Source organism: Ursus americanus, chromosome 36, assembly GCF_024610735.1.
Source record: "Ursus americanus isolate L20-20 chromosome 36, mUrsAme1.1.p, whole genome shotgun sequence".
Lineage (NCBI taxonomy): Eukaryota > Metazoa > Chordata > Mammalia > Carnivora > Ursidae > Ursus > Ursus americanus.
In genome coordinates, this window is record NC_142162.1 from 23636475 (window position 1) to 23901447 (window position 264973).

The 264973-nt window shown below is 43.8% G+C and overlaps 3 protein-coding genes, 1 long non-coding RNA gene and 2 other non-coding genes across 10 annotated transcripts; 3 read left to right on the forward strand and 3 right to left on the reverse strand.

Moving 5' to 3' along the window:
• Nucleotides 1–375: 375 nt before the first annotated feature.
• On the reverse strand, nt 376–123016 carry GPR176 (G protein-coupled receptor 176). Of its 2 annotated transcripts, XM_045816192.2 has the most exons (4): nt 121910–123016; nt 8840–9092; nt 5031–5216; nt 376–3681 (listed from the first exon to the last, which is right to left on the reverse strand). In XM_045816192.2, exons 1-4 carry the CDS (start codon nt 122079–122081, stop codon nt 2559–2561), a joined length of 1734 nt encoding a protein of 577 aa, XP_045672148.2. In that variant the 5' UTR covers nt 122082–123016; the 3' UTR covers nt 376–2558. The 2 variants fall into 2 exon arrangements, with proteins under 2 accessions (XP_045672148.2, XP_045672131.2); XM_045816175.2 differs by lacking the exon at nt 5031–5216.
• Nucleotides 90637–90742, forward strand: LOC123776500 (U6 spliceosomal RNA). The gene has a single exon (XR_006775374.1). It is a non-coding gene; the product is annotated as a U6 spliceosomal RNA (small nuclear RNA).
• A 9178-nt stretch (nt 123017–132194) lies between the features above and the next one.
• LOC123776528 (U6 spliceosomal RNA) lies at nt 132195–132301 on the forward strand. The gene has a single exon (XR_006775384.2). It is a non-coding gene; the product is annotated as a U6 spliceosomal RNA (small nuclear RNA).
• A 6336-nt stretch (nt 132302–138637) lies between these two features.
• Nucleotides 138638–240484, forward strand: EIF2AK4 (eukaryotic translation initiation factor 2 alpha kinase 4). Of its 4 annotated transcripts, XM_045816216.2 has the most exons (39): nt 138638–138869; nt 154209–154321; nt 157830–157932; nt 162474–162626; nt 164924–165004; nt 166314–166462; nt 176020–176135; nt 179095–179252; nt 180818–181353; nt 186453–186559; nt 187165–187322; nt 190899–191356; nt 191861–191924; nt 194257–194340; nt 196053–196175; nt 198339–198443; nt 200269–200323; nt 201135–201214; nt 203813–203914; nt 205534–205587; nt 208406–208642; nt 210159–210231; nt 210846–210967; nt 212957–213006; nt 213948–214116; nt 215174–215290; nt 216807–216872; nt 219029–219199; nt 219548–219682; nt 222475–222582; nt 223059–223187; nt 224645–224731; nt 231576–231688; nt 234526–234584; nt 235484–235581; nt 236914–236982; nt 237544–237588; nt 239587–239705; nt 240252–240484. In XM_045816216.2, exons 1-39 carry the CDS (start codon nt 138726–138728, stop codon nt 240307–240309), a joined length of 4968 nt encoding a protein of 1655 aa, XP_045672172.2. In that variant the 5' UTR covers nt 138638–138725; the 3' UTR covers nt 240310–240484. The 4 variants fall into 4 exon arrangements, 3 of the variants coding, with proteins under 3 accessions (XP_045672172.2, XP_045672186.2, XP_045672193.2); XR_006783108.2 differs by lacking the exon at nt 240252–240484 and having other exon boundaries at nt 235484–235585; nt 239587–239681; XM_045816230.2 differs by lacking the exons at nt 231576–231688; nt 236914–236982; nt 237544–237588; nt 239587–239705; nt 240252–240484.
• LOC123804202 (uncharacterized) lies at nt 191282–194261 on the reverse strand. The gene is made up of 3 exons (XR_006783115.2): nt 194072–194261; nt 193725–193885; nt 191282–191526 (listed from the first exon to the last, which is right to left on the reverse strand). It is a non-coding gene; the product is annotated as an uncharacterized LOC123804202 (long non-coding RNA).
• A 7029-nt stretch (nt 240485–247513) lies between the features above and the next one.
• SRP14 (signal recognition particle 14) lies at nt 247514–250571 on the reverse strand. The gene is made up of 5 exons (XM_045816256.2): nt 250417–250571; nt 250205–250277; nt 249590–249702; nt 248367–248399; nt 247514–247901 (listed from the first exon to the last, which is right to left on the reverse strand). The coding sequence occupies exons 1-5, from the start codon at nt 250438–250440 to the stop codon at nt 247812–247814; spliced, it is 333 nt and encodes a 110-aa protein (XP_045672212.1). The 5' UTR covers nt 250441–250571; the 3' UTR covers nt 247514–247811.
• Nucleotides 250572–264973: the final 14402 nt, after the last annotated feature.

Below are 264973 nucleotides of genomic sequence, written 5' to 3' on the forward strand. Positions count from 1 at the left end.
ACAAAATTCCAAAGGTTTTTAAGCTGATCTGTTTTTTATCTATACATGAGGATTGTTTTAAAATATAACAAAAAGGCTTAAAACAAACACCCCAAACAGTCCCAGAGACAAGGACCTGCAACCATTTCAGCCACAGTCACAAATCTCCCTATTTCTACGTAGGTGTATTCTACTCGGTTTTGCATCATCCACTTGGGACATGACTGGCACCCCGTAGGGGTAGATGAGGACATCGCTCTCCTGCACAATCATCTCCTCTACTTCTCCTCCACCTTCCCAACGTCACTGTAACTTTGACTGAATCAACATTCAGCGTTTACGTTAATATGCCCACTGGAGAGGGAAAGAAAGAAACAAGAAAACAAAGCTCATTCAACTTTTGAGTTCAGAAACAGCTTTTCGGTTTTTTATTAAAATGGAATTCTTCAAAGACTAGAGAAATACACCTGGCAATGACGTGTTAGAAGTCATCCATCCGCTTCAAACATACGTAAGAAATAACTCCCAAATTCTGCCTCCCCAGAATGTATTAAGATGTACACATATATTTTCAGAACAACACCAAAGTGGCTACGTTTGACAGGTTCTTCTGAAGTAGACACAATTTTCTGACAGATGATGTTTCCCCTGGAGGAACGTTGTAACAATTATGAAGGTTCTGGAAGATAAGCCTGAAGGGCCACAGTGAACTATCAGGGCACGGAGCCACAGATGGCATGCACGAAGGGCCCAGGAGGCGGGGGACGCCAAGAGAGGGTATGGCAGTCCCCCATTTGTGCTGAGAGCACACAACACTGCAAGGAGACACAACGCAAAGAGAAAGGCTTTCCCTCTCTTGGGGAAGGGACTTTGAGTTCATATTCTGGAATCACAAGACACCACACCCAGGAAGAGAACAGGAAAAGGAAACTCCCTGAACATAGTCTGAGCTTCCTCGGAGGGACAACAGGCCAGTGCGGTTAAAGGAAGTGATCCACGAGGACCACTGCCTTTGGGATGCGGAAGGAAGTTTGCCCGTGAGAATGACCACTTTCATTCAAGCTTGTTCAAGGCACTGGATTGCCCCCCCCGCAACACACTAATAACAAGAACAAAATGTCCTAGAGAGAAGAGTGGAGTGGGCCCCTGTTTTGCCATCATTAAAAGTGAAATGTCATCAATGGTTTGAGTTTAGCCTGGTGAGATCCACCCCAAAGTGGACTGGAATTGCTTGAGAGCCCCCACCCCAGCCCCAGGAGGCTAATCTGTTGAGGACACTGTCTTCCTCCTCTAGCCACTCTGACTCCTGCTAAAACTTTACCAGAAAAGAGGAAGTGAAGGGCTCCCCTGGGCTAGGTGCTGCCTCGGCATTTTTAAATGATTAAATCTTTCTTCCTGTCCTCTTCCTCCTTTGTGTCCAAAATGAAAGGAGAACCATAGTTGCAAAAAGAGACTGAAAATGAGGCTGGCCACACCTGGCATCTGAAGCCCTCATCAGAAGGAAGCCATCTTTGACTTCTCTCACTCTTTTGGGCAGCATCACCTTTCCTAATCAAGTATTTTTTGCTCGATGTTTCCAGAGGACCCAATTTACACTAACTCTGCATTTCAAAATTACCTTTTAATTTCAAAAGTTCGCATTTTTTTTTTCAACATACTTCACTCCTACTGATGGTGACATAGCCCCTTTCACATGAAATCAACGTTGGAAGAGAAGAGACTATAGGGTATGGACATTTCTTTCTTCTCTACCTCTTAGCTTCTCTCTCACTCGTTGAAAAAATGCAATTTAAGGGGGAAAGACACAGTAAAGCATTTGTAGTCTTTTCCAACCAACACTGCAGACAAAGCTTTCTGAGGCTTTCAGTGGTGCCAGGAGTGTGTGTCAGGATAATCAAGACAGAGTATCTCCTCCCTCCCCCCCGGGGCACATCCATTGCCTTGTCTGTCAAACGGGGGGGGGGGGGGACGGGGGGGGGGGGTGGAAGTGCCTTTCTTCATCTACATCCCAGTGAAAGAGATGAAGAGCTTCAGGAGAAACTGAGTCATACTATCAGGCCTTCCAGAGAAAAGGTGTCAAATGCCAACTCCGTATCTCCCCTGAAGATACAGATCAATATGAAACATTTTTAAATATCTGTCCTACTTGAGTCAATCGAATAGGCCTTTTCTTTGTGGCCACACCACTCCATAATTATCTTGGGCTTCCTTTAGAGTGCCTCTGTTCCCTCCGAGCTCCTAGATGTTCTTCTGTCCCTGTACTCTCTGCTGGGCCCAGGAACCAAGGAGTCCTCAGAAAATGCACATGGAGTACGCATCCCAAGACCCATTGCACACTGCCCAGCTTTTGTCTGCACAGAGAGGAACGCACACTTCGCTAAGGACACAGACCATGGAGATAAATATATATACTCCCTCAATAAAGAGGACAATTGGTCTTCTATAGATTTCCCTCTCATTCAAAAAGCACTGGGCCCGCACTGGAGGAGGCAACCCGGACTTGGTGGCAGTGAGGTCCCACAAATCCTGGGGCTGCAAAGGGAAGGGAAGGCAGGCGTGTGGGAGCCCGACGATCCTGACTAGGAATCCACCTTCGGAAAAATGCTCACTTTATTGTTCCTGCTCACCTTCCGCTCCACCCTGCCCACCTTGGGCATCTTTGTCTGAATAAGCTCCTCTGGGGTGTTCCCCAAGGGGGGAAGCAGCCGCTTCTTGCTGTGTCGGGTCTCTGAGAGCCACTGAGGCGGCAACTCAAAAGGCCCAAAACCAAACTGCAGGGAGTACTTGTCAGGCAGCGTCTCAGGCTCCACGGGCGCTGCTGGCGCCACCTGGGAGAGCGAGTCCACAGCGCCCAGGAGAGTGGCCACAGGTGCGCGCTGCGGTCCCTGCTCTCCCTCCAGGCAGGGACTGCCTATCTCCTTGGCCTGGAGGTCAGCCGAGCCGGTGTACTTGGCCTCGCTCTCTTCCTCATCCTCTGTGGGCTTAAAGATCTGCTGCTGCCCGATGTGGAACATCTCCAGGAGCTGGCTGCCCGAGCGCAGGCTGGGCTCCAGGCTGGCGTCGGCCACCCCGCCCCCCGCGCTCACCACGTTCCGGCGGCTGTAGCGGTGATGCAGCTGCACCAACGTCCCTACCAAGCACTTGCGGACGGACTTGTTCACAGTAAGAAAGAGCACAGGGTTGGCCAACAGAGACACCTTGGGCAGCCAAATGGCAGTGAGCAGCAAGAAGACAGACGTGTCGGGGACATTGAGCACGGTCTGGTAGACGACCAGGGTGGCGTAGGGCACGCTACATAAGATGAAGACCATCACCATGGAGAGCAGCGTGGCATGCAGCTCCGCCTCGCGCTGGGACGCATAGGGGATAGAGATGGTGTTCTGCGGGGTCCGCAGGGCCGCGATGATCACCTTCTTCTTCTGGCTGGCGCTCAGCGCCCGGCGGATGAGTATCAAGAAGAGGAAGACCACGGCCACAGGCACGATGACCGTAGTGACGTTATAGGTCAGCACGTACACCAGGTGGCCCAGCGAGTTGCTCCAGACTTCGGTGCAGGTGGACGTGGCATAGATGTCGGCCACATTGGTCACTGCAAACACGGGCACGCTGGCCACCACTGCGTGGGCCCAGATATACATCACCAGTTCACGGGACTTGGCATCAGATATTTTTCTCTCCAGTGGATAAAGGACTGAGTAGTACCTGAAAATGCACAAGCAAACTTCATGTCACAGGAGAAAATACAGTTTAAATGCGCAGGCTCTGTAACACCAAAAGGCGGGGGGGGGGGGGGGGGGGAGGGGAGAATGGGTCAGGTTCTTTTATTCTGCCTCAGATGGAGGGAATCACCAGGGAATTAGGAAGCTAGACCTTAAGTTTTGAGGACTTTGCTGTACAATAGAAGCATTACTAGGCCACAAAATTATTTTTAAAAGACCTTTTCAAATGAGCAGAGAAGAGCCCTGTCGTACGGGACTCTCAAGACTATCAGGAAAATAAGTGAATAACTGCATTTCATAGCTAACTTTATAAATATTGCCACCAGCGTCAGATCCCAAGGAGTGCCCTTGATACAAAGGATGTCTCCACCTGCTGTAAAGACATCGATTTTTCAATTTAAGGGTAAAGGGTAACTCGTAAAAAAATTTTACATGGGCTAGAGCAAAGGCGCTAATGGAAAGAAATTTGTCTACACACATGTCTAAAGCAGACTCGTGCCATAATGCACGCATGGATAGCATTAGCATTCACAGCTGCTCGGGGCAGAGGCACCCCGTGTGAAGGACGGACTCTGACAAGGTCCTTGCACAAAAGCAATTCAAAATACAAAAATGGGGGCGCCTGGGTGGTGCAGTCGTTAAGCGTCTGCCTTTGGCTCAGGGCGTGATCCCGGAGTTCTGGGATCGAGCCCCACATCAGGCTCCTCCGCTAGGAGCCTGCTTCTTCCTCTCCCACTCCCCCTGCTTGTGTTCCCTCTCTCGCTGGCTGTCTCTCTGTGTCAAATTAATAAATAAAATCTTTTAAAAAAATGCAAAAATGATGTGTGCTCAATAGCCGTTGTTCCCATGATGGCCACTCAGTAACCCTAGCAATCAATTAGTAAGTCTACAATGTCTCATGATTAGATGTTGGCTAAAATCAGATCAGGCCTTTCTTCCTTCAAGCTTTCACTTGATTATTCTGTAATCAGAATTCCAAAAGCACCTTGTTTCAATATGACCAATGACTTAGGGAAACTGAGTAATTCTTCAGACCACAGGAACCACATCTGTCATGAAAGGGCTGTCACTAGCCATCAGAACTATGGTGAGCGCACATCTCCGCGGTCAGCTAAAGCTGGAATCGACCTCACAATTCTATTAACGTTCATCACTCACAGGGCCAGGGAAGCAAGCGTGCCCTCCTGTCATGATATCTGTGCCAGGTACTGCACCAGGCACTGGGTTACAAAGATGAAAAGACACAGGAACATCTCTGAACTCCATGGGGGAGAAGGCATGCCAGCAAGCAGTTATAACCAAGGAGATGATGGCTCTTCTAGAGGAACGCACAAAGGAGGGACCGGAAAAGGAGCACCTCGAAAAACGTCAACCGAAGGTGGCACTCCGTGGTGGAGTCTGGCAGGGGACAAGCTGGGGGAGAATGTTCCAGGCTGAGGGAGATACGATGGAAGCACAACATGACCATGGATGATCAGGAATGGATGGAACATGGAGAAATGTGTCCTAGATCTCTTTCTGGGAGGGAAAAAAAGAGAAAGAAGTTCATAGGTTATGCATGCTCTCAATTTTTTTTTCCCTCTGAATATAGATACACTTTTCTAATCACAACTCCTTAATCCAATGTCAAAAAAAAAAAAAAATCCAATGCCAAGGTGCTACACCCACACATGAATACATTCCCATTCGTCACTGACAGGTAACAAAACGGCGCTTCCACTATGTCCTGGAAAAGCACACGGGCTCATCAGAAATCATTCTGTCAATGTTTACATCTCTTGAAGATGATGCAGGAAGTGGCCTCCCAACGAACTCACTGACTCGGGAGCCAGCAAACGAGTATCCGAGAAAGAAGTGAGAGAAAGGATGGTCTTCCCTTCACCTTCATGTCCACCACCCTACGTCTGCCAGTAATTGGTTTCCCTGCAGAATAAAATAAGACTTTTTTTTTTTTACCAGCCTTTGTTTTCTACTAAAAAGATGTATTTACTTTTTTTTTAATGATAGCAAAAATACAATCAATTTTCCGCTGGAAAGAAAATAAGGATTTCTTATCATTTACGTATTTCCTTGTCTAAGACTGAGGGCCCAGAAACCACCCACGGGGATTACTGCATTGCATCACGGTATGGTAGCGAATGGGTCAGAATAATGTGTCCCCACAGTTGTTGCATCCTGTTGTAAGAATCCTTCAGGATTCACGGAAGCATTATTCACCAGAGCCCGAAAGTGGAAACAACCCAAATGTCAACCAGTAAATGGGCGAACAAAATATGGTATAACCATACAATGGAATTATTATTCAGTAATAAAAAAGGAATGGAGCAAACTTTTAAGAGTAAATCCTAAGAGTTCTCATCGTAAGAAAAAAAAAATTTTTTTCCTATCTGTATCAGATGATGGATGTTAACTAAACTTACTCCCGTAGTCCTTCCACACTGTATGTAAGTCCAGTCATTTTGCTGTATACCTGAAACTTACACACTGCTGTATGTCAATTGTATCTCAACAGAACTGGGGAAAAAAGGGATGAAGCACCGATGCTCGGGCACGGATGAACCTTGAAAACGTGAAGCTGAGTCAAAGAAGGCGGCCACAAAAGAACAGTGCGTGATTCCACAATATGCAATGTCCCCCGCCCCCCAGCAAACATACAAAGACAGAGAGTAGATTAGCGGTTGCCTAGATCTCGGGGGGGGGGGGGGGGAGAATGACTGTAAATGAGCAGGAGGTCTCTTCTCAGGGTGCAAGTGCACTTTCCAGGTATTCAAGGACCTCTTGCCAAGCACGAAAAAGACACATGCCGCAAAATGGCATCGCATGGAGCACATTCAGCTTGTTAAAGGGATTGAGTGACCCACGTAATCTTTTTTGAATGAAAATTAGCCACCAACATTTAAAAACAATAAAATTCAGGGCGCCTGGCTGGCTCGTAGGTAGTGTGTGTGACTCTTGTTCTCGGGGTTGTGAGTTTGAGCCCCATGTTGGGTGTAGAGATCATTTAAACAACAAAATCTTTAAAAATAAATAAAAAATAAATAAAAATGGCAAAACTCCAGATTTCTGATGTCTCTTCTAAGAAAACAGAAAGTCCTGCCTACTAAATCTAGATTCCCACAAAGTAACTATCAGCTGCGTCTGCTGAGTTATCGACCCCCAAGAACAGGAATGCAGACACAAAACCCCAACCTAGCCAGTGACACCTGGCTTTGTCTCCTGTTTTACCTGCCCCTGTAGATGATGAATTTTTTTTTAATGATTTTTTATTATATTATGTTAGTCACCATACAGTACATCCCCGGTTTCCGATGTAAGGCTCGATGATTCATTAGTTGTGTATAACACCCAGTGCGCCACGCAATACGTGCCCTCCTTACTACCCATCACCTGCCTATCCCATTCCCCCACCCCCTCCCCTCTGAGGCCCTCAGTTTGTTTCTCATAGTCCATAGTCTCTCATGTTTCATTCCCCCTTCTGATTACCCCCCTTTCTTTATCCCTTTCTTCCCCTACCGATCATCCTAGTTCTTATGTTCCATAGATGAGAGAAATCATATGATAGTTGTCTTTCTCTGATTGACTTATTTCACTTAGCATTATCTCCTCCAGTGCCGTCCATGTTGTAGCAAATGTTGAGAAGTCGTTCTTTCTGATAGCTGAGTAATATTCCATTGTATATATGGACCACAACTTCTTAATCCAGTCATCTGTTGAAGGGCATCTCGGCTCCTTCCACGACTTAGCTATTGTGGACATTAGATGATGAATTTTTAGTGAGAAACTCCCCAAGAGCCAGAGTGGCTCCTAGCCAGATTTGATGGTAGAGTGTTTGCAGACAATGTATCTAAGGAAAATGGGCCAATCAAAAGAGAAACCTAGAGAAAGACAGACAAATACTGATGCGGCCTATCCAAGCACAGGCCATAAATAATTCATTTAATTTTTCTTATCGCAGAGGAACCTTGGGCTCAGAAAGGTTAAGCCACTTTGCCCAAAGCAACCCAGCACAAAAGCAGTGTGTGGGTAGGGCTTACAGCCAACTTGAGGCTCCAGGCTCCCCTCTCTTAACCACGAAGTCAATGACTCCTCCTAGTAGGCTGGGGACTTTGTGGGCCTCTGTGTCCTTCCATGCAGGTGACCCTGGGCAGCTGATAAAATCAGAGTTCCAGGCCTGTGGCTGAAGTGACGCCACACATTGGCTCTGCAATCCACGCCCTCATATGTCATTAAGGTATCAAGTATGTTTTGAACGGATAAAGAGATTAAAAATTCCAAATTCATCTAAAATCCAGTTAAATGCATCAATGAGGATAAAGTCAGAAGAGCCAGCACTTTCTTCTCAGCAACTTTTCCTCTCTATCAATCTTGAAATCAAAAGTACTCATGGATGCAAAACACCTGTCAGCTCTTGTTTGCTTATTTAGTTCTATTCTCTAAAATGTATTATTATCTCAAACTGTATTCATGACGTGCTCACAACAAAAGGAGAAGGCAGGAAGCTGTTGATTACTGAGATCTTTACACTTGACCCTGATAAATTTGATCCAATTATGTACAATGGCAGTAGCTGAGATATGATTCATTTCCAAGTAAATACCCTTTTAAAGAGGATGGGAAGAGAAAACCACCACCACCACAACATAAAGTCTTGGAAATCAATCCTCCAAAGGAATTCTGGTATTACCTTGCCAGGTCCAACCGGGCTGTCTAATCATTTCTTAAATAACCACTGAATTGTCCCCTTGTTCTTCTGGAAATGTTTTCGGCCTACATCAAAAAGCACTAATTGCAGCGTTATCAATCAGATGAGCAATCTGCTACAAATCGCAACACAAATACCACCAATTCCAACCAAGCTGAAGCTACACCACAATCCACCTGCCCCAGCAACCTCATGGCGTAAACACCCCCCCACGCCACATCTTTTCCCAAAGTCCTATTTCCCGTAGCTGCCGTGAAATCAACAGGTCTTTGTGAGGCATCTGTTTCAGACATTCATTCTCCTTCTGTTGACCAGGAGTGGACTACAAAGCAGCGTGTGGAACACTGCCGAGTCACTCTTAGCTTTGTGATGCTAATTTTTCAATGCACTTGAGAAAGAAAAAAAAAAAAAAGTTGAACCCCTTGCTAACTGATCTTACCTGTCCAAGGCAATGGCAGGGAAGCTGAGAATAGTCACAGAGCAGAAGACTTTGTGCAAAAATTTGACGACCTTGCAGAAGAGCATGGTGTAGATCCACCAGCAGCAGTGAGGACTGGTGCTGAGGATGATGTCAAAGGGCACGCAGACCAGGCTGGCACAAATCCCGGAGCAGGCCAGGTTTTTAATGAACCTGTTGGTGACAGATTTGAACACGGTTGTGCGGCAAGTTGACCATAACACCATGAAGTTTCCTGGCCAGATATGCAAAAAAAAATTTAAAATAAAAAAGTTTTTTAAATTAAAAATAAAAAATTAAATGAAAAGAAAGGAAGAGGACAAAAAAAGGAAAGAAAGGAACAGGTTAAAAAAAGATCGAAAAACCACATTTGAGAGTTCATTTCAAAGGATTTCATGTAAATACTTACATATTCTATTGTCAATTTATGTGAAAGTATTAAATCACTTATGTACACATCAAAAAGTCTAGAAGGCTTTTTGGTGGTGAGTTTCGTTATTTAGATTTAGACATAACAGTATTAGATGATGACTCAGTCTCATTTGAGTTTAAAGAATTTTCTAGGTGTTACTTAATCTCAGGCAGTCTACTCTTACCAAGTTGGCAAATGACCCCCACACGCCACCAAACTCTGCAAGAGAAATATGACGCAAGCCACACATGTAATTAAAATTTTCTAGCAGTCATATTTTGCAGAATTAAGAAGCAGGTGAAATTTTTAAAAGTATACTTTATTTAGTCCAATATATCACAAACATTGTTTCAACATGTAATCATTACTTTTTTTTTTTTTTAGATTTTATTTATTTATTTGACAGAGAGAGACAGCCAGCGAGAGAGGGAACACAAGCAGGGAGAGTGGGAGAGGAAGAAGCAGGCTCCTAGCGGAGGAGCCTGATGTGGGGCTCGATCCCAGAACGCTGGGATCACGCCCTGAGCCGAAGGTGGATGTTTAACCGCTGTGCTACCCAGGCGCCCCAAACATGTAATCATTACTTTTTAAAGTACTGATGAGGGACGCCTGGGTGGCTCAGCAGGGAGCCCGATGCAGGACTCGATCCCAGGACCCTGAGATCATGACCTGAGCTGAAGGCAGACGCTTACCCGACTGAGCCACCCAGGGGCCCTCATTTTGTTTTATACCCCCAACACATTTCAATCTGCACTAGTCACATCTGAAAGTCCTCAACAGCGCTGGCAGCTAGCAGCAACCATGCAGGATCGTACTGTGCTAGACCTTCAGCAGCAATGATGCAATGACACATCTTTGAGCATTCTCCTATTGCGGCTTCCACAGGCCTATAATCTCCTGGTTTTCCTCCTACCCCCCCACTCTCTCATGTGCTGGCTGCTCTTCATCTTCCTGACGAGGCCGTTCTCTATCCTCTCTCTAGGCAAGATGACCCATTCAGGTGGCTCTTCATCAAAATGCTAATGACTCCCACATGTGTGTCTGATGTTAGACCTCTCTTCCATCTCACACTCCTATTTCCAACAATATATCTGATTCCCCTTCCCTCTCAATCTGTTACCACTGTCTTGGTCCTCAAAAGCCTACATGATCTGGTGCCTACCTGCCTAATCTCACTCCTCTCTTGCCTGGGCTAACTAGGCACCAGCCACTCTGGCCTTTCTTTCCATTCTTGAAACAGGATCAAAGTCGAGCCTGTCCCAGTGCCTTTGCACAAGTTTTTTATCCTGCATACCTGCTCCTCATATGCCTGATTCCCTTTAAGTTAGGTCTTAATGTAACTGCTGCCTCCCCAGGGAGGCCTTCCTTAACCAGCTTTTTATTTTAAATTCTCACTGCTCCTCCCTCCACGACATTCTATGATGCCCAGTTGGGGTCTTCATAGCTCTTATCATAATTACTGATTTGTTTACTTGTTTCCCTTCATCTCATGAGGACAAAAACCATGTCAGTGTTGTTCACTGTTACAGCTCCACTGCCTTGCTCAGTATTTGGCACAGAACAGACAGTCAGTAAATATTTACTGAATAAATGGATTTGTAATCAGGAGACAAATAGTAATCAAAAGTCCCTTTGGTAAGATAACACCTTTGGTAGTATGTCCATCATGTGAGAATATTCTAAGTCCGTAGTTCCCAAACTCACTGTGCATCAGAATTACCAAACCAGACATAACCACGGTTAAGGGGTATGAAACCGAGAATCTGCACTTAATAACAACTTTCCTGGAGGAAATTTCAGAAACACCAGTTCTAAACAGAGGCTGTAGTCCCCACCCAAGAGTCACACAGGGTCCAAGTCTTTGCATAAGCAGGGCAGCCTACGTTACCGGTAAAGCTTGTACCTGGTGAGAGAGCCAGGTCCATTGGGTCAATCAGTCATGACCCAAGGACATGACTGCCTCCTGAGCACGTGCTCAGAGAATGCGCTCTCATGCACTGAGCCCTCAGCTCAGCCTCACCTGGAAGGAGAGTGAGAGAGCCAGGGAAGGAACTGCAGGGCTCGGGGCTGCAGCCAGTCACTGCAAGGACCTGCCTCAGTGCCTCCGATGTTCACGTAACTTATTGTCAAGAGTCCTCTCCCAATATGATATTCTAGAGCTACCTCTTAACTGCCAGACAAAGAAAAAAACAGTCACTGTGTTTAAGTAAGTAGGCCAGCTCCTTCCAGGAAATTCTCTCCCAAACTTTCCTTACATTGGTATGTTGCCTTGGTGAGAAGAAACCAGCAATGTGAATATATACACATTTATTCAGTGTAAGAGCTGTTTATACGAATACCACCACCTCAGGCCCCCTCCACCTTTCCTGTCACCAAGGTGAGAGACTGAGCAATAATGAGGTGCTTGAAGCTCCACTGATTTGGGGGATTCTTCCCCTGGCCTTTTCCCACTGGAGCACAGATTAGAATCCTGCTGAAGCATCTTTCCTCACTTAAGTTTTACAGAGAGGACTTAAACTCTGGTAACCATCCAACCATGAAACAGCCCACTGTGGCCAAGCTGCGGGCACAGCAACACAGCACACACTCACAGCACACACAACCAAGAGGGGAAGAAGAGGTGGAGGGTAATGGCACTGGGACACACCTACCTTCCCTGGGACTACCGTTACTCTATCATTCCTCCCAATCTAAAATACAAATAAAGATTTCTCTCTACACATATACTTGCTACTTAAAAATAACTGACGTTGGAGCGCCTGGGTGGCACAGCGGTTAAGCATCTGCCTTCGGCTCAGGGCGTGATCCCGGCGTTATGGGATTGAGCCCCACATCAGGCTCCTCCGCTATGAGCCTGCTTCTTCCTCTCCCACTCCCCCTGCTTGTGTTCTCTCTCTCGCTGGCTTTCTCTCTCTCTGTCGAATAAATAAAAATAAAATCTTTAAAAAATAAATAAATAAAAATAAAAATAAAAATAACTGACGTTGAAGACACAGACCTGTCGGTTAACTACTACCATAGACAGTGCTTGACAAACCTTGAGGAAATAACCAGGCAATTTTTTTCCAACTAAATTTTGCCTCTAAAAAATTTTGACGGTGGCTGTCCTTTTTAAGTGGTTCACAGGCTTTACATGTTTGAGAGCAACAATCCTGTGTTAAAGGGACTAGTAACCAAAATGAAATATTCCAAAAATATCTTGGAAAAGAGTATGCTTTGGGGAATCCTCCTGGGAAAACAGATAAACTACTCTTTAAAAACAATCAGATTCCCCAGAGACTTACAGCAGCAAAAAGATTCATGGTCATGCTTTTACAGAAGGCTAACATACCACTCAGAACCTTCTAAAAATTGAATCTTGAAAAAAAGCAAATGAACACTGGAGGTAAATGTTAAATTATAAGAAAAATCCTAAGACAACAGACTGCCAAGAGAGAGGCCAACGTGAATGAGCAAGGGTTAGAAAGATTACAGTGGAATGTTTACACTCAGCAAACACCATGCAATGTAAGAGCAAAGTCAAGCAAATTAGGTCAGACTATTCCATAATAGAAGAAACAGAACAGACAACTACTTTGTGTAGAATGCAATTTTAAATTTCTTCTTTGCTTCAGTTTGCAGCCAAAAAAATAACCAAGAACAGAGTCTCTTAGGTTAAAAGAATTATGTAAAAAGAATATTAGTAAATGCTTCTAATTAACATGCCAGATGATAATAGGAATGATTTTTAGCCTTTTTACTTAAAGTGGCTTTCCTATAGACAGCAAAGAGTTGGCCCTTACTTCCTTAACTGATTGGACAATCTCTTTTAATTTGTGTTTAGATTATTTACATTTAATGTAAATACTGGTATGGTTGGAGTAAAATCTGCCATCTTGTCAGTTGTCTCCTATTTGTCCCATCCATTTTTCACTCCTTTTTTCTTCTTTATCTTACTAATTTTGGATTGGATATTTTTTTATTTTATTTTTTTTTAAAGATTTTATTTATTTGTCAGAGAGCGAGCGAGAACAAGCAGGGAAAGTGGCAGGCAGAGGGAGAAGCAGGCTCCCTGCTGAGCAAGGAGCCCAATGAAGCACTCAATCCCAGGACCCTGGGATCATGACTTGAGCCGAAGGCAGCCACTTGACTGAGCCAACCATGTGTCCCTGCATTGAATATTTTTTAGAATTCCATTCTATCTCATTATTGTCTTATTATTTACACATCTTTCAAAAATGTTTGTAGTGGTTTCCCTCTGTTTACTGTAATTTATATCTTTAATTAGAGTGTACCTTCAAATTCTATTATAGTGCTTCACATGGAGTATAAGAATGTTCTAACACTATATTCCTAATTCCTTCCTCCTAACATTTGCACTTCCATTGTCATACATTACTTTTATATAAACTATAAACCCAAAATACATTGCTAAACATTTCAGCAATCTATTTTGATTAATTTTAGAGTAATTTAAAATAAAAGAAAAAATCTTTTTATATTTATCTTCACTTTAATCACTTTGGGAGATCTTCATTTCTTTGTGTATACCCAAGTTTCTGCCTGGTATCATGTTCCTCATGCCTGAAAAATTTCTCTTAACATTTCTTGTAGTGCAGGTCAGCTAGTAATTAATTCTCTCAGAGTTTGTCTGAAAATGTCTCTTTTTTCCTTCACTTTTGAAAGACGTGTTTGCTAGGCATAATAGTTTCTGAGTTGAGTGAGGTTTTTCTCCAGTACTTGACAGAAGTTGCTTTACTGTCTTCTGGATTTTGTAGTTTCTGATAATACGCAAGCCTTAAATCTTACCTTTGTTTTTCTGCATGTATTCTATTTTCTCTAACTTCCTTCAAGATTTTCTCTTTCTCTTTGGTTCTTAGCAGTTTGAATATGATGTGTCCAGAAGTGTGTGTGTGTGTGTGTGTGTGTGTGTGTGTGTGTGTGTGTTTGTGTGTGTGTGCATGTGTGTACACCTGTTTACAGCACTCTGATCTTCTTGGATCTATGCTTTGATATCTTTTATTATTTTTGGAAAATTCCTGGCCAGTCAATATCTCTTCAAGTATTTCTTTGGCCCCATTCTCTCTCACTTCTACTTCTGGGATTCTAATCACATGTAGTTTGTGTGGTAAACAGAGTAATGCCCCACAACCAAAGATGTCTATATCCTAATGCCTGCAACCTATGAATATATTAGGTTACATGACAAAGAAGAATTAAGGTTCCTCTTCAGCTGACCTTAAGACAGGGAGATTCAAAAATTCTCTGATAATTTCAATACCTGGATCATACCTGAGTTAAGATCTTTGATTTTGTCTCTTGACAGTAGGTTATTTTTCTTGCTTTTTATGACTCATGATTTTAGGTTGAAAGCTATATATCATCTTTAGGATAGTAAATACTAGTAAATGCTATATACAGGACATTTGGACAAACACGCATACACAAACACTCACACACAATGATACCAAAACACAATTTAGGTCAGATTCCAGACCCCAGGCCATGGGTCAGCAACCTCATTTAGTAGTCCCATAAATATACACAGGATTTACAGACAAAAAACAAGAAGTAACATTTGTTAAACAAATATTATTTTATATATTTTATTTTTTTTTTTTAAGAGGAAGAGAGAGAGCGGAGGGGCAGAGAGAATCTTAAGCAGGCTCCATGCCCACTGTGGAGTTTGAAGTGGGGCTCAAACTCATGACCCTGAGATCATGACCTGAGCCAAAATGAAGAGTCAGCTGCTTAACTGACTGAGCCACCCAGACGCCCCAAGAAATAACATGTTTGATAGCTTTTTAAAGTGAAGGAACAGGAAACAAAGATAAGGGAAAAAGGAAGACTGGGTAGTGAGAAATAGAAATATTTTATGTGGAGTAGCCACCTCCCATTACCACACCATGCCACGGACCTGCAGTTCCTAAATCTTCGTAATCATTGGGATCACCTGGAAAGCTTTTAACATACAGATCCTAGTCTCAGCCCAACCGGGTAAGAACCCTGGAAGACCTGGGCGTCTTAATTTTATGTGCTCAGTAGGAAGTTCTGGTGACAGCCAGGGAGCACTGCTACAGCCACTCACTGTCAGCCTTCGCCATACTGAGCATCTCCGGGTACTCACTGTGGTTTTTTTCTTTCCAAATATAAAGAGAGCCCTTCCCCAGTACTGAAAGCAAAAACATGCCAGATCACAATGAGCTCTAATGATCATCTCTATGGAGCCCCAAGAAAGCCCTTCTGTGGTCAGTGATCGGTGCTAGACTGCTGCTCAGCTTCTCCACACGGCCTGCAGACACAAGACGAGCTACAGCTGCAGAAAACAGCTTTTCCTACCAGAGGAGAAATACAAGAAAGGATGACATCTTTGACCAATTTTTATTATTCATGCTCATTGACTCATGGCATCTTTCCCAGCTGCTCACCACCATTGGCAAAACAGAAAGGAGAGACAGATTTTAATTAACTTTAATCCCTTTATTTCCAGTTTTAAAAATGAGCTCATTCATGCAGTAGCCATAAAGTACGTTGGGAGCATGTATTTTGTTTTACAAAGAGGAAAAAACTCAAAATACGGTCACTTACTGAAAGCTACGCAGGGAAGGAGAAGGCAGGATGAAACAAAAGAGAATGATTATTATGTAACATAATTTGTACCTTGGCCATTACGACTGCTCTAATTACTTGAGAGGTCTAGAACTTCAGGGCACCATTTTTGTTTGGGGGTTTTTTTTGTGTGTTTCCCAAGTGAAAACACTTGATTGTTTCTTATAATTATTAAGGCGACACATAGTTAATTTTTAAAATTCAGAGAAAGAAAGAAAGAAAGAAAGAAAGAAAGAAAGAAAGAAAGAAAGAAAGAAAGAAAGAAAGAAAGAAAGAAAGAAAGAAAGAAAGAAAGATGGTAAAAATAAATAATAAAGGATTAAGTGAAAATTGCCCACCCAGTGGTAACCATCTGTAAGCTTAAACTATTTATCCTTCCAAACTTCTTGTTATATATACAGACTTTTGTTTATGCCGGTGGGACCAAACTATGCGCAGCTTTTTGGGTTTTTTTTATATTTTACTTATTTATTTGAGAGAGCGAGCAAGCGCAGGGGGAGGGGGAGGGGCAGGAGAAGGAGACACGCAGACTCCCCGCTGAGCTCTGAGGCTTGATTCCAGGACCCCAAGATCATAACCTTAGCCAAAGTCAGACTCTTAACCCACTGAGCCACCCAGGAGCTCTGCAGACTGGTTTTTAACTAGATCTTGTCACCATATCAACCATCTTTCTATGACAATAAATAAAAATAGATCTATATCATTTTAACAGCTACCTAAACGCCAACAGTGCTTTTACAATTATATCCAAATTTATTTCATCTTTGCATACTGGTGAGTTTTTTTAAAGCTGTTTCCAATACATCTATCTCTATAATATAATGCTGAGATCAACATCCTTATATATATAAATCTTCAGCAACTAAACTGATTATTTACTGAGGACAAATTCCTAGAAGCAGAATTTCCGAGTCAAACTACTTACACATTTTTATATATATAGCTAAGTGACCCCCTACAAAAGGCATATGAGAGTTGGTTCCCCAATATGCTTGCTAAAAATTCTGTAGTCTCACCAAAATGTTTGGAATTTGGCATGTTTCCTCAATCCTAGGACTTATGTTTTCCTTATTTCTAGAAAATTTTCAACCATTGCCTTTTTTTATATAATAATTTTTTATTATGTTATGTTAGTCACCATACAGTACATCCCAAGTTTTTGATGTAAAGTTCCATGATTCATTACTTGCGTGTAACACCCAGTGCACCATGCAACACGTGCCCTCCTTACTACCCATCACTGGCCTATCCTGATCCCCCACCCCCCTCCCCTCTAAAGCCCTCAGTTTGTTTCCCAGAGTCCACAGTCTCTCATGGCTCATTCCCCCTTCTGTTTACACCCCCTTCCAAGTTTTTTAATTTTTTTTTAATTATATTGTGTTAGTCACGGGTAGTAAGGAGGGCACGTATTGCATGGCGCACTGGGTGTTATACGCAACTAAGGAATCATCGAACTTTACATCGGAAACCAGGGATGTACCGTATGGTGACCAACCATTGCCTTTTTTAATTTTGCCCTACCCTCTTTCTCTTATTCTCTGCTTCTGGGTGGTATTTCTCAGGTCTGCCTTCCATTTTATCAATTCTCAATTCATCTGAAAATAATCAAATCATACTTTTTTTATAGCTTCTTGAGTATTAAGCTTTTTGAAATCTGAATTTGGATCTATAACCAGTAGAACTGCCTACTCTTGATTCCCAGTGTCCAGTTATTTTACAATGGGCTTCCGTTCCTTCCTTAATATGTAATCATAATTTTAAAGCTTATAGTTTCTTTCAGATTATTGTGTTGTGTCTAGTTCTTTGGTGGCACAATCCTCGGACTCCGGGATCACGACCTGAGCCGAAGGCAGACATTCAACTGACTGAGGCACCCAGGTGTCCCTCATATGATTTTTAATGTTCACTTATGAGCACATCATTTGTGGGGGTTGTTTTTCCCTGGGAAGCTATATTCCCTGGTTAAAGAAGTATTCCAGGGATGCCTGGATTCAAGTCCTGCATTGGGCTCCTTGCTCAGTGGGGAGCCTGTTTCTCCCTCTGCCTGCCACTCCCCCTGCTTGTGCGTGTGCTCTCTCTCTCTGAGGAAGAAAAAAAGGAAGAAAGAAAGAAAGAAAGAAAGAAAGAAAGAAAGAAAGAAAGAAAGGAAGGAAGGAAGGAAGGAAGGAAGGAAGGAAGGAAGGAAGGAAGGAAGAAAGAAAGAAAGAAAGAAAGAAAGAAAGAAAGAAAGAAGGAAAGAAAGAAAGAAAGAAAATATTTAACAACAAAAAAAAGTATTCCAAATGCAAGCACATATTAGTACTTTGCTGTACTTTGGTATGCAAATAGAAGACTATATGGTTGAAGGTCCATTCTGAGAAAGGTTAAGTGTGGAGGGAAATTTTTCTCCTAGGGAGAGGAAGGATCTTTTAATGACTAAGAGCACAAGAGCACAGACTCTGAAACCTTATTTCTGGATTCAAGTCCCAACTCTACCACTTAGTAACTGTGTGATCATGGATGCATTAAATTCACTGTGCCTCGGTTTCATCCTGTGCAAAGTGGGCATAATAACAATGCCTACATCTTTGGGGCAATGTGAGGATTAAATGAAACAATACAAGTAATATATGTACAGCACTGAGAACAGCTTCTTGCGCATAATATGTGGTAGATCAGTGTTATATGTTATGGTTACCATTGGTTGCACAAAAGAGAGGTCTGACAAACAGAGAAAGAGTGAGAGCCTGGCCCAGAGGAAAAGAAACCTGGAGTCATGTACAAAGATGGAAGAGGGCAGTTCACTGGAGGGACTTGGAAGTAATCAGGACTGAGAAACAAAGGACAGACCAGCCTCGGAGTTCCAAGAGGAAGAGTGGAGTATGCCAAGAAGAATCACCCAGGTTTAATCCATAGAGGTCTCCTGAGTGGTGCTGCTCTGGCCGAAACACAGCAGATGGTCTCATGGGGGTCAGGACGGGTGCCTGGTACCACTGCACCGAAGCAGCTGTAGCAAACTCAGAGCTGTCTCCTCAGGCCTGCAGGACACACAGCTTGTCTCCATTCTCCTCGCTGTCATCTGGAGTCAGTGACTTCACTAAAGCCTTGTCTCCCTGGTGGGGGTGCGGGGGGTGGGCAGGAGCCACCACAAGATCTGCTACTCTGTAGAACGTTCAGCCTCCACGTGCATTGCACAGGAGAGGTCTCGGATCAAGGATGTCTCTTCTCCAGATGGAGTCCTGCTCCTAGAATCCATCAAGCCCATAATAGAACATTCCAAACACCCCCACAGAAATCTTGCAGCAGCACACAAACATATCTTTTTTTAAAGAAGATTTATTTATTTATTTATTTATTTGAGAGCGAGAGAGCATGAGTGGGGTGGGGGGAGGAGGAGCAGAGGGAGAGGGACAAACAGACTCTGCACGGAGCATAGAGCCTGACACAGGGCTTGAGCCCAGGACCCTAAGATCATGACCTGGGATGTAATGAAGAGTTGGGAAGCTCAACCAACTGAGCCACCCAGGTGCCCTTACGATGTATCTTTTTTTTTCTATGATGTATCTTTTTTTAAAGATTTTATTTATTTATTTGAGAGAGAGAGCACAAAGGGAGAGGGAGAGGGAGAAGCAGACTCCCTGTTGAGTAGAGAGCCCGATGCAGGACTGGATCCCAGGACTCTGGGATCATGACCTGAGCCAAAGACAGATGCTTAACTGACTGAGCCACCCAGGCGCTCCTGTGACATATCCTAATAGAGCACCAGAGTGAATTAAAAACCACAAAGGGTCAAGAAAATAAAAAAAGGCATCAATGATCTTGGCACGGTTTCATTAAGAAAAATAAAAAATCTCAAACGTAATGGTGACTGCCTGCTAATGCTTTAAATCCAATTATCTAAACAGCTTGAATCAGCAAGACATTATTCAGGGCACAGGCTCTGGAGTCAGAAGACCTTTACCAACTATGTAATCTTTGCCAAGTTATTTAACTTTGTTAAGCCCCAGTTTCCTCACTTTTATAAACAGGGGTAGAAATAGTAATAACACTTAAATGGTTGTTATGAAGGCAAAATCCATAAAATGACTTTAAGACAATTCTGGTAAGCACTCAAATATTGGTCAACATTTTATTATGAACTGGGAGCTATATGAAAATGCAAGGTACTAAAGATCAAAAATAGAATCTAAGAAATTTGAGAATGAATTTTGTTTCAAAATCCACGAAAGAAAAAAACATGAATTTGTGCAAATAGTAATTTATAGCAAGAATAAAAACACAGAAAATCCTAAAGACTCCACCAAAAAACTATTAGAACTGATAAATGGATTCAAAGTCACAGGATACAAAATTAATACCCAGAATCGGTAGCATTTCTATACACTGAGAGCAAAAGAGCAAGAAGATAAATTTTTAAGACACCCATTTACAACTGCACCAGAAAGAATAAGAAACACAGGAATAAATTTAACCAAAGAGGTGAAAGACCTGTACTCCAAAAACTACAAAACACTGATGAAAGAAAATGAAGATAACACAAACAGAAAGACGTTCCACGCTCACGAACCGCAAGAACGATTACTATTAAAATGTCCATACTACCCAAAGTGATTTACAAATTCAAAGCAATCCCTATCAACGTACCAATAGCGTTTTTCACAAAATTAGAGAATATAATCCTAAAATCTGTATGGAACCACAAAAGACCCCAAATAGCCAAAGCAATCCTAAGAAAGAAAGACAAAGCTGAAGGCATCACAATCCCGGATTTCAAGATACACTACAAAGCTGCAATAACCAAAACAGCATAGTATGGACACAAAAACAGACACACATATCAACAGAACAGAAGAGACAGCCCGGACATAAACCCATTGCTTATACGGTCAATCAATCTATGACAAAGGAGGCAAGAATATACAATCGGAAAGCACAGTCTCCTCAATAAATGGTGCTGGGTGTTATACACAACGAATCATGGAAAACTACACCAAAAACTAATGATGTACTTACTGTATGGTGACTAACGTAACAATAAAAATTAAAAAAAATAATGGTGCTGGGAAAACTGGACAGCTACATGCAAAGAATGGGAGTGGACCACTTACTAACACCATACCCAAAAATAAACTCAAATCCAATTAAAGACCTAAATGTGAGACTTGAAAACATAAAGTCCTAGAAGAAAATATAGGCAGGAATTTCTCTGACATTGGCTATAGAACACTTTTTCTAGATATGTCTCCTCTGGTGAGAAAAACAAGCAAAAATAAACTACTAGGACTACATCAAATAAAAAGCTTTTGCACAGCAAAGGAAATCATCAACAAAAATGAAAGACAACCTACTATATGCAGATAATATATCCGATAAGGGGGGGCGCCTGGGTGGCACAGCGGTTAAGCGTCTGCCTTCGGCTCAGGGCGTGATCCCGGCGTTGTGGGATCGAGCCCCACATCAGGCTCCTCCACTAGGAGCCTGCTTCTTCCTCTCCCACTCCCCCTGCTTGTGTTCCCTGTCTCGCTGGCTGTCTCTATCTCTGTCGAATAAATAAATAAAATCTTAAAAATATATATATATATATCCGATGAGGGATTAACATTCAAAATATATAAAGAACTTATACAACTCAACACCAAAAAAACCCACAAATAATCCAAATAAAAAATCCAACATCCAAATGGCCAACAGACACATGAAAAGATGCTCAACATCATAACATCAGGGAAATGCCAGTCAAAACCACCATGAGATACCACCTTGCATGAATTAGAATGGCTAAGATCAAAAAGACAAGAGATAACATGTGCTGACAAGGATGTGGAGAAAAAGAAACACTCATACACTGTTGGTGGGAATGTAACTTGGTACAGCCACTGGAGACAGCAGTGTGGAGGTTCCTCAAAAAATTAAAAACAGAAATACCATATGATCCAGTAATTCCACTATTGCATATTTACCCAAAGAAAATGAAAACATTAATTTGAAAAGATAAATGCACCCCTATGTTTATTGCAGCATAATTTACAATAGCCAAGATATGGAAGCAACCTAAGTGTCCATCAATAGATGAATGGATAAGGAAAATGTGGTACACGCACACATGGACTATTACGCAGCCATAAAAAGATAAGATCGTGCCATTTGAGATAACATGGGTGGTCCGAGAGGATATTACGCTAAGTGAAATAATTCAGCCTGAGAAAGACAAATACTGTATGGTTCTACTCCTAAGTGGAATCTAAAAAAAATGAATAAACAAAAAGGGGAATGTGGGGGCGCCGGGGAGGCTCAGTCATTAAGCGTCTGCCTTCAGCTCAGGGCGTGATCCCGGCGTTCTGGGATCAAGCCCCGCATCGGGCTCCTCCACTGGGAGCCTGCTTCTTCCTCTCCCACTCCCCCTGCTTGTGTTCCCTCTCTCGCTGGCTGTCTCTCTCTCTGTGTCAAATAAATAGATAAAATCTTTAAAAAAGGGGGGGAGGTCGGACCTATAAATAGAACAAACTGATGGTTGTCAGAGGGGAGGAGGGTGGAGGGTTGGGCAAAACATGTAAAGGGGAGAGGGTACTGGAACAGGTTTCCAGTTAAGGAATGAGTAAGTCACGGGAATAAAAGGCACAGCATAAAGGAATACAGTCAATGATATTGTACTAGCATTGTATGACGACAGATGGTAGCGACACTTGTGGTGAGCATAGCATAATGCATAAACTTGTCAAATCACTAAGTTGTACACCTGAAGCTAATTAACATTCAAAGAAAACTATACTCAAAGAAAAAATAAAATTAAATATACACATACTCTTTGATACAGTTATCTCACTTGTGCAAATTCATCCTAAGAAATTCATTGAATAGAAGAAAAGTTATATTCAAAAAGATGCTAATTACAATGTTTTTATAATGGCAAAGAGCTGGAAACCTAGAGTGTTCACTAAGATAATAGCTATGTAAATTTATGATAAAACTTGATAAAATATTGTAGGCATTAATATAATGATTACTAAAAAGCTTTGCAGGGGAACCTGAGTGGCTCAGTTGCTTAAGAGTCTGCCTTCAGCTCAGGTCATGACTTCAGGGTCCTGGGACTGAATCCCGCATTGGGCTCCCTCCTCAGTGGAGAGTCTGCTTGAGATTTTCTCCCCTCTCCCTCCGCCCCTCCCCCTGCTCATGCTCTCTCTTTCTCTCTCTCAAATAAATAGAATCTTAAAGAAAAAAAATAAAAATAAAGAAGAGCAGAGGTACAAAGGTAACGATTCATTTTACCAAAAGCATTCAAGAGATCCCATTAAGAAAAAAACAAATCCAAACTTCTCAATATCATATATTAGCCTTTAAGACCTTTAAGATATGAGCTCTGGTGGCCCAACTCATACTACCCAAAGTTGCAGCATCATGACAGAATGGAATGAGCCTGGAAATCTAAGGTCTCTGAACCCTTAAATCTGCTGCCCAAGCAAAACTCTTAAAGGGAATTCCCTTTCCTAAGAAAGACTGAGAGAAGCAAGGCAGAGGGAGAGGGAGGGCAAGTCCAGAGGGGAATAAGGAACTCCTCAGTGGAGAGAAGGCAAATCATACCCAGGGTATTCAAAACAAGACCTGTTAAGCACTGTGGACCTGGGGGTAGGGGACACCAACATGAAAAGCTGAGTTTCAAGGTTTATACTTCCACAGGAAAGTTCAAATAGTTCCAAAAAGGATTCTACTTTATTCTGATTTAAAAGGAAAAAAAAAAAGCTTTCTTTAATCTACATGGGTGAATTTCCCAGCTACCCAGAGTATCAGAAGTGGCTGATAGTAAGTAATTTTTTTGCCATTGGTATCAGAATTATGGCCAACAAGAATGTGAGGGAGAAACCAGCTAGTACCAGAGAGCTGTGTCTGGTGATTTTCAATACAATTTGCTCTTCCTCCCCATCTAAAAATTTGAGCCTCTCCCTCACTAATGAAGAGTCAATTTGCTATGACTTGTGATTAAACCATCTAATAGCTGCCCAACTCTGTTTAAGCTGATTTCTATTAGCATGAAAAAATTATGTTACTTTAGTTACAATTAATCTGATTCCAGAGGTTTTTCTGAAATGATACGGGAGGTTCAAATTAAGCAGGAATTGAATTAGCAGGAAGAAGCTATGCAGTAAGTTTATTAAAATTCATGGTGAATTTTAAATAATTACTTTGAATGAAAAGCGTCTTATGAAATATATATCCCCAATCTAACCTTGCATGATTTCTCCTTGGAATACTTGTCCACAATGAATAATTCAGATAAAATATTAACAAGATTCACTTTAGTAATACATAGGAACAGATAAAAAGACTTCAACGATGGCCTCTTCCAGTCAGCTCCCGTGAAGTCGCACAAAGGATTTTAGGTGAGTCTAGAGCAAATGCACATAGGTCTTAGCAACAGTGGTACCACAAAAGGTAAGGCAAACTGTGGAGCACAATCAAGACAAAATGATCCTAAGGGCTCTCTTGTCATTGGGGAGCCCTGACAAAGCCCCTGAAATAAGCTCATCCCTCACATCTCTTAACACACAGCAAGATACACACAGATGTACAAAATAAGAAACACATAGAATCTGAACTTGGTAACTCTTTCTTCGACTACTCACGTTCTTTCCATATAAATCAGCTAAAAAGTGTTCACGGCTTCACGAGATACCTTGCTCTCTGATCTTTCACATTACGTGTATCAACCTCCCTGAAAGGTATATTATTCCCTAAAAAGCCATGCCAAGAGTCTCTCTACCATTGGTCCCATCTAACTGTGACAATGTCACCACCCTTTAATGAACCCAGGCTCCTTTTCCTCCTCCACAGGTATATGGAGAAAGCTTCCAGAGAAAAGGATGAAACATTATCTAGTATCATTAAGCATCTGTACCTAAACAAGCCATTCTTGGTTGGGTGGAGATGTGGTAGTTCACTGCCCTAAATATCTACTACACGGGCTACCTCACCAAGAAATCCTGGCCTCTAACAGGTTGCTCGTGTAATCTATGAAGGCAGGGTCCACGTCTTCTGTACCACTCGTACTGCATTTAGCCTACAGCAGTTATTTCACCCCTAAAATACTGTAAGATTATGAAGCCTGAAAAGAACCTTATCTGAAAATTCTGTTGACCTCATGAGTACCCATCACATTTTCATATCTAAGAGTTGCTTCATAAATATTTAATATAAATGAATAAATAAAAGCTTGAAGTTTGTTATTACTTTATCAGAATCACCAGAATCTTGTTTCCTGTGTACTGAATTTTGTAGGTACACCTATTGATGGCAACTGCCTCTGATCAACAAGCTGAATGTTTACTACCTCCCCATCGCCAATACACAGTATCAGAGAGGCTTGGGAGAGATGCATTTGACAATGATACATCACGCTATACTATAATTAGTCTAGTGAACACACACAGAATACTCATGTACTCTATTCTCCTATTCCCTCTGTTCCAGTAACTATAATTATGCAGTCTGAAAGAGAAAATTATGTTGGAAATATTTCCAAAGAACACAAGGGCAAGATAATTAGAGGACTAAGAAAGGAAAGTGAGCCTGATTCTGCTTCAGTCCTCAGGGACCCAGCATGTCTGATGTGAGATGGAGAAGTAAGATTTCGGAAATGGGAGTCTCTTACTCCTTATGATCTGGCACAATCTGACAATGACACTGATTAAAAGTTGAAAATTCCATTCCTTTTTCTGTAGCTGAATTAGGGGGGAAGAGACTGGAGGATGAAGAGCAAGGAATGGTATTTTAATTCTAACAGATTTTGGGCCACTTTCCCACTACTGGAGAGGTTAAATTTGCTCTACAGTAGATTTGCCATGTTCCCTTCACCACCTTCTCCCATCTCTACGAAGGAGAAGGTCAACAACAGAGGGGTGTTTGTAGAGTGAGGAGCTGGGTCTAGGAGAGCCAGGGCAGCAGATGGGACAAAAAAGCTGGAGGCGGCCAGATCCAGGACAAGGTCAAAAACAGACAGCCAAGGCAAGGAAGGATCAAAAGGAAGTGATGGATCTTAAAGTTACAGCAACACTGAGAACAGATCATAAGAGGCATTGAAAAGATGACTTACTACACACAGCCCATCAGGCCAACTGACAATGTAAGAAAATGGAATACAAGTTCACATAAAATACTAGGAGCCAAGAGGTCCACAGGAAGGAGGGAGAGAGTAAAGTAAGAAAAAATTAGATTGGCACGTGGGTAACAAGAAAGGAGCTTGATAACGGAGATAGCCTCAATCTAGACCCTGAACTTTGATATGGTTCCTTGCGAGGCAACAAAGATACCAGCAGGCTGTATTTAAAAGCCTTGCAGGTGTAACATGATTTTGGAAAGTACTCGTAATGAAGTGCACACGGTGGAGGCAAAAACAACACCTTTCAGAAAGCAAATCCTAACACTTCTCTTTTTCTCCTTTCCTCTTCCAGTTCCCTCAAGCAGTAAGCAAGGATGGAGAAAGAGGAGAAGAGAGCAAAAATCGAGACTAATATAATAGGAAAAATGATTTCAATTCCATTTATCTCTCATGCCAAGCCCTACTGCATATGTCCATTCCCAGTGACTATTTACGGCAACCCAGGCCTTCTGTGCCTGAATCTTCATTAGTCACATTGCTAAAAAGTGGACAAAAGGTTTCTTTGCTTTGTATCATGTTCTAAGATTCCAAGAGTCATAATTATGGTGACCACACTGACACAGATAAACAGAGGAGAATTCTAACATCCGAGCATACATAATCAGCTTCCAATTCCTGCATTTTCCCTTTAATACTAAATGATTTGCATAACACTGAGTTATTTATTATGTAATTTTCCTGCTGGTTCAAAATAAAATCAGCATGAAATACTATTAGCTTGTTTAAAGCACTAAGATCAATGAGGAGATATGACCTCTTATTTTCCCATTATAAAACAAAAGGCAGGGGGGGGATTTTTCCATTCTGTGAAATATTGATTTTTCCATTCTGCGAGCTTGTAAATTACTGGCTTTCACAGTGCAATCAATGTCACTGATTCAAACAGAGAGTTAGACAAAATGAGGAGACGAAAAATATGCCTCAAATGAAAGAACAAGACAAAATCACAGAAGAGCTAAAAAAAAAAAAATGGACATAAGCCATATGCTTGATAGAGAATTCAAAGTAATGGTCATACTCACTGGACTTGAGGAAAAGAGTGGAGGATCTTTCAGCAAAGAGATAGAAAATATAAAAGAGAAATGGTCAGAGATGAAGAACTCAGTAACTAAAAAAAAAAAAAAAAAAAAAAAACAACCCTAGAGGGAATCAATAGCAGGTAAGACAATGCAGAAGAATGAATCAGCTGTCTGGAAGACAGGATAATGGAAAGCAACCAAGCTGAGCATCAAAAAGAAAAAAGAACAATAAAAAATGAAAATAGGTTAAAGAAACTCACTGACACCATCAAGTGTAATAACATTTTCACTTAAAGGATCCCAGAGGAGAAGAAAGAAAGAAGAGGACAGAAAATTTATTTGAGGTAATAATAACTGAAAAATTACCTAATATGAGGAAGGAAACAGACACCCAGATCCAGAAGGCACAGAGAATCCCCAACAAAATTAACCCGAGTAAGTCCACATCAAGACACATGATTAAAATGGCAAAAAGCAATGATAAAGAGATAATTTTAAAAGCAGCAAGAGAAAAGAAAACTGTTGTATACAAGAGAAAGCCCATAAAACTATCAGCTGATTTTTCAGCAGAAACTTTGTGGGCCAGAAAACAGTGGCATGATATATTCAAAGTACTGAAAGGAAAGAACCTGCAACCAAGAATACTCTACCCAGCAAGGCTATTATTCAGAATAGAAGGAGAGACAAGAGTTCCCCAGACCAAAGTTAAAGGAGTTCATCACCGCGAAAACAGCTCTACAAGAAATGTTAAAAGTAATTCTTTGAGTGGGAAGAAAAGACAGTAACTAAATGTAAGAAAATTATGAAAGGAAAAAATTTCACAGGTAAATGTAAACATGTACTAAAGGTAGTAGTTTGAGCACTTATGAAACCAGTATGGAAGCTTAAGCATAAACACAGTGAAATAATCATATCTATAAATGTCAGTCAAGGGATCCACAAAAATAAAAAGATGTAAAATATGACATCATATATGTAAAACATGTAAAATATGACATCATATATGTAAAACATGGCAGGAAGAATAAAAATTTAGTGCCATTAGAATGTGTCCAGACTTAAGTAACAGTCAACTAAATACAGACTGCTATACATATAAGATGTTACGTATGAACCTAATGACAATCACAAGTCAAAAACCTGTAACACATACACACTCAAAAAAAGAGGAAGGAATCCAAGTATAACAATAAGAAAGCCATCCAACCACAAGGGAAGAGAGCAAGAGAAGAAAAAAACTACAAAAGAAAAGAACTGAAAAGAACTACAAAAACAACCATAAAGCAAGTAACAAAATAGCAATAAGTACAGACCTATCAATAATTACTTTAAACGTAAATAAACTAAATGTTTCAATCAGAAGACACAGGGTGACTAAATAGGTAAAAAAGACAGACCTATCTATATGCTGCCTAAAAGGGACTCACTTCAGAATGAAAGACACATGCAGACTGAAAGTGGATGGCTGGAAAAACATTTACCGTGCCAATTAAAGCAAAAAGAAAGTTGGGTTAACAATACTTCTATCAAACAAAAAAACACATTAAAACAAAGACTGTGCAATTTACACATTCAATGCAATCCTTATCAACATACCAATAGCATTTTTCACAGAACCAGAAAAAATAATCCTAAAATCTGTATGGAACCACAAAAGACCCCAAATAGCCAAAGCAATCCTAAGAAAGAAGGACAAAGCTGAAGGTATCACAATCCCAGATTTCAGGATACACTACAAAACTGCAATAATCAAAACAGCATAGTATGGACACAAAAATAGACACATACATCAATAGAACAGAATAGACAGCCCAGAAATGAACCCACTGCTTATATGGTCAATCAATCTATGACAAAGGAGGCAAAAATATACAATGGGAAAACACAGTCTCTTCAATAAATGGTGCTGGGAAAACTGGACAGCTACATGCAAAAGAATGGGAGTGGACCACTTACTAACACCATGCCCAAAAATAAACTCAAAACCGACTAAAGACCTAAATGTGAGACCTGAAAACATAAAGTCGTAGAAGAAAATATAGGTAGTAATTTCTCTGACACTGACCACAGAATATTTTTCTAGCTATGTCTCCTCTGGTGAGAAAAAACAAAAATAAACTATTAGGACTACATCAAAATAAACAGCTTCTGCACAGCAAAGGAAACCATCAATAAAATGAAAAACAACCTACTGAATGGGAGAAGATATTTACAGATAATACATCTGATAAGGGGTTCACATCCAAAATATATAAAGAACTTAAACAACTCAACACCAAAAAACCCACGAATCATCCCAATGGCCAACAGACACATGGAAAGATGCTCAACATCACTCATTATCAGGGAAATGCAAACCAAAACCACAATGAGATATCACCTCACATCTGTCAGAACGACTAAAATAAAAAAGACAAGAAATAACAAGTGTTGATGAGGATGTGGAGAAAAGTACACAGTTGGTGGGAATGCAAATTGTTGCAGTCACTGCAGAAAACAGTATAGAGGTTCCTCAAAAAATTAAAAATAGAACTACCATATGATTCAGTAAGTCCACTACTGCGTATTTACCCAGAGAAAAGAAAAACACTAATTCAAAAAGATACATGCACCCCTATGTTTACTGCAGCATTTACAATAGACAAGATATGGAAGCAATGCCGGTATTCACCCACAGATGAACAGATAAAGAAGATGTGGCATACATACAATGGAATGTTAGCCATAAAAAAGAATGAGATCTTTCCTTCTGCAGCATGGATGGACCCAGAGGATAAAATGCTAAGTGAAATAAGTCAGACACATAAAAACAAATATCATATGATCTCACTCATATGTAAAACTTAAGAAACAGGGGCGCCTGGGTGGCTCAGTCGTTAAGCGTCTGCCTTCGGCTCAGGGTGTGATTCCAGGGTCCTTGGATCAAGCCCCGCATCGGGCTCCTCCACTGGGAGCCTGCTGCTTCCTCTCCCACTCCCCCTGCTTGTGTTCCCTCTCTCGCTGGCTGTCTCTCTGTCAAGTAAATAAATAAATAAATAAATCTTAATTAAAAAAAAAAAAAAGAACTTAAAACAAAGGAACGAGGGGAAAAAAGAGACAAAAAAAGACTTTTAAATACAGAGAACAAACGGGTGGTTGCCAGAGGGGATATGGGTAGAGGGATGGGTGAAATAGATAAAAGTGATTAAGACGTACAAACTTCCAGTGACAAAATAAATGAGTCACAGAGACGAAAAGTACAGCATATGGAATATGGTCTGTAACATGGTAATAATGTTGCTTGGTGACAGACAGTGACTATACTTGTGATGATGAGCACTGAGTAATGTACTGAATTGTTGAATCATTATATTGTACACCTGAAACTAAGATAGCACCGTATGTTAATTATACTTCAATTAAGTAAGTAAGATAAATAAAATAAAATTATCATTTTTCTAACGAAGAACTCTGAAACTCTTTAACAGGAGTAAGAAGGTAATTTACAACACCAAATAGACCTTATATAGTCATACAGATGGAAGGAACCTGGGAGAGTCATCAACACTTTCCTTGTTTCCAGGTAAGACTATGTAAGTTTTGTAGAGAGAAAAGATATTTTTGCTAATTGCTAAGTCTTCTGGGAAAAGCAGTATCCTAAGGCCCCCTATGGCAAGCAGCTCCCAAGATGGCCAATGATCCCTACCTCCTAATATTCACATCCTTGTGTAGACTTCTTCCACAATGAACAGGGCCAACTTGTGTAAAAACAATCAGACAATAGCAGAAATGACAGTAAGACTTCCAAGGCTTGTTCATAAAAGACTCTGCCACTTCCGTCCTTATCTCTTCTGAATCACTTGTTCTGGGGAAAGCCAGCTGACACATCTTAAGGAATCTCAAGCAGTCTTACAGAAAAATCCACATGGTGAGAAACTGAGGCCTCCTGCCAATAGCCCTGTGAGTGAGCCAACCTGGAAGGAGGTCCTCTAGCAGCACTCAAGCCTTCAGGGGACTGCAGGTCTGACCAATGTCCTTAGCTGTTACCTTATGAGAGACCCACAGCCAGAGACACCCAGCTAAGTTACTCCCACATTCCTGGTCTACAGAAACTGAGAGATAACACATTTTTGTTTTAAGCTCCTATGTGTTTGGGTTCACCATTTAGACACATTGCATAGACTCTGTCTTGTTTCCTTCATCTACAGAACGGGAAAGATAAATTTCACCTGGCTGGGCTATCGTATTAAATGAAATTAAATGTATAAAAAGTGCCAACAGTGCCTCATCCATAAAGTTAAACAACTTTAATGTTATGTTAATATCATTTTTTAAAAAGATTTTATTTATTTCTTTGAGAGGGAGTGTGACGTGAGAGAGCACGAGCAGGGGGGAGGGACAGAGGGAGAGGGAGAAGCAGACTCCCCACTGAGCAGGGAGCCCGATGTGGCGCTCCATCCCAGACCCTGAGAGCATCACCTGAGCCAAAGGCAGACTCTTAACCATCTGAGCCACCCAGGCGCCCCATTAATATCATTACTTTTAAACTTTCCTTTCCTGATCATCATCTAACTATAAATTTATGAGCCATTTCTGGAAGTCACAAAAGGCATCCCAGTACTCACTGAGCAACCACAGAGTAATGTTTCTTCAGAGTGTTATATTCTTTCGCTTTTCTTTAAGACATTAAAAGAAAAAAATCAAAATCCTTTAAATTCTCCCCCTAGACGCAGCTCTGCTAACTCCTGAGAGTCAATCTACTGTTTCCTCTTTCTTTGACTTTCTCGGAAGAAGAACGAACACTAAACCCCCAAAATTAGTAGTGCTTAAAATAAGTTTATCAGCTTGACTTCTTTCCAACAGTCGTTATATTAAGGAAATCAGGAAAGGTAGCCACGCAACTGGCAAAACGCGATTTGCCCCGATAAGGGGCTATCCGAGAGAACATAAAAGCTGTGTCAAGGTATATTGGCCACTAGCCCTGGAGACGAGAGCTGTGGGATGGCAGCCTAGCATCCACCTTTACCTTACGGACGACTGGCCCCGTCATTCAAAGGCTGTGGACACTAGGAGCTGCGGTAACATGGGTCGGGAACACTTCCCCCGGATTTCCTTCTACTACGCTGGCCACTTCTCAGTATCGTTTGCTGGCTTCCTGGCTACTCCTCCCGCATCAGGGCTCAGCCTCAACCCTCTGCCTGCCAGCTGCCCTCCTAGACTATCTCAGACTACTGACCATCTTCCCTAAGCTTTAATGGCTCTCCTACTTCTGCCCCACCTCACTTCTTACCTGAGCCCTAGTCCCAGATAGCCACATGTCCACCCAACATTAGGACTCTCACGAGTATCGCAAAATAACATGTCCAAATCCAAACTTTTGGGCTTCTTTCCCAAAGTTTGCCCTCCTCCAGTTTTACCCATCTGGGAAAAATAGTCGTTTTTAAAAAAATCATGAACATCACTCCCCTTCGTGGAAACCTCTACTGCTTTCCCATTGTGCCTAAAGACGAACTCAAAATTTAGCCTGCCCACCACTATTCTTGTGGGAATCAGAAAAGCCACCCCTTTGCTGTCCCTTGTTATTTAACCGCAAGGTGATACAAGACGACGACTTTGAGTCAAAACTGCCCCCTAGAGGAGGAGTACGGACTTTCTCTTGAATCCCTGAAACTTCAAAACTCCCCTCTGCCTGGGGGACTTCATGGGATTGTCCTTCTGCCTTCCACCTCATCTTCTGCAAGCTGACCTCATTTTTCAAGTCTGCTTTAATAAAACCTTCCCTCACCACTACCACCTCTGATCTAAAGCAGACCCTCTGGGTATTTCTCACTATGTATATCACTTCTTGTTTGCAGCACCTATTGCACGGGGAACTAGTCAACCATATGCGCCAAACTCCACTAAATCACAAACTTGATGAGGGCAGGGACTGCAACTCTATTATATATTATTATTATATATTCCTACCACTATAGCCCCAGTGCTCAGAGCAGTACCTAGAAATCATATGCTAAACATAGGGGCACCTGGTGGCTCAGTCGGTGAAGCATCTGCCTTTGGCTCAGGTCATGATCCTAGGGTCCTGGGATCGAGTCCCACGTCAAGCCCTGATCACTGAGCAGGGAGCCATCTTCTCCCTCTTCTCCCCTCTTGTGCTGTCTCTCTCACCATCTCTATCGCTGACTTTCTTTCTCTTAAATAAATAAAATCTTTTTTTTAAATGCTAAATATGTATTTGTTGACTGAAAAAATATATGGAAAAATGAATGAACACAGGAGATCGTATCTCACTAGTTCTATGCTTACTAGTCATTTGGACTCCAAATTTGAGAGGAGCCTAGAAGTACAATTGTAAGTTACACATCACAAGCTCTGCATCTCCTTCTTCTAACCTCTCTGCCTTTTCAAAATAGTCTTAGCTTATTTCTGAGTTGTTTTTTTTTTTAACTAACACATATTCAGTTACAAATTCAAATGGTTCAGAAAAGTATAGGCAGAAAGAAGTATTACCTGAAATCCCACACTTCAAGATAAACATGATTAATATTCTGGTCATCACCTTTAATACATCTCTTCATGCATAAATACATAATTTTATGTGAATGGTTTATCATTTGCAATTCTGTTCTTTTTTGTGGACACCATCTTCTTAAGTAACCAGTGTGAATATACCTTTCTCCAATTTCATTAATCATAAATAAACATATACACTCTATTTACAGACATACATGGTGCATTGTCATTATTTCTTTTGTAAACATATAATTTATTTTATATATATACAATGCACGGTGGGAAAATCCTCCTGTTCTATGGTATGAATATATTGTAAGATTTTATGTATTTATTTGTCAGAGAGAGAGCACACAAGCAGGGGGGAGCGGCAGGCAGAGGGAGAAGCAGGCTCCCCACTGAGCAGGGAGCCCAGTGTGGGACTCGATCCCAGGACCCTGGGATCATGACCTGAGCTGAAGGCAGACGCTTAACCAACTGAGCCATCCAGGTGTCCCATGTATGAATATATCATAGTTTATTCAGCCTTTGTCTTCAAAATGGGCATTCACTTGGCTTACGGGTTTTTACCATTTTAAACAATATTGCAATTAAATATTGTTCCTCTATGCTTATTTCCTGGTATTTTTCTTTGGGATACTGATTTCTCCTTTCCACCAGCAATGCATATAGGACCTCTTCTTCCAAAATTCCCTCCTGCGGCAGGTGCTATCACTTCTCACTGATTTTTGCCAATCACTGGGAGACACATTCTATGAAGACCCAGAACAAGCAGTCCTTGTGCCCAGTACCTGTGCTTCATGGATGAGGCACCACAGGTGGGGCGTATACTTTTCAGAGTAGATTACTGTAACATTTCTGGAAGGTGATCCAGCCAGTTTGGGGTTGAACACTGATCTAGTCCGCCAGCTCAGTAACCGATCCACTTGGGTCAGCCAGACCCTCCTACTTCAGTGCTCTGTCTCCCAGGTGACGTTCACTGCGTCTGTGGGGGAAAACATCCCCAAGAGAGTTCAGTATGCCTTGCACTGGGGTGCCTGCTTCACTGCATGCTGGATGAGAGGGAGGACAGAGTGGCAGGAGAGGGAAAAGAAGGAAACCTTATGCCTCAGAGGAAAGCTACAATCCATAACAAGCAACTCCCCAGGACGGTGGTACAACCCTGGTCCAAGACACATCCCATCTGAGCAAGTGAAAGCAGAGCAGGAGACGAGGCAGTGAAGGATACTGGCTACAGACATGGAGAGTCACTTTTCGAAAAATCCACTCACTATTCAGTAAAGGACACTGAGGGGGGCACACTTCTGGAAAAGTACTAAGAGGTTTCCATAGCTTGAGTAATCACAGGACCCATGCGTGCTTAAGAGCTAGGAAAACCTCAGGAAACGGGGACCACCCAGGAAGATAGGTGAGAAAGGCTTGGCAGCTGCTGGCTCTGGGGAGTCCTTCACACTCCAAATGCTCCTCTCTCTAAACCCCACGAGCTAGCCACTGGAAGGTCCTGCTCTCCTGCAAAGCGTTCTGGATGTTCAGCAGAGAGCACGGCAGAGCAGGGCAGCACACCCACAGGGTGACCACGGCACAGAGCTGGGGGGAAGCCAAAACACTCACAGCATATGCGCACACACTTCACCTACTCTTTCTTCCTCGTTGCTGTAACCTTTCCAACAGCATTTACATGAAATCCATCTCTGTGACAGTTTTAAATTCCTGCAACATTAACATCAGCTGCTGCAATAAAAATGCATTGTGATCACTGATGTTGCTTCTTTAGCCCTTGCCTGGAGAAAACGGAAGCCAGTGGGCACCTGAAAACAGGCCCAAGGGGCGCCTGGATGGCTCAGTCAGTTTAGCATCTGCCTTTGGCTCAGGTCATGATCCCAGGGTCCTGGGATGGCGTCCTACATGGGGCTCCTTGCTCAGGGGGGAGCCTGCTTCTCCCTCTGCCTGCCACTCCCCCTGCCTGTGATATCTCTCTCTGTCAGATAAGTGAATAAAATCTTAAAAAAAAAAAAAACAAGCAGGCAGGCCCAAAGGTGTCATGAGGGCAAGTTTTCAAGGAAGAATCCTGACCACTGACCGGGTACATCCTAAGGGTATGGCAGAAATACATATTAGGATAAAAAGGAGAAAACCTTTTCCACCATTGTTTGGCAAAAATAAAACAAAACTTGTAAGATTCAGTATTAAAGGGTATGGAGATATAAACCTCTTTTCGTGTGTTTGGTGGGCAAGTAGACTGCTATAGATACCTAGAAAGCAACCTCCACTATTGTTAAATGCATGGACCTTGAGCAGCCCTGTTTTTGTGAAGCTATCCTACAAGTAAGAATCAATATTCAAGGCTGCATTTCGCAAGTGTTCACTGAAGGACTGTTGACGGTGAACCCAACACTGAAGTCCATCAAGAGGAAAAATTGTGGCACGTCTCTACAGGAACACAGAGAAATATGTGGAAAGGTACATCCCAGGCTATCAATGTTGATTACCTCAAGTAAAATGGAATTAAGGGATGGCGTAATATATGTGTGCAACTTAATTTGTTTTTAAACTAAGGAAATGAAAGGGAAAATGTTTGTGGATGCACTCTCCCCCCCACACACACACACACAACCTCTATTTGTAGCCAGGCTGGCATGACGCTGAAAATGTCACCTTTAAGGATTAGTTTGTCTATTTCCAAATTTCTGTTGTTAAAAACAAATGTTCCTGAAGTTGTCTTTCGGCCCTTAACACCTGGGGCAGGACAGGGGAGAGAATGTTTGATTGCTTTCCACCAGTGACAGCAGGCGAGAGGAACAGCCTGAACTTGCACAGGTGAGGTGTTTATGCAGAGAAGATAGAGAGAAGGCCCCAGGCTCCTGGCCTTCCTGACAGGTACCTTGCTGACACGGACCCCTTGTCTGGGGAAAAAGAACCAAACGAGAGGAAAGAACACTGAACAGAGGGAGGACGGGGCACAAGCACTTGCTGGCTTTGCCAGAGGCCAGCACTATTTCGGGTGCCACTCAGGTCTCCTTGCTGGTTCTCTGGGGGTCAGCACAAGCCTGGCGTTGGCCCTCTAACAGCCAACAGGGATTTTGAGGGGTCACAGATTTAGCACCAGCTGAAAGAACAGCAGAGATCGAAGGTGCCAGACATGGTTTCTTGCAATTAATTCAGGGAACAGAACAAGTCATCAGAAAAGTGTGATTCTCCTCTGCTCCAATGAAATGAAAAGACCTGCCCTTGTTATAAAGAACCAGGAGAATCAATAAGGAGTTTAAAGACACATTGGCATGCCCCATGGGCAAAAAGTCTGCTGCCACCACGATGTGAACCTGAGGGCAGAGGCTCTTCAGCCTGGATGAGCATACAGCAAAACTGGCTTCCCGCACATTGTGTGTGGACCTGTTTGTCCAGGCTGGAGTAGCTGGAATGTGAGGAGAGTGTGCGAACACTGGACAGAATGATCTACCCGCCAGCATTTAGGGAGTACTTACTAACCGCCTGAGTCTTTGTATACATCCATCATGTGAGCTTTACAAGAACTCTATGAGTTGGGCCCTCTTTAACCCCATTTTACAGATGAGGGCACTGAGAGATTAAGTGATTTGCCCAAGTCTAAAGAAGAAAGTAGTGGTGGAGCTGGAATTTAGCCCCAGGCTAAATAGGAGATTGTAAAGCCTAGGATGCCGTCACTGTACCACTCCACTTCTGCAGGAAGAGCCAACACATGGCAATGCACCCCCAGATGCAGAGAACAAAGACGTGTCCCCGGAATTATTTCAACTCCAGAGGCTTGGACCTTTGAAAAAGCAAGGCACGAGTAAGGAAGCTATGAGATCAGAAAGAAAGCAAAGGGTCCAGGTGGGATGTGCATGCAGGAAGTAAGGAGTTTACAAGCATAAGCAATGCTCTGCGGTGGAATCTAGGAAAGCCTTGTGGAGTGAGGTTACAGGTGTCTGCAGGGAAAGGTGACTCACCCTGGGTGAAAGGGTGGGCTTAGGACACACCCAGAAAGGACATAACAGCATATGTTGCTGGATAAGACTCTGATCAAAAATTAAAATAAGGGGGGCGCCTGGGTGGCACAGCAGTTGGGCGTCTGCCTTCAGCTCAGGGCGTGATCCCGGCGTTACGGGATCGAGCCCCACATCGGGCTCCTCCGCTGGGAGCCTGCTTCTTCCTCTCCTACTCCCCCTGCTTGTGTTCCCTCTCTCGCTGGCTGTCTCTATCTCTATCAAATAAAATAAAATAAAATCTTTAAAAAAAAAATTAAAATAAGGGGGCACATGGGTGGCTCAGTCGGTTAAGTGTCTGACTCAGGCTCAGGTCACGATGCCAGGGTCCTGGGATCGAGCCCCATGTCAAGTACCACATTAGGGTCCTTGCTTAACGGGGAGTCTGCTTGTCCCTCTGCTCCTACCTCCACTCATGCTCTCTCTCTCAAAAAAATAAAATCTTTTTAAAAAAATTAAAATGAGAATAACTCCTTAAGACAAATCTATATGATGGAATTCACTTTGACTACATTCCCTGTTATAAAACGTTATTTGTGGGGCAGCTGGGTGGCTCAGTCAGTTAAGCATCTGCCTTCAGCTCAGGTCATGATTCTGGGATGGGGTCCCACGTTCTGTTCTCTGCTCAGTGGGGAGCCTGCCTCTCCCTCCCCCTCTGCCTGCCGCTCCATCTGCTTGTGCTCTCTTTCTCTGTCAAATAAATAAAATCTTAAAAAATAAAATAAAATAAAACACATTTGCTTTTACTTTATTAGCACTGTCCCCAACCTCACCTAAAAACTTGGCAACCTGGCTCCACAGCTCCAATGTAAAGACTTCTTTTTCTCATTTTTTCAAAGACTTTATTTGTTTGAGAGAAAGAAAGAGCACGAGCAGGGGGAGGGCAGAGGGACAAGCAGACCCCCACTGAGAATGGAGCTCAATGTGAGGCTCCATCCCAGGACCCCAAGATCACGACCTAAGCCACCCAGGCGCCCGCTGAAGACAGGACAAAACTGTCCTCAAGGACAAAGCTGACCTCAAGGACAAAGCTGACCCATTCCTCTGTCCCCATCTCTTCTCTGAGCAGAGGAACATTCTGCTGCCTACCACATCCAGCAATTCCACTCCAGGGGAATACCCCAGAGAAATGAAAACATAGGTCTATACAAGAACTTTACATAGCAGCACTACTCAGAACAGCCAAAAAGTGGAAACCACCCAAATGTTCATCAGCTGATGAACAGATGAAGAAAATGTGCTCTGTCCACACAATGCAATATTATTCAGCCATAAAAGAAATCAATTTCCGGTACACACTACTACACACACAAACCTCAAAAACATGCTGCGAGAAGCAGCCAGTCACAGAAGAGCACGTATTGCGTGATTCCATTTGTCTGATATATTCAGAACAGGTAATTTCTCAGAGATAGAAAGTAGCTTGGTGGTTGCCCAGGGCTGAAGGGAAGGGGGGCTGGGAGAAACAGGGATGCCAGTAAGTACAGGGTTTCTTTTTGGAGTGATGAAAGAGTTCTCAAATTGATTGTGGTAACAGGCGTACAACTCCGAATATGCTAAAATTGTATCTCCACAAAGCTGTTATTTAGGGGAAAAAAAAAAAGGTGAGTCAGTGTGTGTCTGAAGGTGCGGGGCACATAAATGAGGGAAGTCTTAATATGTATATAATTACATTTCCTTTAAAGGATGCTTTTAGGGGGCGCCTGGGTGGCACAGTCGTTAAGCATCTGCCTTCAGCTCAGGGTGTGATCCCAGCGTTCTGGGATCGAGCCCCGCATCAGGCTCCTCCGCTGGGAGCCTGCTTCTTCCTCTCCCACTCCCCCTGCTTGTGTTCCCTCTCTCACTGGCTGTCTCTCTCTGTCAAATAAATAAATAAAATCTTTTAAAAAAATAAAAAAAATAAAGGATGCTTTTAGTGACTTTTGCAGGAAATGTCGTCTCCGGAATGAGTCAGAGTATAAAGACCGCTAGCTGGCACAGAAATGCATCTGGCATCTCCAACACAGGCCCCAATTTCACGCACCAGAGGAATGTGACATGGCTGCCTGGCTGGCGGGAGCCTCTTGCTCCCCAGGAAGCCGTAAGACAGGGCAGCAATTAAATACAGGAAGTGTTTTTGCTTTGAAGATACTCTTTTTTCTTTCTCTCACTCACATGCACACACAGAGAAAGTCCTCTTCTACTAACTCTCCTCCAGATATTGCAGGGTCAGTACATTCTCTCTGTGCCTCCTCCCCCTCACAGTTCAGAAAACAGCTTATTCATTTCACTAAGAGCGAGCTCGTTGTAATCCCTTTTAACAAATCACAGGCATAATTAGAATCCCAAGCCTTGCACAGCTGATTCTCTCATTAAAAAAAATTGATTATGAATATTTTTCAAGAAGTAAAATGCTAATTATTTCAAATTCTAAATTCACTGGTTGACAAAAAGCTACCAAATCAAGGCAAAACAAAAATCTTATAATACGAACATGTATTATAAGGAGTCAACCAACTGTTCTCCATTTTCAGAGACCTGAACAAGAAAAAAACAGGAACAGACTGATTCAAAGATACTCTTTAAAAAGCAAAAAGGAATATTTTGTCCTTCAGGATGATTAAGCCCTGTAATAAGTTTCCAGGAACTAGGTTATGAAATCTCCCTTCCTAAAACTTAAGATCAGATTTGGCCAAATAGGAAACACGAGACGAAGATGTCTTTCAGTCTCATGAGAAAACAGAGGACAGGTTACAGGGGCTCTGCCTCATAAAATCCTCAAGATCCTTCTAGCTCACTCTCCCACCATCCCAAACACAGAGCCCCCATCCTCACAGCCCAAGGTGGCAACTAAGGCTCCCCCCAACATATCTGTATTTTGGGCAGAAGAAGGGACGGCGAAGCTGACGGAACGCACAACTTCTTTTCTACGTGATTTTCTCTGTGCTTTGGACTCATTTCCCTCATTTAATTCTCCCATCAGCATGTGTCAACTGTCTTCAAGGAAAATTCCAGGAAGCTACCATGTGACACTTTGCATTGGTCGCATGACCACACAGGTTGTCATGGAGCCGAGCGTATCTTTACTCTGGGCAGCCCATCTAAAAATCAGGGTTTCTATTGTTCTGAAAGAGTGGGAAAGGCTGCTGGAGAACATCCCACAGTCTCTGCCACAGTTAACAACACTGATCTCTTTTACTCTGGGCTGAGCCTTCACGAGGCACTTTTTTTTTTTTTTAAGTAACCTTCATGCCCAACGTGGGGCTTGAACTCATGACCCCAAGATCAAGGGTTGCATGTTCTACCTACTGAGCCGGCCAGCTGCCCCAAGGCACTTCTTTTGATAGAATGTATAGAGAGACAGAGAAAGTGGGATTTTTCACACTGTGCACATGCAGGCACGTTAAAGTTCCTCCCCGTCATCTAGACCGTGGGGTACATTGTTACCTTTGTTCTTTTGCTTTAGGTTTGGGAAAGGATGCAACTGTCCTGGCCCATCAACAGCCAGAATATTATCAAGTAAGTACAGGATAAACAGCTAATAAATAAAACTATAAAAAGAAATAATTAAGCAAAAACCTAAATGAATAAAGAAAGCAATTCTTACTGCCAGCAAGTCCCTATGCTTAGGGCACGCATGAAGAAGTCCACTGGAGACATCAAACGACGCTTAAATGAGCTTCTACGCCGAACCTGGTGGATTCCACGCCAAGTCCTTGTGCAGAACCAGCTCTCGCAGAGGGTTTGTTGCCATGTGCAGTAACCTCAGCAGGTCCAGACAATCAGTCTCCAGGCACCGTGGAGAAAAGGGACTGTTCATAACCTCCACAGGTTTTAAGATTTTACTTATCTACCTGACAGAGAGCGAGCCAGCCAGCGAGAGAGGGAACACAAGCAGGGGGAGTGGGAGAGGAAGAAGCAGGCTCCCAGCGGAGGAGCCTGATGTGGGGCTCGATCCCAGGACTCTGGGATCACGCCCTGAGCCGAAGGCAGACACTTAATGACTGAGCCACCCAGGCGCCCCAATGGGACACTACTTTCAACAACAATATATCATGATACCTAGACAGTCATTGTGGAATTATTTTATGTGAGAAGATTATCATTTAGTTGCTTACCGAAGTTAACTGAAGCAGTATCTGTGAAATCATCCTAACTGCACAGGTGAACCATGACAATGCGTACGTACCTGCCATGCTCTGCTGGAAGGGTGATCATCGGAGCCATCAGCTCCCCAGCAGATCGATACCCTCAGAACACATTTTCACCTACATTGTCTCTTCCATGGCTATGCGTAAATACACACTTCTATCACCTGACTCACCATATAATATAGGGCCTCAGACCACCCTATATTAAGAGTATTCCAGTCCCATAGCCCTACCCAAGCCCTTTGTTCAAAAAAAGAAAAATTCAGACACCTTATGAGAACCTTTAACCAATGCCTTGAACACAGGGAGATGAAAAGAGGCAAATTTCTAGGACTCTGGGGAAGAAGGAGGTCATTTCAGCCTAGAAGAAAGAATAGAGGAGATTCAATTTACATGAAGAACGCACCTGCAGATGTGGAATCAGAGCCTGAGGGCCGAAACGGAAGAGGAAAGAAATGTGGCTGTCACAGAGGTATCTAGACTTTTGAGAGCATGTGTGAAATGCCCCCATTTGAATCCTAGAAAAACAAGGGCTGGGGAGAAGAATTTGAAGAGGACTAGTGCCGTGCAAGCAGGGGACAAAAGCTAGCACAAAATAGTCTCACCCTACAGATTTACAAGGTAACTCATAATCAAGAAAGAACATTCATACTTCTAAGTCATTACTGTTATTATCCTTGGTTTGGACCATTGTCAGACCAACCTAGGGATTCAGTTTAATCCTAATATTAAGAGGCCCGTGTCCAGTCACTCCCACACCAGACACCACGGCCACCATGAAAGCGGTCATCAACTAATCCAGAGCCTTCCAAAGTCCCAGGTCAGCCCCAGTTACAGGGAATCCAAACTTGACTCCCAGAATCACACTCTCCAAGTGAGTCCGCAACTGGAGTGTGAGCATACCAGTGGACTGGCAGATCAATGGCGCTTTCTGCTAGTGCCGGAGATCATTATTACATAAATGTGGTGCTGCGTGAGGTGGGGGGAAAATGTCAAATCCCAGCTAAGATGTCATCTGGATTTATACTGCAATAGATCTCTCCCTAGTGTAGATATTATGTTTAAAGCACTAGACATCTGATGGCAGCAGGTGCAGTTAACAGGGGGAAAAAATGCTGACTTCAACCAAAAAAACAGCTTAAAGATCTCCTGGGAATTGAGCCCAGTTTCAGAACACAGGGCAGCAACCGCTATCTTCTTTTCTACGTGATTTGGACTCATTTCCCTCATTTAATTTTCCTGTCAATCCTAGGGGAGGCCTATAAAGCTGAGAGCAAAAGCTGTTAAACTGCTATAAAGATATTATTCTATCACTTTCCACTGAAGTTCTCTCTCTGCTGCGAAAGGTAGAAAGAATAGCATTAGTAAAGCGTTGGGAGGATTGCTACTATTGCACTTTTAAGTTCTATCCGAGCCTTAATGCCACACAACTAGCAGAATAAAACTATATAACAAAGCCCCACAAAGTCCCGCTTTTTTTTAATGACCCTTTCAACAAGAATTAAAATCAGGAGCAGATTCCCCCTGCTATTCTCTGGATATCACCTAAATACCATGGAGCAACAGAAGAGTGGTCCTCAAATGTCAGGATCCATGAATATTATATGAGGTGCTTCTAAAAATGTAGTTTCCGGGACACCTTGATGGCTCAGTCGGTTAAGTGTCTGCCTCCCGCTCAGCTCATGATCCCAGGGTCCTGGGATCAAGTCCCCCATCGGGCTCCTTGCTCAGCGGGGAGCCTGCTTCTCCCTCTCCCTCTGCTGCTCCCCCGGCTATGCGCTCTCTCTCTCTCCCTGTCAAATAATTAAATGAAATCTTTTAAAAAAATTAAAAATAAAATAAAAATAAAAATGTAGTTTTCTGGTCCCCTCCCTAAACCTGCTGATTCACAATCTGCAGAGTTGGGCCCAAGAATCTGTACTTAATAAGCCCCCAGGTAATCTTTAAAAAGGTAGTTTCAGACCACACTCTGGGAAACACCGCTATAAAACCTGTATTTAACCTCAGCCTACATTATACAGCTGGCAGTTTAGCTCTTCATCTACCCCGGCATCCAAACCACAACTAGACAGTGCTCCATGGTTCTCACCATAGACACAGGATCAGACAGGGGGCCAACAAATAGAGATCAAAGAATCTTCTTTCAAACTGTTCCTGGTAACGCAACGGGAGCCCCTCCACCCCACCTCCCCCTGCTAAAAAATTATACATAGAGTGAGAATTTGGGGTAAGAGCCTATAGGATACATAGATTCTGGCCCAGGAGGGGCCCGTATTTTTCCTTGTTTGTTGCATTAAGGAGAATATACTCTAGCAAGCCTTCAGCAGTACAAAGCTTTGAAAAATTGAACTTGGACAGCCCAGTGATGGTCTCAAACCACATCAATGCCCTCTCAAGCTCTTCCCTCCCCAGATCCAACCAGGGAAGGTGCTGAGATGACTCCCAGATTCCTCCAAGGTAACCAACCATTCCGGCTGTCCCAGGACTGAGGGAGTTTATGGAATATAGGACTTCCATAGCTCAGAGTAGGAAAATCCTAGGCAAGGATGAGATGAGTTGGTCCCCTTGCTCTCCCTCAATTCTAACTGCACCCCAAGGCCAGCTTCCCAGAGCATATACTGTGACAGCACAAGGAAGGCAACTCCTAGGGAACCTCAGACAGAGAAAGCCAGGCATGGCCAGACAAAAGGCCTTCAGAGAAGGAATTCTGGTCAGGACACCACTTTCTGAAAGGCCACTTCTAGACCAGGCTTAGGCCCACAAGTTCTGATTCAGAAGCAGAAAATTCCTGACTCTGAAGTATAGCCAGAGAGTTCAGACGGATCACATTCCAAGTCCTTGCTCTCATGTGAGTTTCAGTCCCCAGAATCAGAAGCAGAAACCCAATAACTTAAGTAAGAAACAGAGTTTGGGGGCGCCTGGGTAGTGCAGTCGTTAAAGCGTCTGCCTTCAGCTCAGGGCGTGATCCCGGCGTTCCGGGATCGAGTCCCACATCGGGCTCCTCCACTGGGAGCCTGCTTCTTCCTCTCCCACTCCCCCTGCTGTGTTCCCTCTCTCACTAGCTGTCTCTCTGTCACATAAATAAATAAAATCTTAAAAAAAAAAAAAAAAAAGAAAGAAACAGAGTTTGCCATTCATGGACTTGAAACTTACTTTACTTACTATATGAGATCTAGAAGTTTGAGAAAAACTCACAAGTTAATATACTTCAAAGAAGATCACTTCCTACAGTGATAAGGAGTGACAGAGCGAAGGAGGGAGGTACCACTCTATGTTAGCCTTGGCTACGCACAGGCATCCCCTTGAAAGATGTAGGAACACTGATGCCTGGGCCACGCTCGGAGGCCTGGATTTGATTAGTCTTGGATGAAACCTGGGCTTTGAGATTTTTTTTAACATTCCTCTGGTGATCCCAACATGCAGCCAAGGTAGAAATCCCCTGCTTCAGACAGAAAGTGAAGGTCTCTCTGAGGAGACATCTGAGCTGAGACCTTAGTGAACAGGAGGGAGCTGGGGGAAAAGCATCCAAAAAGTGTAGGTCTCTGAAGCAGGAAGGAGCTCAATGTTCCTGGGGCAGAAACAACATAACCTCCAAGCGGCAGGGACTCTGCCTGGAACACTATACCTAGATCAATGCCTGGAATATAAGAGAGGCTTAATATAGATTTGTTGAGAAAATTAATTTTAAAAGATCAGTATGCCTGAAGCAGTGTAGGCAAGAGGGAAATAGGTCTGTGGCAAAGGATGGAAAAGTAGGCACAGCCAGATCATGTCCTACAGGTCACGGATGAGCCTCCATTTCCGGCACAATACAAGCACCCGGAGAGTTATAAACAGGAAAGTGACGATTTAATTTATTTTTTAAAAAGATCACTCTGGCCTTCTATTTCTGAGAAAATGGAGTAGATGCACTGTTCCCTATTCCTCCTTCTAAGTATAATTAAAAGCCCTGTACATTATATATAAAACAAACATAAGAAGACTGAAAGTAGAGAGAAGGCAGACTGGCTAGGGACCTTGGGACCCAGGAACAATACAGCAGTGAAGTCTCCGAGTTTACCTTCTGCCTCATGTATCCCAGACTTACAGCTGAAAAAGCCAGCAATCTGGAAATGTCAAGGGCACAGATTTAAAAAACAAACAAAAAAGTCTTTGCCTGCACCTCTGAGCAAAAGATGAGTAAAGGGGCAGCCTAACAAGACAGAAAACTTTTAGACAACTACCCCAGCCAAAGAGCAGAGCAAACACTGTGATTCCACCCACACACATGCTGAGAGAGGCCAAGTGGAGAACCAGGGTTCTCTAGCCAGGCTGTAATGGGGCACCTCACATCCCCATCAGAATGGTGTCAGAGAAGGCATAGTACAGTCACGACTCTCACCACGGCCCAGCAGTAATAAGGCTCACACCTCCCATGGGGTCTGGGGACTCAAACCTCCCATGGGGCCTGGGGACTCACACCTCCCATGGGGTCTGGGGACTCACATAGGGAGTGTTCAAACAGCACTTCTACTCATACCTAGGGAAGTATCAGGGGAGGCCTAGTGGAGAACCAGAGCTTCCGCCCTACCCAACTCTCTTGAGTGGGGAACCTGGATGTCTACCATCACCTGATAGTAATGAAGTGGTGCCCCCCACTTTCCCTGTCACAGTAATGTCAGAAAGCACTAACAAAAACAGAAGGGATAAAAAGATCCAGAGTCTCATAATATATTTCCCAAAATGTCCAAATGTCCAGGGCTCAACCGAAAATCATTCATCATACCAAGAACCATGAAAATCTCGGGGCGCCTGGGTGGCACAGCGGTTAAAGCGTCTGCCTTCGGCTCAGGGCGTGATCCCGGTGTTACGGGATCGAGCCCCACATCAGGCTCCTCCGCTATGAGCCTGCTTCTTCCTCTCCCACTCCCCTGCTTGTGTTCCCTCTCTCGCTGGCTGTCTCTATCTCTGTCGAATAAATAAATAAAAATCTTTAAAAAAAAAAAAAAAAAGAACCATGAAAATCTCAAACTGAAGGAAAAAAGACAATCGATGTTAACACCAAGATGACAGATGTTAGAATTATTTGACAAGCACTGTAAAGCAGCCATTATAAAAAATGCTCCAATAAGGGGCGCCTGGGTGGCTCAGTCGTTAAGCATCTACCTTCGGCTCAGGTCATGATCCCAAGGTCCTGGGATAGAGCCCCATATCAGGCTCCCTCTCAGCGGGGAGCCTGCTTCTCCCTCTGCTTGCTGCTCCCACTGCTTGTGTGTGCGTGCGCTCTTTAGCAAATAAATAAATAATAAAATCCTTGAAAAGAAAAAAGCTCCCATAAGGAATTATGAATATTCTTAACACAAATTAATACAGGAAGTCTCAGAAAAGAAACACGGATATAAAAAAGAACCAAGTGGAAACTAAAAAAAATCAATAAACAAAATTAAAAATTCAACGAATGGGCTCAATACCATAATGGAGAGGGGCAGAAGAAAGAAACAGTGAACTGGGACATAGAACAACAGAAATGACCCAATCTGAACATAAGAGAGAAAACAGATTGCAAACAGCGAACCAAAGCTCAGAGATCTATAAAACTACAACGAAAGATCTAACATTCATGACACTGAACTTCTGGAAGCAGAGGAAAAAGACGGCAATGCCAAAAAGTACTTGAATAAATAATAACTGAAAATTTCCCAGATTTTGCAAAAGACATAAACATACTGATTCAAGAAGCTGGGTAAACCCCAAAGAGAATAATCTCAAAGAAGTCCACACAAAGACACATCATAATCAACCTTCTGAAAACTAAAGACAAAAAGACAAGGACAAAAATCTTGAAAACAGTAAGCAAAAGAGAAATGACATAACTTAGAAAAACAATTAGAATGACAGTGAATTTTTCACCAGAAATCACAGAAGCCAGAAAGAAGGGGCACAATATTTTTCAAGTGCTGAAAGTAAAGTACCATGAAGCCAGAATTGTACACCTAGTGAAAATATCCTTTAGAAATGAAGGGCAAGGAGGCCTACCCTAGAAGAATGTCTAAATAAATTTCTCTTAAACAAAAAGAAAATGATAGAAGGAGGAATCTTGGAATATCAGGAAGAAAGGAAAAAAACAAAGGAAAAAATAAAAGTATAGGAAAATACATTTTTCTCCTCTTGAGATTTCTAAATTAAGTTTGATGATTGAAGTAAAAATTATGACACTGTCTGATATGGTTCTAAATGTATATAGAGGAAACATTTATAAGCATTACATTATAAATGGGGAAGGGTAAAGGGAGATAAAGTTTCTATACCATGAGCTGCTAAAATGATGGCACCAGTAGACTATAATAAGTTATATGTATATTATGTAATGCCTAGAGCAACTGTTAGAAAAGCAATATAAAGAGATACATTCAAAAATATTATAGATAAATAAAAATGGAATTCTAAAAAAAGATCAAGTAATCCACAGGAAAGCAGGAAAAAGAAAAACAAAAAACAGGGGCGCCTGGGTGGCACAGCAGTTAAGCGTCTGCCTTCGGCTCAGGGCGTGATCCTGGAGTTATGGGATCGAGCCCCACATCAGGCTCCTCTGCTGTGGGCCTGCTTCTTCCTCTCCCACTCCCCCTGCTTGTGCTTACTGTCTCGCTGGCTATCTCTCTCTGTCAAATAAATAAATAAAATCTTAAAAAAAAAAAAAAGAAAAAACAAAAAACAAAAAGAACAGAAAACAAAACATAAAACGGCAGACTTAAGCCCTAATGTATCAATAATTGCATGAAGTACAAATGGTCCAAATATACCAAATTAAAAGACATTGACAGAGAAAATTAAAAAAAAAAAAAATAACCCAACTATACACTGTGATATACACAGTTACAAGCACAATTATAGTTAGAAACTTCAACACCTCCCTTTTAGTAACTGATGAGTAAGTAGACAGAAAATCCACAAGGATATAAAAGTATTCAACAAATACCATCAACCAATAGGATCTAATCGACATTTACAGAACACTCCACCCAACAATAGCAGAATACACAGTCTTTTCAAGTGCTCATGAAAATGACATCAAGATAGACCATATCAGGGCCCCCGGGTGGTTCGGTTGGTTAGGCATCTGACTCTAATATCAGCTCAGGTCATGAATCTGGGGTATGGGGATAGAAGTCCATGCCAGCTCTGCACTGGGCTTGGAGGCTGCTTAAGATTTGCTCTTCTCTCTCAGCCCCTCTCCCGCCTGCTCACATGCATGCTCACTCACTTGCTCTCAAAATAAAATAAAAAATAAAAAAAAAATAAGAGAGACCACATCCGTGGTCATAAAAAAAACCTTTAATAAAATTTTAAAAACTGAAATTACACAGAGTATATTCTATGACCACAATGAAATCAAAGTAGAAATCAATAAAAGAAAGACAAAAAAAAATCTCCAAAGGCTTGAAAACTAAACAATGTATTTCTAAATAATCCATGGGTCAAAAAATAATTCAAGGTAAATCAAAGGATGTGCTGAACTAAATGAAAATGAAAACACAATATATCAAGAGTTGGGCAGGACACAGCCAAAGCAGCGCTGCGAGCATACAGCACAGAAGTGCCCACGTTAGAAAGAGGAAAAGTCTCAGATTAATAATCTAAGCTCCCAACTCAAGAACTAAAACAGAAGGGCAAAATAAAACCAAAGAAAGAAGAAAGGAAAGAGTAAAGATAAGAGCAGAAATCAATGAAATTAAAACAGAAAAAACAACAGAAAAATCAATGAAATTAAGAGCTTGTTCTTTGGGGTTTTTTGTTATTTTTTTTCCTTTCCCCTTTGTTCATCTGTTAGGAAAATAAGGAAAGGAAAGGGAAGGGAAGGGAAGGAAAGAGAGGGAGGCAAACCATAAGAAACTCATTTTCTTTTTTTAAGACTTTATTTATTAGAGAGAGAGAGAGAGAGAGCATTGAGTGGGGGAGAGGAGAAGGGACTGAGGAAGAGGCAGAAGCATGCTCCCCGCAGATGAGGGAGCCCAATGCTGGGCAAACCCATGACCCCAGGATCACCACCTGAGCCAAAGGCAGACACTTAACCGAATGAGCCACCCAGGCACCCGGAGACTCTTAACTACAGAGAACAAACTGAAGGTTGTTGGAGGAGAGGTCGGTGGGGGATGGGTTAAATGGGTGATGGGGATTAACGAGCGCACTTCAATGAGCACTGAGTGTTACATGTAAGTGATGGATCACTAAATTCTACTCCTGAAACTAATATTACACTATATGTCAACTAACTAGAATGTAAATAAAAACTTGAAAACTTAAAAAAAAAAAAGAGCTGTTTCTTTGAAAAGATCAATAAAACTGACAAACCTCTAGCCAAGACTGACAAGATAAAAAGAGAGAAGGCGCAAGTTACTAACACCAGGAATGAAATAGGGGCTATGAATACAGACCCTGTAGACACCAAAAGGATAATAAGGAAATAAGTCTGCACACATCAACTTAACAACTTAGATGAAATGAACCAACTCTCCCCAAAACAAACTATATCAGCTCATACAATATGAAACAGAGCATTTGAACAGTCCTATAACTATTAAAGAAATTTAGCTGTACTTTAAACCTTCCCCAAAAGAAATCTCCAGGACCAGACAGTGTGTCTGGAGAATTCTACTGTATGTTTAAAGAATTAACATCAACTCTATAAAATCTCTTCCAGAATACAGAAGAGAAAGGAACACTTCACAATTAATTTTATGAAGCTACATTTTCCTGATATCAAAACCAAAGAAAGTACAGGGGCGCCTGGGTGGCTCAGGAGGTTGGGTGCCTGCTCAGGTCATGACCTCGGGGTCCTGAGATCAAGCCCTAAGTTCAGCACTGTGCTCAGCGGGAAGTCTGCTTCTCCTTCTCCCTCTACCCCTCCCCCCCACTGGTGCACACACTCTCTCTCTCATTCTAATAAATAAGTAAAATCTTAAAAAAAAAAAAAAGTACAAAAAAACTACAGAGCAATTTCCCTCATGAATATATACATATATACACAAAAATCTGTAACAAATATTAGCAAATAGAGTTCACCAATATATATAAATAATTATACACCATTCCCAAAGCTGGTTCAACATTTGAAAATCAATGTAATCTATGTATTAAAACATGCTAAAGAAGAAAGACCATAATTCTATCAATCAATGCAGAAAAAACGTGACAAATTTCAACACCCATTCATTATAAAAACTCTCAGAATAATGAAAATAGAGGGGAACTTCCTCACTTTGATAACGAACACTTGCCAAAAATCTATTGCTAGGGGCGCCTGGGTGGCACAGCGGTTGGGCGTCTGCCTTCGGCTCAGGGCGTGATCCCGGCGGTATGGGATCGAGCCCCACATCAGGCTCCTCCGCTATGAGCCTGCTTCTTCCTCTCCCACTCCCCCTGCTTGTGTTCCCTCTCTCGCTGGCTGTCTCCCTCTCTCTGTCGAATAAATAAATAAAATCTTTAAAAAAAAATTTTTTTCGCTAACAGTATACTTTATGACAAAAGGCTCAATGCTTCCTCTGAGATCGGGAACAATTCAAGCATGTCCTCACTATCATCACTCTTTCAAAAAAATGCTAGAAGTACCAGACAAACGTATTGTATGATTCTACCTACATACCATCCTTGAAAAGACAAAATTATGGAAATGGATAACAGATTAATGATTGCTAGGGGTTATGGCAAGGATGGCGGTGGAAGGGAAGCAGGTGCGATTATAAAAGATCTTTATGGTGATGGAAATGTTCCATTTCTTTTTTTTTTTTTCCCGAAGATTTATTTTAGAGAGAGAGAGCGTGCGCAAGCAGGGGGATGGACAGAGGGAGAAAATCTTTAAGCAGACTCCCTGCTGAGCACAGAGCCCCACACAGGGCTCTAGATTTCATGACTCATGAGATCACGACCTGAGCAGAAACAAAGAGTTGAACCCTCTACCAACCAAACCACCCAGACAACCTGGAAATGTTCCGTTTCTTGGTGTATTGATGTAACATCTTATTGTGATATTGTACTGTAATCATGCAAGGTATTACCATTGGGAGAAACTGGATACATTGTTTCTCTATTATTTCTCACAACTGCATGCCAATCTACAGTTATCTCAAAATAAATAAATACATATATACATATCTCAATCTGTTGGCTATGGAGAGGATGAGTAGTAAAAAAATAGAAGAGCAAGAGACAGACCAGTTAGGTAAGCATAAAGTCAGACAAGAGATAACAGGCTAAAACTAACACAGTGGGAATTGAAACAGGGAGAAGTGGAGAATTTGGGACACACTATGGAGTTATAATCAACACTATTTGCTGATGGATCATTGGTGAAAAGTGAAAGAAAAGAGTCAAAAACTCCTAGGTTTGTTACCTGAACAACTGAAAATGACTCAGGGTGTCATTTCCTGAGATGAGGAAGACTCTGTTCGAGGAAACGTATGATATTTGAGGCTACTGTTCAGTTAGTTTGTTCTCTTCTTGAAAAACATTCAGAGTCTGGATATAAATAATGGTCCCTACAGATGAAGAGCTTTCGAGGTTCAACCCAGCCGAATCAATGCAAAATCAATGAAGAAAACGTAAGTCTGAAAAGACCAGAAACAAGGAAGCACCACTGATCAGAGAGCCCAATGCGGGGCAAACCCATGAGTCAGAAATCCTTGTTTCCATTATTTCCTCAAAAATATGAATACCAGAAAAGACAGGGTCCCCTACCCTGAAGTTGTAAACAATCTATTTCAAGCTAACTGTCGCCTTAAAACATTGTTTTCCACTCAGTGTTCTTGTTTAGGTGTTTTCTTCCAATGTCAGACACAGATGCTTCACCTGGTGAAAGATGACTGAAGACCTAAACCAAAAGGCAGAGGATCATGGGTTATTAGAGAATTCACTTCCTCTGAGGCACAAGATGAGGGGCTGGCACTTAAATGAACACATCCCGGGCTCAGCCTTCTTCTCTAAGGCGGCACTTGGTTCTCATCCATAAACATCAACTCTTATTTTCCTTAGGAGCGAGAGTCAGTGGGCTGCAGCCCCTGGTTGCCATAGCAACTGCAATCTCACACACCAAAATGGTTTTCTCAGAACACAGACTTAGCATAGTAGCACTTTTCTCTTTTTTGAGCATATGTTTTAGCACATGAAGGATTTGGTGCCATTTCCAGTCATGTCTTTTGTCTCAGGTATGTTTTGTTTCTAAAATGTTAACAGTGACTGAAGACCAAGACCAAAAAAGGATTACTAGCTTTGTCGCTTCATTAGACTTTGTATTTTAATTGTTTCCTTGGCTGCTATCTGCCCTTGCATAGGTCTCCTTTTGGTATTGTGGCCCAAGAGTATCACAAGGCTACGTAATCAGATTCAGCTCACCAGGACGCAATATCTACTGATACACCCTGAAGGAAGGGACCTACATATTCCTGTATTTCATGCTGTTCTTATTCTTCTGGTCTCGTGTCTCCTGATGGCCCAGAAAATGAAAAGAATGATGAAGTTGCTCAACTGTAATATTATGAGAAGCAGGGCAATGAATCATGAAGGCAATGATTTCTTGCCTGAGAACAGTTTCCAAATAGCCCTACAGTGCATATAAAGCACACATACTACCACTCCCCCTCTCTCTCACCCATGGCACACACTGAACATCTCCCAGACCCAGCTTTCCTCCTGAGCCCAGTGCAAGACCTCGGAATCCTTCTGAACATCCACCCAGCTCCAGGCAGCTGCTACCCCTCACCTGGAGTTGGTAAGGACACTGACATATATTCACCATCTGGGACTAGAGTCTCAGCCAGTGTTACAAAGAGTCAAGTCCAGCGCTCTGTGGGATTACAGCAGTCAAAAAGTAATCTTAAGATTTTATAAAACAAGCTGGAAAATAGTCCATTATTTCCTGGGAACTCACGTGCAAAGTCAACTCGTCAGTTATGAATTCAAGCAGTTAGAAATCTAACATATTCTTTGATTTACCTTGAGATGCCTCTTTGACCCATGGATTATTTAGAAGTGTATTTGCTAATGCAATCAAAATCATGAGGGAATCTAGACGGGCCTGTAAGTTCCTTCTCTTGCCCAAACAGAAATCATATTCTTTTTTTTTTTTTTTTTTAGGATTTCATTTATTTAAGAGAGAGAGAGAGAGAGCCCACCATGAGCACAAGCAGGGGTAGGGGCAGACAGAGGGAGAGGAAGAAACAGGCTCTTGGCTGAGCAGGGAGCCTGATGCAGGGTTCAATCCTGAGCCCAAGGCAGACGCTTAACTGAGCCACCCAGGTGCCCCTAGAAACCATATTTTTAACTCTAATCAGCTATCCCACAAGTACGTACTGTATCAGATTTTTTTAAGTATCAGATAAAAAAGTATGCATATGTAATTAGCTCAGTCATTACTAATGGAAAAGCAACCTGGTATACATAGTTAAAGGAGTCCATTAGGGGTTATCATCAAAAAGACAAGAAATAACAAGTGTTGGCTAGGGTGTGAAGAAAAAGGAACCCTTGTGCACTGTTGGTGGGAAGGCAAATTGGTTTAGCCACTATGGGAAATATGCAGGTTCATGAAAAAATTAAAAACAGAACTACTATTTGATCCAGTAATTCCACTTCCGGGCGTACGTGCAGAGGAACTGAAATCAAGATCATGTAGCGATACCTGGACTCCCATGTTTATAGCAACACTACTCACAATAACCAACATACAGAAACAACTTAAGTATCTGTCAACGGATGAACGGAAAAAGAAGATGTGGTATATGGAAATATAATGAAATATTATTCAGCCATGAGAAAGAAAAGGAAATCCTGCCATTTGTGACAACGTGGATGGAACTTGAGGCCATTATGCTAAGGGAAATAAGTCAAACAGAGAAAGACAAATACTATATGATCTCACTTATATGTAGAATCAAAAAAAGTCAAACTAAGAAACAGATAGTAGAATGGTGGTCACCAGGGACTGGGGTAGGAGAAATGATGAGATGCTGGTCAAAGCGTACAAACTTCCAATTTTAAGATTAACGAGTTCTGGAGATCTAATGTATAGCATGGTGATTTTAACTAATAATATTACATCATATACTTTGATGTTGCTAAGGGAGTAGACCTTAAATGTTCTCAAAAGTAATGGTACCTATGTAATGAGACGGAGGACTTAGCTAATACTATGGTGGTAATCATTTTACAAAATACAAATGTATCAAATCAACACACTGTATACCTTAAACTTACACAATGTTATGTGTCAGTTGTATCTCATAAAGCTGAGGTAAATAAATAAAATAAGCCAGCCAGGGGGCACCTTGGTGGCTCAGTCAGTTAAGGGTCTGCCTTCAACTCAGGTCATCATCTTAGGATCCTGGGATGGAGCCCGGTGTCAGGCTCCCTGCTCAGCGGAGAATCTGCTTCTCGCTCCCCTCTGCCCCTCCCCGCCCCCGGCTTGTGCTTGCTCTTTTTCTCTCAAATACATAAATAAATAAAATCTTTAAAAAAGTAAAAAATAAATAAATAAATCAGCCAGCCAGCCAGCCAACCCATCAGGGACAGGTCTTATCTGTCTTATTTACCACGGATCTGCAAGGCCCGCAGCATTACTTGGCATACCATAGGCACTCAAAAAATATGTCACCGTCACATCTATTAGAAAAACTATCAAAACAACCAACCAGGGGCACCTGGGTGGCTCAGTGGTTAAGCATCTGCCTTCAGCTCAGGGCGTGATCCCGGTGTTCTGGGATCAAGCCCCACATCAGGCTCCTCCGCTGGAAGCCTGCTTCTTCCTCTCCCACTCCCCCTGCTTGTGTTCCCTCTCTCGCTGGCTGTCTCTATCTCTGTCAAATGAATAAATAAAATCTTAAAAAAAAAAAAAAAAACACAAGTGTCAGCAAGGATATAAAGAAATTAGAACACTTTTGAGGCGCCTGGGTGACTCAGTCAGTTGAGGGTCTGACTCTTGCTTTCAGCTCAGGTTGTGATCTCAGGTCATGAGATCAAGCCCTGCCCGAGTCAGGCTCTGTGCCCAGCTGGAGGAGTCTGCTTGAGTTTCTCTCCCTCTACTCCACTTCCCCTCCTCATGCTCTTGCTCTCTAAATACAAATAAATAAATAAATAGGAACACTTTTGCACTACTGGTGGAAATGTAAAAGGCTACTGCCACTATGGAAAACAGTATGGAGTTTCCTCAAAAAAAAATAAATAAAATTGGAATTACCATATGATCCACCAATACGACTTCTGGGTATAGACCCAAAAGATTCAAAGCAGGGACTGGGTGTGTGTCCAAAACATGTCTGCCTGCTCAGAGCATTATTCACAACAGTCAAGAAGTGGAAGCAACCCAGGGATCCATCAATGGATGAATGGATAAACTAAATACAATATATACATATAACTGAGTATTCTTCGGCCTTAAAAAGGGAGGAAAACCTGTCATGTACTACAGAATGGATGGACCGTGAGGACATGAGGCTAAGTGAAATAAGCTAGTCTCAACACAACAAATACTGCAAGATTCCACTTACATGAAATATCTAAAGTAGTCAAATTCTTAGAAACAGAAAGCACAATAGTGGTTGCTAAGAGTTGACGGGAGTGAGAAAAGGGTCATTGTTCAATGGATGTAGAGTTTGTTTTCAAGATGAAAAAGTCGTAAAGATCAGTTGCACAACAATGTACATAGAGTTAACATACTGCACTGTGCGCTTAAAATTGATGAAGGTGGTGAATTTTACGCTTTGTGGATTTCACCACACACGCAAATAAAAGGCTTATATAGATGGACCTACAGGGTGTAATGCTAAGTGAAATAAGTCGGTGGGTGGGAGGATAGATGAAATAGAAAAAGGGGATTAAGAGTACACGTATCCTGATGAGTGCTGAAAAATGTATAGAATTGTTAAATCACTATATTGTACACCTGAAAAATAATATAATACTGTATGTTAACCATACTGGAATTTTTAAATAATAAATTAAAAATTTTAATTTAAAGTAAATAATGCAGCCCCCCCACGCCTTAAATTCAAACAGAATGCTATTGCTATTTCTCCTAATTTCATAAATTATTAAAACTGGCCACACAGGCCACTTATATTAATTCCTTAGACTTCAAGGTGACTGATACTCCACTAAAAACACTAGAGTTAGGGGCGCCTGGGTGGCTCAGTCAGTTAGGTACCTGCCTTTGGCTCTGGTTGTGATCTCAGGGTCATGATCTTGGGGACCGAGCCCCACTTCAGGCTCCTGTTCAGCAGGGAGTCTGCTTCTCCCTCTCCCTGCCAGTCCCCCTGCTTGTGCTCTCTCAAATAAATAAATAAAATCTTAAAAACAAAAAAAACCCTAGAATTTAAGAAATACATTAACTGATAAATATGAATGAACAAACAATGGCATGAACACATGCTTTTCATAGTGGCTGAGAGGATGGGCAATGCAAAGGATGTGGACAGAAGATTTTAAAATAAAAGCTTTGAGGGGCACCTGGGTGGCGCAGTCAGCTAAGCATCTGCCTTCGGTTCAGGTCATGATCCTGGGGTCCTGGGATCGAGCCCCCTGTCGGGCTCCCTGCTCACAGGACCCTGCTTCTCCCTCTCCTCCCTCACTCGTGCTCTCTCTCTCTCTCTCAAATAAATAAAATCTTTTAAAATAAATAAAAATAAAATAAATAAAATAAAGTAAAATAAAATAAAATAAAATAAAATAAAATAAAATAAAATAAAATAAAATAAAAGCTTCGAGTCCTGGGAAAGGCAGGGATTCAGGCTGGTGAGCTTCAGGTTGTCCTGAGCCAAGAAACAGCTTCTTCAGCACTGCCAAGACTGGGGGAACCAGGCACCTTCTCCTCCCTGCCCAGGGCACTCCCCTTTATGCATTCTCCACATCTCCTGCAAAGGACAACAGAAGCAAGAGTGACTGCTTTCGTCTCTAAGGCAGAAAATGAGACCCAGGAGAGTTAAATGGCCTGTGTGAATCATGCACAGGATCAATGGCAAATATTCCCAATCTGGTGTTTTTCTGCCTCCAGAGTTCACCCTTCTGTAATCTACAATTTTGGAACGTCTGCTGGGAAATGACTTAATTCGGCATAATTTTCCAGTCACTGACTGCAATGTAGTTGGCTAAAAAAAAAAAAGGGAATATAAGCAATAAACAAAAAGACCAGACAGCTCAGAACACAGGCTGGCCCTAGCATGAACAAGAGACGCCAACCTAGACCTGCTTGCCAAGGGGATTTTAGGACCATGCTCCTCTAGGTCCTGAGGAGCCTTGCTGGCTCTGCTCTTCTGTTAAGTATTTACGTTGTTCTTTACAATCTTCCCAATGCTGAAGCCACGCCTGCAAATAAAGTGTAAGTTCTTTTTTTTTTAAGATTTTGTTTATGAGAGAAGAGAGCGTGCTCTCTCAAGCACATGCGAGAGAGAGAGAGAGAGAGAGAGAGAGAGAGTTGGGGGAGGGGCAAAGGAAGGGGAAGAGGGAGAAGCAGACTTCCCACTGAGCAGAGAGCCCCACACAGGCCAATACCAGGACCTTGAGAACACGACCTGAGTCGAAGTCAGACACTTAACCGACTGAGCCACGCAAGAGCCCCATAAATTCTATTCTTAATTATTACGATGCTGGGTACTTTCGAATAGCCAGAAACAGTCTCCATGTAGAAAATAGGAACTAGGTGGACCCACTAAAGGACTTGGCACGAATCACCCTGATGAAGAGAAACTCTCCTAAGGGAGCTGCTGAGTGTGTCCTCACTGGGAGCATTGCGGTTCATCATGGCCCCAGTAAATCCCTGAAATGTCCTAGGAATTCCAACATTTTGGCAAACTATAATTGAAAGAAGTCAATAAACTCTAGAGGGAAATCCTCCAAACATTCTCCTTATCTAAGAAAAAAATTCCAGGGGCGCCTGGGTGGCACAGCGGTTAAGCATCTGCCTTCGGCTCAGGGCGTGATCCCAGCGTTATGGGATCGAGCCCCACATCAGGCTCCCTGGCTAGGAGCCTGCTTCTTCCTCTCCCACTCCCCCTGCTTGTGTTCCCTCTCTCACTGGCTGTCTCTCTCTGTCAAATAAATAAATAAAATCTTAAAAAAAAAAGAAAGAAAAAAAATCCACACAATTGTGACAGCGAGGAAAGTCTGTGAACCATGATTTAATGTAGCCATAGCAAAAAATATTTTCAGCAACTACACAGTGTAGAGTTACATTACCTACAGTATGAAGTGTTTGAATAATTTCATTATAAAACTATATTTTGATGTCAACATGGTAAGAAGCTGTACCTTTAACAAAGATCTGCAGAAGAAACCTAATTTTTAACGATTGTGACAATCCCCATTTAACAACATACTGTACCCTTTCTGAATGAGATAAATGGTGCCCAGCAGGGAATCTAATATCAGTTCACATCAGTTACCTGTCAGCTGGAGAGCTTCTAGTATTTCAACTCAGGAATTTCTCATAAAAATGTTAAAGACAGGGGCAGCTGGGTGGCTCAGTCCATTAAGCGTTGGACTCTTGGTTTTGGCTCAGGTCATGATCTCAAGGTCTTGAGATGGAGCCCGGTGTCAGACTCCATGCTCAGCACAGAGTCTACCTGAGACTCTCTCCCCCTCATGTCCCCCACCCCATCTCTCTCTCTCTTAAATTAATTAATTAATTTAAAATAAAAAGTGTTAAAGACGTGTTTCATAGAGGATGTGGTAACCACACATCAAATCTTAGGATGACTGTTAAAGATTTTTATATTCAGGGGCACCTGGGTGGCTCAGCCATTAAACGTCTGCTTTCGGCTCAGGTCATGATCCCAGGCTCCTGGGATGGAGCCCCACATTGGGCTCCCTGCTCAGTGGGAAGCCTGCTTCTCCCTCTCACACTCCCCTTGCTTGTGTTCCCTCTCTCGCTGTCTCTGTCACATAAATAAATAAAATCTTAAAAAAAAAAAAAAGATTTTTATATTCAGTGTTAAACTATCAGCCCAAACCCTGTGCCTTTTAACAAGACTACTCAAGTATCATAGATGAGGCCCTAGGATATTCTCCCTCAGTTCTAGGTAATTCTTTTTTTTTTTTAAAGATTTTATTTATTTGACAGAGATAGAGACAGCCAGTGAGAGAGGGAACACAAGCAGGGGAAGTGGGAGAGGAAGAAGCAGGCTCATAGCGGAGGAGCCTGATGTGGGGCTCGATCCCACAACGCCGGGATCACGCCCTGAGCCGAAGGCAGACGCTTAACCGCTGTGCCTCCCAGGCGCCCCGTTCTAGGTAATTCTTTAGGACCATTTTCTCCCTTGGGGACCCCTCAGGAACTTGCCATTCTAGTGGCTTGGCTGTAGATGGAATGTTTTGTGTCCTCCAAAATTGGTATGTTGAAACCTAATCCCTAATGTGATGGTATTTGGAGGTGGGCCTTTGGGGGGTGATTCGGTTGTGAGGGTGGAGCCTTCATGAATGGGATCAATGCCCTTATAAAAGAGACTCACACAAAGGCACAGTAAAAAGACGGTTGTCTAAAAAAAAAAAAAAAAGACAAGACAAGACAAGCGTCTATAAACCAGGAAGCAAGCCCTCATCAGACACCAAATCTGCTGTTGCCTTATCTTGGACTTTTCCACCTCCAGAACCATGAGAAATACATTTCTGTTGTTTTTAAGCCACCCAGTGCATGGTATTCTGATACAGCAGCTTAAATGAACTAAGACAGACCGACTGACTGCTGACCCTCTTGGTTTACTCCCCATTTCTGGCCCTGCCTCTCCCTTTGCAGTGAGAATTCACTTCTCCTGGGCTGACTCTCAGTGTTCGGCACTTCTGATCAGCACTTATTGTTCCTAGCTCTTTAGATAACCCCATCCCTGTTCTTAGAAACAGACCTGCTTAAAAAAAAAAAAAAACAAAAGAAAGAGAGCTGCTAACCTCCTTCAAGCACACACACACACACACACAATCTGAAACTAATCTATTTCCATATGTCCACAGTTTTTGGTTTGGTTGGAAGTTTTCTGTTCCATACCGTCTGAAAATAAATTTTTGCTAGCACAAATTAAAACCGAAGCTCAAAAACAAAATAAAAAACAGACCGAGACTTTGTCAAATTTCCATGTTTTATCAGTCATTTTGATAAAATATAAAAAGCTTTTCTACGGGCATGAAAGATAAGAACTTTTAAACATTTATCCTACCTGATGAAATAAGAGATGACTTCTCCCTGTTAGGAAAAGCAGCTCGTTGACGAGTTTGCTGGCACGTTGGCTGATTCATATAAATAAAAACCACAGAGGTAAAAATCGTACAGATTCTAAGAATCCTTCCAAAAGTCAACGGACCACTACAATTAGCCGCAAGTTGCACATTTGCAACAAGACTACAAAACCCATTCATAAAAAAACCCATCTGCTCCCCAAGTAGATACAGCAGCTGTTGGGGTAAAATCATTCATATTTGCTTATGTTTACTCAGTAAAACTGAAGGCACTGAAATCACTTTGTGATCAACAAATGAGAACTGGTAAGTTTTTCTGTATTTGAATAAGATTCCTGATATCCATGTCTACTCTTCATAGGATATGAATAGTCCCAACTCCCCAAATTTATTTTTGACCTTTGAAAATGCTGTCATTATCTAAATTTTCCAAGATCCCTAAAAATTTTGAACCAAAACTTGAGCCAGAGAGACCATGCCTGCTCCTACCTACGACTCTTGGACATCAGAAAGACAGCAGCTCTCTCAAGGTAATGCATAAATTTAATATGAATCCAATAATAAAACCAGCAAACTTATTTTACTCCGTAATTTGATAAGCTGGCTTTAAATTTCGTAGGCAAAAATGATCAATGCAGAAAAATTAGGAAAACTCTACAAAAGAGAAGAAATGTGAGGAAAAGTGTCCTACTGTTAGAAAAACAACCCATAAAGCTTCTCTGATTAAAGCAGCAGTACTGGGGCACCTGGGTGGCTCAGTTGGTTAAGCGTCTGACCCTTGGTTTCAGCTCAGGTCATAATCTCAGGGTCCTGGGATCGAGTTCCACGTCAGGCTCTGTGCTCAGCATGGAGTCTGCTTGAGTTTCTTTCTTCCCCTCCCTCTACTCCTCTCCCCTACACTTGCTCACACTCTCTCTCTCTAAAATAAATAAATAAATAAATAAATAAATCTTAAAAAAAAAAAAAGCAGTGGTACTGAGCATGAATAGATTTTAAAAACCAACGGAACAGAAGAGAAAGTGAAACAATAGACCAAGTACATTTGGAAATTTTATATGATAATGATGGCAAAAAAGGGGAGTTTTTAATAACAGGGCTGGGTCAACTAGATAACACGTGGAAAAGATCATTTTAGTTCCACACTTCACACCATACTAATTCTAAAAAGATCAGACTTAAATATAAAAAATGAAAGTATAAAAGTACTAGGAGGAAAAAAAAGTGAGTTCTTTTGGAGTGAGAAACATTCAAAATCTAGAAACAATTAAAGATAAGAATGATACATCTGACTACTTAAAATTTTTAAATTTTTAATTTTAATTTAATTAATTTAAATTAATTTAATTTTAAAAAGAAACATCTTTATGACAAACCATAAATGAAAAGAGAAATCACAAATTGGGAGAAAATATCTGCAATTTATACAAAAGACTAATGTCCCTATGTATAAAGAGTTCTTAAAAACTGAGAAGGAAAAAGATCAAAACCCAACAGAAAAAATGTGCCATCTCCGCCCCCCAAAAATAAAGGCAGGCAGTTCAAAGGAAAAGAGAGGCAAATAGCCCTTAAAAATATGGGGAGGATGCTTAATATACGGTAAGAAATGCAAACAACATTCAGATATCATTGCTCATCTACCACACGGACAACACATTGTGCTGGCAAGGCTGTAGAAAAATAGGCAAAATTTTTAAAAAGATTTATTTATTGCAAAGAGAGTGTGTGTGTGTTGCACATAAGCAAAGGGGAGGTACGGCGGTGGGGGGAGGGCGGAGGTAGAGAGAGAATCTCAAGCAGACTGCCTAATGAGCACAGAGCCCAATGAGGGGCTCTATTTCACAACTCTGAGATGATGACCTGAGCCCAAACCAAGAGTTGGACACTGAGCCACCGGCACCCTGAGAAATAGGCAAATTCTGTACACTGCTGGCAGGGATGCAAAATTTTTTTAAACCTATGGAAGGAATATCTAACAAATTTACATATGCTTTACCCTTTGACCCAGCAACCCCACTTCTATAAATCCATCCATTTATTCATTGCAGCATTATTTGTAAAAGTAAAAGATTGGAAACAAATGTCCACCAATAAGGGACCAATTGAATAAGCCATGTCCACACAATGAAGTACTGTGAATCATAAAAAAGGATGAGAAAAATCCCTATGATATAGAAGGATTGTTTCCAAGATATTTTATTAAGTGAAGAAGCAAAATGTAGAGTATATAGAGTGTGCTACCTTTTATATAGGGGGGGGGCGCCTGGGAGGCTCAGTCGGTTAAGCGTCTGCCTTTGGCTCAGGTCATGATCCCGGGGTCCTGGGATTGGCCTCCTTGCTCAGTGGGAGCCTGCTTCTCCCTCTGCTTGTGCTTGTTCTGTCAAATAAGTAAAATCTTAAGGAAAGAAAGAAAGAAAAGGAGAAGGAGGGAGGGAAGGGGGAGGAAAGGAAGGAAGGAAGGAAGGAAGGAAGGAAGGAAGGAAGGAAGGAAGAGAAAGAGAGAGGGAGGGAGGGAGGGAGGAAGGAAGGAAGGGGAAAGGAAGGAAGAGAGAGAGAGAAAGGAAGGAAGGGAGGGAGGGAAGAAGGAAGGAAGGGAGGGAGAAAGAAAAAGAAAGAAAGAAAGAAAGAGAGAAAGGGAGGGAGGGAGGGAGGGAGGGAGGAAGGAGAAAGAAAGAAAGAAAGAAAGAAAGAAAGAAAGAAAGAAAGAAAGAAAGAAAGAAAGAAAGAAAGAAAGGTTGGTTCTCACTCTGAGAATGGGGAGAAAGGGGGCAGGTGAAGGCAGGAAGTACAGAACTAATTTGCAGGTGCTCATCCAACTGACCCAATCATTCTCATAAGGGGCTAGATGTCCAGAAGGAGCCAAAGACAGGTGAACCCCCCACCACCAGTATGCTGTGTGTGGTTTAAGGGCTCTGCTAGGAGGTACGATGGATGGGACCACAGAAAAGCGGCATCAGACTCAAGCCAGAGGTTTGAGGGTGAGGAGGCAGAGGATGGGGAGATATGACAGCATGTGCCCAGACATGGAGGTCTGGAAATGCACGACCTATGAGGACACAGTAGGTCAGAGGGGGAGATAGGGGTGGGCCAGATATGAAAGGCCTGAGGAGTTCAAACTCACCCTGGGGGCTGTGGAAGGCTGCTGGGGATTTTAAGCAGCTGAGTGAAATAATCACATGTGGACTTTAGGAAGGCTGAAGAAGAGCAAGATGGGAGGCACAGAAACATAGCTGGCATCCCTTCAGCGGGATGACTAAGGCAGCCGAGAGAACAGATTCTACAGGAGTGTTCATGGAGTTGAACTGACAGTGGGAGAAGACTGAGAGAGAGGCGCGGAAGTAGGGCTACGGCAGAGGGAGGCACACTGACGGTCCTGACCACCATTTACAGCCAGTGATGAGAACTGCCACCTGTGCTCCAGTAATTCCGGAATAGGAGACAATCTGGGTGCCTGGGGGCAAGATTTGTATGAGCTCTGAAGTCTCTTCCAATCTTAATATTAACTGGATCCCAACTATTTGCTCAGGCGGAGCCAGCCCACACTTAGGTGGTCATGATGCCATCCTCTGAGTGGATAAATGACAGTCTCTGGAGAAGCGGGTCAGGCTTGAGGGCGAGATACTGCTAAGCCAAAAGGGGGTTGGAAATGAATGAGTTGGGGTTTACACTGGCCCAGGAGAAAGCTGGTGAGGGACAATACCAGGAAAAAGAGTCTAGGATAATAAACAGCTGCCCATCAATTGGCTTCTCCAGGCTCTCAGAGTCTTTATCACTTTTTTGACAAATCCGGCCATTGGTTAGGAGGAAGTGCTCAGTGAGCGATAGAACACAGGCCATAGAGGTTTCTTCTCGGCCAAAACAATCTGGAAGCTAGCCTAAGAACAAACAGGACCCAAAGCTGACTGTGAGAGCAGGGGAGCTTCCTAACGGAGGAAAAGCCGTGGGGAGAGGGGTCAGAGGATTGTAACAGAACATACAAATACCCGCTGGGAATGAACTACTCGAGCACTTCACCAGAACTGGCACATTGCTGAGTGCTTCGGACTGAAAGTGCCCAACCCCAAATCCAGCAGTTGAAGCCCTAGCCCCCAAAGGTGAGAGTATTAGGAGGCGGGGCCTTTGGGAAATAATTAGGTTTAGATCAGGGCAATAGGGTGGGACCTTCATGATGGGATTAGTGCCCTTTTAGGAGAGGAGAGAGAGAGAACTCTCTCTCGGTGGGTTTGCACTGAAGGCCACAGGAGCACACAGCAAGAAGGGGGTTGTCTACACGTTGAAAGAGGGCCTTCACCAGAAATCGAGTCTGCCAGCACTCTGATCCTGACCTTCTCAGCCTCCAGAACTGTGAGAAATAAATATTTGTTGTTGTTGAAGACACCCAGTCTGTGGTATTTTTGCTACAGCAAAATAAGAGCTAAGTAAGCATCTTATTATGTAGGGCAGTCAAGGAGGTCACTCCGAGCAGAGTAACACTTGATGTACACCGTGAATTTTAAAAACTACTTTTCTAACCAAGAGGCTTGCTGTGATTTTTTTTTTAATTGGACTTTTGTGGGTTCTCAAGACAGAGGCTTTATTCAGGACATATATCCTTAATTAGTGCTAATATAAGCCCGTTAACCCAGTGGTTACAATTAAACATGGGACTAGATCAAAATTTCACTCACCAGTCAGCCCGATGGTCCTCTGTATAGCCCATTAAATGCTGGACAGCGTGCATACCAGAAGGAGAAAGAGGGCCCAGGCCTGAGTCGCTCCCTGTTCAGACACTTGCCCTGGACCTGAGTGACCTGTCTTCCGCCAGGTCTGACTACACCAGAAACGGGGAATGAGTTTGCTACTGAAGTTAAGTGTTCCTCGAATCAGCACCTTAGCCCTACAAAACATTTTCTGAGACATCCAAGGTTCCAAAAATACTGTATATACACTCCCCTCTTTATTTCATGAAGCAGCAGCACTGTTTATTTTTACAAGTTAAAAAAAAAAAAAAAGAGGTCAAGAACCCTTTGGCGAGCTTTTTATTTTGCAGTTTTAGGGCCCATAATTTTACTTTCAATAGGACTCTGTCAGGGGTATTTTGAAAAATACTTAGGTTTGGTAAACTAAACATACTCAATACCTTTCCTCCATAAAATTGTTTAAAGGGAAAATGGAGATCCTTTGCTCTGGAGCCTCAGACACTCAGCAGTTCATCTTACATGTGACATCTGTGCCGAGCTTTAGAGAAGGAACAGTGCTGTCATGATGTCAACTTCTGGCAGGTTTCCTGGCTCCCAGAGGTCCAGCCTTGAGCCATCAATCCTCCCAAACAGAAGCCACTCGTCACAAGCTATTTTCCAGAGCAAGCGTGCACGGCCAAACTGTGCTTCTGAGTCCTTGTTCCTCTCTTCCCTCGTCTTGACCACCCCCATCTTTTTTTCTTTTTTTAATCCCTTCTTTCTTGTATTATTTATTTTGATTATCAAAATCAATTCTTGTTCCAAATGCCACTGCCCCCCTGTTAAGGCCCAATATTAACCCTTCACCCCAATTACATTTAAGTCTCAGACATGTTCCCCATCACCGCTTCCAACCTGTCTCCAGTCTCAATGCATTGAGGGAGGGGGGAGAAAAAGGAGACATTGCAGATGACTGATAAACCAACAGGTGGGGTGATGATGTTCCACTAGTGTATCTAGAAGCTTCTGGGGCTATTAGGGGGCACAGGAGTTACTTAGGACTACTGTTAACAAAGTAACAAATTACATATGTAGTGGCTTAAAACGACACAAACTTATTCTCTCACAGTTCTAGAGACCAGAAGTCCAAAATCAGTTTCACTGGGCTACAGTCAAGGTGTGAGCACGGCTGGTTCCTACAAAAGCTCCCGGGGAAAATCTGTTTCCCCGCCCTTCCAGAGGCTGGAGGTTGTCTGCATTCTTTGGTTGACAGCCCTTCCTCCTGTCACTCCAACCTCTGCTTCCATTGTCTCATCTCCTTCTGTAGGCATATTCCTTCTGTGATTCCATTCAGGTCCCACCCAGATAATCCCAGAAACATCTCCTCATTTGAGATCCTAACTTAATCTCATCTCTAGAACCCCTTCTATTACAGAAGGTAATATTCAGAGATTCCCAGGATTAGGATGGGGCTACCTTAGGGAGCCTTTTCTCTGCCCACCCTAGGGGACTAAAGTAACTCCATCCATTTCTATTCCTTTCAAGAGAGCCAGTGAAGGTGAGTGACATCATTTCAGGAATAATCATGAATCTGCTCCCACTTGGAAACACAGTAAATTCCAGTACTTTATTAATAATGTAATATTTGTGACAGCTCACAACTTATTTTGATTTATCAGTGTGTCATAACACCAGAACTAGAAAGCTAACAAAATGGAGAGCTGGGGTGACAGGCAGAATTCTAAAATGACTGCAAAATTCCCCCACTCCCACTGTACGTGCCCTATATAATCCTCTGCCTTTGGGTGTGGATGGGGCCTGTGGCTACGGTGGGATGTCACCCCCTTGGTTGCTTACATAACATATGAGACCCAAGTCAGAGCCCACGAGCCTGAGATCCTTCTGCTCACTTTGAGCAAGCAAACTGCCGTGTTGTGAGAGGGCCGTGTCACTACAATCTGACAGTAACCTCGAGCAGCTGACAGTGACTCCCAGGGGACAGCCAGTAGGAAAAGGGGACCCCTATCCTACAACTGCAAGAACGAATTCTGCCAACAACCCGAGTGAGTTTGGAAGAGGACACCAAGACCAGGATGAGATCACGGCTGCAGCTCACATCTTGATTTTAGCCTGGTGACACCCGGAGCAGAGGCCCCAGCTGCCCCCTGCTCAGACTCCTGACCCCCGAAAACTCTAAGACAGAAAAATGTGTGTTGTTTTAAGCTACTAAGTTTGTGGCAATTTGTTCGGCAGTACTAGAAAACTAACACAGTTGGCAAATACGGAATTTCAACAGGCAACTAGTTACATGGAGAGACTTTGGGAGGGTCAACAAATTATCTGAAATTATATGAAAATTTTAGAGTGCTCATACATACATGCATCGAACTAAGGAATGGGCCCAAAACTGGCAGCAGACTCTCAACAAGCTGGTGACCCATACACAGAAGAACACTAAATCAGGGATCTAACGACGCAGTCAAAAGATAATTAAAAAAAAAAAAAAGACTGATTTATTTATTTTAGAGAGAATGACCAAGGAGGGAGGAGACAAAGACGGAGAGAGAATCTCAAGCAGACTTCCTGCTGAGTGTGGATCCCAACATGGAACTGGATCTCATGATCCTGAGATCATGACCTGAGCCCAAATCAAGAGTCAGATGCTTACCAATTGAGCCACCCAGATGCCCCAAAAAATAATTTTTTGAGATGTTTCTTTTGAGGTCCACATCTGGCACGATAGCAAAGAATAGGGAGATTCTAGAAACAACAAGTAGGGACTAATAAATCATTCTTTGTTAATATTCTTCCAACTCTTACCACATGGAGTAAGGTAGAGCGTGGAGAAGTAGCAATGTATTTCACTGCAAAGGATTTCTGTAGGGAAAAATATTGTGGAATGTCTCTCCTTTGATGTAGGTCTCACTGCCTTGAACAGTACCAGTACACAACAGGCAGTGCCCACCACACGCTCAGGTTACCTTCCTCGACTGTCCTCTTGACCTCACGCCCTGCCCCCTTCCCTAACACTCGACTGTGGTTCTTTGTTGCTCTATAGATAAATGCTTCAAAACCCTTCTGCAAGCTTCATCTCTGGAGTAACTGCACAAACCCATTCAGATGCCCAATGCCTGGTGGAGTGACACCTTTTTATTACATGATTTCCTAGCAACAGAAAAAGTCAGCCTGCCTGGGAATCTAACCTATACTGCTCTAAATTCAAAGCACCTACATTCATCTAATGTCAACACCATGCTTCCGACCGATCCTTATCGAGTGAAATGGAAAGACACTCAGAAATAAACCCTGGATTAGCACTGCAAGTAAGACTGCTGTTAAATGGACAAGGGCTAATGAAGCTATAATTATTTTATCCAATTCAATAATTATTTCCTGAGCACTTGCAAATATGCAATCCACTGAGTTAGGCCCTACAGAGAATTTAAAGATTCTTAAAACAAGTTTGTCCATTCCCAAGGTGAGAATGTGGCGGTGGCAGAGGCAAGAAAACCATCCAGTAGACTCTTTTAAGGCAGGAAGAAATTCGTTATATAATAGAGATACCAACAACCTTAGTGGGGGAAGGGAAAGGTATGAAGTCTGCCTTAGTGGGCATTGGAGAATGAGTAGATGAGGACAGATGGAATTTTCCTTGAAACTGAAGGAGGATGGAAAGGCAGAGGCAAAGCCAAAAGTGCACAGTAGTTGCAGAGAGGGTGAAGCATGTGAGAAGGGGGAGCGCCAGCTGACAACTGGGCAGGACAGGATGTGAAGTCTAGCCAGCAAGGCAGGAGGACACCCACCTGTACGAGGTCGTAACAGACAAACTTCACGTGGTAATGAAAGGCCAGGTAGGAACTTCTACTGTGTTACTGTTGTTGCTGCTGCGTGTGTGTGTGTGTGTGTGTGTAATCGTAAGAGTTCTAGAATCCAAAGAGTGCTTTAAGAGAGTAACTCTAACAACAGTAGGGAAATGGTTTGTAGAAGCAAGAGAGCCCTGAAACCAGTCAGGAATCCATTACAGGGGTGCAGGCTCTGATAGCTGACACTGAGCCAGTACCTGTAATACCTACTTAATCTCAAGACAATCTCACAAGGTAGACACTAGTACTAACCTCACTGTCTGGTTAAGAAAGGTGAGGCTTGGGGCGCCTGGGTGGCACAGCAGTTAAGCGTCTGCCTTTGGCTCAGGGCGTGATCCCGGCGTTATGGGATGGAGCCCCACATCAGGCTCCTCTGCTGTGAGCCTGCTTCTTCCTCTCCCACTCCCCCTGCTTGTGTTCCCTCTCTCGCTGGCTGTCTCTATCTCTGTCGAATGAATAAATAAAAAATCTTTAAAAAAAAAAAAAAAAGAAAGGTGAGGCTTTGAAAAGTTCAGTCACTTGCCTGAGGCCATAAATCTAGTGGGTGGCAATACCAGGTTCCCCAAGCATTTCGGGCTCCTGAGGCCAAGTTTTCCTCCATCCTATCTCAGATGACAAGGTCAGGACTAGGGCAATGGCAGGTGGTATAGGAAATATTTTGAGCGTAAAATCAATTGGACTTGGTGCCGGATTAGATTTTAGAATGGGCAAGAGAGAGAAATCAAATGCTGAAAGATTTCCAGTCCAGGTGTCTACACGTGACAGTGTCACTACCAAGAAGATGACAGAATAGGACAGAAAACTCCACCACTGGCTAGAGCAAATGCAGAACTACTGAGTCAGTGGCCTTTGTTTGTACCTCAGCACTTCACTCTGTAAGAAACTGACCAGCCATGCACTAAAGTTCTCCTTGGTAATGGATATTCAGGGGCAGGTCTACCTCCAAGGAGACCAACCAGGTGGGATACACTGATAATTCTACCGGCACTCTGTGCCTGCACCACCACCACCAGCCAGTCAACCCCCACGACTGCTATTCAGTTCACTTACTTTTCATCTTATTATCTTCCTGGTCCTCCTTTTGACCAATCAGATCATTAACTATACCTTTATCACCAAGCATAAATGTGCAAGGCCACATGGTAAAATTTAAACTGATATAATCACCCCCTGTTTATGGTTCTGATTAAAGATTTTCCAGGCCAGATGTTAAAGCTACTGGGTAGGTTCTCCAAACCTCACAACATGAAGGACTCAAAACTTACTATATAAACTTACTATATATACTTACTATATAAAAGCTAGGTACTGGGGCACCCAGGTGGCTCAGTAAGCTAAGCTTCCAACTCTTGATTTCAGCTCAGGTCATGATCTCAGGGTCGTGAGATTGAGTCCCACCGGGAGCTCGACGCTGGGTGTGGAGCCTGCTTAGGATTCTCTCTCCCTCCCTCTGCCCCTCCCCTCTGCTCTCATGCATGCATGCACGCACACACTTTCTCTCTTAAAAAAAAAAAAAAAAGTTAGGTATCGCGAGGCTTTGGTAAGTCCCAAGTGGCTTAAGTTGGCAGTCTCTACGTGTGTGTCCAACAGGTGGTTAATACTTCAATGAATACCAGTCACCTTCCTCTTCTTTTCGTCAGTCTTTCTTAGAACTGCTATCTTTTCCCAAAACACTTACCTATAGTAGAAATTATCAACCTCCCTCTTTAGTGGCTCCCCAAGAGTTGACAACCCCTCAGGCACGCATAAGTGCCTCCTCATGTAAATGATTTGTTGACACCAGTTCTCAAGTTTGTGAAACCATCCATTTTCACCAGACCAATCCTTCTCTTCACCTGTCTCAATTAATATTAGGCTAACTGTCATCCCTTTTTAATATAGACTGACCCCAGACCCCGCCTTGAGTAACAAACTCCAAAGTTTTTCCATTTCTTCAATCACTTTTCTTTCATTCTTGCTGTGTATTGTAGCTGCATACGGACGGTTCGCATTGTTACATAATGTGCACTCATCCTCTGGGAACATCCTAGCACCAAGTAAGTCCTCTCTCACATGTATGCAGAATTCATCATTGTCTCTTCAAGTTTTTTTAAATACTTATTTGAGAGAGAGCGAGAGTACGCCAGGGGGTGAGGGAGGCACAGGGAGAGACAGAATCCCAAGCAGACTCCGTACTGAGCGTAGAGCCCAACTAGGGGCTCGATCTCACGACCCTGAGATCACGACCTGAGCCGAAATCAAGGTCGCTTAACCAACTGAGCCACAGCCCCATCTCCTCATGTTCTATCATCTTAACTTTCCCAAGAGCTAGTAAGATTTGAAGTAATAGAATGCTCCTTCTTATCACTTTCATAGACATGAAGTTAACAGCATTCATAAAACCCCTCAAAATTAGGTACAAGCCCCGCAAACATGAATCTACCACAGACTTTAATTGAAAATGGAAGCCAGTACAACCAATACCGCCATCTATTGGTAGCAGTCAGAACTGGCTCATTTCTGTTAGGAATCTGTCCCGAGTCAGAGGTTTTGAAATTCTTAAATATAGGAGATGCTAAATTCTTAAATAAAGGAGATGCTAAATTCTTAAATATAGGAGATGCTATCTTACTTTCTGAACCTCACAAAAGTAAAAACAACCACTTCTGAAAACAGATTACCAAGACAATACAAATTTCAATGTCTATTGTTTCTGTAACTCCAAAGGTATCATAACTTGGTAAAATTTGTCTTCAGAGAAATACTTGTCTTTGCGTGATTCACATTAAACAAATATTCTCATATCACTCTTAGAGCTGACATGTTAAAGACACTCCTGGGGAAATGCACATGTTCTTACACACCAGCAAACTTGGCTCATCATCAATACTGGGTGTTTCAACACTATGTATCTGTAGATGGTACAGAGTATCAGGAAGACTAGATCAAGAGTCAGCACCAGATTCTCCTCCAGTCAGCCGCTCTAGGAGCTTGGCCAAATCCAGGACTTTGGTCCTATGAGCTTGGCCAAATCCTGACGCTCAACTTCTTCACATATAAAATGGGATTATAATGTCAATCCTCTTTACCTAATTAATGGGCCTTTTGAAAAAAGTGAAATAAAATATATGAAAATGTTTTAAAAACTAGGAAGTATGATAAAAACGTCAAGTAGTCTCACCCTCTTGCTGAACAAACAGAAGTTTCTCACACATGCACACATGCATCAACTGTCATCCAATGGTTTACCTGGTGTGTATTTTTTTGCAGGTATCTGAATCCATTCTATATTCCCCTGAAGGTTTAACTTTTACAAACAGTGTGCATTTGGGGCGCCTGGGTGGCTCGGTCAGTTAAGTGTCTGTCTTCAGCTCTGGTCATGATCTTGGGGTCCTAGGATAGAGCCCTGCATCAGGCTCCCTGCTCAGTGGGGAGCCAGCTTCTCCTTCTCCCTCTGCCCCTCAGGGCTCATACTCTCTCCCTCTCTCTCACAAATAATAATATCTTTTAAAAAAAAAAGAACATGTATTTTTTTTAAAAAAAGAAAAGTACTAAGCAGTAGAATTAAAAAAAAAAACATTCCGCAGCTTTCACATACCTATGACCTCTTTCATCGTCCCAATAACATGCATTTAAAATTGATTATTAAACATATAAAATAAGTAACGGATGTCACACTGCATTAGGGGGAATTACAGGAATCTCTTTTCCCTTTGAACTTAGCAAATCTCTTTGCTAGCATCCTCTTGTACACAGGGAATTTAGGCCCAATGAAACTGGACTTCACACACCTTCTCTCTTATCTTCTAGAACACTATATCAGTGTGGGCTGCAGTTCTCAATCGTGTCCTACCAACTGTTCCAGTGGTAGAGGTATAATGCTAACGGTGTTACGTTTATGTTAGTGATGTTTGTACTTTAATTTCTATTGCCATTATTATGGAATAGGCTATCCAGTATCTCATGAAAGCTAGCGTTTTTCTTAGCTTAGAAATTTCTGCAGTGGCCAGGCAGATGCCTAAGTGGTCTACAGTATCTTTTGTCCCCTGAAGGTGGTCTTAGAATCGGGGTGGAAGGGGTGGAGGGGTAGATAGTTACCTCTCCAACTCACAAATCCAGTTACCTTTTCCAGTTCCAGAGTTTGGCTGCCATATCTGCTTGATTTCATTTTATCCTACTTTTCTTAATAAAGCAATTAAAAGCCTCACAAGAAAACCCAATTACTGAGTCTAGCAGCTCTGAGCACCCCTAACGGAAATCCATGTCAGTCCCTGGGGCTATTTATATTCTCTCCTTTTTTATTCTTTAGCTTGTTGTCTCATTAGGCTTAGAGATGTCTCTTTTATCAAAGTTACCGTTGCCAGGAAACATAAGAACAAGATGGAGAACAAAAGCTTAAGAACCAAATAGGTTGATCTCCCTTCTCCCCATCAACACAGATATGTTCAAGTAAACATCCCTGAACACACACTCATTTACTCTCATGCTCACCCAGACCCACCCCCAAATCCAAATGTAGGCTGTAAACACAACAGATGCCCCATCAAATGTGAGCAAATACTTCCTAAATATCATTGCCCTTTATCAAACTGGCACCCACCTATGAACTAGGTCACAGATGCACTAAGCCTCCCGGTTCCCAACTCCTGGTTCCCAACTTCCATGACACATGGAGTATTTCCTGAAAGGAGTGTTCAAAAACAGAAGACAGGTGCATTTTCCTTCATCACATATACTTCCTGCCTTTAGTTATGAAACCACTTCAAAGCTCTTTGGATAATAGAGCTCATCATTATACCAATGAACAGAATGGGACAAAAAATAATAATAATAACCAGAATGACAGTGAGAGAGGGTCAGCTGGCTGAAGGGCCTTTTTTTTTTTTTTTGAAGTCAGGTGAGCAGCATATTGAAGAAACCTCTATGTGTTTAGGCTCTGAGGATGTGGTCTTTCCTGAACACCATGGGTGGGATAATGCGCGCAGGCAGGCTTGCTGTACACGTATGTGTCTATCCCTGAGAGGTGGTCATGTTGGAGACTACAGTGAGAGGTTACTGAGTGCTATCATGGTACCACAATGGTACCAAAAGCATCACATTCAATAGAAGAAAACTAGAGAATAAATGGGATCAACCTACCATTTGAAAATGGTGAAGAAAATGAGGTCTTAAAAGGTTAAGTGATTTGTCCCAGATGACAAAGCAGGTTAGCGGCAGAGGCAGGACTAAAACCCAGTCTTCAACTCTCTGTCCAGTGCTGAAACCTTGAGCAATTATGGTGTTCCTGCAGAGCAGAGCCCGCCTCACCTCATTCTGGGACAGCGGGAGAATACGATCAGAGTCACACATCCCTGACTGAAACAGGTCATCAGTTGATTTTTAGATGCCTGTTGACACCTAAAGCAACTTTATCCCAAAGTATCTATTGAGGCCAGTTCATTCTACCATACTTCACATTCTGTCATACGTCCAAAATTGTACTCTTTTACGTCCATCCCTACATTGCTCAGGGCTGCTTCTCCCTGACCTTGCTTTCCTCCTCTCTCTCCCTTCTCCTACCTCACACTGTACTCTTAAGACAAACACCTGACAATGTCCTGGCTACCTCACAGACTGCTCCCTGTAGCCTTGGGCCTTAACTAAAACCCAATGCCCTGCTTCCCTGTTGGATACGGTTCTTTCTCTTATGCGTTCCACCGCAGGGTTGGGAACCGGGTCATCAGATTCCTCACTTCTCACTGCTGCATCTAGAACATTGTCCTTCTAAATTCATGTGAACCTTGGCTCCTTACAGCTCATGGTCTCTGGCTGTATCTCCTTCTACTCCCTCTTCATTTTTGTAATCTGCAAAACTCTGCATAACTCCTTATCTACTGAAGATCTTAGCACCTGACTCATAGCCTCAGTCCACCCCAGGCCTTACCATTGTTTAGTATGATTTTCAAGTCTCCTGTGGGTGACCAGACCCACATTCCTGCACCTGTCAATGCCAATGAACTTGATTTTCTCTTCCCTTCACTCACTCACACAATGAATACCCTCAAACTTGTCATCACTCAGAACTTCTCTGGCTAGGAGATCTTTTTTTTTTTAAAAGATTTTATTTATTTATTTGACACAGAGAAAGACGGCCAGCGAGAGAGGGAACACAAGCAGGGGGAGTGGGAGAGGAAGAAGCAGGCTCCTAGCGGAGAAGCCTGATGTGGGGCTCGATCCCAGAACGCTGGGATCATGCCCTGAGCCGAAAGCAGACGCTTAACGACTGCGCCACCCAGGCGCCCCTCTGGCTAGGAGATCTTAAACTAACCACAATAGCTTAAGGGAGAAACACTCTCTACTTTTCACCTCGCACTCACTTCTAGTACCACAGCAACTGACCTGACCACTTTTTTGAAACTCTTCTCTCCCAAGGATATCATGCATTCCTCTTTGCCAATCCAATGGACATTGTCTAGTCTTTGCCGGGTTTGATGCCACTGATCATTCCCTCCTGGAAATTCCCTGCTCCCTTGGCTTCTGGGGTACTTCACTACCACAGTGCTCCTCCCACTCCCATGATGTTCCTTCACTGTCTCCTTCATGTGACCCATTTCACTTGCTTTTTAAAATGCCTTCTCAATACTCTCATTGGGTGAACTTATCCATACTTTCATGGACTGTTCATCTATTCTCATGATTCTACACTTATACCCGCAAGCTTTAGATTCTTAGACCTAACTGGGTATTCAACAGGCACCTCAAATTCAACTTTAACAAACTTAAAACCTTACCTCCTATATGTCCTACTTTATCCCACCTGCTTCTCCCCTGAACTCAATCTCTTTTTATTGATAGCACCACCACAGATACCCAGTCTAAAGAATTAATTATCCTCCTCCAGTTCACCTTAACCCAGCCTTCACCCCCATATCTGGTCAATCACCAAATCCTGACAATCCTGTCCCCTGTACTTCTTGAATTTGTCACCCCTATGAATTTCTTCACCCCTACTGACACAACTTGTTCTGAGCCCTCATCGTAACTTACTGAATTCTACAACAGCCCCCCAATTGGTCTGTCTGCCTATAAGATTATCTCCATCAAGTCCACCCTTCAGTCAACAGCATGATTTTGGGAACACATAAACCTGCCCTTGTCCTGCCCTGTTTGAAACTACTCTGTGGGGGCACCTGGGTGGCTCAGTCAGTTGAGTGTCCGCCTTCGGCTCGAGTCATGATCACAGGGTCCTGGGATCGAGCCCTGCATCAGGCTCCCTGCTCAGCGGCAAGCCTGCTTTTCCCTTTCCCTGCTCTCCCTGCTTGTGCTGTCAAATAAATAAATAAATAAAATCTTTAAAAAAAAAAAAAAAAGGAAGCAAACAAATAAACTACTCTGTGGTTCCGAGGCTCAGAGGACAAATTCTAAGCTTCCTAACCAGCCATGTTCAGTTTTGTGGGATCTGATCTGTCCATTACTCCAGCCTCACCTTTCAACACTCTCTGACCTTTAATTTATGCTCTAGCCACTCTAAATACCTATGAGTTCCATGTACCATAGTGAGCTCTCACTGGAGTATCTCCAGCATCACACTTATCACAAGGAATTATAACTATTTGTTTATGTTTCTGTCTTCCCCAACAGACTGTCAGCTGATGATTCCCTAAGGGGCAGGGGAGTATATCTTGTTCATCATTATATCTCCAGCATCTAACAAAGTGGTTAGCATATACTTAGTATCCAATTAATGCTGAAGAATGAGTGTACATATTTGGAAACTTCCTATTAAAAGCCATGACAGGGGTGCCTGGGTGGCTCAGCTGGATAAGTGTCTGCCTTTGGCTCAGGTTGTGATCCCAGAGTTCTGGGATCGAGCCCCATGTCAGCTGCATCAGGCTCCCTGCTCAGAGGGGAATCTGCTTCTCCCTCTCCCTCTGCCCCTCCACCCTGCTTGTGCTCTCTCTCGCTCGCTCACTCTCTCAAATAATAAAATCTTTAAAAAAAAATTTTTTTTAAAGTTATGACATACAGATGATAGCTACCTGCACTGTGAGCATAGCAGAGCATAACGTATGAACTTGTCAAATCACTATGCTGTACATCGGAAACTAATGTAACACTGTGTGTCAACTATAATTCAAATAAATAAATAAATGAATACATAAATAAAATAAAAGGCATGAGATAACATATGTCTTTTTTGTTTGTTTGTTTTTACCAGTAGAAAGTCAGTTGATTTGGAAATAGCAGAAAACTGCCATCTGGGACAGGCAAGCAATGACAGCACCACAGGTGAGTCTGCAGAAGCAGGGGGAGGAGGCTCTGTCTTTTATAGAGGAAAGGCGGGCGTTGGGAAGGCTGTTGTAAACCAAAAATCCATTGGGGTAAACTAGCAGTTTGAGGTATAGTAGCTTCTCATTGGCTGGCCTGTGACAGTCTCTCATGTATGTAACAGTACAGGTCAGTACAGAGAATCAGTTAAGTGGTCCAGTGGCAATATGGCAATTTGGAAGAATTAGTTTTATTCCCCAATACCTTATAAATTTGAAATGCAAAACTGATTAGGATTTTTCACAGCCATCCTGTTATGTTCTTAATAGTGTTACGTTTCACACCCACCAGACTCTTAACAGGTAGTCCTTGGTGCAGGTAATCTCTACTAACATATTTTAAGATCTTTGTGTGTTGCTGTTTGTTAACACAATTTGCATTTTCCACTGTTACTAATGTATTGTGTTTTTATCCCCTGTTCACACAAATGAACGGATGTTGCACAAGTGCTCATTAAGGCCTAAGTTTATAATTAAAGTAGCAACAAAAATATTTAGAACTCACAATAATATTTTAAATATAAATCGTAAATTTCATTCCAGTACAAGCGAAGAATGTGAATATATAACAGGGATGATTTCACATCAGCGAAGGAATCAACTACAAGGAGTATCTAAGAGTCAGATCGCAGTGGACAAAAATTATTCCATTTCTGAGCAGGTTTTTATCATAAACATTTACCCAAGACTGACTTGAGGCAGTCAAAACTTTCACAACACTTTCAAACTAAAGTTCAAAAATCACACACCAATATCCCTATTAAACTTCCTAAGTTTTTTCAAAACAATTACATAATGATGCTTTTCAGTATTCAATGGTTCGTTTTGTCACGAAGGGCAGAAAATACACCAAAACTACAGAAGCGGTAGTCCAAGTGCATTCCTCATACGAAACAAATAAAGATTACTCTATTTCCAAGAAACTCAGAGCGCCAGCCACCAGGTTCATGACAAAATGCTCAAAGGCAAATCAGACTACACATGTATTGACAAAATTATCAATGGCTCTGTCGGGCAACGCACATCAACGGCAAGCAACACGGGAGAATAGTTCCGGTCACACATGCACTCACTGGTTTGCAGAGTGTTGCACAGTTAGGAGAAACCAGCCATGCAGAGAACAGGTGTATCAGTTACAATATGAGTGGGATGTATTTGAGGCAGACGTGCTTAAAAACACTTGGTTCTGAATATCACCGAAACCCCAAACTACAGAGGTGGTGTATCATCTAACTTTTTTTTCCCTAACTATTATGAAAATTGGAAAAGGTACATTAGGACCAGTACTGATGGAATATCCAGCTATGTTTATAACGAGAAAGAAAGGTGCTGAACAATTGAAAGAAATTTTACCTTTATGCCAGACGCCCACTGCTTTATTCACTAAACCAGGTGACACACAACAGGCCTCCTAATGTCAATCCTGTATTGTTGAAAACATTTTTAACTGTGAATAGATCAAATCACAGCCCCTGAGCATTTATTTTCTCAGCATGCTCTGCAAAGAAATGGGCAGAGGGCCCCAGACTGATTGTTCCCCCAGAAGCACTCTGGCTGTCAGGGGTGCTCGTGCAAATTTTTGAAACGAGGAATGAAACTCAAGTGTTCTGTTCCACACAGCTAACAACCGGGGAGGAGAGACTGCAGGATTTCGAGTGGCAAATGTCAGCAATATAACTAGTTATCCTGATTTTCCTCATCCTTTCATTCGGAACCAAAACATGTTTTTTTTTTATTTTATTTATTTATTTATTTATTTATTTGACAGAGAGACAGCCAGCGAGAGAGGGAACACAAGCAGGGGGAGTGGGAGAGGAAGAAGCAGGCTCCTAGCGGAGGAACCTGATGTGGGGCTCGATCCCAGAACGCAAGGATCACGCCCCGGGCCGAAGGCAGACGCTTAACGACTGAGCCACCCAGGCGCCCCAAAACATGTTTATTTTAAATATTGAAAATAAGTTACAGAGATTCTTTGAGAAGACCCAATGGCCAATTTGAGGGAGATGTCCTCGTAGACTTGTAGACTGAGCCTCTAAAGACACACTGACTCCGTTCTTCAGGTGAAAAAGCTTGCCATCATTTCTGGACACATGTTCCTCTGAATTAGCCAACTTACCCAAATGACAGTCGTCATGAACATTTGCTGCCACTCCTAATAGACTCTAATTATGAAGTATTTGCTGTCTTAGTAAAAGAAGGAGAAAGAAAAAACACACACTGGATATGGAACTCATCATCTAGCTAAGTGATTACGTAGTTTATTTAGAAAATGCAAATAATATTTTTCACTGGTAAGAAAAACATTTACTATGAATTTTTCAAGCATGGTTTTCTTTTCAGCTTAACAGACATTTATTACTTGTCTGTTGGGAAGCATGGTTTTTACTACTAACATTTTTGATCTTTTAGGAGTGCCTGGGTGGCTCAGTCCATTAAGTGTCTGCCTTTGGCTTGGGTCATGATCCCGGGGTCCTGGGATTGAGTCCCACATCGGGTTCCCTGCTTCTCCCTCTCTCTGCTTCTCCCTCTCTCTCCGCCTCTCCTCTGGCTTGTGCACCCCTCAAATAAATAAAATCTTTAAAAAAATAATAAAATAAAATTTTTTATCTTTTAAAAAAAATTACCTCCAATTATGGTCCATCCATGCACAAAGCATAGTCTGCAGTTGCTGTAAGTTTGAGAAACATCATGATGGCATATAAATAAATACTATATACAATATTCTAAGTGATCCATGGGCAATTTTCCTCCCCATAGGCCTAAATGTCTGGAAATATTCAGCATATAATTATTTTCCTTTCTTGTCATAAACAAATGGAATTAGCAATCTGTAATTCTTACCTATTTTTCTTATGTAAGTAACATTAAGATCCAAAAGATGTACATGTAGAGACAAGAAAAGAGAACATGTAATGGTTGCCAATTTCCTATGATAAATCTTTTCTCGGAAATATGGTTATTTGCTATTTAATGGATCTATTAGAGAGAACTTGCTCATTGGAACTGCCTCAAATAAGGTCAAAGAATCTCTGCCCCGGAGGAGGAAATAAAAGGAGGTCCAAAGACCTCCCTCCCTTGGAAGCAGTCACTAGATCAGGTCCACAGAGCTGTCATGGGTCTTAGGCAAATCCCTCAGGGCCCACCCCCTTAAGACAAGGAAGTCACGTTAATGTGCCAGCTCCTGACTGCTCTGGGTTTTGACATAATCCTCCTTCAGCAAAGGACTGCAAACAGTGTGGATAATACGTGATTGCTGCAAGGTACCACTTAGGCGGAACATTTGGCAAGTTTCTGTACCTTTGTGTCCTGTAACCTCCAAAAAAGTAAGCCTAGCAGAGATGGCAATCTCTCCATATCTAAAATTACCAACTCTATATAAAACGTTGAGATGTCCCTTGTATTAGACCATAATCACACATGCCATGTATAAGGACCACCTAACCAGCAATTTCTCAAAGTTGTATCTGACTTCTTAACAGATGTCCAACTACAGCTTGAACTAAAAAAGATTATTTCTATCAAGTAACCTGACGTCCAGAAAAGGACTGGGCAGCTACTCAAAAAAGTCATCAAGGCAAGGACCCAAATTTCTATTTTCTTACTCTGCCATTCTTAACACATAGCTTGTGTCCTCCGAGTTGCAAAACAGTTATTTCATCTCTAGGATGGCACTCATATACTAGGCAGAAAGGGGAAAGGGCCAAGGCCAAGGGCAAAGGCATGCCCCAGTCTAGTGTGTCCCTTTCCAGGAAAAAATGGCATTCCTGGGCTCCACTCAGTAAACTTTCACTTAGTACTCACTGGTAAAACCCAGGTGACACTGGCACTTCTAGCTGCAAGCGAGTCTAGAAGGTATTCTTATCTGGGCACGGTGTTGCCCTAAACAAAATCAGGGTCCTTAAAGTAAAAAATAAGAAAATAAATTCTGAACAGGGAACAGGCAGGGATGCCACATGGTCAAGAGCATTTTAGGTGTTTGCTCAAATTGCACGAGTCAAAAGCCATTGACCCGAATGTCAAACTATCTCCTGACTTTGAAGTTCTTTTTTTTTTTTTTAAGATTTTATTTATTTATTTGACAGAGAGACAGACAGACAGCAAGAGAGGGAACACAAGCAGGGGAAGTGGGAGGAAGAAGCAGGCTTCCAGCAGAGGAGCCTGATGTGGGGCTCGATCCCAGAACGCTGGGATCACGCCCTGAGCCGAAGGCAGAGGCTTAACGACTGAGCCACCCAGGCGCCCCATGACTTTGAAGTTCTTTCCTCCAGGAAACAGCTCTAAGTTACTGACATTTTACTGTCAAACTTACTCTTCATGACTGACTTATGTTACCCTGCTCCCCCAAAAGAACTGAGCACACCTTAGAAAATATCACTTTCGTAATAATCACAAAGAGCCTTTGAAAAGAAGACATGAAGAGTCACTGGCTCATCAGCATCCTCCGAAGAAATCAGACAAATACTCTAGCATTACTGTTTGTTGATGTTTTACCTGCTGATTCCACAAGAAACGTATCTGTGCTCTTGAAAAGCCAGGAAGGTCCCCAAAACAAATCAGGTAAAAAGGAGATAGAAGAATGGGGATGCAATATAAAAACAAAGCCATCCCCACTTCATTGCTCATGGACAGCTGTTCCAGCCCAACAGCTGAATCACCTGTAGGTCTCTAAAGTAAATTAGAGACACGTCTTCCAATTAATTAACTGTGGCATAATTATCACACAACTTCGTAATTACAATGCACCTGGTCTCATAAGCACTGAGGGCAGTCCTCTGACCTAGGTTATTTAAGCCAAGCACTACCCCTCTTCTCTAGAATGTGAATACCCAGTGACACAGAACAAGACACGGAGAGGAAGACACAATTTCTCCTAATCTCAAACTAAAGAGACAATTCAATGCAATTTCCCTGCTTTCACAGGGGAACACTAAACAATATGGGTCTTTAGAAATGGGAATAGTGGATTTTGTCTGCCAAGAACTGTGAGACTCAGCAGAGTACTGTAAAAAAAAAAACCTTCCCTCCCGCTGGGAGGCAGCCTCCGAAAAGGAAAGAACACTCACCTAGAAGTGGCAAGACCTGGGGGCTCACTGCAGCCCAACATGCCCAAAGAAATCACTTCATTCCCCCCCTCCCATCTCGATGTTTAGATCTATAAAAAGACAGCATCGGACCAAGTTAAAGATATCCATGTTGTTTTTCCCTCAACAGTGGGCCAAATGGTCAAAAGCATCTAAGCGTAGGGGCTGAGAGATTTTTTAAATGTGACCGAGTTGACTGGAGACGAAGACAGCTGCAGAGTAGGAGGGTCCTACCCCTGCTCATCCCATGAACACAACTACATGAACTATCAAATCATCCTCAATACCCCAGAAACTGACCTGAAGACTGACAGAACAAACTCCACAACTAAAGGGAGAGAAACAGATGGCGGGTGCTGTGGAGGTGAGGGAACCCTGGTCATAGAGAAAGGTAAGAATGAGAGGAACACACAGGGGGATGCAGAAGACTAATGTTTCCCAAAGTCACTGGCTTGGAAAACAAGAAGTGCTGAATTTCATGGGTTCTTACACCCAGCAGGGCTTAAAGCCTGGAGTTTTTTGTTTTGTTTTGTTTTTTGTTTTTAAGATTTTATTTATTTATTTGACGGAGAAAGAGAGAGAGAGAGCCAGCACAAGCAGGGGGAATGGGAGAAGCAGGCTCTCCACTGAGCAGAGAAGATCCCAGGACTCTGGGATCGTGACCTGAGCCAAAGGCAGATGCTTAACCGACTGAGCCACCCAGGTGCCCCAAAGGCTGGAGTTTTATAAAGGTCAGCAGGCTTGGATGGGATACAGCTCAGAGGGTACTGCGCTATTCCTGGAGAGAAGGCAGAGAAACAATCCAGCAGCAGACAGCAGGGAAACAGCTATCTGAAAAATGCCTGGGGCACACAGTGGAGAGATTATCAGCTCCTCCGTTGGAGGATGTCCCTGAGAGGCAGCTTTCACAATCTCCAGGAACAAAGAAGGCCAGCACCATTTCTCTCCCCTGCCCCTTTACGTAAACAGCCAGCGAGCCACCAGCAGGAATCAGCACAACACCAACTAGTTAATCACTGGCTGATTAACTAGCCTATACCAAGCCCCACCCCCTTGCACTTTGCTGGGACCGCCCTTCTCGGTCGCATTTGCCTCAGTCCCAATGCAACAAGCCCATCCCCAAAAGACCAGCACAAACCCCTGTCTCTCAACCAGAAAGTTCTGCACAGCCTCAGTTCTGGCGGAGATGGTGTCATGTCTCATTTCATAAGCAGACCAGAGCACACTAGTTAAAATTTGCCACTTTCAGGCCAGGGACCAAACACTATCCACAGCAAGCAAGGAGAGCCTCTGCAAATGACTGGCCTGAGGGACAGAGCAGCCAAAACACAACAGCAGAGCACATGCAGCACATGCCAGAGACACTCCCTGAAGCACCAGGTCCCAGGCACTACGTGACATCTTCATAAGACCATTACCTTCAGGAGCAGGAGATGTAACTGGCTTTTCTAACCCCCATAAGAAGACAGAGACTTAGATAAAAATGTGAACACACAGGAATTTATCCCAAATGAAAGAACAAGATAACGCTATGGGCAGAGAGCTAAATGAAACAGACAAAAGTAACATGCTTAATGGAGAATTTAAAGCAACAATCGTAAGGAAACTCAATGGGCTGGAGAAAAGAATAGAAGACATCAGTAAGACCCTTACCACAGTGATAAAAGAGTTAAAAAAGAACAATCAGAGATGAAGAGTGCAATAAACAAGATTAAAACAGGCCTGATGCAATGAACAGCAGGCTAGAAGAAGCAGAGGAATGAATTAGTGACCTAGAAGACAAAGTAATGGAAAGTAATGAAACTTAACAAAAGACAGAAAGAATTAGGCAACAGAATTAGACTTAGGGACCTCAGTGACTTCATAAAATGCAGTAACATTTGTATTATACGAGTCCCAGAAGAAGAAGAGAGAGAAAAGGAGGCAAAGAATTTATTTCAAGAATAGCAGAAAACTTCCCTAATCTGGGGAACAAAACAGACATCCAGATCCAGGAGGCACAGAGAACTCCCATCAAAATCAACAAATGCAGGTCAACACCAGGACATACTGTAATTAAATTTCCAGGAAAAAAATAAATCTTAAAAGCAGCAAGACAAAGGAAGTCTTTAACTTACAAGGGAAAACCCACAGCGCTAGTGGGAGATTTCTCAACAGAAACTTGGCAAGCCAGAAGAAAGTGGCAGGATATATTCAAAGTGCTGAATGGGAAACATCTGCAGCCAAGAATACTCTATTCAGCAAGGTTATCATTCAGAATAGAAGGAGATTCCCAGACAAAAACTAAAGGAGTTTATGACCACTACACCAGCCCTGCAAGAAATATTAAAGGGCATTCTTTGAATGGAAAGGAGAGACCAAGAGTGACAAAGACAAGAAAGGATCAGAGAAAATCCCCAGACACAATAACAAAACAAGTAATAAAATGGCAATAAATATGTATCTATCAATAATTACTTTGAATGTAAAGTGAACTAAATGCTCCAAAGGACATAGGGTAACAGAATGGATAAAAAACAAGACCCATCTATATGCTGCCTACAAGAGACTCATTTTAGAACAAAAGACACCTGCAGACTGAAAAGTGAGGGGATGGAGAAACATTTATCATGCAAATGGATGTCAAAAGAAAAACCAGAGTAGCAATACTTGTATCAGACAAACTAGACTTTAAAACAAAGATTGTAGGGGCGCCTGGGCGTCTTAATCAGTTAAGCATCTCCCTTCGGCTCAGGTCATGATCCCAGGATCCTGGGATGAGCCCCACATCAGGCTCCATGCTCAGCAGGGAGTCTGTTTCTCCCTCTGCCCCTCCCTCATCTCATGCTCGCTCTCTCTCTCTCAAATAAAATCTTCAAAAAATTAAAATAATTTTAAAATACATAAATAAAACAGATTGTAACAAGAAACAAAAGAACACTATATAATCATAAGGGGGACAATCCAACAAGAAGATATAACAATTGTATACATTTATGCACTCAACATGGGAGCATTCAAATACATGAAACATTAAACAAACATAAAGGAACTAATAGATAATAATACAATAATAGTAGGGGACTTTAATACCCCATTTACATCAAAAGAGAGATCATCTAAACAGAAAATCAACAAGGAAACAGTGGCTTTGAATGACACATTTGACCAGATGGACTTAACAGATATATCCAGAACATTCCATCCTAAAACAGCAGAATACACTTTCTGTTCAAGTGCACATTAACATTTTCCAGAATAGATCACATATTAGGTCACAAAACAGGCCTCAACAAATACAAAAAGACTGAAATCATACCATGCACATTTGTGACCATGACACTATGAAACTAGAAGTCAACCACAAGAAAAAATCTGCAAAGACCCACAAATCCATAGAAGTTAAACAACATGCAACTAAACAATGAATGGGTCAACCAGGAAATCAAAAAAAGAAGTAAAAGAAATACATAGGAACGATGAAAATGAAAACACAACAGTCCAAAACCTTTGGGATGCACCAAAAGCAATCCTAAGAGAGAAGTTGATAGCAATACAAGAAGCAAGAAAAATCTCATATAAACAACCTAACCTTACACCTAAGGAGCTAGAAAAAGAACAACAAAGCCTAAAGCCAGCAGAAGGAAGGAAATAATACAGATTAGAGCAGAAATAAATGATATAGAAACTAAAATAATAATAACAATAGAACAGATCAAGAAAATCAGGAGCTAGTTCTTTGAAATTACTTAAAAAATTTATAAACCCCTAGCCAGACTTATCAAAAAGAAAAGAGAAAGGACTCAAAATCACAAATGAGAGAAGAGAAATAACAACCAACACCACAGAAATACAAACAATTTTAAGAGAATATTATGAAAAACTATATACCAACAAACTGAACAACCTAGAAAAAAAGGATAAATTCCTAGAAATATATAAACTACCAAAACTGAAACAGGAAGAAACAGGAAACTTGAACAAATCAATAACCTGGAAAAAATTGAATTAATAACCAAAAAGCTCCCAAGAAACAAAAGTCCAGGGGGCGCCTGGGTAGCGCAGTCGTTAAAGCGTCTGCCTTTGGCTCGGGGCGTGATCCTGGCGTACCGGGATTGAGTCCCACATCAGGCTCCTCTGCTATGGGCCTGCTTCTTCCTCTCCCAGTTCCCCTGCTGTGTTCCCTCTCTCGCTGGCTGTCTCTCTCTGTCAAATAAATAAATAAAATCTTTAAAAAAAAAAAAAAAGAAAAAAGAAACAAAAGTCCAGGACCAGATGGCTTCACAAGCAAATTCTACCAAACATTTAAAGAAGAGTTAATACCTATTCTTCTCAAACTATTCTAAAAAAAAATAGAAAAGGAAGGAAACTTCCAAATTCATTCTATGAAGCCAGCATTATCCAGATACCAAAACCAGATAAAGAAAACACTACAAAAGAGAACTACAGGCCAATATCCCTGATGACCACAGATGCAAAAATTCTCAATAAAATACTAGCAAACCGAATCCAACAATACATTTTAAAAAAGCATTCACCACAATCAAGTGGGATTTATTCTTGGGTTGCAAGGGTAGTTCAATATTTGCAAATCTTCAACACGATATACCACATTAACAAAAGAAAGGATAAGAACCATATGAGCATTTCAATAGACGCAGAAAAAGCATCTGACAACATACATGATAAAAATCCTCAGCAAAGTAGGTTTAGAGGGAACATACCTCGACATAATAAAAGCCATATATGAAAAACCCACAGCTAACATCATCCTAAATGGGGAAAAACAGAGCTTTTCTTCTATGGTCAGGAAAAAGAAAAGGATATCTACTCTCACCACTCTTATTTAACATGGTACTGGAAGTCCTACCACAGAAATCAGACAACAAAAAGAAATAAAAGGCATCCAAATTGGCAAAGAAGTAAAATTTTCACTATCTGCAGATGACAGGATGTTATATATAGAACACCCAAAAGACTCCACCAGAAAACTGCTAGAACTGATCAACGAATTCAGTAAAGTTGCAAGATACAAAATCAATGTAAGAAATCTATTGCATTTCTATATACCAATCATTAAGCAGCAGAAAGAGAAATTAAGGAACTAATCCATTTACAACTGCATCAAAAGCCATAAAATACCTAGGGATAAACCTAACCAAAGAGGTAAAAGACCAGTTCTCTGAAAACTATTAAAAAAATAATTAAACAAAGAAAGAAATTGAAGATGACAAAAAGAAATGGAAAGACACTCCCTGCTCATTGATTGGAAGAACAAATACTGCTAAAATGTCTACACCATGCAAAGCAGTCTACACATTTAATTGCAATCCTTATCAAAACACCAACACCATTTTCACAGAGGTAAAACAAACTACCCTAAAATTAGTATGGAATCACAAAAGACCCTGAATACTTAAAGAAACCTCGAAAAGCGAAGCAAAGCTGGAGGCATCACAATTCTGGACTTCAGGTCATATTATAAAGCTATAGTGATCAACACAGTATGGTATTGGCACAAAAACAGACACATAGATCAATGAATAGAATAGAAAACCCAGAAATGAATCCACAACTATATGGTCAATTAATTTTCAAAAAAGCAGGAAAGAATACCCGAAGAGAAAAAGACAGTCTCTTCAATAAACGGAGCTGGGAAAACTGGACAGCTACATGCAAAAGAACGAAACTGGACCACTTTCTTACACCATACACAAAAATAATTTCAAATGGATTAAAGACCTAAATGTGAGACCTGAAACTGTAAAAATCCTAGAAGAGAGCACAGGCAGTAATTCCCTTGACACTGGCTGTAGCAACTTCTTTCTGATATGGCTCCTGAGGCAAGGGAAACAAAAGCAAAAATGAACTACTGGGACTACCAAAAAAAAGGGGGGGGGGACTTCTGAACAGCAAAGAAAACAATCAATAAACCTAAAAGACAACCTACTGAATGGGAGACGATATTTGTAAATGACATATCCAATAAAGGGTTAGTATCCAAAATAAATAAAGAACGTATAAAACTCAACAGAGAAAAAACAAATAATCCAATTTAAAAATGGGCAGAAATAGACATTTTTCCAAAGACATGCAGATGGCCAAAAGACAGGTGAAAAGATGCCCAACATCACTCATCATCAGGGAAATGCAAATCAAAACCGCAATGGGCTATTACTTCACACCTGTCAGAATGGCTGACATCAACAACACAAGAAACAGGTGTTGCTGAGGATGTGGCGATAGGGAACCGTCTTGCACTGTTGGTGGGAATGGAAACTGGAGCAGCCACTCTGGAAAAGAGTACAGAGGTTCCTCGAAGAGTTAGGAATAGAACCACCCTACAATTCAGCAATTGCACTAAGTATCTACCCAAAGAATGCAAAAATACTAAAACAAATGGATACATGCACCCCTATGTTTATAGCAACATTATCTACTATAACCAAGATACAGAAACAGCCCAACTATCCATCGACTGATGAATGGATAAAGAGGTGGTATACATACATATACATATACACAGAATGGAATATTATTCAGTGATAAAAAAAATGAAATCCTGCGATTTGTAATGACATAGAGCTAGAGAGTACTGTGCTAAGTGAAGTCAAAGTCAAATACTGTATTATCCTACTTATATGTGGAATTTAAGAAACAAAATCAATAAGCAAAGGAAAAATGAGAGACAAACCAAGAAATAGATTTTTTAATGAATCTCTTTAATCTTTATTGTATATATATTTTTTAATTCAAATTCAATTAATTAACATATCGTGTATCACCAGTTTCAGAGGTAGAGTTCAATGATTCATCAGTCTTGTAACACCCAGTGCTCATGACATCCCGTGCCTTCCTTAATTTCCATCACCCACTTACTCCATCCTCCCCACCCCAGCCCCCTCGTAACTCTCAGTTTGAAGAAACAGATTCTTTTTTTTTTATTTTTTATTTTTTATTTTCATTTACCTTTTTTTAAGATTTTATTTATTTATTTGACAGAGAGAGAGTGTGTGTGTGTGTGTATACAAGCAAGGGGAGCGGCAGGGAGAGGGAAAAGCAGGCTCCCACTGAGCAGAGAGCCCAATGTGGGGCTCGATCCCTGGACCTGGGATCATGACCTGAGCCAAAGGCAGACGCTTAACCAACTGAGCCACCCAGGCGCCCTGAAGAAACAGATTCTTAATTATCGAGAACAAACTGGTGCTTACCAGAGGGGAGGTCGGTGGGGGGATGAGTGAAATAGCTGATGGGGATTAAGGAGCGCACTTGGCGTGATGAGCACTGGGTGATATACGGAAGTGTTGAATCACTACATTGTACACCTGAACTAATATTACAACATATGTTAACTAACTGGAATTTAAATGAAAACTTTAAAAATGTGACCAAGTTGAGAAAAGCCACCCATGGCACATAAACACTAGGATGACAGCAGGAGTCAAGGGAATAAAAAGTATTTACTCATACTGACCTCCTTTTCATCAACCATCATGCAAATGTCTGGGTTTCATAACAGAATCATAATCAGAGAATTAAACTTTAGCTGCTGTAAACAAAATAATTAATTATATTCACCCTCAGCTAATTGACCTGGGTCCGAGAGCAGCAGCATATCACATAATGGTGACCCTTGGGAAGGGGCTTTGTCCTTACTGGCTTACCAGATTGTATGGGTATCCTAATTTAAATGGAAAAATAAGGCTCCAGACCTTTCCCAGGCTTACCTGCAGGGTCAGGCAGGCTGCATCTGTTCCAATGGGGAGGAGGCTGGATCCCAGGGGAACTCAGAAGTTCTTTCCTAATAGTCTATGAGTCTAAACCGGTGGTTCTCAAACTTCAGTGTGCCTATACATCACCTGAGAAACTTGCCAAAAATGCAGATTCCTAGATCCCACTCCAGAGACTCTGGTTCAGTAGGTTTGGAGCACATCACAGGAACGAGTATTTTAAAGAACCCCCAGTGCTCGCTCCGGCAGCACACATACTAAAATTGGAACAATACAGAAAGATTAGCATGGCTCCTGAGCAAGGATGACACCCAAATTCGTGAAGCATTCCACATTTTTGAGAGACTATGGACTCTGGGAAACAAACTGAGGGTTTCAGAGGGGAGGGGGGGTGGAGGACTGGGATAGGCCGGTGATGGGTATTAAGGAGGGCACGTATTGCATGGAGCACTGGGTGTTATACGCAAGGAATGAATCATGGAACACGACATCAAAAACTAAGGATGTACTGTATGGTGACTGACATAATAAAAAATTATTATTAAAAAAAAAAAAGAACCCCCAGAAGGTGACTGTGATATAGGTAATTCAAAACCCATACTCAGAAACACCCTAGTCATTGCAAAGCAGCTAGGAGGGGTCCCCGTACTAGAAAAGAAAAGAGCCAGGGTTCTCTTCATTTGGCTCAAGATAGCACAGTCAAGTATTAAATTCCAAACCAGTATGAGAAATGTGTAGGTGTTTGCTTCTAAGGAAGATCCAGATGGCCTGGGCCCCAGTGAAGCAATGCATATTCCAGACAGAGAGAAGTGAATGGTCCACAATCGACCTCTGCTGGGTGATGATGCTGAGCCAGGCAGCAGCAGTGCTGGACACTGCAATATATCAATCATTCACTCAATGGGCAAGAAACAGTGAGGGCAGAGGTTCTGGAGAGCCCTGCAACCCTGAGCAGGACTTAGGCAGCATCAGACATTTAATTTCAAAGTAAAAAATTTCTCTTTTCTTTCTGCTTTTGCTTATATAAAGCTTCTGAGTTTCCTGAGGACCTACCTTCCTAAAGGAAAACCTCACCCCCTCAAATCACACCACCTGTTAGTAAGCCTGGGTCAGTGATTTTCCATAGCAAAGATCTGAGGTTCTTCACCAAGAATCCTAAACCCTCTTCCAAACAACCTGTATTATCATCCTTCTCTCTGAGCTCTGCCATCAGCAGCTTCTCCAACCCCTTTCTTACCCTTCTTGAGGATCTAGACCTTTGCAATTCTTTGACATGCTTTCTATTGCCAGAAGCTTGTCCACTGTGTTAAGCTTCCACTAAGTATCTATTAATGAGGCAATTAATAGTAATCAACAGTCACCTCCTCTGGATTAGTTAGGGAACTAGCAGAACTCCAAACAAGACCCTTATCTTCTCTGCTCTTTAATTTCCAACCCTCATGGCACACTGCCAATGTTCTGGGCATTGCAAGGTTTAGGGTCTCTGCACCTCCAAGATGGAGACAACCCAGAGAGCACAACCTGCTTCACACCCAGGAAAGCTACAATGAGCCCAGGCTATTTTCCTCATTTAAAAATGTAAGTGGTGGGATGCCTGGCTCGCTCAGATGGGTAAATGTCTGCCTTCGGTTCAGCCCGTATCAGGCTCCCTGCTCAGCGGGGAGTCTGGTTCTCCTTCTCCCTCTGCCTCTCCCCCTGCTGTGCACTTCCTCCCTCCCTTTCTCTCTCTCTCAAATGAATAAAGTCTTATAAATAAATAAATAAATAAATAAATAAATAAATAAATAAATAAATAAATTTAAGTGGTATGGGACCTTGACTCAAATTGTCCCCAAACATGAGAATGCTAAGGTCCCAAAACGCTAAAACTGGAAACTTCTGAATAGCCTTTTTTTTTTTTTAAGATTTTATTTATTTATTTGACAGAGAGTGAGACAGCGAGAGAGGGAACACAAGCAAGGGGAGTGGGAGATGGAGAAGCAGGCTCTCCGCCGAGCAGGGAGCCCGATGCGGGGCTCGATCCCAGCCAGGACCCTCGGATCATGACCTGAGCCGAAGGCAGACACTTAACGGCCGAGCCACTCGGGCGCCCCCTGAATAGCTTTTAATAGGATGTAGGCTCCATGAGGGCAGACTTCATATGATTTATTCCTACAGTGAATCATACAGCACATACAGCACATACATACAGCAGTGCTTGTCCATGGCCGGTGAACAAATGACAGTAAAGAGAGCTCCTCAGCATCCACACACACTTTCCATAGGGGTCCCTAAGGCACATCCCCTCAGTCCTTCATTTACAATGGCAGCAAGAGCTTGCTCCCAGCTCCCAGCTCCCAGCTCAGGAGAGCTGAATGCACACACCCCTTCCCAACTCCACTTCACTGGAAGCTTGGCCATGGTGGGAGGATCTACGCCCCAAAAACTGCAAAAAACAAACCAGGGTTTTTTTCCAGAAAAAGCCAGTTGTTAAGACATTTACCAGCACACCACTGCCCTTAAGACTTACAAGGTCTTGGCACCTGGGTGGTTCAGTGGGTTTAGCATCTGCCTTCAGCTCAGGTCATGATCCTGGGGTTCTTGGATCAAGCCCCGTGTCAGGCTCCCCACTCAGTGGGGTGTCTGCTTCTACCTCTCCCTCTGAACATCCCCCTTTCTCATGCTCTCGCTTTCTCTCTCAAGTGAATAAATATTTAAAATCTTAAAAAAAAAAAAAAAGGCTTCCGAGGTCTCTTTTCTGTAAATACAGAGGCAATAAAGAATTAAGCTCAGTTTTGGGGGGCTCCAAGCTAGAAAATAAAGCAGTATTTGTCAACTTATTTCGTAAGAGTATCGATTCACACCAGTCTCTGATATGGGGGTTTGCAGGTCTCTACGGTGAAACCGCACTGAAACCTAGGGGCTCCTCTGTGACAATAGTCCCCATTTGCAAAAGTTAATGAAAGTTAACTGACCTAAGACAAAAATCTGACAATAGGAGTGAATGGAAGGCTGGGGAGAGGAGACCCAGCCTGCTGAGAGCCTGTAGAAATGCTAAGCATAGAACTCTTTGGAGTGGAGCAGTATGGAATGATACACTCTGCCTGCGACTGCAATTTACAGTTCTTATTTTCTTTTTTTTTTTTTTTAAGATTTATTTATTTATTTATTCGACAGAGACAGAGACAGCCAGCGAGAGAGGGAACACAAGCAGGGGGAGTGGGAGAGGAAGACGCAGGCTCATAGCAGAAGAGCCTGATGTGGGGCTCGATCCCATAACGCCGGGATCACGCCCTGAGCCGAAGGCAGACGCTTGACCGCTGTGCCACCCAGGCACCCCTACAGTTCTTATTTTCTTTTCATTTTTTTTTTAAGATTTTATTTATTTATTTGACAGAGAGAAAGACAGCCAGCGAGAGAGGGAACACAGCAGAAGGAGTGGGAGAGGACGAAGCAGGCTCCCAGTGGAGCAGGGAGCCTGATGTGGGGCTCAATCCCAGGACCCTGGGATCACGTCCTGAGCCAAAGGCAGAGGCTTACCGACTGAGCCACCCAGGCGCCCCTTTATTTTCTTTTCAAACATATTCATAGCATTCTATGTGCCAGGCACTGGTCAATTTGCTTCGCAAATATCTACTCATTATTCTAGCCATGAGTACCACACATACAGGAGTATTCAGTGTAACCCAGACAAAAGAAACTCTACTGACCCTCACCCTTTTGTTCATGAAAAACCAGGAACACGGACCTGCTCTTGACCCACTTAATGGCTCTGGGCTTGTTAATGGTAAGAAAACTGAATTGGAACAGAGGTCCACCAGACCATGGATGTGTCTGACTGGACCTCATCAGGGGCCCCAGACTACATCTGGCATATATGTCCCTTCAGGTTTACAACTGTGGAGTTTACTGGAGTAAGACAGAATACAAGGGAGAGAAAGCAGTCAGTGTTGCCACAGGCCTTCTCCTTTTTGAAGACGTAGAAGACTAAATTAGAAAACCTTTTAGATCTTCCCCAGCTCTGTAACAATGATGATAACGAGAAAACAAAACTACAAAGCTGGTTTTATTTATGTGTTCAGAAATTATACCACTGATGAAAGATTATCTTCGAAACCCTGAACTCGGTATTGACAATAAATACCAAAATCATCTCACAGACGAAATGATATGCCAGGAGCATCTCCTTAGGCTATTTTTGAGCCAAAATGGGCTATAGAACCAGAATGAGACTAAAATACAATATTAGGTGGAAGTTTTAAGTCAAAGAGAAAACAACAGTCAACCCAAATCATTTAAGCTATCAAGAGAGAGTGATTCTCAAGCAGCTTGACTTTGGAATTCAAGCACATAAAACCATTATTTGGTTTTCTTTCCAAACCAGAGTCGATACCCTTCAACGTTATCAGAAAGTTAATCAGAATGTCTATGGAGCACCTACTACGTGTTACCAATGGGCTAAGTGCCACAGGCGAAAATAAAGTATAAAGCACACTCCCTGCCCTTAGAAATGAGATTTACTGGGACACCTGGGTGGCTCAGTCAGTTAGGTGCCCAACTCTTGATTTTGGCTCGGTCATGATCTCAGGGTTGTGAGACTGAGGCCCTCACTGAGCTCCACGCTGGGTGTGGAGCCTGCTTAAGATTTTCTCTCCCCCTACCCCTCTCCTCCATCTCTTGAAACAGAGAGAGAGAGAGAGATCTACTTAGATGAAGAGAGAGGAGGTCTTCCATGTAGGAGTAACAGCACAGAGAGGGGAATTAAGGTTATGAGAGAAGGTCAAAGGGTCCAGTTTCTTACAGTAAAATATCATCTTGGGTAGGCAGGGTAGAGCCGAGCAGAAAAGTTAAAACGAATCCAATAGGTAAGGGGAAACCAGTTAGTTAAGTAAAACAACTTGATAAAGTTGTGGTTAAAGAAGTTAGCAGGGTATGGGGAGGAAGGAGATGGTGAGTTTCTATTTGAACTTTGTGAATTTGCCACTGTAGTGGGTTAAACTATGTCCCCCTTAAAAGATATGTTCAAGGCCTAACCCCAGCTCTTCCCGGCAATGATGTACCTTATTTAGAAACAGGATCTTTGCAGTTGTCATCAAGATACGATGAGGCCATAGTGGATTAGAGCAGGGCCTCAAATCCAACGACTAGTGTTCTTTTTAGGAGCAGACACACAGAAGAGACACAGCGAAGAAGGCCCTATGAAGGCAGAGGCAGAAACCGGAGTGTTGTTGCTACAAGCCAAGAAATTCCAAGAATGTGGGAGCCATCACGAGGAAGAAGAGAGGCATGGACCAGATCGCCTTTAGGGCCTCCAGAAAGAACCCACCCTGTGGACACCTTGATTTCAGACATCTGGCATCCTGAACTGTGAGAGAAGGAATTTCTCTTCTTTTAAACCACTCAGTTTGTGCTCATCTGTGACAGCAGCTCTAAGGAACTAATGCAGCCGTGCTCCGTGCACCAACTATGTGCAAGTGGAAAACATCAGACATGAGGTTTCATTATTCCCTGATTCATTTATTCAAATTAGCATTTTATGCCTTCTTTTGAGGTGGCTCACAGCCCTCAAATTATATTCATTACACTGACAATTTGGGGTATCAAGAATATTGATTCCTCTCTGTGTCTCTTGCTTCTCTCATCAGCCAATACTCATATAACTGAAACACACATTAAATTCACACAGTTGTCGATTACAAGCTCTGACACTACATTAAAACCAACAGAGATGCAATGAGCCAGCTGAGCCAAACTTTCGATGGACCACAGTAACTTCCTGCTCATTTGTTATTTAATTCAAGGAAATACTTTTATTTTTTTTTTAAGATTTTATTTATTTATGTGACAGCCAGCGAGAGAGGGAACACAGCAGGGGAGTGGGAGAGGAAGAAGCAGGCTCCTAGCGGAGGAGCCTGATGTGGGACTCGATCTGCAACGCCGGGATCACACCCTGAGCCAAAGGCAGACGCTTAATGACTGCGCTACCCAGGCGCCCCTCAAGGAAATAGTTTTAATAACACAACACTGTCTTCCCCCTCTACCTTTCACTTTCATACATACATTTTTAAGGCAATTTTCAAAAAAAAAAAAAGAGCATTAGGCTAGATATTCACACATACAAATTTTGTCTCACAATAAACACATACAACTCAGTAAAGGTTTATTTTCCCCTTTTTTTAAACAGATAATGAAGGTGGTTGAGCACTTAATGATATGGTATGGACAACAGATACGTTAAAGCAGACTAAAAACATTAACAATATTTGCCAGGCATTGTGTTTTGCATGTTAGCCCATATCCTCCCACCATTAGGATACAGATAAATAAGAAAACTGAAGCTCAGTTAAATTACTTACCCTTTACTCTGCTTTTGGTTATCAAGAGCTTCAAAAGCTACTGTTAAAAATGTACAAACAGGGGCACATGGGTGGCTCAGTCGGTTAAGCATCTGCCTTCTGCTCACATCACAATCCCAGGGTCCTGGGATCGAGCCCCGCATTGGGCTCCCTGCTCAGTGGGGAGTCTGCTTCTCCTACTACCCCTCCTCCCTTCTCATGTGTGCTCGCACTCTCTCTCTCAAATAAAATCTTTTTTAAAAAATGTACAAATAGGGGGGCGCCTGGGTGGCACAGCGGTTAAGCATCTGCCTTCGGCTCAGGGCGTGATCCCGGCGTTATGGGATGGAGCCCCACATCAGGCTCCTCCACTATGAGCCTGCTTCTTCCTCTCCCACTCCCCCTGCTTGTGTTCCCTCTCTCGTTGGCTGTCTCTATCTCTGTCAAATAAATAAATAAAATCTTTAAAAAAAAAATGTACAAATAGGTACACCTAGGTGGCTCAGTTGGTTCAGTGCCTGACTCTTGGTTTTGGCTCAGGTCATGATTGCAGGGTCCCAGGATCAAGCCCTGTATCAAGGCTCCTGGCTCAGCGGGGTGCCTGCTTCTCCCTCTGCCTGCTACTCTCACTGCTTGTGAGCTCTCTCTCTCTCTGGCAAATAAATAAATAAAATTGTAAATAAATAAATAAATAAAATCTTTGGAAAAAATAATAATAAAAGCTGGCCCGAGGACAAAATGCTAGCAAGTGGCTGAGCTAGGACTTACACTCAAAACACCCACTACTGATCTTATCTAAAGTCCTATTTTTATCCCAGGAACATTATTCTCAAAAGAGAAACAGGTTTGGCATGGCCAAGTACTATTTCACAAAATAGACTATTATGACTATGAGCTTTCATAATTTAAAATATTGCCTCCAGCTCTGGCTGTGGGTTCTTGGTTTTGTGATACAACCCACCAGACACACAGTTTAGTTTGAATAAATGTATTATGCTGAAAGGCAACGTAAACTGAGAAAGTCATTACCCACAAGACAAGCTGGCCAGGAAATCGGTGAAAAGAATGGAGACCAGAGGTCCCACCCAGGCATTTCAGCTAGAAAGGAATTCATCAACAGTTCCACATCCCTGGGGAAAAGGAAATTGTATCAGCACATGCTATATCCTTAACGAAGCTGACAATTCTTTTCTCTTTTGCATGCCTTTCTCTATAGTCACAGAAATCTAGGACGCAATTGATCCAGCAAGCACAAAACCACACTATAAAGAACAATTCCTTAAGAAAGGCAAAGGTTATTTCCTTCATTTAATTTTAAATATTTCACATATTTTATATTTGCTCCACACACATTTACAGAAAAACTATTATGTACAAAGGATTAAGACTTATCTCTGAAACATACACATTAAGATCATTCTGCAAATAAGGTTTCAAATCTATTAGCACTTCAATCTCCACCTTTCACCACCCCCTCTCATATCTGCAAGTGTCACAGCAACGACACATCTGGTGGCAAATTGCATTTGTTGCCTGAGAGATCATGACCACAGCAATAGGAAATAATTTGAAATTTTATTAAAAATTTTTATCTGCTGAGAGTCTAGTTTCTTTGGGACTTATTTCAAGTCCTGAGCCTCTAGTTTGAATAACCAGCTAATAATCCACCAAGTGTTTGCATCTTTTCAGGCAGCTCTCCGCCTCTATTTCTTATTACTGTCAAGTAACCCCAATTAGTTTAGTGATTTGCAAAAGGCCACTCTCTAAGCCAGCAAGTGACCCTGTCACTCTGCTCCCAAGAGCGGGACAATGCAAGATGTCAAAGTTCTGAACTATCATCGAAAACCTTACCATTCACACTGTCTCTGCAGATCACATTAGTGAAATATTCTCATCAGACAAATCTTATCATTTTTATTTTACTGCTTCATTTCTGTGAAGCTATGTCAATGAATACTGTATAGGTCAGCTAGACTAATTCACACGATGATAAACTAATTAAAAATGTTTTTCACTCTTCATTTACAGAGTGATGATTAAGTATTCCCCTTTTTAAAAATAAGATTTATTGGCATGCCTGGGTGGCTCAGTCATTAAACGTCTGCCTTCAGCTCAGGGCGTGATCCCGGCGTCCTGGGATCGAGCCCCACATTAGGCTCCTCCGCTGGGAGCCTGCTTCTTCCTCTCCCACTTTTCCTGCTTGTGTTCCCTCTCTCGCTGGCTATCTCTCTCTCCATCGAATAAATAAATAAAATCTTTAAAAATAAGATTTATGGTAGGGTGCCTCAGTTAACTGACTCAGTCAGTTAAGCGTCCAACCCTTGATCTCAGCTCAGGTCTTGATCTCAGGGTCATGGGTGAGGAGCCTACTTAAAAATAAATAAAAGGTTTACTGTGACTTTACCAAGTGACTTTGTATCCTTAAAATCCTTCAATACAAGATAACATCTCCTTCCAGTAATTCTAGTTATAGCTGCAGCTTAAAGAGGGAAAACACCAGTACCCCTCATTTCAATCATTCTTGAATCATACAAGTAATAAACATAGACATACTATCTTCAGTTTCTTAGGAGAGAGAGAGTGAAAGGAATATCTAAAAATGAGAGAAATTAGCCAGGTAATAAGGCAGGGAAGAGCTTTTATGGACAAAGGAATAATAAAAGCTAAGGCAAGGAGACTGGAAACAGAATAATGTAGCCTGGGAACCACAAGTAGACTGGAATTTCTGGAGTGTAAGATGAGTGAGCTGAGAGGGAAACAGGAGCCAGGTTGTGGAATGTCACTATAAGGAGCCAGAAGGAATGGAGAGCTAGGAAAGGGCTCCAAAGAGGAGAGTGACATGATCAGTTATTGACTGAGGAATAATCAGCAGACGATAAAAGGGAAGAATGAAATTTAAGACTATTCTCCCAAGAAGCCTGACTGTGAACCGAGAAGGAAGAAAGGCAATATAGGGCAAGAAATGCAAAAAGGAGGCGGCCAAGGAGCCACCGGGAGCAAGAGACACTGAAAATAAAGGAACGAGGAGGGTTACCTGTTGGAGGATACAGATGCTGATGAGTGTATAATGACTGACCCAAGAGACCTCCACCAGACACCACCTTTCTGCTCTAGAGGGGCACTAAAATCTAGAACTCTTACCAGAACACCAAGTCTTCTAGTTCCTAGCTTCCCAATGTGACTAGCCTGAGGACCAATATCATCTAGTAGTTTGTTAGACATGCAGAATCTGGGGCGCCTGGGTGGCTCAGTCAGTTAAGCATCTGCCTTCAGCTCAGGTCATGATCCGGGGTCCTGGGATCTAGTTTCGCGTTGGGCTCCTTGCTGAAGGAGGCTTCTTCTCCCTCTGCCTGTCGCTCCCCCTACTTGTGCTCTCCCCTCCTCCGACAAATAAATAAAGATAAAATCTTAAAAAAACAAGTGCAGCATCTGAGGCCCCATCCCAGATCTCCTGAATCAGAACCTGCATTGTAATAAGACCCCCAGCAGATTCACTTACACCTGAAGTGTGGAAGCACTGTCCTGGACCATCTCTAGAGAACTTTAAGGAATTATGTAGAACAGGAAAGGAACCAGAAGACTGGAGACACAGAAAAGAGGAAGAAGAAAAATACAGCAAAATTCATACTGGTCAATCTGACACTAGAATTAATTACTGACAGGAAGGCCAGAGGTAATCACTAGGAGACAGCACGGATACATTAAGAATACATCATGTCAGATTCTCCTTGTTTCTTTGTATCAGTAAGCCTAGATGTAGTAGACATAATATATCTGACTTTCAGTAAAATAGCCTGTAAGACATCTCCAAAGTTTTTGGAAACAAGATAAAGAAATGATGACCTGGGTGAGATTCTAGTTATTAACTTAGTTTAACAATTATTTCAAAAGGGTTTTTTTTTTTTTTACTTTTTTTTTTTTAAGCTTTTATTTATTTATTTGACAGAGACAGCCAGCGAGAGAGGGAACCCAAGCAGGGGGAGTGGGAGAGGAAGAAGCAGACTCCCAGCAGAGGAGCCCGATGCGGGGCTCGATCCCAGAACGCTGGGATCACGCCCTGAGCCGAAGGCAGACGCTTAAATGACTGCACCACCCAGGCGCCCCCTCAAAAGGGTTTTGACTAGTAAATTAAATTAACCTCAATTACCAGATCGCTAGAAACAAGATCTCCAACCTTCTTCTCTCCCTGTACCATTTAATACTGTTTTTGAGAATTTAGATGGAAATACAAAAGATACATAGTTAATATCATGGAAAGCAATAATGTTAAGTGGCATAATCGGGATCCTTCTCCCCCCCTCCAAAAAAAAATTAACAGACTGATAAAAAAAAAAAAACATTTTAGTTGAATTAAAATGATGATAAAATGAAAGTACTGATCTGGGCTCCTAAACTGAATTAAACAAGGATGATGAGAAAGAATCGTAACAGCAGTCCATGAAATAAGAGCTCGGGAGTTTTAGGAGATGCTAAATTCAGTATGAGTCAACACACTGACGTTAACATGAGTTCAGCGAGATAATACGTGAGTTCAGCTCAACCCACGTGCTGAACTCCCCGACAACACAACACACACGCTAAGATTAAAAAGGGGCAGCAAAGATTTAAACTATCTTTTGCATTCTGTAACTTGAGATAGTACACGATGAGCCCAGAGTCAAAATATCCCTGATATTAACAATAAGGCCTAATAAGCACCCCAAACTGGTTTCGAATGTACTAATTTAAAAGCTGCCCACCGGCTCCCTTGTTCATACTCACAAGAGATTTGCATGCTAAAGCAGTCACAATTCTCCCCAAAGCCAACTAGCCCTTACTGGTCTTTCTGATCACTCACTTGCCCTCTCTGCTGTCCTTTGTGCCAAGCTGAAAATGACACTTAACTATGTGTGTTGCCATAGCTACACTGCCCGTGGCTCTTTTGATAAAGACTTAGTTTCCTAGTTTGAGACTGTCACCGCATATATACTGGGCATTTGGAGGACACACTTAGGCTTAAAACATCTCAGGGACACTGGGAAGTCCAGACTGGTGGCAGTTGGGTAGAATTTCAAGGCCTTAATTATTGAGGTATCAAGAAGTCCCAGAAGTTGGAGCACAGCATGACCAAAAAGGCTGAAGGCAAAAGGAGCCCAAGACATTGGGTGTAAGACGGTGCATATTGTCTAAATTCTTACTTTCAATCTCAATGAAAATTTTGAAAAAATGTTTTAAATTCTGCATAGAGGGGCGCCTGGGTGGCTCAGTCGGTTAAGCATTTGCCTTCGGCTCAGGTCATGATCACAGGGGTACTGGGATGGAGCCCCACATGGACTCCCTGCTCAGTGGGGAGCCTGCACCTCCCTCTGCCCCTCCCCCTGCTTGTGCTCACTCTGTCAAATAAATAAATAAAATCTTTTTTAAAAATAAAATAATAATAATAATTTAGTTATTACCTATAGGATATATATGGAGATGGAGACAGTTGGCAGGGGAAGAATTAGGAAATCAGATTATCTCATTCATAAAACTTTGAGGTAAGTTTCTTTAAGTCAGATTTGAGAAGAGTAAGTCTGAAGGTAATGCTACTACTCCCCTAAGAGGGGTGGGGGGGAATCTTTTAATGACCTGAGCACTTACGTGAAAGAACTAGTCTTCTCCTTCCATCCTCCTGACATCTACCCTCATTGCTTGACTCCCAGGCATATAACCTGGGAGTGTGCATCTCCACAGACTAAGAGGTCGGCCAGGCCATCCCTTAGATCAATGTGAAAGTGTGAAGATCCGGCATCAAAATCACAGAAAGCATTCGTTAATAACATAGACTCCAGGGCACCTGGGTGGCTCAACTGGTTAAGCACCTGCCCTTGGCTTAGGTCATGATCCAGACTGAGCCCTGCACTGGGCACCCTGCTCAGTGGGGAGCCTACTTCTCCCTCTGCCCCTCCCCCTGCTTGTGCTTCCTCTCTCTCTCACTCTCTCTCTCTCAAGTAACATCTTTAAATATACATATATATATATATATATATATATATATATATATATATATATATACACACATATTTATACTCCAAGACTCCACGTCAAACCCACCAAAAGGAAACTTCTGATGGTGGAACTCAGGAATCTGCATTTTTAACAAGTGATTTTTATGCACACTAGGTTTAAGAATCTCTGCCTCGAAGGGCACCTGGGGTCTCAGTCAGTTAAGCATCTGACTCTTGATTTCAGCTCAGGTCATGATCTCAGTGTCCTGAGATCAAGCTTCACACTGGGCTCTGTGCTCAGTGCGAGTCTGCTTGTCCCTCTTCCTCCCCCCTCAGGCTCTTGCCTGCATTCTCTCCTTCAAATAAATAAGTAAAATCTTAAAAAAAAAAAAAAAAAGAGGAAGAAGAAGAATCATCTCTGCCTCACAGTAACAATCACAAAGAGGCAATGTGATTTACCAACAGTAAACCCACCACTCGACAGCAGGGCCAGGCTAGAATCCACCTTCCTAAGCACCTGGTGTGACCCCCACCTGCTAGAGCCCAATGACTTGTTACTAATAAGAAAAAATGTGGTACTCTTTAGAGAAAAGTCCCATGTACTCTTTAAAGTCCCATGTAATTTTAACAGTAACAGCATCCCACAGAGAAACAGGCTTAGTTAACTCTCGAGTCCCTAATCCGGACCTTCATGTGGGCTTCATTTTAGGGCTTCTGGTAATTTGTAGACTCATTGCTGCTAAAGATTTGCAGCCTTAGGAGAAGGCCACAGAAACAACAGCCCAAATACAAAAGGTGCTATGCGCATCAATCAATGAGAAGGTCTGAAAACCAAAATTTGATTATTTTGTCTCAGCTTGAGTCTTGCTTGAACTCTGTGTTCCTGGAAATTAAATTCACACTTAGGTAGACTTCAGGGAGTTATTCTTTCCTTTCCATTTAGCAGCCGTTGGAAGTGTTTGTCGTCCTAAGAAACTGCACAGGAAGCCCCCCCAAAATGTAGCTGTAATTAAAGTTGCAAATGAGCACACAAGGAATGCCCAGGGAGCCAGGGGGTAAATCTCTCATACCCTCTAACACAATGCAGAGGTGTCCTCAAACATTCTTGCTCGGAAAACACAGAATCACTCTTTTTTTTTTTTTTAAAGGCTATTTGTATACAATTTTTTTTTAAAGATTTTATTTATTATTTATTCGACAGAAATAGAGACAGCCAGAGAGAGAGGGAACACAAGCAGGGGGAGTGGGAGAGGAAGAAGCAGGCTCCCAGCAGAGGAGCCTGATGTGGGGCTCGATCCCATAACGCCAGGATCACGCCCTGAGCCGAAGGCAGACACTTAACCTCTGTGCCACCCAGGCGCCCCCAGAATCACTCTTAATACAAGGCACTCCTTCAATTACTTTATTTGGAACAAGTAATAAATGACTTTATTTGGAATTTTGTTTGGAGAAGGCACAAAGACTTGAAATTACCTCAACCAATGTTACCTTGGGCTTCCTCTGAAGGTCATCTGATAGAGTAAGTGAAAAAGAAGGCAACGGTATCACTCTTCATTCCTGCCCTAAAGAAACCAGAATGGTTACTTGTGGCTTGGGGTGAAATTTATTTCAGTGGCTGTGTCAAGGATGAGTTAAAAAAAAAAAAAAGCACAGTGTCTCGTTCACAGAGCTTCCAAGTAACAGTGAGGGGCTCTGAAAAACTGGACGAGGTAGCTCCAAAATGTTTCCAACAAAAACAGTGGCAGAGGCCAAAGAGGTATGTGGAAAATTTGAATAAAACTGCTTCATAAATTTTAAGTAGGAAAAAAGTATTTTTTTTTAAGATTTTATTTATTTATTTGACAGAGATAGAGACAGCCAGCGAGAGAGGGAACACAAGCAGGGGGAGTGGGAGAGGAAGAAGCAGGCTCATAGCAGAGGAGCCTGATGTGGGGCTCGATCCCAGAACGCCGGGATCACGCCCTGAGCCGAAGGCAGACGCTTAACTGCTGTGCCACCCAGGCGCCCCGGAAAAAAGTATTTCTAAACGAACATACTATTTAGTCCCTGGAATTGGAAAATTTTACCAAGGCATCAAGATACAATAAATACCAAAGTAAAGTGTCAGATCAAGATGTGTATTTTTCAGGGCACCTAGGTGGCTCAGTCGGTTAAGCGTCCTGGGATCAAGCCCCGCATCGGGCTCCCTGCTCCACAGGGAGCCTGCTTCTCTCTCTGCCTCTGCTTCTCATGAATAAATAATTTTTTTAAAAGATGCATATTTTTCAAAGTTATGGCTAAATACTTAGAACACCTGAACCCCTACTCACCTGGAGGGAACACAGGAATAGACAGAGAGCTGCGGGTGTGCACCAAGTCTTACCCACCCAGAAAAGAAAGGAGGGGGTGCCCATCTCTCCCCAAGCCTAGTAAGTGGGTTTCAACAAACCCATGCAGACAGCTTGATGTGTGTCCTCCTTGCAATTGGGGTTTACAGTGAAGTAAACTGGTTCCTCTCTGAGAAACGTAAAGGGCCAGAGATGGGCTGATGAGCTGCTCGAAGAGGCTATAGGGGGCAGCCTGCACTCCCAGAATTCATCAGGACCAAGGATGTGTGTGTTCCCTTGTACTAGGTATGGTCCAAGGAGTGAGAGCAATGGCATAGGGTCATGTTGAGGCTTGTCCAAGAGGGTCACCTGCAGGGGCAAACAGCCCTCAAAAGACAGAAGTTAGAGGTACAGCAGCATTCAAGGGACTCAGGACAGACTACACTAACAACCAAGACTATGGGAGGGCATCACCACCATCAGGGGACAGGTGACCGTCCAGAGAGTATGAAGCCACCTATACCAGGATCAGTCGTCACGGCCTTTTCTGTCCCTCTATCCCTGTACCACCAAGCCCCACCTCAGCACCAATCCTGGAGGGCCAAGAAACTTTGTCCAGAAGCTCAAGATGGGGAAAGAAGCCAACCAGACTCTCTTCCCCAACTTCAAGCTTTTCCTAGGCAATAGGCCTAGAATGGGGTGGTAGGGAGGCACTGACTCATATTCTACCAGCTGAAGATGCTCTGACTCTTTTGTCAAACTCAATGCATACAGCTGTGCAAAGATCAGGTTTTTCAACCTACTATTTGTTCCTTGCCTTTGTGTGGTAGTTACCAGGGCTGCCATTAGAAAGTACCACAGACAGACGGCTTAACACAACAGAAACTTATTGTCTTGCAGTTATGAAAAGCCAGAAGTCTGAAACGAAGGTGCTGGCAGAGAATGCTGCCTCTGACACCTGTAGGGGGACCCTTCCTCGCCTCTTCCCCACTTCCAGTGGCTCTTCAGTGTCCCTTGGCTTTCCAGCCCTGGAACTGCAATCTCTGTCTTCCTCACATAGTGTTCTCCTTAGAAGGCCCCACCCTACTCCAGTATGACCTCATCTTAAGTCATCACATCCACGAAAACCCTCTTTCCAAATATGGTCACATTCTGAGGTACTAGAGGTTAACACTTACACACTTCTACGTATCTTTCTTTTTTTCTTTTTTGATGGGGAGAGCCACACAATTCAACCCATAACACTTCGCTAGAGTGAAAATATTCTGTTTGTTGTTTCAGACTTATTCAACATTCCCATTCCCGCCATGGGCTTCCCAGACAGATAGGAGGAAGGAGTATTTCCTAACAGTTGGTAGAAACTCACGGGCACCACTCTGATCTCACACATGTAGGAGCCATCTGTCTCAGTAAAAGCAGCCAAATGCCACCTGTAGCTCCCCGAGGACAACACTGCCTCTCAGCCACTCTCCCATAGGCAGGGTCATGCCCCCAGCTCCTTCAAGCGGTAATTCTGACTCCGTCTAGGATCCAAAAGCTTTTAAAAGCTAGAGTGACATCCCCACACACATTATGCTGCCTGGCTCAAAATGCTGCCTGTCTTATTTCATAGACTCACTCTTAAATCAGGCTGGAACACCTGTCCTTGCGGATTTCCTGTCAAGAGACCTGCTGTCCCTCCAAATATCTGGCTTTTCTGAGCACCCTCCAGGCCCCTGGATATGACTATGTATGTCTGAGTCCTGGCTCTGGACAAAATCCATGCTCCTTTCCTGAATGTTCCTAAGCTCTGTGCAAATCAAGATAGTGCCTATTTAATTATTTGTTCTGTTTAATTATCCCTAAGCATTTCATTCAATTAACTAATCAGTGTTTACTGAGCACCAACTACATGCCAGGCACTGTTCTAGATGCTGGAGACACGACAGTAAATGAAACACTCTCTGTCCTCAAGCTGTTTCTAATGGAAGAGGTAGGACCCCAAACAAACGAGATAATCCCTGGGGTTATAACTACCTCAGAAAAATAAACAGGATGATGTGATAAAAGTGGAGGGGAGACTTCTCGAGGGAAGCTGTCTTGGAGGTGACATCTGGGCTGCAGTTTCAAGTAGGAACACACACCAGCCACAGAAAACACCCAGGGAAGAACATTCTGGGTCAGAAAAACAGCAAAGACAGTGGCCTTCAGTGGTATTAAAACTGACACGACAAAGAAACTGAAGGATGCTTTGGAAGCTGCATGGGTTATGTCTGCTCTGCTCCTCTCCACCTTTCGCCACTTGCTCGGAGCCTTCTGCCTTTATATGATCTGTTTAGCTCAACAAGGCCCATGTGAGTCTGGCCCAGGTTCTTCCTTGCACTTGGACGCCTGGACCTTGTGTTAGGAAAGCTCCCACCCTGGGCTTGCATCAGCTGAGGACACGCATTTCACCCCGGGGGGGATTCTGCTTCGATAGTCCTGAAAGCCGGACAGTGGCCAAGGTCAAACACAGAAAACACAGAGCAGTTCATCCCCTCAACCATGTATCTGCCTAATGTCCAGCCCTTGGCCCCACACCCTGCAAGTGACCGGTGAGGGCTGTCTCCCAGGACTCACCCACAGCCTTGCCCCCCAGAAACCCTTATAAACAACTCAGAAAAGCGAGAGCCAGTTTACAACCCAACGACTTGAGCTCATTATCTCGGGCAGTTACACCTAACCTTGGTGACATTTCCCTCTTCTAACACACCTGCGGTTTTTCTTGCTACTACGTCTTGTATCAATTAATGACCAATATCTATGTGTAAGTAACTATTGATTTCTTTTTTAAAAATGATGTTTCACTGAGAGAGAAAAAGAACTGGAGGCTAGATGTTGATGTGGGATAGTTGGCAGAGTACTTCCTGGTCCAGTAAATTCTCTGGGCTTCTGCCTCTGCACACGCCCAGGCCTCCAACACCCCTGGCTTTCAGCCTCCTTTCCACCCTTGGGCCTGAATACAGCCTTCCACTGTGGACCTCATGCACCACCAGACTTAGGATCCTGCTCCTGTTCAATTCCGGGGGCTCCAGTGTTTCAGTCGCTCCTCTTTCCTGGGCATCAGACTTCCATTACATCAGGTCCTGCCTGGCTGTGAGGGTGCTAATGAGCAGGTCACTATCCCTCTGAATGTTTTGTTTAACCAAATGATGGACATGCCCGGTAAGAGAAATACTATATGTATCCGGATGTTTTCGTTGTGTGTGACAGGAACCTAGGTCATACAAGTTTAAGCGAAAAGAGACTTTGGGTTTTTTTGTTGTAATTGGAAAATACAAGCTCAGCACTTCCAGGGACTCACACAGTATCATCAGGATGGTTGCTCTCTTCTCTCCCCCTCCTCCTCCCCTTCTCTTCTCTCATCCTCACCCCTGCTTGTCTCTCTGCCTTCACTCACTCCTAAGCAGACAGCTCCTGGCTTCCTTTATCCCTGCTTAGCAGCCCTTGTGGGGAAAAAAAAGGCTTTCTTACCAGCATCTCTATGTCAAGTACTTTGACCAAGCTTGGATCCCACAACCATCCCTGAACTAATCACTGAGGACAGGGAAATAGGATCCTGGGACCAGCAAGGCCGGGATCATGTGGCCACCACTCTCTTGCAGGGCGGAAGTGGGGCTCCGTCAAGCACTGTGAGGGGCAGTCACATAAGGAACCACAAGACACGTAAGGCAGCAGATACTAGTTCGATTCACTAGTCATTCCATAATCTTGCAACCAGCTGCTACCCTCTGCTATAAAGGCTGGAAGGCTAAAAATACTACTTCTCAGACAGCCTTGCAGTTGTGATGCAGGCTTATGATCTATACCCTGTCCAGATGTTCCCAAGAAAACCATGATTTATGTGAGGAGGTGGCTGGGTGCAGTCATCGGGTTCTTGTAAATACAAAAAACAGAAAACGACGACAGGTGCTTGGTTCTGGATCTGGGCCACCTGTGTCACCTGTGCCCTAGGGTTCTAGAGGCTAATCCCTCACATCACTGATAGTGTATGACAAGAGCGTCATGATTTCTGCTAGAACCAGTGCTATGACTGTGCATATTTCTTGAGTGTCCCTGGTTCCCAGACTCTCCCATAAATCCTGAAAGTAATCTACTACTCCGTAATACATTTCCTTCTTCATAAATTGGCTAGTTTGGTATAGAAGTAACACACCTTACCCTGACACACTGTGCAATGATGTGCCCATTCTGTCCCACCATGAGAAAGCAAACACTTGCTTCCTAAGCCCCATTCCCTCCCCAAAAATAAAAACACTGAAAGACTCAGGATCTGGATGCCTGGGTGGCTCAGTCAGTGAAGCGTTTGCCTTCGGCTCAGGTCATGATCCCAGGGTCCTGGGATTGAGCCCTACATCGGGCTCCCTGCTCATCAGGGAGAACTGCCTCTCCATCTGCTCATGCTCTCTCCCTCTCTCAAATGAAGAAATAAAAAATCTTAAAAAAAAAAAAAAGACTCAAGATCCACTGTCTAGTTCTGGTCCACAATATAAATGAAATCTTGAAACCTTCCTGTAAGTGAGCCCTAATAAAAACCACCTTCCTGATTTGCAACTCCGTTGGCTTTTACAGTGCTGATATCTGAAGGCATGACACAATCTTTGAGTTTGTAACACTCACATGAGACAACTGCTTTTTTCCCCACAACACACACAGTAACTGTAAATATGGTCATCTTGTGGTTGCCTTCTGTTAAATACCTGTTGTACATTTCAATTGGCAAACCACTCCTTCTACAACCTGACCTCCCTTGCAATCAATCTTTGCAAGTAAAATGTTTTTCTTTTCTTTTTTTTTTTTTTAAGATTTTATTTATTTATTTGACAGAGAGAGAGACAGCCAGCGAGAGAGGGAACACAAGCAGGGGGAGTGGGAGAGGAAGAAGCAGGCTCACAGCAGAGTAGCCTGATGTGGGACTCGATCCCATAACGCCGGGATCACGCCCTGAGCCGAAGGCAGACGCTTAACCGCTGTGCCACCCAAGTGCCCCCAAGTAAAATGTTTTTCTTTACTGAATGCTTCTGTAACTGTGTCTTCTTTTGACAACAGGCTCTGTTGTTTGCAACTAAAATCCCTGATGAACACTGGAAGGGAGGCTCACTCATAGGTGTGCGTATCTTACAGACAGCAGTGCTTTAGGGTAAAGGAGTATGTTAAGGGGGAAAAAAAAAACAGAAAATGTCCCTATATTATTTCATAATGTTATTGTGATCGAATGGAACAACGTGGTATGTTATACACCATAAAACCCAATGTAAATGTAAAATAAAAGGAATGTTCTTGACCGGTAGATACCACACTGGCAGGTAAGTCAAGGGTATACCTCCATTACCCAGGAAGCACCCAGCTCCCATTAGCAAAACCTTCCTTGTCCTTGTCTTTCCTCATTAGAGACCCCCTGTGAGTTTCCTGAACTGCCCACATGCAGTCTTCCTAGACAAGGTGACCTTTAGTTGTAAATTAACACTGCATACACGAAGTCATGTGACCAGGCACTAGGCACTGAGTAAGCACTACTGACAGAAACTTCATGATCACAGGCCAGCCAGCAACAGGCAGCACCAACAGGGCACAGACAGGAAGGAAGTTTAAACTGGACACCCAATTCCGGGTAGCCATCAGATCTGGAAAATGTGGGGGGGAACGGAATGAGGAGAGGCATCAGAGGAGTGTCAAATGTACCTGAACATTTTATTTTTATACAAACAGGACAAAATGCTAACATCTGTTATCTCTGAGTTGTGGGTTTATGATAACTCGTTAATAATTTTTCTGTTCTCAAAAAAGTCAGGTAGCCAGAAAGATTATATAGTTTCAGGCTCTGCCTCTACCTCCATAATTTTGCCCCTCAGGCGGAAACTTTCACCAGAAACAACTTTTTTAAAAAACTGAATTCCAAAACTTTTAATAAAACATTGTTAGAAGTTTATTTAAAGTGCTAAGGTGCCTAGACATTTGTGGCTTAATTTGGTAGTTTTTCAGAGCATCTCAGATCTGGTGAAGCAAAATTTCATTGTGGGCCAGAAAAAAATATTTCCCAGAATTCTTCAGAATCAAATACGTCCACCAATCAAAATACTGTATGAGTCCGGGTTGCCTGGCTGGCTCAGCTGATAAAGCATCCAACTCTTAATTTCAGGGTTGTGGGTTCAGGCTGCACATTGGGTGTGGAGATTACTTAAAAGTAAAATCCTGGGGCGCCTGGGTGGCTCAGTGGGTTAAGTATCTGCCTTAGGCTCAGTGGGACCAAGCCCTGCCTCAGGCTCCCTGAGAGCCTGCTTCTCCCTCTGCCTGCCGCTCCACCTACTTGTGCTCATTCTCTCTCTCTGTCAAATAAATAAAATCTTTAAAAAAAATTTTTTTTTAACCTTAAAAAAAAATACTGCTTGAGTCCATTTGAAGGCATTTCCCTGGAAAATGCTTGCAAATGCAAAAGCAGTATATCAGAAACGGGTACTTAGATACATATGGGTTTCTCTCCTCTTTAAAAAGATTTATTTGAGAGAGAGAGCACACATGCAGGAGTGGTGGGGGTGCGGGGAATGGGAGAGGGAAAGGGAGAAGTCTTGAAGCAGACTCATGCTAAGCATGGAGCCCTACGTGGGGACTCGATCCAAAGACCCTGAGATCAGGACCTGAGCCAAAACCGAAAGTCGGATGCTCAACTGACTGTGGCATATGCAGGCACCCCAATACATATGGGCTTCAACACTCTTCTTTCCAAACCTCCCAACCTGCACCTTAGACTGCTTTCCAGATACCTTCAAAAGACAGGGGGCTCCTAACTGAACTTAAATTAAAAAAAAAAAAAAAAAAAGACAGGGGGCTCCTTTCTTCACACCCAGTTCAAATCTGTGTATGATCGATTTTCCAGTATTTTGTAATCAGGTAGTTGTACAGAAAATTGTTTTAAAATATGCTACTATGAACCCTAATTTATTTCAAAAAAATCTGTCTGCCTTAAAAAAAAAACTATAAGTCTGAATCACATGAAACTACAGTTAATACATGGTCAAATGTCAAAATGATCAAATATTGGCAATAATAAAGAGATATACACATTCTTAATGTTTTATGGACTAGCTTCCTAAACTTTGAGCTCCCTGTCCTCTCATTCCACTTACTAAGTTATTTTCCTTAATGTTCTAAGGTATTCTTCCTCTGAGCAGATGCCACCACCCCACCTGACAGTGACCTAACTTCTGGCTACCTATCTCCTAGAATCATGTCTAGCCATCACTGCAAGTTCTGCTTCTATTTTTTTCTGCTTATTCTCCAACTTCGGATTCCGGTGACAGGGCAGAACTTGGAAGACTGCTGCAAACACCTAGAAGGCTGGATAAAATAGAAGACATCTGTGAATGCACAACTGAAACGTAAAAGGAAATTCCCAGGTACCTGAAACAGTGACCAGAGTGCTTGCATTAAGGGATGATTTCAGAAAAGGAAATAGGCCCTCACAGCTAACTTTGAGCGTCAATCCCCACACAGGCACCGAACTGACCTTGAACACGCAGATAGCGCAATGGAAACCCCTGCATAAAGCCAAGAATCCTCAAAGCGTGGCCAGCTCAATGAAAGAGAGGGTAAAAAAGTATCCTCTACCTCAGAGAGATGACAAGGAAATGTCTTTTCCTGCAGTTGAGGTCTTGGGCCAGTGATGACCCTAAGACACCCGGCAAGAGCCAGTGTGAGGGATGCCTGGGTGGCTCAGTCAGTTAAGCATCTGCCTTCAGCTCAGGTCATGATCCCAGAGTCCTGGGATCGAGTCCCACATCGGGCTCCCTGCTCAGCGGGGAATCTGCTTCTCCCCCTGCCTGCCCCCCTCTCTCTCTCTGACAAATAAATAAATAAAATCTTTGAAAAAGAAAAAAAGAAGCCAATGTGAAACTGGTCTGGAGGCCACTTCTACAGCCAAGATCTCACAGAATGCTGCAGAAAAAGGAGATGGAATCCCAATCAACAACTTAGCAACACAGAAGGAAATGACCCACCACAAGAGACAATCAGCAGACACAATAAACACCTCGAAGTAACATCCAAACTAGCACGTTCAAACTCATGAAACGAGACGCTAGTTATCAACTGAAACTACTCCTTTATGCGCCAGATGTGAGCTTAGCTTACACCCTCAACTTCTCTAAATGCCTTCTGTGCAACAGGCTTGTCTATATGATGTGACTGGAGGTTCCTAAAAGACCTGCCTCACCCATTTTTCATCATCTGTCAAGTCTATGAAATGCTCAGTTTAGTCACTCTTTTTGCTTAAGATAGTGAACTTCTTAAAAAAAAAAAAGAATGCCTTAAAGGTCAATATATTCACACATTTACATCTGTCAACATCTACATCTAAAGTGATGTGCTGCTTGTTTAGCCTTCCACCAGGAGGGAATGGAATACAGATACTATTAAGCTCGCAAGAGAATTCAAGTAAGCAACTCAAAATAAGGTGGTCGCTGGGCATCCAAAAGGACAAGAGAAAATCTGAGGTATCTGAGAAGAGATGGAATGAACACAAGAACATACAACTTTAAAACTGGGGGGTTGATTTTCTGAAGATAGTTTTCTTACTTTTGAGGTTTGCCTGGGTTAAATCCTTACTCCCAGATTTTACCTCAAGTCACTTGTATCTCAAGTCTAGCCAAAAACTCCTCTCGGTTTTTGTGCTATATAACCAATAAAGATTTTTCAACCAGCCAGTGTGGAAGTTCCTGGACAATAAAATCATTTTCACAACAACTTCCAGTCACTACCCAATCTAAATGGCTTGTTCAGAAATATGACACGTAGAGAAACTCTTTGGTGAACTCTACAGAAGGGATATTTTCACAAACTCGGGCATCCCAGAGAAAAACCAGAGCCATGTCAGTTTGTTTCCATTGTGAGACAAATTTCCTCCCATTCTACAAAATCTCACCCAATAAAGTAAGAGAGTATTTCTAGCAGAACCATGTTTGTTTAGGGCCAAGAACAGGGAACCAAAAAAAAAAGTAACTAAATATGAAAATTCCAGGCAATAAATTAGTTGCTTTGTCTCCCAGCATCAAAAAATTCTACTATACCTTAACTAGCAACATATTTAAGACTTTAACACCAAATAAATACTGCTCTGATTGGGAAGGGGGTCCTTGCAAAGGTTACGTTTCTAATTCTAAGCAAAGCAATTCTGCACTTCAGTAGCACAAGACCGCAGATTATGATCCAGAATAAAATAGGACCAAGTAAAATTAAAACAGAACAGGGGCACCTGGCTGGCTCAGTCAGTAGAGCATATGACACTACATATTGGGATCAAGAATTCGAGCCCCATGCTGGGTATAGTGATTACTAAAAATAGAAATTAAAAGGGTGCCTGGGTGGCTCAGTCGGTTAAACATCTGCCTTCAGCTCGGGTCATAATCCCAGAGTCCTGGCATCCTTGCTCAGCACGGAGCCTGCTTTTCCCCTCTCCCCCTGCCTGCCACTCCTCCTGCTTCTGCTCTATCAAATAAATAAAATCTTAAATTAATAAATAAATAAAAGAATTTTTAAAATTAAAGAAAAACAAAACAATGGACTGAACTTTAAATCCGTCTTCTTGCCCCAGTGGGCTCACTGCTGTTGAAACATTTGTAAAGGTGAAATTGTTGTAAATATTTCTGGGGTTAGTTTTTTTAGGTGACAGCAATTCCTGTTAGAAACAACATTAATGTAGCAGAGTTACTATAAAGCCAGATAATTAACACCCCAGAAATTACAAATGACTGAGCCTTAACAGAGACAAGGCATATGAGCACACATGAAAAGGGACCTAATTGCTAGTCTAGGTGGAAGAATCTAAGAAACCCAGAAAAAAGCAATTACCTGATTATACTGCAAGTAAGTCTCTATTAATACATTAGATAGGTCATTCACCTCCATGCCTCTGGGAAAGTCTCAGATTGTTTTTAAAGCACATAAAGTAAATTACCAGTGGGGAAAAAGATTCATTTTCCTTTTATTTATTCCTTGTCAAAGGTTTATGAAAATCCTTCAATGGAACAACGGTGTCAGAAGTTTTCCCAGGATCGACAAGAGTGCCAAGACAATTCAATGGGGAAGAAATGTATTATCAACAAATGATGCTGAGACACCTGTATATCCACAGATAAAATAATCAATTTAGGCCCCTAGTTCACACTATATCCAAAAATTAACACACATGGATCAAAGACCTAACTAAAACTATAAATCTCTTAGAAGAAAACATAAGAGTGTATCTTCATGATCTTGAATTAGGCAATGGTTTCTTAGGACACCGAAAGCACAAGCAACAACAAAAAAGTTTAGATAAATTGGACTTCATCAAAATTTAAAACCTTTATGGTTTTAAAAAGGACACCAATAATGAAATGAAAAGACGATCCACACAATGGGAGAACAATTTTGCCAGTCACATATCAAGAAGAATCTAGTGTTCAAAATATATAAAGAATGCTTACAACTTGGGGTGCCTGGGTGGCTCAGTCCGTTAAGCGTCTGCTTTTGGCTCAGGTCCTGATTCGAGCCCAGCAACAGGCTTCTTGCTCAGCAGGGAGCCTTCTTCTCCCTCTGCCCCTCCCCACTCATGCTCTCTCTCAAATAAATAAATAAGGTATTTTATAAAAATGCAAATCAGGCGCATGGGTGGCTCGTCAGTTAAGCATCCGACTCTTGATTTCGGCTCAGGTCTTGATCTCAGGGGTCATGAGATCGAGCCCCATGTCAGGCTCTGCAATCAGTGGGGAGTTTGCTTCTCTCTCTCTCTCTCTCTCTCTCTCTGCTCCTCCCCAGCTCATGCTCTCTCTCTCTAAAATAAACAAATCTTTTTTTAAAAAATGCAAATTATAACCATAATGAGATACCATTTAATACCCACTAGCACGGCTATAACCAAATAAAACAAACAAAAAACCCAATGTTGGCAAAGATGTGGAGAAATCAGAACCTTTGTACACTGCTGGTGGGAATGTAAAATGACGCAGCCATTTTGGAAAGCAGTCTGGCAATTTCTAAAAGAATAAATTTAGGATTACCTTATGACCCAGAAATTTCACTCTTGCTATATTCCCAGGAGAATTAAAAACATTATGTCCACACAAATGCTCAGAGTAGCATTACTCATAACAACCACAAAGTGAAAACAACTCAAATGTCCATCAACTGATGAATGGATAAAGGTGATACACCCATAAAATGGATTACTACTCAGTAATAGAAGGAATAAAAATTATGCTACAACCCAGAACCTTGAAAACATGATGGTAGCTGAAAGAAGCCAATTACAAAGAACCACATATTGTATGACTCCATACATATGAAATGTCCAGAACAAATCCACCGACACAGAAAGTAGATTAGTAGTTGCCTAGGGCTCAGGGTATTGAAGGGGAACAGGAAGCAACTACTAACGGGTACGTGGTTTCTTTTCGGGATGATAAAAAAAGTTCTGGAATTTGATAGTGGTAATCATTGCTTAGCTGTGAATATACTTAAAACCACTGAACTGTATACTATAATTGGGTGAATTGTGTAGTGCAGGAATTTTATTTATCTCAATAAAGCTACTATTTTAAGTTTTCACAGTAGAATTTAATTTCCTGAAGGAATTAAAAAGTGGAAGGATACATACACTGAAGACCTAGTAATGAGAAGCACAGTGTTAACAGAAGTGTTTCATTCAGATGGAAGTTAAATTTCTTTTCTACACCTGACATACTACAGTATAAAAGAATGGGGGAGAATGCACATATCACATGGAAATCAAAGACAATGTGAAAGAATTTGAGTCAATACTATAGGAGTTCACCTACACAGGCTGATAACTACTGACCTCACTATTTCAAACTTCTTAGGTCAATCCAAGACATCATATTCTTGATTTAGTCTACTTAGGTTTCCAGGCATACCTAAAAGCAGGTAAAATAAGGCTGATAATATTACATTATTATTGGTTATAATTATGGTTAACTAAAAGTCATCCTGTATAATTATGACTCATAAGCACAAACTAGTATTAACACTATTTCTATCAAACATTTAACTGAAGGGGATGCCTGGGTGGCTCAGTCACTTAAGCTTCTGCCTTTGGCGCAGGTCATGATCCCAGGCTCCTGGGATGAGTCTGCAGCTCCCCCTGCTTGTGCGGGCGCTCGCTCGCTCTCCGACAAATAAAATCTTTAAATAAAAAAACAAACACAAAAAACATTTAACTAAGGAACTCCAAGAATTAGCCAGCTATTATTTGGTTAATTGCAACTACTATCAAAAACACAAGAATATTTCTCTGTCAAACAAGTTCTATAAACATTGTTGGTGCCCAATATGGTTTTGTGGAAAGACTACGAACAATCATGAGCAGGGGTGCCTGGGTAGCTCAGTCGGTTAAGCCTCTGCCTTTGGCTCAGGTCATGATCCCAGGGTCCTGGGATCAAGCCCCATGCCAGTCTCCTGGCTCAACAGGGAGCCAGCTTCTCCCTCTCCCACCTGCTCATGCTCTCTCTCACACATGCTCTCTAAAATAAATAAAATCCTTTAAAAAAAAAATCATGAGCAAAAATGGTATTTATCCATATCATCTGTCAGATCAATTCAGTAAGACAATTCCCTGTATTTCCTTTGAAATGAATACTGAATACTTCAATAACCCACCTCAAGGACTCAGGCCACAGACAAGATGGATTTATTTAAGGTCATCAATTTCATACTATAGACCATTGGTGAGGAAAGATAAATAATTTGTTGGCTATTGTCTACAATGCTCATTTTCTTTAAATAAGAGCAAGTTCATTTACAAAAACCTCCTAAACGCCTCCAATGATAACAAGCACAGATGAGAGGCAATTTATGCAAGGGGGGAGCCTAGAGGTAATAGGCTTCAAAACAGCCACTGACCTTTGTCAAGTGAAAGCACCAGAGAGGGGCCTAGCTTTCCATGCACCTGGACTGTGAATCGCAGAGGAGTGGGAAAAAGGGAGGGATGGACTCTGAGGAGTTAGATCCAAAGCAGTTATTGGAAATGGTGATTCCTTCTTTTTGAGTCTTTGATTTTACACTGTTCCTATTAGAAGTGTTGTGTGCCATGTATTTAGTAAAGGGAAATCTAAATTATTTTGACTCCTTCAGGGCACCTGGGTGGCTCAGTTGGTTAAGTGTCTGCCTTCGGCTCAGGTCATGATCCCAGGGTCCTGGGATGGAGCCCCACGCATCACATCGGGCTCCCTGCTCAGCGGTGAGCCTGCTTCTCCCTCTCCCTGCTGCCCCCCGTTTGTGCTCTCGCTGTCAAATAAAATCTTAAAAAAAAATAAAAATATAAAATACATCATTTGACTCTTTCAAGATCTAGAACATATCTTTAGATAACCCAAGATGTTGCATAAAGAAGGCTGAGAGGGGTGCCTGGGTGGCTCAGTCGGCTGAGCGTCTGCCTTTGGCTTGGGTCGTGGTCCTGGGGTCGGGCCCCCATGTTGGGCTCCCTACTTAGCAAGGAGTCTGTGCCTCCCCCTCATGCTCCCTCTGTGCTCTCGCTCTCAAATAAATAAAAAAAATTTTTTTTAAAGGCTGAGAAACACTAGTTTATACAAAGCCTCAAAAAGCATTATTTGGAAAGTATTATACATAATTCAAGAGTTCATTCTGAAAGCAATTAATGTTCCCTGTGGCTTGAATATTACAGTCATTCCAAGTTGGGTTTTTTCCCCTCATACAGAGCACTAAAAGTCTCCAAAAAGACTGTAAAACAGCAATAGTACAAAGGAATCATTTTCACGTAACAGTGGGCCTTTAAAACTTCTAATGAAAAAAATCTATTTAGACAATCTAGGAAGCATATCTGAGTTTGTTTAAAGGGAAAAAATAAAAGAAAAACTCATTTGTCTATGTTTGCAGAGAGGAGAAACAAGCAGATTAAATCAGCATCACATGCTATTCTAGATTTCCATCCTCCATTTACTTTTCACCCTTAAAGATTCTTCCATAATAAATGCTTTTCTTTTATTCTTCATCTGTGAGTTTTCTCTGGGGGGGGAGGGAGCTTTCATGAAACTATGCTTCCCAAGTTTACTTTCCTTGCAACTGACTGTACACGGCTTTGCAACTTAAGCTCTGAGCCTCAGCTGGCATCACCAGGAGGATTCAATTACACAGATACGTTTATACAGGTCAAATCCTCAAAAACAATGAATTAAGAATACCAGTAAGTAAGTACACGAGGCAATGTTATGATTCAGCTAAAATGTTAAGGAAACCTGAAATGTTGGGGGCCTGGGTGGCGCAGTCGTTGATCGTCTGCCTTTGGCTCAGGGGGCGTTGTGGGATGGAGCCCCGCATCAGGCTTCTCTGCTGGGAGCCTGCTTCTTCCTCTCCCACTCCCCCTGCTTGTGTTCCCTCTCTCACTGGCTGTCTCTCTCTGTCAAATAAATAAATAAAATCTTTTAAAAAAAGGAAACCTGAAATGCCTTTCCTTTTGAAGATTTTGTTTGTTTGTTTGTTTGTTTGTTTGTTTGAGGAGTGGAGAGGAGCATATGGAAAGGGACAAGCAGACTCCGCATGGAGCGCAGAGCTGGAGGTGGCGCTCAATCCCAGGACCCTGAGATCACAACCTGAGCAGAAACTCGGAGTCAGACCCTTAACTGACAGCCACCCAGGTGTCCCATGCTGTCTTTCCTTTTGCCCAAGTTCCCTGACTTTTGATTTCAAGAAATTTAACCATATTTATACTTTTTCTGAAAAGAAAAAGGAGCAAATGGAATTCTCTCTTAGGCGAGCCAAGTAATGTGGAAGGGAGAAAATTATGTCCTCCTTAGCCAAGCCAGGCATAACTAAAAGGTCAAGAGGAAAATCAGTCTCCTCGTGGGAGAAATCCACAATAGTTCTTGCCTGTCAATTAAATCACTGTGGGGAAAAAGAGTTGAAATAAGGGCAGAATTACCTAGGAATTCTTTTTTTTTTTTTCCATTTATTTTTAAGAAGGCTCTATGCCCGGGGGGGGGGGAGGGGGGGGCTGGGGCGGCTCAGTCTTTAAATGTCTGCCTGTGGCTCAAGTCAAGTTTTCCGGCCCTGGCGTCTTGGGATCCAGTGCCCTATCAGGCTCTCTGCTCAGCAGGGAGTCTGCTTCTTCCCTCTACCTTTCCCCCCTGCTCATGATCTCTCTCAGTCAAATACGTAAATAATTTTTTCTAATTTTTTTTAAATAAAAATTAAAAAAAGAAGGCTCTATGCCCACCAACATGGGGCTTTAATTCACCACCCTGATACCAATACCTGAGCTGAGATCAAGTGTCAGATGCTTAACCAACTGAGCCACCTGGACATCCCTACCTAGCAATTCTTGAATCCAATGCAATTTACAAAAATAGATGGTACAATGGAAGCAGAACTAACATTAAGTGTGCACTATTTGCTATGCCCTTTACATACATGCTCTGTTTTCTATTTCAATAGTACTCAAAATTTTGGAGTTAAACTATGGGAAAATTTCTCCCAACATCACCTTTCTTCATGGTTAGAGTTCCCAATGGAGAAAAGAAAACAAAATATGTACATATATATACAGGGTAAAAACCTTGCAGAAATAAAAATGCAGCCACTTCTACTCTCCCCAAAAATCTACACTTTAAGTGAACATGACAACACTAGAATTGAACTCCTAATGATCTACAACTCATTGTGCATGGTACCTAGTAGGTGTTCAGTGTTTGTTTGTTAAATGAATACTGAAAATATTTGATACACAAGCATTTGCTTTATCAATGTGCATTTACCACTCTACTCATAAAAACACAACACACACACACTTAGACATAGCCACATTTATGCCTACTCCTGAAAATGCCCTCATGACAAAAAGTGGAAAATAAATACACAGTGGGACAGGATGATGACAATTAGAGAAATGATGAAGGGAAATGCCAAACATTTAAAATTTTTCCACAGCCTTTTTGATGTCACTTATCTTGATTTCCATGGAAATTCACAGGTGTCTGCAAAATACCTATTCCTACTTCGAAACTTTAAGACTGCTCTTGACCACAGTATCAACACATAATCCTATCTTTTTACATCCATTTAAATGCCACATCAGAAAATTTACATTTGAAGGGAAGTTACATATTTACAAGTAATATGCAACATGTTCAACTAACCTCAACAGAAATGAATATTGTTATCATTTATCATTTAAAGGGTACCTACCAGAAGTACAGGTAATTCTCAAGCTAGTATACAAACGTTTTTACTAACCACTCATTTCAGTTCGTTTGAACAAGTATACCTAAATCTGTGTATTTTGTACTTCAAACTAAACATAGTAGAGAAATATGCTGGGATTTATTTTGTTTGGGGTTTCTAAAAATATCAGAAGGCAGCATAGAGTTTAACTCCACAGGGCTGTTTACCAGCAAGCAGGTCGATGTTCCCAAGAAGCAAGCCATAAAACAAGCGCAAAATAAAGCTCTTTCAAAATAATTTTGTATATAGGGAATAGATGGGAGTGCAAAACACATCAGTCATCAGCAACAAAACAGCATCTTTGTTCCTCGCTATTTATAAACAGGAGCTCGGGCCAGCGCTCGGACCTCGCACACAAGAGGTGAGGAATAATTTTGGGCAGGGTTGTGCCCATCCCGAAGCATTCCGCAAGGGCTGCCCGGGAGGCGGACCTCCGCCTGTACCAGGCACGGTCCTCGGACCGGGACAAAGCCCTACGAGAACTCTTCCGCTTCCAGCTTGGGGGCTGGAGTCGACCGTCCCTGCTTAACTTCCCAGCAGCTACCCCCGCATTCTTAAACCCCACTCTCTCCACTTTGCCAGGCACACCGCGGCTCCGGCGGCCCCCGATCCCGTGCCCTCTCCGAGCCTGTTCGCTCGGGGAAGCCCACCCTGGAGGCGCCCCCGCGGGCGGCTTACCGAGCAGCGAGCCTATGAAGATGACGACCTGCACGGTGGTGGTGAACTGGCGGTACAGCTGAGCCTCGCCGAACTCCCCGAGCGCGCTGCGGTTGGCGCCCCCAGCCTCCGCGCCCGACGCGTTGCGCGGCTCGCTGGCGTTCCGGGAGATCCAGCTGTCGTTGTGTCCCATGGCGAGGAAGGGATTCCGGCTCCGCTCGTCGCCCGCCCGTCCGCCCACCACGGAGCTCCGCCTGGGTCGCTCCTGCCCCGGGTGCGGTAGAACGCGCGGGCGCCTGGTGGAGTCCTGGAGAACCCGGGGCAGCCGCGGGTCCCCTCACGTCTCCACATCGCCAGCCCCGGAGCCTGGGAGGCGGGGAGGGAGGAGGGCGAGGCTGCGCCCCAAGCCGGTTCCCCCCTGGGTCCCCGTCAGCAGCCACATGGAGGCGGCACGGTCAGAGCCGGCCGAGCCGCGTCCGTCCCTCCTCTCGGGTAGTCAGCGCCGCCAAGCCCACTCGGCAGAGATGGAAACACAGGAGGCATCTGATAGTCAAGGAGGGCGCTCCCCGCTCCCGCCGCCCTCTTCAGCCTCTGCTCCTTCCACCCCTCGAGGGCCGGGCCATCCCTCTCGAGTCGCCTCCGGCTGACGGGCTCTACCCCTCTCCTCAGAAGGAAGAGAACATTTGGCTGAGGCCGTTCTTCAATCCTGCCGGCTTTGAGGGATTGGATGGCGATTGGAAACCTGTGAAATGCTCAAGCCAAGTGACCGGAGCTCCGAGGGGACCTCGGAGTCCCCGACGGCACCTACGGTCTGGGAGGAATGCCCTGAATCTCTCCAACGGCCTCGCCCTCACGCGCCTAGCCGTCCCCCAGGACGCCGGCGCGGTGTCCTCTGGCCCAGCCCCGAGTCCGGGGCTCCGACCTCCTGCCTTGGTGTCAGCGGCAGGGTCACCGTTCTGCAGCCCCTTGCCTCTGCACGGCCTAGCGCCCCCTTTTCTGCCAGTGCTCCTGCCTTTGCTGCCAGGAGAGATGCTCGCGGACGCGCCGTGACAAAGGGAGGACGCCCCTTAAGGGGCAGGGCACCGTCTGCGCACCGCCGGACTCCGGGCGCGCTCCAGGAGCAGGGGAAGGGAGCACCGCCGGCAGAGGGAGGAGTGGGTGGGGTGGCGGTCACGTGACGCGCGCGGCTCCGCCCCCCACGCCGAGGGGGCCGCGGGGATGGCGCCATGTTGGCCCTTCCAAGGGTGGCTGCCAAGGCTGAAGTGTGGGAGGCGCGGAGGGTCCTAATTTGGCTGCGGTGGATGCTTTCAAGGCGCTTTCCCTGCTTCGCTTAATTTATTCCTGTGGTTATTGGCGCCTTCTCTCTTCAGCAGGGGCTGCCTGAGAGGCACATAATTACACTACGCTGTCACTTGAGCAGGTGTCCCAGTTTTTGGCCCCTCAGTGACGCCTTGGGTGTAGCTGAAGATGAAAGATAAAATTTAGGAATCCGGTGCAAGGTTTCCTGGAGTTTTTTTACTGAGTCTCATTTATAAAAGGTATGCAGAACAGCCCAAGTCTGGTGCAATCCGAAGAATGAATATTTGGGGAGGGAGCAACTTCCTGCAGCTGATGCTAAAAGTTGGGAAGCTCGGATAACCAAGTGAACAAGAAACGGTAGGGTAGCTGAGTAGTAAAAGGAACATGTACCGCATCCAGAGAAAGGATCTGGAGAAAAGGAGAAATGAGACAGGAAAAGACAAAGGTGCTGCTTTGACGTTATGGAAACTGGTTTCTTTTTAATTAGTGAAGGAGCTGGTAGAGGGCTTTAAAATATTACTGATAGCGTTAGGTCCCTGAATACTAGCTCTTAAGAATTTGTTAGAATTACAGAATTTGCTGGGGCACCTGGCTGGCTCAGGCGGTAGAACATGGGACTCTTGTTAATCTTGGGCTTGTGAGTTCAAGCCTCATGTTGGGCGTGGAGATAACTTAAAAAAAAAAAAAAAATTACCGAAATTCTTGGTGGTCTCAAGGGTGATCCTGCCACAATGTGACCATTTCACTTACACCGTACAAGACACCAAGTCTTTAAAGGGCAAAAAAGCCCTCCATATCTTGTACATTATTATGTTCTCACAATATCTGCACGTAATAATCCTCCATGTAAGCAGTTATTTTAAACATTTCAGAGGCCATAAAAAGAGGAGAGGCAAAAATAATGTACTTTTGGAATGTTAGTGTTGTTGGGGTCCAGAGCCCACTGCCAAGAATTTTTAAGATGGCTTCACTGCAAAAGGTGGTTTTATTCGTAGTGAAGAGAAGGGCCATATGCACCCCAATGTTCATAGCAGCATTATCCACAATAGCTAAATCGTGGAAGGAACCGAGATGCCCTTCAACAGATGACTGGGTTAAGAAGCTGTAGTCCATATATACAATGGAATATTACTCAGCTGTCAGAAAGAACGAGTTCTCAACATTTGCTGCAACATGGACAGCACTGGAGGAGATAATGCTAAGTGAAATAAGTCAAGCAGAGAAAGACAATTATATGATTTCTCTCATCTATGGAACATAAGAACTAGGAAGATCGGTAGGGGAAGAAAGGGATAAAGAAAGGGGGGTAATCAGAAGGGGGAGTGAAGCATGAGAGACTATGGACTCTGAGAAACAAACTGAGGGCTTCAGAGGGGAGGGGGTGGGGGAATGGGATAGACCGGTGATGGGTAGTAAGGAGGGCACGTATTGCATGGTGCACTGGGTGTTATCCGCAACTAATGAATCATCGAACCTTGCATCAGAAACCAGGGATGTACTGTAGGGTGACTGACATAACGTAATAAAAAAACATTTTAAAAAAAGGTGGTTTTATTAAAGCTTAAGGACAGGACCTTGGGCTACTGCTCCAGGATTGGGAGGAGCAACGGATTATGTACTTTGAGGTTGGGGGAAGTAAAGGTAAAGGAAGTTCCAAAAGGATTTTCTTATGCTAAAGAAGACTCACAGGATACCCAAGGCCTAGCTATTGTCAAACCAAAGTTACTTTTCCCTCTACCAGGGTGTTAACATTAAGATAGTTGGGAGGTTCCTGGAGGAACATTATACTGTACCTGCCTCAAGTATTTGTAAATGGGCTGCAGGTTATAAGGACATTGAATTTTATCTACATTTCCTTCTGCCTTTGTTTCCCACAACAAAATTACTGATCAATTGTGTATTTTGTTTAAAAAAAAAAAAAGCCATTTCCAGTAGTTAAAATTAGTTCTTAGCCTCCAAGCATATTTTTTAAACCCCTTGCACTATAATCATTACAAAACAAAATGTAGTAGTCATTCAGTAACAACCAGCACATCCCTTTAAGACAGGTTGAGGAAGAATGTGTGTAAATGACTTGTTTAGTAGCTGTTGTAAAAATAGCTCTTTACCTGCCACTCCCTACTCAAAACTGCTAAAAAGGATGATAAGGATGTAGGAAAGAGAGACGCCTGGGTGGCATAGTCAGTAGCGTCTACCTTTGGCTCAGGACCCACATCAGGCTCCTTTGCTGGGCTGGGAGCCTGCTTTTCCCTCTGCCTGATGCTCCCCCTGCTTGTATATTCTTCCCCCCAGCCCTGACAAATAAATAAATAAATAAAATCTTAAAAAAAAAAAAAAGATGTAGAAAAGAGTCAATTTTGTAGATATAAGGGGTTTAATAAAGCAAGAAACCTCTCATTTTTTTATTCCGAAAAGATAACCAGTAAATTCTCTACAACCCCTAGATTGGTATTGTAAACAGACTAACCTGAGTTAGCTCCTTGGTGAGTCACAGATAGGAACCGATGTGGGAAACAGAGGTAGAAGACAAATTATTAAATTTCCTTACTACCTACAGCCCATTGACAAGTCCTTGAAACAGGCAGGGTGACCTTCCGACTTTGCCAAGGGTAAAAGATGATCCTAGCCCAACCCCCCCATCCTATACGTCTACTTTAACACATAAAAATTCCTTTAAAAATTTCCCTTATCTCGAAACCCCCCCCAAGATACCTGTTGGCAATCACCCCCCAAGCATATGGCCCACCGATATGCATCTGAAAGGTCTCACGACTAAAGTTTTATTAGACGGTAATAAATGACATTTTCGCAATAATAGCTAGCCCCCTCAGGGTCCTGGAAACCTTGCTTCCAAGTTCCTTAGACACTTAGCTAGCCCTAACCCCCTCCCAACTTGAAAGTTTATAATGGGCCACTCCTCATGACCCCGGTACAGCTCTTTCAGGTCCTTTACAGGTCCTGTCCCCATGCTAAAACCACCTCTTTGCACCAAAAACATCTCCAGAATTCTCTCTTGGCCGTCAACTTCGAATCCTAAGGTTCTTTCCTACATCAGGAACTATACCAGGTGAGTTGTCACACAAAGGTAACTTTATTTGCAGCAAATAAGAAGATCATAGGAAGTAACTTCCAAAGCCATGACCCCTGAGCAAGGAAGAATGAGTTCCTTTTATCTAGGGTTAGGATGAATATTTAGATAAGGGAGGCTTAGTGTTATATGTAGAGGTGGGCTTAAGATCTCACAAGCACCTTAAGGACACATAGCTATACATACATTGTATGTTATGTAAATGAGGCTTGTGCTCCTCCTTGGGTGAAGATTTTAGTATTATAATGAGGTAAGGGTAACTGTTGGTCACTCTGTGGGTCACATGATGGTCCATTTGTGCAGGAATGAGTCAGGGGTTAAGCTCAGACTGGTCTGGGTGGTCTACACCAGCTCTTCATTGGGGCAGTCATTATTGCTTGAGGGGTAGTTTCAATTTCCATCACAGGATGCTATGTGTGTAGGGTCTTTTCCCTGAGTTAAGAGCTTAAGGAAAACTGTAGGACAAAGATTGGTGGGTACAAGCAGGTGAGCAGTAAAGATGAGGTCTTGGGATCTAGCTGATGACAGTGTTAGAGTATAGGGTTATTAGAATCAAAAATTAACATGAGGGATGCCTGGGTGGCTCAGTTAGAGTTGAGGGAAGCCTGGATGGCTCAATTTGGGCTCAGGTCATGATTTCAAGGTCCTGAGATCCAGTCCCACATTGGATTCCGCGCTCAGGGTTCCATGCTCAGTGAGGAGTCTGCTTGTCCCTCTCCCTCTGTTCTTCCTCTCTCTCTCTCTCTCTCTCTCTCAAATAAATAATCTTTTTGTCCCTCTTACATTTTATTATTATATTTTTTGCATATTATGTATTGTGCAATATCTATACAATGCAATGTACAGATCTAAAAGGTGTAGTTTAAGGGCACCTGGGTGGCTCAGTTGGTTGAGCGTCCCCCTCCACGCAGGTGCCCCTATGTGCTATGTGAACTTTTTGAAGCAGGAGAGCTAGGTTCTTGTCTCATGGAGTCAAAGATGAATCTCACAGACAAAGGAGAATGAGTAAAGCGATGGAAGTTTATCAAGAAGGGGCACCTGGGTGGCTCAGTCGTTAAGTGTTTGCCCTGGGCTCAGGTCATGATTCCCAGATTCCTGGGATCGGGCCCCACATCGGGCTCCCTGCTCAGTAGAGAGCCTGCTTCTCTCTCCCCTTGCCGCTGGCCCTGCTTGTGCATACTCTCTCCCTGTCAAACAAATAAATAAAATCTTAAAAAAAAAAAAAAAGTTTATTAAGCAAGGATATGGGGGGAAAAAAGGGCTCAGGAGTGAGAGGGGTCTGGACAGGGTTGCCAACATGGGCCTCCACTGGCTGTCTTTTATTTAAAACTGACCAGGGAGCTTATGTCCTTATCACTCTTGTGATGTCTTGGCTGGAGTAAGGACTGGTGATAACATCTTTAATGCCTTACTTCTTTTTTTAGGGTCTGGTTGTTCTTTGTTGGTCACAGGTGACTATCATAAAAAAGATACACACACACACACATGCCTGGGGCAGGGTGGTCTGGTTTGTTCCCTTATCTCTGGTTTCCTTACATCTCTGCATTTTTGGGATTTCTGTGAGCCTAATCACAGAGCCCCCTATCTATCTCTCCCTACATAGCCCTGCCTGTCCCTTACTCATTTTCACCAGGTACAGTAGAATTTAAGACTGATATAAGAGATTGAATATGACTTAAATATATGTTAAGTGTCTATGTTATTTATACTCATCTGGTCATTGCAAACTTAGTAGCCTAAAAAACAACAATCATTTATTTTGCTCACAGATACGCAGTTTGATCAAGGCTCAACGGGACAGCTTGTCTGCACCACGTGACATAAGCTGCGGCATTTCAAAATCAAGGCCAGGGTCTGGACTCTGAAGGCTTGTTCATTCACATGTCTGGCAGTTGATGCTAGCTGTTGGGGCTTCAGCTGAGACTGTGAGCTGGAATACCTACAGGTGGCCCCTCCGTGTGGCTTCTTGGCTTCCTCACTGCCTGGCAGCTGTGTTCCAAAAGTGAGCACTCCAAGAGAGTTCCAGGAGGACAAGGTGTAGCTGGGGCACAGGGGTACAAGAGCACCTGGCTCCAGGGCTCCCAAACAAACCAGCCACTCAACACTCACCAAATCCTAAGTCAGAGAAATGAGTGGGGGTGAACCAAGAAAAGAATTTATTTCAGTGAGGCCAACCCTGGGTATGTGCGGGTGGGCAGTGAAGGTCAGGTCAATCATTGTCTTGAAATCAATCACGGGCAGGGTCATGCTGGCTCACAGCAGTCCTTATTGCTTGAGGGGGTAGTTTCAGCTTCTGTCAGGGGATGCTCTGCACATAGGGTCTTTTGCCTGAGTTAAAAAATAAGCTAGGAAGGAGAACCATTTAGAAAGGTTGATGTCAACACGGGGATAGTTGAAGTCCTCTTTCAAATGGAGGGGTTGTATTGACTTCCATGCCCTAATCTCAGAAGTCACATAGGATCATTTCAACTATTTGTTGAAGCAGTCAAAACAAAACAAAACAAAAAAAGCACCACATTTGGGGCACCTGGGTGGCTCAGTCGGTTAAGTGGCTGCCTTTGGCTCAGGTCATGATCCCAGGGTTCTGGGATCAAGCCCCGCATTGGTCTCCCTGCTCAGCAAGGAGCCTGCTTCTCCCTCTCCCTCTCCCTGCTGCTCTCCCTGCTTGTGTTCTCTCTCTGTCAAATAAATAAATAAAATCTTTAAAAAAAAATAAAATAAAATACCACGTTTATGGAGAAAGCACATAGACTATGCTTCTTAATGGGAGAAGTACCAGTTACATTGTAAGAAGAGCATGTGGAATGAGAGATACTACAGTCACTTAAGGAAAATACAATCTGCTAGAATGCCTATTCTACTTTAGTCCAAAAGAAAAAAAAAGTCCTTCAAAAGGTCCCATTTTAGATATATTTTTTCCTGAAATTAAACCTGGAAAGGTAAACCAAGCTGTACGCTGGGCTCCCTGCACATGGGGAGCCTGCTTCTCCCTCTCCCTCTGCCTGCCGCTCCCTCTGCTTGTGGTCTCTCTCTCTCTTTTTCAGTCAAATATAGAAATAAAATCTTAAAAAAAAATTAATTGGAGTCTGCTGCAGTTAATTACCACGTACAGGTGTTATGTGTTTATGAGCTGGTCAATATTAATACCAGACAGCAATCAGGTACATAGCCGTAGATGAAGGCAGGTGATAGTACTACCCACCTGCATTTATGCGCTAGCTAATTTTTATCCCAAAATTCCTGAAACTACAGTAAAAGGTAATGATGATGCAGACTAGCTGCGTCTGAGGACCCAGGGGGATTCCCACACGACCAGCCAGGAGGATCCTTGGTTTTGTGCAGGATGGAAATCAAACACGAGCCTAAAGGAAGTGAGAGCAGAGTTTATTGAAGAGATATATATAGAGAGAGAAGATACAAGTAGAATTTCTGGGAGACTCAGAAAAGAGAGTCTTGTCTTTGGGACTTTTTTTTTTTTTTAATTAAGGATGGGGGTCTGCTGTATGTGTCCTCCCAGCCATCCAAGCCCTGGGCAAAACAAGGACTAGTGCTCAAGTGTCCTCCATAAGTCACTTATGCCCTGGAGCTAGGGGTCTTGGCATCAAGGGGTAAGGAGTCAGTGGTCTTGGAAAACTTTGATGATGACTTCACCCAGGCACCTTAGATGCTTTCTATTGTGCTGGAAGCCCCCAAAGTAATCATTAACTCCTTGACCTTTTCAAGGAGGAAATACAGTAAGGCATGTGTGAGGCGGGGTGCAGGTCCTAGCAAGAATAGAGGCAGCGAGGGGCACCTGGGTGTGGCAGTCTATTGGGCGTCTGATTCTTCGCTTCAGCTCAGGTTGTGATCACAGCATCATGTGACTCTGCTTGGGGTTCTCGCTCCCTCTCTCTTTGCCCACCCCCCACCTCTCACCCCCACCCCCCGCTCATGCACACTCTCTCTTTCCCTCTGTCTCTCAAATAAATAAATAAATCTTAAAAAAAAAGAAAAGATGGGGTGCCTGGGTAGCACAGTCATTAAGTGCCTGGTACTGAGTCCCACATTGGGATCCCTGCTCAGTGGGGAGTCTGCTTCTCCCTCTCCCTCTGCCTGCCTCTCTCTCTATGAATAAATAAAATCTTTTTTAAAAAAATTTTTTTAGAAAGAAAATGCTCCATAAACGTGGTATTTTATTTTATTTTTTTTAAAGATTTAAAGAAAATGCTTTCTTTTTAGAAAGAAAATTCCTTTCCCATAATGAATAACGTAAGAAAGCATTCTCCCAATTTAAAAACACCTGTGTTCCCAAAGTTTTTAAATCATTTTTTAGCAGTCGGGGACTATTTTCTTATTGAAATAATAAACATGATGATAGGGTTCTCAGGCAGAGTGGGGACAGAGAGAGTGAGATTCTCTGGGGATTATGGACTCCCAGGGAGGTCCTACTTAGTCTTTAGGTCTGCCTCTTTCAGTCTCCACAGCATTTAAAAGAGCTACTTTTCTTGTGCCAGTAATTCACTCATTTAACAAAAAACATGCCTTTGTGTTGGGAAGGCAGGAATACAGTAGGGTGGAACAGAACAGATTCTCATAGCTTTCTCCAATCACTTCTCTTAATCATATACCTACTGGGATTTGCTTAGGGATTTTCCTTATTGTAACCATGGGAAAATAGATTTGATGGTTAATTTTATGTGTCAACTTGACTAAGCCACTTGGGTTGCTCAGATATTTGGCCAAACACTATTCTAGGTTTTTCTATGAAGGCATTTCTGGATGAGATTAACATTTGAATCTGTAGACTGAGTAAAGAAGATTCCCTTCCTTACTGTGGGCAGGCTTCATCCAATTAGTTGAAGTTGGACTAAAATGAAAAGGTAAGAGGTAATTTTAAAAAGGCTATTATCTTCTCTCTGTTTTTCTCTTATACTATTGTGGTAGAGTGATGGGCAAAATTTGCATATAGGTGCTAATATCAAGTCTTTCAATATTTATAGACTATAATAGGATTAATCTATGTTCAAAAGAAGTCCCAGATTCCAACCTTCATGAGCATTTATTAAAGAGCAGGAGGGGGCTTGAGTAGGGGGAAGAAGAAATGGAATAGGATTTAGGATAATTGCAAAGCCCAAAGTGGGGGGAGTGAAGAGGAGCTGGGGAGTGAAGGGTTTTATTTCTCCCTTCCTTCTTTCCTTTCTTCATTGAGGGTCTCCTCCTCCTCCTTCCTGTCCCCTACACCACATTCTCACATGCTCCTGTGTGGCCTCTCGCTAAAGGCAAAGAGAAGTGAAAAGCTGGAGAAATGGGAGTATTTTGCATTGGTAAGCCCGAGCAACAGCATGTTGAGGGAAGCTGGGTCCTTATGGCCCCCGGTTACCTATCTGGAACAAGAGGTTCTAATTTCAAAAGGCTATTTCTACGCCTAGATAAGACACAGATAATGCAGATTTATTACATAGCTATTATTAGCGTTCGACAATATCTTGTTCTCTTCTTCCAGATGCACAGAAGATTTTATCTCAGATGCCCTTGCAAGTGGGCAGGGTCATGTGACTATCATGACTAATGATATGTGGGCAAAAGTGACAAATCATTTCTGGGCTGTGGCAGCATAAAGCTGTTTGCGATTCTCAAGTCTCTCCCTGTCACTGCAATGGTGGAAGGCGCCTTGGGTTGAACTGGAAGAGCTGAAACATGGACTCAGAAGTAGACTATGTTTCTGAGTCACCATAGCAGATTGGGGTAGGAGGAGGGAAGGGAGGGAAGTCCTGGTGAGCTACCCAGACCCACAACAAATTTCGTATGAGCAAGAAATAAACCTTGATTGTACTAAACAACCAAGATTTTTGGAGCTGCTCATTATCACAGCATAAACTAGACTATCCTGCCAGATATAATTATAAAAACTGGGGCCTGTATATTTGAGAAAGCAGACTTGTTCTTGCTTTAGCAGCACATATACTAAAATTGGAACGATACAGAGAAGATTAGCATGGCCCCTGCGCAAGGATGACATGCACATTCATGAAGTGCCCCATATTTAAAAAAAAAGAAAGAAAGAAAGAAAGAAAGAAAGAAAGAAAGAAAGAAAGAAAGAAAGAAAGAAAGAAAGAACAGATTCGACTTCATTTCTGGGGAATGGAAGGTATTGAGTCAGGACTTTTAAAAATCTTTGTGTGTATTGGTAGTGGCAATAAAGATATCCTAGATCCTTGTAAAATAAAAATGGTGGCTGAGAATAAAGCTCTTTGAGTTGAATTCTAGGTCTTTTTCATATCCAAACACATATTGGCCTTAGGACACCTGTGTGACTCAGTTGGTTAAGTGTCTGCCTTTGGCTCAGGTCATGATCCCAGAATCCTGGGATCAGTCCTTCATCAGGCTCGCTGCTCAGTGGGGAGCCTGCCTATCCCTCTCCCTGCCACTCCCTCTGCTTGTGCTCACTCTCTCTCTCTGACAAAGTAAATAAATAAAATCTTTTTAAAAAACCATACTGGCCTCTGATAAATTTATGTCATGTAAATGGCTTTTTTGGAGAGTACTTAAGCTTAGTATAAGTGATAACCTATTTCTTTTTTTCCTAGAAACCAGATTGTCTCTTTACATTGGCAAACCTACCAACTCCCTCAAGGTAAAAGGTTCTAGTATAGCAGGGGGCAAAGGGGACAGCGTGAACGCTGGAGTCAGTGGGACCTGGGTTTGCATGCCTGCTCCACCATTTCCATTTGCAACACTGTGCAGTCACACGACCTCTCTTAGTTTCCTCCTCTACCAAATAGGGATAAAAATGCCTGTTTGGAGGGCATCTGGCTGGCTCAGTTGGTAGAACATGTGAGTCTTGATCTCCAGGTGTATAGGGATTTACTTCAAAAAAAAGATGTCTGGGTTACCTGGGTGGTTCCGTTGGTTAAGCGTCTGCCATCAGCTCAGGTCATGATCCCAGGGTCCTGGAATCAAGCCCCACATCAGGCTCCCTGCTCAGGCTCCCTGCTAGGCTGGGAATCTGCCTCTCCCTCGGCCACTCCCCCAGCTTATGCTCTCTCTCTCTCTGTCAAAGAAATAAATAAAATCGTTAAAAAAATAATAAAATAATAAAAAATACCTATTTTGTAAGGTTATTTTGAGGACAATAACATATTGAAGTAATGAAAACTTCTAATAGTGGGCCTCAGTTGGTTAAGCATCTGCCTTCGGCTTAGGTCATGATCCCAGTGTCCTAGAATGGAGTCCTGCGTGGGGCTCCCTGCTCAGCAGGGAATCTGCTTCTCCCTCTGCCTCTCCCCCTACCTCTCAAATAAATAAATAAATAAAATCTTTGAAAAAAAGAAAAGAAAAAAGAAAACCTCTAACAGTACCTGGCACATTGTAGGAAATCAATAAAAAGTAACTGTATAAGATCCATTTCTGTTTATTTACACTTAAAGAAAACAAACATCAAAGTGGAAAAACAAGCCTTGTATTTCAAAAAAATGTGTAAGAACTACTTAATTTGCCATTAGCAAAGGACAATATGGTTTTTGGAAAATTTTACTTGAAGATTTAGAAGTCCAGAATTTGGCTTTTACATTATTGGGTTCAATATGTTTACTTTGTGGTTCTTAGTTTTACTAAGTTTTTACTAAGAACTAAGTTACCATCAAAGCAATAATCTGTTTAAAAGATACTAACATAATCTTCCCATGTATTCCAAATTATCTCAATATGTGGATTGGGATATAGTTTCCTTCTGATATGAATCTATGAATATACGTCCTTTTTCAGTTTCCCAATTTGTAATAGTCTTTGCACCTACGAATTGCTATAAAATTCAACAAGAATATTTAGGAGGTACAAGGTTTAATATTCCCCTCCCCCAGGGACCCTCAATAGTCTTTTTTTTTTTTTAAGATTTTATTTATTCATTTGACAGAGACACAGCAAGAGAGGGAACACAAGCAGGGGGAGTGGGAGAGGGAGAAGTAGGCTTCCCACTGAGCAGGGAGCCTGATGTGGGGCTTAATCCCAGGACCCTGGGATCATGACCTGAACCAAGGGCAGATGCTTAATGACTGAGCCACCCAAGCATACCCTCAATAGTCTCAACATACGAGGACATAAACATAGTGGTCATAAAACAACCTGACTAGTTTTTTAATAGCAAATATGCCAAAATTAAAATACCACGAGTATGATCACCTTTAAAGGAATCACTTTGGGAAGCTGTTTAGCTGTTGAAGAATATCATGATTCCTCAACATCTTTTTGTGACTCCAACATTTTTTGTGACTTCAGAAGCTGGTACATTCTTTTCCATATCCCTGATCATAATAAATATATCCTTTAAGAATAAATTTGATTTTTTTTTTCTGCAAAGAGTCAAAAGTTACTTAGGACCAATTCTGATGAATTAAGTGATCAAGATAGTAATATCTTCTTTGCTAAAAGATGAAATATGACTATAAGACACTATTACTCATAGTCTGACTTGGAATTAATGGCATAACTTTGGAATAAAAGTATAAACTTATTCCAGAATTTAAAGGACAAGATTCATTTGGGTATGTAAATACACTCAGATACCCACTGTGTGCTGCAAAAGCCATTAAGTACTTTTTATTTCATACTTTCTTAAGCAGCAGAAGCTACTTTACCTCTCCTGCTTCTGGCTGCCAGGCCACAAAGCAGTAAGAACACACCAGTGCCTTTATTTCCTAGATGGAAAGGAGAAAGAAGGCAGAGCAGAAAAGGTATTCAAAGAAGTAATGGCTGAGAAATTCCTGTATTTAGCAAAAATCTAGAGATTTGAGAAGTTGAGTGACTTCTTCATAGGACAAATCCAACGAAATCCACACAAGACAAATCCTAGTCCTAGTCAAACTTCCAGACACACACACACACACACACACACACACACACACACACACACACACACAATCCTGAAAGCAGCCAAAGAGAAATACCACATTACGGGTAGGGTAAAAACAATGTGAATGATAGCAAATTTCTCATTGAAACCATGTGAGCCAGAAGGAAGTGGCAAAACAGTTTTCACGTGCTGAAGGAAAAAACTGTTGACCCAGAACTCTCCATCCAGGGAAAATAACCTTCAGGAATGAAGGGAAAGGGGACTGTGGTTTTTGAGATTTGGAGTACAACAGCCAATCTGGGAGTTTTTCCTTGGGAAGTTGAGAGTAAACAGTAAGATCAGGAGAAATAATTTGGGGAAGCAGGGAGTACATGGGGGAGTAGAGACTCTTCCTTGGGGAACTGATCTAAGGGTTTAGAGAGGGCTTAGAGAATCAGACAATCTTCGGGTATCTCGAGAAGTTCTTTGTAAACCCCACTTACACAATGATACTCTTATCAGCCTGGATCCTCCAAGGGCTCAGAGATTATCTCCTAGGGGCCACTTAAGGGCCAGTCTTTGCAAGGTACGGAGTTTGTACAAGCCTGCTGAGCTGACCCTTTATTTGACATAGAGCAACCAAGTGCAATGTCTGGACTTTGTCTGGATCTTGATTTGAAAAAAGCCACTGTAAGACAAAGCAAAACAACAACTTTTGTCTTTCAACAGTTTATTAAGGTATAATTGACATACAATAAATTGCATATACGCAAATTGTACTGTTTGATTAATTTTGATATATGCTGCATACACCTGTAAAACCATCATGACAATCATTCCAATTTTAGTATATGTGCTACCAAAAGAGCATACCATCAGCACAATCAAAATTATGATCATATTCTTCAGCCCCAAGAGTTTCTTCTTGTCCCTCTGGAATCCCTCCCTCTGGCCTATCCCTGTTCTCCCTATCCCAACTGATCACTTATCTTCTATTACTAAGTTTGTGTCTTTTAGAATTGTATATAAGTGGAATAACATAAAAAAGTAAATGGGGGGGTGCCTGGGTGGCTCAGTCTAGTACATAATAATAATATATCTATTTTTTATAGAAAAAAATGATGTTTGAGATTCTTTGAGATTCACTCCTACAGAGGTGGGGTGGAGGGTGAGAAATGAAATAAGACTGGCAAGATATCTATAACTGCTGAAGCTGGGTAATAAGTACAGGAGGGTTTATTTATTTTTATTTATTTATTTGTTTATTTTTAAGTAGGCTCCACACCCAGTGTGGGCCTTGAACGCACTACCCTGAGATCCAGAGTCAGATGCTCTACTGACTGAGCCACCCAGGCACCCCAAGTACAGGAAGGTTTATTATAATATTTCTTCTACTTTGACATATGTTTCAAATTTTCTGTAATTAGAGTGTTTAAATAAAAGACCAAGGGAGAACTTGAAGGATTTTAAAGATTGGAGTGAGATCGTATTTGTGATTTAGTAACATTACTCTGGCTGCAGTATGAAAAATGGCTTCAAGTGGGTCAAGAATGAAGACAGTGACTGTTTTTTGAGCTGTTAAGGTCATCCAGGGAAGAGATGATTGTGGCGTGAAGTAAGTTAGTGGTAATGGGATGGAGTGAAGTGGATAGATTGAAGAAATGGACTACCTGAATCTGAAAGTTGGGAGAAAGGAATCCAGAATACCACTTCATTGGCTTGGGCCAAAGTGGGCAGGGTGGCACCATTGACCTAGATAGAGATCACTGGAAAATGAACAGGTCCCAGTGGAAGAAAGAAGACGGTTTGAAGAGGCCTTCGGTCAAACTAGTGCGTTGGTGTTATCATAGTATCTGGGCCAGATATCTCTGTTATCTGGGACAGCACTGAGTGAATAGATGACAGCAAGATACTTAAATAATCATTATTTAGCAAACGGTATAGGGGTAGAAAAGGTAGATAAAGGAAATGTCACTTGAAAAATATGCTTGGAGGGAAAAAAAAAAAAAGAAAAATATGCTTGGAGGGCACCTGGGTGGCTCAGCGGGTTAACCATCTGCCTTCAGCTCAGGTCTTAATCGCAGGGTCCTGGGATGGAGTCTCACATCAGGCTCTCTGCTCAGCAGGAAGCCTGCCTCTCCCTCTCCCTCTACTCACCCCCCCTCCTCCCGCCATGCGCGCGCGCTCTCTCTCTCAAATATCTTTATTTAAAAAAGGAAAGAAAAGAAAAGAAAAGAAAAATATGCTTGGAGGCAGGATTATAACAGAAAAACCTCCTAAATTCACATTAAGTAAACCGGGCATGGAACATAATTCTCTTCATCTAACTGTAGTGTTACGCGATTTCTTCTCCTTCAGTGCCTGCGGGTCTTGGACAAAACACTTTGACGAATGTAGAGTGGTGGGCAGCCAAGCAAAGTTTACTGAAGGATAGTAAAGTTTATCGAGCGATAGTACAAAGCTCCCCAAGAGAGAGGGGACCAGAGAAGGTTGCCAATTTGGCTTTTAGATCTAGGGGTTTCTATGGGCTTGTGGGCAGGCTGTTTTAATCTGATTAACCCTCCCCGCACCTGTCACCCAATCAGGTTTTTGTCATCTACCTATCACATGGGAAAGGGTGGAGGGCTCCTTCCAGGGTGGTGTAAGATCCTTTTAAGGGTGGTTTCCTCCTAGGGAGGGGGGCTCCCTTGTCCCTGCCTGCTTTTCTTCTAACTATGCTTCATTAGTAGCTCGTAAAGAGGGGGGAAGGAAATACATTTTTCGGTTGAAATTGCAAGGTGACAATGGAGATTCTAATTTTTAAAAGAAGATTTTATTTATTAGAGAGAGAGCAAGAGCTGTGCGAGGGGCAGAGGGAAAGGCCAACTCCCCGCTGGGCAGGGAGCCCAAAGTGGGGCCGGATCTCCGGGCTTCCGGATCATGACCCCAACGGAAGACAGAAGCTCAACCGAGCCTCCCCCGCGCCCCAGAAAATGGATTTCTGAGTGGGAATGTGCGGAAAAAGGGCGGGGGGGGGTGAAGTAAAGGTCATAATCTTTACTCCTAGTAGTCTTTTTAAAAATTTTTATTTATGTATTTGACAGAGAGAGACAGCCAGCGAGAGAGGGAACACAAGCAGGGGGAATGGGAGAGGAAGAAGCAGGCTCCCAGCAGAGGAGGGAGCCTACTCCTAGTAGTCTTGTGGCAAGGATCAAGGTTAGACCCTAAGTGACTTGAAAACCTATCAAAGTCTGCCCTTTGAGTTTCCTCTTACTATCTGTGCTGGGGTAAAGAGGTTCCGGGCATTTCGTGAAACATCTGGCATTATCATTCCGTTCTGAGTAATTTAATTTCCCACGTTCCTGCAGATTTCTCTGCTCTAGCTCTCCCGCAATTAGTAAGCAAAGCCATACCGCGGCCTCATTCCCTTGCTTCCGCGACCCAGGTCCTCCCGCCGCTGAACCCAATTCTGGGCGCTCCGCTCCGCCCCCGGGCCCGCCCCCGACGCGCAGCCCCGCCCCGGCGCGCAGCCCCCACCCACGGACCTGCCCCCGGCGCGGAGCCCCGCCCACGGGCCAGTCTGGTGAGCGGAGCCCAGCCCCGGAGCCCGCCGGTTGCCCACCGTCGCCACCGCAAGGCCGCCCGGCCTGGGCCTCCGCGTCGCCATGGCTGGGGGCCGTGGGGCCCCCGGGCGCGGCCGGGACGAGCCGCCGGAGAGCTACCCGCAGCGGCAGGAGCATGAGCTGCAGGCTCTGGAGGCCATCTACGGCGCCGACTTCCAGGACCTGCGACCGGACGCGTGCAAATCGGTAGGAACGTGGCTGGTCCGGGCGGTGCTGGGGTGTTGCGGCCCAGTCTTTTCTATGCGCGACTTCCCCTGGCCCGACCCGGCCTTGCAGACGCCGAGCTCCCGGCCCCTTTTACGGTCCTTAAGTCCTTTAGTCCCTCCCGATTCCACCCACGCTTACGTTTTGTCCTTGCACCCGCTCGGCGGGGGCTCCAGAACCCCCACCTGGGCCGAATTCTCTCCGCAGCCTTTTCTCCAGGTCGGCTCCTCTGCCTTCCCTAACAGTTCTCATTTCCACTGGCACCGGTAACCTCCCTGCCTCCTTCCAGCCTTGCCCTTAGTCCCCGCCGGCTGAAAGCCCTTGAGTTTGATGCCACAGTGCATCATAGAGATCCATTCCAACTTTGTTCCGGCAACGCTTCGGGGGCGCTTGCACACACCTTACTGATCCCCCGCCTTCCCCCGCATCACTGTTCCTGCAAGTCTCACCCTCCGTGGTGTTCAAAACCATAAACCATGTAAACCACGCTGTACTCCCCAGGCGTCCTGTTTTCCGGCTTGGAGGAACTTCCTTGAAGGCACTTAGAGAGTACAGAAGACATTCATGTTACCCCTAATGGAGGAGTGCGCCGAGTTTAGACCTTTTAAATGACATTTGGTTTAAAATACTATTTTCCCTATTGTCTGGGAGTAAAGGCTCATTCTAAGCAGCTGACACTGACGGTTTCTCCCCCATCTTTGAAAAATTATCTCTGAATAGTATCATTTAAAAGGTAGTCTCTTCCTTCACCTGCCTGGCATTCCTGCATTTCACATCTGCCTGTATCCAGGATTTCCTCAACAGATAGGATTTTCTGCAGCTGTTGGAGCAGAACGTTTTGCCTCTCACTCAAAGTGCTTCTTCCTTCATGAAATATTTATTGTCAGGAACAGGGTCCGGGGCAAAACACATCAAAGCTCTTGCCCTCAGGGAGCTTACTTCTCTAGTGCTCAATTTCAAGGTTTTTTTTTTTTTTTTAAAGATTTTATTTATTTATTTGACAGAGACAGCCAGCGAGAGAGGGAACACAAGCAGGGGGAGTGGGAGAGGAAGAAGCAGGCTCCCAGCAGAGGAGCCTGATGTGGGGCTCGATCCCGGAACACCAGGATCACGTCCTGAGCCGAAGGCAGACGCTCAACGACTGCGCCACCCAGGCGCCCCTGTTTGTTTTTAACCTTGCTAATAAAATTGTAAATCTCCCCCTTATACATCCTTACACTAAAATAATGTAACATTCTGGTGATCTGGTAACTTCTGTCTTTCCAAACATTGAGAACCAGGAAGTAGGCCCATTAAGCAGCCAAAATGGGAGTCACAAAGTGTACCCATGGACTCAAGGCAAAGTCTGTAAGACCCCCTTCAGAGCCACTTTTTAAAATATATATATATTTTATTTTATTTATGAGAGAGAGAGTACAAGCAGGGGGAGCTGGAGAAGCAGGCTCCCAGCTGAGCAGAGAGCCCATCTTGAGGCTGGATCCCAGAACCCCATCATGACCTGAGTGGAAGACAGATGTTTAACCGGCTGAGCCCCCAGGCGCCCAGAGCCACTTTTATTTACTTTATACATGGTTAGTTATCTAGTTCTAAGGCTACAAAAGAAAGGAGAAAGGAGCTGCTGTAGGTAGGGATATCAGTAATCTCAGAATTTGCAGTTGGTGACCTTTCTAACACAGAAGATTGACAAAAGCAAACAAAAACTGTAACAAGCAGGCAGAAGAATTCAAATAGCTGTCTGTGGTTCCCCGCACAGGGTGAATAGCCTACACACTTTCATAGGCCTCACAGGCAAATAACTGCTGGCCATTAACAATGAAATCAGAGTGCATCATTCAGCAAGTACTTATTATCACCTGTGTGCCCGTCTTCAGGGAAAGAGGAGGCAGGTCCACAATCCTGTATCCAAAACCCTAGAGACCTGTCGGGTTTCAACATTCAGAAGTGATTGTGTCCACGTTCATGTGTACACATTCCGTGCCTTACCTAACACCCCACTTGGTATGGGGGTAGTGGGGGAAGCATCCAAAATTAAACACAATGAAACAAATATTCACATGACTGGGATAAATAAAGGCTATTAATAGCCTCTTGTCAGGTCAGGCCAAATTTGCTGCCAATAAATTCAGGTTAGAATTTATTGACCTGAGTAAACTTCAGGTTTCTTTGACTTCTTTTGGGGGATGTGTTAGAATGTAGGTTTCAGAGGTTTCAGTTTACTAGCATATGTAAAATCATTTATAAATAAGCGTTTTGGGAATGAATGCTAATAATTATTCTACATACTAAAAAAGTTTGGACACCACTAGGTTAAAATACAATTTACTCTTGAGTTATATATATATATATATATATATTATTAATTATCTTGGCTTATTTTCCATGTTGGCAAAGGGGCTGTTAATTTATAATCTGTTCCAAAGTTCCCTCCCAAAACCTTGCGGCTTCTGTCTCTGGGCCCACCAGTAGTGTATGAGAGCCCTTGTTTTCCTACATCTTCACCAGCGCTGTAAACAGCAGGCTCTTTCATCTTTGCCACACATGAATGAAACACCTTTCCCCACTATATTGTCTATTCCCCCCCCCCCCCCCGCTCCTGCAGTAATCTCTATGCCCAACATGGGGCTCAAGGTCAACGACCCTGAGATCAAGAGTAGCGTGCTCCACTGACTGAGTTAGCCAGGCGTCCCATGTATTGTCTGTTTTCTTAGTCATTTGTCAGTTATTTTATGTTAAAAAAGTTAGCATTTTGGGTCATATGTTGCAAATGCTTTTCCCTATTTAACCATGTGCATTTTGATATTTATGTAATTTATGCAGTTAAAAAAACTTTAACATAGTTAAAATGACTTTTTTTGTTTTATAGTGCCCCCTTTTTTTCCTAGAAAAGATTTCCCTACTCCAGTGTTACTAAAAAATGAAGTCTTCGAGGTTTTCTTTTAATTCTTTCATGACTTTGTTTTCAAACTTTCTTTCTTTCTTTTTTTTTTTTTAAAGATTTTATTTACTTCTTCATCAGAGAGAGAGAGACAGAGAGCGAGCGAGTGCACAAGCTGGGAGAGAGGCAGGCAGAGGGAGAAGCAGGCTTCCCGCTGAGCAAGGAGCCTGATGTGGGACCCCATCCGAGGACCCTTGGATCATGACCTGAGCTGAAGGCAGACTCACTGAACCACCCAGACATCCCTCAGACTTTGATCAAATAAATACAGAAATAGCTTTTTAACAAAAATTCTTAGCTCCATCTGAGTATGCATCTAGGCTGCCTTCTTCCACCCCCAACTAGCCAGTTAGACTAACACAAATGAATGTTTTCAATTTTTCCCACTATTTTTTTTTAAAGATTTTATTTATTTATTTGACAGAGATAGAGACAGCCAGCGAGAGAGGGAACACAAGCAGGGGGAGTGGGAGAGGAAGAAGCAGGCTCATAGCGGAGGAGCCTGATGTGGGGCTCGATCCCAGAACGCCGGGATCACGCCCTGAGCCGAAGGCAGACGCTTAACCGCTGTGCCACCCAGGCGCCCCAATTTTTCCCACTATTAATTTGAAACACCACCTTTACATTATATGAAACCATCCTAGCTTCATAAGGACAGGGTCCATGTGTTTTTGTTCATACCTACATATCCCGTGCGTGGTAAAAAGCTCTCAAGACTTTTCTTTGCATGAAATAATTCCCGAGTCTGTTTAGATCTATCATTGACTCTTTACGCCATTATGAATCTGTTTAAGCGCGACCACCACATTGCTTTAATTCTGATAGATTTATAACAACCCTTATTCAGTATTCAGTGTGGTTATCATTTATTTACTTTATAGAATTTTCCTGACTAGTTTCACTGTAGTTTTTCCATATGAACTTTAGAATCAGCTTGCCTGATTCAAAAACTTACGGCGGCATTCTTCATGGAATAAAATTGCATATATTTAATTTGGGGAGAATTCAGATTCTGAATATTTTCATGTTCATTTATTTTTTTATTGAAGTATAATTGACACACAATGTTACATTAGTTTCAAGTGTACAGCAGTGTTTCTATACTTCTGTGCATTATGCCCTGTTCACTACAAGTGTAGCTACTGTTACCATATAACCTACTAGAATACCATCGACTATATTCCCTCTGCTGTACTTTTTTTTTTTTTTTTAAGTAGGCTCCACGCCCAGCATGGAGCCCAACCTGGGGCTTGAACTCACAGCCCTGAGATCAAGACCTGAGCTGAGATCAAGAGTTGTACACTTAACAGACTAACCCAGCCCCCCCAATGTACTTTTGATACTCTTATTCCTTTATTCCTTCCATACCTGGAAGCCTGTATCTCCTACTTCCTCTCTCTCAGTCTGTCCATCTCCCCCCTTCCCTTCACTCAGTTTGTTCTCTGTATTTAGGAGTCTGTTTCTGCTTTTTGTTTGCTTATTGTGTTCTTTGTTTTTTAGATTCCATGTACAAGTCAAGTCATGGTTTTTGTCTTTCTCTGTCAGACTTATTTCACTGAGCATAATACCCTCTCGGTCAACCATGTTGTCACAAATAGATAAAATCTTTCTTTTTTAAAATTTTATTTATTTATTTGACACAGAGAGAGGGAGAGAGAGAGAGAGAGCGTGAGCCCAAGCAGGGGGAGTGGCAGGCAGAGGGAGAAGCAGGCTCCCCGCTGAGCAGGGAGCCCGATGTGGGGCTCAATCCCAGGCATCATGATCTGAGCCAAAGGCAGACGCTTAACTGACTGAGCCACCCAGGTGCCCTTAAGACTTTATTTTTTTGAGTGATCTCTGTACCCAACGTGGGGCTTGAACTCACAACCCCAAGATCAAGAGCTCCATGCTCCACTGACTGAGCCAGCCCGGTGCCCCTGTGCAAAAGCTTTTTATTTTGATATCCCAGTAGTTTATTTTTGCTTTTGTTTCCCTTGCCTGAGGAGACACAGCTAGAAATATGCTGCTAAGGGGCGCCTGGGTGGCACAGCGGTTAAGCCTCTGCCTTCAGCTCAGGGTGTGATCCCGGCGTTATGGGATCGAGCCCCGCATCAGGCTCCTCCGCTGGGAGCTTGCTTCTTCCTCTCCCACTCCCCCTGCTTGTGTTCCCTCTCTCGCTGGCTGTCTCTATCTCTGTCGAATAAATAAATAAAATCTTAAAAAAAAAAAAAAAGAAAAAAAAATGCTGCTAAGGCCTATGTCAAAGCAATCACTGTCTATGTTTTCTTCTAAGCGGTTGATGGTTTCACATCTCACATTTAAGTCTTTAATCCGTTTTCACATATGTTTAAAATGGAGCTGTAGTTTACTAAATTCTAACATTGTTCAAAAATTCTCTCTAACCAGACAGATAGGCAAATACTTAAGAGAGAAGGTGAATGAACTTGGTGATTTTTACAGTCAGTTATAGAAAATACTCATTTTTAGGGGCACCTGGGTGGCTCAGTCGTTAAGCGTCTGGCTTTGGCTCAGAGCGTGATTCCAGCGGTCTGGGGTCGAGCCCCACATCAGGCTCCTCTGCTGGGAGCCTGCTTCTTCCTCTCCCACTCCCCCTGCTTGTGTTCCTTCTCTCGCTGGCTGTCTCTCTCTCTGTCAAATAAATAAATAAAATCGTAAAAAAAAAGAAAAAAAAAGATTCTCTCCCTCCCTCCCTCTCCCTTTGCTCTTCCCTCTGCTCATGCTCTTTCTCTCTCAAACGAATAAATAGATAAAATCTTAAAAAAAATACTCATTTTTAGAAAAGGAGATATGGGGGAAATCAGCGATTAAGGCATTTAACATAAAATCAGAGAAAGACAAATACTGTATAATCCCTCTTACATGTAGAATCTAAAAATATTTAAAAATTTTAAAATAAGCCAAGCTCATAGATGCAGAGAACAGATTGGTGTTTGCTTGGAGGGCGGAGGGGAGAATGGGTGAACTGTTTTTTGTTGTGTGGTTTGTTTTTTTTTTTAGGTTTAAACATTTGTTACTTAATTTCCTTTTTCTGTGCTTTTACTGTCATTTTTATTTTTGACTTCTTTGCAGACTTAAAACCAGAAACTTGCCCAGATTATCTTGCACATGTTACTTTATTTCTAGATTTGTTCTATTTTCACACAGAATAGTTTCTCTCCACTTTACAGAATATGAGATCTAAAGTGTGTGAGAAGGAGGCCACATTGAGCCAAGTCTGGCCATCGAAATTTAAGGAGGATGTGATTAGCAGAATCCTAGGTAACAGTTCTACTAGGCCAACCACCTGAAAGTGATTTGAATCATGTAACTTTTTATATATGTATAATTGTAGTAAAAAACACATACCACAGAATTTACCATCTTAACCATTTCCTAGAGTACAGTTCGGTAGTGTTAAGCATATTTATGTTGTGTAGAAAATTGTGTTAGTAGTTTTAATTTCCCAGATGTCGTCCTCATCTGCTGCTTATCTTGTAATGCAGTGATTTTTTTTTTTAAGATTTTATTTATTTATTTGACAGAGAGACAGCCAGAGAGGGAGGGAACACAGCAGTGGGAGTGGGAGAGGAAGAAGCAGGCTCATAGCGGAGGAGCCTGATGTGGGGCTCGATCCCATAACACTGGGATCACGCCCTGAGCCAAAGGCAGACACTTAACGACTGAGCCACCCAGGTGCCCCTCCAGTGAATTTTTTAAAAAGATTTATTTATTTGAGAGAGAGAATGAGCACACAGAGGCAGAGGAAGAGGGAAAAGCGGACTCCCCATCGAACAGGGAGCCTGACTCAATCCCAGAATCCCAGAATCCTGACCTGAGCTGAAGGCAGACGCTTAACCCACTGAGCCACCCAGGCAGCGCCAATCCATGAAATTTAATCATGGGCTGCCATTAACCCTCATGCTTCAGCCTTGGAAGCAAAAGGTTTGCTGCTATGTGACATCACTAACAAAATTCTCAATTTTTAGTAGTTCTATTTTTTACTCCAGTTCTCTTAAGAGAAACAGGCACATTCTTAATCCAGTTTATTTTGTTGGGCCTGGTTAGGAAGTGTCCAGAGAAAAGCAGGTTCAGACTGAACAGCAGGCTTGTCTGACATCCCTGGCCTGGGTCTCCTCTGGGAGGCATGCACTGGGCTGGGAAGGCATCCTCAAGGTCAGTGTTCTAATCCTTTGGGGTATTTTAATATCCTTGGGTTTTGTTTCTTTTTTTTTTTTTTAAGATTTTATTTATTTATTCGACAGAGATAGAGACAGCCAGCGACAGAGGGAACACAAGCAGGGGGAGTGGGAGAGGAAGAAGCACGCTCATAGCGGAGGAGCCTGATGTGGGGCTCGATCCCGTAACGCCGGGATCACGCCCTGAGCCGAAGGCAGACGCTTAACGACTGCGCCACCCAGGCACCCCTGGGTTTTGTTTCTTAAAGATTCAGCTAATGTTCGTTTCAGTGAGTCCAAATGAGCATTAGCTCTCTTTTTATTTATTTTTATTTTAATTTTTTAAAATTTTACTTATTTATTTGAGATGGAGTGAGCGAGAGAGCAGGCACAGGGGAGCAGAGGCAGAGGGAGAAGCAGGCTCCTGCTGAGCAGGGAGCCTGATGCGGGGCTTGATCCCAGGACCCCGGGATTATGACCTGAGCCGAAGGCAGAGGCTCAACCATCAGAGCCACCCAGGTGCCCCTCTCTTACTTTTTAGAATTGAGTTTACGTCACTTTTCCCCCTTTTTATGTCTGAGGAGTGGTTTGGCTGTTTTATTACAGTCCAGGGGAGTATCCAGCTTCCTGTCCCCAAGATGGAGCGCGTGCACGGCGCGTCTTCCTGTCGTAGTCTGTGACCTCACCGTTACCCCTCCTTACGCTGCTTCCAGGTCACTTGCATTTCAGTCTTCAACACAAATTGGTTTTTTAATGTATATTTTGTAGTTTGTATATTTTGTGTCTGATACATTCTGCATTGTGTTTTCCTCTCCTTTAGTGCTCCCAAAATTTTTTTGGTTCGCCCTTACTCTGTAAATACTTGAATTCCAGGAATTCAGTATTTCCTTATACAGATTAAGTCAAAGAATTTTATCAGCACCATTCTAAAATGCATGAAGGAGGCCCTACCCCCCCCACTCCCCAGCACATCCTGGTTGTTATCATTTTTTAATCAAGTCCTGTTCAGCTCCAGGACCCCTTGAATTCCCTAATGTGAGCTCATGTGCGGAATCCTGCATAAAAGCCTCTTCTTATGTTGAAACACCCCTCAGTTCGCTCAAGGAAAGCCTGGCAAATATTCTGCTCTTACCTCTAAAGTCATTGTTTCCTGACTTTTTTTTTTTTCCCCTTTTTTTCTCTCAATGTGCCTGTATTGGTTAGTATTGTGTTTGGCTACATATTATAGAAAACTTAACAAAGTTTGTTTTCCTGCATGCAGAAGTCAGGGGTCTAGGGCTTTTTCTAAATTGTTTCACCTTTCTTAATGTGCCCCTCATGGTCCAAAATGGCTGTCTGAACTCCAGCCATCATTTCTGGGTTCCAGTCAGCAGGAAGGAGAAATGGATGAAGTTGTATGTGTTGGTTCTTTTATCCTTTTTAAAAAAGATTTTATTTATTTATGTATGTATGTATTTATTTATTTATTTATTTGAGAGAAAGCATTTGAGCAAGCAGGGGGACGGAGAGGGACAAGCAGACTCCGTGCTGAACACAGAGCCTGATGTGGGGATTGATCCTACAACCCCGAGATTGTGACCTGAGCCGAAATCAAGAGTCAGGTGCTCAGCCGACTGAGCCACCCAGGTGTCCCTAGTTCTTTCATCTTATTAGCCAGAAATTAACCCAATGGCCACAGTTGGCTGCAAAGGCATTTTATGCAGCTGAAAACTTAGAGATTCTCTTGCTAAGAAATAAGAGGAGAGTGGATATTGGGGGAACAGTTAATAGTCTGCTGAGAAATACCCTGAAGTTTGTACCTTATGGAGAAGAGTATCATCGTGGTCCAGTGAAATTGTCAGCCAAAGATAGAGGCCTTGAAAGTTGCAGACACCCAGTTCCTCAGTGTGCTGTTCTTTGAGTTCCTCTTGGTGCTCAGATCCAGACAAGCTGTGAGGTTTTTATCCAATAGTCTGTCATTCCTCAGTGGCCTTGGGTCTGTTCCCTCCCCCAAGCCACCACTACTGGGTTCATGCACCTCTTAAGCTGAAACCTTTACGCATCCAGGAATCTCTTCCCTTTGCTTCAAAACTCTTTCCTCTTTCCTAGAAGTTTGTGTTGGCTTTATCTGGGCTCAGCACTATTACCACTCCGGCCCTGCTCGTATTGCTATGTTGTGGAAATAACTGGAACACTAGACGTGCATGGTGACACATGGCTGCTCCAGCCCAGGAGTGTTGGCAGGGTGCTTACTACTTCTGTAGGCCCCAGTGTTCTACATCCACATGTCCCCCCTAGTGGTCCTGGGACTGGCCCAGAGGCCTCCTCCCTTGAGGCTTGCCGGCAATCCTTGCCTGGATTCATTGTGCTTTAGTAGGCATTCTCTATAGTAAAGAATAACTTCAAAATGTGTGATTCCCCCAATAGGCCTCTTTTCTATGAAGCTTGCTTCCTGTTTCCAGGACTCTGGGCGCACAGTGAAGGGCTCTCTGTACCCTCGAAGGGCTACTTACATTCAGATACGCTCTTCACTTCCTACCTAAAGACAAAAGGGAATGTTAAACCAGATTCGCTGTCTTGCCTCTGCAGGGATAACTCACTTCATGTGGTGTATGTTGTCTGTATGTTACAAGTTCATTTCCATCCTGGGCCCAGGAAAGACCTATCCTTTGGTTTATATTTGTAGTTTCTATTTTACAGCTTGTTGATAATTTTATTTGTTTATTATTTTAATTTTAAAAAATTTTTATTTTGTTAAAAGATTTTCAGAGAGAGAGAGTGCGAGCACAAGCAGGGGGAGGGGCAGGCAGAGGGAGAAGCAGACTCCCTGCTGAGCAGGGAGCCCAAGGTGGGACTCCATCCCAGGCCCCCTGAGATCATGACCTGAGCCGAAGGCAGACACCCAGGCACCCTGGCTTGTTGATAATTTTAGTTCTTATATTTACATAATTCTTGCTCCTTAGCTATAGAGGGCTACCCTAATTTTGTTGCTTAAAAAACAAAAGGTCTGCTGTTACTCCTGGGTGGTGTGCTTGCATTGAAATATCTTGACTTAATCTCTTTCACATTGTGCTTTTGGGTCTTTAGTATTTTACTTGAAGCAAACCATCTGTATGGCGTTTACCCTTATTTTCTTACCTTCTTATTTCTTTTGCCTCTTTTAAGCTCTCAGTCATTATGAATTTAGAGCAGTATTCTCATTGGTTGTTTTTCTTCTTTTAAGATTTATTTATTTGAGAGAGAGATTGGGAGCTTGTGCAGGGGGAGGGGCAGAGGGAGAGGTAGAGAAATTCTCAAGCAGACTCTGTGCTGAGCAGGGAACCCGCCTCGGGGCTCAGTCCCAGGACCCTGAGATCATGACCTGAGCTAAAATCAAGTGTCGGTCGCTCAACCAGCTGAGCCACCCAGGCACCCCTTCCTTGGTTGTTCTGAAATAAATTTTTCACTGGTCAACACCAAGTGAGAAAATGAAAGGCAGAATAATGTGTAAGTGAAGCTGTCTTAGTATAAGATAAATTGACCCTTCTTAAGATAAGATTGAGCTGTACTCTATTTTTGTACTTCCTCCTACTTCTGATACTAAAGTACTATTTTCTAAAGTTATACAATATATACAATAAAGAGGGAGCAAAAATGCATTTTCTTTTTCTTTCTTTCTTTAAATAAGATTTTATTTATTTTAGAGCACAAGTGGGCGGAGGGGGAGAGGGAGAAACAGACTCCTTGCTAACATGGGGCTCAATCCTAGGATCCTGGGGTCATGACCTGAGCGCAAGGCAGATGCTTAACTGCCTGAGCCACCCAGGCGTCCTTTTTTTTGTTTAGGTATGCTCCACACCCAGTGTGGGGCTTGAACTCCTGACCCTGAGATCAAGAGTCACATGCTTTACTTACTGAGACAGACAGACACCCCCCAAAAAGTATTTTGATAAAATTTTAAGTTGGTGATCATATCTCTCCAAAATTTGTGGGCTCTGAGATGAAAAAGCCTGTAAAGGTTTGAGCTGGTAGAGAAAGCACTGGTAAGATGTTGAGTCTACCTAGCCTTTCTCTCAGTGTTTACATCTGTAAAATGGACATGTATAACCTCCCTACAGAGCTGGATTCTTGTTAGAAAATGAGTAACAGGGGGGCGCCTGGGTGGCACAGCGGTTAAGCGTCTGCCTTCAGCTCAGGGCGTGATCCTGGCGATCTGGGATCGAGCCCCACATCAGGCTCTTCTGCTATGAGCCTGCTTCTTCCTCTCCCACTCCCCCTGCTTGTGTTCCCTCTCTCGCTGGCTGTCTCTATCTCTGTCGAATAAATAAATAAAATCTTAAAAAAAAAAAAAAAAAAAGAAAAGAAAATGAGTAACAGGGATGCCCGGGTGGCTCTCAGTTAAGTGGCTGCCTTTGGCTCAGGTCATGATCCCAGGGTCCTGGGATCGAGTCCTGCATTGGGCTCCTTGCTCAGTGGGGAGCCTGGTTCTCCCCCTGCCTGCTCTGCCTGCGGCTCCCCCTGCTCATGCACGCTCTCTCTGACAAGTAATAAATAACATCTTTAAAAAAAAAAAAATGAGTAACAGTAACATGGCAAAGATGGGTTGGTAGGATTTACTTCAAAATAATCAGGTGGTATTCGGGAGTAGAGGTAACATACAGATACTCAGTGTTGGCCATAAGTGGGTAATTGTTGAATCTGTATTTATATCATTATCAGCTTTTGTTTGAAAATTTCTATAATAAAAAATTCTTCCACGAGAGAGCTTGTTTGAGGAGACTGGTCAAGGCAATAGTCTTTGCTTTTCTTCCTAGCAGCTGCCTGTTTCAACTGCTCTTAGCTAAATGCTTCCTGTGCAGAATTCTGTCTCAGATAAAAAGCAGAGAGCAGCTAGCCTGCCCTGGTAGGAGGGGACAGGAGGCCTGGAGCCCCGTTAGTTCATTCTCACGCTCAAATCTTTGAGGTTCCTCGGAGGAAACCCACCAGCCTCTACCTGCTACTTCTTCTCATGTCCTCTATCCTTCTAGAGAAGGGCCCCTCCTCCTGTCCATCCTGTGCCCATCGCCGTCTGCCCTCTGACAGATCCTAATTTTGTGTCTTTCCTACTCTTCCATAAAATTCCCATCCACATCCTCACATGCTCTAGAGGTTTCTCCCTCGATTTCACATCCTCCTCATCTGTGGCCCCATTCTCTGTCCCCTTAACGCCTAAACCTCCTTGAAGGACTCGGGGCGCCTGGGTGGCACAGCGGTTAGGCGTCTGCCTTCGGCTCGGGGCGTGATCCCGGCGTTCTGGGATCGAGCCCCACATCAGGCTCCTCTGCTATGAGCCTGCTTCTTCCTCTCCCACTCCCCCTGCTTGTGTTCCCTCTCTCGCTGGCTGTCTCTATCTCTGTCAAATAAATAAATAAATAAATCTTTAAAAAAAAAAAAAAAACCTCCTTGAAGGACTCATCCAGACGTGGCCAGTCCTCCTCCTTACGCAGCGTTCACTCCTTTATCACACCAGGGCCTGCGTTCAGTGCCCATGGAGCCCGCTCTTGGCACGGTTACCTGCGGTCCCGTGTTACCCCAGCAGTGGATGCTCCCTGTCCTCATCCTACTCAGCCTGGGAGCATCTGTGACAAGACACTTTCCTTCTGTTTCCCTCCCTCGAAACCCAGTCTCTCTGTCTGCTTTATCTCAAGTACACCTTTCTCCTGCTTCTCTGGGTGTCCCCCATCCCTCCTGTGTTCCAGACACACTGGCCTGCCTGGGGCTTTTTGGAATACGTCAGCCTCTTGTTCACTTTGAACCTCTTTACGTGCTCTTCCCTGCTCCGGAATGCTGGGTCCCTGGCTTGTCTCAGCTTTAGTGCCATGTACTCAGGTCTTCCTGATGACCACGTCCGAGTGTGTTCCCTCACACCCACTGCGGGCCATTCTCTAATAAGTAGAGTGGAGGGAGACAAGATGCTACTTTTGTCCTCTGAGGGTCTCTGGCTAGGTCTGAGAATTAAATCGACATGAGACAGACAGGAGAATAGCATGCAGATGTTTACGTGCACATTTGAAACCCCGTAGGGAAATGAAGACCCGAAGGAGTGGCCAGACCTAAATGTTTTTACAGGGTACCTTGAACAAAGAGAGGCAATTGTGGAAAAGTAACGAACATACGGGGAGACTGAAGAAAGGTCAGAGTTATTTTGCCAAGTTCTGTTTGTACAGAATTCTCTCGGCCTCGGTGTTCTGTCTCTGATAATAAGAGTCTTTCTCTCTTTCCAGTGTAGGAGGGCATCTTTCACATGGGTGTTTTATCTCCTGTTTTCCGGAAGGAAACAGGAGGTCAGAGGGGCCCTTCTTGCACCTTCTGTTTTCAAGTACCTTTTGCTCAAAATAATCCTTTTACCAAAGTGGCCTATCTTGGGGCGGCTGATTCCATCACGTCGCGTCCTCTCTTCAGTAGCACTTTCTGAACTTGAACTTGCATGTGTATTGTTTGTTTTCGCCCCATCGGACTGGAAGTTCCACGACAGCCGGAACCATGTCTGTTGACTCCTTTCTGTGTGCTCACAGTGCCTGACAGAGCCCAGGCCCGTCCCTGTGGGTGAGGAGGTGAGATGGCTGAATGAGCCCATACAAGACTTCATGGGTCACGGGATGTTTAACCACGTTCACAGAACTGTGCTTTCCTGGCGCCTGACCTGCAGCTTTGACCGAGCATGAAGATAAGGCCATATGAAAACCAAGCTTTCGGGGCGCCTGGGTGGCGCAGTCGTTAAGCGTCTGCCTTCGGCTCAGGGCGTGATCCCAGCGTGATGGGATCGAGCCCCACATCAGGCTCCCCCGCTATGAGCCTGCTTCTTCCTCTCCCACTCCCCCTGCTTGTGTTCCCTCTCTCGCTGTCTCTCTCTCTCTGTCAAATAAATAAAATCTTTAAAAAAAAAAAAAAGGAAACCAAGCTTTCATATATTATACACATCGCTGATGATAATTTTGTCTATCATATAATTCAGGGTACCTGATAGAATTTAGTGTCGCTACGTACTTTGTTGCCTCCCCCTCCCCCCGATTTTTTGTGCTTTTTCCTTTTCTGGGAAATGTGAAATAATGTCACATTTCCCTTTTTACCCTGGCCACCTGAATGTTCCAAGACAAAGCCAAGGCTCCGTCACAGCAGCTCAGCATTGGCGCTAACAAGGGAGTGGCTGGTGAAAAAGACACAGGCTTGGGAGCCAAAGTGGGATCTGAAATCCAGCCTTGTCGCCATGTATCTGTGGGCAAGAAACGGAACCTTTCCGAGCTCGAGCCGCTTTATCTGTAAAACACGCCGGTGCCCACCTGCAGAGTTGGTGAAGTGCCTGGACCATGAGAATAAATATTTCTTCCCTCAGCCTCTCTTCTCTCATGATGTACAGATGATATTAATTGCCTCAAATCTTTTTTGGAAAAAGCGTATTTAATAAAGAATAAATGGGGTATTTAGTTTTTTTGGCGAAAAGCAGTTGGGTGAGAGCATATCCACGTTTAGATGAGCCATCAGATTTCCATGTTAAGGCTTTCACTTGTCATTATCTCAGTATTCATATTTCAACTGAAGTTTCCCCTGCTCGAAAGGCCCCTGACCCACCTGTCTGAAAATCTCCCTCACTGCTGCATTCCATTACTCTGCCTGATTTTCTTTCTAGCACGCTCATCACTATGGAGAATACGCACTTGTCTTCTCAGTTGGCTGGTTGGACCCATGTCTGTCCAAAATGACCCCTGTACTCCTAGCCTCTAGAACGGTACCTGTGCATAATCACGTGACTGGTACTCCGTAGGATGTGAACGAATAGAAGCTCCATGGAACATTTTGCTTCACCTCTGAGATAACTTTGAAAAGGAAGATGCAGTCTCTGTGTCATAGGTTTTTTTTTTTTTTTTTTAAAGATTTTATTTATTTATTCGACAGAGATAGAGACAGCCAGCGAGAGAGGGAACACAAGCAGGGGGAGTGGGAGAGGGAGAAGCAAGCTCCCAGCGGAGGAGCCTGATGTGGGGCTCGATCCCATAACGCCGGATTCACGCCCTGAGCCGAAGGCAGACGCTTAACCGCTGCGCCACCCAGGCGCCCCCATAGGTTTTGTTTTGAAACCACGCTTTAGGAAAAGATGACCGAATACCCGTATGAAAGTACAATTGCACGTAATATTTAGAAAGTAGAATGTTCGAGCTAAGATGCTCATTGTCTTAATTGCTAATAATTGGCTCTCCACGCAAAAAAAAAAAAAAAAAATTGCTTTTTCTCTTTTAGGTCAACGAGCCCCCTGAAATCAATTTAGTTCTGTACCCTCAGGGCCTGACTGGTGAAGAAGTGTACGTGCAAGTGGATTTGAGGGTTAGATGCCCACCAACGTACCCAGACGTGTGAGTACATTTATAAGTACCGTCCCTGTGATACCACGTCTCTGTTTTCACAACATAGAAACAGACACATTATTGACATTTTCTCCTTCCTGCCTGTATTCCCCTTAAAATTTCACGTCCTGTCACGTATATCTCATCAAAACTACGCCAGCAGTAGACATTGTTGTGAAACCTGTCTCATGTTAGTCTGCTTATAGTTGTAGAATACTCACTCCAGATACGAGTATTTGCTCCATGAGTAATTGTTTTTTTTCTCTAATGTGTTCACTTCAATTTTTTTTTTAAGATTTTATTTATTTGAGAGAGCGTGAACGGGGTGAGGGGTGTTGATATGTGTTTAATTCTTCATAAATTGGGAAGAGGAACAGTCTTAGAAGAAAAGGATAAGGTCATGAGGACTAGTAGAGCCCTTGTATACTTAGTTTTGTTTTGTTTTTAGAGGGTAGTGAGGGGAAGAGGGAGAATGAAAGGGAACCCTCAAGCAGACTCCCCACCTAGCACAGAGCCGGTTGTGGCGTCAGTCCCACGACCCTGAGTTCGTGACCTGAGCCGAAATCAAGAGTTGGACACATAACCAACTGAGCCACCCAGGCGCCCTTGTATACTTAGGTTTGAAGTATGGTTGGCATTAGGACTTAGAATAGCTTTTTGGCCCTAATGGGAGTTTTACTTCCTAGAGGAAAAAGGAGATTAGAGTCACACTGTTGTTTCTAGAGGCCCTGCTGATGGGTCTCCACCGTGCAGGGCTGGCCCATGATGCAGGGTGTGTAGGATCCCTGGCTATACAGGTGCTCTGCAGTGTGTGAGACAACCACAAGACCCCGCATACATTCTTTTTTAAAAAGATTTTATTTATTTGAGAGAGAGTGCGAGGAGGAGCACAAGTGGGGGGAGGGGTAGGAGGAGAGAGAGAAGCAGGCTCCCCACTGAGCAGGGAGCCTGATGCGGGGCTTGATCCCTGGACCCTGGGATCATAACCTGAGCCGAAGGCAGACCCTTAACTGACTGAGCCACCCAGGCGCCTCACCCCACATATTTTCAAACTCCCCCTGCACGTGTATTGCCTCTGAATGAGAACCGCTGACAGAGCAAAAGCTTTGGCAGTCAGTAGTCAAGTATTGTCTTTTGGAAGTACGCGTGTATTCCGTGTAATCTTTCCTGAGACATTGCATGTGGAAAAGCAGATGGGCGAGGATGACGTTTTGTGGTTTGAGCTTACTGTGCAGGGAACCTGTGAGGGAAGGTGACAAAAGGAAGCCGTGCCTTACAGCCTGGGTGGGAAATTGATGGAATTTGTTACCCTAACAGCTGATGGAGAAGAGGAGAGTACAGATAGGTCGAGACGAGTTTCTTGAGTTTAGTAACCCTCTTCTACCTCTAACACTGTGCCTAGACTAGATGCAGTAGGTGGTTAGTATTTAATTAATGAATTGGTTAAAGCGTAATTAAATTTATGAAAGAAAAATAAGGCTGCGCCTCTCTGGGTTTTATTTTTCCTGACACCAAATAGCTGGGTGTCCAGCAGTCCAGTTCAGTGTTGTCACGAACTAGCATAGTTCCTGCGGACTTCACGGATTAAGGGCTCAGTTCCACAAAATTTCAAAGGCCCTTTGCATGTACCAGTGTTTCTGATTAGCTGGCCAAGAATTTTTGGGCTCCTTAAACTCCCTTGTCAGGCTTGATGCTGTGTTAAAACAGCTTATAGAACTCAGGAAGACGCTTGACTCACAGTTACCAGCTTACTATAAGGGATGCAATGCAGGACCAGTCCAGTGGAAGAGGGGCGTAGGGAAGGAATGTGGTGACAGGCGTGGGGTTTCTCTCCCCTCTTGCCATTGACAGGTATCCCCTGGGGGCACAGCCACCCCTGGTTGGGAACCACTGTGCTGGAGGACCATTCTGGTAAATCTTGATGTGTCCAATTGGTAAAAAATAATATGGAATGATTTAAAAAAAAAAACACCAAAACATGGAAATGATTATAAAAATCTGATGAAGTGGACATTATACTATCAGCTATATAAAATTATAAATTTTGTGCCAAGGGCATAAAGGGAAAGCTGGAAAAATTTTTTTAAAAATTTAATAGTATTGTAGACAGATATTTTGTCATTCTGTTAATATTGCTACATAGTGACTGCTGAATTAAGAAAGTATGTAAGGCTGGGTTAATTGGGGGAACATTCTTATCCTTTGAGATGACATGGTACAGGAAAACTTTCTTTTTCTGCAAAATAGTCCTTAATGCCAGTGTGGGAGAGTCCTGGGTTAGATAGATCGTACATAGACTCAGGACTGTCGGGCATTTCTGTTCTTTTCCTCATATATATAAACTCCTTTCTCTCAGATTTCCATCTGTCCGAGTAGATCAGGATTGTGGCAATCTGTCACACTGAAACATGGCGAGAATACAGAGACAGTGAATCATAAGGGCTTTGCCAAGATAAAAATACCATCATTTACTCAGAATGCTTGGTAGGAAGTAGAGTCAAGTTCTCTTCGGTAAAATTAAATAAAGCGTGTTTGATCTCCGTGAATTGTTCCTGGATATCTATTGATTGGGAACCAAGGGGAGCCTGAGGAGTGGCTGTGTAAACTTTGAATAGAGAGTGTTGAGTGTGGAGCTGGGCGGGGAGAAGAGGGGCGTGCTCGGCATCCATGTGATAGCAGTGTGTGCGGAACACGCCCGCGTGGAGTCAGCTGTGAGTGGGGGAGCGAGCGTTTCCACTGCGTTGACAATCAGGAGTGATGTGACAGGGCAGGTGGTGGGAATGCTGGGTGGATCACCGAGGCTTCATTCTTTTTTTTTCTGTAAGATTTTAAGTAATCTCTACACCCAGTGTGGGGCTCGAACCCACAACCCCAATGTCAAGAGTCACATGCTCTACCGACCGAGCCAGCCAGGCGTCCCATCCGAGGCTTCTTCTTGCCTGGTTGTGCTTGTCTTGCTTCATGCTGGAGCCCGCGACTGAGCCCAGAGCACTTGGACTCTTGTGGGTGAACTGTGAGAGCTGGGTTAATTGATATTGGGGGGCAAGCCAGGATCAGGCCCATTCAGTCTGGTCACCTCAGGGACCAGCTTCTCCCCCAGGGGCTGCAGGTGACCCCATGTCAAGCATCGTGTCGACAGAATTGCTGGGATATAGTGGAAATCCTTGGAAATGGAGGAAGATGGTGCTAGAGGTATAGAGGCCTGTGTGAAATCCCTGTGCTCCGTGCTTGGACCTAGCAAATATTAATGCAAAGAGGCCATACTTTTTGGAGTAACTCTTTTTTTTTTTTTTTTAAGATTTTATTTATTTATTTGACAGAGATAGAGACAGCCAGCGAGAGAGGGAACACAAGCAGGGGGAGTGGGAGAGGAAGAAGCAGGCTCATAGTGGAAGAGCCTGACGTGGGGCTCGATCCCACAACGCCGGGATCACGCCCTGAGCCGAAGGCAGATGCTTAACCGCTGTGCCACCCAGGCGCCCCTGGAGTAACTCCTTTTTGTCTCTTTCTTTTCCAGAGTCCCTGAAATAGAGTTAAAGAATGCCAAAGGTCTGTCAAATGAAAGTGTTAACTTGTTAAAATCCCACCTAGAGAAAGTGGCCAAAAAACATCGCGGAGAGGTAAGATACGTTCAACTGGAATTGTAAGAGGACAGTAGAAATCTCATCCCACTCTCCAGTGTCCGCCTTCCTGCCTTCTCTTGGGCTTAGAGGCTTTTCCCTTTCATCTCAAACCAATGTTGACTAGAATGTTTTGTTTCTTATTGCCGTATGCAAAGGGGAACATTGTAACTTGTATTTCTTTAATGTACGGTTTTTGTGAATGACAAATTGTAGAGTATATTTGGAGGGTAGGTACACTGATGATCCGGAATTTTTCTGAAAAGAGTCCATGTGAACCTGGCCATACTGTTAGCACACTTTGGACTGGGCATCGAACCTGATCTTGACTTGAACATTTACGTTGAAAAATGTTTGCAGACAAGTGATTTCGGACCGAACCTTGCCACCTTTCCCTGTTTCATATCAGAAGAACTAATTGTTTCCCTTCTCAGTGATCAGTGACATACTGTACCCCATCACCATCCCCTTTGTACTCGAGCATTTCCATTTAGTTCAGTATTCTTTTGTAATCCTCTGCACATCAGGGTGGACGTGAGTTCCCCCTTGGGTGCGGAACTCTCTGGAAGGCTAGAGTAGGTGACTTCTTGGGGCAGTGGGTTACTGTGGGTTTCTTAGGCCAGACCAATTCTCTTCAAGTAAAAACCATCTTTTCCTCACTTAGACAGCTCATGCTTAAGGACCCCATCCTGTAAAAACTGAGAAGAGTTAAGTAAGGACTTACCCCAGGTCTCTGTGTCCCTTTTGGGCCTCTGTTAAAGTGACTGGACAGTTTTTTCCGTTGCATTCTGTAACACAGGAGTCAAAATCTATTCCCAGGATTTTCAGTGATTGCTGAGCTGCAGAGCGATTGTAGATGAGCCCGAACAAAAACCTAGGCCCTGGGGGTTATTGCAGAGGTCTTTCTAATGTAGTCTAACGTCTCCCTGAAAAATAATATGGAGTTATACTGAAAATTCAACTAGAGAATCCTCTGGTCTCCTGGATTCATGATGTGTGATTTTTTTTTTTTTTTGAAAATACTTCTGCTTTATTTATTTTCACAATACAGTGTTAACTATAATCATTGAGCTCTACATTAGATCCCCAGAACTTACTCTTATAACCAGAAGTTAATCCTCTTTGATCAATGTCCCCTGTTTTCTCCAGCCCCCCAGCTCCTGGTAACCACCACTCCAGTCTCTGTTTTTATGAGTTTGGCTCTTGTAGATTCCACATACAAGTGAGATCATACAGTATTTGTCTTTCTCAGTCTGACTTCATGTAGCATAACGCGCTCAGGGTCCATCCACGTTGCTGGAAACAGCAGGGTGTCCGTTCTCATGGCCAAGTAATGTTCCAGTGCATTCACCTGCCACATTTCTTCATTCGTCCATTGATAGACACTGAGGTGGTTTTCATAACTTGGCTATTGTGAGTAATGCTGTAATAACATGGGAGTGTAGGTATCCCTTCAAAATCCTGCTTTTTTTTTTTTGAAGATTTTTATTTATTTATTCAACAGAGAGAGAGACAGCCAGCGAGAGAGGGAACAGAGGCAGGGGGAGTGGGAGAGGAAGAAGCAGGCTCATAGCGGAGGATGTGGGGCTCGATCCCAGAACGCCGGGGTCACGCCCTGAGCCGAAGGCAGACGCTTAACGACTGCGCCACCCGGGCGCCCCCATTTGGGGATTTTTGCTGTTAAAGTTCTATGCGCTCCTTATATATTTTGGATGTTAGCTCTTTATCAGAAACATGTTTTGCAAATATTTTCTCCCATTCCATAGGTTGCCTTTTCATTTTGTGGATGGTTTCCTTTGCTGTGCAGAAGTTCTAAAATTTGATGTAGTCCCACTTGTTTATTTTTGCTTTTGATGCCCTTTCTTTATTTTAAATTACACTTTTTATTTTGAGATAATTACAGATTCTCATGAGTTTTAAGAACTAATACTAAGAGACCCCATGTACCCTTTACTCAGCTTCAGGCATGTTATGTAAGTGGAATCATACTCTGTGTAACCTTTGGGATTGGCTTTCTTTTCACCCAGCATAATTCTCTAGAGACTCATCCAGATTGCTGGATTATCAGTAGTTGTTACTATCAGGGGTTGGGGGCACGTGGGTGGCTCAGTGAGTTAAGCATCTGACTCCTGATTTCGGCTCAGGTTATCATCTCAGGGTTGTGAGATCAAGCCCCATGCTGAGCATGGATCCTGCTTAAGATTCTCTCTCCCTCTGCTCCCCCCCTCGTGTTCTCTCTTTAAAAAAAAAAAAGGAAAAAAAAAGCTGTTGTAAACGTTCATATATAGGTTTTTATGTGAACGTAAGTTTTCGTTTCTCTGGAGTAAGTTCCTGGGAGTGCACTTGCTGGTATATGGAAGCTGCATGTTCAGTTTTTTTTTTTTAAGATTTTATTTATTTATTTGACAGAGAGACAGCCAGCGAGAGAGGGAACACAAGCAGGGGGAGTGGGAGAGGAAGAAGCAGGCTCCCAGCAGAGCAGGGAGCCCAATGCGGGGCTCTAGCCTAGGACCCTGGGATCACGCCCTGAGCTGAAGGTAGATGCTTAACGACTGAGCCTCCCAGGCACCCCTCTAGAAGTTTCTCTGTAGGTATTTTTTAGATGAGGTTAACATTTAAATCAGTAGACTTTGGGATAAGCAGATTATCCTCCATAATGTGGGTGGGCCTCATCCAATCGTTGAGGGCTTTAACTGAAAAAGACTGGCTTTTCTGGAAGCAGGGGGAATTACCAGAGGACGGCTGCTAGACCAGACCTGCTGGTCTACCCCACAGATTCTGGACTCTCCAGCTTCTGTAACTACATGAGTCAATTCCTTAAAATCAGTCTCTCGCAGTACGCACGTGCGCGCGCACACACACACACACACACGCACACCCCCTATCCTATTGGTTCTATTTCTCTGGAGAACCCTGGCTAATACAGATACGTATGGTGAGGTGATGGTGGAGTGGCTGTTATAAATGAGGAAGTCAGGAGAGGCTTCTGATGAGGTCACATTTGAACAGAGTGCTGAGAGGAGGTAACACAGGGAGAGAGGGACAAGAACCAGTTTGGAAAGTACTTCTTATTTTCATCTAGTTTTATATATTGTATCTGATGTGTTTGTACAGAAAATGCTAGTCTTCAAATGAATTGGCAAAAGAAAAACCCTCCACTGCTTGGCTCGCATCTCCTTTCTGGTATAGAAGTGGTTTCTCTTTGACATGATAGAAACGGCCTCCTTTCCCCAGCTTTTCTTAAAAGAGCTTCTCTTTGAAGAACTTGCCTTGTAGACTCTAGACTAGTGTTTGTCAACTGTAAAGTGGAGTATATCTGGTGAATGCCACAGCTTCTGCTATCATCAAAAAATACATTAACTTCCCCCAATAATAGCTGTGGTGTCTTTGCGTTTACTCCTTGAGAGAAAGGTGGAATGAGCATGTGGACTAACTTTATATTCTTGTGTATAGTGACCTTTATTACTGATTGTCACCCTCGTAAGTCCCTTTAGAAATAAGAATTTTTTTTTAAAGATTTTATTTATTTATTTGAGAGAGAGACAGTGAGAGAGGGAACACAAGCAAGGGGAGTGTGAGAGGGAGAAGCAGGCTTCCCGCCAAGCAGGGAGCCCGATGCGGGGCTTGATCCCAGGACCCTGGGATCACGACCTGAGCCGAAGGCAGACGCTTAATGGCTGAGCCACCCAGGGGCCCCTAGAAATAAGAATTTTTAAACTGCTTTACTGTAATTGAGGAAAAAGAAATTTCAGAATGGTGGTCATCATCTGTAGAAGGAGTTTGGCACTCTTGACTTCTCTGGGGTTGGGGCAGTCGGTCAGCGTAGGGTCCCAGAAACCCTTGTGATATGAGTTTACAAGCCCAGATATGATTTATGACTCCTGCAGGTATGAAAAAGTGGCTCCTATGTTCACATAAACAATGTCTGAGAGGGGGGCATTTTTCCTTCTGGTAGTATCCATGAATGCTTCCCTAAGTGAAAATGGAATGATTTCTTAGTATTGATCAGCCTCCACTGGCCTGTTACTAGCGGGGAGCTAGTGAGGCCTGTATTTGCCTCTGTATCCCAAAGAATGTCCTCAAGACACTGTGCGGACAGTTGAAAGTTCTCATGCTGGCAATGATTCTTTTGCTATCATTTTGTAGACAGGTCTTCTAGTTGGGAAAGTACTTTATTTTTATGCAGTGTTAAATATTTTATCAGATTTATTTGTACAGAAAATATTTGTCCAGAAAAATATTTTATCAGATTTCCTATACAGACAATGCCAGTAATGTTGAATAGGCCTGTAAAAGAAAAGGGAAGCTTTTTATTTATCTAGAGAGTGAGTTGTCTTGATAGCAGCACAATGAGGTGAGTCCTGTAAAAGCTTTTTCCTGCTGTGATGGCATCAGATACCTAATTCAGAACGTGTCTTACCAAAGTGAGTATCACCAGTGGAAGTGGGCCTCTGATTGCCTGCATGCTTTCCCGTAGTCTCCTGTGGGCCCTGTCTTCCCATCCTTGACCATTTGTGGTTGTCTTTCCTCTGTATGTGTAGGTGATGATATTTGAACTGGCCGACCACGTGCAGTCATTTCTCAGCGAGCATAACAAGCCCCCTCCCAAGTCTTTCCACGAAGAAATGCTGGAAAGGCGGGCTCAGGAGGAGCAGCGGAGGCTGTTGGAGGCCAAGCAGAAGGTGGAGCAGGAGGTGAGACCCTTGTCACTACCGGCGGCTTGGCCCAGAAGACCGCGAGCTTCGACCGGTTCTTACCCTATCTGTGCCTACGTGCCAATCTTCAAGTTCTGCTCGGCATTTGCTTTAGGCAGTGGAGATCCATGGGAGAGGAGGCCCAAAGAGTAACTGAGAAATACGATGAGTGGTTTCCTCCCCACAAATACCAGCCCTGCTCCTAGAACCTTCAGTCTAATCCAGGTCTTTAAAGAAAAGAAGAAAAAAACGTTCGTTTAACCAAACTTCTTGTGGTCTTTTGAGCTTGTAAAGCTGTGCAGGAATTCACTGAGCTTCCAGGCTGTTTTCTTCCCTCTGGGGGCAGGTATCTACTGTCCAAATGAGTAGCCAAAGCCAGGGATTGAACTTTTTTTATATGCCCCAACTGTTTGTATTTTTTCTTCAGTGTGTTTGCACAAGAATGTACACTCCTGTGTTAGATATTTTAAATCCTTTAATCAAAGATAATGTACGTATCCAAGGTTCCTTTTGTTCCCCCCGTTTCCTTCTTGATTTTTAACTTAGTTTATTCTTTTAATCAACTTACCTAGAACTTTTTTAGGGGTGGGTTGTAAAAATGAGCATCTGACGTGTTTTGTTTTTTCCCAGACATTTCCTAACACAGTAAATAATCATTTTTTTCTTAGTTGATTTATAATACTTCCTTTAAGGTGTATTTTAACCGTACACACATATATATGTAGTTAATATGTTCATATATTTATATGAAGCTCTATTTGTGAATTACCCATTTTGTTCAATTCATCTTTTCTTCTTGAGTCCCTACACACTCTGAATCATTATATCTTTTATGCTGTTTTAACATCTGAAAAGCCAAGTCCCCTGCCCGTCACCTTCCATTAGGTTTTTCTTTCTCCCTCCGCCGTTCTCACCATTTATTCTTACAGATGAACTGCAGGACCGCTCTCTCAGAATCAGATCAAACTCTCTGTGCTAGACTCACACATTCATTTAGGAAGAATTGACCGCTTGGCAATATTCAGACTCCCTGTGCAGGAACGTTTGTCTGCTTACTCTTATCTCTTGGTGAGGCTTTCTGGTTTTCTTCCCGTAGATGTTACTGTTTCTTACAGTTACTTCCAAGGTGTTGTTATTCTGCTTTTCTTAGCTTCTTGCTCTTGGTTCTTTTTTTTTTTTTTTCTTCTCTTTCATTTTGTTCATCCTGTGCTCATGTTAATACCTGTCTCTTTGTGGCCACCATTCATGTGTGACTTCTCATCTCCTGGTTAATTATGTAGTCTAGTTATCCTTTAGAGTTTAAAGTTCCTCATCTTCATCATTTTCAGGAAGGCCTGTCTTTATTAGATAGTGAATATTTAGCTAGCAGTCTTGTTTTGGTATTCTGTTTACCTGTAAATTCTGGGTATTTTTTTCATTTCGTATTACTGCTAATACAGTTTTTGGTGAGTCTCTTAATGGTTTTGATACCTACAACCTGGAATTTTAGGAGACTCGTAAAAAACAAACAACAAAACCCCACTATTTTTGAGTCCCACTTGAGCAATAGATATGTGAGTCAAATGGATGCAAATCAGAATAGTACTTTCATACTGAGAAAACGAGAGCATATAGCCGAAGGTCTGTGGCACGTGGGGATGGTGCCGGAGCAGTGCCACCCCAGGTCCAAGCACTGGGGACGGCTCAGCCCACCTCCACCAAGGTGGCCCCACACTGTGGCGGAGAGCAGACACCAGAGCTTGTCCGCCACAGACAGGCAGACGTCGAGGAGGAGGGGTAGGTCAAGGTGGGGGTGCTGCTGTAGTGAAAGTCTCTCCACACGGAAGCATGAAGAGTGGGACGTCAGCGCCCCTCCCCACGCAGTCTGGAGACCTTACTAAACGGGAGCAACTAACGAGTGCGTTAGACCCGATGAAACCGACATCACTACAGTTTGTTGTAAGGTTCTGTGTCATCAGGCCTCTTAGGAAGGGAGGGCTTGAATCGTGGAAATGCAAAAGATGTTTTGGGGGGCACCTGGGTGGCTCAGTGGGTTGGGTGTCTTGTCGCTTGATTGCGGCTCAGGTCGTGATCTCAGGGTCGTGAGATGGAATCCTGCTTCGGGATCCGCGTTCGCCACAGAGTGTGCTTGTCCCTCTCTCCTCTGTTCCTCTGCCCCCCCTTTCTGTCTCTCTCTGAAATAAATGGGTCAATAAAACCCTAAACAAAAAAATGGAAAAGGTTTTTCGTGATTGTCGAATTTATATGTTGTCTGGGTTTCCGAGATCGGCATTTGATGTAGTATTGATTTATTTCAGCAACGTGAAATCCTTCATGAGATTCAGAGAAGGAAAGAAGAGATAAAAGAAGAGAGAAAAAGAAAAGAAATGGCCAAGCAGGTACTCTTTGAATCGTACCACACCACAATAGTCTACATTTTGCGAAACATAAAATGTTTTTCTTTCCGTCAGTGATGTTTTCCTCTCCTGTGTTACTATCCGTAGTAAAGCTGGAAATGAAGCAGTAAACATGTCCCCCAAACATCATTCATTGTGTATTTCAGATTCCCCAAAGAGGAAGCAAAATGTAGAGTTGTATGTGTAGAGGACACAGGCTGATGGAATGATAATAATATGTCAAATGAGTCAAGGGAGAGCAGAGTTGGAAGCTTTGATAATTAACCCAGCCTGGAATTCTTAGTATGTACTTGGAAAAGACAGCTGTTTGTTCAACTGAAGAGTGAATGGAAATTATACGGATGTGCTGGAGATTTCATTCAGTGATGGAAAAGAAGGATCCAACAGGGCAGGTTTAAAAAGCAGTGGTGGGAAAGGATAAAGTCCTTTTTTCTGTATTTTTCCAGAGTCCAGCTCGGTTGAAACACCAGTTACACGTGTTTGGAGAAATCCAGAGAAAATCTGACTCGTTCTCTTTTGTAGAATTATGGCATGTAACTCAAGGGCAGCTCTGAGGGGGGGTGGGAGGAGGCCCTGATGTATGAGTAAGCAGCACCTGGCTTAAAGCTTCGGTGTTTTCACTGCCCGTTCTGCGACCTTGACAGGTAACACTAAATGTGTCTTAAAATGATGCTGCCTCCCTTCCCTCTCATGTAGTTACTCCCACAGATTAATGTCCTGCCCTCTGTGAAAGTACAGAGCCATGCACAAATGTAAGGGGATGTGACTGTTTCCACCAGCTCTGTCTTACTCGGATCTCACCTGCCTGCCAGCCATCTGCTCCCTCTTTCAATGCCTCCTCCCTCTGTTCACCCCCTCTTGCTCTTCTCCCCGACTGTTTACCGATCTTGTAAGATTCTAAGCATTTTTATTTATAAAATTCACATTCTCGGGGCGCCTGGGTGGCGCAGTCGTTAGGCGTCTGCCTTCGGCTCAGGGTGTGATCCCAGCGTTCTGGGTTCGAGCCCCACATCAGGCTCCTCCGCTAGGCTGGCTGTCTCTCTCTGTCAAATTAATAAATAAAATCTTTAAAAAATAAAATAAAAAAATAATAAAATTCACATTCTCTTCATACCGTAACCTGGTCTTCAGTTCTTGAAGGAGTACATATCTGGACGTTAAATTTTTAAAAGTTTAAGTTTATCATCAGCTTAAATAATATTTGCACTCTACTGAATTAATGATTAGGAACCATGATTGTCTCCGATTTATGACTTGTACCTAAAGTAGGTTTTACTTTTCTTTCTTCTAGGAGCGTTTGGAAATTGCTAGTTTGTCAAACCAAGATCAAAACTCTAGGAAAGACCTAGGAGGACACAGACCAGCTGCCGTTCTACACGGAGGCTCTCCCGACTTTGTGGGAAATGGTAAACATCGGACCAACTCCTCTGGAAGGTCCAGGTAAGTCCGTGGGATTTCTGATTGTTTGGAAGGAGGAAGGTTGCAGAAGAGATAAAACAGCTTGTGACATGTGATGGAATTTTCAGGGAATAGATTTAGTGACTTTTCCAAAGCTTATAAATCTTAATGTATTAGCAATATAAAACAAAATTTTCATATGTTCTCATTCCAAGTATCTTTTTTTTTTAAAGTTTTTATTTTAATTCCAGTTCGTTAACATACGGTGTTATATTAGTTTCAGGTGTACAATATAGTGAGTCAACACTTCCAGACAACACCTGGTGCTCATCACAGGAGCACTCCTTAATTCCTATCAACTATTCACCCATCCCCCCACCCACCTCCCCTCTGGAAACCACCAGTTTGTTCTCTGTAGCTAAGATTCCTTTTCTTGATTATCTCTTACTTTTTTCCCTTTGCTTATTTCTTTCTTTTTTTTTTTTAAGATTTTTTTATTTATTTGACAGAGATAGAGACAGCCAGCGAGAGAGGGAACACAAGCAGGGGGAGTGGGAGAGGAAGAAGCAGGCTCATAGCGGAGGAGCCTGATGTGGGGCTCGATCCCATAACACCGGGATCACGCCCTGAGCCGAAGGCAGACGCTTAACCACTGTGCCACCCAGGTGCCCCTGTTTTACCTTTTTAAGGAAGCTCCATTCTGTTTTCCACAGGGGCTGCACCAGTTTGCATTCCCACCAACAGTGCACCTGGGTTCCTTTTTCTCCACATCCTTGGCAACACTTGTTTCCTGTGTTGCTGATTTTAACCATTCTCATAGGTGTGAGGTGATACCTCTTGTGGTTTTGATTTGCATTTCCTTGATGATATGTGATTTTGAGTATCTTTTCATGTGTCTCTTGGCCATCTGTGTGTCTTTGGAGAAATGTCTGTTCATGTCTTGTCCCCAGTTTTTAATTGGATTAATCTTTTTTTGGGTATTGAGTTGTAGTAGTTCTTTATATATTTTGGATACTAACCCTTAATTGGATATGTCATTTTTAAGTCTCTTCTCCCATTAAGTTGCCTTTTATTTTGTTTTGCTGATTGTTTCCTTTGCTATGCAGAAGCTTTTTATTTTTGAGGTAGTCCCAGTAGTTAATGTAATTAATTTATCTATTTATCTTTTAGATTTTATTTATTTATTTGTCAGAGAGAGTACAAGCAGGGGGAGCAGCAGGGCAGAGGAAGAAGCAGGCTCCCTGCTGAGCAAGGAGCCCAATTTGGGATTTGATCCCAGGGCCCTGGGATCATGACCTGGCCTGAAGGCAGGCAGTTAACCGACTGAGCCACCCAGGAATCCCCCAAGTTTATTTTTGCTTTTGGTTCCCTTTCCTCGGGAGACATATCTAGAAAGGAATCACAGTTAGGTCTTTAATCCATTTTGAAATTATTTTTGTGTATGGTGTAAGAAACTGGTCTAGTTTCATTCTTTTGCATGTAGCTGTCCAGGTTTCCCAGCACCATTTATTGAAGAGACTGCCATTTTCCCTTTAGATATTCTTTCCTGCTTTGTCAAAGATTAATTGACCATATAATTGTGGGTTTATTTCTGGATTTTCTCTTCTGTTCCATTGATTTCTGTGTCTGTTTTTGTGCCAGTACTGTACTATTTTGATGACAGTTTGTAATATAACTCGAAGTCCAGAATTACGACGCCTCCAACTCATGCTAAGTTATCTCTATTTTTTTAAGAGTTTATTTATTTCAATGAGAAAGAGAAAGAGGGCACAAGAGGGGGGAGGGTCAGAGAGAGAAGCATACTCCCTGCTGAGCAGGGAGCCTGATGTGGGACTCGATCCCAGGACCCTGGAATCATGACCTGAGGCAAAGGCAGACGCTTAACTGACTGAGCCACCCAGATGCCCCTAAGTATCTTCAATTAAACTAGTTTTATAGCTCATTCCTCTTCACAGTGGCCCATAACACTTCACAGTCTTGCCTCCAATGTAGTTCTATCTTACTTTTAATGATCTAACTTTTCACTGATTTTTAAAATTTTCTTCTATCGGAATCATCATCCAGTGAAATTTTGCGCTGTATGTGTTTTCAGTCTGTAACTCTCTAGGTCCCACCACAGATATTTCAAAATGGGCACAGGTGCAGAAGATCCTTTACATGAGAACAGAAACCCCAGTTGGCTGCCAGGGTGCCCCTCTCTGTTAACTGCTGAGGACACCGGGCTTCCCCATTGTCACAGGTGTATTCGGGGCCATTCCCTGTCACCAGAGATCACATGAAAGAGACTACCTCTCCCTCCACATCCTTTCCTACTAAAGAATAAAGCTTCTCTATTTGTCGTAACCCCCTGTGGACAGGAGGGAATTTTAGTGCAGAATCCATTTACCATTGGGTGGGTGATTAAAGTAGTGTACTTATTATAAGTTTCTTTATGTGTTTATCTCTTGTGAGAATCGAAGCAGCATTTAAAACTAACACTTTTCGGGGCGCCTGGGTGGCACAGCGGTTAAGCGTCTGCCTTTGGCTCAGGGCGTGATCCCGGCGTTATGGGGTCTCCTCCGCTATGAGCCTGCTTCTTCCTCTCCCACTCCCCCTGCTTGTGTTCCCTCTCTCGCTGGCTGTCTCTATCTCTGTCAAATAAATAAATAAAATCTTTAAAAAAATAAAAAATAAAAAAAATAAAACTAACACTTTTCTTCAGTAAAAAGAAACATTTTAGGTACCAACAAAAGACTTAACTTTCAGGTTATAGTTTTTTTGTAAGAAAGAACCCTTTCAGTTCTTTCCCTAATTATCTACTTCATTATTTTTTTGCTAATTATCTACTTGAAAAAAATCGCCTTAGAAGTGATTTTGGTGTTGTTTAACCCCCTGCTGTTAAGGTGGACTAACTGTTTTCTTGGGTACTGTTTCTGGTGTCCGTTCCATTTTAAGGTTACAACTCCTTACACCAGTTTAGAGTATTTTTGCAACTGGGCTTCCGGTAGGCAGCATAGTTTGAAGCTGTCAGAGTAATTCACTAGGAAGTATTTGACAAATTCCTGTTGTGTGAGAAACAGAAATCAATGCTATGAAAAAGTCTGCGATATAAAAAGTAATTTTATTTTAGTTTAAGCATTTCCATTTTTGTGGCTGTTAGTGGGTCTGAGATTCGACTTGCTTTTGAAATTAAAGATCATTAGCAAGTTTATTCAAGAGAGGATTGGAAAATCTCTCCCCCTGACATTGGTAAAACAACTTTTCATATAATGCTTGTGAAATAACATGTGTATGTCTTAGATAGGACAATATTCCATGAGCATCCAAGAAGGAACATGAAAAGAGATAGTTTTCATCTATTATTTGCCAAAATTGTTGCACATACGTGCATAGCACTCTGGCGCTATGTTGGCTACTGAGTAGGGAAGGACGAATCTTTCTTTAAAGTTTAGTTTAGTTGCTTTTTTGGTTAAGAAATAGAAAGCCCTTGATAAACCAAGTAGTTCGTGATAAACTCTTGATTGTTCTTCTTTGCTATTCATTGGTCTCTTGCGGTTGGAAAGGCAAAGGAAGTAAGCAGAGTGTTCCATTTTATTCTGTCAATTAGTGGATACATTTCGTAGAGCTGGTAGAGATGACCTCGTTGTCAATATTGTCGGCAGGGCAGTATTTGAATTGGCTATGACTAAAAGCAATAACATCTACAACCATGTTCGTCCGTTCATTCAAATAGGTAATGAGCCCCTACTAAATGCCAGACACTGTTCTGAATCCTGGGCATTCAGTAAACAAGATCAAGAAGGACTCAGGCTTCATGGAGCTTATATTCTGGTTGGAGGAGACTGTCCACAAGCAAACGGGAAAATGTCAGGTAGTGATTAGTGCTCTATAGAGATTTAGAATAGGCCACATTGAGGAAAAGCTGGATGGCTCCTTTAGACCGGGAGTTTGGAGGAAAGAGTACACGATTGCATCTCGAGTGACTAAAGGAGAGTGGTTCTAGGTTGGGGGGCGGGTGCCAGAGCTGGATGATGAGAAGGAGCCCGCCAGAGCTGGAGGGCGGCTGGCACGGAAGACTGGAGGCTGGCCTGGGCTTGTCATGCACAAAGCTCGTCAAACAGCAGAACAGTGTGGCTAGAAGTAGTGGGGGGGGCAGGCTGGGGTCGGTCCCAGAGGGCTTTGTTGCCAGGTCAGGAGTTCAAGGGTAATGAGAAGCTTTGGGGGGTTTTACATAGGAGTAAGATCTCATCGGATTCACGGTGCAGGAAGTTCTTGCTGGCTACAAGCGGAGAGTGGACAGCACGGAAACAGCAGTGGAGGAGTGGTTTTCACGTCTCGCTCCGTCCCGCTCTGTCCTCGTCCTCACCCTCAATGCATTGCAGTCACATTCATCTCTCATCCTTGGAGCACGCCAGGCTCCTTCCCATCGCTGCCTGGAATGCTGTCCTGCTGGCAGTCAGCGTGGCCGGCTCCCTTTTACCCGTCAGTTCTCCCCTCAGATGTGACCTCAGACACCCCCTTCCCTGCTTAGGCACTTGTTCTGCGGTGCTGGTTTACTTTGCTCCATAGCACTTACCACTAGCTGGACATCTTCTGTCGTTAGCTGTTTCAGTGTCTTTCTCCTTTCATGAGAGCCTGAGTTCACAAGAGCAAGGGCCTCATCTGTGTTTTCCTCTGGGCCTGGAACAGGGCCTGGCAGGCACATAGCAGGTGCTCGCTAAATAGCTGATGAAGGGAGGGAAGAAGGAGAGACCATTGGAAGGAGGGTGGATACTGTCCTTACGGCACTTTTAGAGTCTGCAGCCTCTTTAGCCAGAACAACTCTGCTTTTTTTTTCCTGCGGGTTATATAAAAACCTGGTAACAAAAGGTTTCTGTGGTTTAAAACAAAGGAGAGAAGAGAAAACCACTCACTATTCTAGTAGAAAGAACTTAAAGCCTTGATAGTCAAGGGCCTCGCCTCTTTTTTTTTATTTCTAGTAAGATTTTAGTTTTAAGCAATCTCTACACGCAGCATGCGGCTCGAGCTCACAATCCCGAGACAGAGAGTCGCACACTCCCCCGATTGAGCCAACCTGGCACCCCAAGGACCTGGCTTCTTGGCCCAGCTTTTCACTGATGAGTCATTTCTTTTGTGGAAGAACTTCACTTTCTGTGTCCTTCAAGTTGTCTTTTTTTCCCCTTGAAGGATTGACTTAAAAAAAAAAAAATCAAATAGCATAAAACTAAGCATTTCCAAGTCTACGGGTCAGTGTCAGATTGCCTTTTGTGAAGGATGGACACAGTCCTCCCCAATCCCTGCCTTCTTCCCAGGGATATTATACCTCATAAACGGGTACTTTGGACTTTTTAAGAGAAGCCAGGAAAAAAGAAAGAGTCTCTCTAAGTAGTTCATGGAAGAGAATTATTTCCCACAGATTTGCGACTGGCTTCTTTGCAGGTTACTAAGGTGTAGCCCAGAGTCTAGGCTACGTCACGTGTCTCCACCGTAAAACAACACTGGCTCATCTCCTAGCTTGTTTTCCTGATCCTAAAACCAGGTACGGTAACTGCTGGCTGGTCATCCTCACAGAAAACAGATTATGAAGTGTATAAGACATGGGATTCCTTCTACTTCCCCCAAAAGTTAGGGAACCACTGAAGTATATAAAGGATGTGGGTAGGAGAGGAGGGGATCCTTGCTACATCTTTCCAGACTTGTGATGCTCCATTGATCAGTGTTCCTCTACTTGGCTCCATGAAGGCCTTAAACTAGTTCACCTCAACTTAAACAATGTCGGGGATTCTTACTAACTTCTGTCCTCAGAGCTGCCGTGAGTTTCAAACTAAGGTATGAAGAGCTAGAGTTTTCTGAATTAGGCAGGAACCTGAGACCGTCCTATCCCCTGTAAGTCTCAGGTGAGATTCTCCCTTTTCTAGCCCATCCGAGTCATTACACCGTTGGTCTTGTTGGCAGAGCAGCCTTTTGGATGGGAGCCCAATTCTCAAGTCTGCCTTTGACAGATTGCCACTTCTCTTCTTGCTACTTGGTTTTTAAAAACAATCACCTGGGTGGCGCGGTGGGTTAAGTGTCTGACTATTGGTTTTGCCTCAGGTCATGATCTCAGGGTCCTAGGATCGAGCCCCACGTTGGGCTCTGCACTCAGCAAGGAGTCTGCTGGAGACTATCTCCCTCTCCCTCTGCTCCTCTGCTGCTTGCATTCTCTCTCTCTAAAATAAATAAATAAAATTTAAAAAGTAATAATATTCGGCAGTTCCGTTTAAAACACCCTTTATCTTTGCGTACTGCCACAGCTACTTGGAAGAACCGATAGCATGGGTGATGTTCCTAATGATACCACAACCGCCTGTGAACATTCCGTAATCAAGAATAAACCCTTGACAATGAGACCAGAGTTACTGCTGCTAAATTCCATTTGTTTGCACTGGGATGGCTATTTCTTTTTTTCTTTTCTTTTTTAAGAGAGTTGGGTAGGGACAGAGAGAGGAGAGCAAGAGAACCTTTTTTTTTTTTTTAAGATTTATTTATTTGTCAGAGAGCACAAGCAGGGGGAGTGGCAGGCAGAGGGAGAAGCAGGCTCCTCGATGAGTAAGGAGCCCGATGTGGGGGCTCGATCCCAGGACCCTGGGATCGTGACCTGAGCTGAAGGCAGACGCTTAACCGACTGAGCCACCCAGGCGCCCCTGCAATGGCTATTTCTGATGGAGGTCGGAAGCTGTTTTACTCATGCATGAATTAGATTCCTAAAGCTTGTTCTAAACTCAATTCTGGATGAGTCCAAAATAGATGATGTTATGAGCACCCAATATATATACATTTCTTGGGTGAAAACAGGAAACGTCGATGACATTGGATTTTGTCTCTTTATTCCTTCTCCTCAAACTCTGTGAGACTGACTTTTTATCCTTCAGAATGATTACTGCTATGAAACATTCTATCCTGTTTGTACCACATTGGTTGTTTTCTTGACACTTTGTTTTTTTGTTTTTTTTTTTTTTAAAGATTTTATTTATTTATTCGACAGAGATAGAGACAGCCAGCGAGAGAGGGAACACAAGCAGGGGGAGTGGGAGAGGAAGAAGCAGGCTCATAGAGGAAGAGCCTGACGTGGGGCTCGATCCCAGAACTCTGGGATCACGCCCTGAGCCGAAGGCAGACGCTTAACCGCTGTGCCACCCAGGCGCCCCTGTTTTCTTGACACTTTGACTTTTAAAATTCTCTCAATTTTTATTTGAATCCCAATGATACATCTTTTCATACCAAAACTCTTAACATTCTCATTGTGTTTGTAATTAACAGTCATGATACGATGATCAGTACTCTTAAAACACCGTTAAACCAAGCATTGACACGCTATAAACAACGTAAAGATGACATAGGCTAAAATGCCTATTAGCACCATCTTTTGGAGTGGATATAGAGATGCTTCTGGATAGTCTATGTTACTAAGTCTCCATGTCATTTTAAACCTTTGCTTTTATGTTTCTCTCCATAAATTTTAGTACGCCCTTGGTTTCACAAAGAACTTTAGAAGTTTCAACATAGGGGCGCCTGGGTGGCACAGCAGTTAAGCGTCTGCCTTCAGCTCAGGGCGTGATCCCGGCGATATGGGATCGAGCCCCATGTCAGGCTCTTCTGCTATGAGCCTGCTTCTTCCTCTCCCACTCCACCTGCTTGTGTTCCCTCTCTCGCTGGCTGTCTCTATCTCTGTCAAATAAATAAATAAAATCTTTAAAAAAAAAAAAGTTTCAACATAACTACAGTATATCACAGTCATTCCCTGGTGTTTCAAACATAGAGACACATGTGTGATACAAGAAACTTAAATCATAGTAGGTCTTGTGAGCAGTGTGGGAGGGGTTTGGGGCAGAGGAAGACACGTAGGGCTGGAGGTGGAGAGCTTAGTTAATAATGGTATTGCATGTGTCCAGGAGAAAGTTGGTGGTGACCTGAAGGGGACAGGGAATTGGAGAGGAGAGGGTGGTACGTGGGGATCAGCTACAGGTAGGAGGTCTGGTTGCTCAGGGAGGCTCCCGTGTTTCTGACTGGAGACAGAATGGATGACTGTGCCACCAACCAGACCAAAAGAACCAAGGGGAAAACCAGACTGAGAGTGGGTAGGAGGGTGATGGTGGTTTTATTGACATTGCAGTAGCACGAGGAGTCAAGAGAAGGCTCACAAGTAGAGACAGCAAGCAAGGAAGTTTGAAAACGATAAATAAGAGGGGGTGGGAGCACAGGATTGAGGAAGGGGAGTGGAAGAGAGCTGTAGTCTGAGGGGCTGGAGCCTAGATGGAGGGTCAGACTGAACATACAGGAGACAGGGCCTACCTGATGGACCAGGATGTCAGAGGAGACTGTAGGGAATGGAACTGAGGACAGGATCTCTGTCCATCAGAGTCTGAGCAAAAGAAAGAATGGTGCAGATGCCAAGAAACATGGACGGTAGAGTGATAGAAAGTGTGCGCTTCACTGTCCGCTGCTTCATGGTCTCAGAGAAAGTAGAAGGCAAGATCATGCTTAGAGTGAGGGGGCTGCTTACTAGAGATCTGTCCCCGTGCCTCATCGAAACATCTCATACAGGTGTCCAATCCTGACTGTCAGAAGCTCTGTCCTTTGCCTCTTCCCTGCAACCTCTACCAATTTATTCATTTATATTGTATTTATGTTCGTAATTCCCTGATTATTTTTGCATTATCATCTAGCTTCCCAGCTATTGCTTCTTCCCTAGGAAAAAAGCAGAAAATGGGGAAGAGGGGAGGACAGGGTGGGCTTTGAGTATTGTGGAGAAGTCATAAAGGAGAACGACAGAGCGTATCAACCAAAGACAAGCAAGACAATGAGAGCATGCGATGGTTGGGGGCCCAACTGGAGACTAGGAATTTGTAGTGCTCCAGACCCCCATTTTCAGCTTTCTCCAGAAGTGCAGGTACGTGGGAATGCCGAGATGTGGGACCACTGTGGGAATGAGCTAGGTCACTGCTGTGGAACTTCCGTGCTGATGGAAATACTCCCTATCGGTGCTGTCCAGTAGGGTAGCCACTAGTCACTTGTGGCTCTTGAGTACTAAAATTGGGTACTGCTGTTGAAGAACTGAACTTGTAATTTCTTTTATTTTTAAAAAAGATTTTATTTATTTGCCAGAGAGACAGCAAGAGAGGGAGAGCGAGCGAACAAGAGCGCACAAGCAGGGGGAACAATAGGCAGAGGGAGAAGCAGGCTCCCTCCTGAGCAAGGAGCCCGATGTGGGACTCGACCCCAGGACCCTGGAATCATGCCCTGAGCTGAAGGCAGATGCTTAACCAACTGAGCCACCCAGGCGTCCCTGAACTTTTCATTTCATTTTAATTAAATCTAAATAGCCACACATGGCTAGTGGCTCCCCTGTTGGACAGCACAGCTACAGAGTTAGGGGTTTGTAGAGTTCATGTGGAGAAGACCTCAATGGAGTGGGGTGCTAACAATCCCATTATCACTTCAGCTCAATTCCTAGTAGAGACAGATGCTAGATGGTGAATGGGCTAGTAAATGGGAGAAAATGGAGGGGCAAGAATTTCCTGTGTTAATCTTACGTTGAAAAAAAAAAAAAAAACCAAACATTGTCCAAATTTGTTTTTAAGGCGAGAACGTCAGTATTCTATATGTAGTAGCGAAGATTCTCCTGGCTCTTGCGAAGTCCTGTATTTCTCTATGGGAAGTCCTGATCAGCTCATGGTTTACAAAGGGAAATGCATTGGTGAGTGAACTAGCTAAATTGACTTAAATTATTCTAACAACAAAAGTTAATCATGAAGGAATGGGGTGGAACGGACACTGCATCGTCTGACGCAGGGGAGACTATTAAGTCGTAAGTCATTCTGGTTCCGGTTACCTAGTAACCAGGATGAGAAAGCACTCAGGTTTCCCCTTCTGTACGATGGAAATAAAAACCTAAGCTCTTGGAAATACTGTTAGCTTAAAGATCATTTAAAATGTGTCATTATAATTCGTCAAGCTTTTTGATCGAAATAGGAATCAGTAATTTTGCATCATGCACAGCTATTGCTGATAAAGTAATGACCAAGTCTAGTTTTTTTAAGTTGATATCCATCTGAATAACATTTTCCTGCTTGGCATTCCTGAAAGGAAAAGCACTTTATTTTCTATATGTCTCATTCAGCAACTTTGTCTACTCTCGGCTATTTGGAGTAAAGCTGGTTTAGCAGTTTGTGATTTGAACTGTTTATGTTAAAATCGAGTTTTCGTTATCTACCTTGTTTGCCCTAAGTGTACATCTTTTATCAGCCGTACAGATACAGCTGTTACTTGGTGTAGGGAACACTTGCATGTAGTGAATTTGACAAATTAATTTTCAGTCCCATGAATATTCTTACTAAAGCTAACAGCCAAATTATCTAAATTGAATTTACTTTCTTTTGGTGTCTTCTTCCCATCCCCTTTAAGGAGATAAAAATTAGCAGGGCCGTTGCCAGGGAGCAGGCAGCAGATAAGAGGGAGAAGAAACCGAGTATCTTAATAGTCTGTGAACTGGATACTTAACCTTGGCTGACGGGAAGCGGACCATGTGTACACAGAGTGCCGTATTCAGACAAAGCAGCCATTTAAGCAGGCTCACGACCTTGGACCTGAGACTGTCCTTGACTCAGAGGCGTTTCAGACTCCCGAACTAGCAACATAAAACTCAGTACTTTCAGTAATGTAGGGAAAGCAGGAAGGCGAATTAATCCAACTGCTGTTACCTTCGCTCAGTCTCTTCTCCCACTGGCACGCATTAGACCGATTTACCCTAGTAATACCCTCATTAGGGGACACATTTGCAATCGGAACATTTTTTTAATAAAGCCGTCAAGTAAATTACTCATTTTGCTTTCTCACAACAGGTCTCATTTTTAAAATGTCCTGATTTTCTATGAAATGTTTTTATAAAAGATGAACTAATTAGCATTTGTTTTTCAACTTAAGCCTGTTAGAAGCAGAGAAAGCTGATGATAAAGCACTTAACAGAGACCAGCTGTCCACATGATTGTTAGCGCATAATAGAGTCTCAGAAATCTTCTGGTAACATATTTCCTTTAGTCTCATCGCAGTGTGTTCTTTTGTCCCTTTTATTACCCGCATCACGAGAACGTGACAAGAGGTGGGTGGTGATAACAAAATGACAGTACAAAAAGAAACCTCCCCATCAGCAGTTAGGAGATACCCACCGGGTTCCAATTAAGGAGACATATATTGCAAGACATCGTACAGTATAATGCACGCATTTAGACTTTCTGTAAATAACATCACATTCCATCCCGTAAACATAAAAACCATGTGTCTCCCCATGTGTCCTGCTTAGACCCCACATTCCACAGGTTGCTTGCTTTGGTTGACACATTTTCACCCATCAAGGTTTTTTCCCCTTAGGCTAAGAATGTCAGGAATTATTCTTAACTAGCATAAGAGATCATTTTAATTAAAATGTCTTAAATTGCCAGCATTTCTATGAGGTTAGAAACTGCTGCTCAGTTAAAAAGTCTGAGTGAGCTAGTGCAGCCACATTTCTCCAACATGTTTTTGCTGAGACCTCTGTCTTACAAATACAGGTTATGTTTCATTTTTAAACAGAAAAAATACCATTATTTCTTTAGAACATTTTTTCATTATGAAGACAATGTAGCATCATGGAAAACTATTACTTATATACTTAGAGAAACAGACAAAATACTGTATAATGGTGGTTCTCCATTGGGGGCAGTTTTGTCCCCTGGGGGACGTTTGTGGATGTCCGGACATATTTCTGATGGTTCAGACTCGGGTAGGGGTGCTCCTGGCACCTAGGGGTAGACCGGGGGTGCTGTTAAACGCTACAGTGCACAAGACAGCCCTTTTCAGCAAAAGATTTTAGCCTAGATTGTCAAAGTGTCAAGGGTGAGAAACCCTGTTATATAGGCGATGATTTGGCAAATTAGAATAAAAGAGAGGGATCTGGAAGAGAAATAAAATGGTAATATTTTGGGTGATACTTTTCTCCATTCCAGTTTTTGGTCATTTTCTGTCATGTCTTTCATGAAAAATTGGTGTTGCAGGAATTTCGCTCTCCCAGGTACAAGTGGAAACTGTATGCCCATATGCCTATCGCTAAATAAATATGTCTGCCTTTCTAGCTTCAAATTTAAACGGTCATTTCTGGTTTCTTCACCCAAAACCATTGGCCAGTTTGTATTTGCTGAACATACTCAGATTTTGTAGTAAGAAGATCACTGGTGTAGTCAAATTTCCAAATTATTAAAACTTGTTTTTAATTCTAATCTATGTTGATGGAATAATCTTGATGGAGTGTCCCATCTCCAAATTCCTTCCATCACATTAGCTGGTATTTAGGTCCATGAGGGGAGGTATGGTGATCAGGAGTGAACCGGTTATGAAAGGCACATTGTGAATAATGGCTAGTAGAGGAAAACGCTGATCTGAGACTAAAATCTCATGGTTGATTACTGTCCTTTTATAAAAGTTAATGTTTAAGGGTTCAGAATATGTTGTTAAATCTTAAAAATTTGGTCACAAATGAGCATGTATTACACGAAGTCATTATTTTTTATAGTTGGCATATGGTATCCACTATTGAATGAATGCATGAAGATACAGCCCCTCTTTCTTTACCCCCGCAGGAAATAGACCAGTGAGATTTCATCATGTTTTCTTTCAATGTGCAGGCAGTGATGAGCAGCTTGGAAAATTAGTTTACAATGCTCTGGAAACGGCCACTGGAAACTTTGTCTTGTTGCATGAGTGGGTCCTTCGGTGGCAGAAAAAAATGGGTCCGTTCCTTACCAGTCAAGAGAAGGAGAAGATTGATAAGTGCAAAAAGCAGGTGGGCATCGAGGTGGCCCCTGAGCAGAGGCCCCACCTCGAACTTGGCGAGATGACAGAACAAAAGAGCTGTGCATTTGATTGGCTAGCAAAGATGGTCCAGAATGGTATGAGATCTGTTTAACCAGAGGGGATGCTGGGGGACCTGCCCCCTTTCCAGAGTTTTCTCAGCCCCTTGCTACCCCTTTCACAACACTCACAAAACACGGTCAGACTTTGTTGTCTGTACCTCCTTTCTCTGCCTGTCTTTTGGCATTAATAGCCGTCCCCAGCTGGGGCTAAAGAGTACTTCATTCTCGTGCTTTCTGCAATCTTTTGAAATCTTTGCATCAAAACTGAATTTTAGGGGACTGATCATTTTTATGTTAATTTATAATTCTGAGTTTAAGGAGAACATTTAACATTGCATATTGCACAGTTAACATCATGAAGAGGTTCCAAACAGTAGGAAAGCATTGTGTTTAGAAATGTGTATTTATTATAGAAAAACTGGAAGTAAATACACCGAAATCTTAATGGTTGCCTTTGGGTACTGACGATATAGGTAATTTGTGGGGGATTTTTCTTTTGTGTTAATACTTATTAAAAAGGTTGACGTTGATGCTTTATAATCAGGAAAGGGGTTTTTGTTTTTGTTTTTTTTTTACTTTTTTATTATTTTTAAATAATCTCTGTACCCAACGTGGAGCTCGAGCCCACAATCCCAAAATCAAGAGTCGCACGCTGTGCAGAGTGAGCCAGCCAGGCATCCCAATCAGGACAGGTTTTCTTACAAATTAATGTTTGTTTCTTTCTTTCCTTTTTTTTTTTCCTTCTCTTAGGCAAAAGAAATTGCTTTTAAAAGCTGTTCACCTGGGCACCTGGGTGGCTCAGTGGGTTAAGTGTCTGACTCTTTTTTTTTTTTTTTTTTTAAGATTTTATTTATTTATTTGACAGAGAGAGAAACAGCCAGCGAGAGAGGGAACACAAGCAGGGGGAGTGGGAGAGGAAGAAGCAGGCTCACAGCGGAGGAGCCTGATGTGGGGCTCGATCCGGGAACGCCGGGATCACGCCCTCAGCCGAAGGCAGGCGCTTAACCGCTGTGCCACCCAGGCGCCCCCAAGTGTCTGACTCTTAATCTCACATCTTGATTTCAGGGTCTTGAGTTCAAGCCCCATATTGGGCTCCACGCTGGGCATGGAGCCTATAAAAAAATAGAGAAAAGTGATTAATTTGGGGACGCATGGGTGGCTCAGTTGGTTAAGCATCTGCCTTCAGCTGAGGTCATGAGTCCATAAAATCTTTAAAAAAAAAAAAAAAGCTGTTCATCAATTTTATAGTATTTGTACGCTAGATTTTGAGATCACAGAAGTGGAGAATTAATTAAATTGCTTTCATCTTTATGAACCATTAGATTGACCTTGTAATTTAGGAGAGGATATCGTTCAGAACGTATTCCTTCTCCTTTGAAAGTACATTTTCCATTAAATATTTTATTTCTTTCTATTAAATATTTTACTATTGAAATGAAATACCAGCTAATGCTGATCGATGCAATATTATCTTAGTGGTGTTTTTCCTTATCAGATTCAGGGGGCAGAAACGGAATTCAGCTCACTGGTCAAATTGAACCATACAAATGTAGTACGCTACTTTGCAATGAATCTGAAAGAGCAAGATGACTCCATCGTAGTGGACATCTTACTGGAGCACATCAATGGGGTCTCCCTCGCCGCACACCTGAGCCACTCGGGCCCCGTCCCTGTGCATCAGCTCCGCAGGTACGCAGCTCAGCTCTTGTCAGGCCTCGAGTATTTGCACAGCAATGACGTGGTGCACAAGGTTCTGCGGGCATCGAATGTCCTGGTGGATGCAGAGGGCAATGTCAAGATTACGGACTACAGCATTTCTAAGCGCCTGGCAGACATTTGCAAGGAGGACGTGTTTGAACAAAGCCGAGTGAGTTTTAGCGACAGTGCCCTACCTTACAAAACGGGCAAGAAAGGGGATGTTTGGTGTCTTGGCCTTCTGCTCCTCTTCCTCAGCCAAGGACAAGAATGTGGAGAGTACCCTGTGACCATCCCTCGTGACTTACCAGCTGACTTTCAAGATTTTCTGAAGAAGTGAGTATCACTGAGATTCTAGCTAATTGCACTTTAGTCCTGAGCTTTTTTTTTAAAAAAAAATTTTTTTAAACATTTTATTTATTAGAGAGCGCACAAGCAGGGGGAATGGCGGGTAGAGGGAAAAGCAGGCTTCCCGGCTGGGCAAGGAGCCCAATGTGGGACTCGATCCCAGGACCCTGAGATCATGACCTGAGCCTGAGGCAGATGCTTAACTGCCTGAGCCCCCCAGGCGCCCCTACTCCTGAACTTGTAATTGTGCTTGAGTGTGCTCAGCATCTGAGTGATGTGTTTAAGCTGAAAAGTGAGGAACAGGATTGGAGTGTATTCTTTCGTTCTTCCAACCCTTTCTCAGCCTCATAGGTTCTGATTTCTTGCTTATCATTTTCATTCCCTTAACTTGCACATTCTCCTAAATTCACTTGGGCTTGTAGTAGATTTTCAGACTGCTTTTGGGGAGCGCCTGGTGTATCTAGGAAGTTAACGGGGATTGCTGCAGGGAGAAATGCCCCAGGTATTCCAAATGGAAGACCCTCTCTGTCCACCTTAGCTGCTGGCTCCTATCTAAAGACAAGGCCTCCTATTAAAAACAGCTTTAGGAGAATCCCAGTTCTGCCCCTTGTTCTTCTTAACCGTTCTTCATTAGCAATGTCTCATGCAGCCAGGTGGTAGAATGCAGTGAGTTCCTCGCACGAGCCATGGGATTTTCCACACCTGTAAATTCCAGGTGCATATGTCACTGCAGGGCCAAGTCTGACTGCTCCGAGAGAATCCTTACTGAAAGGCTCACCTAGGGCCTAAAGTGTTTGTCCAGGTCCTTCCCTTCAGTGCTTCCCAGCTTAGCCCTGCCTCTGCCCTGTGCAAGCCAGACCTAGGTTCTCTCAGTTTCTCGGTTAAACGAGAAATGAGATCCTTTCAGTGTGGGTTTTTCCAGGCACTTCCCTGGTCCAGCCTTCCTGCGGAAGTTGAGCCGGACTGGTTTCTTCCCTTCCCAGCACTCTGTCTTGTTTCTCACTTTCTTTCTTTTTCCCAGCCATTCATTTTTATCTACTCCCTGCATTTCTTTTACCCTTCACATTATTGTTCCTATTCCATCTGTCTCAACTGCCGCTTGACCTGAGCTGGAATGGTATTTGCTATCCCTCATTACCTGTTACAAAAATGAAAGTAACTGCACTTCTGTTTAAATAAGATAGTTTCTGTGTAAAACAGAAGCAGACGTGATGTACAGAGAGTCGTGGAAAGAGGCCAACTTTGATGAACTGTGTTCTCTCAAAGTATACAAACATCTTAAGATTTCTAAAGAAATCTTTCGCAGTTTCTCTTAAATGCAAAAGAACTTTGAAAATACTTATTTAAATGCAGCCTGAGGATGAAGTTGGCTAAAAGGACATCAATAGAAATACGGTGACAGAACCACCAATAGTTTGCTTTTGGCCCTTCTTTATGGGTCAAGGGTAATTTAGCGAATAGCGGTATGTATTTTTAAAAAACACCACTGGGAAGTTTATGTGCAACGTATCTCTCACATTTAACAGAAAAATGACAGACTCGGTAGCTGAAACTTTACTAGTTTTCTTCTTAGAGAATCACTCAACACTCTGTGGCTGTTGAACTTGAGATCAGCACGATTACTTACTCTGTTTCACATGGTTGTCCTTTAGTTTTTGGTATATTCCTGTCGCATCCTAGACTGGTTTGATGGACACGGTATTATCTTACTCCCTCTCCTGTCCAGCCCCAGTTAAAAAAAGAAAACAATCATTTCAGCAACAGCACAAGCATAGCAACATTTCGTTTGTAGTTGTCTTTCTACTTCTTGGTGAAATCCTTTGGAGAAAGGTTTTGCTCCGTATCAGTCTCTGTGATAGCAAAGAGCCCAGCCTGGAGCGGGACAGATGGATTCAGGTCCCCCCTTTACCCTTTCCTAGCCGAGTACTTCAACTCTCTGCCTTAAGGCTTGTCCTTGTAAAATGGATCGTTTTCATTTAATAATTTAATTTACTGGAGTAATGTAATAATAGCACTGCCTACCTCCTGAGGTGGCTGTGAGAATTTAGTGAGCTCGCTCACACCTATATAGGGGCCAGCGCCTAGGCAGTGTCACATGTCACCGCCGTCCTCAGTCGAGAGGACAGTGCACCTAACGGGTGAGTTTCCAGGCATTTCATCCCTTTTCAGAGCCGGACGTAGCATTTGCCTCTGCTGCTTAGAGCTAGTCTGGTGCCAAAATGATTGTTTCGGAAAATTTCATCTTTTTAACTGAGATCCTGGTGGCTTATAACATCTCTTAAAGATGCAATTCATTCTAGGTAGGCTTTAAAGTTTTCTGGATTACTGTCACAGTTGAGTTACGGTGGACAGTGGACTTAAGAAACCCAGTAGGACATGGTATGTGGACGTTCATTGAAGCATTTTTTTGTACAAGTGAAAAGTGGAAATAATCTAAAATGCCCAACAGTAGGAGAACGTGTATGTAATGTGAATAAATTCTGGTAAGCTCAAAACGATCTTGAAGTACTGGCTTGGAAAGATCTCTAAGACACGTGGTATAATATTGTGATTTATAATAAGAAATATATAGTTGGGGGGGCGCCTGGGTGGCACAGCGGTTAAGCATCTGCCTTCGGCTCAGGGCGTGATCCCGGTGTTATGGGATCGAGCCCCACATCAGGCTCCTCTGCTATGAGCCTGCTTCTTCCTCTCCCACTCCCCCTGTTTGTGTTCCCTCTCTCGCTGGCTGTCTCTATCTCTGTCGAATAAATAAATAAAATCTTAAAAAAAAAATATATATATATATAGTTGGTCTTCACCCCTGTTTCAAGCACAGAGCTTTTTTTTTTTTTTTTTGGCTTGGTAATGTGAGGGCAATAAAAACCTCAGTGCCTTCTTTTATTTTTTTCTTTTATTTTTTCTTTTTAAGTTTTTATTTGAATTCCAGTTAGTTAACATACAGTGTAATATTGGCTTCAGGTATAGAATTTAGTGATTCATCACTTATGTATAACACCCAGTGGTCATCACAGGTGCCCTCCTTAATACCCATCACCCATTTAGCCCATCCCCCACCCACCTCCCATCAGCCCTGTTTGTTCTTAGTAACATTTTCCAGTTGACATCACTGAGGCACAGAACTTAATGACTTCCTTTCTCTTGTAACTAGGAAGTGCCTGGCAAGCACAGAGCTCTAAAACCACTGTCTCTTGTTATGTTAATGAGGTGAATTTTGGAACTCACCTGAGGATCAGAGCTGGTTGCCCAGAGAGCTGACCTGAGAACCAACCCATGACCAGAGGGGGTTACACATCTAGTCCCACTTCCCGACCTGTGGGGTGTAGAGAAGGGCTGGACATTGGATCGATCCCCAGTAGCTAATGATTTAATCAATCATGTCTCTATAATGAAGCCTCCATAAAAACCCAAAAGGATGGGTTTCGGAGAGCTTCTGGTTGGTGAGCACATGGAAGTGCTGCATTTCTCCTGTCTGGCTCTACCTGAGTTACGTCCTTTCATAAGAAACTGGTACTCTAGGAGATAAAACATTCTGGGTTCTGCGAAGCACTGTAGCAGGCAACTTGAACCCAAGGAGGGGGTTGTTGGAACCTCCAGTCTTCAGCTGGTTGGTTGAAAGCACAGGTTGCAGTTAGCATCTGCATGGGGTTGGGGGGCCCATATTAAAGGACTGAGCCGTCAACCTGTGGGATCGGATGCTATCTCCAGGTACATAGTGTCAGAATGGAGTTGAATGATAGGACACCCAGCTGGCCTTCGAGGAGTGCTTGGTGGTCCCCCTGCCCCACGGCCTTCCAGCAGTGCAGTCTTTTATGGGAGCACATGAAAAAAGCAAGTTGGGGATAATGTAAGATGCTGTCATTAACAACAATATATGTGCAAAGTGAAACCGCATCTTGTACACGATTGTGTTAAATGAATAGAAAAAAGTCTGGAATGACAGACAAGGAGACGAGAGGAACTGGAGAGAGATGGGGATTTAGTCAAAGACTGTATCATAATCAGTCATGGTTCCATATTTGCACGGAGAAGGTTTTTTTTGTTTTACTGATATAATTAAAATTAATCTTAAATTTAGGTGGGGGGAAGCCCGTATCTTACGCAGATGCTTTTATTGTGATCTTGTCCTTTTCAGGGTACGAAATTAGGAGTGCTTTGCATTTCCGTGTTGGCATAAAAAAATAAATGTTACCCTTTAAGGTAGTTACTGCCACCATAGCTGGTGAGTTCGGAATTCACTGTGATGGTTCTTTTAAATACCAGGGTGAGGCGCTGCGAAGTGGTGCTACTTGGGTCATTGTCATAAAAGCCGAACAGTTTAGATTAGTGAGAACAGTGGTTCTCAGACCGTATCTTGGATTGAAATCACCTGGACAGCTTGGTCAAGCACAGATTACTGCCCAGACCACCAGAGTTGCTGATTTACTAGGACGGGGTTGGAATAGAATTTGTAACAGATTCCCAGATCGTTCTGGGACTGCTGCTTCTGGTGAGGGACCCACCTGGAGAACCACCGGGTTAAAGGTACAGCTTGTCTCCATTAAAGAACAAAAATGACTTGTTAGAACACCAAACAAGGTTCAAGGAATGAGAATGAGAAGAAAGTATATGATAAAATGTGGGACTTCTTAAAAAGTCGTCCTTAACTGTTCATACCCTGAACAGGCTTCGTCCAGAGTTTGTCCTGCTGGGCCCCCGCCCTGCATCAGCCATCAGATTTGCTTTTCTTTCGGAGAACTTTGTTTTTCACTGGTCCCTGGAGAGGCTTAGTGTAGGATGGCAAGTCCCCGAACTCTTTAGTGGGCATGAAAATTCATAACCTGTGCTGCCTTACACCTGTATAAGAAATTGTTCCACGAGGTAGGTCTTCCTGCCTCTAAAGACTATCTGTTTTTTTGATTCCCCGCTTACACCCAGCCTGGTGTTCAGCATGGATTCATTTAGGAGTGCCTTTTGGTCCATAAGCAACATGAGTTCTCTGATGTGTATTTACCTTAAAATAAACCCATAAATAAATAAACCCTTGGATTAACGAGTTTAGTGATTATTTTCTGGGTTGCTGAGATTCTCTCTGCCCTCTCACTGAGGTGTGTTTGCTTGGACGACAAGGAAAGATGGAGTGCCCAGCAGTTGCTGAAACACAGCTTTATCAGTCCTCAGCCGAAAATGTCTTTATTGGAACAAAGTCCTGAAGGTGAGCCTGTTACTACTCTTTCTTGAAAGCCTGTTTGACATAAATTACTTTGAAAGTACGCAGAAACCTAACACTGGAACGGACTGCCTGGATCATTTCTCTGTTTTATGCCGAGCTAGACATAAGTCCATTCATCGCATGTGTACTGTGTGCATAGAACTGTTTTGCCGTCCTGGTTTTTCCAGCATCGACTGTTGGAGTGTCCGTTGGGGTAGCCTCTCTTCGTGTTGGGTCCCCCTTCTTGTCCTGTCGCCTTACTGCCATGTAACTAGATTTCCCTGTTGCTACTCAAGGAACAGATTAAGGAACCTCCGTGGAGCTGGGGATGGGTCAGGAGACCCAGGTTTGGGGTCTGGCTCCATGGCGTAGTGGTTCCCTTACTGGGGGGTCTGACTTAGCCCCGCCCATAACCCGGGCTGATACATAGTCTAGCTCCTTGAAGGAGAACCAGGCGAAGAAGTGTCGAAGGGTCCGTGCGAGGAAAGAGGTCCTCGGTCACACTACAGGTTGGGTCCTCTTCCAGCCCTGGCTTTGTTGTTGGGTTTTGCGTCCCTTGCTCTTTCTCTGATGCCTTGTTTGCTTCTCTCATTTTGTTTTCATCTCAGATTCTGGAGGACAAGACTATGTGGAGACTGTTATTCCGAGTAAGCAGCTGCCCAGTGCAGCATTCTTCAGCGAGACGCAGAGACAGTTTTCCCGGTATTTCATCGAGTTTGAAGAATTACAGCTTCTCGGGAAAGGAGCCTTTGGAGCTGTCATCAAGGTGTGGTACGGAGTTGTGCCCAGGCCCTTCAGAGCTCCTTCTCTGTTCCCTTTCCGCAGACTTAATGGAGTTCTTTTTTGAGAGTGGGGAGAGAAGTAAATACGACCATTTGAAACTATGATCCTCATCACCTTTGGAGAGTTAAAGGCTTTACTTTCAGAGTCCCAGCGGACACACTAAGAGCGCAGCATTTCCTCCTCCTTGCGTGATGCGGTGCATTAACGTGAAAAGCACATGATTGTACCGGGGCTTCAAGTGGAGCCAAGCCCCTCCGTGAAGACCATTTTTCTGTGCTTTGGTTCAGAAAGAAAATTGTCCTTTTTGTCCCATTTGCTTTCAGAGGTGCTGTAGATAAAAGGGCTGCGAGGTTAGAGCTGAGGTGGGATTCACCGGGAAATGGCCCCAGAAGGTCTCAGTGGCTTTTATTTCCCATCTGTTACTGAGAAAGAAAATCAGTGGTGCGTTACGAAGGCGTGCTGTTGTTAGGTCTTCCCTTCTGCTCTCTGGTCTCTTTGGGTGACTTATGATTACCTGCCCCCCTTGAGAGAGAGATTTCAGCTGTTCTTGTGTAATTTAAGTATTTTGACTTCAGGAGACCCAGGCTAATATTGTATTATTAAATCCATATAAGACATGTTACCTTTCACAGGATAAAATGGCCCCCCCTCAGGAGGGCATATGCCTGTTTAGGACTCAGAGAGTGTTATTAGGAAGGGTTACTGGTGTTACTGTGGGAGGCCTTTTACAGCAACCCCCAAAATAAAAAGGTTTTCTGTGGTAGTCAGGGACAGAAAGACAATCTTAAGCTTTCCAAAAGCAAGTTAGAAGATCATGGAAAATTTTCAGCTTTCTTCATGATAGTGTAGACATTATCGCTAGGTGGTTCAATAGACCTACTGTGGGCAGATACCCTGTTTGAGTGATCTCAGTGCTCTTCAGGGGAGTGGGTCATGGATGTATATATTATTCCTTTGACTCACACTGTAATTTTAATCAAGTCTTTTAACTGGTTCGTATTTTTTTTTTAAAGATTTTATTTATTTATTTGACAGATATAGAGACAGCCAGCAAGAGAGGGAACACAAGCAGGGGGAGTGGGAGAGGAAGAAGCAGGCTCCTAGCAGAGGAGCCTGATGTGGGGCTCGATCCCAGAACGCCGGGATCACACCCTGAGCTGAAGGCAGACGCTTAACCGCTGTGCCACCCAGGCGCCCCTTAACTTGTTCGTATTTTTGATTCTTCAACATGAGACATATCAAGCTCCATTTCCTTACAAGTACTTAACAAATGATGAGTAGGCTTATACAATAAAAACATCTAGTAATTTAAGCCCCTAAGTTCTTCTGTGGTTTTTCCCTCTGAGAGGCCACAGCCCTCACACTCCATCTCTCTTTTCTGGGTTAGGGTAGGGCATTCTGTTCAGTGATCTGGCATTTCATGAGCAGTTGGCCCCATTATGGTTTAGACACCTTTCCACTGTAATAAGTGAACCCCTGGGAGTTTGCAGTGTGGTGAGCTCCACACCCCAGTCAGTGACTCCAGGCATTCATGATGTATTCTGAGACTCAAGGTCAAAGACGATGCCAAGACTTTCCACTGTTCTCTACTGTGTTAATGATGTAGCAGTGAAAGAACACAGGGCCGTAGCTTTTGGGAGCACATTCCATATTTCAGGTTCTGTGCCAGGTGGCTCACAAACCCTGTCTTCCAGTTTTATGACATTGTTACGAAATAAGTATCATCCCCATATTTCAGATGAGGGAACTGACCTTCAGAGAAGTTACATAATTTGTATGAGGTTGCGTACATGCAGTAAGGGGTGAAACCAGGGCGCCTGGGTGGCTGAGCCGGTGGCTCAGCCCAGGGTCCTGGGATCGAGCCCCACATCAGGCTCCTTGCTCAGCTGGGAGCCTGCTTCTCCCTCTGCCTGCCACTCCTCCTGCTTGTGCTCTCTCTCTCTGTCAAATATTAAATAAAATCTTAAAAAAAAGGGGGGGGGATGAAACCAGCATTCAGACCTATATCTGTTCTACTCAAAAGCATGTTTTTTTGGCCATTGTTTCCACACAAAGATAATCTGATACTAAATTTTATAGTACTCCTTTCTCATTCTAATCGAAACCTATGAGAATGATGCTTTATTTTGTATTTTGTAATCAGCTAGTTCCTCCCTGTGCCCATGGCCAAGTCATTGCTTTTCATCACCTCAGTTGACCTGCACATTGGGTCCGGAATGTTCTGGTGAACAAAGTTTTGTAAAAGTTAATTGCGTCAACCTGGTGGCATCCTGTGACTGCCCGAGAGAAGGTGTCTCTAGGCAGGATGTGGAGACTTTGAAACTTTCACTTGTATTTTTCTTGTCTTTATTGTGTTCTTAATCGCATTGTTCTAGTCTTGAAACGTAACATCAGTCATAAATCTTAGTAACAGTCTTAGTATAAACAAAATCAGTTGGCAGTAATTGTGTTGATACCAGTCTTGTTTTCCTAGCGCCTTGCTCAGTGAGGCCTTGGTCATAAGTGCTTCGTTCACCTAACTCATTTCATCCTTAGAGTCAGTCACTTCTGTGGTGAGGGGAGTGGCATACATGCCACTGTATGATGAGAAAATGGAGTATCAGGGAAATTAAGTCATTTGCGCAGGTTTACACTGCTAGGTAAGTCCAGAATTAGAATTTGTATTCAGATTAACATTTTTGGAGTTTAATTTGTATTTAATGATTTGAAGTGTTAAAAAAAAATTGGAGAGAAACTAAAATTCTGAAACCTCATACTGACTGTAGAAAGTAGTATTTTTTTAAAGATTTTTTTTTTAAGATTTTATTTATTTATGTGACAGCCAGCGAGAGAGAGAGAGAGAGAGAGAGAGAGAGAGAACACAGCAGGGGAGTGGGAGGGAAAGAAGCAGGCTCCCAGTGGAGGAGCCGGATGTGGGACTCGATTCTCGAAGGCCAGGATCACGCCCTGAGCCGAAGGCAGACGCTTAACGACTGCGCTACCCAGGCACCCAAGATTTATTTATTTGATAACAGAGGGAGAGGCAGCACGAGCAGGAGGGGCAGGAGGAGAGGGAGAGAGACTCTCGGGCAGACTCCCTGCTGAGCAGGGAGCAGGCACAGGGCTGGTCTCACAACCCTGAGATCATGACCTGAGCTGAAACCAAGAGTCCTCACTTAAGGAACTGTACCACCCAGGTGCTCCAAAAATAATTAGTATTTTTTAAACAGGGTTAAAATAATTTCTCAGAATTGAGATAGCAGATACGATAATGGAAAAGCAGGAATGTAGTTGTCAGTAAAATAAATGATTAAAATGGAGGTCATGTTTTCTCCAGGTCTCTTATTAAGCTAAATATACATGTCATTTGAGGTGAGATGTTTTCTATGCATTTTGACAGTCAAGACTGTGTTCAGCTTAAGAGGTTGAAATATGTGGCTCTCGACTGTAGCTGTTGCTTCTCACTGAGAACTCTGGGCTCCCCTTGGGAGGGCATGGGGACGGGCTACAAATGCCAGCCTGCGAGGCTCCCAGCGGCTGACGGGCACCGGGCTCCTTCCTCTCCCTCTCCCCACGGCAGGTGCAGAACAAGCTGGACGGCTGCTGCTACGCGGTGAAGCGCATCCCCATCAACCCAGCCAGCAGGCATTTCCGCAGGATCAAGGGCGAGGTGACGCTGCTGTCGCGCCTGCACCACGAGAACATCGTACGCTACTACAACGCCTGGATCGAGAGATACGAGCGGCCGGTGGGCTCGGGGACGCTGCCCCTGGACTCGGACTCGGACTCACGGCCCCAGGCACGCGACGGGCGAGCTTCGTCCCAGCCGCCCGCGCACAACAGCGGCCCCGACGGCCCGGGCAGCGTGGAGGCCGCCGCGCCCCCGCCCATCCTCAGCTCCGTGGAGTGGAGCACGTCGGGCGAGCGCTCGGCCAGCGCCCGCTTCCCCGCCGCCAGCCCGGGCTCCAGCAGCGACGAGGACGTCGACGATGACGACGACGAGGACGAGGACGGGGGCGTCTTCCGGCAACCCTTCCTGTAAGAGCATCGGCGGGGGCGCCAGGCCCATGCCCCGGGAGAGGGGATTCAGTTAGAAACCCAGGCTGTCACCGTGTTGCCCTAGAGAATGGTGTCTGTAGAGAGGAACCAGATTCAACCCAAGGGTATTTATTCCCTCTCCTCTTCAAAAGATCTCCAAAATCCAAGCCCTGCAGAAAGGAAAAAGAGAAATTCCTTTCAATACCTCATCTTAGTACCATTGATAGAAAGTTTTTTCGAAAGAGCATTATTTTGGATAAGGGCTTCCGACTCTGGGCCATTTAAAAACTAACTTAGAATCTTGACGTAGGGCCAACTGCAGTTCCAAAAAGTCAAGAATTACGATCCTAAAGGTTGTGCATCTCAGAAGCCACCCTGCTCGGTCTTGGCTTTCCTGGTTTGCTTTCATCCTGTCCAGTTGGGTACAGTTGATGTTAACACTTAGCTATGGAATTATAACAGGGAGTTTGATTTCTTTAGTATTTCTCTGTTTCTCTCTTCAAGACCCGCTTCAGATTCTGACAGTGATATCATCTTTGAAGATGAGAACAGTAAGAGTCAGAATCAGGTAAATATATAAATAGAAATTACACCATTTTATCAGGGGTGGGCATGTAAAAAAAACCAGCATTCGATGTTATAAACCCCAGGTGGAACAGTAAAGCCTCACTCAGGCAGATATAGAAACTGTCAGTTTTGAATTTATTTAATGTATACGCTACATCTGTGTTTTTATGGACCTTCATTTGTGTAAATTGACATGCTGGTTTTTGTTTTGTTTCTTTAAATGAAAACCATTTCCTAGTTTTGGGGAAGCTTAATGCGGTTGGGGATAGGGATCGATTTGAGTAGTTAAACAGCCTAATTGTTGAGTTATGTTGGTCTCTGTGACCAGTTAATACGGATTACTTATTCTCATAAACCATCATCTAGAACAGTGTTTTGACACTGAGTCATGGTCCTGTAATAGGCTATGGAATCAGTTTTCAGGCCCACAGCCAGCTTCATTTAATTTTTAGTGCTGTAGGGAAGAGTGGAGACCATGCGTCACACTAGGAAAGGTAACACGTTTGTACCATGCCTCACATGAGTATGTGAACTGGTGTGATAGACAATAATTTCTTCGTGTGAATCATGGCCTGAAAAGTTTGGAAAAACACTGTTCGAGGCCTTGGACCCCACTCAGCCCTGCATCTTCCTCTGCCCAGAGCGGCAGAGCCCCTGAATGCTGTTGCGTGGCAGTGACAACTAGGACTGGCCGTCGTTGGTGCAGAGGAAACTTCCATGAGAAGGGGTTGAGTGCCACGACTTCATTTCCAAGAATAAAAATAGAATTATAAGCAATTATAAGAGTGCATTCATAGTAGATAAAAGTCTACATGTAGACCCTGTTAGATAAGCAGTTAAATTGATTTGAAGGGGGTTTGAATGAATTCTCCAGCATTTTTAAGAAGGAATTCCCTTTTTTTTATTAAAAGTAACTTCAAGTCCTCTTGGTTTAAATTTATAAATTATAGGGACACCTGCTTGGCTTAGTCAGTTAAGTGACTTCCGCTCAGGTCATGATCCTGGAGTACCAGGATCGAGCCCCACAATGGGGCTCCTTGCTCAGCGGGAAGCCTGTTTCTCTCCCTCTGCCGGTCACCCTGCTCATGCTCCCTCCCTCCCTCTCTCTCTCAAATAAATAAGATCTTAAAAAAACATAAATTATAACCTGCTGCTTTGATTTTAGCGTTAGTTATGCATTTAATTATTATGGGAGCACCAAATTTATAATCCTGGTTTTGCTCAATTAAGGACAACATCCCCCGGGCATTCTAATTGATGGGTAGAAGCCTCCAAGAGATTAACAGTCTTCTACAGATAATCCCCAGGGTATGTAAATGATTCAAGAGTAGAACTTGATTGTTTGCAGAACAGAGGTGCTTTTTTTTTTCTTTGCTAAAGGAAAAATGTTGAAAAATTCTTTCACAAACTGTAAATCAGAAACCGTCAGATGGTACCTAATGCTTTTTCCTCAGCCAGTCCTTTTTCCCCAGGTGGTGTTGAGGGGAAATACTTAAATACATTTATGAGAAGAACCAAAGAACTTTATTATTATTTTTTAGTTCTTATTTATTTATTTATTTGTCAGATGAGCAGGGGGGAGTGGCAGGCAGAGAGAGAAGCAGACTCCCCGCTGAGCTAGGACCCCCCCCCCCCCAGCCGCCCTGTGCGGGACTCGATCCCAGGACCCTGGGATCCTGACCTGAGCCCAAGGCAGACGCTCAACCAACTGAGCCACCCAGGTGTCCCTAAAAGAACTTAAAAAAAAAAGGGGGGGGGGACAAGAGTTAGAAAATGACCTGTAGGGGAAGAATAGACTCACCCTGTGGAAGAGAATTCTGGAGGGTCAGTCACGGTAAGCGGCAGCCCGGTGCTTCTCCCTGAGTGGCGCAGCCCGAGGGGGGTGTGCCTTTCGCTAGTATCATCACATTTAGGTTGACTTAGCTAAAGATGGATCTCTTCTCTTCTGTTTCCAAAGGAAGCCTGCCATCAAAGAAAGGCATTCCATGAAGTCTGAAACCTTAAAATACTAGCCTGTACACAGTTTTCCTTTCTTACCCGTAGAAAGATACCCGTGGTAAGGAAGAATTGACTTGACTTGGAATCTTTCTGTGGATCGCACAACTGTAGTACCTATTTCCCCCATCACTGTTCTATATAGTGACATACCTGCAAACCACGCAGTAGATTCTGGTAATAGCACAATTGCCTTTTCAATGCTGGAAGCCTCCCCCTTGAGGCGGCAGGCTGTCCGTGGGTGTGTTGGGGGCGGGCACAAAGGACTGGAGCAAGGTGATGGTCGTGTTCCATTTCCACTCGCATTGCTGAGTTCTCCCGTGTCCCCCTTGGGTTAGGATGAAGACTGCAGTGGGAAGAGCAGTTGCCATGAAAGCGAGCCATCGGCCACCGTGGAAGCTGTGCACTACCTGTACATCCAGGTGAGGCCCGGGCGTGGCCGCGCCTCGGTGACACAGCACCGCCCCGTGGTCTCTGTGGGGATGTTGCAGGAGGCTAGAGCAAGACGATGGGCAGAGGAGGGCTCCCCGGCACTGCCGCAGATGACTTGACCCAAGCCGATCGCGGCATGGAGGCCCTGTCCCCGAGCCTTGAACTCGTGTTTCTGTACCGTAGCAGGAGACGGCGTAGGGCGGTGGTTATGGGCTCTGGACTCAGGCTGTGTAAGGTCTCATCCTGGATCCCCCAGTCACAGCCTGTGAGCTCCGACAAGTTTCTTCCGCATTCTGCGCGCATCTAGCTATCTCAATGACTGGTGAAGAGCAAGAGAAATAACGTCTTTAAGATCATTAGAACCATACCCCAGTTCTGTAAACGCTAGACTTGCACGTACAGAAGTTCCACTCTGTCTAACAAGTTGAATCTGGACAAGTAAGGTGTGATGCGGACACATCTTGCACATGCAGAAGAAACACCAGCATGGCTTCAGGCCAAGTGCCTAAAGTCCTGGAACCTCTGGGTGACAGGAGCCCCGGGCAAACCACTTCCAATGGGGCTTTAGTAAAAGGAAGCCTGCCCCTATGCCTGAGGGCCAGAGTCCCGGACCACGGGTAGCTCTGCCCGCAGAGGGACGATCGCAGACCTGCGAGGAACAACCTGCCTCTCCCCCAAGTGAATAGGACCATGGGGCATTATTAGGATTTGCAGCCCTGTCTGTAAGTAGGCGGATCTTTAAGTGTGGGATGCAGTACCGTGTGCCAGAAACGAAGCCTCAGACAAGTACAGTGTTTGAAAAGAGACTAATTAGGTGGCTGCTTTTAATTATTCCCTAATACAAACATCTCTGAGGTACCACTCCCAGATAAAGGATTTGTCCTCTAAACCACTAACTGTTAGGTCTGCGCTCCGTGCCTTCAGTCTCCAGACAGTTATGAGTCAGAAGTGCGTAGGGAGGTGTGTCTGGAGGTGTGGCCGGATCACAGTCTGGGAGTCACAGGCCCTGGGAGGGCTCGAGGATGAGTCAGAATCTGGAGGTGGTTAGAGCATGAGGGGATGTTCCTCTCTTTAAAAACAGCGAAATCCTTCTTCATGAGAAATCTCAACTCTGGCACTGGTTTGAAACCGAGAGGCTGGTTTTCTAAATCAAAGGCTACGTGGTGATTGAAGATTTCAATGATACCGCATTGTTTTCTGATACATTAATATTTAAGAAGGTGAGAAAGAGCCTTGTCGTGGATGTTTGGATATTCATAATGTTTTGCTCTAGACTTGAAGGTCACTGTTGTTAATTCAAAGTACAGAGAGAAAGACTCATGACATCATTAGATTTTTAATTAGCCTTTTTGGAAATTTGGATTCGGAAACAGTTGTGTAGAACAAATAAAATTTTACTTAATTCTCAGTTTTTTCATTGTATGAAAAATAATGAAATTATGAGAAAGATTTTAAACAAGTCTTATTTTTTAATGAACAATAAAAATTAAAATGGTTATGTTGGGGTGCTGTGATAATGCCTCTTCCCCCCAGTTTTTTAAATACTGTTCGTTTCTTTTCTCAAAAAAACAGTTAAGCCTTGCCTTTAACTACTTAAAATCCACAGCACATGTTTAAAATGGAGGATTACATTAATTGCCATTGTCCACCTTAATTGAAACCCTGTATAATCAGGTGCTGCCTGGTTTGTTCTTGTCCCCAGATGGAGTACTGTGAGAAGAGCACTTTGCGTGACACCATTGACCAGGGGCTGTATCAGGACACCGTCAGACTCTGGAGGCTTTTTCGAGAGATTCTGGATGGATTGGCATATATCCATGAGAAAGTAAACTTTATAACATTTCATGCCTGAAAACTTACATTTATGTAAAACTTACAACAAAAAAATATCTGAGATTGGAGAAAAACAGAAACAGAGGGAAAATTATGGGTATATTGAAATTTATTTTTATAGGTCAGACATGTCAAAAGATAAAATAGCATAAGATATCAAAGGTCAAAGAAATGATTGAAGGTTAGGACAGGGGTCAGCAAACTGTGGCCATGGGGTCAAATCTAGCCTCTACCTGCTTTTATATGACCTGTGAGCTAAGAGTAGCTTTTACATTTTTTTAAAAAGATTTTATTTATTTATTTGACACTGCACAAGCAGGGGGAGGGGCAGAGGGAGAGGGAGAAGCAGGCTCCCCACTGAGCAGGGATCCCAACGTAGGGCTCGATCCCAGAACTCTGGGATCATGACCTGAGCCGAAGGCAGATGCTTAACGAACTGAGCCACCCAGGAGCCCCTACATTTTTTTTTTTTTTAAAGTAGGTTCTGCACCCAGTTTGGAGCCCAGTGCAGGGCTTGAACTCAAAATCCTGAGAGACTCCAATACTTAACTAATTGAGCCAACAAGGTGCCCAGCTTTTGCATTTTTAAAGGATTGTTAAAAAGAAAAAAATCAATAAGAATATTTCATGACACATGAAAATTCTGTGAAATTCAAATTTTAGTGTCCACGATAAAGTTTTAGGGACAGAGCCATGCTGGTTTGTTTACATATGGCCTATGGCTGTGCTTGTGTTACAGCTGTGGGTTTGAATGGTTATGGCAGAGACTGCGGGCCCATAACGTGTAAAATATTTATCTGGCCCTTCAGAAGAAGAGTTCTCCAACCTCTGGGTTAAGCAGAGATGTTTCAACACACACAAAATGCAAGAGTGATTCCTTCAGTTGCTTAGAGTAAAGTGGGTGTGATTAATAAGGCCCAGTTATTTGATTCGAACTGGCTTAGTGCTGTCCTTCCCAGGATGATGGCGAAATCAAAATGTCATCTAGCAGGGGTAGAGATGAGACTGAGAAACACAGCTCACCACATAGTATAAAATGTCATTTTATAAAGCCAGAAATTGTCATGACAACGTAAATGCTAATGGACCTAGCTTCAGGGTGAAACTGCTTACATCTTAAAAATGGGATTATCTGATGCATTGGGCAGCGTACCTATGTTTTTTTTCCTTTGCATAATTTTCTTTAACCTTAAAATGTTTATACACTCCTATGTTTATGCTGAAAAACCAGGCCTGTAATTTACACGTGTCTAGTTTATAAATGATTTGGTGGTATGATGTTTGCAAGGTCGGAAATAAAAATGAATTCTCATGACGGCCATTAGAATTCTGTTATGGTGATATCGCCCAGGGTCCTGGAACTGTGCCCCGCGCGCTCTTCCCCTGCATCTCCTTTGCTCAGCATCTGCTAACCATCTGCTGGGTGTCTAATGCTGTGCCCCACCTAGAAATGCAGTCAGGCACAAGGGTATAGAAACCCCATACTTGAGAGGGACTTGTTCTCTTTTGAAGGAGCCAAAATTTACCTTCACGTAACAGTAAAGAGATCATATAATAAGGTGTTTTAATCGTTTCCTATATTATAGTACCTGAAACAGTGGCATGATGAAGGTGCCAGTAGGAAGGGGCGAAAGCCAAGTTCACGCAACGGTTAATCATTGAGCACTACGTGTGCGCTGGGGATGCAGTTGAATTAGAATCACTGTGGAAGGCTTTGTAGGGGAGTTGGCATTTGGAACTGTTGGCACAATTCAAATGAGCGGAGGAAACAAGAATTTTCGAGGCAGGGGAAATAGTAGGAAGAGAAGCATAGGAGAAGGAGTGAACATGGTGTATATCTCCCCAACCAGAGATGCTGCAGAGTCCGTGATGCCACAGAGAGAGAGATTGGGAACCCAGTGGAGGGGGCCCTTGGATACCCCCAGGGAACCACTTGGATTTGACCTCCTCCAGGACTGCCAGCAGGTAGACTGGGAGGTGGTGGCAAGGTCATTGGCAGGACAGTCATTGGAAGACAGTGGAGAGGCCAGACAGCCTGGACCAGTCGGAGGGAGAAGACCTCATCTGCATCTCGTCATTAGGTTGGCCTTTGAAATTAGGAAACAGGTGAACTATAAACTGTGTTGGGAAACAGTTATGTTTTCTCTTCCATCAGGGAATGATTCACCGGGATTTGAAGCCTGTCAACATTTTTTTGGATTCCGATGACCATGTGAAAATAGGTGATTTTGGTTTAGCGACAGACCATCTAGCCTTCACTGTGAGTATTTTTCAGATTAGACTGTGCCTAAAAAATGGACGCATGTGCCTTGATAACCTGTCTTGCAGCACGTTCATGGTTATGAGTTGCTTGAACGCTGCTCTGTAATCCTCAGGAAATTCCGCAGGTCTGAAGGGCTGAGCTACAATGATCCTTCAGGTTTTGAAAGGATGAGTACATTGTAGTGCGGCTGTTGCACTTGAGACATAAAATTATTAGTTTGTGGATGATATTTAGGTCAAAGGCGTATCATACTTTAGGAAATAATTTGGCCGTTCAGTCTACCATGCCAGGCACTGGGCTAGATGCTTTACCCTTGAGGGGCTTTTTGTTCATTTAAGGAAATAGAGCTCAAAAAACCATGGAACCCCAGAAGAACCAGTCCTAGACATCATTATAGAACAGTGGTTTAACATGCAAAACTAAAAGAATCTGAAGTGAGAGAAATAGTGATAAAAGAACAAAAGGCAGGAGAAAACTGACATATGGTTATGAGGACCCAGAAAGGCCATATAAAGAAACGAGCATTTCGGATGGGCCTTAAAGGATGGGTGGAAGTCCAGCAGGTTGAGATTGAAGGCAGACCAGGGCAAGAGATCTGAGAGAGACAGCATAAGCAAAGGCCCTGGGGTGAACAGACATGACTGTCGGGAGGTCAGCATGTTGTCTGGTTGGTTAAAACTGTGAAGCGTCAGGGGAGCGGTGAGGATGCTGGACAGTTGGGGAGTCTCGTAGGAGGCAGGCCTTAAGTGCCAGAGGAAGAGTCTTCCCGTAAGCCAGAGTTGCTAGGCACGATCTCTAGTACATGCGTGCAATTCTAAGGGTGGTCAGAGATTTAGGTCAGTGGTGAGAACAACCATAGGGACAGAACTAGAAGGTGAGGTCAGGAACGGAGAGGGAGGAAATGGAAGGGGGACAGTGAGGGTGTGGTCCTGAGCAGAATAGCGGGACAAGTGCTAAGACCAAGGAAGGGCCTCACCATGGGGATCCCGATCTCCAAACCGAAGAATGTAACTTAGTATCTGGAGGCTGTAGTACAGTGAGCAGGTGAGAGCACAGGCTGCAGAGGCCCCCGACCAGGGCTAGAATCCGATGTTCCCCTGCCACTTCCTTGTGGCGTGACCTCGGGCAGCTTAGTTGACCTCTCGGTACCTCACCTATGCGACGTGCCTAATGCTAGAAGCTACTTCTGAGAGTTGTCGACAGGATAAAAGGAGAGTACAGGGGAAGCCCCCAGAGCAGGGCCCGCCGTGGAGAATGTGAGAGATGCCGTTACGGACGGTGGTGCGTGTGAGAGGAGCCCGTGCAGGGGTGAGTGAGGCAGTGTGTGAGATGGTGCTGTCCCGGATGCAGCTGAGAACGGCGGGCCTGCCTGCGAGGGGGTGCTGGCAGGGACAGGGGAGCGGATGTGGCGACCAGCCGCTAGGGAAGAGGAGTAAGCACGGACCCTCTTAGGTAGCAGCGGGAAAGTCCGAAAGTGAGTTTGTGGTGGTGGGTCGGACGCTCTTAATCTTCTGGTAGACGGCTTCTGCTTTGGCGTTTGCAAATGTGAAAATAAATTGGTTTCTCTTTCGGGGCTTTCTGCCTTGAAGGAGGAGTGCCTCACTGACGGGCTCTTGTCCTTCTTGATCTCATGGGGGTTTCCAGGAGTCCCGCATAGCAGGCCAACCCAACCAAAACTATGTGGAGCACAGAAAGGGCATTACTGTGGTTAGTCTGTTCTGTGTGTGTGACTTTTCAGTCAGTCTTCATTTAGACGTGGAGAGGCCATTGCTGTGGAATAACAACACCGTAATAACCGTCTTTGGCCGGCCTGTGTTTTTAGGCTGACGGCAAGCAAGAAGATTCGGCAGATCACTTGACTAAATCAGACCCTTCAGGTAAATACAGGAGACTGCATATTCAGTGAGCGAATTAAAACCACAAGGGTTTTCTTCCCTTATTCTCTCTCTCTCTCTCTTTTCTTTTTTTTAAACATACAAAAATCTGGGCAAATATCATGTATACCACCTGAGAAGGTTGGAGATACATGTATACCCATGAAACCGTCCACCTCAACCTATGTTATAAACATAGCCATCACCTCCAAGTTTCCTCCTGCCCTCTTAATTATTATTATTATTACTTAATTTTGTGGTAAGAACACTCAACATAAGATTTCGTCTCAGGAAAAATTCAAGTATGCCATACAGTACAAAATTTCTTAATCTGAAACCTGTTTTTCATCTGTCAAGATTTTATTGTAAAGCAAATTACCATTACTCATTAAATTAACAGAATCATGAAAATGCTTTAATTTTTTCCCCCTTTTCATTATATTAACTGTTCCTCGAAACTTCAGGAAACCAGAGCTTCAGTTAGAATAATTGACTCTCATGGATAGACAGTTACACTTCGACCCCACATGGTAGTGTGAGGTTACCTCATGACCTGGGACGTCTGGGGTCTTCTGTCTGCACTGGCCCCTCTGCAACAGCCAAGACCTCCTGTGTGGAGCAGAGTCTGTGGCCATACGTGACTTCGGGGTAATCCCTCGGGGAAGTGCATGCTGCTGCTTCCTCTGCAGCCCGTGAACAACTAACAGATCATGCCTCACTCCTGAGAAACCCTCCCCCCCCTTTTTAATGAAAATTCGCCTTACCTCTTAAGTCCTGTTATTAGAAAGGCTTCCCTTTGTCTTCTTCCACGCAGGTCATTTGACTGGCATGGTTGGTACTGCTTTATACGTAAGCCCAGAGGTCCAAGGAAGCAGTAGACCCACGTACAACCAGGTAAAGGGGAAGCTTTCTGGGGAGAAGGGGAGGTCTCAAGAGTGAGATTGTAGTGAGAACATGAAGATCACAGCGTTTGGTGTTAATTAGCAGCAGAAACAGGAACATTGATCCCCTTGATAAATGTCCACATGTATGTTGAGTTGACAACTCCGCCAAGGCTGCTGCTGTTGCTGTGAAGGACGTTACTTACAGTCTGTCCATCCAGAGAGGATTTGTGCTAACGCTTCCTAAGCCAGGCCCCAGAAATACAGAGAACAGGACAGTTGACTGATAAGGTGGGTGTCTTACTCCAGCCCTTGGGGAGTTTAGCCTTTGGTGGATGAAACAGACAATAAACAAGTGAAAAAAATAAAATAATCACAAATTGTTAAGAAAAGAAATGGACTCCAGTGACTAGAGAACAATAGGGGGCATCATCTCCAGATAAACTGACCAGAGAAGGCTTCCTCCAGAGGATGGCTTTAAGGATAAAGCAGGGACAAGCCACCTGAAGTTGGGAGCTGAGAGGAAAAAGGGGTAAGCAGAAGAAAGAGCATGCATAAGGAGAGAGCTCTGAGTGAGCGCTCGCTTGGCACATGGGAGACGATGAAAAAGAGTGTGCAAGCAGCTACAGCGTGGTGAGCGATGCGGGGGAGAGGCATGACATGAAGCTGGAAAGGAAGACCGGGGTCAGATGAGGCTGGAGGCTTTGCCGAAGTCAGGTGGGGTGGCTGCGAGCCGGAACCAGAATCGCAGCAGTGTAAGTGTGCTGAGTAAGACACATTGCGGAGGGGAGTTCCCAGGCATTCCCGATGGAGCGGACGTTGGGTGGGGGAAGGAAGGTGATAGGGCAGTGCTCACGCTTCTGCTGGAGCAGCTGGGAGCAGGCTGGTTGACCAAGATGGGGAGAGACAGGAGGAGACAGCAGGAAAATTCCATTTCCCGGGGCGGGGGGCATGTTAATTTGGAAATGCCTGATGAGAGATCCAGTTAGAGATGTCCAGTAGGTTATTAAAGACTCAGGACTTGAGTCTAGAAGAAAGGTCGGAATCAGAGGTATAAATTTGAGAGTCATCGGCACACAGATGGGATTTAAAGCCATGAGACTGGATGGGATCCCTTAGTGTGAGAGTGTAGAGCTGAATTTCAAAAATACATTAGGCAGGCAGTTCACCTCAGAGCATATTTTCAGGCTCACAGTGAACCCCAAGCCTGGGTTTTGGTTCTGACAAGGAGCGCTGGGCAGTGACTAGAATTAAACGCACTGGACTGCCAAATACCCAGCCGTGGCGCGGTGGGCGTGGCGCGGTGGGCGTGGCGCGGTGGGCGTGGCGCGGTGGGCGTGGCGCGGTGGGCGTGGCGCGGTGGGCGTGGCGCGGTGGGCGTGGCGCGGTGGCCTTTAGTTCAGTTTGCAGATTGTAATGAAATGCTTAGAGGCTCTTTCGACCCTCTGGCTCAGCACTTCTCCCTTTTGGAATTTACCCAGAGGAAACAACATCCAAAAAGATGGGTATAAAAGGGGTTCGTCACTATTTAGAACAGTGAGAAATACTGGTGTTAAGAAACGAATGGTTAAATAAGTTATGGGACTTCCATGTAATTGAATACAATATGTTATTAAAATCATGTTTTAGAAACCTGTTGTAGAAAAGTGATACAGTAGTTGAAAAATATTCGCGCTATCGTAGGGGAATAAAAGTTACAAAACGTATGGTTCTAGTTTTACAATGTGTGTGACTGTGTGCATGGGTGCGTGCATGTAAAAACCCGCAGGGGTGGGCAACTATCTCAGACATCAGTAGTAAGTATCCTTGAGCAGCGGGGTGATGAGTGCTGTTTTTCTTGGTGCTTCTCTGGATGTTCCACATTTTCTACAGCCAGTGTGTCGGAAATACCACAGCAAATGTTTGTTTTTAGGACTTGGGGAGGTCACTGGTGATAATTAGAGTCTCTCCTACTAATCCTTGAGTTCAAATTCATGCCTGAGTTGCCCTTGAATGTGGCTTGTGTGCCTGTGAGTAGTTTGCCGTGGACAGTCTCCTGTCAGCAGGACTGTGTCGGCTGCCTCAGGCCCGCTGCTCTCTGCACATCATTCCTCCCCTCGGCAGCTCCCTCCCTGACACTGCACTGACTCGTCCCTTTTCTTTTTTAGTTGCATTTCCCTATTCTGTTAGGATTAGTCACATGATCTTTCTGTCTTCATTGGTTTGGCTTTGCAATCACTAGTTGACCTCCTGTCAACTGCAGATTTTGGTCTGCGTTCCACTTTCGAGATGATTTGTAAAGGTGCAAAGCAGATTCCTTTGACAGATCTCAGTTGTCCTTGCTGTTTAGTGATTACTCTCAGTGTTTGGCCAGTGGTTTTCTACGTCTGTGTATATAGCTAAACCAGTGACAATGAATTTTCAAGGAAAGTGTTGAGATGTCGTACCAGGTATTTTATCTGTACTTTATAACTATGATTTTTTAGAATAAATCAAGTTTTTTTCTAGTGTGGCTTGTTTTCCCATTATGCAAACTTCTTTTTTTGCAGCTAACAGTGTTCATACTCTAATTCCCTGGTAAATGACACATTCGTGTCAAGGCTGTCTAAATACAGTTCCTTTTACTCCCTAGAAAGTGGATCTCTTCAGCCTGGGAATTATCTTCTTTGAGATGTCCTATCACCCCATGGTCACAGCCTCAGAAAGAATCTTTGTTCTCAACCAACTCAGAGATGTACGTATCACATTGTTTAATGCCTCAGTTTCCAGCAACCCAAATCTTAGCATGGATGTCAGAATTTAATGCAGGGTATTTTTCTGGTATTTATAATATGAAAGAGGCAGTCTTACTGTTACCTTCTTTCTTTCTTTCTTTCTTTTTTTTTTTTTTTAAAGATTTTATTTATTTATTCGACAGAGATAGAGACAGCCAGCGAGAGAGGGAACACAAGCAGGGGGAGTGGGAGAGGAAGAAGCAGGCTCATAGCAGAGGAGCCTGATGTGGGGCTCGATCCCAGAACGCTGGGATCACGCCCTGAGCCGAAGGCAGACGCTTAACTGCTGTGCCACCCAGGCGCCCCTCTTTCTTTTTTTTTTTTTAAGATTTTGTGTATTCATTTTAGAGAGAGTGTCTGCCAGTGCAAGCAGGGGGAGGGGCAAAGGGAAAGAGAGGGAGAGAGAATTTCCATGACATGGGCCTTGATCTCATGACCCTGAGATCATGACCTGAGCCAAAATCAAGAGTCGGGTGCATAACTAACTGTGCCACCCCGGTGTCCCGCCCGGTGGTTTTAAAGCAAAGAAGGGATCCAGAAATTTTGCAGATACCAGTAAAGTTGCAACAGTGGGAATAGGTTATAAGGAAAATAGATATTTAGTTCTAGAAATTAAAGGTTCCCACTGAATGGACGTGGTGGTAATGCCTAAACAGTACCCCCATGGCCAGAAGTTAAAAAGGGTCTGAAGATGATAATCAGCCTCTTGACTTTTTTTAATGAGGGAAATCTCCCTCTGCGTACTTGGGATTAATCCTTGCCTCAGTTGTTGCCCAGACTAAAAGGGACTAACGTTAACAGTGCGTGAGGCCAAGGATGGCCGCTGCAAACAGCACTAGGCTGAAAGTGGAGAGGAGGGTTCGGGCGAGGGTGATGGAGATTTGCGGTTCATGAGCAAGAGATGCAGCGAGCCTTCTTTTCTCGTGAGCCACAGTCTTCTAGATATTTTTGAAAACTGTTAAACTGTTTTATTTGCCGTGTGGCATGGACCGTGGTGTTCACAAAGTATGGAGATAAATGATTACCCTGTCCTTGCCTTGACTTGGAATGTTCTTACAGGATTATGTCCTGGATGAAGTGCCTTTCTTAGTCTAAAAGTCATGTTTGCTCCCTCATTTCAAGAATATCTAAACTGTAAAAAAGAAAAAAAACAAAAAACCAAACTGGCAAGTTAATGTTATGATTGAGCTCTTACTTACCAGAAAGGTGAGAGGTTTTCAGCAGGGAGAGGTTTCAGTATTAATGGTTTTCTTTGGCTCTTTGTGGGGGCTTTGGTGTTTTTTGCCTCTTTGCATCTGTGTGTTTACTAAAGCTATTTTGTCTTCCTCTGAAACCATTCGATTTTAAAATACTTTGCCCTCAGCTGAGGTGCAATCACCGAGGCTGTCATTTGGGTCAAGTTTGTATTAAAACAACATGTATGTACTTAGCACAATGGGCATCGGGTTTCAAGAAAGTATTACTTTGAGTCTTACCTTGTCTTCATTCCTGTCCTTGATTTTCTTACCTCTGGGGAATAAATGCATTCACTGTGGCAGTTTGCCAAGCACTTGCTGATTTGAATATTATATTCTTTTAGCCCACTTCGCCTAAGTTTCCAGAAGATTTCGATGACGGAGAGCATACAAAGCAGGTAATTTTCTGATGCTTTCATTACGGTGTCTTCACTCCTGGATTTTAATTACTGTTTTTCTTCTTTTCCAATTAGTCATCTTCTGCCACTCATTCTCTTGTGCCCTGGGAACAGTGTGGGAAAAAATATCAAAAGGTGAAGTGCTTAAAATGTTATTAGACTTGAAACACACCAAAAAAATGCCAAGGACTGGCACAGAAAATGAGAAAACTCCAGGGTTCTCTTGTGTGGTTTATTGTGCTTTTGAAGTGCTATTTGGAACCTTGGCTTGGCTGTTGGAAAAAAAGAGAATGCTTTTAGATTTCATTATTTTAGAGAAAGTTTGGAACTTTTTGAGAAAAGAAGAATACAATTTAAAACTATAATTTTGTTCCATTTTGTAGTTAAAGTAGCTCAGATTGTAGAGGGGAAGACTAGACAGTCTGATGTTAACAGTATTTTTTTTTTAAGATTTTATTTATTTATTCGACAGAGAGAGAGACAGCCAGCGAGAGAGGGAACACAAGCAGGGGGAGTGGGAGAGGAAGAAGCAGGCTCATAGCGGAGGAGCCTGATGCGGGGCTCGATCCCATAACGCCGGGATCACGCCCCGAGCCGAAGGCAGACGCTTAACCGCTGTGCCACCCAGGCGCCCCAACAGTATTTTAAAGTAAAATACTTTCTCCTCCATACTAGAAATATCTGGGTAGGCGTGTATGTAACTCATGTCCTGGGGTCTTTGGCACCCAGCTGATTGAATGAATAATGATTCGTGAATTTGTGTCTTGTGCCTCTGGTGTGCGTTGCTTCCTCGTGCTTGGCGGTTTGTTGTGGTGAAGCCTTCTGTGGTTAATACTCCTGGCATATGGAAGTTTATTCCTGAAACTGACTTTTTTTTTTTTCCTTAAGATTTTATTTATTTATTTGAGAGAGAGTGAGCAAGAGAGAGAACACCAGCAGGGGGAGCGGCAGAGGGAGGGGGAGAGGGAGAAGCAGACTCCCCGCTGAGCAGGGAGCCTGACGCGGGGCTGGATCCCAGGACCCTGTGATCGTGACCTGAGCTGAAGGCAGATGCCCAACCGACTGAGCCACCCAGGCACCCCCTGAAACTGGCTTTCCTTAAGTATAATCAAGGCAAACTCCCTTATTTAAATCACTAATGTTGAGGGCAGAAAGCTAGCTAGAGCATTGCATTAGTTTGCAATTTCTTGTTTATTGGTGATGTATCTGGTTGGACGAGTCACTTAAATTATTGAGACTAATTTTCCTCACCTGTCAAATAAAAGGATTAAGTATGCTTTATTTCCATCAGCGCTGCCATCCTGTAATTTGACATTTATTTATGGAGAGAGGGACCCGGTCTGCCTCACCTGTTCCGTTAGTGAAGGACCACTGGACAATACACTAGGTTACATTTCTTCGTCTTTAGTTAGCTCCTGTCATTGATTTGAACGGAGCCATTTCCTGTGTTTCCGGATGTCATGATAAATTTTGCTTTCATAGCCTCTCCCTGTAACAAGGTCAGACTTATTCAGTATTCCCACATGTTGGCAGCTGTGAGGTCTGTTTTATTAAACTATAGACACGAGGGCAACTGTATAAACCATTTCTGTCGGTGATGATTACTCGCCTCTCACAGGTACGCACTCGGTGTGTTTGGGTTGGAACAACTTGGTCCCCAGACCGCAACCCCTACTACCCCCCACATCACAGTCGTTACTTTTTATCTGAAAGGCAGCCTAGACAGTGCTTCTATACTGAATATAGGACAACTGTTGCCCCACAACAGAAATGGAGCAGTGTAACAGGGTCTGTATTGCTGAATAGGGTGTTATTTTTACCAATTTAATATAACTTTTCATTAAAGTTGTATCCTGTCAGTTCCTTTCTTTACGTGTACATTTATTTCAGCCTAAGACAGGCATTGGGGGGAGGGGGCTGCTGGGAGAGAGTATATTGAAAATATGTAATTAGAAAGTACTTAATAAGATTCATCTAAAAATTGAAATGTTTCTGATCCCAGGTATTCCTCTCTTTCTAAGTCCTTACTGTAAATGAGAGAATTAAGGATACGTGAGGAAACCTTTCAAGGTTTGGGTTGTTTTCAAATAGTTCCCTCCTTAATGAGGTGGTGACTGTGAAGGCACGGTGAATGCGTAACATAAATCAAGAGAATTCCAGGGAGCGGTATTAATACAGGTAGCATAAATGGAGACGAGAAAAACAAGATGTGAGGATGCCAGCAGCTACTACGCATGATAATTTCTACTAAAATTAGACATCTAGAGACAATTGTTTACGTCCCTGCACTTTTTTTGAGACAGTATTTTGTGTGTTTGTAAGGCAAAAGTTCTGCTTCTATGTAGTTACTGAGTTGAGGATTTTTTTGTTTCTAATAAATATAAAAAGGGCCCCTGTCATATATTTATTTATTTGAGAGAGAGCGTGCGCACGAGGTGGGGAGGAGGAACAAAGTGAGAGAGACAGACAGACTCTCCGCTGAGCATGGAGCCTAACGCGGGGCTCGATCCCACGACCGCGAGATCATGACGTGAGCGGAAATCAAGAGTCACGCTCAGTTGACTGAGCCACCCAGGCGCCCCAGGGTCTCTGCCCTTTCAGAAACACTCCTGTTACACTGTTGCACAACTCTGTCTCCCTAATGAAGTGTGGGGAGGGAAATGACAGATGCAGAGATTTCAGAAATACCAGTTAAAAGGCACCAACTGCGGGCAAGAAGTGTGATGTCTTTTCTTTGACCTGAACCAACCACCTGCTTGCCAGAATTCCAGAGCAGTGTCAGTTGTGTCGGGTCACCCACGCCTGGCTTTCATTACAGAAATCCGTCATCTCCTGGCTGTTGAACCACGATCCCGCCAAGCGGCCCACAGCCACTGAACTGCTCAAGAGCGAGCTGCTGCCCCCACCCCAGATGGAGGAGTCCGAGCTGCACGGAGTTCTGCACCACACCCTGGCCAACGTGGACGGGAAGGCCTACCGCACCATGATGGCCCAGATCTTCTCCCAGCGCGTCTCCCCAGCCATCGACTACACCTACGACAGCAACATGCCGAAGGTGGGCTTCAGGTGTCCTTCCGAAAGAGAGCTCAGCTCGATTCACACAGACGGGTCAAGTCAGTTCCTTAGTTTTCGTGGACTCCTTTAATACCTCCAGCATAGGTTCTCATCTGGGGTCCGTATGTGCAGAATGTGTGCATATGCATTTTTCTGGGAAGAGCCATGATTTTATTTTTATTTTTAAATTTTTCTTAAAAGATTTTATTTCTTTGAGAGAGAATGAGTGGTGGGGAAGTGCAGAGGGAGAGGGAGAAGCAGGCTCCCCACTGAGCAGGGAGCCCCACGCGGGGCTTGATCCTAGGCCCCAGGGATCACGACCTAAGCCAAAGGCAGACCCTTAACCAGCTGAGCCACCCAGGCACCCCCAGGGCCATGTTGTTAATCCTGTATGTCTAAGGAGTTCCCGAGCCACCCCCCTCTCCATCTGGCCAAGAGTTTAAGCAGCAGTGCTTTCGGAGACGGAGCCCTGGCCCAGCTGCCCACAGCTGAAAGCATCTAACCAGCCGAGATCCAGACCATCTGGTCAGTCGCTCCCAACGCTGGCCGCCCCTGGAGGTGCACCTGGGAGGCCCCTGGACCATCCCGACACTCAGGCCCTCCGTCCAATCTAGCGACCTGGAATGTCCAGGTGTGAGGCACCCCGAGAGTCTCTGTTTGAAAGCTCCCAGGTGGTTTCTGAGGCACAGACAGGTTTAGCAGCCTCCAGCTTTGTCTTTGTCTTCCTTTTTTTCTTTTTCCTCCCCCTCCTCCCTTCTTTCTTTTCCTTTTCAAACAAAAACAGTCTGAAACAGTATATAGCAAAATGTTAAAATTAGAAAAAGTTTGTTGGGTGAACAACGGATATTTGTTACACTCTTTGTATGTTTCTGAATGCTTAAAGTAATGATGTAATTTTAAAAGAGTAGTAGAGAAAGTAGTGGTAAGATTTGCGGAAGATCAGTAGAGTTCTCGAGGGCCACGCCAGTTTTTGCTGGCTGGCAATAGTCGAAAGAGACTTACAGGATTACAGGTGACTTTTTTATTTTTGTCTTCTTGCTTGTCTGTTGTTTCTAAATTTTCTCAAGTGTAATGGTATGACTTGTATAATAAGAAACAAATGGAAAGGAAAGCTCTTTACAAAATATACAAATGTCATGTAACGTAGAAGGGGCCCACCATGGATCTCCGTAGTATGTGGACCTCCACCTGATGCCGTTAGATGTTTGATGCTCTGAGGTGTCCCGGAGAATCCTCGGGGAGCACATGTGCACTTGACCAGCTCTCTCTGAAAGGCATGTATCGACGTGGCGAAGACTTTGGACTTGGAGCTTTAGGGGGGCCGTCCTCCAGCGGGGCGTCCTGCAGGAGGTGCCCTTTTCTTCCCTCCCTGGAGTGTTCAAGAGCGGACTCACTTGCTGACATCTCTTCTGTGGTCTTGGGCATAAGTAATGTGATGCTTACTGCAAGCTACAGAGGAATATTTTAGGGGACCCCTTTGAGTTGGTTTGACGACATGTTAATTGGTCCTATTTTAGGGCTTCTCGATCCGTACGTCCAAGATACAGCAACACGTGTGTGACACCATCGTCCGCATTTTTAAAAGACACGGTATGTCCTTTTTTAAAAAAAATCACAGGTCTTCTCAAAAACTGTTTTGTTTCATCATTAGAAAGTACTGTTACTAGATTTGGCTGCAACCATATTTTACCCTTATTTACTTAAAAAGATTTTATTTGTCAGGGAGGGAGAGACAGAGCGGGAGTTTTGGCAAAGGGGGAGGGAGAAGCAGGCTCTCCGCTGAGCAGGGAGCCCGAAGCGAGGCTTGATCCCAGCACCTTGGGATCATGACCTGAGCCGAAGGCAGACGCTTAACCGACTGAGCCACCCAGGCGTCCCCATATTTTACCTTTAAATTCAGTAACAGGCACTTGACTTCATGTGAAATTTAAGCTTATTTTTAACACTCAGCTTGTTGAGGAGAACGTTTGAATATTAGAGCCTTGCTACTAACATACAGTTGGGTTGTAGAGTCAGAAATAAGACTGGTTAACAGACTTGACCTCAGACGAGCTGTCCGGTCATGGAGTCGCCTGAAAACTGCTAGCTGGCGATTTCAGCGGCCAGCAGCAGATGACTTCACTGCCAGGTCCATGTTCATTTTCACTTGCCTCCAGGGAGGAATGAGAACTTGTTGATGAGTTATTTTTTCTGACTTGGTGTAGGAGCTGTCCAGTTGTGTACCCCACTACTGCTTCCCCAAAATAGGCAAATATACGAGCACAATGAAGCCGCCTTATTCATGGACCACAGCGGGATGCTGGTGATGCTTCCTTTCGACCTGCGGGTGAGGCTGGGAACGCCCTGGGGCAGGCCAGACACCATGTCTGGCCACGGGCGGGTTACCCTTAGCCACCACTTTTCCCCCTCGGCTTACATTCTAAATACCACCTCTAGGAAACACATTGTTGAGGGAGTTATCGGGGTGAGAGCATCACTGGAATTACTGAACGTCTGACCTTGTGTTCGTCCAGCTTGCTCGTGGCACAGGTGCTTACGATCCTAGAAACGGGCTCCCTGCATTGCCAGTGCCACGTCTGCACCTCACTGCTGAGCTCTGCCGAGTGACCGCTGCGGCTTGACCTGGCCAACTCAGACAAACGAATAGTTAATTTTCTTTACCTCCTGGCTAGATTTTCACTAACTTCCTAACGTGTTAATGCGGAGAACAATTAAATTCTTCTAACAGCCAGCGCCTCTGCTAATGAGGTGTGCTGAATTCTGCTCGTGCTTGCTTGCTTCTGATCCCCAGGGCTCCCTTTGACGGCAGCGCTCTGACGGGTTATCCACTCGCATAGTGTTGGCTGCTAACCAGCCCATCAGCAGCCCCGCACCTGCATGAGACAGACGAGAGTTTCATTCCCCTCGTGTACAGAAAGCACTGACAAGTGGAGAGATGAGCAAAGGATATAACCAGGCAGTTCTCCGAGAGAGAATGCACGGGGCTGATAAACTTCTGAAATGATGTTCAGCCTCGTGCATAATAAGGGAATGTAAAGAAAAGGATCTCAACTTCACCCGTTGGACTGATGAAAATATTTAAATTGCTTTACTTAAAACTGGCTGTTTATTCTGTAGACATCAGGGGACTGAAGTGCACATTTTTTTCTTAAGATTGATTTATTTGAGAGAGCACGAATTGAGGGGATAGAGCAGAGGGAGAGGAGAGAGAATCTCAAGCAGACTGCCTGCTGAGCATGGAGCGGGGGGCGGGGCTCGATTTCATGACCCCAAGATCATGAGCCGAAATCAAGAGTTGGACGCTCAACCGACTGAGCCACCCAGGCGCCCCTAAAGTGCAGACTTTTAAACATCAGCTCGCTTTCTGTGAGCTAATAGTCATTCCCCCCAAATAAAAGGTGAGTACCCTTTAAGAATTTGATCCAGAGTTAATGGTACGATGTTAGATCTCTTAGGACAGTCTGACAATAATTTCATAAGCTGTAGTTATTATTAGTGGGTGGGTAAGAATTCACCTGGAAGACCAGGGAAAACCAGGGAATTCACCATGAGAGAAGACCCATTTTGATTGCATTATTATAAATGACACTTTAAAAAACATTTCAGTTATTTACGTAATTCACATTATTTACAGTAGCCAAGCTGTGGAAACAGCCCAAGTGTCCTTTGATAGATGGATGAATGGGTAAAGACGAGGTGGTATATACATACGATGGAATATTACTCAGCGATAAAAAGAATGAAGTCTTGCCATTTGCAGGACCATGGATGGAAGTAGAGGGTATTATGCTAAGTAAAATAAGTTGGAGAAAGACAAATACTGTATGATTTCACTTCTGGCTGGAATCTAGAAAACAAAACCCCAGACCCTTAAATACAGAGAACAAACTGGTGACTGCCAGAGGGGAGGTGGGTGGGGGAATGGACAAAATAGATAAAAGGAAAAAAAACTCACAGGTCACCAGGTAACTTACACTGATTCTCATTTGGCATAATAAAATTGGGCAGAGCCTAGTTAATTAAAAGTGAATTTTTCTCAAATTTAAAATCCTAAGAAATGCCGCAGTGAATAAGGCTGGTGGCACAGCCAGCAGTGGGGTCTGCTGCTGACCGAGCACCACAGGAACATTTCAGGGAACACTCGTGGTGAGCCGGGCACTACTCCGTGAATATACTAAAACCACTGGGTCATACACTGTAAAAGGGCGGACTGTATGGTGTGTGCGTTGTATCTCAACAGAGCTGTTAACTACAAAACCACAAGGCCGGGTCGTTGGCACATTTTGACGTTGACCTTTGACACTTTATGTTTCAGATTCCTTTTGCAAGATACGTGGCAAGAAATAATATATTGAATTTGAAACGGTACGAAACTCCGGGGGTTTCATTTGGTGGTTGTGGGAGAGAAACCAAGGAAGGGTGTTTTATCACCTGTGATCCTTAACACAGCAACAGCTGGGGTTTGAACTTCGGGTTTAAAGTAGTGAGTTTGGAATATGGTCCCAGTGCCCAGCCACAGTACCCCTTTTCAGGGTGACAAAGACTCGTGGCCTTCCCTTTAGCGGACACGTAGCTGTTCGGGGGTGGGGGGTAGGTACCCTGCAGCCCCTGCCATCTATTCTCTGCCTTCTAACGTTCCCAAGCAACAGAACTAATTATTTTCACAAGTGGCTGCTTGACAAAAACATACAGCTGTTCTTGATCACAGACGGCTCCTTTTAAAACTTAATTGGAGGGACAAAGGGCCAGAGGTCTCTGTGTGAAAACTGCCTCCACAGGTAACTGAACAGAAAAGCTGCTTGTAGAGAAGTGAGTAAAGCCAGCAGGCGTGTGGAACAGTCGGGGCCTCCGGGCACTTAGCGGTGGAGAAGGGTTTTCTGTACATTCAGATCCCGCAGGGGTCAAGCAGCGAGATCTTCGTAAGTTCCAGCAGTGCTGTTGGCAGCGAGGCACCCTACTTAAAGCGAAGTCAGAGCTCTTTCTGTGCTTTATTCTCAGCTCCGAGTGAACAGTAATTAATAGTCATAGTCCTAAGGGGTATCCCTGTGTAGAGAGCGAGCACAAAGGTAAAGTTATTTCCTGTGCAATTTCAGCTCTGTTGCAAACATTAAAAAAAAAAAAACAAAAAAAGGAGCCCCATAGTTTAATAGTGGCCTCGCTAGGAATTGGCACCTAAATCCCGTCTTTACGGTCTCTAGCTCATACCACGGATTCATTTTGTCCTGTTGCTTTCCTCTTGTTTGACAATCTCTTACACATTTGATTCCGGTAAGCAGTGACCTGGGTTTCTGGGTTTCTCTCTCCAGATACTGCATAGAGCGCGTGTTCAGACCTCGCAAATTAGACCGATTTCATCCCAAAGAGCTGCTGGAATGTGCGTTCGATATCGTCACGTCTACCACCAACAGCTCTCTGCCCACTGCCGAAGTCATCTACACGATCTGTGAGATCATCCAGGAGTTCCCGGCACTTCAGGTTACTTCCCAGGGTCTGAAATTCCGGGGTCCCCCCGCTAGAGTCCTCGACCCGGCCGGGGTGGCGGGGGGGTCGTGACTGCAACAGAGCTGCCCCTCACTTTGTGCCGGCAGTGGGCCACGTTCTACTAGGATAACGGGGAAGAGCTTGGTGAGGTTATTTGTGGGTTTCTCGCAGACTCTCACCCCTGCCTTGACGGGAGTGGGTTTTGTTTTCATCTGTTTTGGGGGAAGGGCGGTGTTGCTCAGCCCATTCTTCCAAAGTGCAAGAGATTAGCTAAGATTCCTAGGATGCTTTTAGCACGTTCACCGTCTGTGGCTCCCTCCTGCGCCCCCCCCCCCCCCCGGCTCTCAGCTCCACAGCTTCACTTCTCCACGAGCTGGCGTCCTGCCTCACCGGGGGGGGGGGGGGGGGGGACTGTTTCTAGTGCAACTGCTGGCCCTCCTCCGGCCTGGCCTCTGCGTCCCTCACACGGGGCTGCTCCCCCCACGGCTGTGCCTACAAAGCCTTCCTTCCCAGCCGCCACGGGCGCCCCTTCTGCGCCAGGAGCCCGCCTGCTCCCTCATCGGTTGCCAGCCACCCTTTCCTCTCCACCCTCCCCGCCCTCGAGGGGAGACGCCACCCGGTCGTTAGGGCAGAGCTGATGCGGCCGCTCTCCTGGGGACCCCGCCGCCGCCGGCTCAGCAGGCCGCTCGTGGGCTGTGAAGGCTCCCCGTTAGGGTAGTAGTTCCCCCAGCCCGTCCTCAAACGGCAGGGACTACCGAACCGGGTCCTCTCCCGTGCCGCCGTCTGCGTGAACTCGTTCAGGCTTTTCACCGGAGCTGGAGGCCAAAGTGGTTTAGATACGTACAGTAAAGGGTGTGGTTATATTATACTCTTGGATTATGACAGTGTAAAATGAAGGCTTATGAAAAAATAAGCTAGGAGGCAGAATGCCAAAATTCAGTCCTTCCACAATCCCCTGCCCGGATGGTAAGCTGGTGGTAGGATGCTGGGTTTGGTCACATACCTATACTGCTTTTCTGATGAAACGAGTAACTTCTCTTCCGTATCCCAGGAAAGGAATTACAGTATTTACTTGAACCATACCATGTTACTGAAAGCAATCCTCTTACACTGTGGGATCCCAGAAGACAAACTCAGTCAAGTCTGTGTCATCCTGTATGATGCTGTGGTAAGCACTGAATTACTTTGACTTGATAGTGAAGGACGCTAATAGTTCATACGTATTTTCTTAGTGTTGTAACCATGGAACTGAATTGGGAGTTTCATCTCCTTCCTCATTTCTCTAAAGTAAAAAAAAAAAAAACCAATTGGAGGGAGTGATTGTATTGAGAATAAAGGGCTCATGCCCTCCCCTGAATTCTTCCCACGCACCCATTTATGGATGTGGTCATTGGGATTTTCGGTTGAGTGCAGGGAGAGTGGTTTAGACCACGGCGGGAGTCTCGGCACCTGCTCCCTGTCGGGCCGGGGCCGCAGCCCCTCCAGTTCCTCTTCCTGAGGGAGCTGCGTCGTGGCACTTGTGGTTCTCTAGTACGTGTGCGAGTTCTCCACGGAAAGTGTGCAGGGCCTGGGGGGCTACTGAAAATTTTGAATAGTGTTATGGTGCTGGGATGAAGGTGAATGCTTATCTTTTCTAATTTCTTTTCGTGTTAAATACTGTTTTTATAATGGGCATCCAGGAGATTGAATGACCTATAGGTTATTCATGGTCCACGATTAAGGCAGAACAAGATAGTGGACGTCTGTGCTGGTTTTCTTTTTCTCTTTTTTTTTTTTTAAGATTTTATTTATTTACTTGAGAGACTGCACGTGAGAGAGTAGGAGTGGGGGGAGCAGCAGGTAGAGGGAGAAGCAGGCTCCCCACTGAGCAGGGAGCCCGATGCAGGGCTCGATCCCAGGACCCTGAGATCATGACGTGAGCCAAAGGCAGACACTTAACCAACTGAGGCCCCCAGGCGCCCCAGGCTTACTGTTTTCTAGACACCAAGAAGCCTAAGTAGCTTTTCTCTCATCCGGCAGATACACCTCAGGGGCCCTAATTTTACTGTTTTTCTGTGGTGCTTTCCCCCCAAGTGCTGCTGCTCTGTGGCAGCAGCAGACGCACTGTCCGTCGGACCCTGGCGAGAACCCCAGGGATTGTGAAGGGGGCTTCACGTCATCCTTGTTCATATCCCGCAGCCACAGCCTAACTGCCGGCGTGGGAAGCAGTGCTCAGAGCCCGGCAGCACACGGCTTTTGCCAGAGGGACACGGATCCGTTATTCCCTCACCATCCAAACAGAAACCCCCCGGTTTGGCCTGTCCAGCTCTGAGTTGCCTCACCACTCAGCAAGGGCAACCTCCCCCTTTCCATTCTTTTACGTCGGAGTTTTCATATTTTAAGACACATGTTAGGGGCGCCTGGCTGGCTCAGTCAGTAGAGCGTGCAACTCTTGGTCTCAGGGTTGTGGGTTTGAGCCCCACATAGGGTGAAGAGATTACTTAATAAAATCTTCAAAAAAAAAAAAAGAGGGAGACAAATGTTAGTTTTATGCGAATTAGAAAAAAAAAATTCTAATCACAGAATTAGGAGCAGTTTGTCCAAAACGGAGGGTATACACTTGTCGGAATTAGCCTGGAGATCATATCTTTATGTTCAGGGCCAAATTTGGTGACTCTCGTTGTTCCCTTTCTCTTCCACGTTAGACGGAAAAGCTGACGAGGAGAGAAGTGGAAGCCAAGTTTTACAATCTGTCTTTGTCGTCTAATAGTGTAAGTACCTAGTGACGGAGCTGTTACCGCTTCCTCTGTAACTTTGTGGTACCCCGATGCTCGAGGCGGTGGGGCAGGGCTGCTCCCCGGCGCCTCACAGACAGGTTTCCCTTGAGTGTGCATAGTTCCACGGCAGCCTCGGGGAGGAGAGCCCAGCGCGGGGCTCAGAGCCTGCCTCCCCACGCTGCTGGTCACCGTGCGGTCATCATCCTGTCCCTTCCTGATCACCAGCCGCTTTGCTCTCCCGCTCTGCACAGCCGCGCTCGGCACAGCCTCACTGCTGAGCGAGCGGGTCTAGCACTGGTTGTCCTCTTCTTCTTCTTCTTCTTCTTTTTTTTTAAAGATTTTATTTATTTATTAGACAGAGATAGAGACAGCCAGCGAGAGAGGGAACACAAGCAGGGGGAGTGGGAGAGGAAGAAGCAGGCTCCTAGCGGAGGAGCCTGATGTGGGGCTCGATCCCATAACGCCGGGATCACGCCCTGAGCCGAAGGCAGACGCCCAACGACTGAGCCACCCAGGCGCCCCTGGTTGTCCTCTTCTGAAGTAGATCCTAGGGGACGGGAATGAGGCACGGAGCTCTGCAGATCCGTTTGCGTTTCCCTCACCACCCTATCCCCTGCTCTTCCAACATGTCAGTGGAATTAAAGCTCCTGCTTTTCGGGTACATTTCTTAGTCCTGAAATGTGACATTGGATCCCAGTGGCAATAAGGACTATCTCGAGGGGTAAACAGGGGTAAATTTTTGATGTTAAATACTGGATACCTATGAGCAGAAATAGTTCCGTTTATAAATAGCTTGAAGACTGTGCTCAGGAAACTGCCCAGTCTGGTGATTCCCTGCCTGAAGGTTCAAGCCCAGGAGGTTCTTCGAACCAGTGTCCCGTTTCAAACACATTTCACACTCGCACACGAAAGCTGCATCCGCTGCTAAAATGTCAGCTTCTTGCTGTTGAATCTCTGGTGATTGGATGATAAGCAGTAGTTCAAAGTTGTACATTTGATTAGCTTAAACATGGAGAAACTAGCACCTAATAGGAAGGCATTTGGTGCTGTCATTATTTAAGAGTGGAGCTCTGAAGAGAGTCGGAAAGTAGAAGTATTGCAAGCCGGTGTCTGGCCCCGTGTTCCGAGTTTACAGACGAGACACCTCAGGCGCAAAGAGATGTTGTGACTTGTCCAGAGTCACATGGAGTTGGTCGATGATGGGGTGAGGACTCAAATCTGGAGACAGTGACTCTAGTAGTGTTTCTGGTAGTTTATTAATGGGGTAATTTAATGTTAAAATTTGAGAAGAAATAGTTTTTTTATTTTAAGAGGAAAAACATTAAGACATTGAGATTATATTACTTTTTGGATTTTTAAAAAATACATGTGGTGTATGATTATTAAACTGGATTAAGCTGAGTCTTCATTCAGCTCTGTTTCCATGCGCCAGTTTACCATTGAACCAGGTTACACTTGCATAGTCTTAAACTAGATACAGTTTTAACTCCCAGAAGCTCGAGTGGAACTTTCTTTCTGGCTTATGACTGTAGTTACTTCCTGCCTCCTGTGCTGCGTGCCAGGGACTGGGCCTGGCCCACAGATCATCTCTAGCCGTTGCCCTCAAGTGAAGCACGACAGGTGTGGCAGCCGGGAGCTGGGATGGAGGTGTGAGTCGGAGGGAAGGATCAGGGGGCTGTCTGTGGGAGGTGACACCCAAGTGGCAACCCAAGGCTCCAAACAGGAATTATTCAAGCAAAGGGAGCAGAGGGAATTTCTGGCTACTTGAGAGTAGAATTAGAACCAGTCAGACTTCGCCTTTCCGTGTGTCCGTCCACCCCACCCGCACCCCCACTTCTGTGCCTGCAGCAGGGAGTTGACGAGAACGAGGGAGGTGAAGAGGAAATCTTGTCAGCTAGTACGCGGGGCTGCTCTGCTGGGGTCAGCATTTGCTGGGAGTAGGTGCCCACAGCACTCCCGTGAGGCGCTTTCCAGTTGCTGGAAAAGGATAATCCTTAGGTCCCCAGTAAAGGTTAAAATTGCCTCTGACCACAAACTCCCTGCCTGTGGAGGTGCCCAAGCTCCGCCGTGCCCCCGTGTGTCGCAACACCACGCGGAGGGCGGCTTCCCTGCCGTGGATCGGAAGCTAAATGTGCCTCTTTGCTTTCCAGCTGTGTCGACTCTACAAATTTATTGAGCAGAAGGGAGATCTGCAAGATCTAACACCAGCAATAAATTCATTAATAAAACAGAAAACAGGCGTTGCCCAGCTGGTGAAGTACGGCTTAAAAGACCTAGAGGAGATTGTTGGGCTGTTGAAGAAACTCGGCATCAAGTTACAGGTCGGACAACCGCTGGATTCTCCTGTGGGTCTGTGGTGCCAGCACAGGGGGAAATGGGGGTTTTGGGTTAATGCTAGCACACGTTTTCTTCCCCCAGAACTCTGCTTTCTACATTTTGGAACTTCTGATTTCTAGTAACAGTTTTGGCTTCAATCAGAATATCCTTGCAAGCATCATGATTCCTGTAGTACAGTCCGACACATCAGGGAGCCTCAGCGAGGTGGTGATTCCTGAAGAGAGCAGAGTTCCTCACCCGGCAGGCTGCACTTAGACATCTTACTGATTGCTCTGATGCTACTGATGGAAAACCGCGCCCTTGACATGTTTGCGTGGGCTTGCACTTCACAGGTCTTGGTCAATTTGGGCTTGGTTTACAAGGTGCAGCAGCACAACGGAGTCATCTTCCAGTTCGTGGCGGTCATCAGACGGAGGCAAAGGGCTGTATCTGAAATCCTTGCAGCTGGCGGCAGATACGACCTGCTGGTGAGGGCTCGCCCTGTATTCCTTCGTTGATTCATCCTGGCTTAATGTCCTTTCTTTCTCAGCTTGATACTTTGAAATATTCCAAACCTTCAGAGAAACTGAGCCAGTGGTGTAATTGAACACCTGCATGCCTTTTATCTAGGAATAGAAATGGACCGTGAACCACATCTGTAGTGTTTTTGACTTTTATTTTAAAATAATTATAGGTTTATAGGAAGTTACAAAGATAGTACAGAGAGATCTTGTGTACCTTTCGCTCCGTTTCCCTGAGCGGTTAAATCTGGTGTAAGTATAATAACCTAGCAAAGCCAGGACACGGACATTGGTACGCTGTGTGTGTATAACTCTGTGCCACTGGATCGTGTGTGTATAGTCTGGTCACCACCCCACACCAAGATCCAGAGCTCTTCTGTCGCCGTATAGATCCTTTGGTGCTGACATTTACTAGGAAGTATGGAACCTTCACCTCCCTGGAAGGCCCTATACCCATCCCCCCATTTATAATGTAATTATCTTAAATACTTCCTCTCCATACATCGAGGCCCACATCAGACAGTGTTAGGCTTTTGCTTCACCTATCAAACTCTTAGAAACTCAAGAGGGGAAGAAAGTCTGTTGTACTTTACCCGAATTTCTGGTTTCTGATGAGAAATGTGCTATTGTTTGAATTTTCCCATATAGGAAAGCTGATTTTCATGCAACGTTTTTAAGATTTTCTTTGTCTTTAGTTCGAAATTTGATCATGATGTGTCTTGGCGTGACTTTCTTTGGATTTATACTCTTTGGGGTTATCTTAGCTTCTTGAATCTAGAGGTTTATGTCCTTCTCCAGTATGGGCCCCCCCCACCAAGTGCCAGCAGGGTGGCATCAGAGAACACTAAATGGGAGCTAAGACTTTGATATCTGCCTGGGGTAGTGGTCCCCCAACCCCCAAACAGTGCCAGTGGAGGAATCGAAGGATTACAGACCCTCACCTCCACCCAGGCAGTAACGAGGCCACGCTCCCCACAGTACCAGTAAAGGCATGTGTCAGGCATATTATTGTAATATCTCTTACATCTTGCCCTCTTTTTGCTCTCCTTCGAGGACTCTGATGACAGATGTTCAAGTTTTTGTTATATCCCTGAGGTTTTTTATTGTTTACTTCTCTGCTGAGACTTTCTAATTTTTTTGGCTCAAGCCTGCTCGTCATGCTTGTTGAAGCATTTTTGTGATGGTTGCTTTAAAATCCTTGTCAGATATTTCCAACATCTGTGTCAACCTGTTTTGGTGTCCGTTGATTGCTTTTCTTACACATTTTGAGATCTTCTTGGTGGTTGCCGTTATGCGTGATTTTTACTTGTACTCTGGATATTTTCAGTATTACAAGACTGGAGCTCAGCTAGGTCTTTGGTTTAATAAGCCTCTTCTGAGAGGGTGCCAGTAGGGGCAGGGGGTGCCACCTTGCTACTGTTGGTCGAGGGTAAAGACTCAGGTTCCTTACCCCGCTTGCTTCAACATCCCTAGTCTGGGAGGGGTGCCTTGTTCCTGTTTCCCACGTGCCTCCACTGGTACTGTGGTGAGGGGTGGGGGAAGTGGCAGGAGACTGCTGGAGAGCAGGGAAAGTTCCAGCCTCCCACTCAGCCGCCTCAGGCACCACCCCCACGGGGAGGTGGCCTCGTCACTGCTTTGGCGGAGGTGAGGGTCTGTAATCCTTCGGTTCCTGGCCTCCAGTGACACTGTTTGGAGGGCAGGGGGAAAATACCTCAGGTATCAAGTCCTGGCTCCCATTTAGTCTTCTCTGATGCCACCCAGCTGGGGCTTGGTGGGAGAGGGGGACTCCTTACATCTGGGTAAAGGTGTGGGCCCCCACTCAGACTTTGCTGGTGGGGGCGGGCCTATGCGTCTTCCTGTGGTGTTCGGCTGGAGCAGGGTGGGGGTCATAAAAACATTTTCAGCCCTGCCAGGTTGCCCTTTTCTTGGTCTTCTGGCTAGAGTGAGCAGGTTTCCTGGGCGCCTTTTGTTGGTTCTCTTTGGCACTTCTGGCTTGTCAGCATGTATTACCCTCAGATCCTACAGGTCCTGCACCCGTGTGTGCCCTCTCTTCATGTTTGCTTTATAAGTAATGTCTAGGATTTTTAGCTGTACTTAGCGGGAGGAATGGAAGTGTTCCTACCTGTCTGGTCCAGAATCAGAACCTACCTGTGTAATTTTAAATTATCTAGTGACATAAAGCAAATACAAAGAAACAGGTGGAATTTATTTTAATAATGTATCTTATTTAACCCAAATATGTTGTTTCAACATACAGTCCAAATTTTCAAAATTTTTGAGCTACTTTACATTTTTTTCTAAGCCTTTGTAATCAGTGTATATTTAACCCAATATACCCAAAATACTATTTCAGCATGTAATCTGACATCTCAGTATGATGAATGAGCTGTTTTATATCCTCCTCTTTTCCCATTCTGAGCCTGTGTATTTCACGTACACAGCGCACGTCAGTCTGGATTAGTCAGCCTGCAGATACTCAAGCCCGCGTGCGGCTGGGGGGCTGCCCTGTTCAGCAGTGCAGCTCTGGATGCAGCATTTGGTAACTTTTTCCTAAATTGGCACGTGTGCTTGCTCCCATCTCTCCCTTCCCCGCCCCCCATTCTCTTCTCTCTCTCTCTCCCCCAGCCCATCACGTACTGTTTTTTGGTTGAACCCTTTGATGATAAGTTGCTGACAAGTGTGTGCCCTCCAGTCATCGCTTTGCTTGTGATTACAGTTTCTTCTCGATCTCATAACCAGAGCTGTGCCTTTCTTCCCAGATTCCCCAGTTTAGAGGACCACAGGCTCTGGGACCAATCCCCACTGCTGTCGGGGTCAGCATAGCTATAGACAAGATCTCTGCGGCGATCCTCAACATGGAAGAACCTGTAAGTTCCAGTGTTGCTTTCCAGCGGGCTGAGTTGCCTTTCGTCTTAGAGTCCTGTATATGGAGCCCTGGCTGGGGCGGTAGGCCGAGGCTTTGGGAAGTTCTCTTTGCCATGATAGACAAGCCTAGGACCTGGCATCTGGCCTCGTGTGTAAGGCCTTAGCCTTTCGCTGGGGGACCTGGGGCAGCTCATCCATCTTTGCCTGGCCTCGCTCTCCTCGTCTTTGATGCAGTGTAAACGTGAGGTGTAGTGTTGGCAGACGCCTGCCAGAGCCCCTTGTTCAGAAATCCTGCCGTACTCTACAGAGCTATAAATGGTTCTTTTTCCTTTTTTGTAGCTGAAATAATTTCCAGAAAGACTAATATAAAAGGTTTTTGACCTGTCTTCACATGAGTGCCGCCTCCCTCCTGGTGCTGGTCCCACCTGCCGGCCCACGGTCTCACTCCTCTAAATGTAACCCTCTCTCTCTGACCCAGGTCACAATAAGCTCTTGCGACCTCCTGATCGTAAGTGTTGGCCAGATGTCCATGTCCAGGGCCATCAACCTCACCCAGAAACTCTGGTCGGCGGGAATCACAGCACAAATCATGTATGACTGGTCCCAGGTAATGAGACGCACGGTGCCCCCCGGGTGGAGTGCGCGCAGTCCGGCCGCCCCGGCTTTAGAGTAGGGTTCTCTCAAACTCCACTCCTCTCTGGTTAGAGTTACTTCCTGGGTTAGTTTCTGATTGTTACAGGAACAAAGGACCACAGACGCAGTGGTTTAAACACTACAGGCCGGTTACCTCACATTTCGGGCATTCAGAAGTCTGAGACGGGTTCCACTGGGTCTGCTAGGGCCCGTGCCTTCTGAAGGCTTGAGGGGAGGGCGCATTTGCCCACCTTCTCCAGCCCCGAGAGGCCTCCCGCGCCCCTCGATCTAGTCCCTTCCTCCACCTTCAGACTCAGCAGTGTCACATTTTCTTTCCTCTCTGACCTCTGTTTCTGTCTTTCCATCTCTACTTCTGACCCTCCTGTCTCCTCTCACAAGGATCCTTGTGATGACACTGATCCCACCCAGATTATCCAGATCGTCTCCCTGTCTCATGATCTGTAACTCAGAGTTCCTTTGACCATAGAAGCGAACATGCTCGCAGGTTCCAGGGATGAGGCTGGGACGTCTTTGCAGGGCCAGGATCCAGCCTAGCCCCCCGCCCAAAGGCATTTGGTGTGGAGCCTGTGGGGGCGGCTGGCTCTCCTCAGAGCTCCCACAGCAGCCAGCTCTGGGGATGGAAGTGAGGGAAGTGGCAGCCTTGAACCCGCCTGCCCTTCAGAACGGGGGGGCCTGCAGAGAAGTGTGCACTGCCACGAGCAGATCACAGAAGGGCATACGCTCCAGTTCGCGCACACTCAGGCGCCCCGGAGCATGAAGAGACGCCCAGGGAAACACAACCTCCATCCTCCCTCCTGCTCTTTGCACGTCACCTGCGGGGGGGTTCGGAAGCTGCTGGGTCTGTGCGTGTGGAGAGAAGACCTCCTGGCAGGAGTGTGCAGAGCAGTGGTGTGTAATCACGTGACAGAGCAGCACCCTCTTCCATTGGTTTCCTTGTTTCAGAAATTGTTAGAGGAGTGTTCTTCCAGAAACCATGACTTTGGTCCTGCCCAGCGGCAGACCCTGCAGGCGTCTCTGCTCCACTGCTCAGTGGCTTTACGCTTTACTCCTGCTTTACACCGTCCGCTGTTGCTGCTGCCTTGGCCTTCCTCGAGGGCCTTCTTGTTGTATGTGTACTGTCTAATTTTTTGGCACCTTCCACCAAGATTTGAAGCTTCTGCAAACCTCTTACTGTGTCCTGAGCACATTGATTGTCCATGGCCCCTGAGGACAGCAGTGGAAGGAAGAAAAGCAAGGTCTTATTCCCCCTTTGAATCCGTACTCTTCCGACTTACTATCTGTATGTCCTGAAGTCAGCATGTTAGCAGGTCACTTTGGAAGTACAGTCGAACCCCGTGTTTTCAGTCTCCCTAACAACTTGAAGCCGCTCTCCGTGCTCTGTGTTTATCTCACATGCCGTGTTTGTTTCAGTCCCAAGAGGAGCTACAGGAATACTGCAGACATCACGAAATCACCTACGTGGCCCTCGTCTCAGACAAAGGAGGAAGCTATGTCAAGGTACAGACGCAAGGAAATCTTTCACGGTCCAGCAGGCACATTTCCCAAACCGTGTAGTAACTGTGGAGCACCCAACTTCCCGCTGTCCCCTGGCCTTGGGTGTGGGTGCAGATCCATTATCTTATTTGCTGGGCCTGTTCTTGGAGAAAGGCTATAGAGTAAGAGAGAATCTGAATCAGAACCCTTCCCTTCAAATCAAAAATCAAAAACAGTGGCAGTAGGTTTTTCCTACTTTTCTACCTCTGTTCCCTTTCTTCATCTAAGAAAAGAATAATAACTAGACGGATACCTGCTGGTTGGCATATGCTGTGGCTCTTTCCTAGCCAGTCTTACTCTGTTGCATTTAACTTACAAAGCTCCTAAATATAGCACCCTCTAACCTTTATTTCTATTTTTAAAGAAAAAGAATCAACATATTTTCCCCCTTTTATAAGTCTTTGTCAGGTTTTATGACCTGGGTGATGTTGGCGTCATAAATGAGTTGGACAGTGTTCTCTCCTCTTCCATTTGCTGAAAGATCGTGCACAGTTGGTATTATTTCATCCTCAGATGTTCGGTCAGACTCACCAGTGAAGCCACAGGGACCTAGACAGGGAGCCACTCAGGTTGCCTCTTTCTGAATAAGTGAGTTTGGGTAGTTGGTATCTTCCCCGGAATGTTTTCATTTCATCTAAATTTTCAAATATTCTCTTTTACTACCTGTAGGATCTGTAATGATAATCCCCTCTTCATTCCTGATAATTGGTAATTTATGTCTCCCATCCTCCCCTCTTTTTTTTTTTTTACTTCACCAGGCTGGCTAGAGGTTTATCAGTCCTATTTGTCTTTTCAGAAAACTAGCTTTTGATGTCATTGATCTTTCTCTATTTTTTTGTTTTCTATTTTATTGATTTCCATTCTTTCTTCTTCATTCTGCTAATTGTGGATTTAGTTTATTCTTTTTCTGGTTTCTTCAGGTAGAACTTTAGATCAGGGATGGATAAAGTGCAGCCTGTAGGCCAAATCCGGCACAGCCTATTTGGCTATGGCCTGTGAGCTACAGATCGTTTTTACATTCTTTGTTTAAAAAAAAGTATGTTGGGGGCGCCTGGGTGGCTCAGTCGTTAAGCGTCTGCCTTCGGCTCAGGGCGTGATCCCGGTGTTCTGGGATCGAGCCCCGCATCGGGCTCCTCTGCTGGGAGCCTGCTTCTTCCTCTCCCACTCCCCCTGCTGTGTTCCCTCTCTCGGTGGCTGTGTCTCTCTGTCAAATAAATAAAATCTTAAAAAAAAAAAAAAAAAAAAAGTATGTGACAGACCGTGTGTGGCCTGCAAAGCCTAAAATACTACCTGGGCCTTTATAGAAAAAAAAAAATGGCACCTGGCATGGATCACTGAGTTCAGACTTGACTTGTCTAAGTATAAGCATTTAATGCTATAAATGTCACTCTTAAGGACTGCATTAGTTGATCCTGCACATTTTTAACATGTACTGCTTTCATTTTCATTTAGTTCAAAATACGTTCTGGTTTCTTTGATTTCTTCTTTGATCAACAGGTTATTTAGAAGTGTGTGATTTAATTTCCAAATATCTGGGTTATTTTCCAGCTATCTTTCTTTCATGATTTCTTTCCTTTTTTTTTTTTTTTTAATTTAAATTCAGTTACCATATAATGTATTATTACTTTCAGAGGTAGAGAGGTCAGGGATTCATCAGTCTTATATAATACCCAGCGCACATTACATCATCTTTAATGATTTCTAACGATTTAATTCCTTTGTGATCAAACAACATACTCTGTATGACTTCAGTCCTTCTAGTTTTACTAAGCCCTTAGAAAACAATTGTCTGTTACTATGAGTGTTTCACGTGCACTAGAGAAGAGCGTGTATTCTGCATTGCTGGGGGGAGCGTTCGATAAAAATCAGTTAGGTCACGTTAGATGGTGGGATTGCCGAAGTCTTCTGTATCTTTATTAATCATTTTGTCTATTTGCTCAATCGGTTACTAAGAGAGGAGTGTCAGAATCTCCAGCTATCGTTGTAGATTGACGTTTTTCTCCCTTTAGTTCTAGCAGTTTTGCTTCATGCATTTTGAAGCTCTGTTATTTGGTGAATACAAATGACAGGTGTTATTTGTTTGATGAACTGACCTCTTTATCATTATGCAATGTTCTTCTTTATCCCTGATATTTCTTGCTCTGAGGTCTTTCGATTAGTGTTTGCATGGCATGTCTGTTTCCATCCCATCTGGGTCTTGAAAGTGGGTTTCTTAGAGACACGCAGTAGTTGAGTTTTGCTTTCTGATCTACTCTGACAATTCCTGTCTTTTAATGGGACTAGTTAGACCATTTATAGGTAATGCAGTTATTGAAATAGTTGGGTTTAAATCTACATTTTATTACTTTTCTAATTATTCCATCTGTTCTTTTTTCTTTTTTTTTTTTTTCTTTTTTCTTTTCATGCCTTCTTTTTAGATCTTTACTGTTGGTTTGCTAACCATTACTCCTGTTTTTGGTGAGATTTTTTAGTCACTTCTTAGGGTTTACAGTATACACCTTTAACTTAATACATTCAACCTTCAAAAAACATTATATGCCTTTCACCTAACAGTGTAAGAACCTTATAACAGAATACTTCCATTTCCCTTCTCTCATTCTTTGTGCTGTTGTTACCAAGTATTTTTTCTTACATAAGTTATAAATTCCACAATACATTGTTTTTATTTTGGCTTTAATTAGTTATTTTTTAAAGAGGTTTTTAAAATAAGGGGGGGAATGTCCTTTATATTTACCCACATATTTACCATCTCTAGAACTGTTGATTCCTGTGTTGAGGCAGACATCGTTCTGATTTCATTTTCCTTCTGCCTGAAGAATTTCTTTTACTATTTCTGGTCTGTGCAGGTCTGCTGGTTTATCAGTTTTCTCAGTTGTTTTTGGTCTGAGAAAGTCTTTATTTCACCTTCATTTTTTTAAGATTTACTTATTTTAGGGACACTTCAGTGGCTTAGTCGGTTAAGTGCCTGCCTTTGGCACAATAAAAAGGCATGATCCCGGGGTCTTGGGATCGAGCCCCACATCAGGCTCCCTGCTTAGTGGGGAGTCTGCTGTTCCCTCTCCCTCTGTCTCTCCCTCTGCTTGTGCTGTCAAATAAAAATTTAGAAAAATTTCAGACATTATTTTTTAAATATTTTTCCGTCCCTTCTCGTCTTTTCCTTGTAGGACTCTGATTACAGTATGTTAATCATTTGATATTGACCCATAGCTCATTAAGACTCCATTTTTGTCTTCTGTTTTTTCCTTCTCTCTATGCTTTATTCAGGACCATTCACTGATCTTTTTGCAATATCTTACCTGCTGTTAATCCCACTGCATAGATTATGTATTTTTTCATCTGTGTAAGTTACATTTGTAACTTCATTTATCTTCCATTTCTGAGGTTTTGTTTCCTTTACATTTTTTATAAGATTTAAAATAGTCATTTTAGGGGCACTTGGCCGGCTGTCAGTAGAGCATGTGACTGTTGATCTCAGAGTTGTGAGTGTAAGCCCCATATTGGGTGTAGAGGTAATGTAAATAAAACTTACTTTATTAAAACTTATTTTATTAAAACTTAAAATCTTTTTTAAAGATTTTATTTATTTGACAGACATAGAGACAGCCAGCGAGAGAGGGAACACAAGTAGGGGGAGTGGGAGAGGAAGAAGCAGGCTCATAGCGGAGGAGCCTGATGTGGGGCTCGATCCCATAACGCCGGGATCACGCCCTGAGCCGAAGGCGGACACTCAACCGCTGTGCCACCCAGGTGCCCCAAAACTTAAAATCTTTAAAAAAAAATAGTCGTTTTAAGGTGCTTGCCTACTAATTCCATCATTTCTGACACTTCTGAGTCTATCATTTCTTCTGGTTATGAGTCATATTTTCCTACCACTTTGCATGCCAGTAATTTTTTTTTTTTGAAGATCTTATTTATTTGACAGAGAACAAGTAGGGGGAGCTGCAGGCAGAGGGAGAGGGAGAAGCAGGCTCCCCACCGAGTAGGGAGTCCGACATGGAGCTCAATCCCAGGACCCTGGGAACATGACCTGACCCGAAGGCAGATGCTTAACTGACTGAGCCACCCGACCCTCCTACTAGTAATTTTTGATTGGTTGTTGGACATTATGAATTTTACACTTTTGGGTGCTAGTTTTTATGTTCCTATAAATACTGCTGGGCTTTGTTCTGGGGTGTAGTTAAAATTCTTGAATTGGTTGACCTTTTCCAGGCTTCATTTTCCGTGTTGTTAGGGCGGACCCAGGGCAGCCGTTGGTCTAAGCTGAGTTAGCCCCATTACTAGTAAGGCAAAACCTTTAGGTGGATTCTGCCTGGTGCCCTGTGTAGTCTGAGGTCTCTCTACCCTGGTAAGAATACCAACTATCCCCAGCCCTGTGAATTCCAGAAATGAGTACGCCTACTCTTTTCTGGTGGTCGTCTGCCCAGCCCCAGACAGTTTTCTTTCAGTAGTGTACAGTTGAGATCTCTGGCAAGAACTGAGTGGACTGCTCCACAGAGCTTCCGAAATTGATCTTTCTCTGTGAGTGTGGAGCACTCTTCTCTTTAGTCCTCCACCCCACAGTCTCTAGCCATCTCGGTCTGCCTAAATTGTCTCCCTACCTTGACAAGACTCCTGGTCTCTGTTTAGGTTTCGCGGTCCTGTACTGCAGTCTGCAGGCATCATCACAGTAAACGGGCACTGGTAGGGCACTCGCTGTGTTTCCTTCTCTTGGAAAATAGTCCTCCGCTACTTGTTGTCTAAGGTCTGAAAAACCATCGTTCAGTGTGTTGTCTGACTTTGATTGTTTAAGGCAGGAAGGCAGTTCTTGTAGTAGCTTATCCTTTATGGGAAGATCTGCAAGTCCCCACTACTCGTCTGCTTGTTAGTCGCAAAATCATAAACGACTCTAAGAACTGATCAGGCCTCTTCCAGAGCAGAGTGCTCCTGCAATACTACGAAGAGAGGGCCATCAAGCCTCTGCTGCATAATTTGTGTTGTAATACACTGCTGTAATGATTAACGAATTTTAAAGACTTGAATCAGTCTCCTTCCCAAAATTTACACTCTGTGGTCTTAGTTCTGCCTTCTAGAGTAGTCAAAATAACAAGTCTAATTTTTCCTCCTCTCGGCCACCTTGAAATAAATTGTAGGAGACCACTGCCACGTCACTCTCTCCTCTTTTTTGGTTTAAACATTCTGGTTACTTAAGCCATTCCTCATAACATGATTTCTCAAATCCTTGACCCTCCTAGTTGACCTCCTCTAGACATGCCTTGTCAATGTCTGTCTTTAAATGTGATACTAGAATTCTACAGAGCACTCTACGCATATTCTGACTAAATGAGAATGGTGTCTGACCTCCCTCATTCCAAATACCGTATTTCTCCTCATACAGCTTACTGTGAACTCTTAGCAACCATGTGGCTCTTTGGCTTGTACTGAACTTAGCAACTAAAGCCCATTGGCCTTTTCGCAGTTATCACCATGCCTGGCTGGCCACCTACAATGAGGGCTTTCAGTATAGGACTTCACATCTATCTCCATTACATGTGCTCTTGTTCATTCTAGCACATTGTTTCAGCCAGTCTATCTTTTGAATCTTGAGTCACTTTCATATTTGAAGGGCAAGACATCACTTCGTTCATCCATTTAGCAAATGCATTTTAAGTGTTCACAGTGTGGAAGGGGATGGAAGTTTAGATCCTAAAGGATACAGGGACATTGAAGCATCAGGCCCTGCTGTCAGGGATCCTCTAATCTGGTAGGGAACACAACACAGTCATGCATGATTATGAGTTAGCAAATGCTAAATGCCATGAGAGTCCTGCAGTGCAGTTCTCTGAGGGTTCCTCAGCCTGGGAGATTACCTCAGAGGTAGCAAGGAAGTCTCCAGGGTGGAGGTGGGATTGAGAGGGGACCCTCGTGGATGGGCAGGGTAGAGATGTGTGCTGAAAGGGACTTCTAAGCAGAAGGAATGGCAAAGGTAATGGTAATTCTTTGACTAGCCTGTTCCGAAGTCAGAGGGAGGCCAGCAGAGAACTATTCTGGGTATTACCCTGAATAAGTCTACTTTGGGTGAAGCAGAAGGACTGCAAAGGATACTTCAGCAGGAGAGAATGGTTTTAGCTAGATCATGGAGAGCAAAATGCCAACCAGGGAATCTGGACTTCATGGAGCAGCGAGTGGGGAGCCAGCATGTGTTTTGGACAGAAAGGGACATTAGAGTGGTATGTGAGAAAAATTAATCTGCAGGGGTGTGTAGCATGGAACGGAGTGAGTGGAAGATAGCAGTGGGAAGAATATAAGGCTGTTTGAAGGCAAGGTTGAGTGCTGGCCATGGAGTGAAGATGAAAGAACAGGTACCGTAGAAGTGGATGAAAGGACTTGGGCTTGGAATGGAGAGGGGGGCACTGTGGAAACTGATGACTGACCATGGGATGTTCAAGGGGAAGAATTATGTGGAAGAATCAAATGAAATAGGAGCTGGTTAGTCTTGGCCTTTTTAAAATCCTCTCCTCAATGATAGGCTTTCCCAGTCTATACCAGGGTTTCCCAAAGCCAGTGATATTTGGGGCCAAATAATTGTGGGGGCTGCTGTCCTGGACACTGTAGGAAGTTGAACAGCACCCCAAGCCTCTACCCATGAGATGCTGGTAGCACCCCGTATAGCTGTCACAACCAGAGAGGTCTCCAAACGTTGCCAAATGTCCTGTGATGAGCAAAATTGCCCCTGGTTAAGAACCACCAACCTAAACTGTTCACTTCGTTTTATACTCTGATTCAGCCTGTTGGCTTCAGAAATTGATGGTTCTGTTTCATTCTTTTTAAGGTTAAGTCTTTTGAGAAGGAAAGGCAAACAGAGAAACATGTGCAGGAGTCTGATCTTATAGACCACGTTTTGCAGAAACTCAGAACTAAAGTCAGTGATGAAAGGACTATCAGGTAACAAAAGCCCAGAACACCAGCTGTGACTGTAGAACTTCTGTTCCTTTATCTTAAACATCAGTTTGATCCTTTTGGGAAACAAAGATACATCAGGGTAACTTTTAATGGATCATTCTGTTGCTTCTGATTAACTCAGCAGTTTAAATATGGGACCCCCCCTGTATAAGACTAATCATAGTTGCAGGGTTTGTTCTTCATAACATCTCAGAGAATATTTTATCAGTTTGAAAGGCCCAAGGAACCAAAATTAATCCTATTTGGTCTGTTAATCAGTACATTTTGGTAGTGTTTTGTCAAAGTATTTGAAAGATCTAATATATTCTGGGAAAAGATGGCATATACTCATGACGGAAATGTAAATTGTTTCAACTCTCTGGATAGGAATTTAACAAAGTTAAAATTGCCTTAAAACTAAAAATTAAAAAGAGTAAAAATTATTCCATGGGGGTACGTACAAAGATGTCTAGCAAGGCATTGTTTATAACAGTTTCAATCTTTCTGGTCTCAGAACCACTCTATACCCTTAAAAATTATTTGAGAGCACCAAAGAACTTCGTTTATGGGGGTTATAGCTATCAGTAATTTGTTAGAAATTAAAACAAACATTTTAAAAATATTTATTTTAAAATAACAATAAACCCAAGGCACCTGGATGGCGCAGTCAGTTAAGTGTCAGCCTTCAGCTCTGGTCATGATCTCGGGGTCCCGGGATCCAGCCTAGGCTCCATGCTTAGCGGGGAGTTTGCTTCTCCCCCTGCCCTTCCCCCCCCCCCCCCCCCCGCCTCCGCAAAGCTCTCTTTTGCAAAAATAAAAATAAAAAACCATTTTCCAAAACAAAAGAAATTTTGGAAGAGTGACAGTTTGACATTTTACAGATAATGCATTGTTTTACATTTTTGTAATCTCTTTAACACTTTAATAGAAAAAACTAGATTGTCACTATCTGCATCTGATTCAGTCTGTTGTTGTGCTATCACCCATCATACAGTCTCTGGAAAATTCCATGACACATTTGTGAAAGGATGACTCGAAAAAGGTAAAGGCTTAGAAGAGGTTTTTCTCATCTATAAAAAAGATAAATAACATTTTAACATTGTAGTGAAAACTGTTTTGACCTTGCAGACATGTGCAAGGATCTCAGGAACTTCCAGAGGTCCCTGGACCACACTGGGAGAAGCTCTCACTTACAATATCACAACATCCACTGGTAGAAGATTGGATTATAGTAAATACAATGAAATGGTGTGCAGCCTTTAAAAATGCTGATTCTAGGGGTGCCTGGCTGGCTCTTTCACTAGAGCATGCAACTCTTGATCTCAGGGCCATGAGTTCGAGGGCCACATTGGGCGTAGAGTTTACTTAAAAAAATTTTTTTAAAAAATGATGATTCTAGTAAAGCTGAATTTATTGACATGGAAATCTGTCCACAGATAAGCTATATGATCCTGTTTTTTTCAACCAAAATACATAGCCCATACATTGTCTGGAATGATATACCAGATTTTTTTTAAGATTTTATTTATTTGAGAGAGTGCGAGCAAGCAAGCACGGAGGGAGAGTGAGAGGGAGAAGCAGACTCCCCTCTGGGCAGAGAGCCCAACGCAGGGCTCGATCCCAGGACCCTGGACCTGAGCCGAAGGCAGACACTTAACTGAGCGGTTAATGTGCCCCCCCCCCAAAATTTTTAACTGTAGTTATTTCTGGTTAGTGTGATTGCAAGGGATCTTCATTTTCTTTAAATTTCTTTAATTTTCTTAATTTTCTATAAATGTGTAACTTTTATATATATGCTTATAATCAAAAATACTTCTTTTGGCTTCTATCAGTGATTCTCAGTCGGGACATTTTGCCTTCCAGGGGACATGTGGCATTGTTTGCAGATATTTTTGGTTGTTAGAACTGGGGGTGCTACTAGTATCTAGTAGAGACCAGGGGTGCTGCTAATCATCCTACAGTGCACATCACTGACCCCCCATACCCCCATCCAAGAATTATCTGGCCCAAAATGTCAATAGTGCCAACAGTGAAAAACCTTGGCTTATATAAAATAAACAGTCTTACTTTCTTCTCCCTCCCTTACCCCAGGCTCCCTCCCATCTGCACCTAGCTTGAATGTAAATTCACCATCAGGCTTCTTCTGAGAAAATAATAATGTTCTAGAAGTGCCAGGTATTAGGATAACTGATCCCCAAAAAAGGTAGAGGTTTAGAAGAGAAAACATAAAATACTCAACTAATTAATAGTACAGGTGAACATTATTAAGACAATTAAAAGGCCCAGATGGGATTCAGTTTTAGCAGGGCAAAGTTTAAAATCTTTCCTCCATGTGCATGATTACTTCCCTGTTTTCCCAAGATAGAGTGTTATTGTGTCTCTCAAAGGCTATAAGCTAATTGAATCTTCAAAGAACATCCATTCACAGCTTTTGAAAGAATCTCCTTATTTACTAAATGTTCTCCTGTGGGTGATCACCAAGGTTCCTGCCATAATAAAGGTGGGGCATGTCCTCGCTGATGTTTCCTCACATTGTGAGGGGAGCGGAAAGAACGCCCATTATAGTTCATTGAAATTAGCTTCTTATGTTGAGCCAGGATTTCAAGCATAGCTGAGTAAATCAAAATGTTGTCTTTAGGCATTTGTTAATTTGAAATGACATCCTTTATAATTTTTACTTGCTGTTGACCAAAAGCATAATTAAGTTCAAATTTTTTTCTTCCACTAATAACCAATACTTAATTTTTACATTTAATAGAAAAAAATGGCTCACTTTAAATTATCTTTGTTGTGTTGCTCTATTGACTGTTTTCTAATTGTTTTTGTTTGCTTGTTTTTAGAGAAACTTCTGATAATCTTGCAGCGCAAAATCTGAAGGGCTCCTTTTCTAATGCTTCAGGTATTGACTAATTATAATCTAAGCGTAATAATGCTGTGTGTGTGTGTGTGCGTGCATTGGCTATGAACACTGCTGTGGCTAACTCGTTGTTATATCAGAAAATGTATCTTTAAAGTAACCTATACAATTAATTGTACCAAATGGACTTTATCTCTACGCTTTGAAACTCACATCCTAGAAAATGACTAGGAGCTTGGTGATTCCTCTAATCATAATACACTCTGTCTTCCTGTCTTATTTTCACAACTGGTTTAATCTTCCTTTGACTCAGTTTACTGTATAGACTAAAAGTGGTTACTGGGAATTTTCCCCACACAGAAGACTGAAGAATAATGTATTGAAATAACCTTGGGAAAGATGAGGTATGCGTTTGTTTTCATGAAAGCCAAGAATGAACAGTGGTGAGAGTTAGGTCGTAATTTCATCACATTTGCCAGCCTTACTGAAAAATGTCCCGGTTACGTCCACAAGAAGATGTATTTGGCTTTTAACAGAACTGAGTCTTTTTGGTTGGTTGTTAGCATGGACTTCCTGCCACTGTCAGATTTCATATACTTTGAGGAATTTAAAGTATGAGTTTGATAGTAAGTTTGACTTTTTCTTTCCCCCTTAGTTCATGAGGTTTTGGTGACTCATACAGCCTGTCTATGCTTTTGTCACCTTCCACCCCCACTCCCACCTGAGAGAAGGCTGGGAGTCCTGACAGAAGCACTAAAACTGCTCAGTGTTAGGGTTTTGGGTTCCTCCAGGTCAAGTGCAGCTAGTTGCAGAGATGGAACACAAAGCCCAGACAGAATCTAGCCCAGAGTGGATTCTACTAATCCTCTCTGCCATCTCTGTGGTATGTTACAGAAAGTGGGAGCAGATAAGTCCCTAAATTCTGCAACTCTCTGTTTCAGGTTTGTTTGAAATCCACGGAGCAGCAGTTGTTCCCATTGTGAGTGTGATAGCCCCAGAGAAGCTGTCAGCCAGCACTAGGAGGCGGTACGAAATTCAGGCAGGTACACTTTCCTCAGCTTTCTAATGTAAGCTACAAGGGAGGAAGAAAACAGGAAAGGAAGATAAGAAACGGTTTCCTGGAAAGAGTTTTCTTCCCACTTCCTTAACTTGGTGGCTTCTGAAAATTTCATCAACAAAGCATCTCTCTGGTGTTAGGATTCTACCCCATTTGTCCTCCAAAGAGGCATCTGTGTACATTATGGGCACCTCGAAGCACCTACTGTGAGGATTACTAGATCTAAACAAAGACTTTCTGATCTGGATCTGTTGGCAGACAGGGTTGCTTTGTTTCTGTTCTAAGTAACAAAGCAGAAGAGATCGGTTTCTCACCACATACATGTTTTTGGTATTTGCTCTCTGCTTGAAATACCGTATAAAATTTAAAAGACATGGCATAGCCCCAATCTTCAAAGAGTTTATAAGAGAAGCATATGTTCTATACAGTTAGAGAACAATAGAAGTAACAGAATGCTGAATGAGATACACTGAAGGTGAGTGTTGGGACATAGGGGAAGGGTGGACATCAGCGTCTGCTTGGATGATAGATGAAGGTTTCCTGGAGGGGGATCCCTGAAGGATTTAAATAGGTAGGGAGAAAAGATCAGGCCAGTCCTCCAGCTAATGAGCTCAGTAAGGACACTGGCCTCACTTGGGAAGTGGGTGTTAGAGAGCAGTCATTATTTAGAAATGTGATTAAAGGGGCACCTGCGTGGCTCAGTCAGTTAAGTTTCCTGACTCTTTGAATTCAGCTCAAGTCATGATCTCAGGATTGTGGGATCAAGCCCCGAGTCGGGCACCACACTCACCACGGGAGTCTGCTTCCCTCTCTCTCAAATAAATCTTTAAAAAAACGTGATTAGATCGAAATACAAAAGATTAAGTTACCTCATTTTTGTGCACACTCCTAGCTGTTTCTCCGTGTGATGGACGGCAACTCACTTTCACATCTTTCTCCTGTGTTCATCTACAACCAATTTCAGTTCCATGTCCTCGTTGCTGTCACCTTCCCCTTTTTCCAAATTTAGCTTAATACCAAAATCCCCCCGCTTCCACATGCAGTTTCAGTGCCCGGAGGTTTTAGCTGTCATTTCAAAATTAAAAAGAAGTAAGAAGGTGGAGTATTAAATTATCAAAACACACTATAAAATCTCATTTCTCCTGAGATCGGGATAGGCTGGGCAGCCGTCTTTCCAAGTCCCTAGACAGTCTTTGGGAGACATTCTAGGTCTTGGTTTGTCACTCATGAATGTTTACTACAATAGGAAATAAGACGGCAAGAAAGATGGTTTGTGTTGACAGGTTCTGAACTCTGACAAGTCTTCTCGTTTAGGTACAAACACGACTTCAGACCTCCCTTGCCAACTTACATCAGAAAAGCAGTGAAATTGAAATTTTGGCTGTAAGTTGCTCTCTTTAACATTTTGAGAACTGCCTGTGTCCCTGTCCCTGTCATCAAAGTTACTTCCTCACAGGTCAGGGCATTTTTGCTTCCTGTGCACAGTATGGGGATGCAGGCCTTTTCTCACTGATGCAAACCACATGTAATCTATATGTGTAAAAACTGGGGGGGGGGGGGGCGGGGGATGGAAGGTTCTGTGTTTGTTTCTCTAGTTTTCTTCCTCTGAAAGATGGGAAGCAAGGGGAATAAAAACAAAAGTCACCACTTTTCTAATATGTTTCAGACCTTTGCCTCATTAAAAATACACTGAGTACAGGCAACAGCATCAAGCCTCTGGGGTGTCCTGTGAGGACTGGGGTATTCGTTCACCAGTGCTGACCCCTTACCACGCTATGGTTCCTTTACGTGTGCTTGATCTGATACAGCACAGTAGGTCCCAGACTCTGCAAGCCTGATTGTTTTGCTCCATCCAAAGTGACACCATTGTGACAAGTCAGTATGTGCTGCCTAGGGTTCCCTGACAGACGACAAAACTTGACAAACATTTTTGTGTATCAACAGGTGGATCTACCCAAAGAAACAATCTTACAGTTTTTATCATTAGAGGTAAGCAAAATGAACTCTTGCGCACTGTGGCCTTTAAATTCTAAAGCTTTGTTGTTACTTGGCCAAAACATAATTGAAAATGGCACTATTTTCTTAGCGAAGCTTTTGGGCAGTTCCAGGAATCTAATTTGTTCCTTTCATGTGACGTAGATATTACTAATCAGATTTTGAGAGAATCATACTTTCCTAGTCACTTTTAAGTTTCAGAGATTATTTTAACACCTCCTACATTTACTGTGGTCAGGCTCTGGCAGCCCTTGCTCTAAGCATTTTTCAAATATTAACTAACTCATTTAATGAAACAACCTCAAGAGGTAGGTACTATTATTCCCATTATATAGATAAACAGTAGCAGAAGTGTTTTACATTTTACAGAGAATGAAGAAGAGATGGTAAATATCTCACTCAAGGTCAACCTACTAGTAATCTAGCAGAGCCAGGATTTGAACTTAGGTAGGCTAGGGGAATCTGTATTCCTAACCACTATACAATGCTGACTCAGACCTTCATTTCAACTGGGGAAACTTATTTTTGTAATTTAAAATTTTTTATGGGTAGCACAGAAAATAATCCAGTTAACGAATGGGCAGAAGACATGAGTAGATGGCCAGCAGACATAGGAAAAGATGTTCAACATCACTCATCAGGGAGATACAATCAAAACTACAATGGGATATCACCTCACATCCATCAGAATGGCTAAAATCAAAAACACAAGAAACAACAAGTGTTGGAGAGGATGTGGAGAAATAGGAACCCTCTTGCACTGTTGGTCAGAATGCAAACTGGTACAGGCACTGTGGCAAACAGTATGGAGATTTCTCAAAAAATGGAGCTACTCTACAATCCAGTAATTACATTACTGGTAAATACTGGGTATTTACCCAAAAAATACAAAACACTAATTCAAAGAAATACATTCACCCCTATGTTTATAGCAGCATTTTTTACAACAGCCAAATTACGGAAGCAGCCTAAATGTCCACTGATGAATGGATAAAGATGTGGGGGATGGGGGTGTGTGTGTATACACACACACACACACACACACACACACAGGAAAATTATTCAGCCATAAAAAAGACTGAAATCCTGCCATTTGCAACAACATGGATGGAGCTAGAGACTAGAATGCTAACTGGAGTAAGCCACAGAAAGACAGATACCATATGATTTCACTCATATGTGGAATTTAAGAAACAAAGAAAATGAGCAAAGGAAAAAGAAAGACAAACCAAGAAACACTCTTAACTACAGAGAATAAACTGATGATTACCAGAAGGGAGGTGGGTGGGGGAATGGGTAAATAGGTGATGGGGATTAAAAAGTACACTTCTCATGGTGAATAGGGAGTAATGTACAGAATTGCTGAATCACTGTATTGTACACCTGAAACTAATACTGTAAGTTAACCATACTGGATTTAAAAAAAATGTTTTTAATGGGTAGCTTATCAAATAGCCTAGTAACTTAAAAAAATTTGAATGAGCATTCTTAATAGCAAAGACAACAAATTATAATCACAGCTACAGATTTTTTTTTAACGTCCTATTAATACTTCGTCTATCCAGAGCATTTAGATTAGATGAAATAAACTTTGCTCCCAAAGTAACATTTCATATATTTTCTGTTGATGTCTTATAAATAAGCGTATATACCACTGTGCTGGCAATTACTGCTTTATGATCCACTCAAATGGACGCAGAAAGAGGTGTTACTTCCATTTTCCACAAAATAAGCGGGCAGAAATAACTGGTCTAAAGTCGGAGTAAAACACTGTGACTGCATTATTGCTGATCAGGATCTAATAAGGAGTCTTGTTTAAAGAAAATTGATGCTTCAAAGGTAGAACCCCAGCAGCTGCCCCACCAGCTCCATCTGTAACTGCTTTTTTCAGTACACTGAAAGGGGGAATGGCGCCGTTGTTTCATGAGGGCCCCGGAAAAGCCAGTTAATAAACATTAGTAACTAAGTCTTGTCTTATCTGTTTTTTCCTAGTGGGATGCTGATGAACAGGCATTTAACACAACTGTGAAGCAGCTGCTGTCACGCCTGCCAAAGCAGAGATACCTCAAATTAGTCTGTGATGAAATTTATAACATCAAAGTAGAAAAAAAGTAAGTTATCACTAAAGTATTGCAGGTTTCAACATGGGTTAAAACTAGAGGGGTTTAAGGTGACACATTTTATTGTCTCGTTGAGGTTTGGTGGCTGATAAACCATTTTGTTAGAACTGCCCCTGAAAAATCAGTAAATCCCGTTCAGGACTGTGAATCACAGTCACAATTTATCAGTAACCAAACAGCACTGTCAGGAGTAGCTGCCCCACTTACGAGTTTCATCACCCAGGTAACTCTAGCAATGTCTACGTGAAAGGGAAATGCTGTGACTGCTTTGCTTTAGGTCCTCATGTCAGAATGCCAGTCATTCATGTTACCGTCTGCTTAAAACACAAGAAAACCTGTGAGGTGAACGGGGTTCCCCTAAGGGGCCTTACATACGGACCCGTGCCAGTTAAAGCTTCTGTAACAGGTCATTTTTTTCAGTCACTAGCCTTCCCGTTGTTTTTTTAACAAAACTTTACGGTTAAGTGTTCTAAAAATAATTTGTTGTTAATTTTGTTCTTCTCCCATTATACTGATCCTACGTCTTGTCTTTTGCAGGGTATCTGTGCTATTCCTGTATAGCTACAGAGATGACTACTACCGAATCTTATTTTAATCCTAAAGAATGGTCATTATCTAGTTCTAAGACAGGAGCTTATACTATGAAATGTACATTTATTGTAATTTTAACTTTACATTGTAAGAAGCTGTCCTACAAAGTTGAGCTTTGTAAGTTTTTCATGTGTAATATATAAATTTATCTTTTTGAACATAATAAATGCTTTCATATATCTGCTGCTTTTAAGTTGTAAATCTGTTAATTCTGAAGGTTTTGTGGAGCTAGAACACAAGAAAATAGCCATGTTTTTCCCTTAATTCTAATGACTGAGTGCCCAAACCACTCCCAACAAATGAATCCAAAAAGATCCACATTAAGACACATAGTAACTATAACAGCAAAAAGTAGTAAAGAAAAGAATTTTAAAGCAGCAAGAGAAAACAGTTGCATACAAGGGAAACCCCTTGTAAGGCTATCAGCTAATTTTTCAGCAGAAACTTTCAGCAGAAGGGAGTGCCATGATAAATTCAAAGTGCTGAAAGAAAAAAAGCCTGCAGCCAAGAATACTCTATCCAACAAGGCTATCAATCAGAATAGAAGAGATAAATGAGTTTCTCAGACAAAAGTTAAAGGAATTCATGACCAAAGTATTAAGACTCAGTGGAGAGGAAAAATCATAGTAGGCACAGGAAAAGTAGGAAGCACCGAAGCAATGAAAGTATTTCTATAAAAATTAGTCAAGGGAGAAAAAACAAAAAAGGACGTAAAGTATAACACCGTATACCTAGAACTGTGGTTGGGAGAGAAGTAAAGCATGGGCTCAACCTTAAGTGAGTGTCAACTTAATACAGTTTGCTATATACTTAAGAGGTTAGATACTAACCTAATGGTAACCACAAATCAAAAACCAGTAATAGATATACAAAAAAACAGAGAAAAGAATATCACTAAGGAAAGCCTGCAAACCATGAGAGAAGAGAGCAAGAGAGGAAAGAAACCAAGAACTACAAAAACAACCATAAAATAAGTAACAAAACCATACACAAAAATAAATTCAAAATGGTTGAAAGACCTAAATGTAAGACAGGAAACCATCAAAATACTAGAGGAGAAAACAGACAGCAAAGTCTTTGACCTCGGCCATAGCAACGTCTTATTAGACACATGTCCAGAGGCAAGGGAAACAAAAGCAAATATGAACTATTGGGACCTCATCAGGATAAAAAGCTTCTGCACAGTGAAGGAAACAACAAAACTAAAAGGCAACCAATGGACTGGGAGAAGATATTTGCGTATGACATACTGGATAAAGGGCTAGTATCCAGAATATATAAAGAACTCATCAAAATCAACAACCCAAAAATAATCTAAGAAATGTGCAGAAGACACGAACAGACGTTTCCCCAAAGAAGACATACAAATGACTAACAGACACGTGAAAAAATGTGCAACATCACTCATCATCAGGGAAAACCACGACGACATACTACCTCACACCAGTCAAAATGGCTAAAATTAACAACTCAGGAAACACTACATGTTGGCAAGGATGCAGAAAAAACAAGAACCCTTTTGCACTGTTGGGGGGAATGCAAACTGGTGCAGCCACTCTGGAAAACAGTACGGAGGTTACTCAAAGAATTAAAAACAGAACTACCCTACGACCCAGCAATTTGCACTACTAGGTATTTATCCGAAGGATATAAAAATGCTGATTTGAAGGGGCACACACACCCCAATGTTTTATAGCAGCACTATGAACAACAGCCAAATTATGGAAAGAGCCCAAATTTCCATCGACTGATGAATGGATAAAGATGTGGTACATATACACAACAGGGTATGTCATCAAAAGAATGAAATCTTGCCATTTGCAACACTGTGGATGGAACTAGAGTGTATGATGCTAAGCAAAGTCAGAGAAAGACAAATACATGATTGCACTCATACGTGGACTTTAAGAAACCAAACACATGAACATAGGGGAAGGGAAGGAAAAATAAAAACAGGCAAACCGTAAGTGACTTTTTTAAAAAAAGATTTATTTGAGAGAGAGACCATGAGCACAAGTGGGCACCTGGGTTATTAAGTGTCTAACTCTTGGTTTCGGCTCAGGTTTGACCTCAGGGTCATTAGATGGAGCCCCACGCTGGTCTCTGCTCAGCACAGTCTTCTTGGGATTCTCGTTTCTTCCGTCTCTGCCTCTGTCCCTTCCCACAACCCCGCGGTCTCTCTCTCTCTCTCTCTCTCTCTCTCTCATAAATCTTGGGGTGCCTGGGTGGCTCAGTTGGTTAAGCTGCTGCTTTTGGCTCAGGTCGTGATCCCAGGGTCCTGGGATTGAGCCCCATGTCAGGCTCCCTGCTCAGTGAGGAGCCTGCTTCTCCCCCTGCTGTGCTCTCTCTCTCTGTCAAATAAATAAAATCTTAAAAAAAAAAAAGTCTTTAAAAAAAAGACTTTAACAAGAGATGAAGAAGGACATTACATAATAAAAAAGGGACAAGCCAACAAGAGGATGCAACAAAACTATGCACCCAACATTGAAGCACCCAAATATGTAAAACAGGTAATAACAAAGGAAGTAATCAAGAGTTAATACAGTGACAGTAGGGACTTTAACACCCCACTTACATCAACAAGTAGATCGTCCAAACAGAAAATCAAAGAAACTGGTTTTGAATGATGCACTGGACAAGATGGATCTAACATATATTCAGAACATTCCATCCTAAAATAGCAAAATACACATTCTGTTCAAGTGCACATGGAACACTCTCCAGAAGAGATCACATATTAGGCCACAAAACAAGCCTCAACAAATAAGTTATACCACGTATCTTTTCTAGTCACAATACTATGATATTAGAACTCAACCACAAGAAAAAAATCTTCCTGGAAAGAGGGACGCGTGGGTGGCTCATTCAGTTAAGCGTCTGCCTTCAGCTCAGGTCATAATCCCAGGGTCCCGGGATTGAGGCCCGCATCAGGCTCCTTGCTCAGTGGGGAGCCTGCTTCTCCCTCTGCCTGCTGCCCCCTCCCCTGGCTTGTGCTCTTTCTCTCTGGCAAATAAATAAAATCTTTAAAAAAAAAAAAAAATCTGGAAAGAGCACAAATACATGGAGGTTAAATAACATGCTACTCAACAGTGAACAGGTCAACCACAAAATCAAAAAGGAAAAGAAAAAATAACATGGAAACAAATAAAAGTGAAAATACAAAATCTTCAGGGTGTGGCAAAAGCAGTTCTAAGATGGAAGTTTACAGCAACACAGTTCTACATCAAGAAGAAAAATCTCAAATAACCTAAGCTTACACCCAAAGGAGCTAGAAAGAATAAACAAAACCCCAAACCAGAAGGAAATAATAAAGATTAGAGCAGAAATAAACCAAACAGAAACTAAAACAGACAAGATCAATGAAATCAGGAGCTTGTTCTTTGAAAAGATAACAAAATTGATACTTAGCCAAATTCATTAAAAAAAGACTCCAAAATCAGAAATGAAAGAGAAATAATAACCGACACCACAGAAATACAAAGGATTATAAGACAATACTATGAAAATTAAATGCCAATAAATTAAGACAACCTAGAAGAAATGGATACATTTCTAGAGACATACAGCCTCCCAAAGTGAATCAGGAAGAAATGGAAAATTTGAACAGACCAATTACCAGCAATGAAATTAAATCAGTAATCAAAACACTCAACATGGGGCACATTGGTGGCTCAGTTGGTTAAGCATCTGACTCGATCTCAGCTCAGGTCTTGATTACAGGGTTGTGAGTTCAAGCCCCCACTGGGCTCCCTGCTAGGCAGAGAACATACTTAAACAAAACACTACAAAAAAAGAGAACTATAGGCCAGTATCTCTAATGAACATAGATGTAAATATCCTCAACAAAATATTAGCAAACTGAATCCAACAATACGTTTTAAAAAATCATTCACCACGATTAAGTGGGATTTATTCCTGGGATGTAAGAGTGGTTCAGTTTGCACAAATCAACCAACGTGATACATCACATCAACAAGAGAGTGGATAAAAAACATATGCTCATTTGAACAAATGCAGAAAAAACATTTGACAAAGTACAACATCTATTCATGATAAAAATCCTCAACAGATATTTTGAAGTATGTTCCCTCTAAACCTAATAAAGGCCATATATGAAAAACCCACACCTAACATCATACTCAATGGTGAAAACATGACAGCTTTTCCTCTAAGATCAAGAAAAAGATAAGGATATCTGCTCTCACCACTTTTATTCAACTTAGTATTGGAAGTCACAGCGATTAGACAAGAAAAGGCATCCAAATTTGTAAGAAAGTAAAACTGGTTTTTTAAAGATTTTATTAGCAGCACATGAGCGGGAGTGGGGGTGGGGAAGGGAGAAGCTGGCTCCCTGCTGAATAGGGAAGCCAATGCAGGGCTCGATTCCAGGACCCCAGAATCATGACCTGAGCTGAAGGCAGATACTTAACCAACTGAGTCAACCAGGCACCCCAAGAAAGTAATACTTTATTCACTACTGGCAGATGTCATCATACTGCTATATATAGAAAACCCTAAAGACTCCACCAAAAAACTACTAGAATTCATTAATGAATTCAGTAAGTCGCAGGACACAAAATCAATGTACAGAAATCCATTGCATTTCTATACACTAACAATGAAGTAGCAGAAAGAGAAACTAAGAAAACAATCCCATTTACAGTTGCACCAAAAATAACAAAATACCTAGGAATAAACTTAACTAAGGAGATGAAAGACCTATACTTTGAAAACTACAAAACACTAATGAAAGAAATTGAAGATAACACAAACAAATGGAAAAATATTCTATGCTTATGGATTGGAAGAACAAATAGTTAAGATGTCCACACTACCCAAAGCAATCTACAGATGTAATGCCATCTCTATCAAAATACCAACATTTTTCACAGAACTAGAACAATCCTAAAATTTGTATGGAACCATAAAAGAAACCAAAATAGCCAAAGCAATTGTGAAAAAGAACAACAACCAAAAAATGGGACATATCACAATCTTAGATTTCAAGATACACTCACAAAGTTGTAGTAACCAAAACAGTATAGTACGGACAGCATAGACATACAGATGGATGGAACAGAATACAGAGCCCAGAAATAAACCCATGATTACGTAGTCAATTAATCTTTGACAAAGGAGGCAAGACAATGCAATGGGAAAGTCTCTTCAATAAACGGTGTTGAGAAAAGTGGACCGCTTTCTTACACCATACACAAAAATAAACTCAAAATGGATTAAGGACCTTAATTGTGAGACCTGAAACCACAAATGTCCTAGATGAGAGCACGAGTAGTAATTTCCCTGACATCTTCCACAGCAACATTTTTCTAGATATGTCTCCTGAGGCAAGGGAAACAAAAGCAAAAATAAACTATTGGGACTACATCAAAATATAAAGCTTCTGCACAGCAAAGGTAACAATCAACAAAACTGAAAGACAATCTATGAAACAGGAGAAGATATCTGTAAATGACATATCCAATAAAGAGTTAGTATCCAAAATATATAAAGAGCTTACATAACACAGAAAAAATCCAAACAATCCAATTAAAAATGGACATGAACAGACATTTCTCCAAAGAAGACATACAGATGGCCAACAGACCAATTAAAAATGCTCAACATCACTCATCATCAGGGAAATGCACATTAAAACCACAATGAGATATATATCACCTCCAACCTGTCAGAATGGCTAAAATCAAAAACAGAAGGAATAAGTGTTGGCAATGATGTGGAGAAACAGGAACCCTTGTGCACTGTTGGTGGGAACGCAAACTGGTGTAGCTACTGTGGAAAACAGTATGAAGTTTCCTCACAAAATTAAAAAGAACTGCCATATGATCCAGTAACTTCACTAGTGGGAATTTACCCAAAGAATACAAAAACACTAATTTGAAAAGATACACCTCTAGGCTTACTGCAGCATTATTTACAACAGCCAAATTACAGAAGCCCCCCAAGTGTCCACCGGTAGATGAGTGGATAAAGAAGTGGTACAAATATACACAGTGGACTACTATTCAGCCATAACAAGAATGAAATCCTACCATTTGCAACAACATGGATGGAGCTACAGAGTATACTGCTAGGTGAAGTAAGTCAGAGAAATACATATACTATATTCTTCTATGTGGAATTTAGGAAACAACAAAAGAAAACAAAACAAAACACCAAAGAAAAACCAAAAAAAGACTCTTAACTATAGGGAATAAACTGATGGTTACCAGAGGGGAGGTTGGTGGAGAGAGGGGTGAAATAGTTGAAGGGGATTCAAAATTCACTTATCCTGATGAGCACTGATAAAATTGCTGAATCACTATGTTGTACACCTAAAATTACTTTAACACTGCATGTTAACTATACTGAAATTTAAAAAAAATTTTTCATTTGGATGCAGGTATTTCTACTAAGAAATCTAATAAAGAGAGATTAGCCGATAACCCATCTTGCAACCTGCTCTCTTGAAAAAAGTAAAATATTCTTTTTCCCCTCCCCCAAAAATGTCCAATCAAAGGGTTTAAAGAAATACAGTATCATATTTAACTTGGAATCATTATTCCTGCTAATTTTGTAATGTGCTTATCCTTAAGGTAGTGCAAAAGGAACAGGATGTTACATTATACAGCCAGCTGGGAAGAATACAATTTTTTATAAAACTGTCATTTTTTTTTTTTTTTAAGATTTTATTTGAGAGGCACCTGGGTGACTCTCTTAAGTGTCTGCCTTCGGCTCAGGTCATGATCCCGAGGTCCTGGGATCAAGCCCCACATCAGGCTCCATGCTCAGCTGGGAGCCTATTTCTCCCTCTCCTCCCTGCTCGTGCTCTCTCTCGCTGTGTGTCTCCCTCTCAAATAAATAAAATCTTAAAAAAAAAAAAAAAAGATTTTGTTTGAGAGAGTGCATGAGTAGGGGAGAGGGTTACAGGGAGAGGGAGAGACAGAGAAAATCAAGCAGACTCTGCACCAAGCGCAGAGTCCAACATAGGGCTCAATCTCACAACCCTGAGATCACAACCTGAGCCAAAACCAAGAGTCTGACACTTAACCGACTGAGCCACCCATGCACCCCAAACTGTCAGGTTTTAATACCAATAACCTAGAACATAAGGGTAAAGCCCCTTCATAATCATACAATCCAGAATTAGTTAATTATTGCCAGAAACTATTAATAGGGGGTGGGAAAAGTAATAAATAAGAGATGGTCAGTGCAGATAAATAGAGGTTTAATGATCCATTGTTCTTCACACAGATTACAGAGACTTTATAATCCCAGGTTATACGATGATACAACACAGACCAATCAGCCAATTCTAAAATAAACTTGGCTTCTTACAACTATCCTGTAAACACTGCAGCCCTTCCTCCATCAAAATGACCCCCATCTCACATGAAAAGTTATTACAGGGGAACCAGAAACCTAGCTTTGTGGCCAAAAGTAAACACTAAAGAAAAAATAGTAATTCAGTGATTAGTTGGTGAAAGAAGGACATCTGGTGCCCTTCCTTCACTGTGCTGCTTTGCTCTTCTTACTCTTGCTCTTTTTGTCCCTCTTCTTCAGCCCATCCATGTTAGCTCTCAATAGGTTTGAGTAAGCCTAAAAGACACACAGCACGAACTTAGTGGGAAGAGTTGCAAATTGGTGGAGCAGCTGCCCCCATTTCCACAATGGATTTAGAGTAGTCAGTATCAGAAAGCCTACCTACCTGATAAAGCATATAATACCATGGGACATTTGTATCCTATGCAAAATGGTGTAAGAGGAAAACATACTCTTTCACATTACAGCAGCTTCCAACATTTTTTAACCAAAAAGGGAAAACTACAGGCAACTTCTTATTTACTATTCTATAGGTAGAACATATCTGAAGCCAAATGCAAAATCTACCTTAAAAAAAACTAAAAAGGAAAACAATACCAGTGTTGAAAGTAAAAATCAGACCCTGGCAGCTTTCACTCAAAGTACTGACAAAACATAAGAAATATCATTCTTAACCCAGTGTTCAATTTTGTGCTCACTCCTGCCCTGAGAAAGGGTGTATAGGGAACACCAGAAACTCACCATCTGAAACTTGTTCACTTCTTTGGAGCTCACCTGGAAAAGGGAAAGAAAAAAAAGGTGCACCCCTATTACTCATATAGAAATCCTCTGTCTCACCCCAGGCAGTAACTCATTAAAACAACATCATAATCTTTAAAATATATCTTTCCAACTTTAGGGGTCATAATACACTAACAGCTATTCTTCTCCTTCACTTTACTTTGCCTGAGGAAGAAGCAAAGCAGCTCTGCACTTTTTTCCACGTGAGAATTGTACCAAGAAGGGAAGAGGCAGAAGGGGGCTCCTAAAGAAGCTAAGTTTCTCACCTCTGAAATTTCTTACACACATGGCACTGACTTTCTCCCTGGATTCCAGAGATGTCAGAGAACTTCATTTTAATCTTCTGTGCAAGATATATTTAAACTACTTCCTCCCCATCTTATTTTAAACCTACTTTCCATTAATTCAGGCCTATTTAAGCAAAATGCAAGCTACCACAGGAGAAATTCTACTTCTGAAGATTCCTAAGGTTTTCACATTTCATGATACCCAAGTTCATTTTTTAAAACCACCTAAGTTTGCTTTACTATAAAAGTCCTCTCAAGATAACTGGTAGAAGGAGACTTATCAACTAATTATGGTCTACATTCTCATGAATGTCCTATCCTGATACAACTGAGGAGCAGTCTGGTTCTGGCCCAGCAAAGTAAGAAAGTATTCATTCAGAATCCAGAAAGTTTATTGCTTTGCCACACTCCACCTTGAAAGGGAACACTAGGGCTGTTGACTAAATCCATATTCTCTCTGTATGTTAGCAGCAAGCCTAACACACAGCTACATGTTTGCTATGTCAACCACAAATACACGTGAATTATCAGCTTACAAGTAAAATCACCTGGTACCAAGAAACTGTTCATTGAAGGCCCAACACAGTAAGGGAATTAAGAATCAAATATTTATGCTGCCTGCTCCTTACAATGTCACTATGTGTAAGGATCAATATGCTTATTTTATTTTCACAAAAACTTCAGTAGAACCTAGTATTTAACTTCTTCAATTTAATTTTGCTCTTGAATTTCCTACTAGGGTAATAAAAGGTGGCCCTGATCCCGAAACAGCTGAGGAGCTACATACTTACTAGCTTTTATTTAAGGCAAAAACAAAAACCTGGTTCAGAAATGCCCATCCTCAATTAAGTTCAAGTCTTCTTTCTCCAAAATTGTGCTATTGGGAATCCAACTCACCACAGTGCTGATCTTCTTTTTCCCATCAGTAGCTCTTAACAGACACTTGTTGTCTGAGGGCTCAAAGCCCTCTACGGAACCTTTCCTTGGAATGGGTTTAGTTCGACCATCATCTGCATGAAAAATACATCCTGATGAACACAGCCACAAACATTAACAGGTAGATGAAAAGTTAGTAAGTAGGGAAGGGATACGAAGACGATACCTAATTCACCTCCACTACTCTAGATCTGTTAACTACATTAAAGTTGGCCAAACCTTGGGAAACTACTTGCTATTTCCACGATGGGAACACGGTAATAACGAAGCAGATTAAATCTAACGGTGGCGGGGATTTGGGATCCCTGACACCCCCCCCCCCAAAAAAAAAAGCCCTAACTGGGGCACACCGTAACCAGAACCAGCTTGGGTGGCTAAATGCTGGGGGTCGCACGCGCCACAATCCCTAATGTTCCAGCCCCCCGGCCCTGAATGTGCCCAGTACGGGAGGAAGGTAGGGGCAGGAGGGGATGCGCGGCAGACTCCGCCCTCAGTTCCCGACACTGGACACCCCGGGCGGGGTGTCGCTCGGCCTCCCAAATTCCTTCTGGCCTTGCCGCGTCGACAGCTGCTTACACTTCTTCAGGGTGATGAACACGCTGCCCGACAACCGGCACTTCTGGAAGAGTCTGGTCAGCTCCGTCAGGAACTGGAACACAAACCGGGCCCCGTGAGGCAGACCCAAATCCTCGCCCCGTAAAGTCCCCGTCCCTTCCGCAGTAGGAGGGAGAGGCCCCAGCTAAGTCCCAAACGACATCCATCCCTCAGCCGGCCCGCTCCGGCTTTACCTGCTCGCTCTCCAGCAGCACCATTGCGGCGCAGCTAGCTCCCCTGCGTCAGCATAAGGCCCAAGCAATGGGAGCCGGAAGCTTCGCCCAGGCTGGGCGGGACTTCCGCTATGAGATTTCGACTCTCTTCCACCAATCCCTGCCTCCGCCTTCTCCGCTTCCTCCGCCAGCGCCTGCGCTCTGGGACGCCTCCGCCTCTCGCGTGGACTAACCTGCAGTGCGGCCCTCGGGCGGTCCCGGATTTAAGCGACCCAGAAGTTCTCTCACTTGGGTCAGTGCGAGGGCGCCCGAAAGAGGGCTTTGATGGAGACGTGTAATATACCTGTAGTATATTCAGCTGTATGTTGGGCAAATTACCTAACGGCCGAGTGCTTCCGTTTCCTCAGTCTGTGATAACGGTATCCAATTCAGAGTATGGTTGTGAAGAGTACATGCATTTAACACCTGGAGTAGTGCCTGACACACAGAAATTGCTCCATAAGCATTAACAGTCTTTGTTATTGTTGTTTCCATTATCACTGTCATCATTTTACCAAGTTCCTATGGCGGTCCTCTGAACTCTCCCTCTATCCTGGGCTGGGTGCCCTAAATAAAGGCTAAATAAAAACTCTAGAGAGAGGGATTGGCGTCCAGTCTTGGTTTCACCTTGGGATTCAGGCAGGAGACCTGCATTCCAGGCCCTGCTCTGTCAGTAGCCAACTTGAACCTTAGGCCCTCTGAGAAGTCAAGCATTTAATCATGCAACGGGTTTTTACTGAGGGCCTCTTTGCCTGAGCCAGACACTGTTGTAGGGGTTGAGGATACAGTAGGATAAGCGAAGTTCCTGGTTTCCTGGAACTTGGGTTAAAGAAATAGGCAGGAAATAAGTAAGAATAACTTAAGATAACGATGAGCGCTGTGAAGACAACAGGGCGATACAAACGAGAGAGAGGTTGGGGTCCGGGAAATCTCTTAGAGGAGAACTTTGAGCGAGAAGCTAAAGGGACCAGCCATTCAAAGATCTGGGGACAGTGTTTCAGACACAGGGAGTGGCTAGAACAAAGGCCCCAGTGGGGAAACAAATTGCCCTGGGTCCTCAAAGAGGAGTGATGGACTATGGAGAGCTTGGAGAGATAGCAAGTGACCAGCTCATAAAGGGCCTATGGCCATGGTAAGTTTGGATTTTGTTCCAAACACAAAGAGAAGCTTCTTGTTAAGGAAGTTTTAAAGAGGACAGCGGCAATCTAATTTACATTTTTAAAGCACCCCCCCCCCCATCTGTGGTGTGGAGAATGCACTGTAGAATGACAAGGCAGGAAATGGGGAGACCAATTAGAGGGTTGTATTAGCTTCCTATTGCTAATCACCACAAACTTAGTGGCTTAAAACAGCATGAATTTGTTCTTTTACATGTCTGGAGATCATAAATCTAAAATCAATGTGTCTACAGGGTTGCACTGTGTCTGAAAGCTTCAGGGTAAAATCTGTTTCATTGTCCTACAAGAAGCCACTTTCATTCCTTGGCTTGTGGCCCCTTCTTTCCATCATTACAACCTCTTACTTCCAATACATTTCCTACTACTTTGATTCTACTGCTTCCCTCTTATAGGGACCTTGTGATTACACTGGGCCTGGATAATCTCCTCATCTCAAGATCCTTAATTTAATCACATCTACAAATTCCTTTAAACACGTAAGCTAACATCTTCATAGATTCCCAGTATTGGGACATAGACATTTTGGCTGAGTGGGAGGGGCTATCACAAAGATTACTGCAAAAGTCCTAGCACGTTTGCAGGCAGATTAGAGTATACTTTGAAGGTAGCATCAACAGGACTCATGCACAATTGGATATGAACATTAGAACAAAAAAGAAATTGGGAATGACTCAAAGCTTTTTGATTTGAACAACTGGGTGGATGGTGGTGCCATCCACTAAGATAGGAAAGACCTGGGGAGTAAAAAGTTTTGTAAGAAGACTAAAAGTTTTGTTTTGGTCATGTAATATCTGAAATGCTTATTACATATTCTTTTAGGGTTCCCAGCCCTACTTCCAATGTCAGTAGGGCAATGGGAGGTTGCCACATACACAACACCAAGCAATTCTGACTCCCCACTGAGTGTAGAGACTGGCTTGGGGCGCCATCTCATGACCCTGGGATCATGACCTGAGCCGAAATCAAGAGTTGGGTGGGGGTGCCTGGGTGGCATCTGCCTTCAGCTCCGGTTTTGATCTCGGGGTCATGATCTCGGGGTCCTGGGATTGAATCCTGCATCAGGCTCCCTGCTCAGTGGGGAGCCTGCTTCTCCCTCTCTCTCTGCCCCTCCCCCTGCTTGTGCTCACTTTCTCTCTCTCTATCAAATAACTAAACGGATAAAATCTTAAAAAAAAAAAAAAAGAGTTGGATGCCCAACTGACTGAGCCACCCAGGCACCCCTATTTACCTTATTATTAATGAGGGAACTGGGTAGATATTGCAACCAGTTCAAAGGCGAATCCAAAGAGCAGACATATTTATAGAAGAGAAATATTGAAATGAATTTGTAATGGAAGAAAAATTGAATTTCCCACAATAGAGGACGGTTAAGCCGAATTCATTTGCATATCCATAGGCAAGAATTTTTATTTATTTATTTTTGCTTATTCCAAATTTACTTAAATTCTTCTGTGCTTCAATTTCCTCAGCAACAAAATAGGGATGTAATTCAAGTGCCTACCTCACTGGGCCATGGGGAGGCGTAAAATGAGCTAAGGCATGCATTATGACACCCCAGTCACTTAGACGGGAACTGGCTCTTCCCCTTCCTATTTGTCAAGGTGGATTCATTCCACCGACAAAGATCACAGCACGACTCGAGTGGCTTAGGTGCCCCCCCATGCCAGATGTTGTGTTAGTTTGCCTGTTTCCAGTTTCACCCTGAGGAAGGGCCCCCTGTTCTGAACTGCCTCACTGTAGCCCCACTGTGCTGACTTGAAGGTCAGCTCAGGGTGAGAGAAGGGGAGAGGGAATCATGACAGTGCAGCAGGGAATGGCACTGGGTTTGGGTTCAGGGTGACAGGAGTGGGGTTCTAAGGCTTGGAGACCCCCTGAATCTGTTGGACGTGGTTAGCTTTGGAGGACGCATCCTAGAGATGGCCACAAAAGTAGTCGGAGAGAGAGAAGGGTGTGTCCTGGGAGTCTGTGTGTCCAGCGTCACCAAATACCCTCCCAGTAGCCATGGCAACCACACTCCCTGGACCAAATCCCACCAGACACCTGGAACTACCATTCCTTTATTCTTTCCTCCACTCAGCCAATCAACAAGGGTTCACTGTGTATCTTCTTGAGAGACTGGGCTCCAGGGTCTTCTTCCTCTGCCTGTGCCGCTCCAGTGAAGTCCTGGGTCTAGTGTCCTGGAGAGACAGCATGAGAACACCGGACTGGGAGCCAGGGGACCTGGGGCAGCCGCTGGCCCCTTACTTTGTGTGGGATCTTGAGCAAGTTACTTATCTTCAGTTTCTTCTGCATAGTACCTTCCCCAAAGGGTTATTTGCAGGTGTCAGTGGGATAATCCATGTAAAGGGCTGACTCAGGAAGCACCCAAAATACGTCTTTAAAAATTTTTTTCACCATTAGTTAAGGACTTAGACTAGATTGCGATGGTCACTTCCACTTCCAAAATTATGAGAGCTACTGCTTCTCTCCTGAGGGCCCGAGGGAAGTTTCCAGAACCTACAGGTGTCAGCAGTTAGCACGGTCCTTCCCCTTACTCACGGTGAGATAGGAGAAGTAGGCGATGCCACCATACCCTCCCTCCAGGTGGGCATCTCAGGGGTGAGAGAGCCCCAAGGGGCCCAGCATGCAGCAGCAATTTGGGGCCAGCAGGGGACGCCCTGACCTTGTCAGAGAGGCGCAACCACAGGCCGTCCCAGCCTTCCCAGTCCTTGTCCCATCACCTCAGACCAAAAGAACATCCAAGACTGTCATTACTTTTCAAAATCACTTCTGCTGAGGCTAGAGGTTTCTGTGTAACGGATGGAAACTTTCATCAATCATTGAACAAGGACTAAATCAGCACCCACTTGTGCCAGGCGCTCTTCTAGGTGCTGGAGTCACGGGAAGCAGACTGAGCTCTGCATTAGGGGACGGATTATTTTTTCTCAGATAATAGCTCACTTCTATTTACTGAGAATTTACTAAGTTCCAGGTTCATTTCTTGGTGCTTTCAATATATTCTCTCTCGAGCCCTCATAATAATCCTGTGAGGTGAGTGTTGTTTTATGTTCATTTTTCTTTTTTTTTCTTTTTTAATATTTTATTTATTTGTTTGATGGAGAGAGAGACAGCCAGTGAGAGAGGGAACACAAGCAGGGGGAGTGGGAGAGGAAGAAGCAGTCTCCTAATGGAGGAGCCTGACGTGGGGATCGATCCCAGAACACTGGGATCACGCCCTGAGCCGAAGGCAGACGCTTAACGACTGCACCACCCAGGCGCCCCTATGTTCATTTTTCTGACTGAGGTGAAAGGACGTACCTTAGTCACACACTAGTAAGAGACGGAATGGAGATTTGAATCCAGGCCAGTTGCCTTCAGAGCCTCCCATCTGTGCAGGAGAAGAACAGGCAAACGAGCCCAGCCTGGGGGCACCTGGGTGGCACAGCGGTTAAGCGTCTGCCTTCGGCTCAGGGTGTGATCCCGGCGTTATGGGATCGAGCCCCACATCAGGCTCTTCCGCTATGAGCCTGCTTCTTCCTCTCCCACTCCCCCTGCTTGTGTTCGCTCTCTCGCTGGCTGTCTCTCTCTGTCAAATAAATAAATAAAATCTTAAAAAAAAAAAAAAATGAGCACAGCCTGAAGGCAGCTCAGTGAAGACAAGGCCTTTCAGGTGCCCAAAGAGGTGCTGGGAGGGGGGTAGGAGATGGCGAGGGGGAGGGAAGTTGGAAAAGGTGCCAACTCTTGGCCAAGTAAAAAAAAACCTGGGACTCCACACTCTACCTTCGCATTCCCTCCTTCCTTGTTGGTGTGAATCCCTATCCCAATCCCCGTCTCAATCGCGCCCTACCCCACTACCACACGCACCGGCAAAATCCTGCTGTCTGGTTCTCCATCCTTGGATTCTAGGCCCAACACAGCATTTTCTAGCTCTTTCTGAAGGAAAGTCACTTCTTTGAACCCTATGGGCCTCCATTTCCTCAACTGTAAAATGGGAATACCTTCCTCACACTGCTATAATGGAGTTAAAAGAGATGATGTATAAAGAGCACTTCATAAGTGAGAAAGCATGGTAGGAAGGCTGGGTTTTGTCATTATTTCCCCCTCCTACTCAGGCAGCACCCTGAGTACAAATACTCAGTCCTCTAAAACACCCTCCCCTCTACACCCCCCCCCAAACCCTAGTCTGTCACTGACCTCAGCTAGCCACGCAGAGGCAACCCATCTGGTGGCTTAATCATGCTAACAGGTTCATGACAAATGGTTACATACGTCACACTCCATTTTTGGAAGAAACTTAGGCAACATTAAACAAAGAAAAGACTCTAATGGTGGAATTTCAGGTGCTGGGATTTGGGGGCCATACAAAGGAACTCCCAACACCCCCATAGACTACACCCCTGGTCCCTGAGCCTGGAAGGTCTGCTGTGTACAGGATCCAGTGGTGGGTCTCATGAAATAGTGACCTTTAACAGGTTTTCCCCTTCTCATCGATAATTTCCTTCCTTGCTAAACCTCAGGAAAGAGAGGGCCACCACATCCCATACTGTACAAGGGGAAACCGAGACCAAGAAAAGCAGGCATGGTTTCCCAGCCAGGCTCCCTCCTCCCCCTACTTTCATGGGTTTAGTGTGTGGGAGGAGGAGCCCCTTGATTCACGATGATTAGGGGTCCCAACATTTTTAATTTCCTGCCTTGGAAGTCAAGGACAGATAATTATATAGCAAGAGTTTCTGCACAAATTACCCAGGTGTCCTAACTCCCCAAAGTAACAGATGCTGTTCATCTCTTGGCCTCTGCCATCATTCATCCTTGATTGTTCAGGGAAGCCCACTCCACCACTCTGAGAGACCAACAGACGCAGATTTATATAAGGAAACCTAGACAAACACAATGAACAGACTAACTGTCAGATCCGAGCCAAGTCCTGCTAATAACATCAATGAATCACTGACTTTGGTGAGTCACAGTATCAAACTGTAAGAGGTTCCAAGATCATTCTAGTCCAACCCATTACTGTCCAGTTATTCACAAGTAAGAAAACTGACTGAGGCCCAGAACGGGAAAGTGGCTTGCCCATGATCACAAAGCTTGGTAACGGCGGAGTAGAGGCTGGAAGCCCTGAGCCCCAGGACCATGCACTTTGCATTGCCCTTTATACCTGTACTCCGATGCCCCACGGGGCTGGAACAGAGGGCAGAAGGGAAGGCATGGGCCCCTCCTGATCAGCCAAGGGCAGCTCAGGTTGTCTCCCGGCAGGAGGGCTCACCCTTGGGAAGGGAAGGGCCTGGGGCCCATCCTCACACCCCCGGCGCCAGGCCTCGGATTAGAAGCCATAGGAGGCGGCTTCCTGCTTGGCCTTCATCCAAGGCCATTTCACAATGTGGGGAAGAGCGCTGGGCTGAGAGTCCCGGGTGACTGCTCACTCCACCCCTACCTCAGCCCCTCTTAGACCCCCTGGGGAGAGTAATCCAGGCCCCTTGTGAGATTTGGGGTGAAGGAAGACCGAGGCAGGAGAGCCCCCATTGGTAGTGTTCTGGGAGTGGTGCCCTGGAGTCGGGCACGGGGGCCACCTGGCAGGTGCCCACTACTTTTTCTTCTTCCGCACACCCACAAGCAGTCACCCTGGGGAAATTCTTTGTAGGGCAGGAGATGGTCCATTCAGGCCACCCCCATAACACATTCCTTGTTAGTCAGAGGGGAACCTGGAAGAACGCTGGGAGAGGGACAAGGCCTTGGTCAGCTTCCTGTAATGAGGCATCATGACTAACAGGCAGAAAATTCTGGGGAGGGGAGCCCAAGTCATCCTCCTTCCCCTCCCAACATACCCTAGTCTGGGGTGACTGTGATTCAGGCGGGAATCAAGTCAGAGACATCAAGACCTTCAGTGGGGATTTATTGTGGCCTTAGGGTAGGCTCGGAGGCAGCAGTTAGGGACCCAAATTCTCCCGCCTTCAAGTCTTAAAGAAGAGACACAACAAACCCAGGTAAAATGTCAAACCACAGAACAAGGTAGTGTGAGGTTGGGGCCCACATTCTCATGCTGGACGGTCCAATATGGCTGGTGGGAAGGCAGGGGCCTTCACGACGGACAAGGCTGAGGGGGCCCACAGGATGGGGAGGATGGTTCTGCAGAGATGGCAGGAAAGCTGTCCACGACAGGGAGGGGGAGACGAGGCAGGAATGCACGTGTACCTTCAAGGGATGGAACCCTGTCTGCACAGCAATGAGACTAGAAGTGTGCCCGGCCGTGAACGCCTTCCTTCCTCTGTGCTCTCACTCCTTGAACGCGGTCTTTCTCTGTGTCCGTGGGCTGCGGCTGGCCCGCGGAGGCAGGTGACCGCATGGAGTGCTAGGCCCGGGCGTGGGGGTGCCCAGCAGCTCAGCCCCTCAGTCGAGGCGCCCTCTGACAACAGGAAGCAGCTGCAGCCGGCTCCAGGGCTGTGCTGCTGTCTCTCTCCTTCCACGCCGGCTGCAGCCCCTGCAGAACAAACTGTTCTTTGAGAAGCTCTGGGGACAGAGGGCCCACACCTGCTCCCCAGGTCGGTTTGGACAAGCCCCCATCAGCCCAGCCTGGCAGCCCCGCAGAGCTGTGACATGGCTCAGCAGCCCCGCTCACGCCCGCCTCCTCCTCCTCTTCCAGAGCCCCCTGCAGCTCACCGAGGCGACAAAACCCAAAACAAGAGCTCTGGGGGGAAACGGGACTGATTCTTAATAAGGACCTCATCCCGGGACTGCCAGTAACGACTCTAAAATTAGGGCCTAAAAAAAACAAAAATAATGAGGTCCCCAGCTCTGAACAGAGTGTCTGCAGAAAGAACACTGGCGAAAAGTCAAAACTCTAAATTCTAATCTTAATCCTGCCGCATTGTGGCTGTGAGACCATGGACACGTCACTGTCCCTGGCTGGGCTTCCGTTTCCTCCCCGTAACATGGGGAGTTGGAATTGGTGAGCTCTGGGGTACGTCCAGGTTTAGAGTGTGAGAATCGGGCGCTCTGAGGCAGGTACACACCTTGCTGTAGTGATGGTGTGGGGCTGGGGGGGGGGGGCAGGGAGAGATGGACGCCAGGATGGGAGGCCAATTGAGGCCTCAGAAAATGGAATTAGATTCCATTTTAGACCTGAGATGGGATGATTTTGGTTCTCCAGATCCCCATGATAAAGAGATGTGGGGGGGGGGCTGCTGGGCGGCTCAGTCAGTTAGAGCGTCTGTCTTCAAGGCTTAGGTCATGATCCCAGGGTCCTGGGATCAAGCCCCACGTCAGGCTCCTTGCTCTGCGTGGAGTCTGCTTCTCCCTCTCCTTCTGTCTGCCTCTCCCCCTGCTTGTGCTGTCTCTCTCTAGCTCGCTCTCTCTCAAATACATGAATAAAATCTTTGGAAAAAAACAAAAAAGAGATGTGGGTTGCTGAACTGAGAATACCTCAAGAAGAGCTAATTTTATAGAGGATACACCCATGCTTGGTGAAGGGCTAGAATCCTTCAGGATAGTTTGAGTTCATTCCTCAGTCACAGCCCCTCACCCCCAATTCGGAATGAGCTGGGAGAACGGGCACACTTGAAAGTGGAGGGTGGGGGGTGGGGATCCCAGGAAGGAAAGATCCCGGCCCTTTCCCAGAGTATGCTGGGAGAGGCTTTATGAGGCAGCGGGGACTGGAAGAGGGAGAGAAGGTGGAGGTCCAAATATCACAGAAATCACGCTTTTTCTGAAGCCTCTAGGCCTGCTGGCTCAGACCAGTTCCCTATGGTGGTGGTGTAGCCGAGGCCTTGGATTTCCTAATGCATCTGGTTTACTTTCTGACCCTCCACATTGCCCCCGAGAAGAAGAGCCCAGTTTAGCTCCCACAGACCTGCTACCTGCTCATCTTCCAGCAGGGTCAGGGGGGAGGTGGGTAACACTGCTCTCTGGCCTCCCACCAGGTTACCTATGTGGCTTAGGTGAAAGATACTCTGCCTGAGGCTTTTGAAAAAGGAACCACAACCCTGGGCTCTTGGAGGCAGCTTCAGCCCAGGGTGGAGGGTGCGGAGTGGAAGGGAGGGGGTAAGGGTGTGGGAGAGGGAAACACGGCCAGTCTCTATTGGCCTTCATCTGCAAGGCTGCAGGCTGCCAAGACCAACGAGGAGGAAAGCCAAACCAAGATGATGTGTGGTGCTTCTCGACTGCGGCCCAGAGCAATGGAGACGTGGGCTTGGCATGCTCCCACCTGTGCGTGTGTGTGTGCGCGTGTGTGCACAGATATACGTACACATAGGCACACACACACACCAAGAGGGGGTGTGTTTGTTGACCTGGGTGTGCGCTGGCAGTCACGAAAGAAAAGATGCCAAAACTCTGTATTTACCATCAAGGCCAATGATGCTGCGAGCCGCAGGCCCAGAGCCTCCCACCGCCCCGCCCTGGCCCATCCCGAGACTCTGCTGCTCACGGAAACAGAGGAAGGAGAGAGGTGCAGAGGCCTGCTGGAAAGGCTTCATCTTCCAGGACTGCCTGGCCAGGCTAGCAGCCTTCCGCACTCCAGGGCCGCCCGCCCCCCTTCACCAAGGAGCACTTACTGAGCCACTCCTTGGCCTGAGGCGCTCCCCAAGCGCCACCGCCAAATATTGGCCGTCTAGCAGGAAGGCAAGAGCTCTGCCTACAAGAATGGGCTTCAGGGCAGCACCTCCAGTACAAAGTTGTGAAGGAGGTGGGCTCTGAAGGAAAGAAAGGGTTTGGAAAAACAAAGGCTCCCAGAGTAGCAGATGTGGGAAGTGAGAGCAACATTTCAGGCCAGAGGAGGGGTTAGGAGTGCATGTGATTCATGGGAAGGTTATAAGGAGGCCCCTCTGATTGTACTGACACAATTCTGACACCAATGGGGTGTCCCGCAATTTGATTCAGTGTCCGTTGTGACACTAACCCCCCAGAGTTAGTGTCAGATCCCATAAGTTAAAGGGCAGAGTCCCCAAGACTGCTTTTACCCCAGATGCCAGACACAAACAGGGACCCCAGGCTGCCCACTTTTTTGTAGGACTTGGCTACAAATTCAGGGTTCCCACTACCCCACCTCATGTTTGATAATTTGCTAGAATGACTCACAGAACTCACTAAAAGTGCTACACTTATAATTAGAGTTTTATGATAAAATCCAGCTCCGGAACAGCCAAAGAAAGGAGACCTATAGGGAAGGTGTGGCGGTGGGGAGGACAGGGCTGCCCGTCTTCTCCTCATGGAATTGGGTGCGGCCCCCTCCCAGCACATTAAAGTGTTTTGTTCCATAGGCGTGTTTAATTGAGTCATTGACCACAGGAGTGAACTCCATGTCCAGTCCCGTCCTCTCCCTGGAGGGACGTCTGGAGTGGGGTAGGGGTGAAATCTCCAACCTGCCAGTGACACCTTCCCAGCCTTCCTTCCCACTGTCTTTCCGGCAGGTCCAGCCCCTCCCTTCAAACTACCCAAGAGCCCACCATGAGTCATCTTATTAGCACAAACAGGTATGATGAAAAGGGCTCGTTATGAATAACAAAAGACATTCCTATTACTCAGGAAATAACAAGGGTTTTTGAAGCTCTGTGCCAGGAAAGGGGGACAAAGACCAAATATATATTTTTTTATTATACTGCAGTTATAATGGACTGTTCCTGTAGGGCAAATAATGTGGAGCTGAGGATGGAAAGGTAGGAAGGGGCAAATTTATGTCAGAAATTGATGGGTCAAAGAAGGAGGAACTGCCCCCTCCCTCCTAAGGAAGTGGAGGCAGAGGAAAGGCAGGAAAGACAACTCCCCGATTTTCCTATCTTGATAGAATCTTTCATCTTGTTTAATTAATATGGTTAATTTACCCCGAGGTGTTTAATTTACCCCGAGAAGGAAGAGGCATCCCCCAGTCTCTGAACTGGCACCAAGACCCCTATGACTTATGTCTGCCTTCCCTCAACTTCGCCTATTGTCATTTTACCCAGTTCAAATGCCACCTCCTTCTAGAAGCCTTCCCTCATTACCCCAGTAGGAAGTTACCCTGCTCTGAATTCCAAATACCCTTTGGGTCAGTCAGACCCCTGTTGCCCTGTGCTGTGACTCAATTCTTATCTCCGCAATTTGATCCTAAGCACCTTGCTTTACCCCTTTCTGCTTCAACCGGCCCTATGTGTTCTGTATAACATTTGTGAGCTCTCTCTAGACTTTAGTCACTGACCCCTCTTCTGTCCCTGAAGAACTTGGTGCTTTCCCTTGAAGAGCCCTGTCTCTCTGAATAGAGTGTGAATGTCTACTCTCCCAGGCTGTGAGCTCCTCCAAGGCAGGGACACGTCTACTTTCTTCAGCATAGCCTTCATTCCAAGCTTTAGCGCAGCCTTCAAGTAGTGGGTACTTAGACTTGGGTGCAGAAGGAATTCACTTCCTCCTAGAAAATGTCACCTTTCTCACATTTAGGGAAGATGAAGAGAGTAGGAGGATGGGATCCTTCACCTCCTGGGCCTTTTGCCAGAAGAGTGCTCTTGCTGGGCACTGGCAGAATGAGAAGTCGACCAGCCTGGGCAAGCACGCAGGCAGATGGGCAGCATTAGCCCCACATGAACCTCTGGGGACGGCCAGAGCTGTAAGGAGCCCTTCTGGGAACCACGTGAAAGCTTTCCCCTTGAACGGCTTCCAGCCCCTGCGACAACCCCAGAGCAGTGTCCAAGCCACGGTTTACTCGACACTAATGGTTACCACTGGGAGCCCTGGGCTGCGTGGGAGTAGGCCTGCTCAGCCACCAGCCCCTCCTCTGAGGCCAGGTCTAATACTCCCTGAGGCAGCCCAAGGAGGGGTCCTCAGTGGGCAGACCCGGGGACTGGGGGGTATGGTGTGCCGTGCTCTGAGGATGAGGCTCCCCTTCACCTCTCCCCAGGCAGGGTCCCATGATATGGCAAGGCAGACACGAAAAGGGACATGATACCCAAGGTTTCTCAGTGGCCTCTGAAGCTGGGCCAGAGTCAGCGATGGGGCCTTGGCCTCTGTCTGCAGGCTTCAGGAACTCTCAGGCAGGGGCTTTTCTCTCATGTCCCTGGATCACAAGTTCTTTGACTTTTGTGTGGTTGTGTACCCAGCCCACACTCCCAAGCATGGTAGCTGGCGTCTTCAGGAAGCCGCAGTTAGGGAATGGAAGGAATGGAGAAGGCCTGCTCCCAAGAAATAGTTAATCCTCTCCCCTTCCCCCAGGCCCCTTGCACCTGCAGGCTGCGGTGTGTGGTTTCCCACAGCTGCAGCTGGCTCTGCAGCAGCCCCCTCCCTCGGAGGGAACCTGAGAGGCCCCTGGCCCGAGGTGCCTGGGAGGGGCTCCTCACCCTGGGTCAGGCTGCTGGGGCTGTCATGGGAGGGTCTGGCAGCCCTCTGACCTGGACGGGCCACAGGGAGTGCTCTGGCTGAGTGACCAAACCCGGGAGGGGTCTGCTGGGCTCTCTGCCAAAGCCAAAGGCAGGACTCACTTGGAGGTGGCCAAGACCCTCTCCACAGGGCCTTTCAGCCTCTCCCTTGCTCCAGTTCCACCGACTTCTGGAAGAAGCTGATGGCCTCTTTAGTGTGGGCTTGAATTCCCCCTGGGGGAGGGGAGGAGAAGAGTTCTTGAAGGAGATGGTGAGTTGAGTTTGAGAGGTGAGAGGGAAGGACAGGAAGGAAGAGGAGGAAGTGAGATTTGGCAGAGCCAGGCCTCTGCTGGTCAAGACAGCCTTGAACCCACCATGCTGGGACCCTCGCAGTCTCTGTTCCCTGCCTAGCCTAGAAAAGAGCAGGCTGCCTCAGAGCCTGGGCTGATACCCAGTTGACCTCTGGGCCAGACAGGTGTCCTCAAGGGATATCTCTGAACACTACTCATGAGACAATGAAGCAAAAAGTATAGGAGCTTTCCTGCTAAGACATTCCCCCGGGACGGGTGAGGAGGGTCCCGAGGCTCAGCCCGTAGCTAATAGCCTGCCCAACTGCCCAGGGCCCCACCCTCGGCCTCCGGGCATGCACCCAAAGCCCAGGAGGACATCTGGCCAGTGCTATATGGGGTGCTCCACCCCAGGTAACAGCTGAGGGTTGTTCACTTGGGTCCAGAGCCAAGGCTGAAGAGCTGGAAGAACGGGAAGGTAGGAATCTGATAGGCACAGGCGGTGACAGGGCCGAGGGCTCTGGCTAATCTCACTTCCAGCTCCAGGCAAATTGCTTCAATTCAACACTTTCCCTGTGAGGCCCTGTGGCCTCTGGTTCAGGCCTTCGGTGGCCTCCAGGCTGCAGAAAAAGCCCAGCTCCCCCTCAGAGACAACTCCCCCACCCAGGATGGAAAGAGGGAGGGCGATTTGGCAAAGGAAGCTTGAAAGGAAACAGAGCTACCCATCTGCAGAAACCCCTGAGTCAGATGTGGGGAGGAGGGGGAGAGAGGGCCCAGCAGAAGCCCGGATTTGGTCCTCAGTCCCCTGCCTCAGGAAGAGGCCTGCTGCAACCTGGCAGCCAGGCCCTCAGGAGGCGAGGCTGCGCGCTGGGCAGGCACCAGGCAAGCTTTGCTCTTGGCTCCCTCGTAACCTGACACTCCTGAGGGGGTATAACCGATGCCAACCACCTATGCCAGTGCCAGGAGGCCATTGTGTATTCCAGACTTGTGCTTGGCCGATTTGCTGCAGTGCCACGTGGCCAAGAGCACGGAGTTCTGGCTGGGAGTCAGATGCCCACTACGGTTTGCCCTCAGGCATATGGAGGCAAAGCCCTGTGAGACAACTCGGAGCTGAAAAGAGGGAGCTAGGAGAAGGCCCATGATGAGGTGATCCTTACTACACTGGGTCATGTACTTATTTATTTATATTTATCCTTTCATGGCTGTTATTACACTATATTTGGCATTTACTCATTATGGTCGTCCAGAGCGCAGGTGTCAAGAACATTCCAGAAAATCTGTGGTTGGGAGAGCTATGGCATACATCTGGAGTGCTGCTACCTTCTGGCTTCTGATTTAGACAGCATGGCTTTTGGGGCACCTGGTGGCTCAGTTGGTTGAGTGTCTGCCTTCGGCCCAGGTCATGATCCCGGGGTCCTGGGATCGAGCCCCGCATCAAGCCTTGCATTGAGCCCCACGGGGTGTCTGCTTCTCCCTCTGCCACCCCCACCCCCCGCTCGTGCTCTCTCGCTCTCTCTCAAATAAATACATAAAATCTAAAAATAAAGAAATAAATAAACAGCCTGGCTTTTCACCTTATGCAGATTCATCTATTTTGACTGTTTTATATCCGGAGGGACCCTTCGCCCAGACCAAATGCTCTGTTATTGACTTAGGGCTCTTTCTATCCATGCATTTACTTCGTATTTCTTTCAACAAGTATTTAGTGAGTGCCTACTGTATGCCAGCTGTTGGGCTGCTGTTGGGAACACACTGATGAACCAATAAGGCCGGTCCCAGG

Coding starts and splice junctions, on each gene's coding strand:
- GPR176 (XM_045816192.2), bottom strand. CDS start 122,081: ATGGGACACAACGACAGCTGGATCTCCCGGAACGCCAGCGAGCCGCGC. Junction 5,217..8,839: donor CCTGCCATTGCCTTGGACAG/GTAAGATCAGTT, acceptor TTTCCCTCCCAG/AAAGAGATCTAGGACACATT. Junction 3,682..5,030: donor CCTTTTCCGGTCCCTCCTTT/GTGCGTTCCTCT, acceptor GTGCATTTTCAG/GTACTACTCAGTCCTTTATC.
- EIF2AK4 (XM_045816216.2), top strand. CDS start 138,726: ATGGCTGGGGGCCGTGGGGCCCCCGGGCGCGGCCGGGACGAGCCGCCG. Junction 157,933..162,473: donor CCAAAAAACATCGCGGAGAG/GTAAGATACGTT, acceptor CTGTATGTGTAG/GTGATGATATTTGAACTGGC. Junction 219,683..222,474: donor GCGGCAGATACGACCTGCTG/GTGAGGGCTCGC, acceptor CTTTCTTCCCAG/ATTCCCCAGTTTAGAGGACC.
- SRP14 (XM_045816256.2), bottom strand. CDS start 250,440: ATGGTGCTGCTGGAGAGCGAGCAG. Junction 249,703..250,204: donor GTTCATCACCCTGAAGAAGT/GTAAGCAGCTGT, acceptor TTTTTCATGCAG/ATGATGGTCGAACTAAACCC. Junction 247,902..248,366: donor AAGTGAACAAGTTTCAGATG/GTGAGTTTCTGG, acceptor TGTGTCTTTTAG/GCTTACTCAAACCTATTGAG.